The following is a 243,793-nucleotide window of genomic DNA, read 5'->3' as shown; positions in this document are numbered from 1 at the left end:
CTGTCACCGTGTTAGTCACATCGCACAAAAATGCCAGGTGTGCAAGGCAATACGGAACAGCAGGACAGAGCCGGCAGCCTCTAGGTCTCAGCCCGAATGCTGCTGTGTGGTGCCTAAGAGCTTTCTGATACCCTCAAAAGCCCCAAATAGGAATCCTGCAATTAGTGCATCTAACTCCTCCTTTACTGCAGTCTCCTCTCCTATTGGTAAAAGGTCTTCGCAGGCTCATGTGGGGATCCCACCCCTTTTGTGGGTTTTCATTCTGAAGCTATCCACAACTTTACACCTGAATGAATGCCAAGCCTCTGAATATATAAAGGAAACCTTCAAGAGCAATTTCAGAGTAACCCAGAAGCAGCAGAAGAAAAAAGATTTCATCCAGCTCTGTCAGACAGAGACTGAACCAACCATGCTTCTCCCTGCCATTCACTTCTATGGCTTTCTCCTAGCTTGCATCTTCACAAAAAGCTACTTGGCTTTCAAGAACGATGCCACAGAGATACTTTATTCGCACGTTGTTAAACCTGCTGCAGCGAGCCCAAGCAGCAATAGCACGTTGAATCAAGCCAGGAATGGAGGCAGGCACTACACCAGCACTGGATCCGACCGTAACAGTGAGTATCCTACCGGCGGCGCTTCCACCGCTCCCCTCTGTGCATGCCCCTCCAGCAACTCCGGCCCCGCAGCGGAGCGGAGCGCCCCGGCCGCAGCGGGCTTTGCCCCCCGAGCCCGGCGCTGGAGGGAACCCGCGCCCCGGGGAAGCCGGGGCAAGGGAAGATGCTTCTGGTTCCTGGCTGGGACCTGCATCGCCGGGCGGCCCCCGAGCAAAACTCCCTCCCTCCCCCGTGTGAGTCCTGCAGGACCGGCTCTCTCGGGCAGGTTTCTTCCTGAGGGAGGTTCATTCAGGACCGCCGGGGTTTATGGGTTATCCGGCAGGGAAGCGAGATAAAGGAAAAGGAGAGGCATTTCTAAAGCGCTCGCTTTCTTAATTCTCCCTCCCACTGCGGGCAGGAGAGATGTCTGGGCTACTTTTCAAATGCAATAAAAAACTCCGAATTTTGTTCCCGCTGTTTAGTTTTACTTCCTGCTGTAGCACTTACCTGCTTAACACCTCCAGCAAAAGTAAACAAATCAGCTCGTCATTTACCTACGATCTCTGCTCTGACTTGCCTTTTTATATCTAGTCTTTTCCTGCTGAGCTTTATGTATGGATGTCAGATACACGGCATCTCAAAACCTTCTGCTGACTTTATCTGTTCCCTCCCCTGTCCGCCTCCTGAAAATGAAAGAAATCCAAATAGAGAAACACACACCCCAAGCCACCCACAACAATTCGATAAAAATAGCGTCATCCCTGGAAAGTGAAGGCAAAAAGTGCCACAGATACCTTGCAGCTAAGCCAGGTGTGTCAGCTTCTGTGAGTGCTCAGGGTTTAAGTGCACAGGAAACGTCTCATCATCAGGAGATTACTGGAGCAGCCCAGTAGGTATTAATCGTCAATGAGCTGTCACTGGAGAAAAGCTGAGCCAGGAAAGGCATAAAAACAGTAGGAGAAACAAACTCAAATCTGCGACCAGCTGCTTCCAGGTACATTCCTGACTGCAGCTGCAGGAAGGCAAGATGGAATCTTTCCTGAAAGGCAGGCGGGACGACAGTCCTGCAAACAGCCCCTTGGAGCAGCCTGCAGATGTACAGTCCCCCAGACTGCCCATCCTGGGACGCAGGGGACAGGGTGAAGTAATCTTCACTCGGTGTCTCTGTTCAGAATTTGCTTCCAAAAATCCAAGTAGAAACAGAAGCAGCCTGTAGCTGTGATATGTAGATGTACCTTCAAAGCCTTCTATGATTCACTCTAAAATGTTTCTAGTAATTACTTCTATTTTAAAGGCGTTAGTTAATTGCATTGTGTGTAGAATCTGCGCCGTAATTGTCCTTCAGAAAGAGGGAGAGCACAGCCAGTAAAGATTGCTTATTAAAATTAAGCGTACTGTGGGCGTTTATTTCAAAGTGTAATTACTGAAATAAACAGTTGTGTTTATTGTAGGGTGCAGAGCTGCACATACAGACGGGTACAAACATGCCTGTATGAGAAGCTCTGCCTGTTCATTCTATGTCAGTTGCCTGAGAGAATCTGCAGGATCCTCTATGTTGCATACAACATAAAGACTGCTACAGATACAGAGATGGTGTTCCCCTGAGGACAAAACGACCACTCTGAAATCCTTACTGCTAATCATTCCAACTTCAGATGCAGAACGCCAGTCCCCGGTAACTTCAGCTGTTCTCACTTCTGCAAGTGTCTGTGTTCAGAGCAGCAGTGCTCGTGGGAAAGCAGCAGTCCACTGCTCAGTCCACTGTAACCATGGAATGAGATGAAACATACTATTTGAAATTCATTTAAAAGCATATAAACAGTTTCCAAAGCACTATTTCCCCTCTTGCTAATGATCGAACATAATTGTTGTAAACATCACAGAGCAGATTCCCTAGGCTGAGAACAAGCAGGAAACATTTCTTCCCTTGGGGCATTTTTTCTCTTCTAAAAGGTATGTCCCTGAGAAGGATAGGGAATAAACCTGCCTCTTTTACCACAACTGCTGAAGTGCATCTCATGATTTCTTTATGCTGGTAACACCCAGAGATACCATCAGCACTCTAGGCCCTTGTGTTAGGGGATACAACAGTAAAGAGATGTCCTGTAAAGATTACAGCCTACTATAACTTCTGCAAAACATAGTCTGTTATTGTGGAAATGACTGGTTGAGGAAATCCCTCCATTCTGAATCTCAGTGTTTATTGTGCTGTGCATTCTGCAGATCGTGTTCAAGTTGGCTGTCGGGAACTGAGATCCACCAAGTACATTTCCGATGGCCAGTGCACCAGCATCAACCCACTGAAGGAGCTGGTGTGTGCTGGTGAATGCCTCCCTTTGCCGCTGCTCCCCAACTGGATTGGAGGAGGTTATGGAACCAAGTACTGGAGCAGGCGGAGCTCACAAGAGTGGAGATGTGTCAATGACAAAACTCGCACCCAGAGGATCCAGCTTCAGTGCCAGGACGGAAGTATAAGAACCTACAAAATAACTGTGGTCACGGCCTGCAAGTGCAAGCGATACACCAGGCAGCACAACGAGTCCAGCCACAACTTTGAGGGAACCTCTCAAGCAAAACCTATCCAGCACCACAAAGACCGGAAAAGAGCCAGTAAATCCAGCAAACATAGTACAAGTTAGAAGTCAGACGTTCTCTCCTCGCTCATCTCCCTCTCCTCGTGCCAAAATTGAACTCACCTGTAACCATTTGCTTTATAGTTCTGACTGCTTAAAGACAAGTCTGCCATTGCTGTGTTCTCAGTTGACACTACATGCTTATTGCTTTGACCAAAATCAGAAGGGCATTCTCAGCATACGGACCTTTTGGGTGATTTTCCAAACACTCAAGATGGGGAACGACACAAGCCTTCCAAACCCACACAATGAACTTTTACGTTTTCTCCAGTCATGGAGACAAAGAAAATTTGCCATGAATATTCACTGAAGTCTATTTTGTAAAAAGATGCTTTGTTGTGTATTTTCATGAGAACAGTTATCATGTCTATTGCCTTCTCTATCATGTTTTATGAACTTCTGAAAAAAGCTTAAAAATACAACATCTAGTACCTGCTTTGAGATTCATTCTAAACAAAAACGCCTTGCATGTTGACCTTTCTCTTATCAGTACCTTTCTCTATCTCAGTATACCAAAAATTAAAATATGCATGGCAGCAATCAAAAAGTAAAGCTGAACAAACTATTTATTTGTTGTTGTAATTATTTAATGAGCTTTTATGTGTGTTATTTCCCTCCAGAATGTTCTTATGTTTATAGCTTTTCTCATGTATCAAAAGTATTTTTCTATGATTTGTGGCTGGATTAGAACATACATTTTGTAGATAATGTAAAATAGACATTTTAGCATTCTTGGTATATATATTTCCACTTTGAACATTCATAGACTTAGGTATTATTTTGAAGTAGCAACATAAAAATGGTTGGTTCGTTTTTTCTTTTTCGCTCTACACTCTGTATTATTTTTCTTTACAAGTGTGCAATCAAAAGACAGATCTGGTGACTTCCTGTCAAATTCATTGTTTGTTTGTTTGTTTTTTTTACAAAAATAAACACTACTAAAACCTGCATTGCCTGGCTCTATATATGAAAGTGCACACATAATCACTCACAACATTCGATCTTAAAACATAGGAGAAAATTATTTGGTTAAGAAAATCTATCCATGATATTTAAGATTAAAACAATCTTTCTGTGGGGTCTTTTTGGATGTACAGATGTAATATGGCCTTTTAACAGATGGTGCTTATTAAGGATCTGGGACAGGTTTGTACTTAACAATTCTCAAGTTGCCCATGGCAGAGGTGTGTATTTGGGAAGTTTTACAAGGTAGTAAGACACCACCATTCTCTTTTTCATTAGTGATGATCAAGTACAAAGAGTAATGGTAAAAATAACAAGCAGTTTCATCTTTCCCACAGAGCCAATTGAGTCCTGCACATTATCCACAAATTCCTATAGAATGTATCAGGAAATATACAGACGGCAGTCTACCTTCCAACACATAGTCTATGAATCACCTGTCCTTAATCTTTCAAACTATAGTGAAATACTCTGGGCAAGATTTCATCATGGGATTCTGTTGTTCTTAAATCATTAACTTTTACAACCCATTTGCACCCAAAGAAAAGATTACACAAGAAGAAAGTAATGAAAAGTCTTGCCTGATAAGGTCTCAGGTAAGCTGTCTTTGACATTCTCTTTATCTCATTCCATTTTGCATTTTAATTCCAAAGATTAATCGTGAAGCTCTTGGCAGAGATCTTCCTTGGTCATTAACATAGAACTGTTTGAAAATCACTGCTACTGCCTGGCTTATTGAATCCTAAATTTTATTGACAAAATTTAATGATTTTTCCTCAAAGCTGCTTTCAAGAATTCTTTTTAAAATCTGCTATATGTAAGAAATATATATAACTTTTTAGTTTTGGGGGGTTTTTTTGATCTCCATGGTGGTACAGTTAAAAACCATTGCATTGATGACCTAGTTGTTTCAAGTTTAATTCTATGATCATGAAAATATCAGAATGATGAGATCAGAGACCATTTAAACTTAAATTCTATGATCTTAAATGTGCTTCTTTTAAGCCTAAGAGGATAGATGGTGAATAAAAGAGTGAGCAGAGAGAGGTGACATGACGTTGCTCCTAGGCATATCAGTCCATGGACCTACAGATATCCTGGGTTTTTATTTTAAACAGACATTACAGTCTCATTCAATCCATTTTGTAAGGGAAAGATTATCCCCAAATGCCAAATACCTATCCATTTTTAAATTGTTCTTCAACTTCTTCAAGATGATAAAGCACAAAAGATTGAGGTAATGGACCAAAATCTAACCAAAATTATTTTCAAAGGCAATAGCCACTATGCATCAGTAAAGTTGCCCTGCCTGTTCTGTGTTCGACTCTCAGAAATAAGAATTGAAAAAACCCCACACATCTTGCCCATGACTCTTCTACAGTCAGCGAAGTTTGACTGTAGGAAAAACATGCACATTTAATAAGAGTTTGCATTTAGCAATGGAGATGGTAACTTTTAGTTCATCTTTTCACACAGAACTGCCTGAAGGGGAATAGTCTGACACACTTCCATTAAGACGACTTCATCAAACTTTGCTGGACACGCTACTGAAAGACCAGAGGCCCATCTCTAAGCCTGGCATATTTGAGGGAACATGAGGGAAGCCAGCAGGAGCTTTGTCCATCAGCAGCAACTCAACTTTGAAATGCCACCTGATTTAGCTATGGTCTCTTCTTTGGCCAAGACTTTGGCCTTTTGTGGGCGAGATCTGCAGGAAAGCAGGGTTAGAAATATGTGAATCTTGAATTTTCATCAGGAATAATGTTACTCTTTGTGACTCATCTCCTAGCTCTGAATGCTTCAATCTGGCCTATACAATCTGCCTTCTGTTTCATCCTGTTACATGTGAACTCACAGGGGTCTATCCAAGGATCCAGCAAAAGGCATTTATATAAGTACATCCAACTAGTTTTTTCTATATGGAGAATCTTCAGCATGTAAAGTTGCAGTGGGTAGGATATGGGTCATTGCTCTTGTATCTACAGTGGAGAATCTTGCCAAAGTTTCTCAAAGATTCAATTAAAAAATAGTACTGCTTAAACTAAAATAGTTTTAAATATGATACATCTTCTTATGTTTGTTTCATAACAAGTTAAAACGAGTTAAAAGGGAAAGACAACATGCTAGAATTTTCTTAGTTTTCACCTGAAATATTATGCCAAAGAGATACAAGAAGCATGTAAATGTTTTAAAAAAGCATAATGTAGAGTCAGATCAGGTAAGATTTTACACAGATTAGTCTGCTAAATAGTCTAGATTTATTACACTGAATATACAGAAGTTGACTTTGTATATGAGCAGATCATATCATCTGAGCAGATCATCTGAGCAGATCACTAAGCCCTAGTGCTTCTTAAAAAGCATTTCAAACATCTTAGAAAGAACCTAACAATTTTTTAAGTTCTCATACTTGCTTCTTTAGAAAACTAAAAGTGAAGAAATTAGAAATAATCTGTTAATCTGCCATTAGTATGTCATTGCTTTTGAGCTGATGAGAACTGCCCCCAGCTAAAGGGTAAATTGTTTTATAATGAATGGAAATCCATTTTCCTTAGACATCACTAGGAATAAACTTAGAGATGCTGATTGTTTTGATAACATGGTAGCAGACAGCGGCACACTTTGTAGAGGCAGTGGTAGATAGTATGTGTCACTAAGACAGTGTCAACTCTGGAAGTCAGAAGGGCCTGACACTTGCAGCCTAGACCAGAAATGCCCTTGAGAAGTTTATTTATTCATTCAGTTTTTTAGTAACAACTCTGTTGCTCTCTCCTTTCCAGCAGCCTTGGAATCAAACCACGCAGTCCAAGTTCAAGCATTTGTTTGGAAATACAGCAGACATTCGAATAACACCCTTCAAAATACCTAACAGATTTCTGCCAGTAAATCACTGTAGTCCTCCTCACCTTGACCTTTATATCCTTCCTGAAGAAGTACAACATTAATCAAGAAAGGATTGTTCAATACATTCCACTGTAAGAGTCTTGTTGCTACAGTATTAACCTGGAGGTGTTCAGTGGAAAATTATAAGGAATCCTTAGTGTTGGAAGGTGTCCTATTCTCATGATGCATTTCCCTTCCCATAGGCCAAGGCAAGGGGCTTTGATTTTAAGTTCATTGACATACACATAAACATCACCCCAGGCCAAAACTGAAAATTCTCTAGAGATTTATGAGTTAAGCAGACATTCTGTCACTGGGTTTGTTAATTTTCCCTGAACATCGCCCCACAACAGAAAGCCTGCCCGTGCATCTTTCTGAAACACATCCAGCCCTTCAGCTCACTCATAGTATGAGTTATGTGGACTGACACACTGAAAAAGTGTGATTTACAAGTGATACTCACTACCACTGAGTTAATATCAAACATCTACCTTCCCCAGTACTTCCATGACAAAAAAATACTCTTCATTCTTAATTAATGCTCATCAAACTACATGCCATGAAAATAGTCTCTACTAATTGCTAAGAAGAATCTCTACAAAACTGGACTGTAACTCTGTGTTGGGAGTTTGTTTTCTCTTAACTCACTTTGATTTGACAACATATTATAGTGAATGAGGTAGTTTTACAGTACCTCACTGGAGTTCAGGCCTGAATGCCTCTATACAACCACAAAAAATAGAGAGGATGTCCTAATATAAATGAAAATTGGGATCACTGACTGCAATAAGGCTGTTTGTGGAATATGGTACTTCATGAATGTAAAGGAAAATAAAGAAAAGAAAAAAATCAGCTCCCTGGAAAAGAGGACTAAATCAGAACACATTGCAACAATAATATAGTCCTGTTTGCTAAACCCCAAAGACAACTGCTATCAAAAAGTGACCTTTGTTACCATGTACTTATGCAAAAAGTATTAAATCACCAAAGAACACTTTCTTGAATGCTTTGCCTATTTCTTGTCCCCTGCCCTATTTTCGTAGTTATACAATAGTGTATTATTGACTCATTGTTTAAACCCTTAGCTGTTCTGAACTATGCTTACCACAGCACACTTGCTTTTTGGCAGAAATACTGTAAATCTCTTTTTAAAATGACTGGATGTATCGGGTTTGTATTTTGACGACCAAGAGGAAAAGTCAAGCTCTGACTTGACCTAGGAGTTACACATTTAATTTGTTTTGTTAACCCCAGTGAGAAGTGACTTGGTGCAGAAATTGCAAAGAAACTTAGAAAAAGCATAAACCAGTCTGTGAAGTCCGATGCTTTGGTGGGCTAAAGAAGAGCTAACTAAGGGCATTCATTAAAGGTCTTTTATATGAAACAGTGCAGAGTTGATGGAGAGAGCCTAAGGAGAAAAGTACTTTCTAGCCCTACCACAAGAACAGCCACTGAGAAATGGAGGGACTATGCAGAGCTTTAAAACAGACTCTGTAGCACAAAGACTTTGCTTTAATTGCAGCTGAAGCAAGTTTAAACATCTGTTGCTTGTTAGATTATTATTTTATTTATTTACTTATTTATTTATTCATTTATTTTGGGATAGGTTGAAGAAAGCTCTTTTAGATTCCCTATGGCCATTAAGCTGGGATGGAGAACAGAGGTCTGAGTGTTTCTACAATGTAAAGCTGCAAAAATTATGGTTTTAGCAAGGATCTCTTGCCTTTCTCCTCCCCCTCCCCCCGAAAAAAACCTGCTGAAACTTTTGCTTTTGTACATATTTATTGCAATTTTTAGGAAGGTAGCCAGAACAGCTTATAGCAGTGGGGAACAGGTTGTATCACTGCACTGCATCTTTTGTGTGCAGATACTGAAATGTCTGAATCTGGGTGTGTCTGGAAGAGGAGAAAGAAGAGAAAATTAATTAAAAAAAAAAAAAGGGAACAAAATGACATGTGGAAGACAGCGTGTGTTGCATGTCCTTCATTTTCTTCTGATCATCACAACTTTTCATGCGACTTCAAAAGACTTGTTCTGTCTGCAGATGCCAAGCCAAACATTAGCCAACGCACATGCTACCCTTAAGATTTAATAGACCGCCAAGTTGAAATTCACATGGTAGATAACCATTTCTGACTGTCTTCTCTTGCCATGCAAGGAAGGAGAAGAATGCATAGCACAGTGTGTCTGTAAAATCCACACATTCCATACTGAACCAGAGCAAGTCAGGGAGACTTTAGAATCTGACATCCACAGACACTCATGTTTCGCTGCACTGGTCGTGTCTTCTGGTGGCTGACCACAGCCTCCTCCTTCTGAGGAGAAATAATACTGCCTAAACTGAAAAGGTTCACATACGGGTTTCTTAGAATACTATCAGTCTACCACACATCTGAACTTCCTTGTTGAAGAATTTGGCTCAAAATCCTGCTTACAAACTACATAAAATCTGTAAGTACATTCCCTCTCAGTGCTACCTTTAGGAAATTACAGTAACCTGATTTCATGAACAAGACCATTACGAATACAGGTAGTGAGCTATCCATAAAAACTCTTTTAGGTGCTTTACAATTATTTTCCCTGTATTTTCATTTGAACTCTCTGTAATCAGTTATGAATCTTGACATTTCGGCCAGAAGAAAATGTTTTCAACATCCGTTGCGAAGAATAAAGAAAACACTAAGATGGATTTCCATTTTTATTTGCTTAATTAAATACTTTTTTGCATACTTTTTCCATAAAAGCCCTCATGAGACAGACCATTCAAGCCGCTGTCTGAATCTGAACTTCAAAATGCAGTACTTTGTGGTACTCATTATCTACTCAAATACTGCAGCTCCTTGCAAATCTGCCTGCTTCTGCTCTCCACTTTGAAACTTCTAGCTCTGGAAAAATCTAAATCCTCTTTCCCATAGGATTTCAATGCCCAAACTCTTTTCTTTCCAGTAGTTAGGTTATTTGTCCCAAAATTCTGTTCCAACACACACACACAAATGCATTACTTAATCTATTTTCTGAAATGTTCAGTACTGAAAAGAATGTATGTAGAAGCCCAAAAGAGTCCTGGCACAGGTAAGTGTCAGGAAGAATTTTGAAAGTAAGATGAGTTGGACTGCATTACTCAGAAAAACAGTAACAGGATACAGAGCAGTTTTCATTAAGTAGTTGGTTTGGATTAGTATGTTGGAAAACGGTTAACATTTGATGGTTGCTCAGTGGTATATATTAAACAGGTTGAGTCTCTGTATAATTCCTGGATGACAGGTAGCCATATTGCTGCAGTGAGGAAAAAATCTGTGACCTCGATCTTTCTAAAAACTGAACAGGATGAAAGGACCGACCCCTTCCAATCTGACATTTTCATGCTAAAACTGGACAAGCCAGCAAAGTATGAGAAAAAAGGATTAGGGTTGGACTACTGTTTTAGGGACTACCATCCTGCAGGTTTTGCTTACTAAAAAGCAACCGTTTAGAAAACAAAAAAAGATTCACAAACCTTTCCATAAGGCAGGCTGCATTTTAAGGCACTTGCCTTACAAACTACTAAAAACACTAAAAATTCAAAAGAAGAGTGGAAAAATGACCTAGCTCCACATAATTGTTTTGTCTAATGTGTACCATACAATTCCACAATGAAGGCAAAGCCCAATTTTTGTGTTGGATAGTATCTTGTTTTACCCGCGGCATTTTCAGTCCCTGATGGTATAGCTATAGTCTTCATTTGTTGAGTAAAAACTTCCATGGATGGAATCCCTCCTACATGAACTCTGGCAAACTGAGTTCATCTGTGTTCTTCAGACATGGGACTAATGAATAACATTCCTGGTATTCAGAGTAAGGAACATTAGTAACATGACAAGAGGCGCAGAAGCAATACTTCCAGTGTAGCAATACATAGTAAAGCTTGTACCAAATCTGCACATTTTCATTGGTGTTTTTGGATTCTCTCCATCCCTTTTAAGTTTGGTGAATTGTTTCATATTGCTTCACAAACATCCCATGGAGATAACACAGAACATGGTAAAGCAATAAAATACAGTATAATGATATACACACACCAAAATAAAAACAAATTAAGACTTAAGAGCATTGAAAATCTCAACTATATTCCAAACCTAACTTCAGCTCTTTGGTATTTTCTAATGTTTCACTACATCATTCTGTACCACTGCCATCTGTGGCTCAATACCACATATTTAACCAGTTCATAGACTACCTCTGCTTTGAATTGCATTGGGAAAAGGAAACTACCCTTAGTCTTTCCTCAGAAATAACTGTTTCTCTAGTCACAACTGGATGCCTACCAAAAAAGAATAAATTAAACATTGCTTGGGTTTTTGTTTGGTTTTGGTTTTTGGTTTTTGGTTTTTTGGTTTTTACTGGGATGATAGGGCACTATCCTAACGGCCGCTACCTGCTGTCACAGTGACAGTGGAAAACAGCTTCTGCGATTTCTGTCCCTCAACTTACATGTCTTAATCTTTGTTAGGGTCACCATACAATGCACTCTGACAGCTGAACACCCTAAACCACAATTCCTATACATCAGCACAACAAATAGTGATGTTAAAACTGTGCTGCTAGGCCTACCTGACCTTGGCATTACTTAACATCTGACCAACATACCTAGAACCTACAAAGAACCTCCCAAGTGTTTAAGGCTAGTCAACCATTTCTAACAAAAAATTACATGCCGCCTCCACCTCATCACATAGTTGTTAAAGCACTCCCCAAAGCATTAGAAGAATTTCTTAAAAAGTCTTTAACCTTTCTGAATTCCACTAGTCAGGAATGGACTAGTCAGGGGCACTCATGAATTGTTGGATTAGAGTCTATGGGGTAATTCTCTTATCTTTAAATTCTTTGTGTACACAAAATACTCATTAGCTCTTGAACTAACCTTCCTTACCCCAGAGAAATAGCCTAAAGGATTATCAAGTAGAGAACAGAGAACCACTCCAGGGTGAATATAACATTTTAGAGTGAAGCTTCAAAATATGTGTCAAACATCAGATGAAATCTGTTGATTTTTTCTCCAGCACTTGCACAGAACATAAGCAAGATGCTACCTCTGAGTATCAAGTATTCATAGATTGTAGAAGAAATTTATCTACCAGAATCATGTAAAACAATGCCAAAGATGTGACATAAAACACACAATACAACAGGTGAAACATCAACATATGTTTCCCAACACCTACCTACAATGACGTGCAAGTATGAAAGCACTCCATTGTGTTCAGACACCACATTTCCTTTACATTTGTAGCATATATATTCTCTATTTATGCTTCAACTATTAACAAACTAAAAATCATGGAATACTTCTACTTCATTAAGTTCATTAAAATTTACAGCTCATTACAGTGTTTTGTTAAAAACCAAAACCATACATCAGAAATATTTTGCAGAACTGCATATGAAGGCAGTAGCACTTACAATTCCCCTAATCTATAGGTGATTCTATGCACACTATGTATTAAGCATCTAAGCACTCTTTATATTTGATAGACAACTATTTACATGATTTAAGTTATGCATGTGATAACTCTCTTACTGAATACATGTTGGTTTGATCTCAGTTCCACATGGCAATAGGAGGAAATCAATACCATAACACTTTATGTTGTGCTTTTTTTAATGTTGTTTAAATAGCACAACACTATATTCCACACACCTATAGCATCTTTCATCAAAGACTCTCAGAGCAATAAATAGCCCATTGCAATCACATTTTAAAAATACAAACATCAAAATACGCTAATACAAGATTTTCCTGCAGGTGTTAGTTCTGATGTGGAGGGAAAAAGAGTTCTGCCTTTTAAACATTCCACTATTTATTATACTGCCCCAACCTATAGGTTCTCTGTGACATGATACTGACTTGGGAACCACTGTCACCACGGAGCAGATACTCTGAGGCAGCTGCTGTGCAACAAAGACTGAAACAACGAAGAAGTAAGGCAGTCCCAAAGGACTATGTGGAGGGTCAATTAGGTCTCAGCCGCAGACAACAAGCAGAAGATCGTGAAAAGCACAAAATAAAACTCTCACACAATCGTTTGGTGGTCAGTCACAACTGAAATAAAATATCTGGGAACAAAATGCCTACCCAGACTATGCTTTTTTTTTTTTTTTTTTTGGCATATATTATGAAATTATGATGAAGCCGAAGACTTTAAGATCTCACATTAACTGCTACAAATAGCAACAGACATGCAAGATAAAACCTAAAATACAGTCTTTTGGGGGACTTTCTGATCTCTTCAGATATGCAAAGAACCTGTGTCTGTCTGTAAACAATGACTTCAACAATTAGATATAGTTACTAGTGAATTAAAGGAAGACAAGAATGCTATCCTACTTGAACAGAAAAACGTAAAAGAACTGACATTCCACTTGCTTACTTACAGCTCGGGATGTTAATTTCATGGCTTGCCACCACTGAAGTAATAGCTTCTATATCTGGATTAAATTAGTGAAATACAATCCTGCAAACCAAGGTTCTGGCTAAGAGCCCGCATCACTCAGAATGCTGCAGGTACCATGTTACCTGCAAGAATGGCTCTCAGATTTTAAGTATTTTTAGCTGCATGTTGTCTTTTACAGATCTTGCACTTCCATTGTAGGAAGTATTGGGGTTTTTGGGGGGTTGGGGTTTTTTTGGTTTTGGTTTGGGTTTTTTTGTAAGTTTGCTTTTGCAATTCACTTTAATTTTCAAAATGTTACTTGATTGCATGCATTTCCCTTTAAAATATACAATAGTGAACCTTGCTGCTGGTCAAGAAAAAGTAAATTTATCTTATTTTGCCTACATTAAAAGCAAAATTATTTCAGAGCTTAGAAATGACTTTGAAAAAGGGACAGATAATTCTGCAATTAATTTATACCACATCTACAGAAGACTCAGTTGCAATTTTAAATTAAGAAATTTTATTCTTTTACTCATTTTTCACAAAAACCTTTCTGTATGACTTCTATCACTTCAATAACTTAATGTTCTCTGGAAACACTATTATGAGTTTCAGTCATAGAAACAGATGATTTCCCTCCCCCCCCCCCCAGCAGTTAAATTTTCAGGTGAATTTCACTTCTGTAATTTGATTCCAATTTGTACGTATCTTCTTTCTTCAATAAAAAAGAAAAAAAAGGCACTTTTCTTGTCAAACATATCATTGGCATATTTACTGCATAATTGCAGACTACTACTGTGGTTTCAGCTGTTATACCCCTGCACAGAAATGATGGATTAACCTGCTCTTTATTTGCTTTGAGGCAAAAATGCTGCCTCTGTCCCTCTTTACCCAATTAAAAATTGTGCAAAATTATTCTCCTAATATGTGTGAATTTACTTGTTACTCCACTTCAAATGTTTATATATGAACACGCATATATATGGACAATAACCAAATTATTAGATTGATTCAATAAAAAATGCAAAATGGAATGAAACTGAAGCAAATAATGTATTCACAAAATGCCACTGTGTTTCACTGCATGTTACTATCAAATATTAAGAAAAGATGTAAAACTGAAAATCCTAATTTTCTTAACTCATGCTAAGATACAGAATAAATTGATACTGATGTTAAATACACTCTTCCATGTCACTAATAAAACAGTAAAAGGAGAAATAGCAGTTAACAAGATCAGTGATCAGTCTAACCAAGACTCCACGAATCTAAACTGAAGGGCTCACTGAAGAACTAACAAGTGCTATCAATGTAAGACAAGAACTTTTTACTCCATAGGGACCACGGAAAGCATGAAAACTTCTGAAGTATCTGATGTTCAAGCACAGCCAAAAGCAGTTTCAAAGTGCTGCTTCGCTGGATCATCAAATCTTGCCATAAATTTACAATATACATGATACTGACATCAGCATCCATCAAAGTTATTATCAAATATAATTTCTTCTGGACAGATCAAGCCTCGTCCACCAAACATAGTAAGGTAAACAGGCTTCAGAACAAGAATGGAACCCATTTTGGCATATGATCCTCTTTCCTCAAGCTCTCTTGCCTTTTTATCCTTCACATGAGAAATTAATATCCATGAAAGAAATTAAGTGGGGAAACACTGGCTGGGCAAGACAGAAGGTCCTAGGCACAAGTCTGCTGGAGTAGGGGAAGATGTGCAAAATCATAATGTGAAGAAGGAAGGGGAAAATAGTTCTATGTTTGTGTTTAGGAATGTCCTACTTACCTACCCCTCTGAACCAATGTACAGTGGGAGGAGCCACAGGAACTAAAAAGATCTTACTGTGCTCCTTATAATAATGCAAACAAGAAAAATGTCTGGAAAATCAGCTACAGTTGACTAGATTAATGTCTGTGCTCTTTATCAATGGAAACATGAAGACCAGAGTCAGGAATTCAGAATGTCTGTTACACTGAAAAAAAAGGAAGAAGTCGGAACACTGCAGAACCACCTGCTGTGAATATGTTTGTATGGAAATGCTGCAAGAAAAACTCAGAATAATGTAACCTATGTGATCCAGTAAGACTGCAGATCCTGGAGGTACCTACCTTAAGAAGAAAAAAATCATTTTGGGCATCTGATAACAAAGAAGTGATGCTGAATGGGCGGCAATCTGTAACACACAGGAAAAGTCGGAGCAAACCTGGAAGTCCTGAAAAGAGACAATAGACAAATGTGTGTCATTTGTAAGAAATCTCGTGTAGGCAAACACTTTCCAAGAAAAGAAAATACAAGACCCACTGAAAAGAAAGAGAAACAGGTAAACACAGTTTCCAAGCCAATGGATTTTCTTACACAAACAAACAAACAAAAATCCCACACAATAAACAGTCTGGAAGACAACTTGAGCAACACTTGTTCAGCTTCTAGCTAATGGTGAAAAGGGTCTCAATTCCACAAGTTTTTCAGCAATTTGTATAACTCATCCTTTCCTCCTTTTCACATGCCCCTTTTCTTCACTGTCCATGGTAATACATGTATTCCTTACAGAAGCTTTTGAAGACATCATTATCTAGAAGGCACATCTGTATGTTTTCATTTAAAATATCTTCCTTTGTTTGCCATCAGTCCCTCTCATGTTTCACTGCATGGTATGAGCTGATGTGATTTCTGTCCATTGTTATAACTGCCAAGATACCTCTACATGTAAAGCGCCTACGTTCTCCACTGTACTGGCCCATTTTCAAGACTTTCCTGCTATTGCAGGCATCAAGGATATCTGTGAACTCTGCCTTTGCTAGCAAGGATCACTTCTATTGTGTGGCTCTTACTTATGATGCCTCTGTGATCCCGAATGATCATTCTAGCCCAGCTGGGACATAACAAACTTCTTTCCACGCTGCTTTTTCAATCAGACCTACTCTTCAGAAAAGTCTCCATATGTGTCCTACTTAGGTTCCTTTTAACTAAGAAAAACCTGAAAAGCTGTAAATAAGTTAGCTTCTCATAGATAGAGTCCTGCAGACGCTAAAACCTCTGGTCATTTTAGGACAGCCTGCATATAAAGACACTGATCTTCCCTCAAAATAATGTCAAAGAGGACAATGTTAGGGCCCTGAGTGCAGCCACCTTCAAGTTTAGTTGGCTGAGTTAAGGAGTTCAGCTCGCCAAGCCCAACATCAGCTCTTCCACTAATAAAAGCTGTTATGAAAAAGGTTAGAAGCAGGGGTCTGACCCTCCCTTCCTCCTTTTCCCTTAGGAGCTACTTTTAAGCAGAGTCTCTATTGTTGGCCCCCTAGATCTGTACCTGGTCTGGTGCCTCCTTGACCCAGACCTGCATCTACTGGCTCAGCTTCCTGGCTTGCCCTGAGATCTGCTGCCTCACCAAGACCTTGTGGGTGATCACTGGACTATGCCTGACCCCAGGGGCCTGATCCTGACCCTGACTCATGCTTGGCATCTTGCTCCTTGTTGGTGAAGCTACTGTTCTCATTTGCTTTGCTACCATGCTCCGTTTCAGGCTCCCCTTCCCTTTTGGAGTGGCTGGCCCTCTCCGCTCCCTAAAGCTTGTTGCTCACAACATTCTTGCAGATTTGCAAGGCTATCTTTACAGCAAGATGTCCAAAATTTTCAGATGAGGGCAGAGCTTAGCAGTAGTATTTAAATACACTCAAGTTATAGTGTAAGATGTACAGTCAAGTCAGACATATCAACTTGAGACCTGTTTTGCTTATTACAAGTGCACCTCTCCTATGAAGGCAGACTGAGAGAGCTGGAGTTCAGCCTGGAGAAGAGAAAGCTCTGGGATGACCTTACAGCAGCCTTACAGTGCCTAAAGTGGACCTACAAAAAAGCTGGAGGGACTTTTTATAAGAGCAAGTAGTGACAGGACAGGACTATAGGCTTTAAGCTGAATAAGGGTAGGTTTACATTAGAGATAAGGAACTCTTCACTATGATGGTGGTGAAGCACTGGTACAGGTTGCCCAGAGAAGCTGTGGCTGCCCCATCCCTGGCAGTGTTCAAGGCCAGGTTGGACAGGGCTTTGAGCAACCTGGTCTACTGGTAGGTGCCCCTGCTTATGGCAGGGGGTTAGAACTAGATGAGCGTTAATCTTCCTTCCAACCGAAACCATTCAATATCACCTTTAGCAAGCCCCCTCCTTACTGGGCTGCATCTCCTCTCCCACCTAATGGGTATCGGCCCTGGCAGTTTTCCAATCACCTCACTACTGCCTACAGTAACACCATGAGATGAACGGGAACATCCCATCTCCCTAGTGAATTGTCTGCTGCTTTTTCAACCTCTCCCTCCTAAGATTAAGGGCAACATATACCAGACTTGGGCAAGCGTCCTCAACCGCCTTGTAGAGACGCAGCTGCCTCACGGCCGGGGCTCGCATACAGACGCAGGGCCGGATCCAGCCCAGCTTCCCCTCAGCTCCAGCCACGCTGCACTTATCTCCTCACCGGGCCGAGCCACGCGGGGCGGGGCGGGGCGGGGCGGAGCGGGACGGGCCGCGCGGAGACACCGGCCCCCGCCCCTCCCGCCGCTCCGCGCGGGCGCAGCGCCCAGCGGCCCCAGCCGCGCATGCGCTGCGGGGAGTGACCCGCGCGCCGGGCGCTTAAAGGGACAATGGCGGCGGCGCCGCCTGTGTGCTGCCGCGTGCCCGTTGCTGGGGGGCCCTGGGCGGGTGGGCGCCGGCTCCGGGCCCCGGGCGTGCGCCGTGAGGCCGCCTGGGCTCGCACGCCTCTGCGGGGCCTCGCGTAGCGCGGGGTGGGCGAGGACTAGGGCCCGGTCCCCAGTGGGGTCAGGCGAGCGAGCAGGCGCCGCGTTCTTGGGATTGCGGACGTTCCGCGCAAATAAAGCACGCGGGTGGGCGGTTCCCGCTGCTGCGGGGCCAGGAGCGGAGCAGCCGCGGCGCCCTGTACAGATGGAACCCAGCAGCGGGAGCCGCGGCGCCTGGCCCGCCGCTGCGGCGGTGGCGGCCGTGCTGCCGGCAGGCGGGAGCGGGGAGCGCCTGGGTGGCGCCACCCCCAAGCAGTTCTGCGCCGTGCAAGGGAGGCCGCTCGTCAGCTACACGGTGCGGGCGATGGAGAGGTAACGAGGCAGGCGCCGCTCGTCTCCCCGCCCGCGCCCTGCGGGCCTTCCCCTCAGCCCCCGGCCCCGCCGCCTCAGGTCCGGCCGCCGGCCCTCGCCGTGCGCCCACTTCGCAGAAAGCCGCTGGCCGCGCCATCGCCTGAGGCCCCCGGCGCCGGCGCTCGGAGGGCTTGGCGTGGCGTTGCGTTTCGGTGGGATCTCCTGCCCTCCCCGGCCAGTCGGAATGTGTAAAGGTGACAGGGTGGCTGGAAGTTGGTGTGCTCTGAGCGCTGACTAGGGCGGGCTCCCCTGCCCCAGCTCTCCTCACACCACTATCCCGGGTGGCCCTGTTCTCTCATCAGCGCTGCTGGTGCCTGGTAGTTGTGTCACTTTGCTGCTGGAGGTCAGTTGTAGGTACTCAGCCTCGAAGTTTAAGGGATTCTGTAGTTGCAGTGGCTGGTTTGGTGAGCTTCAAGCTACCACAGCCACTGAAGACAGTCATAATATTATTCAGGGGCCTTAAGAAAAGGTGATCTGCCACAGGTGTTGGAGATGCTCTTAGTAGTGTCCAGAGGCCTCGGAAAAAAGATCCACTCTTCACAGTGAGGTGAACGCAGTTGCCTACAGAGGTGCATTATGCTTGAACACTGTGCGCCATAGCACAACTCCCTGCCTCAGCTGAAAGCTTAAATGCCCCCTGAGCTTGAAGTTATAGTTTCTGGGCTAGAAGTGGATAGCTCATGTAGCATGAGGCTGTGTGCATGAATTTTCTTTGTGTATATTGGAGCAGAGAATTAAAGTCACAGTCATTAATGGCATATCTTAGCAGTCAGGTTTTTCCTTGTCATAAGACTGAGTTCTAGGCATGTGACTGACAGCTAATATATTATTGTTAAATGTTAACATAATGTAAGTCTTGTATCTAGTGTCACTTGAAACACTACAGGTAGGAGTGGAGTGTCAGATGCGTTCTTGATGTTCTGCAGTAACTTGTAGAAAAACAAACCTTTAGATTTCAGAGAGAATAAATGGGGAGGAGTGGAGGGTGGTGAAAAGAAATGGAATTGCCAACATGTCCTAAAGTTCTTAATTCATGGAAACTTGTACAACATCAAAATTGGGACTCTTTTTCCATTCCCACCCAGAGAGGCTTCCCTCAGGTCACTTGTTACTTCATGAAAGAAATATTGCTTGTTTTTATTTAATTTTCAACAGCAGCCAGTCACAATGCTAAACACATCAGTAAGCAAAACCTCCATTCCAAAGCCTGTCACAGCTGTAATTTTCTGCCAAAATGTCATGGGAATCTACAGAGAAGAATAATATCCTCACTTTGTGTATTGGAGACCTAGAAAAGAGAACACAGTGAGGTTTGGAAAGGAAATGATATTCATTGGAAAATAAAGCATTCATTAAAAAAAAAAAAAAACCCTTCATTTTTCGCTGCCAGTGAGCTCTGAGAAAATAACAGTTCTTTGAGTGATAGTTATGTTTATATCCTAAAGATGTAAAAAATGAGAAGGTTGAATCTCATTGTACAGTGCAGCCAGGCATGTGATCTCAAGATGATTGTGACAGTAACAACCCAGGGCTTTCAGTTAACTTTGGGAGTGAACTAGCTGGTGCCAGTGCTATCAGAGGCAGAGCTTTCTGCCATCTCCGTGCTGAACTGGAGTGTTGGCTGGCATGCATGTGTATGGAGATTTGGGAACAGATGTACTCTAAAGCTGTGAATGGCTTTCATTTTCATCTTAACACTTTTATTTCAGCCTCAAACTGCAGAGGAGGTACCTTGTTCATACTTTGTGCGAACGTAAGTGCAAAAATGTAACATTGAGGAACTGCAGTTTGTCACATCATCTATCACCCCAAAGTGGCAGATTTCTGTGTTTAGTTTGATACTGTCTTCTGATGTCTGTTTACCTGCTGTAATTGAATGAATCTTTGACTCATTAGCCTGTAATAACCAGTTCAAGAGAAGTTATCTCAGCTACTGCAGCTATTTTTGAACATATTTTAATCTGGGAGAAATGTGGCAACATACAGACAAATACATGAGCAGATCAAGAATTTTCATCTGCTTTGCATGTGCTTTTAAAAAATCAGGAGAAAAAGATTTTTACACACTTCAGCTGAAAGTGGTGAGAATCTTAAATACTGATGTGGAAAATCTGGCAGACAAGACAAGAGCAGACATGAATGAATAAGCAGTGCATCCTGTTGCATAGGATAACAGCATGTAGAAGGTTGACCTGCCAGTAATAATCAAAGATGATGCCCTTTGGAGGAGGAGGTGACAAAAAACAGGGTGAGGAGAAATTATTGGGTTTTGTTGCCAGTACAATGGTGCTGATAGGAAGGTCGGGTCCTACCTTGGGGGTAAAATTAAAATGTGTTGGAGAACTTAAATGTCTGTTTTTCCCATTGAATTTGTTGTAGTATGCAAGGCATACATTCATTTTGCATCAAATTCAACAGAATGAGAATGGCGTTCCTCCTTTCTGCTTCTGTGCAAACTAGTAGGGTGTGTATGTGTATGTTTAGAATAGAATAGAACCTCTCCAATTCCTTTTCTGGGATGGAGGAATCTCAGCTCCATGTGCATGTGCACACATTTTACTAAAGCAATAGAGAGGAAAACAGACAAAGGTAAAGGCTGGTTTTTAAAGTCATTGTGGGACAAATAAGCTGCTGCTGTTCCCGCTGTGCGCAAGTTTCAGCAGTTGTTGAAAGTACATGGAGAAGTTGTGAAAGAGGAAAGCAGAGTTAGTGTGTTTACTGACAGAGTAAAGATTTTCGGTAAAGGTTTCAGACAGCTTTGTTTACTTTGCTTACTGTCATCTCTTAAAACAGATGGCCTTGTATTAAAAAAAAAAAAAAGGCACCATTACCTGGGGGAAGCATCTAAGGAATCACTGCTTCGGAAGTGTCGTGTCATTTATTTGCCAAGTATTTTTCGCCATTGGCCGATGCATGTTCACTGGCTCTACAGGTTAGAGTAGACAATTACAGTTTTGCTAAATGTGTCTATTGTGTTAGTTTTCTTTGTCCGGTTGTCATTAGCGTATTCTTGAAATTGCTTATGAGCTAAAAACAGTCATAGCAAACAGTCCAATTGTTTTAACTTCATGAAGGTATCTTTGTTATTGTGTATGACTAATAAGGAATACTTTCTTTCAGGAAAGAATGAATGGCTTCAGTACATGAGGTGCTCAAAACTTCCTTAATGTGAAACTTTTTTAGACTTAAAAGCTCCCTGCTTCCATTTATTTCTATCATATAGCAATAAAGTCATAATAAAGCTGTTACGGAGCAAAAGCATGTTATGCTTGTGTTCTGCAAATGCATGTTGTTCTTGACAGTTCCTTTTCTCATTTGGTGCTTGAATAATAAGATCAGCAAAAATAATACAGTGATTTATCTTGTACCTCCGAAGAGTTCCTGTGGCAGTGAAAGAGCATATCTTACACTGCTAAAGCCATCTCAGCAGTGACTGCCTGGTTCTGGCCTTGTTTTGCTGATAAAACTGCCGATTTCAGTAGGTTGTATGTTAAATAGATTGCTACTATTAGATTGTTACTGGTCTGAGTAAGAGTTGCAAGAAACTGAGTGTATTTAAGCCTCATGTCAGATTTCAGGCTCAGCACTGGTTTGTCTGTGGGTGAACTGATAAAGAGGGTTAAACTTCAGTCACACGTGTACCTCGGCATGCCGTTGAGGCAATACAGTCTCAGAGCATAACTCATTGGTTATTTAAGTTCCTCTACAGTCTGTGTTGTGAAGTCATGTAGTAGCTTAATCTGTTGCTGAATTAATGGGCTCCTTTAATTTGAGTTCTAGCTCAGCTAATATAAATGTATATACTTTCGTTTGAAATCTAAGTAAACAGTACTATTCTAGGCAGCTGGTCTGTAGGTGATGACAAGAAGGAAACAAACATATAGTCCTTTTCTGCCTCATTGTTTTCCTTCTACTAATATTGAGGTCCTCCCAAGGCAGTTGTAAAGTGATTATAACTGGAGTTCTTTTGTTCCATTTGATCAGACCTGATTTTTTCACTTTAGAGCTACAGCTTATGTTGTATGAAAGGACTAAAGTTCTGTGTTTAGTGCTTGTTAAAGCACATTGGGGTACAGTATTCTGATCTTTTTCATGCCTTGTGCCGATTCTTTCTGAAGCTTCCATTATCTCGGTCTAATATTAAAGTTATAAAATGGAAAGGCGGTTTCCTATTTTTAAACTGTTTTTGAGCAAGTCCTGAGCTTCTTCAGAAAGATTTAATACTAAAATAGTAAGAAAAGGGTGTGACAAATTGAGGGAGAAAAAGATCCATTTACTGCCAGATTGAGTGATTACTGATATTTTCCCACTTCATTAAAACACTTTGGAACGTTTTCATAAGCAGGTCTTTAAAAGAGTAAGCACCTGTGTGGTGCTCCGTTCTCATTCATGAGAGTTTGTAGCATGCTTCACCGAATTAGTGCTTTTCATGAGTTTTGGTGGGACACGTTAGGCTTCAAAGCCTAAGCTGTTCTTGTACCTAATCAATCTAGAGGATACCTTTATGCTCTTACATGAACGGGTTGCATCTCTAAATCCCAGCTTTGATTATAGAACATTAGTCCAGATTGAGTTTGAGGACATACTCAAGTTCATAAATGTGTTTATCCAGACACAGGGTGGAGCTGTGACCGCATCCTGTCACTTTTCGGTGTATTGTACCAGTGGAGGCCTTAAGCCATTCCACTCCCCCTGTGCAGAGATTTATCATAGGCTGGCCAGTATGTCTGTTCTCTTCCCTTCTTCTCAGAAGATGCAGTGTACTACCCAGTTGCCTCATAAACTTCTTTATTTGACTCCAGAATGGGAAATGTCAGTGCTGCTCTTACATAGTCACTAGTGAATGTGCAGACTGGTCACTGTTTCTGGGAACTGTGTAAGACTATACTCTTTCTGCAAATAGAAGAGCAGAGCTCTTATTCTCATTTAGTGTGAAATAGCTGCTCTTGAATTTTGCTGTATTTAAATGACTCTCAGTATTCAAAAGAAAAACTGAGATGGATCCAATTAGTTTGCCCTAGTTCTAAGTTGAAGTCATGCAGAGGTGCTAAGTTTTGTGGCTAAATGTAAGACTATGCCAGGACTCATTTGAGAGGTTTGAAAACCTTTTAATGAACCTGTGGTGAGTGACAAGTTGAAACTCGAAACCATATGACTTCAGATTTTACATTTGAACAGCATCAATACTTAAAACATGCTGAGAATAAGTTGGTTTGGCTGTACTTTCTTCATTTGTTAATAAAATGAACATAAGGACAAATAGTTTTATTTAGAAAAATGCTAATAGCACTTCCATTTATTTTATTTTTAATAGTTATTTTAAAATACGTTGGAATAAATGTCATGGAGTTCCATTAATTAAAAACCCTGAAACATACAGAAGGCAGAAGATGCTCTAATGTTTCACATAGTTGTAGGGGAGTGATTTGTATCACAGATGACTTCGCTCTTGGAGTAAGAGTAGTTCCTAGGCAATGCTTTCACATGTGTTAATGCAGAAATCAATACCTTGAGCCTGTGTATTTCTGAACTGTAAATTTCTTTATTTTTTTTTTTCTTCTAACTGGAAGTATTTAGTACCTTAGTCCGTGTTGTTTGCAAAATTAGTTTCAATAGCTTTACTAGTTTTAGTTGAGAGAATATACCATACTTGTCTTTCTTCCTAGTTGGCTGCACAGGATACACATGAGTAATTTCACAATAGTAAATAATGAATTGTATTTGTCAGCGTTGCTTATCTGATGAGTTTGGTGTCTGTTATGCAAAAAACCCCCCTGTCATCTGTGGAGACACAGAAAGGAAATAAAACAATTTAAAATCCTTTTTATGCTCTCTACGTAGCATTTGGGAAATAAGATACTCAAATAGTGGGATTTGAATTATGGTATTTCTGTTAGTTTGAAGTACAGTATGCCACATGAGACGAGAATTTGTGTTCCTAGGTCCTTTGACACAAGCATGACTTCACTTATGACTGGGTGTAGTCTTGTGGGTCGTAGGTCATTTTCCTTGCGTACCACCACTCAATTGTAGAGCTGGGCTGACACTAACAGTAAAAGCTTGAAGTTATCTAAAAATATGCTTTTCATATTCTGGTAATTTTACCTAGCTACCTACGTTTTTACATTTTGCTAGCTTCCTAGAGCAGAAACCTTTGTGTATGTGTGTGTGTATATATATATTTTTTTTTTTTTTACAAACTACCAGTATAATGATTCCTGTCAATGTTCAGGTGTCATAGTTTTGATTCATTAGCAATCTGTCAATTGCTGCTCATGCCTGTCTTGATAATGAGCTTTGTTTCAGAGTTTTTCTTGATCCTCTTATTCACTTGTACACAGTGTACTGCACAGTAGAACATGCAGTATTCCAGGTCCCAGGATTTACCACTTTATTGGAGACTGAATTTAGAGAAAGCTGAAATAACAGACTGTAGCTGATTGATTTAGAACTTATGTTTGAAGCTAGGAATGAGGCTGGAGTAAGAAATGTTTCAAAGATATTTCAAAGGGTTATTAAAAGGTGCCTTTTTTACTGGTTGTTGGGAGCAAGTCCCTTCCCAGAATTCCAGTTTGGTTGACATCTGTGTATTGGTAGAGATCCTCTAATGTAGCTCTTCCTTTAAAGGTGGAGTGCTAATGCACAGATGAAAAGATGGAGTCGAGTGTACTGAGAGATGCTTTATTTACCCATCTTGAATTTCTTTTGATATAAATTTGTTTTATGGAGATATCTGTACTTCTTAGTCATTCATGTCTACTTTTTACTGTTTCTTCTAGGATAAGTTGGATATCTGACATTATTGTGGTCGTCTCTCCTGAAAATATTGAAACAATGAAGTCTATCATTGAAAAATATGGACATAAAAGAGTTACAATAGTAAAAGGTGGAATAACTCGTCACCGGTCAATTTTCAATGGACTGAAAGTGTTCACAGAGAATGAATTTTCCAGTCATCTGCTCCAGAAACCAGAAGTAGTGATTATCCATGATGCTGTGAGGCCATTTGTTGAAGAAGATATTCTTTCAAAAGTGGTCATGGCGGCTAAAGAACATGGGGTATGTACTATACAGCAATGCAACTCTGCAGTGTTCTTTATACTGTACAGTGAAAAATCATGATTGATAAATAAGGATTTTTGTAGCAATTTTATTAATGTATTATGTTGATTTCTAAGTAGAACAGATTCAGAATCTGTATTATGCAGAGAGGTCAGATGGGGGAGGAAGACCTTTTTAAATGCTGCAGGTGTTACTTGCTATGGGGAATAATTATTGCCATAGAGACTATCAGTAAGAGATTGAATTAGTCAGCAATTTGCTAGCTGAAAAGTAGATTACATAAGAATAGTTTGTATTTTTTCCAGGCGGATTTGTCACCTAGTGGTAGAGTAGTTCAGTTAGTGATTACTGATAATAAAGAGAGTACTGTATTGGTTGACTCACAAGCTTTGTATGTTTTCAACTTTATATATGAATCCTAAGTAAGTGGCAAGAAAGCTATCTCTGTCTTAATGCTAAATTTTTCTAGAATCTGTAAGTGTTGCAAACTGCTGAGAAAAAGGGAAAGTGGGAAGCCTCCAACTGTATGTTGGAGATCCTCCTGACGGAGATCACTGTATCTGAGGACTGGGAATATTTACAGGAAGATTTCTGAGAAAGTAAGTGATATGCAAAGGGGAAGAGTTTGGTAGAAGTTGTGTTATGCAAGTAGAAAGGTGGAGTTATGAAAGGCATGCACTAGCTACAAGAGGAACTGGTGTATAACCTGGCTGATTAAGGCACAGACATTGGAAATCATGACTTAGCCACAGGCTTGTTTGTACATTTTGATATCTTTACCTTGTACTTCAGTTCTTCATTAATAAGACACTAGAATGCTTCCCTACTTCAAGGAGATGATTTGAGGTAGAAGTCATTAGTGACAGCAGATTGTTTGGGTGTTAGCAAGCTAGGAAAATCTACCACCGCTTGACTCTTTTTCTCAGGAAATGAGGTAAAAGATAAGCTAATTGACAGATGATTTGCAACCCTGATAGTGGAATAAAGAGTCCAAAGAATGAGTTGTGGTATTTCCTTAGCACTCCTCCACTTTTTTTTTTTGAAAGCTCACAGTATAGGAGGGGAATGGATGACTTGTTAAAATATTTATTATGAAAATTATGTGAGGTCCCTCAGAACACTATGTTAGAAGTCTAGATATATTGAACTTCTTACTAGTAGGCCCATACTTTTGTAGATTGGCTTAATATAAAATGGCTATGAAATAGAAACTTTGCTCTGTAGTTTTCAGTGGTACAGAACATAAGTTTCCAGTGATTAGAACTTAAATTCCATTAGAATTTTAACAAGGTTTTTGACCTTTCTCAAATAGCACAAAATAGCATCCCAGAACTGATTCTCTGCCAAAGTCTTTTAAAACAGGTCCCCTTTGTAAATCTGTTCTAAATGTGATTCTCTGAGACCAGTAGAAGAATGGGGTTAATTGTACTGATGTTGAGTTGAAATGAGAAAAACACAAACACATTCAGAAAAGAGTTAAGGCGTCTTTGCATGTTATGGTATATCATATCACATTTGTCTTTGTGTTCAAGTTTTTTGTTCACTTTTCTTGAAACTTGTGTGATTTTAATGTAATGTTTTCTTCCTGGTTTTCTTTTTAATGGTGTGTAAGACATTTTCAGTAAAATAGTAGGGAACGAAGGCAGTCTGCATTGACCTTCTCAAGGCAGTGTACGCTAGTTCTAGAAGTTCTGAACTCCTGACTGGTAAATATTTCTGTACCTAGATCACTGAAGTATCTCATTTGATCTCAAAAAGGTGATCTTACACATTTGGCATAGTCTTTTCCATTTATAGTGTCTGTCTGAAATGTGCATGGTATTTATTGGCTCTGCAATGACTTCCCGTGTTGGCTTAGGTCCATGGAATTCAACGAGGCTAGGCTGTCGAGAGAACTGGACTCCAAGAGCTGTTAGCTATTGATGTTACCTGACAAAGTAGTTGAATAAAGGAACATGAGAAGAACTTAATTTTATGTAACAAATTGGAGAAGCTTCCTGCCAGAGAGAGGTAGCTGTCTTCACTTGACAACTACAGAATTCTGAAGAACTAAATGACTGGAAAGCTAAGGCTTTCTCAAAAGTGACATGCATGGTTTTGAAAAAAATTGATCAAGAGAAGCTATCATCTTTAGTTCTTGCTATAGTCAAATTCTTTGCATATCTAAGGGGGAGTCAGTTCTTCAATCTTTCAGTACTGAAAGTAATTACTTCCTTTTGCATTATGTAGAAAGGTACAAAACCTGGCAGAAACATCATATTAAATCACTAGTGTAATAGGGGTGATGCTGTATTGTTGTTCATCTGCATACCATATAGATAGCATAATTATGAAAAACTTTAATGTTCTTTAAAATGGCAATTGATCAAGTAAGTTATTGCACTTCTAGCTGCCAATTGTCAGACAAATAAACTGCTTTATTACACTTACTAATCAGTTTGTTATTTGCCTGTGGGAATTAAAATGTGTACCTTATCCAGAACTAATAAATTATGCCTTAAATCCCCCAAACAATCCCTTGATTATGTGAAAATATTACTTTGTAACCAATTAAATTCCATTTATGTTTTTTGGGTAATTTTGTAATTAAAATTACATGTTTCTAGAAACAAATTCTTTATTGCTAGTAAAAGTTAGGAAAAGTGGAAGCTTCATAAGGCATCAGTCCAAAGCCTCTAGCAATATCTCTTTGCCAACATTGCATTTTAAACAACATAACTAAAAAGGAAAAAGCATGCAAGAAAAAACTGGGAGGTTAAGGGGGGAAACTTGTCATTTCTCCTATTGAGAGTTTAAAAAAGGCATATGCAGTCAAAGACTTTCTCTAGTTAACATAAACTGGATTTGAAGGTATAGTTTATTTCTTTGAAAGGACTGAATCAAAACAGCATTCTTCATTCTTAAAAGCTGGTTTCTGGAAGCTGTCTAACATTATTACTTTATTCTCAGCTTTAGCAAGAATCTGAACAAAGCATACATCCCAGTACAGATGTACAGTACTACTCGGTTGTGTGGACTCTTATGCACATGCACAATCAGTCAAAATCGTACCCCCAAGACAGAAAGCATGAATTGTGGGGGTGTTACATAGCAAATGTAGAGGAAAATATTTGAAGAGCTACATGCTCTTAGTTGTGATAAGGCACATGGAGGACAGAGAGATAATTCAGGGTAGCCAGTGTTATGAAATGGCTTCACCAAGGGCAAGTCCTGCCTGAGCAACCTGGTGGCATTCTCTGATGGACTGTTTTGATAGATGGGAAGAGCTACAGGTGTTGTCTGTCTGGACTTCTATAACGCCTTTGACACAGTCCTGCACAACATCCTATTCTCTCTAAATTGACAAGATATGGTTAAAACTGCTCAATGTCCAGATGGAGATCAGTGACAAGTGATGTCCCCCAGGGGTCTGTACTGGGACCAGTACTGTTTAATATCTTCATCAACGACATAGTGGGATCAAGTGTACCCTCAGCAAGTTTGCAGATGATGTCAAGCTGAGTGGTGTGGCTGACACACCTGAGGGATGGTATGTCATCTAGAAGGACCTGGACAAGCAGGATCCTGCACCTGGGCTGGAGCAACCCCTGGTGTCAGTACAGGCTGGGGATGAAGGGATTGAGAGCAGCCTCATGGAGAGAGGCTTGGGGGTACTGATGGATGAAAAGCTGTGAATCTGTGCTTGCAGCCCAAAAAGCCAGTCACCTTGGGCTGCTTCCAAAGTAGCGTGGCCAGCAGGTCAGGGGAGGTGATTCTGCCCCTCTACTCTCTGTGCTGGTGGGACCCCATCTGGAGTACGGTGTCCAGCTCTGGAGTCCTCAGTACAGAAAAGATATGGACCTGTTGGTGTGGGTCTGGTGGAGGGACACAAAAATGGTCAGAGGGCTGGGACACTGCCTCTGTGATGACAGGCTGAAAGAGTCAGGTTTGTTCAGCCTGGAGAAGAGAAGGCTCCAGGGAGACCTTACTGCAGCCTTTCAATATATCAGGGTGTCTTGTAAAAGGGATGTGGACAGACTTTTAAGCATGGCCTGTTGTGATAGGAGAAGAGGTAATGGTTTTAATCTAAAAGAGTGCAAATTTACACTAGATTTAAGCAAGTTTTTTTTTGTTTTGTTTTGTTTTTTTTTTAAATTACGATGGGGGTGGTGAAACACTGGGACAGGTTGCCCAGAGAGGTGGTAGATGCCCGGTCCCTGGAAGCATTCAAGGTTGGATAGGGCTCTGAGCAAGCTGATGTAATTGATGATGTCCCTGCTCCTTTCAGGGGTGTTGGATTAGGTGGCTTTTAAAGGTCCCTTCCAACCCAAACTATCCTAAGATTTTACATTACTGTGAAAATCAGAATCGCTTTAGTAGCCATGAAACTTTTTTGCATGTGTGAAGAAACCAAGTGTGGTTTTGCTGCTGTACAGAAAAGAGTTACACAATGCATTACTCCTTTTTCAACTCTGCAGTAGTGGATAACTGTAAGAAACATACTGATGTTTCCGTAGCTTATGGCATTATTCTTCCCATGGAAAATTATAATCTTCTTAACCAAGCTGTTATTTTCTGTGTTGAACAGAGGACTGATGTATTGTTAGCAAATACTTGCAGTCTTTGTCCTAACAGCATGTAGTGTTTGGTGGTGGGAAAGCGTTGGTAAAGAGAGAAATAGCTCTGTCATTTCCCAGTCCCCATTTAAGTGATTTAGATGATTCACTGCATTCATTCAGGAGGATGCAACTTCAAGGACTGAAATACATACATCATAGACAGAAATTTAAATTATAATCTCCCTTTCTTCTTTGCACCATTTCCGTGTTGTACTAACAGAGCCAGCTGGGCCTAATACAACTAGTATTTAATCCTTTTTAAAAAGGTGACTTAATCCCACATTTTTTAGCTTCTGGAAGTCTACACATACAATATTTTTAACCTTTTTTTAGGTAGGATTAGGTTATCCTGGAAATAAATTTTCAGCATAGCTTCCTGTACTTAAGTGGTCGCTGAGGTCATTTGTATGTAATGTCTGTAAAATGTACCTCCTTTAAATTTAGAGAAATGGCATGTATCACATTGCTGTTGATTTGAGGCTAATTAAAACTTGGACGCTTCATCTGACAAAACAATATGGCTTTGGAAATGAAGCAGCCTTTAGCTGTGTCTATTTAGTCACTCAGATTTCTTCTTCCTGCAGCAGATCAAAGCAGTAAAGAATAGTTCCTTAAAATAAGGGGTATATCAGCTTGTCCAGCATGTATGACGAGCTGAATAAAGGCCCTGGATCATTATAGCCACTTCTACGTGGCAGGATCTGGAAGAGATTGTTAGCCGTATCTCTCTGGCTAAGGATTAGGCATACATACCTCCTTGAGTTTTCCCCTTTTTTGCCCAGTGTTGCACTGAAAAGAAAGCTGGGTTTTCATCCAGAAATGCCCCCAGCTGCATTTTGGCTGAGTTTGTGATCTGGGTGGTTGTGGCAAGGACACCACCAACCCTGCAGGTTGGGTGAAGCTTCTGAAAGCCAACTTGGCCTGTTTCATACGCTGTAATAGTTTGCTGGACTGGTTCTGTGCTTATCCTTCTGTTTCCAAGAAGTTAAGTGGGTTGTGGCCCACTTAGAACAAAAACTGCCTTGAGGAGCATTGGAGCATGTAGGAGAGAATTCATGAGGTATTAAATTCATACGTATGTGTAATAGAGTCATTGAGCCAAACTTGCATGGTAAAGTATAATGATCCATTTTACAAGGTCCTTGATAACAGAGGTGGTCTTAGATGAAGGTTGTAGAATGAAGTGGCTTGAAATTTTGAATGTAAATGGCTGAAAGAGAAAGAAGCTCAGGTGCAAGGACAGGGCACAAGCAGTTCTGGGAGAAGCGGCTGAGCAAATTCAGAAGGCAAAGACATTGGATAAGCAGCTGCAGAGTTGCTTAGGGAGCTGCATGACCACGAACTATAGTGCCTGTGGTTTTGGTTGCTCAGGGCTGTGTGTGTGTGAAAGAGTTATTAATTAAACACTGCAGTTTTGCATTTGGTTGATTAACTTGTGCAAGAGCCCTCCTGCAACACCTCAAGATTTTTGTTTTCTTTATAATATGCTAATATTGCTAAATAGATATCATATTGCTAATTACATATTATATTGCTAATATATTAAATTTCAGGTTAAAGCAATATGCAGTGGATCAGTAGCCTTCACATCATGATATTGTTGATTTAATAATGTAGACTTTCTGGAGGTCAAATACAATTTCTTAACTGTAATTGTAACTCCTGTGGCAGTAGCTTCAAGGTTTTTAATCCACTGAATACAGATGTTAACTCCTTTTTATACTGATTTACTCTAATATGAGAATCCTTTGTGGCACAGTGCACTTTCACTGATAGCTTTTTGCAATGTAAATCAGTAATTAGGTTATCAAGGATGGCTTGCTGACTGTAAGATGTATTCTGTTACTAGATAATACAAGATAATACTATACAGTCAAAGTAAAATGAATAGTCTTGTTAATTTTAGAAGCAAAATGATTGGTTTTGTGATCCATTAAGTTTTACAGCAAATATTCTGTTTAATTTTTGTCACCTAGATTTGCAGTATAGCACTGGTTAGAACAAGAAAGTGCTGGTAGCTCCTTTTATTGTCATCTTAGATTGAGCGAATGCTGAAATTGAAAGCTGTAAGTATACTTTAAAATATTTCTAAAAGTATTGAAAGCAAATAGTACCATACTGGTCACAGGATTGGCTTTGGAATATTTAAATTGCTTAGACTGAATTTTACATATCACAATTGTGTATAATATACAGCTATTGCTGGCAGCTGAAAAGATTAAATATGTCATAAGAAAGTCTTGAAGCACTATACCAGCATGTGCTGCCCTTTAGGCAGAGGATGCTACATGTGGTCTGGATCATACACTTAGTATGGATCTTTGGTAGCATTATACAGATTTTAAACAAACTTTGAAGTACTTTTGAAAAAATCTGCCAAGAAAACAAAACCTTCATGAATGAGAACATGTTGTTAAACATTACCAGTTATTGCACTGTGACAAAAATTAGCTGAAGATGTTGACAAAGGTAGTAAGACCTTATTTGTCTAATAACATGATAAAATGTATCTTACTGAATAAACAGTACTGTTGTGTTTATTAAAAACACAGACTTTCTTGACCATTCTTGAATTTCTCACAAGGAACGCACAGATAAAGAATGCACTAGAAAAAATGCTGTATAATTTGTATAACACCATTAAATTGTATATATTGGTTTAATCCTGATAGCTTTTGTAATTCTATTCTTTATTCTACTAAAAATTGTTCATCTGATTTATGGCAGTAATTCATGATACAAGAGCAACATAAATGACACATTCTTATGCCTTTCAATCTGCTTTTTTAAAAAATACCAATTTTAATATGAAATCAAATGTTTGCATAAGTAAGTTGTATCATTTCTGCAGTACCACTCTGTTTTTTCTTGGTGCATATACATGTTCTTGGTTTTGCTGCTTTTCCACTTTCAGTATGTTCTTGAGCTTGTTATCAGTGCTGCATGTTGAAAAATTGCAGCCTGTAACAGGCCTAGTTATGCTCTCTTCCTCTACCTCAGATTATATGTATCTTCAGTTGCATATTCCTCTCGTCCTGTCTTTTCTTTATTTTCTTTGAGAAATCTTACTTTTTCCACAGAATAGCATTTAGAATTTGGCATTTTGTCATTCAGATCAAAATGATATTTACTGATGCTTAAAGGTAAATGCTTTAAATATAAAAGAACAGAGATTATGTAAAGTGGAAAAGAACATACGCAGTCTTAATTTTTGAGCAACAGTTTCTGTTATCGGTAATCTTTAGTTTGCTGTAGCTAATTGGGGCTCTGACATGTCTTGATGTACATGTAATACTCCTATTTACTTAGATAGTATGTTCTGATAAAGGTGACCTCATTAGAAGAAATGGTTTTTTTTCTTAAACAGTGTCATAAATATACATTACATTTGTTTAAGGCATCTTGTGTCTTTGAAGTCAGTTCAATGTACAACATAGTGTCAGCTCATTAACGTTGGATCAAAGTGTATATTAAATTTCTGATTAAACATCCCCTCTTTTTGCAGCTAGGAATAAACACAATTACAACTTCTTCCTTCCTGGTGTTGGTTTAAGAATAACATGTGCCCAATTTTAGTGAGTTCAACTGTTGCTCCTAACCAGCTGGGTAAACAGACTTCAAGGAAATTAGGTAAAGTTTAGCATACAAGCCTTTTTTCATGGTGTTCATAACTCCTTACATCTGTTCTAATTAACCTTCTTTTTGTTTGGCTGATGATTAGGTTTAATATCTGTGTTAGACCAGGTTTGTTTAACATTTCAACCAGTGCTGTCCTTGGGCAAGTAAAAGCTGCCAGTACAAATATGTCAACATATCTGGAATTGGACTGGTTGGTGATACTGCCTACATAAGAAATTTTAGTGGGTATCTCACTATCGAGAATCAAAGATGGTATGCCCATAATGACTATGAATTTTGCTTTATTTTTTTCCCCCAACAAAATTCAAAATAAGGTAATTTAAGAATTATCCTTTTTGTTTAAAAAAAAAAAGATACCTGGCAGAAAAAAGATAACCTTTTTTTCTTCAGCCTTAATATCTAATGGATACACAGCCCAGGTTGGGGATTGTTCTTGTATGTCAGCAGGAGAAATAGGTAGAAGGAATCCTGTCCCCACCACAGCACTGCCACACAAGTTATGTCTATGCTGCGTGATAGAGTCTGGGTGTGAGCGTGGGTGAAATTACTATATGCCCTGGACTCAAATTTGTGTTTCTACATGATGAGAGTGCCTCTCTCTTTCTTGTGGTCTGTTATTCTTTACTAAGTCACCCCAGTTGTTCTGTAGTCCTGACTGCATGCCTTATCTGGTCCTTCAAGAGAAGCTTGCAGCTGAGGTCCTGGTTTGGAGGGGGTCTTTTGGACGTGACATTAGTGGAAGGAGTTGTGAGGGCACGTGTTATGAGGACAGATTCGAGTTGAACCCATGCAGCCAGACTGCTGCCTTGCCTTGTTGTACAGCAGGTAGGTGGGTTCTGGATGCAGAATGGAGTTATGAACTCTGTGGACTGTGTGCAGTCTTGAATTAGTTCAGTTTGGAAATTTGGGTAGTTAAGGCTTTAACATATGTTCACACCAAAGTTTAGAAAACTTTGCACATATAGCCAAATAGTAGCCATCAACTTTACTTCTGTATAGGAGTGGTAGCTTATCGTTTGTATCGTTACTTTGTCTATGCTTTTCCATCCAAACAGGATTGTTTTGCCAGGACTTCTGTTAGTTGGAGGAGGAAATACTCTAAGTCTTCTATCTCTGCAGTGGAATTGTGAAACTTCTCATAGTTTACAACTTCTGGTTATAGAAAAGATAAAATGTAGCCCTAGATAGCAGCTGGATACAAAATGCAGAAAAGGAAAAGAAAAAAAAGAAAAGTAAGGAAAAAAGATGTGGTACTTCAGTATGATACCTTGAATGTGCATTGGAAGAAATTATCTAATTGCTTTATTTTAAAAAGATAGTTATATCACTTTGTTTTATTAGATACTGTCCCCTTCAGATTTACAATATGAAAGATTTGAAAAGAACATCTTCTTAAATATGTGAAATATTTTAATCTTATAATTGATATTTTGAATTTTGCTTTGAAGAATCTGTTTGATAAATTTGCAATAAGAAGTCTTTCAGTAGAGACATTTCTTCTAACTTACGTGGTAATTACTGAGCATGGCTGGAGCATGTTGATTACTATAGATACAACTAGTTGGAGTGCAGATGTCTGAATAGAAATGCATGTTTCTACCTGTTTCATGCATCAGAGATATTGTGTTTGTTTCTGTATTTTTTCATACTGTAGATGGCTATGAATGCCCTTCATGGCAAGTAGTTTGATCTGTGTAAAAGAATACTTTCCCTGTAGTAACATGTGGAAACAGTTTGATGGAATAAAATGAGAAGAAATTAATCATAGTTATTCTGAGCTTCTTTCGCTGGGTCATAGCCAGACCTAATTTAGACTGAAATCCTTAGGAAATGGTAGTGTTTGGTAACATATAAATAATCTTTCACCTAATAAAAGGCATTCCAGCACATATTGGTAAGCTGTTAGACATCTAGCTTGTCTAAATTAACATCTATTGTTATTGTTATGCAGTTTAACAGTGTCCTAATGCAATCCTTGTCTTCATGGAAAAGCAAAATAAAATTGTTTGTATATTTACCAAATTCACCTCTACAAAGTTGACTTTAGTGGAGTTCCAAGATGGATGTATTTGTCCTACTAAGTATGACTAGCCCCACAATCTCCAGCATACAGTTTCAAAAAAGTCACCTGCTTTGAAGTGATGAAAATATATTTCTAATATATTTCCAGTGTATATATAGAAGACAAGTTTGCTTTTTCTAAGGCAGGGTGGCTAAATTATTTGGGAGTCTTTGTTAATACTGTTTTGCTTCTCAGAGTTGAAAACAACTCTGATTAAAGAGTTACAATTAAATATTAATATTGAGAAAACATGTAAAAACATGAGAATAGAGACATTCTTTTAAAGATAGCACTCATAAGCTATGCTTGTATGTGTTTGGTATCAGGCCTATTCATATGTAATTTCAAAACATTGAATCTAATGCAGTGGGGTGATTGAAATAGAAATGTACATTTACTTAATGCTGCTGGACAGCTGAGAAGATAGAAAGTGTAGGGAAAATGAAGTTCAGGGGAGACAGAAGCTATGAATGGAGAAGAAAAGTATTGTTGGTATAATTAACAAGTAGAAGGGAGTCATGCTAGAGCTATGGGAAATGCTCATTTAGGACTGGACTTCCCAAGTTTCAGACTGTGATTCCCACTCACTCAAAGTTCAGGGCTGCAAATTGGCCGTGTAAGTGAACTTTGTGGGTCTGCATTAGTACTTGGGGCCTACTGGGGACAAGGGTGTGCCAAAGACATAGCATGTTTTCTTTTTTTTTCTCTTAGTGTGCAAGCCTGCAGGATCTGTGGTTGTCTGAGCTTGTTACCACACTGCTGTAAAACAAAAGGAATTGTAATTGTATTTTTTTGTAAGGAGTTTGTGCCACTGCAATTTTTGTCTCTTCCTAGTCCATATAATTCAACTTTTTGTGCTTTGCAGCTAGTTAGCATTGTTCTGTTTCAACTCTGGCTACCAAAAATGACTGGATCAGAGATGTGGGGGTGTTGGTTTTCATGCTCTTTTGGAGCCTCTGGCTATTTGATAACTTGTTCTTGGTAGGTTGTGTTACAGATGTGGAGCGTTGGTCTCGCCTGAATAACTATGTGTTGGAGGTATTTGTAACTTGGGTAACAAGGTTTCTTGCTTGTGATATAAGCTCTATCTCTCCCACAATCCTTTGGAAATTTTAATGGGTCCTGGTTTTTTGTTGTGGATGGGGGTTTTTTTTGCCCCCCCCTTTTTTTTTTTTTTTTAAATGAGGATTGTCAGTTTTAATGAATATTCAGTAAAAATAAGCTATCCTGCATTGTGTTAGCCAGGTTTCTATGTTGTGTGTAGGCTTCTGTGGTCTAAACATTCGTACTTAATTTTGTAATAAAAGGTGTCATCAATACAGCTTGTGTTTTACTCACGTGAACTGACTGTGTTGTCTGATCTTAAAACACACCTCAGTTGCGTATTCATGGTATACATGTATCTAAACAATTTCTTGTCAGAATAGAAGTATGATAAAGTGAGAACTTTCTAGTGGAAAAATGAGTACTGTTTAGTGGAAAGGTGAATTAGTATGCCTTGATTCTACTGAAATAGTAGAAATTCTACTGAAAATACTTACGATACCCTATTATACTGACCTGCATGATGCACTTCATTCTCTACCTTTTTTTCAGTCACCGCTGAATCTTTAAATCTTCAATGTATGCTATGCTCTAGCCAGTTGTGCGAAAAGCTTAATACAAAATTTAGAACCTGTTTATAAATGTTTTTTATTGGTGCTGTTTAAAATGGATTATAAAAGAAACCTATTGTTTCTAAAAGCATCTAGAGGTTGGTTCAGTTTCCAGCAGATAGATGGATGAACGTGCTTCTGAGAGATACCAGTCTGTCATTTCCAATCCACTGAAGCTGATGGAATTCTGCATTCTCGGGACATTTTAGGGTTGTTTTAAGGAAATGATAAACTAAAAGGATGGGGTTTATTCCAATATTTTGTCTGCAAAAGGATAACTAGTTAGCAATATTTGTTCCAGTGTCTGTTATGCTATGAAAGAAGATTTTAAGAGCTTGCCCGCAGATATTTTGATACTTTATTTAACAAAATATGCAAAAACGAGGTGAAAAAAGTGTATGCATTTTCTGGACATGCCAGGTTCACCAAAACTCTGCTGGCTGACTGTCTTTGAAGTGGAGTGGCTTGAAGGCTGTGAAGTGGACATTGAAAGAAATTCAGTTTAACTATCCATTAACTATCTACTTCACATTCAGAAAGGGTGTATAATGCATTTTGTGTATGATTTTGAAAGCAGGTCTACTTGAGATCTGGGCCAGATATTGGAAGATGAGTGCTCTGGGCAGGGAAATGTTAGTGTAAGTTCATGTCTGAACTTCTTACCTGAGACCTGGGCCAAATACCTGTACATTCCTGACATAAATAGGAAGTCAAAGCTTCTCAAATTAGAACAAATAAAATTCATATACTTGATATTCGGTATATACTCTCTTTACTCATATGGAAATAGGTATTTGTTACTGATTTATAACCAGAAAAACAACACAGAAGTTCCTTGCAAAGAATAAAATATTTGATCTTGTAACTGATTAGAGGTAGACTGGCTGGATGATTGTGTTCTTCACTTACACCCCACAGTCATCAGGGGCAAAAGCCCCTTTAGATACAGTAGTACCTTACTGTATTATTTGCCCTATGTTATCCTAAAAATGTAGCCTGTAGCCCTGTCTTAAGTACCTAAGTTCCCTGTTCAGTTCATTGCAAGACTGCTAGGAATGGGATTCAGAAAAGGCTTTGTGCTGCGTAGGGAGGATGCTTGTGTTAACCAGAAGGGAATACCACAGCACGAGCCATACATTTTAAACTGTTCCTCTTTGGCCTGTATATGAGAACAAAATTCACAGCTCAATTCTTCTGTCTTTACATGCCAAATATTATGTTTACACCATGAATGAAGGTGCCCGTGAGCCAAGTTTGGAAGCAGAAGCACGTGTGGTGAGGTCTGTGTAAGCCAGCTTGGGTTTGGCACCTGTGTCAGCATATGCCAGCTACAAAAAGTTGGCAGAAGTACTGCAGACTGCAAGGTTTCCTGTGTTAGGGACTCGGCTCTCTTGTCCCGTATGAAAACAATGCAAGGCATACACAGGCCAAGATTCTCCTTTGCTTGATTCCAGTTTCACCCAGTCTGAAAGTCACCTTAGGTGGTAAACTCAGCCCTGTGTTGGGTCACATGATCTGGTTGAGGGAGCCCATTGTGTGTGCTGAGGCAGAGAAAGGTCCTGCAGAAAGGTGAGCCAATACTGAGCAAAACAACCAACCAGTTTCTGTATCTTGTCACAGGATTTTAAGATTTCAACTCAGTGCTGCACCTTAGCAAGTATGCTCTAGTTCAGGGATTCACAGCTTTTGGACCCCAGCTGCTCATCATACAAAGGTTTTCTGTGCAGTAGAAACTTCCTGGCTGCAGTAGGGACTAGAGCTCTGCATTCTGCTTTTATTGCACAGAGTAGTCAGGGACTGAGTTGTCCTTTTTTGGAATAAAAGCTGATATTTTTTTTCAATCAAATGACTGCTAGTTACCCTGTTACTGCATACATAGTTAGAATTTCTCTCTCCCTTGCATCATCAGAAGTCAACCTTAAATCTTATTCTTTGTGTTAAACTTCATGTTTTCAGTCAGTGTCAGGTACAGTTTGAGTGGGTGTGCTGCAGAAGACATCTTCTTCTACCCAACTTGTGATTTCTCATTAAAATGGAGGAAAGACAGGTGAAAAACTCTCAGCCTGCCATGCTGAACTTGGTTCTGGGGTAGTGTAGAGCAAAACTGTAATTGTTTGAAAATGCCATTTGTTAAATTTTAGGTGCCACAAAGCTTTCATTTACTTGGAAAGTTCATTGGGTGTTTTAAAAAATGGATGTGTTTGGATTTATTAGAAATTGGATCTTTCTGAATCTTCTGGAGGAGCTAGGCCTCAGCAGAGCAGGAGATGTGGTTCAGTATTGTCACATTCTGATACAGACATTCATGAATTTTTGTTGTGCAATAAACCAGATGTCAAGAAAACAATGTGTTTCAGAGCTCTTTTAAGAACATAATTTTGAGTACTTCAATTTTATTTAGAATTGCAGTTTGGTTTTTTGTTCCTCAGAGTGCGTGTTTCACTTGTGAGATTTGGTTACGCAAGTCACATTGTATTCTCTTGGCCTGTTTTATGCTTAAAATGTAACATGATATGATTGTTAAAAACTGTAATAAAATACTGGATCAGCCTAAGAAATCCTCTTTCACTAGCTGGTTTTCTGGAATGGTAAGTGCTTCAGAAAAAAAAAAATCAAATGGATTTAACTAATTACAGAAAAGCTGTGGCTAGCTCGCTGCTCTCTCTCTTTTCCCATGACCTTCTAATTTTGTAACTTTTTTTTCTCTGCGTGACCAATTAATATATGACGGCAGAGCAAAATAATGTAGTCCAAATGCCCGTCAGCTGGAATATAGAGGTAATAATCCATGTCCTGGAATCATAGGAAATAGAGGATAAGTTGCAGATAATTTAATCTCTCTACTTCTACTTGTGCATTGCTTTTCCTCAAAGTACATCTGTTAAATTTACTCCTCATTTAATACATGGACGTATTGCTAACATTATAGTGGTGTTTAGTTTTGTCAGTTTGTCTTTTCTATTAGAGAAGTAAAATTAATCCTGCCTAGGACAGAAGGATGGACTGGATGACTTCTCAAGATCCTTTACAGACAGTTCTGTGATTTCATAGCTCTTGCTGATCTTTCTGTACCATGTTGTGCCTTTGGGTGATAGTGTTTTGCTTTATGTAGTATTTTGTATAGATAGCTCTTCCTATGTATTAGAAAGAAAAAGTGCTATTCAGATTTTGAGAAAGTGGTTCAGATATTTGTCATCATATGAATCTTTTGAATCTTTTTTCTCCCTTCTCCCTGCCTCAGTAGTTCATGCATATCAGAACTCTTTGGGCATGAGATATTGGTTCACATCTCTGTCCTCATTCTGCAAAAGAATTAATTAAGAAGCTGTAATTTAGAGCTCATAAAGTGCTCAACACGCTGACTGCATTCCTCTTTGTTTTATTGTTCAGTAGTGTGAGGGGGAGAAGGGAAGACAACTAGTTTTTTTCCTCTCAGAGGAGAAGGGACTTTGGGCTCACTTTTGGTGTCTCATTCTGCCACTGTATGCTTATCCGAGGTAAGAAATCTTGTGAGAATGGACAGGACTCATACATATGAGGGCAGTGCTCTTCCTCTTATGTGATGAGACCTATTTTTTTACTGTGTCAAAGCTCACTAGATATCAGATGATCTTCTGTGGTTGCAGTGAAAAGTCTCAGAATTCACCACTGAGAGTGGTTTTCTAGGTGTACTGGTTTAAAATGTTGGATAATTCCAAATATTTTGGAATTAGCACCAATTATTCTTTTTTATTATCATTAAAAATTGCTAATAAGCTGTATAGTGTAAGGATGCCATTCTCAGTGGTTAGCATTGTTATGGAGCATGCTTTTTGCCCTGTGACTTGATAAGCAATATTCTGCCATTTTATCCTTTTCTTCGTAGTTGTATTGACAACTCTTCTCCCAATTGCTTTTAGCTTCATGTAAGTTCATGTGAACATTTGATAATTGACTGATGAAGTCTGGGTAATTTTCTGTTATCAAAATGACTAAAACCAGCTAGGAGAGTTCTGTTCCAGAGATGCCATAGATCTTTAATACTGTATATTGATGAGAAGGTGAAAGATATGTTTAATTGGTTTAAAACCTAAGCAAACCTAAAACTGAAATACAAGCATATAAATATCTGTTCTGGGGCACAGTGCTGCTGCATATTGAATGCTTTCTAATGTATATACTGTGTTCCCAGTATACACTGGTAAGTGTGGTTACTCAGTATTTTACAGGGTGAATTCTGCATGGAGGAACAAGCTCAATTTTCTGATACTTTTCTCGTTGCTGATTTCTGAGCTGTTTAGCCGGATTGAAATCTGTGAAAGGTATAGGCATTGTGGATTGTCAAGACCTCTCAGGTGTGTCTCCTGCTGTTTCGTATCTGAATAGGCCTAAAACTGTCCTCACATAAACCACCTAATATGCATGTAGAAGAAAGTCTGAAAATTGAACTCAGATCTGTACATATATTTGCAGTAGATGTTTATGAAGGAGTTAAGATTTATTTTTTTTTTTAGTTGTTCTTCACTTTGTACTTACTTACAGTCTTCCATTGCTTTATTTATGTTAAAAGTCTCATACAGACTTTAGTATGACTTATGCATTATGAGATATATAAAAGATAAGTAGAAAATATATTTTGAAGCTTCTTTACCTTTTTTGACTGCAGCACTCTGATAGACTTTAATATTAGTAACATTTAGGCCTCTCTCTGTGTTTTGTTCCACAGGCAGCAGGAGCAATTCGTCCTCTAGTTTCTACTGTTATTGCCTCTGCTGCAGATGGCTGCCTAGATCACGCATTGGAACGTGCCAGGTACAGAGCGAGTGAAATGCCTCAGGCCTTCGTGTTTGATATAATCTATAAAGCTTACCAACAGGTAAGACTTTGAGCCTTTCTAAGACTTTTTTCCATTCAGTTTAGTTAAAAAAAAAAAAAGGCAACTATTTCTTTTTTCAAAAATCCAGATTGAGCATCTACTTCAGATCACAACTGTGTGCATGTTACTTCTCTGTAGTCTTTTGATGAAAATGTTTCCTATTTCTAATGTCTTCAAGTTTTTTGATTATCAGACTGCCAAATGCAAGAGGAGATGAGTGGTCTAAACTATTAGAAAGACAGATTTGCTTTAATTTTTATTGTTCATTAAATATATTACTTAAGTGAGTGGGTTAATGTGTTTAAAGTTAGGTATGTATTAAGTATGTATTGTTGACTGAGTATCAAGAGTTTTGGATGCACAGTTTAATAATGACATAATATGATGAGATACAGTCTGGTCTAAAATGTCGGGATAACATGGATACATCTAGGTAAGTAGATGTTTAATTTGTTTTGTGTTGCATGTGTATTGTACATACTTCAATTAGTGGCTGAAAATAATATTTACTGAAGTATCTGTTGTAATTCTCATTTTTGTCCTAATATATTGCTTTAACATCTTTATTTAAGAAAATAAAAATTGCTGGTAGTATATTAAACCCTGACTCTTTTGCCTTTATCCCTCTTGAAGACTGCTTTTATTTGCCCCACCCTGCATTCACAGTTTACTGGAAGCACTCCAGGCTTTCGTCTCAGCATTCTACTTCCTTTTCATTCATCACCTTGTGGAAATTGCCTATACTCCAGGTATCTTCCAGCCTGACTGGAAGCAGAGTATTTCTTCATTTTTCACTTGGAAGAATTATTGTTCACTCCAGTACTGATGACAGTCATGCTTCCCATAGGTCTTTCATTTCTAGAGTAAACAAGCCCAAATTACTGATACCCACCTTCAGAGAGTACATAGCTTAGAAGTCACCAAAGCAGAACAAATGGTGTGGACAAGCAATGAAGAAAAAACAGTTGCTTAATGTTCAGTAATTGTTTTACTTAGAAATGTTGGCATGAATTCCATGTCATACCCTTTATGCTTGATACTTGAAGCTGTCCTTAGGTGCTGAAGATGAAGTGCTGTCCAAGATGAAGAGCTACTCAAGTGTCTGGACTAGCTCCAACCTTTTTACTTCTGATGGGAAGCAGGGGGGATGTTTTTAGTGTATACAATAACACACAGCTGACACAGTCACTTAGAAAGTGAGACTTTAACTTGAATGTAGCGGGCATAATCATGATAGAGGCAGCATATATGTGCATAGAACACATCTCGAGAGACAACAGCTACTATTGGTTATACAACTGTTCCTTTCTTGTTGAGGTGTATCTCTTTTGCAAATTGCATGTTTGTGTTATTTCTCAAAAAAACCCCACAAACCCCCACAATAAAATACAAATCCCCAAACAAACCCTTATTTTTCCCTGCTGTGTTTGCTCCTAGTTTGCAGATACAGTAGAGCTGGCAAATACATGAAAAGCTTTTGCCCTAAATGCCTTGATCAAAAGGCAACTATATTTTCAGTCCCTATGCTCCTCTGAATAGTGTTCTCTTCTCACATATGCATTCCATCAGTTGTCTTTTTTGTATCCCTGCTCTTTCAAGAGCAAGCCACCAAAGCTGTTAGCAAGCAACCAAGGCTATGGTTCGTTGTCCCCAGTTCCCTTTGCATTGGTCATGTAAATGTTCTGTGCCTTGGAGCTCTGGGAAGGATAACACTTCACTAAACCTCTCAACTCATTATTGTTTGTTAATTATTTATGTTTCAATGGTGTCTAGCTCTCCAAGTCAAGGATTAAGACCCTATTGTTCTGGGAACAGTACAAACAAAAAAAAAAAAGGATAGATAATTGTTATCCTGAAAAACTTAGTCAAGCTACTGTAGGACAGATTTTTGTGGGAATGGATGTATGATGCTTCCTAAATATGAACATACCCAAAGTTAGTTTCCACGACAACCTAGTGAAGTAGGTAAGTATCATTATGCAGATGAACAAAAAAAGATAAAATAATTTTGTTACTCAATTTGCAAGTCATTCACAAAGCTTGGAATGGAATTAATTTTAGCTGACTTGGCATGGGGTCATCATCCTGCTCCTGTGTATTTTTCACAGTTGTGACCTTTATGCAACAACAGTGTGGGGAAAAAACAACAGTCAAACATCATTCCTTAAAAAAAAAAGCTCTCTATTTGAATTCTCTTCAAGTAACATATGCTTTTCAGTTACATTGTGGGTAATGTGGAATACTGCTTTTAAACTCTGTCTCTATTTAATGCATCAGATGCATCATCTGATACGAGTAGTTAGATTTAGAAAGTTTACTTCCAGATATGTTATTTTGCATGAATGTGAGATCTCTGAGTATCTTGGCCACTAAGTTGCAGCATTCAATTCAAGGTCAGTTTTCTGAGCCTTACAGGTTTGCCATCTATAGTCTTTTTTGCTCTTGTCTGGTACCAATCTGGGCAGAGCAGACTAGTGCTGCTTCTCCATTTATTGCTGTTTTGAATGTATATAGAACTAGAAAGTATTAAGCTATTAACACCACTAAAGTATCTAAAAATGGTTGTTTGTACAGTCTTTATCAAATTAAAAGTAATTTCCTTAGAAAACTTATTTTGTTTCTTGCTTGATTAAAAAATGGTAGTAATGATTTTTACACACCAATCCAAAAAATGTTGGTGAGGTACTGGATACTGCTAGGTCTTCTGATGGTTAATTTTGAATAATGTTTCTTAACCACACTGATGCTATACTATAGATTTATAAAAATATTTCTTCAAAAATAATCTCAGACTTTTTCAGTAAGCATCAATTTTAACATCAATTAGTGGTGGAAGCGACTTTTTTTGATATGTCGGTGTATGTACTTGAGAGGAAAAAAACAAAAAAACCCCAGTCCTGTATTTTTACTTTTTTATTGGGGGAATGCAAGCAGCTTGAGAACCATTGTTGTTTCCCGGAGAAAGCAGAATTGGGAGTACTTTGTGTCTGCCGTCTTGTGATGCAGCAGGTAAGTGGAGGTGCAGCAGGGAAGGGAAAGCTTTTCAGTATTCTACCTCAAATGATAATTGCTCCAGTGTAGCAGGGTCAGAAGAACACTGTTCAGGACATAGCTACTCTTCCACTCCAGAATAGTGGTACTGATTTTAACATTTTTATAAAGTTTCTGTAACATTGTTTTACATTTTACTTTTAGCTCAGGATATCTCTTGGCCCCTGTATTGGACATCATGTAAGCTAGACTTGAAAATATTTAAAGTCAATACTGAAATTAAGCAACTGTTCAGAGCCCCCAACAGCCAGTGGAGCAGAAGTGGTGTCTTGATCTTAAAAGGCCTCACTACTCTGATTTATGTGTCATTAGATAGAGCACTTAGCTATAACAAATGCATAGGCGTTATGGAATTTTGGCAGATACAGGCTCCTATCCTTGTGTGTAACACTGCTTAAGGTTTTCTGTTGCAAGCTTCTGTGTTCAGATGGTTCTATGAAGCATGGGAAAACAGCTTTCTTATTCTGTTTCAGTGAAATATTCTGATGCCTTCACTTTGTAGCAGGACTTTGGAATTTAGAATCATAGAATGGATTGGGTTGGAAAGGACCTTAAGATCATCTAGTTCCAGCCCCCCTGCCATGGGCAGGGACGCTTCACACTAAACCATGTCACCCAAGGCTCTGTCCAACCTGACCTTGAGCACTGCCAGGTATGGAGCATTTACCACTTCTTTGGGTAACCTGTTCCAGTGTCTCACCACCGTCACAGTAAAGAACTTCTTCCGTATATCTGACCTGAACTTCCCCTGTTTAAATTTAAACCCATTGCCTCTTGTGCTGTCGCTACAGTCCATGTCGCAGACAAAGATGTTGAACAGGATTGGTCCCAGCACCGACCCCTGAGGGACACCACATGTTACCAGTCTCCAGTTGGACACTGAGCCGTTGGATGCAACTCTGCGTGCAGCCATCCAGCCAATTCTTTATTCACCAGGTGGTCCATCCGTCAAATTGATATGTCTCCACTTCAGAGACAAGGATGTTGTGCAAGACAGTGTCAAATGCTTTGCGCAAGTCCAGGTAGATGACGTCAACTGCTCTGCCTCTGTCTATCAGTTCTGTAGCCCCATCATAGAAGGCCACCAATTTGGTCATACAGGATTTCCTCTTAGTGAAGCCATGTTGGCTGTCACCAACCACCTCGTCGTTTTTCGTGTCCCTTAGTGTGCTTTCCAGGAGAATCTGCTTCAAGATTTTGCCAGGCACAGAGGTGAGGCTGACTGGTCTGTAGTTCCCCGAGTCTTCTCTTTTCCCCTTCTTGAAAATAGGGGTTATATTTCCCTTTTTCCCGTCATTGGGAACTTCATTTGTATTGGGATGGTCCTGAGGTGAGTAAAGGATGAATTATACAGGCCTCTTTACATATGCCTGTGAGTGTTACTGTGTCACTTATCATATATATGCCTCCTCACCCCATATTCTTATGAAGTACAGCACTGATTTCGTGCCCTTCAATTCGTTAAATTTAGAAAATTTAGAAAAGTTCTAGCTTTTACTTGTATGATGCATGCTTGACACAAAGTGGACAAGTAACAGATGCAAACAATTGCAAGGGGAGAAAGAACTGTACTTGTAACGTGCGTGGAATCTTGCAGACAGTAGGCTTTACCTTATCAGGGGTTTTCCTTGGAATGTTGGGTAAAAGGACATATAAATGTGTTAAGGGGGTAAACGTAATATTTCATCAGTGCTTTTAGTTCTGGTATGTCCTAATTTGTGAGCTCTTGTTTCCTGTACTATGTAGCGAACCATACCAGTAACCTTCAGTAAATATTAGTAGCGAACAAGTTAAACTTTTTAAAATGAAAAATGGAAGTCTCTAACTAGTAAATCCAGTGGAAAAGTTGCAAAATTGCAGAACCCATGATTTACTTCAATTCTGCCTATCTGGGACAAAACCAGCTAGGTTTTTTTTTTTTTTTTGGTTTTTTGTGGGTTTTTTTTAAGTTAATAAGAATTAAAATCTTGATCTTAGGAAACACATGTTCGTCTTCTATACATACCAGCCCTAAGGGAAATCAGAAAAGTTTAAGTGCTAATTGCAAATCCACTCTATCCAAAGATAGCAAATAAAGGATAAATTCTTTAGACCTGACTTGTTTGGTTTTGCTTAAGGTAGTTTCATGTTTCTGTACAGCTTTTTAATTTAAATAGGAGCAAATGCAAAGTATGATCCTGTAAGCCTGGGAAGAAGAGGGTGGGGGGAAGACTTCACTTACTAGCAGTCGAGTGTTCCCCTGGAGCAGTATCTTTTAAGGAATTAGAGCATCAGGAAGTCAGGTAGACTACCTTTTTCCTTTAATCAGAGTAGGCTGAAACTGATTTCTGTAATGCCTGTTTCTGTGAAATGCAGAGATCTTGGAGATCTTTTGTCTTTAGCGCAAAGCATCTTGTGTCATGTCACATTAGTGTACAAAGTAACACAGCCACAATATACAAAGGCTGAAATACCCAAACTTAACAAAGCATTATGTATTTGAAATGTATCTGCCAAAGTAAGGAAGGTAGCAGAAACAATTAAAGAGCTTTGCCTTTCCTGATCTGGCAAAGAAACAACTGAAAATGGAAGCAGTAGAGGAGTAGTATGTAGAAGGTCTTGGCTAGCTTCTGTGTCAGAGATGTAAACAAAAAGCCTAGGGGAGATGATATGATGGTTAGAGAGTTGTAAGCATGAATGCTGGGAATACAGTAGAATTGCTCACCAGTGTGATCAGTCTGCGGAAGCTGAGAACCGTGTAAGAGGAAAGAACTACACACAGCTGAAGCTGGGACATGTTATAAGGCTGTTCTGCAGGAATCCTTCGTGTGTGGATGGCTTGGCAAAGTCTGATCACTATTTAGAGTGATAGGTTAATAACAATCTTAAAAAAATAAATAAATAAAAGATACACAGGTTTTTCCTGGTAATCTTTTATAAGTTGTTTTACCCTTAGCATCAAGATCTGGGACAGGCCAGTTTGCCACAAAAGCTACACCATTTCGGGGGGTGTTTGTATTGCATGTGTAGTTAGGTTAATCATCTGCTGATAGTAGACCTTTTGTAAATTTTTGAAGTTTATATTAAGCTATTCAGAACAACGAAGTTGAAATAAAAAAAAAAAGAATCCAGAAGTAGGAATATTCATTGAAGGAGGATGAGCTTCAGTATGTTTAGAGATGTTTCTCTAATTCATGTCTATAATCTCCTTACAGATAGCCACATGGACAGACTGACATTAGGGATTCTATGTAATCTGTGTAGAAACTATGTAGAGATAAGTAGTTTTGGGGGCTACGCTGAATTAGTACATCTGTTCATAGCCAACATTACCCACTTCTTGGATAATGAGCAGTCACATTTACTTGTGGGATGTTAAAGCGTCTGCCTGTATAGGAGAGAGCTGCTATATATAAGCATAGTAATGACAAGATACAAAATAATAGTGTGTCAGGGAAAATCATGCAAATACTTTGATGCTAAATGCTGGGAGGCAGATGTTCTTCCAGCTCCCCCAAAAAATCATTACAAGATGTCTGCAGATGGGGTTGAGATGGGGAGAAGAGATATTCTACAAACTGTCCAACCTGGTCCTCAGTAGGAGAAAAGGAAATCCCAAAATTTTTCATGTCTAATAAACCCCTGAGAATGTTCAGGGAAGATTTTGCCAGAGTAAGAAAGGAAGTTGGCTGTCGTTAGGCCCATTGTAGAAGTATTTGCTCAAAGTATTGTCTTCTCTGTATGTAAATAATAGGGAGTGTATTCCATGTGGATTTTGTAAACTTCTAAAGTGCTTTTTGAAAGGGCACGACATTACTGGGATTCTTCTTCAAACATGTGTGAAGCATTTTAGTATCCTCTGTAGCAGGGAAGTGGAGTCAGCTGTAGCAGTTTAGCAGTATTTTGGCATAGGTCAGGCAAGTCCTTCGAGGCAAAATGTCTAGACTGATTTGGGGATTTTCCTGTGGGTTCATTCTTTGTTAAAGAAATCAATGTCTGTCAAATTAATATTGCCAGGAGCAACAAGCGATTAAATGAACACTAGTGGACAAATTGTTGACTAAAACCTTGGCAACTTTGGAAGCAAGGGTCAGATTCAGAAAGAGAACTGAAAGATCAAAATGTAAGTGAGGCAGAATTTGGGCATTTGAGCCTAATGCTGGTATCCTGAAAAAAAACTCCACTGCTTGCCTCCCTCCTAGCACTAAAGACATCTGAATCTTCAAGGCACCTCAACTCTTTTTAACATTCACCGAATATGAAGTTTTCTGTATGTCAAGGCGTCTAAGTTGAGGCAAGGCTGATCAGCTTAATATTTACCTCCTGTAAACAATCACTTGAAGAAAAGTCTTTTTGCCTGACGCTGTTCAGTCGTGAATTGATGGCACGGGTTAGAGCTGTTTGTTTCTGTAGTGTAAAAATGCTGAAAGAGAGCACTGTTGTATTTAACATATGACAAAAAATCGGATAAGAGACATAGATTTATCGAAAATTTTAATAGGTTGTTTCTTGGCCTTCATTTTTGTAAAAAAGCATCAGACATTTTTTATGAAGTGTATTATGTTGTGAGGATGGTCAGTTTACCTCATTCTTCTTCAAATGAATTTTGTGGGTTTTATACGCTCTCGGTGTGTGTATATGGAGATCCACTTCCTTTTCCACAATCCCCAGCTTTGGTCACCCACTTTGCTTTAGTATTTTGTAGTTATACGTTCAGGTCTCCTAAATATATGCCATATAAGATCATTGTTGTGTTTTTCCTAATTCTGCATTCCAGTTTGTGTTTTTTCCTCTCTCATCAGCTATATTCTGAAATACTGAATCAAGAAGTCATTCACGCATTAGGCAAGAGCTAGCTAAAATAATTGTAGTCTACTACTTCTATGATTTGTAGAAGGCAGTATTACAAGCCAATGCCCTTCTTTATATGGAGTCCTGAAGGCAGCATACTTCCATCTGCCTATGAAATATAATAGGTAATTACAGTTTTAGTGTAACTGCCTACTTGGTTGGTCCAAGTCAACCTACTTGGCTGAATAGTAAAGTAACATGGATTGCTTCAGCTTGCTGAAATTCCTAATCCAGACTCTTTGACGGTATAATAATACAGATTTTAACTAGCTGTATACTAGTGTCATGATGAGGAATATCTATGAGTTTTTCAATGTGCAACCTAAGCATGTGAAATAGCCTAACAAAAGAAGTCTTTCTGCTGATTTGTCCATGGGTCATTAGGATAATAGGTCTGACTGTTTGACAAGGAAATCTGTATAGCTCCTAAATTTTTAAAGAAAACCCAGTATCTCGTTTCTCCTTGCACAAAAAGCTTTTACTTTGTTAACAGCACCCTTTTGTCATTGTGGTCCATTTCAACTTGGATTTACCTCTGGTTTTAGCCCCATTTAAAAGATGATTTCTTTGGAACTGCAGTAGAACCCGAGTTCTGTTCCATTTCATTCCTGCTAAAAATTGGTAATTTTTTTGTTTTGATATAAAATTGCAATGGAGCTAATTCTTAATAATTCTTAATTCTGCTGTTTTTGCAGTTGATTTGGCTTTGCCTTTCTCCATTCATCTTCAGGCAGATGCACACAGGCTGTTGCTTAAATATGGGGTTGTCAGAGTCACCTAAATGAATATCCTAATTTATACAGTCTTCAAGTTGTGGTTCTGAGACTTTTTCTGGGAAGATTTTGCAGTTACTTCACCTGGCATCTTTTTATCCTAGCAGGTTTGTCCTGACATTAAGAGGAATAAGTATTTTTTTCCCCTTTTCCTATCCTTAAAGCCTACCTTATGCTTAAAACCTTCCCTTTCCCTTTCCCTATCCTTAAAACCTAAATTCCACAGAATTCTTTTCAGGGTAAATGTACTAAATGAATTTTGTCAGTAATGCTTTCATTTAATCAAAAGCTGAAACTAGATTGGTGGTCTATTGAGAAAACTATGCTAGTTTAGATAGCTCTGTACTTGATTAGTTCTCTGGCGCAATGGTAGAGCCAGGATATTGTATGAATCCCCACCTTGCCCTAATTAATTTCTGCCACAAGAATGTTTGGAGAAATTCTAATGGCTTGCATAAGCAAAAAATAAAAATTTTTTTTGCTAATGGAATAATTACTTCCATTTTATGGCACTCCTCATCCTGTAGGATCTCAAAGCACTTTGTGAATTTATATATTAGCTCTTGGAATTGTTTGGTGCAGTGGTGCAAAGCTGCCACACCCTGGGTGAAATCTGGCATCTCTGTAGCAGTGAAAAGGCATTTTGTCTTCAGATATAATTTGGAGGGTGGATGTTAGGGAGACATACTGCCATTAGTCAAGTTGGAAGTTAGACCAGATTATGAGAGTATTGTTACTGGATTTACACTGATAAGTTTACTCTATCCACATGAATCTCTCGTTTGGCACAGGCTCAAAAATGCTGAATACTGAACAAGAATCACTGTATCCAGCATTAAGTGAGACCACCCATCTAAATTGTCATCTGCTGCTTGTTTTGAGAGAGCAAAGAAAACAAGGTGGTGATGCTAGAGCTTTTACTCTCCCAGCTGCTGATGGTTTAATGTATCAAAAGGCAAGAAAAAGGACCATTTATGAGCTTGCATAATTTCAAGAGGTGATTCTCTTAAGTAAATTGTACCAAGAGTGAATAATCTTATTTGTAAAAAAAAGCCCCCCCCCCCCCAAAAAAAAACCCCATGTATTTATTTTATTTAAAAATAAAACATGAATTTGGCTCACCTCTGCTTCCAAATCTGACTAAATTCTCTGTTGGTTGCTTAATTTAAAACTCAATATATGAAATCTCTTTACTGGGAGAATGTGAACACTTCTTTACATTTCCCTAGAATAACCTAAATAATCTGTAGTTTTCTGCATTGGACAAGATTGTTTTGTCTTTGTCTTGTCCATATAACTCTTTTCCAAGTATTTTTGCAATTTACAAGATCATTTTTTAAAGTGTAATGAGTGAGTCCTAACAGTATTTTGACTACTACTGTTGTCGCATAGAGTATTAACATTTTCTTATTTCTTCTTGACGTTATAGCTAAAATATGGTTTTCTAAAAAGGTGAAGTTGTATACGGGGTCTGAAATTCTATGCTTAGCTGCGTGGTCAGAATGACTTCTGTGTCCTTTTCTGATGTGAGAAAAATTAAGACTGTCTCATGATTACTCAGGACCTGGTTTATGAAGTCAATCTGATTAATAATTAGCTCTAGTTGCATGAGGTATTTCATGTTCATACCAGTACCATTGTTGATTCTCACCTGGTTTGTGTTCGTATTTTCGTTTTGCTAGTTTGTGTGGACTTTGTTGGAGTAACATTAGGAATGTATCTACTGGTGTGGCACAAAGGGAAGAAAACCAAGGGGAAGACTGAGGTTTGAGTTTTGGTTTGATTGTTTCAGTATTGTATGTGTAAACTGGGACTTCACCAGCAGCAATACTCATCCCAGTTGCCAGTCATGTGGACACAATGCATGCTGAGTCCTGGCTGCTGGGGCGCTTTATGTCCACACTGCAAATGATGAGCTTTAGCAGGTGCCCTTGCATATGACTTTCACCTTGATTCCACCGGAAGGGAAAAGACTTTGAGCTCTCCAGCAGCACAGTCAAGTGCATTTTGTATGATTCTAAGTAGAGATGCAGGAAAGACCAAAAAATTGGTAATGTAGACACAACCTATGACATTTCTTCTTTGTGCCTACTGGTACCCTTCTTTTCTCAGTAAAGTACCTCCAGTTAATCTTAATTAATGGAATTGCTAAGGTTGGGAAAGACCTTTAAGATCATTGAGTCCAACCATTTACCCAGCACTGCAAAGTCCACCAGTAGACCATGTCCTTGAATGTGGCATCTACACGTCTTTCAAATACCTCCAGGGATGGTGACTCAGCCCCTTCCTTGGGCAATCTGTTCCAATACTTAACAAACCCTTTCAGAGAAGAGATTTTTCCTCGTATCTGATATAAACCTCCCCTGGCACAACCTGAGGCAGTGATACAAATGCTACCATAATAGTCTTGTAGACTATCTGCAAGTATCTTAAGGCATGGATTTAAAAACAAAAAAGTTAGCTCTTAAGCTATCTCAAGAGAATTTTAAAACTTGATCTTCCTGTTTCTTGTATCTAGAGTCACCCTTAAAGATGCTGGGTCTAAAACCTAGTCTTATGATTGTACTCCAGCTTCTGTTCATTTTGAGGTCAGAGCTAGAAAATGACAGTCAATAAAGTAGCTACCTTTTCTAACTGTCTAGTTAGCTTATTTCTGTGTTTTTGTTGTATTGATTCCTTAATGAATCTAAATCAAAGTGAATGACAGTTTTTCTTAGTGGTTTTGATAGAATGGAATACTGAAAACAATGGCTTTTTAATCTAGTTCATTAGTCTAGGTCCTGACTTCTGGTCACAGAATCATGCGTGGTTTGTTCCTTAGAAGAAAGTTGAAGTAACCTGTCAAAAATGGACAGAAATATCTATGTTAAAAATTTGTTGCTAGATCTTACACAATGATTTTGTTTAACTTACACTCAGAAGTGGAAACTTTGATATAAATATTTGTTCTCTGTGTCCATATGCATTTCTGAATCCTACTGAGTTTCAGCTTTTGCATTTTGTGACATTAATCTTTTCAAGCAAATTTATATTTTAAAGAAAAAAGAAAAAAAAAAGAAAGAAAAAGGCAGAGTTATCCCCAACCTTGGCTAGTAGCTAAAACTTGAAATAGTGATAGGAAAAGCAAGTTTCATGTTGCCCACACAGTGTGTTTGTGCTCTACATTCTTGCCTATGGGACTCTTACTGCCTAGCAGCAGGTTGTGCACAGTGAACAGTAGTTGTCAGCCTCAACATAAAGAGAGTTTATAAACTGCTTTCAAAGAAGACTAATACAAAGAAAATGCATAGCTGACTTGACCTGGGAGCTTATATGCCTGCAGAGATGTATAGAACGTGTTCTATACAGAGATGTATAGAACCTGCAACCAGAGATGTGGTTGCAGGTGATGGCAGTGTGTAGTGCTTAATTCCGTTACAGAGTAAATTGCTGTGTCTTCATTCTCTTCACTGTGGAGCACTACAGCATTTGGATGTATGTCACAGCAGTTGTAATAATTAACTACGGTAGAAATTATGTTAGAGATGAGCTTATCTGAACTCACATTAATCTCACTGTTTCCTTGTTCACGTTTCCTCCTGTTTTTTGCTTCTGTTATTTCTCATTTAGCTGTGGTGTATTGCTGTAGGCTGAGTGCTTGCTGCATATCCACTGTTGGATTTAGCGTTTTTTAGTTTCCATGGTAATGAACATGGCAAAAAGATTTAAATCTTTTTAAAATACGATAAAAATAGGCCAGTTGAGGTTCAGCAAGAGCTCGTGGCTGCTGCTTTTTTAACTTAGCGAAATGTTACTGATGATGAGTGTTCATGATGTACCCTGGCAGTTCAGCAGTGGAAACTTGATTTGCAAGGATCTGGAAAAGTCATAAAGCTCTGCTATTGTTAATTAGTTATGCATTTTAATTGCAAGTGTTCTGATATTGTTACAGAACGGATTAACATGAGAGAGTAAAATGGAGACACTGCTGACACTGGAAAAAGCACCAAAGATGACATAGTCAATGGTTACAGAAGTGTGAAAGACTGACTTTACACAAGCTTTAAGGGTACCTGTGTAAAGGAACAGATCTGAAGATTTTCTTTCGGTTAATACATAAAGAATATTGATTTTTGTTTCCTTATTATAAAACTAAGGAATGATGAAAAAGTAAGAAAACATCAGTGTTGTAATGAAAATTTTTCTTGCTTCTTTCTTTGTTCTACTGTATGGTTACTGGTTCCCATATATACATTCAAAATCTTTTATCAGTATAAAGATACAGTAAAATGATGCATGTTAACAGTGAAAGCAATTATTAATGTTAAATATTGCTTCTTTATAATTTTACTTGTCCAAAGTATTGTAATGGAAACAAGTTAGCTTATAGACTATTAGTAAGTACCAGGGAGATAGAGGCTGCGTAGCTGCTCTTTTCTGTAAACCCATGTTCCATGCTTGTGGCTAAGTAACAACAGTATAGTTTGCATTTTAGGAACTAATATTATTTATCAAAATATTTTCAAACTGACCTAGGGGGCAGGGGGAGAAGAATTGGTGTAATGCTAAAATCTGGATCTTGCTCCACCCACAGTACTTTCAAACATCCGCTTTTGGAAAACAAAAATCACCCACAAAAAAGTCAGTCCCCAAAACTACCTAGTAGAACTCCTTTGAATATTCAACAGTTCAAAAGCATTTTTAAATAACATATTTCTTTGTCATTTAAAAAGCTAAACTAATCTGCTTGCTTTCTTTTGTGGATATGTTTTGTGCCAATATTTCCAGCTGTTTCTACCATTTCGAATCTGTGGTCTGAAACTTAAACTGTGTCTATTGTTTCACAAAGCTATGTGTGCATGTCAAGTTCAGTTAACTGTACTCTGTGAAACTTTGTTAAAAAGCCTTTCAGTTAAAAAGAGACTTTAGAAAAAGAGTTTTAATCAGATTGTTGTAGTGTAAATTGGCTGTAGATGTACAATGAAATACATACAGAAGGCTTAAGATGAGAACGCTTGCATGTTTGGGTCACTAAGAGTTTTCCTCATAGATATTCCACAACTTTTCATTATAGGCACTCCCTGATAATGCTTAATTTGTTAACTGAATTTCTTAGCGCAATACAGAAGCTTTCAAATTCTGTACCTTAAATATGGATTTAAAATTTCACTTCTGGAGCTGTTTAGTGTATGAATAATACATAAACTAAGCTAGTCTTGAGCTGATGCTTCCGTTTCATTGTTCTCCTCTGACATCACTGTATCAGACTTGCAGAAAGGTACACTGTGACAATGTGTTTAGGTTTAAACAATTACAGATAATTAGAGTGGTAAATGTCATGATGTACAAGTGTTGGTGAAATATGTTTTTAATTATTACTTTGCTTTGTGTCATATTTCATCCCTTGAAGCCAGCAATACCCTCAAGATGCTTTAGCCCATTTATGGAACTTCTCCACTCCCTACTAATTATCTGTAATTAATACCTTGCTAAAAAGTTGGAATTGCTTAGTCTTGCCCTAGTGTAATTCCTTACCCGTATATTTAAAAATGTAGCTTAATTTTAATTCAAAGTAAATTCTTTCACAGATAAATTTTACTGAAATTTTCTCTTCCATTCTGAGGCAAAATAAAAATACATGATTTTTTTTTAATCTCTATATTATTCACTTTAGTAGAAAATAGTTTGGGTTCTAGCAGAAAATCTTCCTTAAAACCAAAACAAAAAGGAAATATAATAAATATTTGTAATTGAAGGTTACTAGGCCATTTCTAATTTCATTGGTGATTTATCTCTGGACCTCTTTACTCAAGAGATCACTCCATTTTATATGTTTTGGAGCTAGAGTTCCCTATTCCTTTATATTTTCTATTGACCTTTTTGGTATCTTTATTATTTAAAGAAATATAAATGTTTTCTGCTCAACTTAAAAGTATTCCAAAGTGTCTTTTTGAACTCTCTGTTTTCTTTAGTATTCTGAAAGAAATCTTTCATGTTAGCATACCTTCTTGCATCTGTTTTGTTTTGTTACTCAAAGTGCTTAAAAACTTCTGAAGTATAACACTTAAATTACTTTTCTAAGTGGGCTGTATAAGCGAAGCAAAGCAAACAACACAAAGTAAAGCGCATGACCAGTTTTCATAGCAGTAAATCACAGTGGAGTTTTGTGAATATCTGTGCTGGGACCTGTGCACTTCATTTTGCTTATAGATAATTTGGAACAGGAAGTGGAGCTACCCATTTTTCCATTTTTTTTCTGGGTGGTAGAGATGAGGGCTAACTAAGGAGATTTGTAGAAGGATGTTATGATAAATCAATATGTAAGTGTAGATAAATGTAAAGGAGGGCAAAAGGGTTGATTGGAGTTTTCAAGTAGCTTCCACACATGAAATGACTGAATAGATGTTGATCTCTTTACCTGTGGAAGGATGTAAGAGATGTAGTGGAGCATGTTGAGGGGCTGAGAAGGTGCTAAAAAAATACCACTATTCAAAAAGTATTTGAGTGGATTCAGGATTCCTGTATTTCACTGAGGACTGTTAAGGCAGTTGCTTCTGGTTCAGTGCGTCCCTCAGGGACTTCTTAATTTAGGTATTTCCTAAGACAGAATAATAGCTTCATATGAAGCCAAGCAAGTATTCTGAGAATGTAAGAAGATATGTATGTCTTGTTCTTATTTACTTACTCTTGACTATTCACTCTTAGCTTCTATTAGAGACTGGATACTGGGCTAGTTAGCCTGTGGTTTTATCACATTAATGCAGTTTTATGAAAGACCTTATCTTAAGTTATCCTTCCTTTTTACGTGTTATTGATGTTTCTGGATAGACTGGTAATTTAGCAGTATGAAAAGAGACTAGAACTTTCTTACCTTAATTGAGCCAATTCATTTTGAGGTAATCCTGTCCAATAAGCTCCCAGTTCCTGCTTTTGTACCTACCTATGCTTTGGCTTGAGAGATTCTGTTCCCTACTCAGTTTTCCATTAATAGGATTCTTATAATCACTAACTATAGGAAGCCAAACTGCTTGGAAGGGCATGTTGAGAGAAGAATGGTTGTTGTTTAATCTGCAAGGCTCATGGAGCAGCATCAAACTTTGTTATTTTGTGTGCAGATAGCTGAAGAAAATTGTAGAGGGAAACATAGAAGAAATACAGAGGTTCTTATTTGCTACCATTCTTTTTAGATACTACAAACAAGCCAGCCAAGGCATTTGAAGTCATGCTTCTACAGTTTCTTAACTTGTTCCCGCACTCTAAAAGTTTGTCACTAGAAGGTTGGTGATTTCTTTTGCTGAGGCCTCAACTCCACCAAACTTTTTTTATACCTGTAACTTCTTATTGATTCAGTTAATAACACGGAGGTTTAGCAGGATACTTGCAGCACCTAATCGAATTCATTTGTGGTTATAAAGTGTTGATTTACTTCTGTAACACTTTGCTGGATAGGTAGAATTTGCCATAAACTTCTTGTAAGGTTTTTATTTCTGATCCATCCTGAACCTGCCTACCTAATACTGCATGTATTATTCTGGACAGGACTGTGGAGATGTAAGATTTAACTAATGAAAGAAAATCTGTGATTGCTGGAAAGTATGATTTCTTTAAGACTAATTAAGAATATTTGCTCTTTCCTAATGACTACAGTGTACAGACTATGACCTGGATTATGGAACTGAATGTTTGCATCTGGCTCTGAAATACTGTAAAACAAATGCCAAGCTTGTTGAAGGAACAGCCGACCTCTGGAAGGTAAAGGCAATAATAACCTCTGTGTTTTATATATCTTTTAAAGTTAATAAAACTTGTATGTTACCATAAAAATTTAGATGTGTTTTCAATTATAATAGGCTTTCTCTTCTAAATTGCAGAATTGTTTTTGGATTATCATGAGGTTTTTCTTAGAGCTCATTGTTGTAGACAGACTTGGGCGGATGTTACCTGAGATAATCAACGAGGACAGTATTTAGCTGGAAGTTGGGAAACCAACTAGGTAATTGTGAGTAACTTAAGAATCTGTAAAACTATAAATCCATAGTTTCTAAAATGAAGAACATTCTTTTATGGGATAAGCTTTCTCCTTTTTTTCTTTCTTCTCTGCAAAGGATATAGAAATACCGCATCTTTTGTCTATTTTCCTTCACTTTTGCTATTAGAACATCACTTTTTCTCTGATGCCAAATACCTGGCTAACAACAATTTGATGTTTAGAACAGTTCATTACTTTCAGTAACACTATAATGTTTAAGACCTCTTCAAACAATCTTTTAAAATGTTTTTAAGCATCATTCACCTTGTCTGATAATCTGTAGGTTCCTGTTGACTGACAAAGCAGGTGTGTATACAGGTGCTAAAGGATAGGTCGCTGCTGCTTCAAAGTATCCCATTTCATTGTTTGGAAGGTGGGACATTATTCTTTCTCATAGCTCATTACTCTTCCAGTAGCTTTCTCCCACTGTTGTGTCATGCAATTTTTAAGTGTTTACTTTTTTATAAAATATTATTCTTTTCCACATTGAAGGATCTGGAAGCAGCTCAAATTACTCCATCTGTCTTTGACAGTAAATTTCCTCCAATGGGACATGATTTCTAATAATATGACAGTAAATCTTACACAGAGCGTAATTTCCTGAATCTGCAGTGCAAATTTCCTGTGCAGTCTAACAGCAAAATTTACTTATGGGTTGGTTGCATACAGCAACTTCTTTCAATATCTTTCTGGGGACATAGTCTTTCTGAAACAGTATATTGTCTGTTTTCCTATTCAGTTTTCTAAGGACAGATTGTCATGCATATTTGCGTTGCATCACTTTTTGGATGGTTTCATTGTGCTCATTGTAAAGCATGCTACTTACATGAAGGGTAAAAAATGTACCCATAATGTTAGTTTAGTTCTTTATGTTGTTTATTTAGTTCTTTGCTATCTGTAGTATCTATTCTTAGATGAAATGTAATCTTTTGACCCAGAATGACAGACTAATTAAGACTGAAGGAAATGATGTCATCTAGTCCAACACCTTGCTGAAATTGGAGTCAGATTGGTTAGATAAGGTTTCTGTCAGCCCCTTTCTCCAGCTTTTCAGAGTACCTCTAAATGAGTGTTGGATCCTTGAGCATATAGAAAACTTCCCCGTTTGTTGTACTCTACTAGTTTGCTGAGGTTATTTCCCCTTTCCCAGGTTATTAATAAAGATATTGGACAGTATTATCCCTACTATCAGCCCTTGAGGAACAGCATTAGTAACCAGTTCCCAGTTATGCTTCAGACTTGAGCTCGTGCACATCTCTAAAAGAGAATTGTTGAAGTGTTAGAGCCACTCTGATGCTGGTGAAATGAAATCCTAATGCTGTTAGTAGCAACAGCACCTATTTTGGTGCAGAAACTGCGCTGCAGACAGTGCAGAGCAGTGAATATACTATTTATAGTATACACAAAGATGCTGGTGCCATGTCTTTAAATTACCTATACCTTCTCACATCCTATTCCTTGTCTTATTTTATAGCTAAAAGTCATTGGTGTCTTCTACGGCTTGTGAAAAGAGTCAAAGACATAAAAATGATAAGGTCTGTAAAATATTAAATTGTTTCTGCAGCAAATACTCATATCAGAGGCTACAGAGCAAGATAGCTCCTTCCTTCTTGAATAGCGCCCTGATATTGGTCACTCCCTACCGGTGTGTTTGGCAGGTGACTTGGAGCAGTACCATTAAAGAAGGCAACACTCGTGCTCAGTCTTCAGTTTGATGAAATGCAGAAGGCTGCCGGTTTTCTCAAGTGATGCTTGCCTACCAAATGGTTAGGAGCTATTGTTCTTTGTTCCGAATGACCTTTCAGAAGCAGAATTGTCTTTCCTTAGCTTTCAGAATAAAGTAATTTGTATTATGTTGTTGGTTTTTTTTCTTTTTTCTGTGAGGCTTTTCAATGCTGGGACAAGTTATATTTCATATGCCAAGAACTGATGTGCTCCCAATGGCCCCAGTCTTACTTTTTCAACACAAGGGAAAAAGATATTCTATCCAGATAAATGAGAACTTAAATAGATAATCATTGCTCACTTGAGAACTGTGGAGAACAGTTTCTGAAGTGCAAGTATTACAAACCAGTTTCATTCTATGTGGACCTCAACAGATCTGGTATTTGTAAGAATTCAGTTTTCTAGGTGCACAACCTATATATAAGATTAAATGGCTGTGGAAAAAAGTTACTTTTGTGTCCATACATGCTGTTTGCTTGAATTAACTAATTATTGTATCTAAGCTTTCTCTACTTACAGTGCATGAAAAAAAGTAACATTTCAAAGTCATTTATGGTTAGTGCTATAGCAAGAGATAGTTTGTTTACTTTCTGGAAGCAAATGACAAAACTGAAATCATTCTTTGTAGTGACAACAAGCAGGCAGGAACACTGAAATTACCTCAGTGTTATAAATATTTATAAGTTCTGTTATAAATGTAGTTATTATATAATTACTTACAGTTAGGATCAGGATGGCAAAAAAAGGAAACAGAATGACACTATCAACACCACATTTTCAGTTTCACTGCGCTTGACACCTTTGAAACAGGATGACCTTAAAAGTCCTGGGCAATATCCTCTTAAATAAAATATAAAGACATGTAACACAATGTAATTGGAGTCTAATATATATGCGTGTGTATAATGCAGATGAAAACTGCATTGTAAAAACATTTTTAAAGGTCTGAGATGCATTTAAAATTTAATGCTGATAGTGCAAAAAATCCTCACCATTTCTAAAACCAACAGGTCATCTTCTAATCCTACGAAAATACCCCATACGAAGGAGACCTGTATGATACCTTAATATAACAGAGGGAAATACTTCATTAAAGTGCAGTTCATTTTGTGTATGTGTGATCATAACTTTATTGTATTTGTTTGGTAAAGAGTTATGTTTTGCACTTAATGTACAGTTTTGTAAACCTGAGATGTTTATCAAGCTACATCAGTTTGAAAAGACTTTTAAATATTAAATGCAAATAACCTTGGGGAACTTTCTAGGTAGTTCTGACAATTGACAAAGGAGGGCACACAGGAAAATAAACAAACCAGCCCTGGTCTGATGGTTTTGAGGCTTTGCTAAATAGACAAAGTAGATTGTTTGTTACACAGAAAAGTAGAGAAATGTTTATTAACTAAGACTATTCTGCCTTTGCCAAATAAGCAGATGATAGTTTCATATTCTTTGATAGTAAGCTATTTGTATTGAGTTTCAGTATTTGGCCTATTGATATTCTGGATTGCAGCAATAACGTTCAGAAAATCTTGGAGCACTAGATGCTCAAGAAGACAAAATGAAATTAATGTTTTTACATGAAGAGAGAGAATCTGAATAATTAAAAGCCTGTGAGTGTGATATTGATCAGCAAAGGAAAAGGGTGCACTACTACAGGCATAAGTTGATTAATAAAGCGTTAAGGGACTAAAGTAATGAATGTCAACCATTTACTTATTTTGTGAAATTGCCTTCAAGCCTTTTTTACAAGGTTATGGTCTTGGCTGAAAGGGTGGTAGTACTGATACAATATATGGTTGGCAGAAGTTTTGACTTGTTACTACATAGCACCTTAATTAAAAGTAGGATGAATGTAATTGTACTAATCCTCATTAAATAGATTAAAAATTGGATAACTGATGTATTTGAAAATATAATTCTCACCACATACAGTTCTGCAGAAACTGTTATTCTCTCTATGCTATTTAACATTTGACTGATAAAGTTTGCAGACAACACAAAGGTTTAAGGATTTGTAAATAAAAATATAACTGATCAGAAATAACCTATTGATAAGGATTGCTTGGCAAACAGTTTAAACAAAAGGTATGCTTTTTATTGCAGCCAAAACCAAAAAAGTGTTTTTAGAAACAGAAGTGCAGGGCATATTTAGAGAATTGTTCCAGGAAGGCAATGATTTTGAAACTGATGTGGGCATCACAGTGCATAGTAGGTTTCCACTGTGGGCAAAATACGTGTCAGCCACAGATACAGAAACAAGAACATGAGTTAGAAAAGAGATGTTCTGGTATTACAAGTGCATCTAGAATATTATGGTCAAATCTGGGCTCATGCTCTGTGCAACTGTTGATAAATAGAGAAGGTTCAGAGAAGAGCATGAAAAAGATTAAATGGTAATTTGATAAGTCTGTAAAGATTTAGCTTAATAATGTGATATAAAAAAATCCCAAACAGAAATGGATGAGGTAGAACACCTCTCTTCTGCGAAGTGAGAGTGTATTCCTGTGTGTCATTTTTCGTGCTTATTCTTTTTCCACTGTGTTTTTTGCACCTCACAGGGCTGTGAGAGTGGAGAATGATGTCTCACTTTCTGGTATACAGTGGCAGCTAAAGTATTCTTCCTGGTTTACTGGGCGAGGTCTGAATTGCTTCTGGCTGGTGTGAGCCTAGAATTTAATCTGCTTTAATGAAACTAGAGGTAAAGCAGTATAGCTGCTCAGAACAATAAACTTGTGTTGACCAGTCTTGAAAGTTGTTTAAAAGAAATGCATGCTAAAACAATCAATGGTTAGAATGAGACCAAAGGGTGTCTCTGTCATGGTTCCTTGCCTTTTGAGTAAGTTTCATCTAAATTGCAAACACACCTTTTAATCAACACAAGAGAATCCAGTCACCTTATAAATATCCATACCTTAAGAGAAACTTTCATTGGATTTAGCATCTTACTAAAGACTGAAGGAGGTGTAGAGAATCCCTCACTTCCTGTGGTGATCACCTGTGGAGACTAGCAGGGTTTTTATGTCTGTCAACGTGGCTATTTTCGTAAAGCTTATAGGAGCTTGTATCTGAAATTAGCTTATAAGATTATGAAAGAAATATATATGGATAGTGTGATGTGGTCTCAGATGATTTATTTCTCTAGGAAACCACACTAGAAAGCATTTGTTGATGTCTGGCTCCGAATTTCAGAAGTGGTTTTAAAGGTTCATTCATAATTTTACATTATTCTGTGCTGTTTCCTTCAAGACTGGGCCTAGTTTATTAAGTAACTTCTTAAAATCAGACTATTTAAAAATAATTTTGCATCTGAAAGAGATTGTGAACCTTTGAGTACATGAGACCACTTTCCACAAAGTTTCGATAGTCTTGTTTCATAAAAGGTTTTCAGATGCTAATCTGTTACAGATTACTGAAAGTTCAATATAAAAGCCCTTTAGAAACAGGTAATTAGAAAGAAACCTTGCAACAAAATTGGTCACTTTATTATTATTTATCCTTAAATTTAAATTCAAGACATTGATTCTTCCCAACAGTATGCTCAGACACCAAAGATTCTCAGGCTAGAGTCATTCTCTGGCTGCTTCTCCTGCAGGACAAGCTGTAGGGAAGTAAGTTAATTTTTCATTTTAAAAAAGTATAATTCCTTAGAGAAATGATGAGTAATGAGAAAGGTAATCTTATTCTTCTGTTTCTGACTACAATACACAGCTTAATGTATGAGATGGAAAGGAAAACAGTTACAAGAATCCTTATGTTAAAATCAAACAAGCATTTACTTGGCAACTAAAGTGCTAATACCCACAATGGTATGTTTCTGCTGTAAGATTTACTTTACAGCACTAAAGCTTTTGGAATCCTATTCAGTCCATTTCAAAAAGAAAGAAGAAAGTTATTCAGACTCTAGAGAAACAAATGCAGAAAAGCCAGTGATGTTTTATTTAACATAAAAGGAAGTTACAGTAAAAACAAAGACAAATATTTAGGAGTTATTCCTATATCAGTTCATGTCACTGCATGTCGTTGCAAAGACATTGCTAGCAACGACTGTTGATGTCTTGGGTAGATGCTGACTTTAGTTTTCTCTCATTGTATTTTCAAAGCCTAGTACTGGGTTTGTTCCCCACCATGAGGGTACAAAGGCAGATAGGAAAGCTGTTTTTTCCAAGCACCAAGTTAATACTCAGCTTATTATTGTCCATCTAACTTGGTCTGATTAATGTCTTCACGAAGGTTTTGATGGGTTTTAATCCTCTGAAAGCTCATGCAAAGCCTACAATAGTCTCACTCACACTCACATTAATTGGACTCTCATTAACAGTAATAGTCTTGCACTACTGAAAAATTACTGAAATAATGAGACTTCTCCGTAGCTGTCATTTTTTATGATCACAACTCCTATAAAAAATGAATCTGTTTCACAGTAAAAATTACGGAATAGAATGGATGTGTTAAAATAGATGCAACAGCATGTTTATATGATTCTTCAAAGGGTTAAAAGTAGTTTTAGGTTTCAAATGAGATCTAAGCAGATCTAAGTATTTAGAGAAAGCTTTCTCCTGAGTCTCCGGTAATTTCTGCAACTTCTGTTCCCCTGACTCGCTAGTGATATTTTATCAGAATTAAGAAATTGACAATATCATTTGTTTATGGTATTTCAAATGTAAAGAATTGCCTTCAGGGCATTGTTTTATTGGTTTTACATTCCTTCCTGCTGTGTTAAATCTAATGAGGCTTGTCTGTCCTTTAGGTGACCTACAAGCGGGATCTGTATGCTGCTGAATCGATTATTAAGGGTATGTGTTCATCCTTGTGGCTGTCAGTTTGCATATTTCTAAGTCTAATTAAGAGTCTTGTGTGCTGTAGTTTTGAATGTCTTTCAGAAAAGTTTTATGACAAATAAAATGTGCTTAGGCAAGTTGTTTTAGCCTGATCACTGTAAGACTTATATTATGCATTATTTACCTTCATTTACTTCTTTTAGAATAGAGAACCTTATAAAAGGCTGTATATATATGAGTCAAACAGAGATTAATTTTGTATGGTTTTATAAGGAATAAACAAATTTTTTTCATTTGCAGTTCAATTCTGAATATGTTACATCTTTCTAATCTACAGTAGTAGCCTAGAAAATAAATATTAACTCTTTATGGCTCTTCTCTCTTTTACATACAGCAACTTGTTACCCAAATTGATATACCAATTATATGATATTGAGGTGCTCCATTAATTTATAAATACTTTGTTGAACTGGTTTTTCACCTTTTCCTGTAACGGTAACAGTGGTTTCATTGCAATTTAGCATAAAGCCTAGATTTAGTCACTATCAAACTAAACTCACTGTACTCAAACTAAAAACACTGTAGAAAGGAAGAACTCCTAAGTACTGTTTGAGCATACTCAAGGTTATTGTAGACTCATAGGCACTGATTCAGGGGAGTCTTGCTTGACTCTTGTTGAGAACGGAGGGATAAAAGCCCAGAAACTGATGAAGAGAAAAGGACATCCTTTGGTTTAAAATAATTTTTCTAGAGAAAAAGAATGTGATTCCTATTTAAAGTTAAAAAAAGAGCAAAACCCATGTTCTCTTAGGGTATGGTGAGTGACTGGCTAGTTGTTGACTTTGATGGCTCATGTGTTACAAGATCCAGTACTGGCTTAGCTTCTGGTTTGGATTATTCTGGTTTCAGCTGTGATACAGTTAATTTTTTCCTTTGTTTGTCTTGATTTCAGCAAGGCATTTGTCGCTATCTCCCATGACCTTCTTACTGACAAACTGATGAAGTACAGACTAGAAAAGTGGACAGTGAGGTGGGTTGAAAACTGGCTAAGCTGCCAGGCTCAAGCAGTAAAGTCCAGCTGGAGCCCAGTCACAAGTGGTCTTTCCTAGGGGTGAATGCTGGTTAAAATCTTCACTAATAATCTGAATTACAGGGCAGAGCATAGCCTCAACAAGTCTGTAGATGATGTAAAATTGGGAGGAGTAGTTGATAGACTAGGAGGTTGTGCTGCTATTTGGAAGGACCTTGATAGGCTGGACAAATGGATGAACAGAAATCTCGTGAAATTCAGCAAAGGGAAATGAAAACACTTGCCCTTGGGAAGCACCATTACAGCTGGGGGCTGATCAGCTGGAAGGCAGCTCTGCAGAAAAGGCCCTGAGGGGTCTTGGTGGACAACAAATAGAACAGGAGGTGGCAATGCGCCCTTATGGCAAAGAAGGCCACCAGCCCCTGGGCTTTGGTAGGCAGAGCATTGGCAGCAGGTTGAGGGAAGTGAGCCTTCCCCTCTACTCATGAGGAGGTCACATCGGGAGTGTTGAGTTCAGTTCTGGGCTCCCAAGTGCAAGAGAGACATCATCATACTGGGAGAGTTGAGCAAAGGGCTATGATAGTGATTAAGATAGTGGAGTGTCTATCAGATGAGATGTTGCAAGAGGTTGGACTGTTACACCTGGAGAAGAGAAGGCTCAGGGGGATCTTAGCAGTATGTATGAATACCAGATGGGATGGAGTTAAGAAGATGTAGCCAGACTTTTCCTCACTGGTATTCAGCAAAAGAGAACAGGGAATGGACACAAATGGAAATACAACAAAATTATTTATACATCTGGAAAGCCTGGAAATTTTTAGGATTGTTATTTTATGTTATTAGAAAGCTGGGAGGTTGGAAGGGAGACTCCCTGTCCTTGTCCTTGATTTCCTAGGAATCATTTGTTCAGCTGAAATTGCCAATAGGGGCATCTCTTGGCTTATAAATGCCATTTTTCGCCTGTTTTTATTGAGTTAGAATATTTCATCTCAGAAATTACTTAGGTTAATATTTTCAGAACAGCTTTTTTATGTATTTAAGCTTATGGGAAGCTTTGAAAATGGAAATGTGATCCAACTTAAACTGGAAAAACGTTTTCAAAATAATGCAGTTTCTGGATTTTGTCCACTTATTTTTTTTGTAGCTATCAGATATTTAAAAACTTAATGCAAACAGAATTCATTCTGCCATTAAATTAAGAGTTTTTTACAAATAAAATCTAGATAAGAAGTTCTTGAGTTGGCCGAGTGATTACTAAAACTTTTTAAAATTACTTTCTGAAATTTCTGTGCTCTTGGAAAAGTATTTAATAGTTTTCATTTAACTTTAAGTGATCTTTCCTTGGATAGAACAATTCAGTTTGAATATAAATTTTAAAAGCTCAAATATTGTTATTGTGGTTGTCGTTAAGCAAAATTACTCATAAGACAAATAGGTAATAGAATGAACCAAAGCAAAGAGGGATTTCATGGTACAGGATGATCTAAAATTAATCAATGATTTTATCCCTTTGATGAATAGGAATTGGAACTAATACTTTACCTTAAATGATAGATCAATGGAAAAAAGGGAAGTTTCTAATCTTTGAGAAGGGCAAAAGTAATTATATTTAAAAAGTAAATTTTTTCCTAGTCTAAATATAGATCTCATTACATCATTCTTGCTGAATTGCTAATTCTAGTAGAGTGTATGCATGCTTTTGCAGTACAGGCTTCTTTTAAGTATTATCTGTAACTTGAAGTATTACCTGTATAGGAGAGACTGTCAAAGAAGAATTCCTCTGACTGTAATGTTGATAAGGAAATGTAGAAAGCTGATTCAGCTGCTTGGATGTGTTTTGTTACAATATTTGTAGATATTTGCTGTAACAAGAACTGCTGTACTTCTGTCAGTAAAGCTTGCTGAAGCCAGTAATGCCAGCATAGAATGATGTGAATTCTATGAATCAGCTCAGTGAAGGTACAGTGTTGATCATATCTTGACAAACAGCTCAGTATTCAACTTGGAAAAAAATCTCAGCAAAGTCATAGTTCTCTGTTAACTTTGATCATATTTTCCTTTATCCCATATATTTTTCATATTTATTTACCATGTATGTTCTCAGTATTTGATGCTAATTTTTCAGTCATTACTGGATCAAGTAGATCCATTTTTATTTCCATTTTACTTGAGCTTAACTATAGACTACTTCCTTCACAATTCAAAGGCCAATTTATTGAACTGTATCATTCAATATTACTCAAATATTTAATTTAGTTCAGAGGACTGTCAGGATATGAGGGTACTGAGGGTATGTAAACTTTAAAGGAAAAGAAAAATCAAAACTAGTGCTCATATATTTTTTAAAAGTTCTTGTTCATCTTGTTCATTGCGGTTTATTAAATCCTTTACTAGATTTACTACATGGGCATGTAGTGAGAAGACAAAGTGTAATGGCTTTAAACTGAAAATAGGATAGATTTAGACTTTAGGAAGAAACACTTCACTGCAAGGGTGGTGAGACATTGGCACAAGTTGCCCAGAGAAGCTGTGACTGCCCCATCCCTGGCAGTGTTCAAGGCCAGGTTGGATGGGGCTTTGATCATCCTGGTCTAGTGGAAGGTGTCCCTGCCCATGGCAGGGGCTTGGAACTAGATGATCTTTAAGGTCCCTTCCAACCCAAACCATTCTGTGATACGTTCTTCTGTAGTGGACAGGAAGAAACTCAGATGGACACCTTATGTAAAATATGTGGCTTTATACAGCTAGAGAAGGAGATAGCGCCCAGCTCCCATCATTCAGCTGTCCAGTTTGCTGATGCTTCCTTCCCCACGTATCGCCATTATTGCAGAGCAGCTCTTGTGAAGGTGGGAGCTGAGTCATCGCTCTTCTTGTGGGGAAACTAGAAATGAATACAATGTGAAAAATTATTTCTGTGCTCTCCCTCTGCTGCCCTCTCAGCCTTAGAAAGGTGACTCCTTGTATTCTTTTAATCAGTTCTATGCTTTTTTATAGATTTAAAAGATAACCAAGTAGATTGGTAATATTTTGAAGTGTTTTGCTTAAAAAAATGTTTTAATAGTATTTTATGCTAATTTTATGTAACACACATGCACTGTAATTTCATAAAAAAGATAAACCTGAAACAATACTGCAGCCTTCATCCAAATGAATTTCCATGTTCCTGTGTATGTAAGGGCTTCAGTAATCTCCTAAGTTATTAAAGAAGATTAGTTATAATTTATTTTAAAAAGAAGGTCCATTCGAAGCAGATTTCTCTGTAACTGCTTGAATAGAAAATGAGGATGGAGGTTATTCAAATGAGAGGAACATTCACTAAGTTTAACTATTTCCATTTATAACTAGAGCAAAAAAGGCCATAAATGACCAGTCATTCTCTTCATAGATATGTATTTTACATGTGTATTTCATCATATTAACACATTTTTAGTTTTCACTAAAGCAAATACAATCTTCTGCAGCTGTTGGTTATGATTAAAAAGTTCATGTAGCTTAAAGTAAAAATGAAGACCTATACAGTGGTAAATCAGGCTGATCTCTTATTTGATCTTTACTTATCTAATGTTCTGTTACTGTGGCAGCATGCAATGTATCTGCTTCAGTAACCACAGTAGTCTTTATTATGCTTGGTCTGTATGAAAAACTCTAAGTTCATTGAAGTTTAGATTTGCTTTTTGCTGCATTGCTGGAGTTCAGGAAGGAGGAGCTGTACATGTTCTTTATTTAAGCAAGCAGTATAAGAGAGTCCTCTATAGCTAATTAGGACACCCTGTAAAAGATTTATCTTACATAACTAGTTATCTTTAATGGGGTTTTGAATAGATACTGCTAGCACTCCAAGTCTGCAGATTGAGAGCTGTGGCCTTCAAAAGGTTTCGAATACCAGATTTTCAGGTTGATGTAACATGGCTTATTTTCGTGGCGGACAGCTGAGCCATGTAAATTAATATTGGGCAAGCGTTTTATTCACAGTTCATGACACACTTAAAGGAAAGCATATTTAAGGGGATAATATATTTTTGTCCTATTGAGCATCATCCTGTTATACTCCCAGTTTGTATGATTCAGTCTTATACTTGTTAGTTTTACAAAAGAAACCTCAGTAGCTATGGTCAGCTGTGTTGTGCTGTGCTTATGGGAAACCTTCAAGGAAGGGTAGGTCACCTTCTAGAACGGCAACCATCCTACCAGCCAAGGCATGCTCAGTTAGGCCTTTCAGTTAGGCCTTAGCTGAATAATTCAATAATCTTGTGACTACAGTTCCAAATTTCATGTAATCTGCATTAATAGATGTGTTCTATTTATTAGCGATTGAAACTTGGTTTCCTTCAACTTCAGAGAATGACAGTTATCTTTTTGCATTGACCTGTTGGTTTTATTTAGAAAATTTAGAAAATCCATTTAAGCTGTATTAAAATATTTGTTTTGATGAGAATTATTCATCCAACTGTTTCCTTTCTGGTTTCAAGTAATTTTTTTTTTTGCTTTGAATTATGAACTTCAGCAGATCTTTAAATACTGAGATTTTTATGCGAAGATATTAAGGTTACACTTGGGCCTGTAGATAGACTTGCTAAGGAACAGGTTCCTTGTGGTTCATTTTGACATGTTATTTTGCTATCCTGTTTATTTTTGAGGTACTCTTGATTTCTGTCTGTCCATATATTAAGTTACAATTCTGTAATTAATAAAATTAAATACAAAAATTATATGTTTGGCAATTAAATGATGTATGAAAAAATACAGTTAATCATATGATTATAATTATGAGGCTGTTCCTGAGTCAGCTATATTGCAAATGCAATTCTACCTAAGTAACGAGTCCCAGATGTTTCATAGAAGCACATAGAAGCACTGCTGGCCTAATGAGACATAATAACTGACAAATTTCAGCTTGCTAAACTTGACTCAGGTGGAAGTAAGAAAAAACATACATACATACATGCATTTTCTTTTTTCTTACTGTAGATATTTATATGTATATATCATGCATATTCAAGGCAATACAAAGAAACCCTTCACTAATGTGAATAGACGAATGACTTATCTTTTGAGATTGTTTTCTTAAAACATCTTATTAACGTGCTTACTTCCTCAAGTCTCTTTTACAACTGCATTATGAAAGTCTGAGTCCTAACACCATTTGTTTAATAAACAGTAAATTTAATGCTTTTCTTTTAGTTAAGCAGATATGAACTTGTTGAGTGTGCAGACAAGGTGGCACACGCCCATTTTTAACTGTCTTGAAGTAAGAAAACATCATCTTACAATAAGGGTGACTCATCTAGAGATGTAGTTAAGATCAGGCTAATACAAAACATCCTAAAAAATTTCTATTAGGACTACTGCCCTCAGGGTAGGTAACTTCGAACTCTAGTTCCAGCATGTAAACTTTAAATGGTGCTGCTCAATAGAAGATTGTAACTTAGAGTCTTTCTTTCTTCCTTCTTTTTCTTTTCTTAAGGGCCCTTCCTCTGCAATGACGTTTTCACAAGAGCATGCACTTGCAGATTGGATACTTTGCCCTCACATTTGGCTAAATAAGTGTCTGCTAATGTAGATACAGTTATGTTTTGCAAGAAAAATATCATAATGTCTTCGAACTGTTCATGACTGTTGGGAGCTACGTACTGTGTTTTGTTTTCTATGAAGAACCCACATGGCTTTTTCTGGGGGAAAAAAAAAAAAAAACAACAAAACAACCCAAAAAAACCGCTGACATAAGCCTTGCTCATCAAGCGATGAGTATCTTACTGGAGGTATGCTGCATTTTCATGGGCACACATGTTAACCATTGTCTGTTCTCTGCTGTGAGGCAAAGAGACTGGCTGGTGGGGATGTGCTCCTCAGAATAGTTATTGTCAGGTGAAGACAACCCTCTGCCTTGTCTTCTATCACAAAATCTTCCTCTCCTTCTTGTATACTAATATTGGCAGGGGCAGTGTCAAGTTTGGCTTTTGGGTTTTGTGGTTACAGAGAAATGTGGAATGGTAAACAAAAAATTGTTAGATATTTTTGGTTACCTGCATTATTCGAATAACAATTTCAATTCATTCTGTTGAGCATAAATTAACTAAATGCTTGGCAGTAGTTATTTCATTTTTCTTGTGTTTACAGTGATAGAAACATCTCTGTTATGAAATACTAAAAATGCCAGGGAGAAGCATAGTGAATTTCTAGACCAGTCAAGCCATTGCTATGTAGAAAGTGAAAATGGAATTCTTATAAATTAGTTTACTATTTTGGATTCACTGCAGACTTCAAAAGTATTTTGATGAATAGGATGTGCTTCCAAAATAGTAGGAATCATATTGACAGACCAAGAATGGCATGGTATGAACATACGTTTACAAAAACAAGTGTATGTGTACACGTATATGTGCAATTAAGAGAAAAAATTCATGTCTGTAGGCTAAATACTGTTTTCCATTTAGATGCATTTTCTTTCATATGGTATTAATGCTCTACGATATATTTATGATCTTTATTCAAACAAAGTATTATTTTAATTGCTGCTATTTGTGGCCTGCTTTTCAGGGTAAACTTTTTAAGTTCTTCGTTAGATTACACTTAATATGTTATCTAACTAACATAGTTCCATGAATATGCACACATCTTAATATATAATTTGGGTGAGATCCTAGGATAAAGACTGTAACAGGTGTTACTGGATAATAACATGACGTAAAGCTTTCGGGATATCAAAGCAGGGCACAGAAAAATGGAAAAATAAAGTTTTCTGCTGGAGAGAGAAGGAGGTTTAATTGAATAAATTCTTAAATCCTGTGTCAGAATTATCTTTAATAAAGAAAATTTCCTGATAAAGAACTTAAATGTATAACCTAACAGAATCTGGCAGTGCAAAATTTTAACTGTTTTTAATTTGTGCAAAAAATATGCTCTGAGTGGATGTTAAATGTGAGGCAGTATGGGGAGGGTTACTTTGTAAACAGGTAAAGCTGGAATGAAGCTGAGAGTAAATGGGAGACATGTATTGGGAAGAGGAGGTTTCCAGAGAAATAAGAAGTTTAAACTAAGAAGAGGAAGAGGAAGGCAAAGTAAGATAGAGATTTTGGTAGGTAATGTAATAGTGAGAAAGGGGGGAAAAAGGGTTGGGCAGATGAAAAGGAAGGTATGGTGTTAAAGTGGGGAAAAAAAGTAGAACAGCGGTGCATGGCGGGAGACGAAGAGGTAATAGCCAAAAACTGAACTAAGGGGAGTTGCAACACAATAAAAGGAAAAACTTTCTCACTATGAGGACGGTCAAGCAATGAACAGGTTGCCTGGAGAGGCTGAATATACCTCCTTAAAGGTATTCAAGTGCTAGGGGCATAAGGGGCTGAGCAGCCAGGCCTGACCTCATGGGTGATCCTGCTTTGAGCAGGAGTTTGGACTAGAGACCTCCTGCGGTCCCTTCCAGCCTGAATTATCCAGCAGTCTGATGAAAAACAAAATTTTGTTAGTTGAGTATTAAAATTCTTTGTGACATGGCCATGACATGGCTGTCCAGAATGACTGTTTTGTTCACCCAGACAGACTTCTGAGGACCAGGAATGAAATGCTGCATGCAGTTAGCTTTACTGGCAGTCAGCAGAACTCGTGAACTCCATGGGGTTTGAGCCAGCACTCCAGCTGTGCTCACTGGGTTCAGTGTGATCACGCCGAGTGACAGAGAGCTCCATCAGCTTACTGGAGGTGGGACACAGGCAGTCCTGCGGAGGAAGGCTCTGCTCAGCCTTCCTTCCCACAATACAGCAAAGGTGCAGACTATCTAAATTAACACATACATCTTTTTGGCCACTTGATACAGTTAGGGTTTAAATGGAAATTAAGTTTTAAGCTTCAGCTAGAACAGAACTGTTGCTTTGCTATGATGGTTTTATAATAAACAATTTCTAGTCTTCCTTTATTAATTTTTCTTGATAATTTAAAAGCATGTAGCATCTTTTCAGTGTATTATCATTTTTTTCATACTTTATTAGTACACTTCCCCCTATAACATTACATTCCTCCTCCAGATTAAAAATACATTTCTTCACACTTCATTCAATTTTGCTTTCTTCTTTATTAAATTCAACCTGCAAATCTTAGTTGCTTTTTAAGTAGTCATCTCTCTCATTTACATTACAGGAAAGTAGAGGTTTAAGGGATCTAGGGGGAGCAGTGAGATGGGATTTTATATTTGCAGTCTTCGAGCAGCCTCTTATGAGGTTACTTTTGACACTTGCTATTGATAACTGACTTTTTAAAAAGAACTGTCTGAGTATAAGTTATGGTGTCTTTTTGGATTCCACAGGCTTCTTCCACATGTGGATTTTTGTAATAGCTCCAATCTGACCTTCTTCATTAAATTACTTAGTTCAATAGAATCTGAGTTCTTGAAATCTGATATGCCAGACTGGTTTATTATGTACATCTATCTTGTATCTGCAGTGTAGCTGCATTCCGTGTACAGTACTAAATTCAAGTGGCTCTTGCTCTGATTTCAATCTACCCACCAGTTTCTTTCTGCTGATAAGAAATTAATTCAATATGGTTTCCCAGTGACCCATTTTTTAGACTGTAAAGTTATTCTGTATTAAGTAGAAGCCAACTTTGATGCACGTTCAGTGTATTTTTTTGCCCAGTGAGTCTATGGGAAGATAATTTCTCTCACAGTTGTGGTATCCTGTGATTTCCAGTCCTGGCCATGCATTTTTTTAATTCTCGCTTTCATCTGGTTGTGCTGGTTTATATGCAGATGTTTATTGTTCTCTCTCTTTCTTCTCCCTCCCCATTCTTGCTAACTTAATACAAAGCCAGTTGCTACCATTATTTTCATTGTCACGTTATAAATATTAGACATAATAAATGCCCATGATTCATAAAATCATTGAAGTTGTCTTTTGGGATCCTCAGTGGTTAATTCACTTTCCCTGCTCACAAAAAGTGGTTTAAAAATTACAAAGCACTTTCCAATAATGTTAACTCTGCAGCAGCTTTAAAATTAATTTTCAGGTCTGTATGTCTTTTTTTGTAAAGAAGCCTTTACAAAATAGAAAGATATTTACTTAAGTAATGCATCTGATTGAACTTATTGTGTGGTATGCAATTATAAAACAAAACTTTCCACATGCAACAAATATGATTCTTTATATTCGGATTTGTTTGAAGAGCAGTTAGGCCATATTTTTATAATTTTTTTTATGTCTTTCACAACTAATTTATTTTGTGGTGGTGTTTGGTATATTTCTGTCTCCGAAGCTTCATTGAAGTCTGCTTTAAGCGTAATTAGGCTTCACATTTATGAAATTTCTAGCTGCTTATGGAACGGCTACCCAAAAGACATTGGAAATCTTATGTTTTGGTCTGCATATTAATTCAACATCTAAACGATAAAATCCTGAATTAGAAGTGAGAGTTCCAGACTTGAATTATTTTTACTTGTTTGCTTAAAGAAAGTGCTCACTGAATCTTGAAACCGTAGTCAATAAGATATTTATTTTCTGAAATATTTGCTTTATTTAGCAGATCAGGCAATAACTTGAAACTATTGTTCTTGTTATCAACAAAATACTGTATTTTTCCCCCCGCTACTAAAAGATCCGAGAAGTTGCCTGCCAAGATCTTTGTCATTGACTCTGCAGCTTCTTTGATATTGAGGTGAACAGTTGTATCTGCTGTCTCCCTGAACAGTATCTTCAATACTTTTTTTTTTCTTTTTTCTATTATGTAGTATATATTGCTGGGAAGAGGATTTATGCTCTCTCCTGGATTTTTTTTGCTTTTCTCAATATTCCTGACACTGCATTTAGTGATTTATCGAAGTGAGAAGTGGTATGAAGTTTCCAAAAAGTTTTCTTGGTTGTCATCTTGTGTCAGTAATGTGGACCTGAACAAACACCTTTTCACAGAAGTCCCTTGTTTAAATAGGCTTTAGTGACAGGCCTTATGTAATGTTTACACGTTGTACAAAATAATATAAAATATAATATGAATTTTACATTTGAGATGTATGTTACATAAATTATGTAGTTACGTTAACTGTGCCTTGAAATAAGTCGTCTTAAATTTACAGCTGTTGAAAAGATTCTGTCAAGAGACAGCAGTATACGCATTGAAGACCATGTTTAGCAGATTAATAATTTTGATTTATTTATCTTTGCATAAAATATTAAGGCTTTTTTCTTGATCACAGACAACCTATCACAAGAAGTCTGTGTTACTACTGATGTGAAGGAAGATGTGGCACAAGTAGGTTTTCTCCTTCATGAATCTCTGAAAAGCCAAATAAAAGTAAGTACAATTCTATGGTTCTAAACTGTATGATTACTTTAATGTTTCTCGTTGTCACAACTCATAAGAAATGGTCTAAATAATGTGAATACAGAAACTGAGACCTCCTGTGTCACCATAGTATTTATTACAAGGGATTAACACCAGGTGTGGAAGTTACCAGGAAAGAAGCATCTTCTGCCCAATTATGCTGTAGAAGGGGATCTTACAGATCCTCTTAAAATTTATATATTAGATTAGAGCAGAAATTGGATCCAGGCATCCGAGAGGCCATTTTCTTTAGATTTTATGAATTCAGTAAGCCCAAATTGTTACAAATATGTTACAGAGGAAATGCTTTTGGTACTTTGAAGTCTGAATTAAAGTCGGAACCAATTAAGGAGTAAGTTGTATTCTTGCAGAGCTGCAAATGCAAAGTCAAATTAATCAGCCTTTTTGCAAAAAGGTGGGGGTACATTTTACTCATAGTGAGCGCTCATTGAAGCCTTTGCTGTAGGATATTGATAGAATTTTCTACTGGCATTTAACTATCATCTTTTCCGTTTTCATTATTCCTACTAATAGAACTATCACATATTTTCATTTTCCCAAACATGATTAATATTTGGTAATTGCTTAAATCTTGACTGATCTTGGGGTGATTGTTAATTACATCTTATGTGGTGCTATCACATCTTTCTACTACCCAGAGGAATAGATGGGGAATAGCTGTTCAAAAATACAGGTTTCCTGATTTACATAATATCACTTCTGTAAATGGTTCTATTCATGCCTGTTGACACAAGCATTAGTGCTTACTTAATAGCAGGATGTTCTTCTGTAGCAAACTCTATTGCTATTTTATATCTAGAAATGTTATTTGACATTGACATGTGCTTACAGATTTTGTTTGGAAAGAATTGTATTTAGTATGAAAAATTATACTTTATATCTGTTAAATGTCTGCATTTAAAAGTGCAAAACAGTAGCAGAGTTGAGTAAGATCTTTTCTTGTCTGAATAGCTGTATAATGGAGCAGAAGTATGTTTCCATTTCACTAAAACCAAATCCATTGTTATTTTTCCTTTTTTCTCTCCATTTAAACTATTGTGCAATTACTAGACATCACTTACCTGTGTTAGGAAAAGAAAGTACTTATTTAAGTGTTGATTTACCTGCATCGATGTGTTAGGTTTGCATATAACCACTTTAATCATACCATGAGAAATGCTTCCAAGTCAGTAAGTAAAGTCTAAGAATGCCCTTTTCAGAGAGCGAATTGGAGTGTAATTGATCTAAGTAAGACTCTAATTGGGAATCATTCAATCAAGTACATATTATCTGAAATTTAAACTTACTACTGTCAATATTTTAATATTTTAGATAGTTTTACATAGGATACTAACACGCAAAATAGAGTAAGAATTAATGTGAGTTAATCAATGATGTATTGAAGCATCTGGTGAAGCAGTTGTGCTTACTTTACCAAAAGAGAAATCTGTTTTAATTTTTTCTAGATAATATGGCTGTAAAGCAAAGGCTCAGCATACTGCTTTATCATATTGTACAAGTTAAATTAAAACTTTGATAAACCTATTCAGTTTTTTTAAATGTTAAGGAATACTTAAGCATCATGTATTGTAATATCTCAAGAGAAAAAAACTTAGGCTTTCTCTCTTGAGTAATGTTCCATTTACCTTCTGAAAAGACTGGCATGAAGTATGCTCCTGATCATTTGAGTATGTGCAACGTTGTAAAGGTACTGGGGATTTCTGATTTTACTTCTGCAGAAGTTCAAACCAGGAGCGCCTTTGAGTATTGCATTTTTTAAGTAATATAATTAATTCTTGCCTTCTGTGATTTTTTTCTTTTTCTTTTTTTTTTTTTTTTAATCTCTTTAAGATGTTAAATGTCAGCTATTCGGGGCTATGTTATCCAATTTTCAGCCCAAAATCTTTCTAAAGTCTTTAGTGCATAAATATCAACCTTTGGGTTTCAAACCACATTCCTTTGCAAACAAGTTAGCTCCCCAAGTATTACAAATATAAACAAATACAGCATTAGATAACAGTGCAAAGCCTTTTTAAATGTTGTATTTGGTACTTCTGTTGGATTGTGGGTTAAATGACTTTATGAGAGAACACAAGTGTAGTGCTTCTGTTGTTTGCTGCTATATATAATGTCTTCTGAGCAGAAATAAAGCTCATTTGAGCAGTGGAACAGTGAGGTTTGCTGGTTTAATAGAAGCAACATGAAGATTTTTTTTTTGCTTTATTTTCAAGTTTTTTCTTACAGGCTTCAAAGTGTTATCTTCTCTTAGGGAACAATTTCTAATTCTGCTACCTGGTTTGCTGTTTTACGTCCAGCCATCCTGAAGCTGATAATGTGGCAGAACCTACTTTTTATTTTAATTAGGATAAAATAATTTCTTAGCTGGTGTTATAGTTACAGGTTGCAAAATAAGCATGTCTGTGGTTTAGGCAGTATTTTGAAGTATGCATTGAGGAAATAATTTTCAAGAGAAATTCTGAATGAGTCTTATCTTGTGCAGAATCCCAGAATAGGACCTTTCCAACCCTAACCATTCTATGATTCTATGATAATACTGGTTGTTCATACGTACTTATTAACCTTTTCTTTTTTTTCAGTTGTATGAAGAAAAAATATATATGTATTTGAATATTATAGAGATTTTCTTAGAACTAGAGGTCTAGAATCGTTTGATCATCTTGATCCTATGAGCAGTGTTTTCATCTCTGGGAGCAGTTGAACTTCCTAACCCAGGCAGCAGTGCTCGTGTCTGATATTTCCTGGGCTGTTACTGGAATGGCTCCATCAGCAGTATTCTTCAGTAAAAACTTGCAGAAAACTCTACAGGGTGTTGGACTCCATGCTTGGCTGTTGAGTCACCTAAAAATCTGAGCAATTTTAATTCTCATAGTGGAAATAATAATTGCCAGTTTTAAACCATTTGAATGAACAAACTCTGCCCTAATGGTGGGTGCTTTAACAGATATTTGAGGCTGAAGTGAAATTTGTGACATAGCAATTTTTATTTTTTTATTTTTTTTTCTAATTAGGTTGAAGCTCTATCAATGTCTCTAAGCAAAAATCATAGCCATCTACAAGACATCTTTTCAGGACAGTGCTACAATTTTGTTTGTATAAATGTAAGTATTAAGGATGCATGCTTTTGGTTTTGCACTTAAACTTACTAGTAAAAGTAAATAATAATTACTTATTTGAATAGTTGGTTGTTATTTCTGTCCTCTTGGTGTATCCATTCCAAGTATTCCAATACTCATGTGCACCAAATTAGACGTTTGAGAGAGACCCGTATCTTTGAGATACTGGCCCGTTCTTTCTCTCCTCGTTCTGCACTTTTGTCAGTATGTTGTTAAACCAGCCGTGAATTCTTGAACAAGAGGAATGCAACTGAAATGAAAGTTTAAAATTTGCTTTCATAGATATTGTATTGAAGTGAATGATATCAAGAAGAGGCATGTCATATGTGTAGTCATCCAACTGTTGTTTTTCACCATGGGCTAAATTAGTGTTTCCCATTTTGTACACATGCATGCCATACAAATCTGTGTTTGGGTCCATGTATAGGAACAGGAAGGTTTTAGGTGTACCATATCTGAGACTGGTCAGGACCTTTAAGTTTGTTACATATATATTTCTTAAGGGTGGTATTAGTAATCTCGATTTTTTTCTAACAGCTGTTACTTTACCAGATGAAAGTGTTACAAATACATTAAAATCAACCAAGCAAAAACCCCCAAACCAAAAAGTGATGTATCTATTTTTGGTTTGTAACAGATCTTTGAATCCAATTTTTATTAAATCGTCATTTGATGTTTCAGTAATTCTAAAGATTTATTTTCATTTAGGATAAAAAGTATGCCATTGAAGAAACCCAGCAACTAGTGGATACATTGGAAAAATCAAATATTCCTCTCTTATATCCAGTCGTCCTTATTTTGGTAGGTAACTCCTGTAAGTTACTGTAGAAAGCATCTAATGAAATATTTTTAAGTGTTAAACTAGGTTTAAACTGCTGCTAGCTCTGAATAAGATTGTAAATTTGAACTGTAACTTGGATTGTAAAGAGCCTCATTTGCACTTCAGCAGATGTGCTGCATGCTGTCAGGAAATAAACCAGCACTAGCAAATGGCAATTTATTAGTTAGGTATTTTTGTGAAAGACTCATTGTGGCTAGTCATATTGAACTGCTAACTCCTGCTTTGCTGTTGCTCCATCTCTGCTGGGGATGCTGCAAATGATGCAAAAAAAAGTTGAAACAGAATTAGGTGGCTTTATTTTTTTCTGTGCTGTGTGGTTTATTCAAAGTTTTAAAATTATTGTTGCTTTTATGCTCCAAGTATTAAAAAATAAACTTTGAAGTACTTTGCAGTATAACTTTAATACGTGCTTTACTCATTGAGATGATGTAAGACTGAAAAATCTGGTATGTGGCAAAAGTTTTAAATTGTATTTTTGGCTGAAAGTCTCATTATTTTAAGATTGCAGCCAGAATAATTTAACAGTTCATGGGGATGACAGCTGAAGGTGTACATTACTTTTATTTTACTCACACTGTTAAAAAGGAGAAAATATGAGTCAATTTGAAAGTCTTCAGGCCATGTAAGCAGATCCAGATAATTCTGTCATGTTTTCTGGCTTAATATGTAGGGATCAGAAGTATTGGGTGGAATGAGTGTCATTGTGCCGTATGCCACATGTCACAAGGAGTGTGCCTCTGGACTACATTTATTATACCCTCAGCAATAACACAAGATAATATGTTGTGATTTTAAAAATATACTTCCATATATGAAGCTATTGAAAAAGGATTAAATATTTATAATACATGGGGCTTGAATAGCTTCTGAAGTGCATGGTCTAGTGATCTGGAAGTAAAATTAAGCATTTACTTCTCAATTTTAGGCTTAATCTGAAATAAAGATGATGAAATTTCATTACTGAGCTAACAAAGGAGATATGAAGATCAATTACAAATGAAAAAAGTTCCATCCTTACCTGTTGTGTACTGTTGGAGTGAGCGATTGATTCTATGAACATCAGTATTTAGTACTTTATTTCTAGACCATCTTTTTTTCTTGACCCTATTTCTGAGGAAGTTCAGGGTAGAGCTTTAATTTTACTGAATTTTCAAATGTAAATTATTTCTCCCTTTGATAATCAGAATAATGACCCCCATCCAATTCTGTTGCCCATTTACAAGGTTACTGGATGTGCAGAATGCTCTTTTCTGGACTGAGAATGTTTTCATTAGTTCTTTATCAAGAATATAAAAAGACATTTCTGTGTTAAATTTTGGGGGTGTGCAGATAAAGTTGGAATTGTTAATCAACTAGGTAATGCTTATTTTGTGCCCGATTCATAGCTAATCTCTACTCTGGAGTTTAAGTGCTTTTTTGGTGTGACATATGGACACATTGTTTTAATAATTATAACTATAAATATTCTGGACTTAATATTTCCTGAGAAATAGGTATGAATTCAAGTAATGTTTACATAAACTCACCATAAAGCTCAGGTTTTGCCCGTAAGATACCAGATCTTGAAGTCATTGTAGGATCCAGCACCATTTTCAGTGAAAGTGAACTTGCTTGAACAGCCTGCAGCATGCACAAATTATTTAGGTGGACACCCTTTAAAAAATGGTCTCAGGATAAAATGAGAGTAAATGGTCTCATTTACTCCCTTTACTGTACTCCATATCCATCAGTTGTTCCTGACAACTGCTTGAAATTTCCCAAAACTAGACAGTGGGAGAAAATCTCATAACGAGGTCAAAGCGGTTGCTAATATTTAAAACACGATACAGATATATTTGTTAAAAGTATCTTCAAATAATGAAGCACCCTAACTATAAAAAGGCAATTTATACTATACTTTCCAATTTTATGGAGTTACCACACTATCTTTTTAGAAATACAGGAAGGAAAAAATAGGAGGACTGGAAAGTATGTTTTAAATGACTAAAGAACTAGCTAAACAAATCATTGTCTCATCTCATATTAATCACTGGGAACTATTTAAGTCCTTTAAACTTCTGATGCCTAAAACTCATTACAGATGGTATTGCTGGGGGATACAAACTTCCTTCTGCAGTCTTTAATTAAATTCAATGTTGGATGTCCTCGTCGCTAGGGCTTATGAGTGGGATTCTCCTCAGCTTTATTCTTTGCTATATACTTCATTTAATATAAAACCTGAATACATTGGTAATGAAAAGTCCTACAGGACACTTTCTTTTGATGTAAAAGGGCATATTAATATTTCTCAGGCAAATGCAACTCAGAATTTTAAGCAACATGATGATATTTAAATGCACAGGTTTTAGGTACTAGTTGTACAGGAAACATTATTCATTTTTACTCTTAGAAGTAAAAATGTTCCTGGTAGTAAAGAGCTTAGAGGATAAATGAGAAGAGCAGCTAACTGCTTCCATTCTGACCTTGTAATCTGGAACAGTCTAATGTAGACTTCTGTGTAATTGGAAAGTTCTTGTCTATTTTTTAATTTCAGGACATGTGTAACTTTTCAGTAGCAGTCTGATACTTAAGAGAATCAGTTTTATTTTTCCATCAGATATTCAGCTGCTTTAGTTGTAAAAATGACAGGTATTACTGTGTTTAACCAGCCTGGGGAGAATTGTCCCTGTAAAAGGATGGGCTTGCACTATACGTAATGACTTCTCACCATATTCCCACCTATAAATTGCCACAGATTTCAAAGTCTGTCCTTTTTCCGGGTGCCTGACTGAAATTTTTTGTGGCATCTGTATGCCGAAGCAGCAATTGGACTACTGTATCTGGATATAGCAGAAAAGGGAAGATTAATGTTACAAGAGAAATATGAAGCGCAGAGGTAAACCATGCAATTACTTGTCAGCATCAAACAAGTATCCTCTCCAACTCTGCTATAACAAGAAGAATCATATTCTTAAACTGACATGACTTTTCTTAGTAATATATGTTCACGTTTGTAGATTTTCTTTTGTTGTTGTTATTACTTAGGCTTAGAAAGAAAGGAATGCTAGTACTTCAGCTCTGTAGTTGCCATTATTTGCATTTCACTAGAAAATTGAGTAAAATCTCTTTCTAAAGATGAGGAACAGTTTAATGGCACATAGGTCTTAGGTCGTGTTCTCTCAGAATAATAGATGTTAAAATGCCTTTTAATTAGCTGTAAATGAGCTGTTACTTAGGCTTGATTTGGGTAAAAGAAAAAATAATGAGTATGTGAAATTAATCTCTGCCTGCGTAGTAGAACACAATAGCTTTGCTCCTGGTGAATGTGCACTTAGACAGTAAACATCTTTTTAAAAGTGTTGCCAGGGAAAATGAGTAAAAACCTATTATCTGTCAGGATAAATTGAATATAAGGTACAAAAAGAACTGGAAATACTTTTCCCAAGCACAGCTCTCTGGAGCTACCTCTATACTCCTACCTCTCCGTAGTACTTACAGATATCGATGGAATCATTCAGCCAGAAAAATACTTTCTCTTTCTTTTAAGAGGAAAGGTATTTCAGCTGTTAATAGATGCTGAAGCTTCATATGTCCAAATCATCTTCCATAATTTTGATTTCTACAGTTAATAGAAACTTCATCAATTAAACTGTTTAAACTGAGGAACACATAAGCCTTGGGAAAGGGTTGAGCTAGTTGATACCTCCCTGGGGATACCAGTTCAGATCCTGTAAGACCCACTGTGTTTGTGCAGCATCCCTGCTGGATACAAGACCTGCCTTCCCCTGCCCAAGAGCTTAGGAACCTCCAGTGCCAATACAGTCTTTGCAGCTTCTTAACTTAGTCAACAGGAAGGAAAACTTTCTTTTGAATAGTTTCTGCTTTTAAACTTGCAATGTTATCTTAAAATTAATCCAATTTAGGCAACTAATATACTATACTGAAAAGGTAGTAAATTCAAAATAAATCTTTAAAGAATGCAGTTCCATTTTGAAAACCTCGGAAGATGCTTAAGAAAAACACCTGTATTTTTCCAGTATCGTGATAGTAAAGAAAAATAAAGGGAGGAAGAAACCTTGAAAGTTAGATTAGAGCTTAAAAAATAATATTTGTGGTTTTATTTAATTAAATATTTTTAATATGCAATTAGAACATTCTGTTCTGATGTGTTCTGCATATTGGTTTCACTGTGCTTTGAAAAGAAATAATTTTCATGTCACTAAATATATAAGTAATGAAATTCAGTAGTAATAGAAGCTAACTAAGGGAAACCTTTGTTAGCCTGTATTTTTATGTGTGCTTAACACATAAAAATGAGATACTAAAAACTGGCAGTCTGAAATAGTGCACTATGGAAAAAGTGGTTTCCTTTTTTTTGGTTATTTTTTATATTCTTTATTTGTTCCTCTTCAGGTGCACTTGGATGTTTCAGAAGATACTTCTTGCAGTATTGGTATGGAAGAACTAACTAGCATCAAGAAATTTGCAAGGGAAATGAAAAAGAAAAATATTTTGGTTTATGGACTCCTTATTCAATATCAGGTATGTAATTCTTTTTCTACATGAAAATAGTCGTCTTTTGTGATTTATATGATTAATGATATGATTCATTTAAAACAAAATCAAAGGGAAATAAATAAGACATGAAAAAGATTTTTTTTTTAAGATTCTTGCCTGTTCTTGTTCAAAATTCAGAAAAGTCTATAGTTATAGGCAAAAATGTAAGCATTTTGATTAGAGAGGAATAAATGGTAAATATTTTTTTTTTGAAGCACACAAAAATGTTGTGGCCGTGTTTCTGTTTGCTTTTCTGCTTTGAAACTTGCTTTTTGCAGCACTGAAAAGTAAAAAAAAAAAAAAAAAAAAATACTAAAAGTACATTTGATCAGTGGTTCTGCAGAATTTTACATTCCTCATCAAAACAGTGTTCGGTATTCATGTGGCAGAAAGGGCATGACATATAGGTGTTGAAACAGCGTCCATCTCTGCAATAGCATCAAATTGCCTCAGCTGGAGGCAAAAAGGGTTAGCACTCCAGCATCCGTTGTACTGACACCTATTTGGTTAAACCATTTTGCCTGGGAACCATGCTCTGCCAAGCTGAAAAGTGGGCTGCCTTTCTCTCCAGTGCAGATACAGTCTTAGCAGCTTCTTAACTTAGTCAACAGGAAGGAAGAAGTTAGATATTCAGTGTAAATTTTCATAAAGAGGAATAAATGTAATCTGGACTGGTTTTGGTTTTTTTTTTATTTTTTTTTTTTTTTTTTTAGGTTAAGTGTTTGGGTTTATATATAAATGATTTAAAATGGCTATAGTTATACACCTTTTTCTGGCATACCAAAGACATGATTTTTCTCTCCAAATTCTGTGGCTTTATTAAGATCTATGACTGTCAATACCTATCAGTTTATGCTTTTTCAGACTTCTTATGCCAAGAGAATATGAATAATGCTATTGTATGACATTAGCTTCTTTTTTGTACAACATACAAGGGCATACAATTGTTTTCAATCTTCTTACTGATACTATCAAACTCCATTTTTTTCCAGAGTGAATTCTGGTTTCCTTAGTTAAAAATAATTTGCACTAGTATTGAAACATAGTTCTAAGAGGCACATTATCATGGTAACATTCCCAGGATTGCTTTACAACAGTTAGTAAAGCTGACTGGAAAATAAGGAAAAACTTTTATAATCTTCAGTGGATTTTTGTGACTATGGCAACCAAACATTTTATCAGTAACAGGCATGTATAACAACAGTATGAGATCTGAAGGAATTTCTTGATCCTTGGAGGCAAGAGAATTGTAGCAGAATTCTGCCTCCATTTTTTGAAAGTAAAAGGCTAGAATGATTATGTAACATCACTGCAGGCAGAGTTATCTTTTATTAGCATAGAAGAAGTATTATACAGAGTCAAACACTTCACAAAGTAAGTAAACTACTAGCTATCTTGTTTTAAAATGGCTTTAAAACATGTCTTGCTCACAAAGATGGGGATATAGTCCCGAGTTTCTGCTTATCAGTGTTCTGTAGGTGATTAACAGATAGGTTATACAGGTCGTGTATATATGTGATATATGTATCAAGTTTTCTTTTTGGCTGTAGATCTGCAAAGAACGTTAATTGTTTCTAGGTGAAGACCTATGGAAAGACTTGACTTATGAATCTAGAAATGATGAAACCCAAACTTCATTGCTTGTCTGGGGGAGAAGAAGGGGGGCCACTGTGAACAAAAGCAATTTATTAAGGAAAGACATCTTCAAAACTTTTATTTTTTTTTTGGGGGGGGTGTGTTTGATTGATTTGGGTTTTGTTGTTTGTTTGTTTCTTAAATTCCAAAGCGTTATTTCGGTCACCAAGGTATTTTTCTTTTAGGACAGCCTATTAGCTAATAGGTGAATCCATAGGTGATAGAAAGGTGAATACAGACATGACAGAGGGTCCAGAGGAAGTGGAAACACAGAAAGCACCTGCTGCTGTAATGCAGGATACTCAGCCCATTGTCGCAATAACTTCTGTCAGTATCCATTTTCCAGAAGTCCCTGAAAGCTATAGTTTATTTCTGGAAGATAGTGATGACAGATTACCTCACGGAGCTTCCCTCTAGCTGACAGGTTTATATCATCACTACCAGATATGCACAGTTGATATACACACATTTAGTAATTCAGAAATGGGGATAAAATGTAAGGAACGAGGAATTCATGGAGACAGCTGATCATGGTAATACTGAGCTGAAATTATTTTACATTTAGAAGGGTTATATGATGAAGTGAGTGTGATGATATGTTGACATAAAAGAATATGGAGGCACTCTTTTAAGATTCTGCATTAGAAAAGTGAATTTGTTGAAATAAATATTTTCAGATACATAATCGGGTTTTATGTTTTGGAAATGAAAGTGAAATATTTTTGGAACCTAGGAGTACATTTTTGACAGTATTGGAGGAGATGTGAAGCTGTAAGAAAAAGTATGTTTTCATTTTCATTTCTTAAATGCGGTGTTTATTTGGTAGTTAGAAAAAGATATGAAGTATTTCTATGAATATTTGATACTCCAAGAAGCTAATCAGGAAAATGAAAGGAAAAGGCTTTAATGTGCTTTACAAATGACCTGCTTTGTACCTTCCATTTGCTCAAAATGTGTGCATGTTCACAGCTTGTACACAAATAGTCATTTCTCTTATAAACATCATGCCTGGAATACAGATTACTGATATTGATAGAAAGATGGGATCCACTTCATAATAGCTCTCGTTTGCATCCTGAAAGTATTGTTGTTTTAAATATCACCTATGAAAATATTTTTAAAGACAGTTCTTTTTTAAAGCAGTTCCACAATGTTAGAAATGGTTTATGAGTTCAGAACACAGAGGAGAAAGAGTATTTGGTAAATTCCAGAGTCTGATCTTGTAGACTTAGCTTTTGAGGGGTATTCAGATGAGTTGAAGGACATAATTGATAAGCAAGGTGAATTAAAAATAGGGAGAAAAGAAGCAAAGTTATTCTTAAATAAAGTTTTACTTAAAAGGGGTGTTAAGAATTACTAAGAAACCCAAGGAATTCAAAAGGTAATGTCAGGACATTGCATCCATGCAGAGCTGGAAATATATTAATCTTAAAAGCACTGGTTTATGTAATTCAAACTACAAGATTTGGGAAGGAACCTCAGCTACATGTGGTAGTTATTGATCTGTGTTCTGAGCAATAGAATAATACTGAACATGGGCCTTGGCCTCACAAACACATGCATTACTGTCTTTAAACATATGCTAAGTAGTTTTATGCATTTGTACTTGAATAGGACATTAATGCTTTTTAAAAAATGCTCTTTTCTCTGTTTAACGCTATTCTTCCTTTTAAACTAATGTCTTATGACTGAATTACAAAAAATAGTCAATACACTTAGAAAGAAAATACAAGCAGCATTTCTGCAAATTCAGAAGCTTGTAAAGGTTGTAATAATAAAATCTTGGTCTAGCAATTTCAGTAATATGTTTGTTACATTTCACAGAGAATAAAAAGTTCTCTTCCAAAATAAAGCACGCATGGGTGGACATAGGAAGCCACAAAAGCTTTCAAATATTAAGTAATACTAATATATCTTGGTTATAGAACTATATTAATTTTAAATAATCCTACTTCAGAAAGGCACTGACAGAATGTTGGGTCAGAACAGCAAACATGTTCTAAAGCTTGCTCGGGGTAAGGTGGCCCCAAATACTTTTGCCTCTGAAACCGCTATGTGATTTAGGTAAAGGAACTATTCACTGACAGCTAGAAAAATCACAGTCCATACTCTAAAAAGAGACAAATGATGTGATAGAATAATTATGAAGCTGCTTGTAACTGGAGGAAACTAACTGTGGGTGATTTCTTACACAAACATACTGGACATTTATTGTAGTCTTTAAGACTTTATGAATACAGTAGGCCCATCTACAGTGTGCTTGATGGCTCAAGAAGCACTTAGACTGCTAAATGTATTTTCTGTCTGACTTGGTAAACCAAAAAAGTAAACGTTTACAGGTTTCTTTTACATCAAAGATCCCTTAAAAATAGTATTATGTGCAGACATTAAGGCAGCCGTTCTAAAAACAGGGATCACAGTCCTGAATGGGATCATCCAAGTGGCAAAGTAGAAAGTATTTTGGCAACCAGTAGTGAGATAAGGAACTTGAAGTGCAAATGAAGTAAAATCACAAACTAAAAGTTTGGTAACTTTTGAAAATAAATGAGTCATGCTCTCCGTGACCCCTCCATGCTTCTCAATTAATCTAATAATCAGCATAGAATTGGTCAAATGACTGCAATCTGATTAGAATGAGTGGGATGCTGCCTGGAAACCTCTCTCTCCTCAAGATGACGCTTTTGTAATTTCAGCTGCAATGACATAACAGACTGTAATGGATCTGGAAACCTACGTCTATTCATAGAAGTCGTTAATGCCAAGTAATTACTGTTTAGTATTTTCAAGAGCCAGAAACTGAACTTTTGAGTAGCATGATCCTGCAGACTGTTTACTCTTTCATCAAGGAAAATTGGGGAAATGAGTGATGAGCCAGAGTGATGTTGCTTGCACAGGGAGTTTGACAGAGAGGGAAGCCACATCCAGTTTGAAACTTTCTACATGAGTAACCTCAGAGAAATCAGTTTATTAACACAGAAGCCTACTGGTCATTCAGTAAAACCAGAGATTGATATTTATGGAGACTGGACACTGTTTAATCCTTGCTTATTACTACCGTCTGCAATCAGTCATGCATATTTTGCAATAGTTAGAACTGACATGATGAAAAAGGCTTACAGACACTGACTTCTAAAATAAAACTACAAATAACTCTTGATGCAATTTTCAATGAATAGAAGATATAGAACTGGGGGTTTTATTAACTTGATACTCAAGAATTCAAACATAAAACTATCCTTTTCCCTTGGGAATGGCTGACACAAATATAGCAAGATCTCTCATAAAGGACAATATTCTGAATGGGCCATATCGCCTTTTAATGCCCCCCAAAAGATGGCAGCAGAATTCATGGAATTAAAAGTTTGTAGGTGTTATTTTGCATATATCAATTTTTAGATCTTCAGTAATTTCAGCAATATTTATCTTCATATTTGAATTTTGCAGTTGGGTGAAGATTATTTGAAGCAGATTCATTTGCTTTGGTGAAAAAGATTGTACTTTCACAGAGAAGAATCAATATGTTCTGTCAGTATGGTATTTTCACACACGAACAATTGCAGATAATTTTGTGACCCTCCTTGATAGTTTTGTCTTTGTCTTTGTTTAGAAATGTCCAACAGCTCATCATTTATTCATACATTTTGCTGTGTGAATGTGTGGAAATTTTAACAGGCTTTATTCGAGAAGTGTATGATCACAAACGTTGGTCCATCTGGTTGATTTGATCATCAGAATTTTTTTGTCTGTCAGACTTGCTCACATGAAATCACATTTACAGGAACTTTTGAAAATAGCACAGTTTTTAAATACAGATTTAGTCATACTGTTGATAACAGCAGCCCGTTAGCACAACATATTTCTATAATTCTTACACATTAGTATCAAAATTGGTGGAGAGTTCTCTTAAGATTTCTGTCAATGAAATATTTATATTGCTTAACTACAGAAAATCAGTTCTAAATTTAACGTTTGAAAGACAGAAAGCTGAGTAGTTCCAAAGAAACACTTCTTTGTGTGATTTTTTTTTTTTTTTTTTTTTTTCTGCTATGTAATATATACCGAAATAATAAACTGGCTACGTGGCTTTTTATTTTGAACTGAAAACTGTTTGATCAAACCAGCCTTGTGCATCTATGTTGTACTATTCAAAACATGTCAAGAAGTTACAAAAGGTCACATCTCTGAAACATTAGTCAATTAAAAAAATACATTAATTCCAAGTTAACCAAAATGTTGGTTAAACTTTATGCTTTGAGTCAGGAAAGATCATAAATACGTGAGTGTTAAATTATTTAACACAAAACCTGGAAATCTCACTTTTGCTTGAAATGCTTTGGTGTGTACCGTTGCACAGCTGTATGCCTGTACTGCCTCTGATTTTCGTAGATATCCTGAAGCCTGATACGGGATCATATTGGTCAACAAACTGTGATTGTTCTTATTTTTTTCAGGGTTTTAGTGTGTCTACCTTGAATGCATACATATGTGCTCGTATGTTTGCTTGCTTATTTTCTCTCGCTTTCTCCCTGTGTTGTTTCTCCCTCCTCTCTCCCTTGCTTTACCTTGTTTCCCCTCAAGTCCTCTTCCTCTCCGAGCCAAAACAAGAAATAAATTAGTGGGTTTATTACAACTGTGCAGTTTTACTAAAGGCACTTAAATGAAGCAGTTCCGCAAACTAACTTTGCAATGCAGAACCAAATTCCCAGTCAGAGGAAGATGAGCTTTTTAGAAAAATAATTGGTAACCTTTGGGGTTTTCATTAAATAACTGTGAAGGTTTTTATCGGAGAAAGGTCAGAAAGTTGCTTAATTTGTCTCTGCTATTACAGCTTCTAGGAGTTTAACAAGCTGTGTGGCAAATGATGAGATTAATGTTTTATGCCTTTCACACATGACCTTTTTAGACTTATTTCAGCTATTGAACTTATAATTGGAGAAATCAGAGTTCTCCCACCACCTTGTCAGCCAAAATGATTAAGGCATGTAGACTTATCTTAAAAGTCATGTCTTCATAAAACGGTCTTTAAACGTCCTTGCTTTTATAGCCCAGTTCAGCCATTCTGGAGATGTTAGTCAGTGAAAGTTGCCAGTTGTTTCTTTTGTGGATATTTTAATTGTATAAAATATATTACTATAAAACAGCTTAATAGTGTGGGGTGGAATTTTGGGGAACAAGTAGATTAAAGGTGAAATGCCAAGCTCTAGAGGAAAGGAACATATGTAATATGCAATACAGCAAAAACAAAAGTTTGTGTGTATTAATTATGCTAGATACTTCAGTGTGACAGGAAACAAACATTGAATTGGAACCATTTGCAAAAACAAATACAATGAGCATCAAATCAGTTTCATCTTCAAATCTGTTAGTATCAGTTATTCTGACTTTTTTTTTTTTCCATCTTATGAAAGCTTTGATGTTGACCTCCTATCTCTTAGTCGAAACGTATAAACATTTAGGATGAAAGGATTTTGACACAAGATTTTGTTTGCAAACAAACTGCTTTTAACTTCTTTCTTTCCATTGCTAGCTTGCCTAACAGAAACCTGTGAAGTCCATTGTATCTGTTCATGGACAGTTGCACTTTAGAATTGTTAGTGCTGCAATTCTTGGCTTAAAGCAATGCTTGTACTCTTTTACTGTTTAAGCTGGGCATCAAAAATTAGTCTTCTCGCCTTGCTTACAAGCTGTCCCCCAGAAGCATCATTTAGCAGGTAATCAGAATACTCACATATAGTACAGAGTACGTTTGGGTTTTTTTTCCCAACTTCGCTGCTAAATACGTAAAACAACAATAAGCTACTAAAATTATGTGTGCTTAAGAGGCATTTTGAAAATGTTACCAGCTTGCTGTTGCTGTTGTGTTAGTTTCCTAATGATCTTTTTTATTTTGGATGCACTTTTTTAGTGAAAAAATACAACTAAGATCTTTCAGATAACTTTTTCCAGTTCCAGTGCAAAGTTTAGTTGCATAGCTGAAGTATTAAACAGCTCAGAAAACAGGAGTTTGTAGACTCGGTGCTGGTTTGGCTGGTAATACAGATGTCGATCAGTATTTTACTGTAGGGTAATTTTCTCTGAAAGATGTGTTCTATACTGTCATATAGGTTTTGTATTAATCATACAGCAAAGCTATCTAACAAACTGTTCAGGGTTTCTACTGGCAAAGATCAGTACTTTCTGCTCCATTAATTTACTTGTATCCAATGTTAAAGATATCAGTTGTGCAGTTTTAGCACATTTTCATCACTGTCTTTGACCAGGAATACCTGCAGAGTTCTTCAGCCAGTTAAACACAAGGAGATATCCCCGTTGTTAGTAACTGAAACCATTCTATGGCTTGTGCTGCAGTCCTCAAGGTATGGTAGCTCCTAAAATTTGTGCAGCAGAGGCAGTGGCCATCAAATCTATATTTGGAGTATTAATTTCCACTTTCACCCTCTCCTGCTGTTTACAAACAGGAATGAAGTAATCCAGCCCCAGGCTGACTTTGGGGGATTTCTTTACAAGGGTTGGAAGCAGTGCTTGAGGTTTCTGTGTGTGTGTTTGAGATCCTAAGCCCCAAATCTTATTTGTTGCTTATATCAGGTTGTTCATATGAAAGTCATCCATTATGCAACATACCCAGTGCTGGAGTATATAAAAATAATATGTGCTATTGCACTTCATGACAAAAGCCTTGTGATGTCAAGAATGAAAAATACCGTTTACTCCCCAGTCTGTGCGCAGCCATCAGGTCCCAGTGAATGTTTAAAAATTGTTTGGTAAGATCAAAATAAAGCATAACACACATTCTGGATTGAAAAGATCAGAAAATCAGTAGCTTTGTAGTTTATTAAAAATGTCTGTTTTCTCATGATAACCGATAGAAACACTGAGAAATTATAAACCTGCTTTTGCTACTCTAGATATTTCTCACTGTGTATTTTCCATTATGTTGTTCAAATGAGACTGCTTTTCCTTTTGATTCTGGGGTTTAAGAAATGTGAATTAATCCAGCCCCCATTTACTTTCTTCTGTTACACTAGACTGCAGCAAGATTTTTTATTGAATGAAAGATGATCCTAGGATGAGAGCTTTGCTATTCACACATTATTATTTCTGCAACTATTTAAGAATGCTTCTTTTAACACAACTAACAACACTCATATAACCTTTGTTACATTCAAAGCTGCAGTTAAAAATTGCTAAAGCTATAGCATTAACAAGGCAGAACTGGAAGAGAGTGTCTGACATTGACTTGAGTCCTCTGCTTCCTAGTATTGCATTTTGTTCATTAACCAGTTGAGTGCTCTTCCAAAATTAGTTAGGTTTTTCTGTGTCCCTCATCCTTACTAGAAGACTGGTTGTGTTTCATCTTTTTCTGCATTCACAGTACAGTCATATCCTTCTCAGAATTTTTTTTATAAAACAAAGAATTCAAGCTCTTCCATCCTCCCTTTGTATGATACCCTTTCAATCCTAGCAGCTCCTTTGTGCACTTGAACACTTTTGCAATTTATACAACTATATCACCTACCTGTCTTATCTGGAAGTATCTGCCTTGATAGATCCCAGGTTTGGGTTGCTTTTTTGGGGTGGGCTTTATTATGCTACCATGTATTACCATCAAAGATGGCTATAACCGATCAGATCAGAAGTTTTTCTAGGCCATTATCTTGTGTCCAAGAGTATCTGAAAGGAAATGCCTAGGAGAGGCTTAGATCACGGCAAGCATATATGACACTCCCATTCTCTCCCTATACTCAATTATTGTTAACCTGTTTCCTGAGTCGGAGCTGTTTGCTACGGAAGTATTAGCCCTCATAGATTTCTGTTCTGTGCTCTTGTCTAGACCTCTGAGGTCCATGTAAACTTCTAGCATCAACTGCATCCCCTAATGAAAAACTACATAGACTAGAAAACAGAAAGGGATGGTTCTTCAGAAAATAATGTCCTAATCACAAGGTCTTGCTTCTGAGCAGTAATGGTCTGCTGAGATCCCATCATTTAAAATGTGAAATACGCATGCATTATTTTACATTCATTTATATTAAATTTCATTTTCCATTTTATTGCCTAGTTACTCAGTTTATAATGGTCTTTTTGCATTTTATTCAGCCCTACGCTAATGAACTTCATAATGAACTTGAACTTTGCTCAAGTTCGTTATGAGCAAAGTCATCCTATTGCTTGCTCATTTTTCCAGTTTGTTTATGAATGTGTTGAACAACACAGATCCTACAGCAGATCCCACGTGAATGACGCAGGTCCTATTCTGAGAACTGACCGTTTACTTCTACCCTCTCCATTCTGTCTTTTGAGCAAGTATTTATCTATGACAGGACTTGTGTCTTATGTCATGGCACCTTAGTTTTCTTAAAAACCTTTAGCAAGGAATTTTGTTGAATTTAATGGGCTTTCCAAAACTTTCAATCAACTGTCGCCCATTCCTTCAAAGAAATCCAGTAAGATTGCAAGTAAAACTGAAAAAAAGAAATAGCCATCGACTCTACCATCATCTTTAAATTCCTGTCAGCTATTACTATCCACTATTTAATTTTTTGTTAAATTGCCTGGTACAGGCGTATGGCTTTTTCTTCTGTAGTCTCTGTATCTTTCCAGATTTTTCTTGTTTTAAATTGGCAATTACTGCTATCCAGTCATGCCTACTAAGGCAATTTTTAAACTAGATTTTATGCACCAACATTAGGAACTGAGCTTCAGAACTGTTGGGTGAATGCCATATACTATATATGAGGATTTGTTACATTCCTTACTCTAATTTCTTCCATACCTCTTCTATAGTAGCTGCAATTTTACAGGTTATTTGCCTGTTAACAAAGAGGGATCCACCATGTGAATTTCCCCACACCAATTCAAAGAATTAATTTAGTTTCCTTGTGTTCACTTTACACACTGATCATCCGTTGGCCCTAAAGACTCTCTGGCAGACTTTCTGCTTCTCATGTGTGTAAGGAACTACTTATTATTAGTTTTGAGTCTTTTTGCTAGTTATTCATCAAAATCTTTTTTACTTTTTGTTTACCTTACTGTGTTTTTATATTTCCTATGCCAAAATTTGTGATTCTTTCTATTTTTTCTTTCTGGGCCTGTCTCCATATTTTTGAAGGTTGCCTTCTTTTTCTTACGACCTCCCTTATCTGCTGTTTAACCATACTACCCTGTTTCTGCCCTTCCTTGAGCCTTCCCGCCAGGCAGCATCCATTGGCTTTGTGCTTTCAGTATGGTCATCCTTGGAAGCTTCCATATTTCCTGCGAGGATTTTATTCTTTTAACTGCTCATTTACCACCTTCTTAACGAGTTTGCTCAATTTTTCATTATGTAGTTTTCATTTCTGTCCCTTTGTCGTTTTATATTTAGTGTGCGTAACCCACGCTCTTCCTTAGCTTTGATCCATTCTGTATGCTAAATACAAAATATAATACAAAACATCGTTTCTTCATGTGTTAGTTCAATTTCCTTAGTCCCTCATCCCCACCCCCTCATCTGTGATCTGTTTTTTCTCTCAGTCTGCAATGATGCCCTCTTTTTTGGGTTTTGATCTTGGATCTTTCAGAAGCAGGATCTTGATTGTTCTTGTAGCTGCACTACTTGATTCTCATTGCAAGATTTTGTATATTTTGACCTGTCTCTTTCCTGTTTACTGGAACAGGAAACCAGTCCTTTGGTTCTGTTTCTCCGCTATTATCTTTCTCCTTTTTCTGCTTTGTCTTTATTGTCCTGTACTTCTGTGGATCTTCCTGCTCCTATTGTGGCCTGTCATCCTGGATTTGTTATTCAGCAGATGTTTGCAAATTTTGTCTTGTCTGGACAGGCCTTTTTCTTCTGTCTTCATGCACAACCTCATGGCATAGGTGAATCTTCCCTTCTGAGATTACTAGCACAACGTATTTTGTTGCATACTGACCATCTTTCAGCTTCACTATGTGTTTCTTTTTACTATGTGAGTATTGTTTTAATTTCCTGTATATCTCTGTCATTATAGAGAAACGATGAGGGAACATTCTTATGCAAACTCTCCTGATGTCTATGAAAAGCTCCTAGCATGCTCTCTTGCCTCTGTCAGCCATGGTTTCTCATCTAGCTGTCTGCCTCACATTACCTGTTCAATTACTGCATTCAAAGGTGCAAGTATGCTCTTGTTCTTCAGCATTGCTTACCCATATTCACACCAAGCAGTTCACAGACCTTGCTGCAAGGTCTTGAGCATCTAATCCAACCAAGCAAGAGACAAACAAATTTGCTTACAACCAATGAATGTGTTATCTTTACTAAGGGTAAGGCCAGAACAATCTCTTAAGTGCATTCTGCTGCTTGCTTCTGGTTGCTAAGAGCTATTTACTTTTTAACATTTAGAGATACGAGGAGCAAATCTTGTGGCAACTTTATCTTGCTAGTGTTAAGTCTCAAAATATTTCTGCTGGCTTTCATCTAAATATGTTTTGGAACATCTTGGTATGCAGATATGTTCATATTTTAATACTGTGAGATGTGTAGTGTTTGAAGTTGAATTTAACTCTGCTGTGAAAATTCTCTGAAGACATGGAAAAGCATGAATTTAGGATTAACAGAGGTAGAATGAGGTATTTTTATATTTTATAAAAAAATACTGTAATTCAGAGAAAGACACGTAGATCATAGGAAACTGCCACTGGGCAGTTACTTTCATCTGAATTTTGTTGTGAAGTGTCTTCTGAAAGTTGTTTTCCCATCGTATGCTTGGATTAAAATGGTGACAGGAAAATGTCACCGTTATAGAATTTCCAGCATTTGTAGTCTGAGCTAATTAAATTTGATTTTAAAACATTCTTTGAGCTGTTGTTTTCCTAAGCCAATTTTTATTCATCCTCCTAAGTAATATTGTAACTAAATTCCAAGCCTTACAGTGTCATTTCCCACAAGCTCAGAAAAGTCATACTTTCTATTGAGAGGCAGAGCGCATTACTTCACAGTGTGCTTAAATAAATCCGCTTGATTTATAACTGTTTTGATCTCTGAAATTTCCACCAAGCAGAATCTTTTTAAAAATGGGATTGTTTACATTTGAGTTTGAGTCAACCTGTGTGGTACTGGCAGCAACACAAATGCTCATTTTTGGCAGAGCCTCTGCCTTCAGCTTTTTCCCTGACTCAGTTTTTTCATTCTCATGTGCTCAGGTATCTCTCACTTGTGTATTTAATTCCAGTGTTCCGTGCTTAAATCTATCAGACCAGGTGTTGAATTTTGTAGGCAACGTTTTCAGCAAAACGTCTGAAAGACAGAGATAATGTATGATCCCTACTTAAATGACAGCAATAAAATGAAGTACACTTTGTAACAAAGACTACACACAAACTCACTCCCTGAGACCACTCACTCCCTGAGCTGTGCAATTTTAGAAACTGCTCCCTGTTTCGTGAGATCTTTCGTTATCCAAAATAAGGTAAAATGCTTTCAGAACTTTCCTTTGGCCAGATGAGATACCAGTTCCATAGTTCAGCTTTTGATTTGTGCCCTCAAAGTGTGCTCTGTGCTTGCAGTGTGCAAGGCACAAAGATTATTTTGTAGAATTATGGCAGTACTATCATTATGAGCTCATGGAGTTTGTGAACCAGTATTGTTGGTATTTTCAAAAGGGACAGCATGTGGCTTTTCCTCTGAAGCTGAAAGCAACCTTCCTTCCTCTTCTGATTCTGCTGGTGGAGGAAGAGAGGGTGTTAGTTCCTTCTGTAAAAGGTAAACTACTTCTTTCAAGGACCACCCTGTCTGGATCAGGGTGAAGATGCATTTCTTGTGGTTGCTCCTGGTCATGTGCACTTATTCCTCATTCTGTAGATAAGAAAGTTTATTTAGAACATTTTCCCTTCTCCTCTACTAGATGGATATGTTACACAGTGACATAACTTCTGGAGGTTTAAATCCTTGTTATGTAAAGTATGGAATAACTGAGCAAAACATGATGCAGTTACCTAGAGCAGAGATGAAACATCTGGAATTCTGTTTCTAAAAGTAGCGGCAGTAGCAAGTAGGAGTCTGCCCTTGGTACTTCGTGTTCGGGCAGAAGAAAATCTGAAGCAAAGATATCAATGTCTCAAAGTTTGCCATCTGTAAAACCATCCATAAAATGCTCCAGATGCTTGCATTAGACAGGAATGTAACTGTTATTTTGCTTCCTGACAAATAATTAACACACTGGAAAGATTACAGCCTAAAATAATTACATTCCTGCAAAGAGACTGAAATATTGAGGTTCAAATAAATGCATACTACTGCAAATAAACCTTGCTAATTTTGTTTTTGAGAATCTGTTCAACAGTGGTTGGTATGAAGGGTCTAGTTACCTGAAAATTTGAACAGAAACAGTTTCCAGTGGAAAGTTTGCATTCAGAGAATTTTAAAATGATGTCAGTGGAGCATACTATGTTTGCTATAGATAAAATGTTTTGTGCTGAAAATATTCTTTAGGCTTTATTATCTACATTCATAATATTATTAAAATCCCATTAGGGAATGGGGGTCTATAAGGAGAGATATTTTAGGATAGGAAACAATTTTCTGACATATCTTTTCAGACTGCTTGTTGATTTTGCGATGCTGAGCTGCATATACATCTCTAGGTGAAGCTTAGTGTACCAGCCAATACTTTATCACATGCACATTTTCAGGAACACACAGGTAGGTAAGGAAGATTCTTAATGCTATATGTATAATCTAGTATGTTTGTGTACATGTGTTTGGTCCCACAGGAGAGGGTGAAGTAAATGAAACTCTAAACAGAGCACGGTTTTAGGTCGGTCATCATGGGAGACCCGTGTAAGGCTGTGGTCACTTCTTGGATTCCACACTTCATCTCTGGCTGGGCAGGTTTGTCCTGATACAAACCATGCCATCTTCTGTGTGCACAGAGCGGGTGATCAGTTATAATTACTCTGATACTGTGATAGGCATGCAGTTTAGAAACTCTTTACTTTTGGTGAGCAAAGTTGAAGTTTCAGTGGGAGTAATTGCTTTTAAACTAATGGATATGCTCAGAGAGTTACAGTCTGTGATACCAGCTTAGTTTTGAACTGAGAATAAACTTTGAACAGCTTTAGAAAGGTTTTGTTGGTTTTTTTTTTAATTCAAGAACTTTCTTCGACAGGACTTAACTGCTAAATTGTAATTAAGAGTTTACTGCTGAAAACCTGCTTCTGAACAGCAATCTCTGCTTGGTCCTTCTTATGTGCCTGGTTTAAAGGAAAATTTTGTCAGTTCCTTATATATCTGACTCAGGTATTCTAAAAGTAGTTTGTCCTGATGTGTCTCATGATACAGTGGAACTCAAAAGTAAATTTTAAGCCCATTCTCATAAAGCCACACTAAATCCTTGTTTGAAAGTTATATTGAAAGTGGCAGTATTGCTTCTATGCCGTGTACACTCTTTCTGTGAGAATAATTTTAACTAAGATTTCTCTAAAAGAAATAGCATGGAGAGATATTTTTTTCATGGAATTATATTAAATGTCTTCTGCATTTCCTGTTTGTATGTCTAGTGGAAATGGAGGTATGACTTAATGTGCCAACAGCTCCTTCTAACTGTCTGTTAGAGCTTGAAATGGGTCTGTTTCTAAAAGAGATGGATTTGACTGTTCAGTGCTGAGCAAAATCAGTGGCTAATAATGTTTCTTCTGCTACATACATAGAAAGTTAGAAAACAGAGACAGAAAAAAGTATCATACAGCCACTTCCACTCTACATGCAAGATTACTCCTTTAAGAGATGTTACTGTCTATTCCTTCCATCTCTGCTGGTTTTAGTACCTCTATTCATCTTGCATAGGTGACTTGATGTAGCTCATCTGAAACGTGTATTTGTTTTGTATACCCTTCTATTTCAGCTTTTCACTGCTTGGCAAAAAAAATGTTATGTAATTAGCTCTGGATATTTTTTCCTCTTCTAATTCTTTCTGGTATGAATTAGGCCATTTTCTGCTTCTATTCAGCGAGGACGTATTTTGTACTAATTAATATTACAGCATTATGAAAAACTGCTTGGAGGCTTACTGGCTCAGTGCCTAATTACCACCTACATATTCTTGGTTAAGTGGGATATGAGCAGTATCTTTTCAAAACACACACACAGAAATGTTCAGGGTTATTATTGAAAAGCGACCATTTTTCGCCTCCAGTTTTCTGCCTAAATCACACTAATGTTCAGTTACATCTTATTTCATAAGTCAAGTTCTTTCTTCATGTTGCTTTTTGAAAATGATGTTCACTCTTGCCTCAGATCAAAGGCCATCACAGACTAAATTGCTGTAACAGGGCAGACCTAAGACAGTTTTTTCTTCACAAAAATAATGGAACAGGAAATTTATTTTTCAGTAAGTTTTTTCTAAAAAAGTAACAGCACTGGTGAAAACATCAAAGTGTTGGGTTTTTTTCAGAGATTCTCTACCAATATCCCATATTTGATGTAGATACTGGAAAATGTGCAAGAAATTATACAGAATGCTTGTATAAGTGTTTCTCAAACAGGGGGTGGGGGTGGTTATCCACATGCTGTAAATATGCAGGAGCTGCAAGTAAGAGGTGTTTTCTAGAAGCAGTTTAGCTGAACTTAAGATACTACTTGAGAGGTTAATTAGGGATGTAAAAGATCAGATTCACTCAGGACAGGAGCATGGGGCAGAATAGCTCAGAGGTAAGTACGAGATGAATGTAAAACTGGCCCAAACCTTTCTCACTTAAACATAGGATGCTTTTGTTGAGTAAGATTGGGAAAACTGTCTTGGCTATGCATAATGATGGTTCTCCAATTAAGAAAGGAATGTTGTTATTTGTATAGTTCTCTTAGCAGATGAAAGCAGATTTACTGTATGCAGTGTGGTTTGCACTGTGTGGTTTGTTTCACTTACTTAGCAAATGCTTGTAGCCTGTGTCCTAACATTTTGTTTTGTGAAAAGTGAGGAAAACCCTGTTTTTATGTTCATTAGGCATACTTTCTTATCTGTGAGATTATCACCACCTTCTTTGCAGCCACTATGAAGTGTCCTAGCTTCTGTCCCCTTATAGGGATCTTTGAAAGAGTGTGTGCTGATGGAGACTCCCTCTAGTCTGATCCATGTGCTAAGTTGGGATTGGAAGGTACAGTAAACGAATTCAATTTTATTTTAAATTCTTCTTTTCCAGTTTTCTTTTATGAGGAAGATAAGCTGAATCCTGGTAGGGAGGGTCAGTATAATGTCAGGAATATCTTTTTCTCTTTTTCTGTAAGCAGTAATCCAGATTTAGCCAAGTGATGGAGCTATATAAACATCCTCTCATACATACACTGTTGATGCTAGTGAAAGCAATAGCCCTGAAATTTGCAGACATTTCTCTGTACTCTTCATGGTTTATTGTTCCTGGGTTCCAGCTTTTGCTATGGCTGTCACTTCCACAAAACCTTTGAATAGACCCCACACAGGCTTTGTTTGAGTTTTTCTTCCTTTTTTCTTTTTACCCTGGGGAACTTGTTGCAGGTCATTGCACCCATTTGGTGCCATTGTACAATGTGTAATAGTTAAGATGGGGTAGAATGATTTTTGTGTGCTCATGATTCCCCTCAGCTTGGGCACCTGGTGTATCTCCAAGAGAGGATAAGGGGTAACCAGACATTTTCATTGGAGAGGGAGAAAGAAGGCAAGACAGGAGTGAACAGTGCAAGAGATAGAAAAAGGCTGGGAGCAGGGCTTCAGCAAGGAACTTAACTTTTCATGGCACAGTTGATCACCAATCCACAATCATTTTACCAGTCCTAGTAGTCTGCAGCACTTGTCAGTGCTATTCCCAATGGGTCTTGTGGGCTGAAAAAGTGAATAATCATATGGTATTAAAATGCTCTATGCAGAGATATCCTGAAATAGGCAGCACAGAGAAACCTTAATTATTTGAGTTCTGACATTTGAGCGGATCCTTGTATTTTAAAATAGAAAATGGACATAGTTGACAGTATATTTCCTTTCTTATTTTTCAAAAAGTGATCTCATGTAAAATTAATTATGAATTGGCTCAATTGAATGTAGACCACTGCCCGCAACTCTTCCACTGAGAAAAGGGAAGGCACTGCAAAATCCACATAATCTCTCAATGAGAGAAGGCTCTTCTGCCCCTACTGACAGAATTTGGAAACTCTATCAATAAGTACTTCATAAATATAGATGAAAATACTAGTCACGTTTTTAATCTTTCTGGAAGATCTAAAGCATTTAAATTTATATTTGCAGTTTAGATGATGTATCCCCACTTGGCAACTGTAAAATAGGCCTTCTTTTTAACATTCACTCCAGGGATATAGCGAGCAAAATAAGATTAAAGATATGATTTCAAAATAAGATAGGAGGTTTCTGAGGCTTGTGCTTTGTAGACATGTTTGGAAATATTTGCTCTAATCTACTGAGACAATGTTTTACTACATATGAAAGATACCTTAAAGATGTGATTTAGGACAAGGAACGTGCATTTTATATAAACACATTTTATCCAGTAAAGACCAAGTATTATCTTGAATTCATGAATTTATTAGCATAACAATAACGTAAATCATAGGAAAGAGAGAACACAGGAGGAGAAAGCCAGGAGGATTATTCACTACAATCCAGAGGTGAATTATTTTATATAGCAGTGCAGGTTTATCATGCAGTCTGGATTTTTTTTAAGTGCCTGAGTATAAAAAAAAGTGTTGATTTGCAATCCCTGCAGCATAAATAGTACATTTATTCATCAGTCAGCAATACTTTTATTACTGTAATTATACTTGGAGGCAATAGGATTTTAGGCATCTGATTTTATCCAGATGATAATTATATATTTATTACCCAAGTTTCTAATGTTTATTTTGAAACAAGACATTCCTACGCATGCTCATGCGTGCAGGAACACTCAAGCCCTACCAAGAGTTACAAGTGCACACTATATGGAAGAAACATGATGTGTTCATATCATTTTTCATATGGATTGAATGTCTCACTTTCTAAACTATAGTTATTTCCTAAATGGATAAAATATTATTGTTAACAGTATCTGTTCATCGTGGCATAATGAAGGGGAAAGGGGAGCAACCCAGGACACTGCAAAACTGGTTGGGTCTTTTTTTTTTTTCTGAAACTGTTACATACAAATAAAAGTACCAGCAATACAGATTATCTTCTAGTTATTCCATCTTTCCCACTTACTACAGATTATCAGCATCTTGCAGCAGAGAAGAAACAAGGATTAAATGTTTTTAGTGTAACCAAAAAGGAAGAAAGAGCTCTAGTAAAAATGCAAGTAGCAGAAAGGAGTTTTAAGACTCAGAAAGAAAATAGCGTCCTCTTCAAAATTCTTGTGAAACTGGCCTACCATGAACCTTAATTTCTGGGCTTTTCTCCACCCTGGAATCAGCATCAGTGTCAAGTTAGCAAATACTTAGTGGCTTCAGCTGAAGCATTTTAGTTTCTTTGACTGCCCTCATTGAAAACACGATGCAATGATGAATAGCAGTTTTTGAAAACCAAGTGAAGTTAATTTGTAAATCTCTACACAGACACCCTCTTTCAGAAAAATAGTAGCCCAGGGCGATTATCCGCGGAGGAGTGGAATGCATATGGATTCACAGCTTTAGTTCACAAGATCCTAGTGTGATTCCGTATTTTTCTCCAACAGCATTTTATAGCTTTTAAGTTTATTGTGCCTCTCAGTTTTTGAACTGTTCATGCTATTAGTTTTCCCTTTCCATACCCTGGGATAGGTAAATAGCCTTCTGCATAGCTCTTTATATATACTATTGGAATTATTAATGCTTTTTTTGTAAGTGAACACTGAGAGATACTTGCAAAGTGATTTATGTCTTTTCAAGTATCAACAAGCTATCAGGCTTAGAAATAAGTATATTTATATTCCTTTCTCTGCATCTGCGATTGATGACAGGACCGCTGATGCTGTGCTATGTGTGGGGGAACACATTCTAGGGAATGCTGTGTCTGGCCAGATCTGGAGATACAGATCTTAATCTATCTCTCATCTTTTGTAAGAAGATCTGGGAGGAGTGAACACACAGATCAGATTTGAAAGAAAGAAAAAGTGGTGAGGAATTCTTCATCTTAAGCTTGGAATAGGTGAAAGGTTCTACCTCATGTTGAGCTTTTAGGCTGAATGGTGGCAGTTTTGGTGTTTTGTTGGTTTTGGGGGGGTTTTTTAGTTTGTTTTTTTTATTTTGTTGTTTTGATTGGGAGCGGGTTTGGTTTGGTTGGTTTGTTGGTTTTTTTTACCTTGAATAATTTTTCTTTGGGACCTTATTCTACCTATCTATGTGTATATAAACAATGTGGGTTTGGGTCAATTATATTCAAGAAAGCTGAAATTAAAGTAGGCTGGGTAGAAGCCTGAGTCCTTCTAGGAGAATGGAGGGTTTGTCTGCATGTCTGGTTGTGAGAAGCAGGGTTTAGTTAGTGTTTTTAGTTAGCATTCCTATGTTGCCATAGGAATGATACAATTTTTCAGCAATCTTGTTTGTAGATAGCTCAGGGGCAAGTGTCTGAACTACAGGACTGGGGAGATTTCCTCTAGTTTTATGCTTCTATTTAAGAAAATGGAATTTGTAACAACTACTCAATTATGAAAATGATTGTGCCAGACTACTCATCGTATTTCACTGCATATGCATGTTAAAAATCTTTCTCAATGACTGATGAAGATGTTCAGTGGAGACCCAGTTACTATCTGAGATGCTGAGGGAAAAATAATTAGTGTCGAAAGCCTCCCAAACATTGTCAATTAACTGAGTTTTGCAATGATGCTTATCCTATTGAATGGTATATCCTATTGAACAGAAAAAACTTGCTGTTCTTGCAGACTCATTAATAATACTGTAAAAATTGAGATTAGCAAAGTAAAATTCTTAATTTGGAAGACAATGGAGAGTTCATTATTAATGATAATGATTTAATGCAAGATTATAAAGGTGAAATAAGGCAATGGCAGGGATATTTATTCCTTTAAAATTGGAAAGTAAAATTTGAAACCCAGGTCCATTAAAATAAATATACAGGTTTACTAAAACTTGCAAGAATAAGAAGCTTCTCTCTTAAGAATCATGGAGAATATTTCCTGGACATTTTTACTGCAAAATTCTAGTTTAACATTGTGGTATATCAGAACAGGGTTTGGAGAAGGTTTTTAATTATTCATTGCTGCTTTATGCTGGCAAAATATAAACATTTTCAGGCCACTTGAGTAGAATAGAGGGTGGAGCCCCAGATGGGTCTTCTCAAAATAATATTCTGGTATTTTCATTGCAGTACATTAGCATAGTTGACAGATGCTAAGTGTGTTAACAGTATTTCGCCTCTTTTTTGCTTCTGTTAAGTTCTAACATTAGTATAACAAAGGGAGCCTCTGTAGAATCATAATATATTGTATTGCTGCATATGGAAGATAGTGACAAAATGTTCTGCCCATATCATCACAGACAAATAAAACCTCATAGTCTTTGCCATTGACTTCAATGCCAGCGAACACTGTCCCTTGAGTACAAATTTCACTGGAGTTTTCATGAGTAGTGTGAATGTCTCTAGCTTCAAAACCTCATCATATTGCTTCATGTAAGAAAACGACATTCTCCATGTAGAGTTATGTATACAGTCTGCAATGAATATGGTTTGCGAAATGCCCCTGGCGATCTTAATTATGGCTTTGCCCACCTTGGACTAGCTCACTGTAACTGAACACAGTTATAGGCACCTGAAATCTATTTTGAGTATGGTGAAATCATGATGCCAGCTCATGGCAGAAGGCTTTGAATGTGTCTCTGCATCTAAAAGTTCTATGTGGGCTCTCTGTTTCATCTCATGTCCCTGGATGATGCAGTCCCATCCAGAGTTTCTGGCACCACTAGGTGGTATTGGGCTAGAGACTCCTAGAAGATGGTCCCTCCTCAGCCTCCATGAGGTCTGAAGTCAGTTCATCTAGGATATCCTCGTGCAGTAACTACCATGTGTGGAGGAGTAGGGCCACATTTCCTTCTGTAGTGGTCACTGGCAAAGTCATAGTACAAGGTAAGAATGCATAGGAAACTCCTGATGGCTTTATGATGGCACTTTTGTGTAAGGAAGGACAGCAAGACACGGAGCAGAAACAGTAAGACAAACAGAAATAAGGCTTGACTCCATATATGAGGCTTATAAGGGAGATGCATGTCACTGCCCCTGCCTCCTAGCATTACTACGTGTGATGAACGGATGATGAAGTGCTTCCTGGAGTATCCAGTTGATATATCTGCTCTTTGGAGACTAAAGATTTATGGGATAGCTTTCCTTTGAACTGCTGAAGTGGGAACACTTGATCTGGGGCTCAGAATGGAACTAGTCTGAAGTAAAATCCCCAAAATATGTATTGTGTAATTGCAAGGTCCTCAGCAGAAACTGCATGATTGTATTGATCTGCTCTTACTGTGCTGCCCTACTTGGTGAAGAAGTCTGAATTTAGGAAATCCCAGGAGCTATTCTTTTCCTGGGCTCCTTGGGTTAAAATATTAAGCCCACCCTTCCCATGGCTTCAGCTGTCTGTCCTTCCTGCACTAGAAAGCAGCAGGCAACTCTCTCCCCTCCCTACAGCAGCTGCCCACCCTTCTTTGCCAGGTAACCTTCCCCTCTCCTTTTGTCTTTTCAGTACATGTAATAGTCTTTTCCTTATTTGCACTTGCAGCAGTGTCCCTTTTGTAAGCAAATAGTCCCTTTCCCTTACTCTATTCAGCAATGGAATTACCTGTTATCTTTATTATTTACTCTAAATTATCTTCATTTCCCTTACCTTCTCAACCCTGCCTGGAAGTTTCCATTCAGCTGTTATGCCTCTGGCTACTGGTACGGAGCAGAGGCGGTCTGGAATGGGTGGTTTGGTCAAGTGAAACCTAAAAAGCCTGGATGCTACTAGTCTAGAGGCTGTTCTTGGGAGAGGATGTCTTCCAGCCCAGTGAGCCCCCCATCTGGCTGTGTTTTACCCTCCATGCCCCTTACAGAAGTAGCATGTCTCCCTCAACAACATCTGGAGCTTAAACAGTTGTTCTGTGGCTCTTCCAAGGGATCCTGTGCCAGACGGCAGAATCCGCAAAATGGATCCCTGTCACTCTCACTACTTGTTATTGGGCTTGAACGCAAATACAATCTAAATGAACGCAGCATTAAACACTTTGCATAGTGTACCTTTTAGCTAATCTATTCTTTTGCTAATTGGATGAACTCTCTGGATCAAGATTTTTATAATGTAAGTAATAACTGCCAACTCTTACTTTTATTGCTTCTTATTGCTTCAGGCGAATATATTATTTTGATATTTAAATAATTGGCAACAGAAAGTTGCCAGTTACTAGAAAAATTACAACAGTGAATCATCAAGTCGGACAATAATTTATTTGTAAAAAGGGGGTGGGGGCTGTAAAAGACCTCCAGATGTTATTTTGTTCATGTCACTTGTCAAAAGAGAGTATCCTGAGCAGGCTGGTCCAAACAGGTAGTATTGCTCAAATATTGATAATTAGAAATTCTTCCTGACATATCCCAAAATGCAGTAAGCACTCTCCACTGAGTACGTGTGGTGATTTGAGCCATTCTGCAGCAAACCCAAAAGCAGCATGATCCAAAGTGGAGCTGGTGGCTCTGTTTCAGCTCTGCACACATACTTTCACAGTGAGACAAGCAGCCTACGCAGACCCAAGTTGCCTAGCGGATGTCTGGCATTGTGCTTGGTGTAGTTACAAGGAGGGCAACACTGCAGGTGGTGAAGGTACTGTGTGCCTAAAACTGAGCGCAAACTGTGGTGGGAAATGCTTCACAAAGTTCAGTTCATCGTTAAAGAATTTGATGTAGATAAGGATCTTCTCTTGGTAGCAACAGACTTTGTCATCTTTTTTTTTTTTTAATAGCAATTTATTTTGATAGACTGAAGATTAAAAGAATGCGGAAACAATAAGCATTGTTATTGCAAAGTAGTATTTTGGTTGTTAAGTAGATAATGTTTTAAAATTGGAAGTGATGGGAACACACTTAGCAAAAAGTGTTTTATCACAGTATGCACGAAAGTTAAAGCCAGGGGGTATTAACATAGCAATTTTGTACAATTTTATAGTTTGTTTGTCGATTCTAATGCTCAGACTTCATAATGTGCTTTTTAAAGTTTAAATACCTATCTCACAAAGTAAACAAGGCAAATGATTGTTGACTTTCTGAACAATTATAAGCCTCGTGTGAATCGTGTTCTATCAGGCATTTGTTAAACAACATCTCCATAAATGCTTTTTAAACTTTGTTTCTGTCAATCATGTTGAAAATTTTGCTGAAACCTCGTGATGGAGGGAACTGCACTCCAAGGGTGAGGCTGTAACAGAAGTGTGTCAATATCTACATTAGCTTTACCATCAAAGTTGAACGCTACGTGTTCTGTTACTTTGAGAGCACTGCTCAGTGCAATTTTGATATTGTAGCACTAAACTTGAGGCTTTGGACTTGTTTCCATTATTGCAGCAGTATATGATCAGTTGAAAACTGTGTTACAGTGGTATAATACTGGTTTTAAATCTAGCCAGACCAAGTTTTACTTTTAGAATGTTGTTAGTGCTGCAATGTGCAGATACTTTACAAAATGTTACTGTGCTCAGGTTAAGCACAACTATACCCAACTATTTCAGGAAAGCTAAAACTTTAACATCTTTTGTGGTAATATAGGATGAAATTACTGAACACTGATCATTCAGCAACATACAGTATCTCCACCCATACTCTTATTTGCACTGCAAATACCACATTTTTGAAACACTCTCCATCTTAAGCAGGACTGTGTTTGATATGAAATGTCAGAGTTAACACCTGTATGCAAAATAGCATTCTAAAAATTAAGAGGGAGGTAGGTTATTGAAAGAAGAGAACAGTGAGAATATATGTGTGGTACTGAGATGTATTATACAGCTGAGAGGTGATGCTGCTTAGAAAGAATGATAATAAGGTACGTCATGCTTTTATACTGGCTTTTTGCCCCCGGTTCTGTTTCATATTCTGGTAGATGTTGACAGTTATACCCGCAAGTTGATGCCTGTTGCGGCACTGTAGGAATGATTCTCTTGTACTTCCAAGTCACAGAATTGCAGAATTGTTCAGGTTGGAAGGGATCTCTTGAGACATTTTGGTCTAACTGTCCTGCACATGTGGAGTCAGCTACAGTGGGCTTGTACAGGACCCTGTCCCATCAGATTTTGAGTATCTCCAAGGATGGAGACTTCACAGACTCCCTGGATAGGCTGTTGCAGTGTTTGACCACCTTCAGAGGAAAAAAACCCAAACATTTCTTGTGTTCAGATTGACTTTCCTGGTTTTTCTTAATTTTGTGCCCGTTGCCTCTTGTCCTTTCACTGGTTACTGCTGAGAAGAGTCTGACTGCTCCTTCATTCTCACCCATGTTATTCCTATGCTAAGGCCTCCTTAACTTTCTTTTTTTCAGCCTGAAGAATTGCAGCGCTCAGCCTCTCCTCATATGGAAGATGCTCTGTTTCCTTAATTGTCTTTGTATCCCTGTATACTCATTCAGTAAGCCCATATCTTTGTTGTACTAGGGAGCCCAGAACTGGACACAGCCCTCCAGATGTGGACTCACCAGTGCTAAGTAGCAGGGAAGGATCACCTCCCTTGAACATCCTTTGTTGTGAGGGCACAATGCTGACATTCAACTTCTTGTCCATAAGGACCCCAAAGTCCTTCTGTGCAAAGCTGCTTTCCAGCCAGTCTGTCCCCAGCCTGTACTGCTGCATGGGCTTCTTCCTCCCTGTGTGCAGGGCTTTGCATTTTCCCCTGCTGTGAACTTCGTAAGATTCCTCTTGGGTCACTTCTCCACCCTGTCCAGGTCCCTCTGAATGGCAGCACAACCAAGTCCCACTGTGTTCTAAATATATCATTGGAACAGAGTAGAAATTGGGATAGAGAGTTATTTTTTAAAAGTGCTTTTTAAATAAATTCCACAGTCAAAATTAGAGAGTGGAAACCAACAAGAAGCTCTTAGGTATGGTAAAAGAGAGATGTGTCTGTTCTCATCCCACCATCTGAACGTGTTAGAGCATGCAAGTTTACAATTTGAAACAGCATATGAATTCACAAAATAATCAATAGATGGGTTCTTTCCATAATTATTACCAAGAAAGAGATGGGAAAGCCTGTTCTCTGATGGATGATGGGCTTCCTCACATTGTTACTTGCACCTAAAAGTTTATTTGTTGCTATGGTAAATATACTCTTGTATTTGAATTGCTGAAAAGCAAAGAAGCTACAAAACAAAGAGGAGAATTCTATACAGATTTTAGTCTTACACTCAATAGGTGTTTCAGTGAAAGAGAAAAAGTTTATTAGTTCAAGGAATTTGCTTAAAGTATCCCTTTTATAAATATGTGTGCATTTACAAAACTATGATCAATATGTTTAATAAGATCATATGTGGTTTTAAATCCATGAAATCAAGAATTTGATATACATTGGACTCCACATTATAGTAAGTATACAGATGTATTTTGTCTTAAATATTTGTATATTTCATATGCGAGTATTGTTCATCAGTTTCAATACTCTCTGGGTGAGTGGAATCATAAGTATACATGTACACAACTTTAAGCAAGAAGGTATTTCTTCAGTAATGCTACACTGTAAGGAACAGTAGGCTTTGTAGCACTTGCCCACTTAAAAAAATTCTAGAACTTTTGGGAAAATACTTCTAGAGAAACAAACAAACCAACCAACCAGCAGCTGCCTGGTATGATTGATTGGTCAAAAAACCCCCACTTGTTAGAGCTAAGCAATTTAAGAGTGGAGTATAGGAAGGTGGTGGTGGTGGTGGTGGTACTCAAAAAATGTCACTGAGAATTGATTTTAACTTTGAAGTATGGGGAACCAAGGCATGGTCCAGGAAGAGTGGAGTTTCCTCTAGCATTTGTGCATGCAGTTTGAAAATTTAACTTCAGGCAGCTTGGAAGTGCTCTGTTGAATACAGATTTGTAGCAGGGCTTGAGTAGCTTGAACTAGAAAATAATTCTTCATTACCAATTGCATTTGCCTCAGTGACTGGATGTGATAGGTATGGCTTGGGAATAGACTCAATAAGCTCATGCAGTTAGAGATAATGCAGCTGACATTTTTAGAACTCTTTTGTTCATTTGTTAAAATGAACTTTGAAGGGAACTGGCAGTATCTGTGAACCACATATGGTGTGTGTCATTCATCTGTTGCTTCGCTGTATATCTTCCAGTGAATTAAGCAACAGTATCTGGCAGGCACGTTTCATTTTTCTGATATGCTCTGTCCTCCACTTATTAAATCTGGGCATTTAACAAATGCAAATGAGATTAATGTTACATTGGCTATTGCTAAAGTTTATGGAACTTCTCTTTTCACCTCAATTATGCTCAATTAGTTGTTAGGACTCTTAAATGTTCACATTTAATTGATTTACTTTATCTTGGGGGACTGAGGTAGTAAATACGGCAAATGGAGACTGCTGATGTACAGTGCCACCCCAGTTACTGACCATAAGGAATAGGGGAAAGGAAACTTTTTCCAATTTCAAGATTCTTAACTTGTTTTATCTCCATCTGGCGTATTTCAAATTCTGCTGAATTCTTACTAAATATAACTACTCAGTTCTGTGTTTTCAATGAAAAAGTTTTCTATATGTTGATAGTCTGTGGAGGTTGTAAAAATAATAGGATATAATTATAAAAATATAAAATTTCCTTTAAGAATTCTCATTTTATAACAATATAAACCACAGTATATTTGAATTTATCACTGTGTTGCAGAACTTTCTTTGCTACACTGAAGTATCTCTGGAATCGACTACCCTGACATTTGAATTTCCTTATGTTTGCACAGTATACAAAGCTTCTGAACAAGAAATAAATAAATTGAGGACAAATGATTCATCACAGGTCTTCACGAAAATGTATGTTCCTTAACCTGTAGCACTTTTACCCAGACACTAAGTAAATGGGAAATTGAAAACAAATCTGCAAGACAAAGGCAGGTTGAAAATACAAACTTACTTAAGTGAGGAGCTATTACAGTGGCTCAGAAATTTAATTTATAGCAATGTAAATCTATCAAGTTCTATTGTAATTTTCTGTGCGTGGGAGGCAACTCATGAAGGTGCAGAATTACATGTAGTTTTCTAACAGACCAACACTTTTTGCAATATATTGCTTTTATTTTCAGTGAGTATTCAAGTAATAATTTCATAAGTTATCTTGTATTACCACAGACAGATGAAGTGCAGGTTTTATGAAAAATCAGAATCTGTGGGACTTGGTTTAGTGTTTTGCTACTTGTATGTGTGTGTGTATATATAAATATCAGGTTATGTTTGCCTTTCAGATAGATTTTTTAAAATGCCTTTCTGTCACACAAGAAGTTTTCTCAGCTAAATGGCATTTTGTAACAAACGCAAAGTTCTATGTGGAATCTGAAAAGAAAAGAAATAAAAATCATTCCTTTCCATGTTACAATTGCTTGATGCTGGAGAGGGACTCTCCTTCAGGGACTGTAGTGATAGGACAAGGGGCAATGGGTTCAAACAGGGGAAATTAAGGTTGAATATAAGGAAGAAATTTTTTACTGGAGAGTGGTGAGGCACTGGAATAGGCTGCCCAAGTAAGTTTCGAATGCTGGCAGTGTTCGGGGCTGGGTTGGACAGAGCCTTGGGCAGCATGGTCTAGCGAGAGGTGTCCCTGCCCATGGCAAGGGGTTGGAACTAGATGATCTTAAGGTCCTTTCCAGACAAACCATTCTATGATTCTGTGATTAAAGACAACCAGCTGTGATATCTAAACAAGTTGCAGCCATTAGGCTACTGATCTGAGTCACTTTTAGGGAAGGAGAATGTTATTTGTACCTGTGAAGGGAGTCTAGACGAAACAGGCTTCCATATTTAGTTCTATATTTTTGCGGGTAATGTTGGAGTGGAGTAAGTCAGACACCTTAGAGAAAGTGTATAGAGATTTAGCAGATTCTAGGTTTGGTGATTCTGCGTTTTAGCAGTTTAGTTCTTCTAAACCAGAGTATCTCAGGAGTATAGCATCAAAACTGTGTGAACTACTTGACTTGCGGGTGTCCTTGGATTCTGAAAGTTATACTTCTGGACTTGAGCACCCTTTTCCTGTCCAAGATCCGCTGAAAGCCATAAGCCCTTCTGTGAATTTTTGTCTAAATCTGATATGGTTTTGGATACTGTCATCTGATGTAGGAGTGAATTTTAGTGACTGTGTTACAGTGCCTGGTTTTGTAATTCCGACTTTCTTGTGGATTGTCTCATTCTGGTGGTCTGATTTTAAATAAAGCTTTTGTAGCCACGTATCTCTTTCATCACAATAGACCCTGAGGGCTCCTTATGTTATACAGAAAGATATTTTAAAAAATCCTTTATTTTAAAGCAATTTTCCATATATGTCAGATCAAATTATTACATAGGCTTTGCTAGGGATTATCTATGAGGTTGTATCAACTCAGTATTAATCTTTTATCTGTAACTGTCCAGTTGTTAGTCTTCTCTCCTAAATACTACAGCAAAGAATTCTGATCTTGGAATAAAAATTAACAAAGGAATCCTTATGAAATAATGGCAGTCCTGTATTCAAAAGTTGACTTTATTCTTACTACACATTAATTCATCTATGAAGCTGTTTTATGTATAAGCACATACACACGATATATTATTCTTATCAGTAAATTCTGCTGTCATTCAATCACTGTTTGTACATGTACCCCAGGAGGCTGTAGCTGACTGTTACTTTCAACTCCTTTCACATTAAATGAAATATGAAAAAGTACCTGTGACTGGTATACAAGCCAGATTTCTCACTTTTTTATGTTGCCTTTGGAATCTGATTCTTACTTTTATGTAATTGGATTATACAGTTCACTCGTTCAAGCTGCACAGTAGTGTTCTACCCTCTGGTTTTCATTCTTTACTTCTCGTGCAATGTCTCAAGCCACAGTTGAAAAGCAGAATTTGCAAAAGAGAGTAGACAACTCTCTTGTTGTAGACAACTAGCAGAAGTGGTGAATAAAATGTACTTTGAGTGAACCAACATTATTCATCCTGATTTCCCTTTTGATGACTAGCATTTGAAGATGCAGTAGAAATCATTTATAGTAGAAGCAAAGGCAGGCATTTTACATGCTTTATCAAGACTAACTTCAAATATTTTTGAGATACAGATACTTATCAATAATGAATACTTAGTGTCTTAAAGCCAGCAAGAGATTTAGAATCCTAGCTTAAGTGTAGTATGGACATGTTTGTGACAAATGAGCAATTAATATCAGAAATATTTACACTTTTCGAAGAAAGGTGATGTTTATGGGATGCCGTCAGAGCCTTGCAGTGCACTTGCTGAAAGCCATCCTCAATTTCTGCATCTGAAGAACATGACTGCAACCTTTGTTATGTGTGACTTCAGAGAGTATATGTTTACCTACTGTAAAGTTGATTGAGTTTGTTATAAGCAACAGTCTTTCCTTGCACTTTGTTTCATCCAAAAATCTTGATATTTGTTGATGTTGAATCTTGGATGTGTCTCTACATAAGGTGGGACTGACAACTTGGGCAGTAACTAAAACCTCTATTTTGGTGACTTGTGATGCTTTTTCTGTTTTTACAGTTCTTGCAAGAGAAGAAACTGATTCTAAAATAAAATTTACATTTCACAAGTGACAAACCGTAACTGCAATTACAAATTATGTAGTGGTTTGAATTACCCTATTTAGATACCGGGATTCACAGACTGTATTTTTAATGAATGCATGTGAAAACACTTCTTGAATCTTGACCCTATTATCATGAATTAGCACTGTTCTGTAAATGTGAACTTATGAAAATATTATTTACAGATTGTAAGTTATCAAATCTGATCATATTAGTGCATGATCTATAAACAAAGGGTGGTGGCAGTATCTCAGTCATGAAGTATTTCTGCTTTGTAATGCTGTTTATGAGAAACTTTTCTAGTTCTTTTCATCTGAACTGCATTTTAATTTGTCGAACAGGTTAAGAAACTGAAAATGAACTGATAGCAATTGCCATTATAAATAGCTTCAGGGATCTTGATAAAATTAATGTTCTGGAGCTGGTGTGCAATGAGATCATTCACAAATCAGTATGTAGCCTGTTTTCCATATTTCAAAGTGTATTTTATATCAGTAATACAATCCAGGCATTTCAGTCCAAAACAGTACTTCTTGGGTGGTAAAACTCAATAGGTATTCAGTCGCATGCCTTATAAAGCTACTAGAGGCAAATTATAATTGTCTTGAAAAACAATGCCTGTCAGAACTTATTACAGTTTATGTATTATCTATTGTGTAAATACAATATTGGTTCCTTTAAACACATACTAAAGTCACAGCAGAAAGTAACCTCCCAGTGGCCAACTCTAGGACTTAGAAAATTGCAGGGTCTGCGGCAGCTTTCTCAGGACGTTATCAGTTGAGCACATTAAAGGATTGCTTCTACTGACTGGTTTGGCTTTAGAGCTCCTGGTGTTTACTCACCGCAGAATATGAATTTGGTTGCCACATAGATTTACTCAATATAATGATAGATGCAGAAACAAGGATTCCTGTACAAAGCTCTTTAAATTCATTACTGCCCTAAGTATATCCTAATGACACGGAGTGAATCTAGAAATGTTTGGGAAAGCTGATTTTGGCTTAATTACATTTTATTTTAGAAATAGGTGTGCTTTTTAAAATATGATCTCTCTGATATTTGGGTTGAACTTCAGAGAGAAAAAACTTCCCAATTAATAATTTCAAATATAATTGCAAAATTACTAATAATATCTTACACAACCACAGTTTTTTCTTTTGAGTTTATTTGAACAAATTAATTCTAGTGTATATTTATAAGGCTTTGAGATTGGTCATAAACAAATACACAGAAATTAAAATTGACACTTCAAATTTCCATTCTGCTAATAGAATTCTTTAAGTTGTATTGAAAATAAATGGAAAATTAAGTCAGATATTCTAATATCAGCCCGAATAATATTCTTGATATGTTGTATGTGCATTACCACTACAAAAGATTTCACTAGTAGATTTGGACCTAATGAGTCTCTATGTAAAAGCAAGGTCTGTGTCTTGAAAGTGTAGGTGTTAGATTGTTGGGAAAAAAACTGAACTAGTTGCTTATTTTGTCCAGGTAAAGAGAACAAAGATTTGAAAAGTACTTCAAAAATTTCAGGGCAGTGGAAGACAGGAATTCTTTTGCTAATACGTTTCTAATATGTTTCTATTACGCTATACAGTTTATGTAAAAATACGTGCTGCAACTTCAGTGTTATAAGAAGAGTAAAATAACTGAGGCATGAAGACAGGACGGTTTTTTCAGGTGAAGGTTAAGCTAAACAATTCAGGAAATCCTTTCTGCTGTTGTCAGATCTGGTTAAAGGAAAGGATACGCGGAAATCAGCAGGAAATAATCAGAAAGCAGTAAGTGAGTCAGGATTTTTAAGTTCCATCTTTGGGCTGAAGGAAGTCCAGACAGCCTCAACCACAAGATAGCCTGTGTTTTGTTAATGGACCTTGAAGGGGGCTTGTAGCTCTGTTTGTTAGTAGATCTGTTTGCCTGGGAGAATGGAAGCTCGCTTTGAGCATATAAAAAGGTATTCAGCAGCAAAAGTTAATGCAAAAACGTTCCTAACATAAACTTCAAGTAAGTAATAGAAAGCTAACCTCAGTACTTAATGTGAAAGAGACATTGTGGCTGAGGACAACTAGGAGTGTTAAGAGACAAGGCTGTGGCACATAAGTACTGCTGCAGACATAGTTCTGCTTGCTGAATAGACAGCAGATTTATGGAAGCAGAGCATGCAGTGTAAAAGCTGAGGCCAAGAGTAGGCACAAGGGAATACAGTTTGTTGAAGACAAATGAGATATTGAGTTAAGAGAGGAATGAGTGGAAACGGAGTTTGAGATTACTTCTTTTGTCCAGATAAAACTTTTCAAACTTGTCCATGAAAAGCCAAACTACACATTCATCTAATCAATACAGGCTGAGGAGATGAACAATGTGAAATCAGTGCCCATGTAAAAAGATATATGCAGTTCTAAATGCAGCTGTGAAATTGGAAGCAAATAATGAAGCTGAAAGGAAAGAAGAGTCAGAGAAAGAGTAAAAGTTGTGCTTTCTAGTTGAAGCACCAGGAGATATGTTCTTAACTAGCACCTAACTTATTTGAGCAGCTGAACTGGTTTTTAGTTGTAGATAAAGCTTAGGCAGAGCTACATTCCTCTTCTTTTTAACCAAACAAATCTATGACATAACAGCTCTGCAGGCTGGAATAGCTGGGCTCACACAGTGGGTGCTCTGGGTCATGTGTGTGCCATCCAGTGTTCTCACTTGAGTAACTGTACCATTTTGTGGGACTTATTTCCTCAACAGCTGTGGATATCATGACCAGCACCCAACAAGCTTAAGCTGCTGTGTATCCCTTAAACATGATGTGTTTACTACAATACAGTTTTTACAAAAGTGTAATTACTTTTTAAAATCAAGTTAAAATTCCTCTGTAGTCTTATGTCTAGGTTCTGTAATGATTAACTGTTGTCAAAATTACTATCAGATTGAAAACTATGTGGTATGCAGCTTGCTTTACTTTTTAGCAGTTACATTCAGAAAATTATCCAACAATTTTGTTAAGCCCTCTAAATTATTATTGAGTTTATTTTAAATATTATTACCAGTTGACATATTTTAAAATACTCCAGAGATCCTGCAAGTGAATTATGCGGGTATTTACTTAATAGCACTGGTCACTTATTGTCAGCCTATTGATTTCACTTAGCTTTGGATGACACAAATTCTAACGTGAGGAGTAAGTGATGTGGTAAACTGTTACACATCGTGTTTAGTCATGCCCTTGGAAGCTGTCATAAATAGTTTCTTAATCAAATGCCTATTTCAAGAAGATACTAGGGAGAACTGAACTTATCTTTGCAGACAGTCACAGACATATTTAAAGTTGCAAGTAGGCACAAGATGGTTTTAGGATGTTTTGAAAGGCAGCTTTGGTAACAATTTAATTGAAAGCGTTAAAGGCTGTAAGCCAGACTCTTCTATTATGCAACTCGATACAACATACCTGAAGAATAAGCTTAACATCGAATGCTAGTCACATAAAAAGTGATGTGTTCATAGCTAACAAAATATTTCATCTGTTTTAAGAAAGCATCTTAATTATGGAGTACAGTTAATCCACTTGCTAAAGTAAGACTCATTTCTTCGTTTCTTTATTTGTTTTATTCTTTCTGTGGCTTTTTAAAGTTTTAAAACAGCTATTTTTTTTTAAAGCATAAACCTAATTTGTTTTTTCTTTTATTCTACAAGAGCTTTATCACTTTGATATGTATTTCATTTTGAGTGCCTTTATTTGTATATAGCCAGGCTATTGTGTTACATGGTTTGGGCTGATATTAGCTGGTAGAAAGAGAGAAGCCTATTTTGGCAAACCCTGGGTTTTATGCAAGAGAACATCTCTGAACTCTGTGTGGTGTAGCTGGACTCTCATAGCCTAAAAGAAAACTAGACTCTAAAAGCAAGCACATCTGTCCCCTTACAATTGTAAGGATTATACATTTTGAGTTTAAGGATAAGGATTTACTGGTGATGCCTGAGGAATGGTACCTGGGTCGGGGCAATCCCAGGCACAGCTGCAGGTTGGGCGGGGAAGAGATTCAGAGCAGCCTGAGGAGAAGGACTTGGGGGTGTTGGTTGATGAGAAGCTTAACACGAGCCGGCAGTGTGCGCTTGCAGCCCTGAAAGCCAACCGTATCCTGGGCTGCATCAAAAGAAGCGTGACCAGCGGGTCAAAGGAGTTGATCCTGCCCCTCTGCTCTGCTCTTGTGAGACCTCACTTGGAGTACTGCGTACAGTTCTGGTGTCCTCAACATAAAAAGGACATGGAGTTATCGGAGCAAGTCCAGAGGAGGGCCACAAGGATGATAAGGGGGCTGGAGCACCTCCTGTATGAAGACAGGCTGAGAGAGTTGGGGCTGTTCAGCCTGGAGAAGAGAAGGCTGCGTGGAGACCTCATAGCAGCCTTCCAGTATCTGAAGGGGGCCTACAAGGATGCTGGGGAGGGACTCTTCATCAGGGACTGTAGTGGTAGGGCAAGGGGTAATGGCTTCAAACTTAAGCAGGGGAAGTTTAGATTAGATATAAGGAAGAAGTTCTTTACAGTGAGAGTGGTGAGGCACTGGAATGGGTTGCCCAAGGAAGTTGTGGTAAATGCTCCATCCCTGGCAGTTTTCAAGGCCAGGTTGGACAGAGCCTTGGGCCACATGGTTTAGTGCGAGGTGTCCCTGCCCACGGCAGGGGGGTTGGAACTAGATGATCTTAAGGTCCTTTCCAACCCTTACGATTCTATGTTTCTAACTGCTCTGTGTTTTAGCTACAAGGCAAGTTATGGGCCCTCTTTTGCCTTCCTGTCATCTGGCTTATACTTGAATGGTTTTTTTCTGAAACTGGCTATCTGACCTCCAGCTATGTGGTGGTTTAGTCAGTAGCAAGGGGCAGGAGAGATTCCTCCATGTGATTCTATGATTCGGCTACAGAGGGATGACTCAGAACAGCTATCACAGCATGAGCTACATAGAGGCTGCAAAAGCCAGCAAGTAAGCACACGTGTGAGTAGTCCATGTGTACTATTCCAGTCGTACTGCTAGCAAGGTATCTGGCTTGAGGGTATTTCAATTGTGTCTTTAAAAATTGCGCTATACCCCTCAGCCCTGTCCATCCGAGTAATCAAGTTTGGATCAACGTTTTTAGAAATACTATTTCCTTGTGCATACTGGACAGAGATTCATTCAGTTTGTGCCTCAGGGTGCTGCTCAGATAAACTGTCCAGTCTCAGTGTGTAGGTAAACATTGTGTAGGCAACATATGTGAAAGAAAAAGATAGAGGCAAAATCACATTCTTCATTCATGGCAGTTTTGAGTCTATTTGAGCGTACCCGCATTTAGAACTCCTTTGCTCGTAGAACTATTCATGCTTGCAAGAAATGCAAGTTCCTTTCCTGATTATTAGATTCACAGAATCACAGAATGGTTTGAGTTGGAAGGGACCTTAAAGCTCATGTAGTTCCAACACCCCTGCCACGGACAGGGACACCTTCCACTAGACCAGGTTGCTCAAAGCCCCGTCTAACCTGGCCTTGAACACTGCCAGGAATGGGGCAATTACTGCATGAAGACTGCTTTGGAGCAGGGAACAAGTCCATGTTCTGTGCAGAGGGATGTTGAGAACAATCAGAATTACTACAAAATTAATGTATTAAAACGTCATATTGGTGTGAGAGACAAAGGGAATGCATCTTTGTTAATAAGTTGTGTTGTAACTTGTTTTTCTCCTGCTGACTGTTCTTTTACTCTCCAAGGAGAGATGTCACCACATGTCTTTGTAACTTTTTCTCTCATTTTTGTATGCTTTTTCATTAGTCTAGTAATTTTATTTTTTGGAGGAAAGTATACTAGCTTGGCCTTACATAAAAGTCTTAGAATTCTAAGTTATTTGGATGGTTTGCCTTCCAGGAGGATGTAGACCCTCAGCTGTAGACAGGAAGTCAAAGATGGGACATAAATTTCACACAGATGTGGTCAAAGAAGTAGAATTTGAGTCATGAGATGAAAGTTGCAGGATGGACATTCAACTTTAAATGTTAAGGTGTGATGCAAGGATTCTTTCAAATTTCAGTGCATAACTTAAACATGTATTTTTTATGTTGTATTCTCCAATCAGTCCCTCCTCAACAGACTGACTGAGAGGTACTTGCAAGCAACTAGCTAGATTTAATTAAGAGTATCAATTAGGGAGATCTGTGATATCAAATGCTTACCAATGAGCTTGTGGACAGCCACTCACTGTGTCTCGCTGCCCAAAACACTGACGTTTGAGTTACTTTAAAGCTGCTTTTGAAATTTTGAGAGAGCAGTTGGAGAAGAGAAGGCTGCATGGAGACCTCATAGCAACCTTCCAGTATCTGAAGGGGGTCTACAAGGATGCTGGGGAGGGACTCTTCATCAGGGACTGTAGTGATAGGACAAGGGGTAATGGCTTCAAACTTAAAGAGAGGAAGTTTAGATTAGATATAAAGAAGAAGTTCTTTACTGTGAGGATGATGAGGCACTGGAATGGGTTGCCCAAGGGAAATTGTGGTAAATGCTCCATCCCTGGCAGTGTTCAAGGCCGGGTTGGACAGAGCCTTGGTTGACATGGTTTAGTGCGAGGTGTCCCTGCCCATGGCAGGGGGGTTGGAACTAGATGATCTAAAGGTCCTTTCCAACCCAAACCATTCTGTGATTCTTTGATTCTGTAAGAACAGGTACATATTAGGTTTTCTGTAGCAAAACAGAGTTTAATGTTGAATTCCAGTTCCTGCAACTGTAAAGTAACTGGGTTTGTAATAGTGTAGTTACTTTGGTTTATATTTCTGTAACCAAGATTGGAATGTGGCCTTTACCCCACTGAACTGACACTATCATCCTAAAAATTTGGAAGCCACAAGACTGGGATGTGAACAATAGCCCAGCACATGTGCACACATACTTTGCCCCTCAGAATCTCTTGTGTTTTGTTTATTTCTCTCCCCAAAGGAGAAGTTTTAATTTTGTTTTTTCGTAGGCTATACAATTTTTCCTCTGAACCATCTCAAATAAATTATCTGTAATAAAGAGGAATTTTTCCAACCAGTTAGTTACTGCAGCCGTGTGCTGGTATTTCAGATTATTCACAGTCCGTGGGAGTTGTATAATGAACATTTTAATGCCTGAACAGAATACGTACATTGAAATGGATGAAAGCGAGCCTCCTCTTATTTTGGAGAGCTGGATGTCTATTATGCATAATACTCCATATGATGTTAGTACCTATAGGAGGGGACAAAAAGTGTGTTTTAGACTGAAAGAATGGAAAAAATGCTCATGTTTCCTCTGCACGGTTTTTCAGCATTCCCCAAGAGATTCCAATGCATCACTTACTCTTTCCAAAGACCTTTCCATTTTGTTGCAGTTACTAATGAAAGGTAGCCCAGTCTTTCTGTACAACACTGATAATCACAAATGACATGAAGCTGCTCCTGCACATTTGTATGCAAAATTCTGTAACCTGTGATAGCTAAAGCGTTTCATGTCTTGTACTGCACATCAACAGCTTAGATGTTTGCAAACTGCTGTGTTCATTTTTTTCTTCAAAAGTGCCAACAACCAATCTATGTTGTCAATAGAATATGTGACAGAAAGGAAACACCTGTGTTATCAAAATATACTGTGTTAAATTTACTGTAAAATATGTACTTTTTTGCTCATGCTAGAAGTTTATATGAAGAAGTGCTGTATTTTTTAGTCTGTCCCCATTAGGACAGAGAAGAGGTTTTGTCAGATCCTGAGTAAGGATGGCACAGTGCACCAGAAGTTGAGAAGCATTCAAATATGTGATACCTACCTACTTAAAATTTTATGATTAAACTGATGACCCCAGATCTCACAGGGTAAAAATGTCCTGGTCTGTTGTTTGAAGGTTTTTATCTTTTTAACCTGCAGTATATGACACAGTTTGCCTATTGGATAGAGCCTCTGGCATTGATATCATCTCATCTGATCTTTAGCAATGGCATGTTTTTTGTATTTTGAGGATTAAGATAGTTGCGTACTTAATCTTTTACCTCTGTCATTTCTCCTTTTCCCCTTTCTCCTAGCTTGCTCCCCCCCCACGTCTCTCTGTCTTCCCCACATACACATTTTTGAGTTCCTCCTTACTGGTGACTAGGGCTAAAACTAGGTGACTACTTGTTGAGTGAAACTGAGCTTGAAAGTGCTGTATTTCTCAGCTTGTAATAGGAGAAAAACAGATAAACTGTGCTGAACTGCTTTTGTTCTGCTACTAGCTCCATGTGTAAAATGCATCCATACGTGATCAGTAACTGCTTCGTCTTCGCTTAGTGCCTGGTGCACTGCAACAGCCTGTAAATGATTTGCTCGATTGGGGTGTTATGTTTTGCAGGAGGCCAGCACTACTTAACCTGGGGTTTTTTTGTATCTACGTGTGTGTGTGGTGGGTCTGCTGTGTGTTCCTGGCTGCCTGCAAAACTTAACACTGCAGCCCATCAAGTTATTTATAGACTCACAGTGGAACAGACAGCAGAGGATCCACCACACATACATACCAAGGGGAATGCTATTATATGCTGCTGCGGCGTAGAAGGCTCAAATCCCACTCCCATGTGAATTTCTTATTGCTATCAGATTGATTCAAATCTTTCTGAATCCCGACGAAGGACTTGCCACAGCTTCACTCGACTATAGCCCAGTCTTAGCTTTTCAGCAGCTTGCAGTGCTGGTTGTCAGAGGAAAAGCCAAGTCTCTTGTACCTGAGGAGCATTTCAGTTTTCCTATATTGATAGTAAGATTTTTTCCTTCCTCCTAAAACCCCTTATGGTGTGTTTTACAAGGTTGCCAAAGTGATACCTCACAGGGCCTGTAGGTAGAGAACAGTAACATATATTAACATGAATAGATTTCGTATTATAGACTTATTTGGTAACATACTGTATTAGGAGACCACCTCTAAGAAACCTCAAACACATCATATACTTGTGCAGACAACCACATCTGTTAAATGGCTTACTTCTGCTAGTGTTTTTATACCAGTCCCATACAGGTGGCAGAACTGGCTGCTAGCTCAAGCAGTAGGTAGCTTTTTGAACAATTTAGAGATAAAGATGGTTGACAGATGGTTGTGCTATCGCTGCTGGCATACTTTTGCCAAGAGCTTCGATCAGATAGTGGTAAGTGCTGAATGAAGACTCTTGCTTAAGCTGCAGTGATTGAATGTGCTGAAAATGCTCTTTATAACAAACTCTTCAGAGAATTTTTTGGCCCAGGAATTTTTATTGATTGTTCAGTATGATCATGCTAATAACTTTTCTTATGGGGGAAAAAAAAAAAGACTTGGAGAGGACAAGAACAAGGAAATATAAAGCCTAGGCCTGCAAATGACAGAGGCATTGGCACTGAGCTCATGTCTGTCCAAACACCGTTTGAGTATTTCACATCAAATGAACAAATTTTTGGAGCCAAAGTTAGAACAGAGCTTTCACGTGCTTCCCAGGCGTCTGGACTAGTGTCTAGACTGGAGTCTTGTTATCTGTGTTGTGATACAGTGACTCTACACAGAATGGGTATTCCTTCACAGGAATTTTAACCCCAATCCAAAAAAAGTGTGAGCTGGGCGTGGTTTAACCACCTCACACAAAGAAGGGAACTGAACCATGGTCACCTACATGCTGCAGAACACATAGATAATGGAGCTGATCTGCAGCTGTTGATCGAGGGGAATTCTGTCAATTCTGTTCATAGAAAGAGGAATTAATCCTATTATTTGAGTTATTGTTTGCTTGTGGTGTTTTGTTGGGGTGTTTTCTAACAAAAGAGTGATGTTTACCTTCAGTTTTAAATCTGTGAATCTGAGGTGAAAAGATACACGCAGTAGCATTAGGGACATAATCCTTACAGACTCCAGAAGATTTAAAATACTTGTCTGTCCTCAGTGTCTCCACACCATCACTTTAAACGTTGATGGCTCTCCATTTTCTTATGATGAGCTATAGGAGGCATGGTTGATCAGTGATACGGGACAGAGATACAGTACAGTATCACGTATTTATGTACAATTTACCCAGGTTTGCGTTGCACATAGCATGGATGTGCAGCTGTTTAACTACAGGGAATTAATTAACTCAGATCTGTCAGAGTTCATTAACTAATGGAACTGCTAGGTTCCATTAGCACAGTGACACTTTGGTTCTTCCAATGTCACTCATCAATCCTCACTGCATCCTGAGTATCTAGATTTCTAAATTACTTCTATTTTGAGGAGTATCCACTAATGAAGAGTTGATTGCATTTTCTTAGCTCAGAAAGGAAGCAGGGCTGTGTATACAGAGGTTCAATTATGAACCTGCTGGAGCAATTTTGAACCCAGCTACCTATCTCAACTCAAATGCTACCTTAATTATTTATGTATTACTTGAAAGGAAACCTAAAAATATTCAGAGAAATAGTTCTCTTATCTTTTAGAATGATCTGCATAGCTATCTTCTTATTAAGGTGAATTGCTGCATTGATATTATGTATGAGATGTCACTTATCAATAGATCCTTTGGCACATGGATTCAAAAATGTGATGTGGAAGCATTTTAAGAAGAAAGGAGACTTCAGATTAATTTGTACCTTTACAGAAATGGAGGTTGCTTTAATATGTAGATGCATGCCACTACTTATCTTGAGTAGGAAAAAATGCCTCTTCATGAATCTAGCAGAGAATTCCTCATGGCAAGACTGAAAACCAAACCATGTTATACGATTGATTCTGGTAGTGGAAGAACCTCAGCCCCTCTTCATATCATCTGTATAAATGAAAAGTATTAATTGAAGAAGAAAATGTCAAGTATTGAGGGTTTTGAGGCTGGATTTTATTGTTGTTTGGATTTTATTGTTTTTTGAGGCAGGATTCTTTTGAGGCTGAGAGAGTTGGGCTTGTTCAGCCTGGAGGAGAGGAGGCTCTGGGGAGACTTCACAACAGCCCTCCAGTGCCTTAAGGGAGCCTATAAGAAAGCTGGAGAGGGACTTTTTACAAGGGCATGTAGTGATAGGACAAAAGAATGGCTATAAGCTGGAAGAGGGTAGATTTAGATTAGACATTAGGAAGAAATTCTTTATAATAAAGGTGGTAAGACACTGGTACAGGCTGCCCAGAGAAGCTGTGGCTGCCCCATCCCTGACAGTGTTCAAGGCCAGGTTGGACGGGGCTTTGAGCAACCTGTTCTAGTGGAAGGTGTCCCTGCCTGTGGCAGGGGGTTGGAACTGGATGAGCTTTAAGGTCCCTTCCAACCCAAACCATTCAGTGATTCTATGATGCTGTGATTCTCTGTTTGGCTTCTTCGAGTGCAAATAAAACACTGTCAGTACGTGACATCAGGCAAGTTTTGGAGGCACCTGGTACAGCCTTAGCATAAATTGCAGCATCCTGTGGAGTTTTAAATTAACACCAGCTCGTCTTGTACTGCCAACATACTCTTTTGCAGGATGCTTGCCAGAATGCAGACTGTTTCAGCCCTTTTCCAGTCATGCCTTGCGGTGTACCTGGTGTGCACCCAGGCCCACGCTGCGAAAGGGAGCAGTGGGCATGCAGTCCTTCTGCTGGATCTGGCTGTTTTCCAAAAGGTGTCAGGAGTGTGCAGTGCAGCCCAAGTGCTGTCTTGCAGTGTGGTTCATTCCTCTCTTGTTCTATGTTCAGGTGGGAAAGGTGACCATGGAGCAGTTAATCTTTTTAATGTGTTTTATATGGTAGCTACATGGGATTTGTGCCTTATTCCGGGGACGATTATCTGATGGTCGTTCTATGCATTCCTTATGCATTTGAGTAGGGCACAACTGTCATTTCCCAGTGATACTTCGGCTACATCTATACTGGTAAGTAAAACGGGACAGGGATGGTTCTCCTGTCCTCGGGCTAAAAGTCACAGCATGCCTCATGTCCATATGGCTGAGTTCTTGTTTCCCAAAAGAGGGTGGCTTCATTCAGCCTGTCCTGTGGGAGCAGTCCCTGGCCTGTGCTCTCCCATGAACCATGCCCAGCCATTGTCTGGGAACATGTTAGCTGGCAGGAGCCAAAACTATGTCGGGGAGCAGGCTTACAATAGAACAGCAAGGGCAGGGGCATGCCAGCACATGCCCTGCCCCTCCTTCCATTCCTGATACAAATGTAACTGTATCAATACTGATGTTCCCTGAGTTTAGCAGCATCTTTAAATCACGTTTCCCATCATATAATCAGGGCTAACGTTACGGTTCTGTTAATTTTTTAAAACTGTATTAAATGGAAAGTCAAATAATATTACAGCAAAACAGAGTGCAAATAATGGAACACAGCTGGTTTGTTCTTTTGTGGGAATGCAGTATAAAGCAGAGGTAATACCTGCAGAGACTTTATTTTGTTAGCTAAAAAGGGTAGTGTGTGTTTTTCAAGCTATGCTTAAACCAGACTAGTACATATGTAAATTGAAATGCATGTATGTGAAGTTCCAGCTGGGGGGGGAAATCCTGAACAGATTGAGGCAAGGAAATGAATCGTTAGGGGAACATCAGTAAATATTCAGATATCCTCATAGTTCCTTAAATAAATGCACATTTGTAAAATATCAGATTGCATATTCCAAACACAACTTTAACTCTGTCCCTGTACCCATTCCCAGTCTTATTCTGCAAACCAGAAAACCCCTACAGTCAGTAACTCTACATCAAATAAATTCTGAGTATGAGTTACAACCATCACACAATATGGTTATGTTGGAATATTTTTACTATTTAATAACAGACAAAGTGGATATTTTATTTTGGAATCAAAGTGCTGTTATGTGGATTTATGGTTTATAAGGTTGGCAGTGTTTCTGAGTACTTTCTTTTCCAAAGTACATAAATATAAAGTGGTAAAAGTTTTGTTTTTAGCTTATAAATGTAGTTAATCATCTGCTCAAACAATAAAAAATTCTATTTATTAATGGCCAAGAAATGTTAGGGGGTTTTGGTTTTTCTTTTTACAAGAGATTCATTTAAGACAACTGGATGAAATGAATAGGCAGTGAATATCACAATGGTTTAGGGGGGATCATGGCACACCACTTGATCGTGTGGAACTTCAGGCATTAATCCACTGGAGTCATTACTGCCTCTGTGTCTTATTTAAAGGTCACGGTCTTTTTAAAGGTCTTGGTTGGTGAGGAGAGGAACTCTTGGTGTTTGATGCCTCACGGGCGTGCATGGGTGTGTGCTCTGTGCCTGCCGTGTTCAAGTATGTTCCCCACTTGGAATCTGCAGCACTGAGCAGTGGGTGGGCAGTAACGTGCAAGAGCTCTTGGGGGCTACACGAGGATTTGTATTGATCGTTCTTTTCTTACATCCTGTTTTTTATCGTGGTTACAGTATATGCAAACACGTCAGGCAATTAGGCATGTGAAGACCTGGCTCTGCTTGATTATTTGACTTCCTGCAACTAATAATGAGATTTTTGAAAGATTTAGTGCTATGCCATTGAATATAAAAGAGGATTGGAGGCCTGTATGTGCAGTGGGGTTAGGTGTGGTAGATGAAATTTGTCCTGGCATCCTTATTGAAGCCTTCCTGTAGGCACTATCAGCTGCAATCAGCACTGTTGCCAGAAATAACATTGCAGTGTTAGAAACATGGGTGTTTTAAGGGTATAGCCGGGGGACTTGAAATGTTCACTTATTTGTTTAAATTAATAAAGACCCACAAGATTCTTTTTCTTTCCCGGATTGTTGTCATTTTAATTCTTTTTAATATCCTTCATAAATACTGCTGGCATCCAAATTACATATAACTACTTAGGAAAAAGCTCAAGTGTCATTGTGGCACATTGAAAATATCCCCTCACATGCACAGTAACAGCCTAAAATGAAATAAATTCCCAGCAGGATTGAGAGGAGATGAAAGGATCCTTAAGATACAACTTAACCATCATGTCAGTCAACGTTATGCCCACACTTTGAACAGTGTATTCTCTTTCAGTTGCTAGAATTTCTGTTCTCTTTTTTGTGATAATAAGGACTAGAAATGATCAACGAAAGTTCTGAATTATGCGCAGGCTATTCCCATTGGATACTGCAATAATGATTCCTAGCATAAGAGTGAGTTTTGATTCTCAGAAAGTTATACAGTGATTCTGAAATTCCTGGAAGAGTCCCGTTCTTCACGTTATTTACTACCTCTTTCCAGTAAGACTGTGGCTGTGAGAATAAAACCAGTTAAAATCAGGACACACTCGACCTCTGTGGCACTGCCTTTTCTTGCACTCAGAGGCTGGCTCATAGGCCCAGGCGCTGGACACTGTTCAGTGAACAGGTGACCCTGAGATCAGACTGAGGCAGCGCTACCGGGAAGGAGCAACAGCATAAATTAGAAACTAGTAACCCCAATGATAAATACTTCAAAGGATTGCCCTGTTGAAAGCTTCAGTACGTGCTGCATGATGCCATTTAGCCATCAACTGTAACTGTATAGAATTAAGACTATCTTTTCTATTACATTTGTTGTTTTAAATCAGATAATGCATATTCACTTAAAGATACACTTTGGTTATTTCCAAAAAACAGACTCACAGGGGCTAATCCTGACAGTTCATTGTTCCTGCCATTGTACTGATTGAGTCTCCAAAAGACAGGAACCGGTAGGTTTCCCAGATAGTTATAATAATAGTATTAATAATCAGACTAGTAGAAATGAAGTAATTGTAACACTTGCAAATGCATTTTAATTTGTGCAGGTTAGTTTTTGTGTTTCTCTTTTCGAACAAACTCCAATTCACCACTCAATGTCAGTGTGCTTTATAGACCACTTCTGTGTGCAGGTTTCTGCACACATTGCCTGTGTTACAAATAGTACTCATAATTTTTTACATGTCTTTCCTTCAGAACATGGAAATTACCACAACAGCCTTAGGTTTAGCTTTAGAAAAAGCTTTTTTCAGTGTAAAGGAATCTTATGGTGTCACTTTCAATCTCTCTCCTGTGAAAGTTAAATTTCTTTCTCTTGCTTCATTTTATGTTCAAAAACTTAAATAATTTATTGGTGCAAAGGAATGTGCACTGAATCCAGTAACCAAAAGAGGATGTGGAAAGATTTATTGAGAGAAACATTAAGAGCATTCCTGGCCAGGTGTATTTTATTTCTTTTTCTGTGCAATGGGGGGAAAAATATATACACCTCTAGCCAACTTCATATATGGCTGGAAGCCCATTTAGAAAGCAGTGTCTGTAACTGGGAAGTGCTTCCTGAGAGAAACTGAACCAAAAGCGATGAGGGCACAAAGAGATTGGCATTGCTGAACAGCAAATGTGTGCTAGAGCTTGAAAGCGACTGCAGCGTTTGCCGCCAGAGTGGGTGTTTGCACATGACTTCCACTCTCCTTGTACATTACACAGCAGCGTATACCCATGGAGTATTCCCACTGGAGTAGTGGATTCTTGAGTTCCTCTTTGTGTCCTCAGTCCGTGACAAAAGGTTCTGGGGGAGCAGGACCTGAGTACATACACTTGTGCACTCCTTGCTTAGCAAATTGGAAGTGCCACTCAGTGAGCAGCAAGACACAGCTGTGGTGAACGTCTTTAGGACAATTTTTTCAAACACTGATAAATATTTTTATTGCATATTAGAATATATTACATGAATTTGTGAAAAGTGTAATCTTGTGGGGTGTTACAAACAGTAACAGCTTACTTATTTGATGATTTTTAGGACAAAATTCTAGTGAAATACAAATATAATTTATCCAGGACTTATAAAGGAATGCGGTATAAACTAATTTCTCATTCTGTCCACTTACCTCTCTGGCATGTTTCCTGTAATTTACATACAACACAAGGTTAATAAGAGCATTATAGAATCACAGAACAGTTTGGGTTGGAAGGGACCTTTAAAGGTCCTGTAGTCCAACCCCCTGCAACGAGCAGGGACATCTTCAACTAGATCAGGTTGCTCAGAGCCACGTCAACCTGACCACCATCACCCCTCGTGCTGTCACAACAGGCCTTGCTAAGAAGTCTCCTGCCATCTTTCTTATAGACCCACTTTAAGCATTGAAGGGCTGCAGTAAGGTCTCCCCAGAGTCGAGTCTTCTCCAGGCTGAACAACCCCAACTCTCTCAGCCTTTCCTCATGGGAGAGGTGCTCCAGCCCTCTGATCATTTTCTCTGTCCATGCTTCAACACTGAGAGTGTTCCAGGGACATTTTTCCCCTTTCAGTTTTTCCTTCAACCCCAACTTCTTTGTCTCCACCTCCCCTCTATGGTAGCTGAATAGGCAGGCCCCCTCATGAGTAGCCTTACTCCTTGAAAAGCAGTTTTTAAAGTTATGTTTTTGTGTAAGTTGTTGAAACCATTTCCTCTTTCTCCATTAATCCAAGTTTCTTAAACATCCTCTACAAATTCTTCCTTAATGCAGCATCTTAGAAAAATAGTGGTGATAGATACAGAATCCTCCTGCCCCAGGCAGGAAGCTGTACCTGCACCCCATTTTACATGTATATAGGTCGCGTGTTACAGGACCCTAATGATGAGTTTCCTTCATCTGCCCAATAATCTGTTCCATTGTATACCAGTTCCTATTGTTAAAACAACTCTCTTGACTTTTTATGTCCCGGTTTAAGTTCCCTTAAGTCTACTGCTTCCAGTTTTATTCATCATGGAGAACAGCTCTTGCTTTCTGTTTTTACCTGCCCTTCTGTATTTGAAACTCTTCTAGATTCTCTCCAGAATTCCGTAGACCTTTCTTTTCCCCTGTTGCTTCACAGAAATTGTTCTCTCTATTTCCCTCTCCGGGGATGTGTCTGTGCCTGGCTACACCTATTACTGTTTTCCCAGTGTGCAAATGAAAACATTACTGGTCGCAAGAGGCCCATCTTTTCTAGTCGGTACAATTAGGAAAACTTGGCGATTAGACAAAGGGCTCTTTCAAATGTGAGCTGGAATGCTCATTTAGCAGCACAGAATCAAAGTCTCATTTTATTACTTCTTCCTGTGTTGGTCTCTATACTTGCCTATCAAAACCAGACTACTTTTTGAAGTTATTTGATACAAAGATCAGCCTACACTACTGAAGTCCCAGCGCTTAAATGCCTGTGCGAGTTTAAGTAGTTTGTAGACTTCAGATAGGATTCAGTAGGTGCTTGAAGTTACAGGTCTTTAGCTATGCTACCCAATTAAATCCGTTTTGTTCCAATGTTTTCAAACCCAAAATTTATTTACTACCTTTTAGATCTTAAAAATCAGTTAGGAAGGGAGGGACAGAATCAAGCTTCCATTTGGAGGTCTCTGGATAGATGGCATTAGTTCTTGCAGTTAAAATATATTCCTCTTTAAAGCATAATTTTGCTTGTTAAATCATCATGGAGATTGGAAAATGGATATTACTATGAAACTGTGTTTCCTTAAAATATAAGTTTTAGAAGGTCTTCTAATAAGTACAAATAAATGTTTGGGGGTTTGGTTTTTCTTTTTTCTTTAAACAATCGCACGGTAATTTTGCATACTTGAAAACTAATTTTGAATATTTACCTTTTCCACTTTTGTAATCATATTGTTTTCCCCGCTCCCTTTTTTCTCTCCCTAGGACTGTTTGCTGCTTCAGGAGACAGTAAATTCTGCTGCTGCTCTTATCCTGGCATTAATAAAGGACAGAAACCCAGAGCTGATTGGCCAGCTGTTGGTAGCATAAGACCATAAATCTTCTGTAGCTTTTGGAAATGTTTCTTTTTCCTCATCCATTCACCAAAGGTCTTGAATCATTCTACCCTTTGATGAAAGCTCTGGATTTATGACATTTACTATTAAGATCATTTTACAATGTATTTTTGATACTTAAAATGCAAGTCTGATGTTATGTATAAAGTGTAAAATGATGTACAAATAATTCTGAGATAGACTGGGTACATACTGTGAGGAATGGTACCGGAATGTTTTTGTGAGGTAAATGCTCCATCCCTGGCAGTGTTAAAGGCCATGCTGGATGGAGTCTTGGGCGACATGATCTAGTGTGAGGTATCCCTGCCCGTGGCAGGGGGGTTGGAACTAGATGATCTTAAGGTCCTTTCCAACCGAAACCATTCTGTGATTCTATATGGTTGTTTAAAAAGGTGCACAGAGGACACCAAAGCATTCATGCGGAATTGTCTTTAACTCACGTATGTGTGTTGTACTCTAGGACTGCATGAATTAAATTTGATTTAAGATAAAATAATCCCAAAGCACAGCTCATCTTCTTTATGTTAAACTGTTTTAAATTTGCTGCTATACCTATTAGTGACTGTGGAATTCATTATGTAGTGTAGCCTTCCTGACATCCACAGAAACGATAGTGCAAGAAGTATTTGAAGGGTCACGTCCCTGTCCTCCATGGAATGAAGGTAACCTCAGAACAAAGAAAAGATATGCATGAGAACAGCAAGGTGCTAAGCCCCATTTTTCCAGACGCAGTATGCTCTGGCCGTAGCACTCCTGACTGCTACACTTCTTCCAGTAGCCCTGTGCCATCATTCAGAACTAGCTCCAGTAGCTCCAGTGAGTACTGTATTACGCATACTGTTTGTGTTTGCACGTGTATGTATGTGTATGCATGTACGTGTGTATGCATGCTTAAAGGAAAAGGGTTAAGACTGAAAAAAATGTTTCAGAACCCTATCTGTAGGTAATGGAGAAATAGGAAGGTTCTGTTAGCTTATCTACAAGAATATAATTTTCTTCTCTCGCTGGTTAGCATGTGTGTGTATGAAGTACTGGTGAAGAGAACTAAGTGTGATGAGTTCAGATATATGCTACATTGACATACAAGTGTGGAAAGTTGGGACAGGAAGGTGAAATGGTGAATGGTTATTCCATGGAGTATCTCCAGGTATCACAACCACTAATAGCAATACAAGAAGAGGACAGTCCCTGAAAACACCTGTCCCTCCTTACTCATCAGACTCAGGGATTCCAGCTCTCCCCCAACTTGTGAAGAGGCTAGGTTAATGTCTTATACCTGCCATGACTGGAATAAGGCCTTAGAGAGTATCTCCACCAGAAGCATCCAGTGAGTTCCCCCATTCAGGCTGTCCTGAGCGAGAGCAGTCACTTCAGCAAGTTTCCTTCTGAAACCAGCATTCCTCCCCTTACACCCACTATCTTCCACTCCCTCTGGTGCTCAGACAAAACTTAGGATAGCATGATCCGTGTTTGGTCCCCTTCCCCTTCACCTGACTATCTACATCTCGGTTTTAAATCCCCTTTAGAAGCTGATGTTGATCCCAAACTTCCTTCCCTGCACAATAAAAAGTTGTTAGCTGACTGTTCTGTATCCAAAGCCCGCATTTTCTTCCACACGCAGCTCATCCTAAGACAACAAACGAAGTTCTCGTGCATCATCTGCTTTATTCTTTGCTTCTCTTTTATTTCTACTTTGATTAATAATCTGTCCTTTTCTGACATTGTACAACGTAAGCATTCGTATTAGTTCAGTGTATACAATAGGCATATTTTATTCATATATATATTCATACATGCAGAGTATGCAAATAAATGAAAAACTAAAGAATTTATTATTGGTATTCATAATTTAGCAGGACAGCTTTCACAAATAATTTCCTTAATTTGCTTTTACATTAATAAATTTGATGAAGGAATTTGTCTCACAGGCTTTTAAAAGACACGATGAGAGATATCTCTTTGTCTACATTTTGTGATTCCTCGTCACTTGAAGACTAGAATACATACAACCTGTGATATGTTTTCCCCAAATAATAAGCAACTCAATTTAGAAAATTCTTAATGTTTTCCACTCTAATTTATACATTGTGATACTTCCTTAGCGTTGGTTTGCGTATAAGTTGTCATTTGCTTAAACAGAACCTTTTACTTTGTAGGGTTGTTTTACTTACCTCATTCTCTTAAAAGGATTTCAATCCAATTTGAAAAGTTACTGCAATGAACTGCTGTAATGAAAAATTTGTATTATGGTTGTTTATGGACTTATTTTAAGAAGAGAACAGATAATGCACAACAGAAAGTAAGTTTCAGGTCATCAAACATACTTAGTGATAATCTTAAATGAAAGATAATGAGCTTTATTAATGTGGTGTTAATCCTTGCGTTACTTTTTTTTAATCTTTAACAGTCTTTTTAAATAATGTACAAACACTGAAAAAGCCATTTTGCTGGAAGCAAATCCACCAACAGAGCTACTAAACCAGATCACAAAATACTAGAACTGTGGTAGGAAAAAAAAGAAACTGGACTATGATTAATGCTATTGTGTATCCAAACCAAATTTAAATGGTCTTTGGGATGATTGTTAATACTTACAATGGGAATAAAGATATAAAATGAAATTAAGAAACTGGTTGATTGCTTTTTGTCTGTGCATAGCTTCTCACAAATAGCAATATACATGAGAAACTTGGCAGCCTTTCGTACACACATGCTGTTTTGAATTTAACTAGTGAATCAGTCACCACCCATATTGCTTTGAACATTTGGACAGAGATAACACAGAGTAAATAAAAGCTCAGACTCTGCCACCCTTGCTTACCTTACTCCTCAAGCACTCTAATTAGTATTCCTTGGGTAGTGTTCATCAGAAAAGAGAATACAGAATATGGCCCTAGAAGTCCTTTTCATAACTGCGAAGTTGAGAGAATAAGATTTGTATATTGAAACTAACCCACTTCATGCAAAATCTGAAAACTAACGTACTTCATTTGTCTTAGATCAGTTGACAGAAGAACTTCTAGTTACAATCTTTTTTTCCTTCAGCTTTCCAGGCTACCTAGCTTAAACAAGATGGCATGATGGCCCTCTAAAAAGGCTGAATGAAAAGGATAGAAGATGGTGGAATTAAAAACAAAACAGACCCACCCCAAAACCAAACGAAAGAGCAAAGAGAAACAAACTGAGATGTTATACTATTGTAATCAGTGCTGTAACTCTAGTTGACTTTAAAATATCACAATGAAGCTTTTAGCTCATCTTGATAACTAATGTAGGCTGCAAAACAGAAAGTGCTTCTGGCTGCCTCAAAGCTTTTGGTGCATTCAAATACGTATTTCTAGGTCATGCTAGAGCTTCATCAGCCCCACAGTGTTCCTCTAGGTGCCATCCAAACAGAAGCTTCCAAAGACTCGTAAGATTCCCAATTACTGCTTAGCACTTTCTGAGCTACTTTTCCTGTCTTGTAGGTCTCTTCACTAGAGAAGGGTCATAGTTCGTTTGCTCTGTGCTCCCTGTCTTGGACACTTACTACTGGTCACTGCTTTTTGTTTAGGATTTACTTCTGCAGAAAAGCACATTTACTTCTGGATATGCAAAAGCCTTTTTACCTCATATCTCCTTCATCCACAATTTTAATCTGAAAAATGCTGGTTCATCTTATCAAGCATCCACCAACATGTGCAGGCAATGCCTGCTTTCCTTTGTTCCTGCTAAGGTGTTCCTGTAGGAGCCAGAATTCTGGGCAAGAGCTACCCCGTGTGACTGTCCTGATGCTCGGGACATAAAAATGGCTGGTAGTTGTAAAAACTGTGTTATGGGATGAATTGAGCCCTTCAGAGCATTAGTAGTGCCTCAACCTTACATTTTTTAAGACTTCTGATTATTCTCTCTGATCCGTATGACAGATGCATTAGTCTTATTCCTGTTTGACTGGGGAAAAAAAAGAAGTATTTAGTTATTAGATTGATTAATGCAGATGCACAGATTACTAGATGGTTGATTTTTCTCTTTGTGTAGATAGTGAAAGAATGGTATTCAGAGGAATTTCCTCTTGTTTGTTTCAAAGATCACTTATTAAAACCACAGCTAATTCTGACTGAAACAGGGAGAGCTGCTGCGACTTGTAAAAAGAATAATATCTTTAAGGGTTCCCATTGGTAAAGTCTGTTATGAAATATTAAGCTATAAATATATATCTTTATCTTACAGAAATATATATTTGTGATATGGAAAGAAGTTTAACTATAACTACATTATTTAAAGCCAATCTTGATGAGCTGCATTCTGAGAAACTAAGAAACTGTTTTCATTATCCCTGCCTAACTCAATCCAATCTTTTGCACCTGGTTTTGGGTAAGTTGTAATGGCCCCAGTTCGAGGACAGATGCCCCACTCTGGGTGCCTATTGTAAGATACCAAGGCAAAGTATCAAAATGGGTTCAAATCTTTATGCCTGCACTTTCAACTTCAGACTAGTAAGTCTTTACAATGTCTGTCTCCCTCGGCCCGTTCCTCAGCCCAGTTGTCCACCACAATTCAGTTTGTCTTGTGCTTCTGGCAAGCACCAAGGGAAAGAAGCAGTCACTGACAATGCATTTTTCCCAGTGTAAGTTGGTTTTGATTGACAGGGCTATAAAGCACTTGTGGAATATACATTTTCCTTGGTTATTTCTTCCAGGAATACTCAATTAGTTTTCAGATCTGAAAAACACAATTTCAGCACTTGTGCCGAGGAAACAGTCCCAACTGTGAAAACGTGTTTATGATAGAAAACACGCGGCTTGTATACACCAACTTGGGGAGCAAAGTGGCATTTCTTAATATATTTATTCCCAGGTTAATTTAAGTATGCTTTTCAATCTTTAGATTGAAAAAGATCTTGACCTTCATCCTGCACATAGTCTCCTCTCTCCTCTCAGAAACTGAAATGATAACTCAGTTAAAATGACACAACACTGAATTATAACACAGTTACAAAGATAAATGAGAGAGTAGAAGACTTGGACAAGGAAAAAGTGAGATGAATTTAAATAAGACGGAGAAGCAAGGAGGCAAGAGAGAATATACCAGAGCTCCTCCAGATGGCAAAATCTGCAGGGGAGACTCCTTGGATGGCATGGCATGCTATGGGCTGCCGGCAGGAAAGCCTCCCAGGCACAGTAGCACCTGAGATGGCAACTCAATGAGGCTTTTCTCTATTCAGCAGCCATTTTAGATAATCGCCTCCCTTGGATAGTTATTTGTTTCTGCATTATTTGTACTTCTGCATCTCTTTCATTATTCTGCCTCCTTCCTTTTGTTTCCTTGCCTCAGGCTGGCCCTGTCACTTCAAATTTCACGTTTCCTTTCCATTTTAGCCATTCCTGTCTTCTCCTGCACTCTTCTCCCATCCTTTCCCCTACTTCTGTTACTTGTTCTTTCTCTCCCTATTTGTCACTCTCTTTCCATTCCTCCCAGCCCACCATCGTTGAAGGAGACGATCCCCCCCTCCCTTCCCCTGCAAGTCAGGCCGTGGTCTGGCATCAGAAACCCTTCCTCGCTCCTGGATTGAGAACTGAGGCATTTGGGCTTTGGCACCTCTGTGCTGCTCACAGCTGGGACTGAGAACAGATGTCACTTCCGCTGCCAGCTGCAGGCAGATGAGCAGCAGCTGCCCGGAGGGACAGACCTCCTGCATGGCAGCTGCTGGGCTGACACTCAATGCCGCTTATTAGCTGGAGTCAAGCTGCAAGCAGAGCTGTCCCGCTGGAGGGGGAATAATCCACTCCAAGGTCAGGCCCTCCCCTCCCCTGCTTCAGTAGCCGGACGCAGGTTTGTGAAGTCCGCACCTAGTAAAGGAGCCAGATCTGCAAATCCATCAGAATGGCAGCAACAACCAAAAGGAAAACAAGCCAAGTTCAGGTACAGCTTGCAGCCCTGGCAACTGGAAAAAGCGTGTTTTCACTTACCAACCAGTGGCTTTGCTAGGAGTTGCTCAGAGGCAAAAACCGAGGAACCCCACGATGCTGTGTTAAGCAGTTCCTTTCCACAGCAGAGGCACAGCCTGATTGAAGCCCCATTGAAGTCAATGGGACTGAAAGTTTCTTGCAGTGCACTCAAGAATGCGTGGCATCTCCTCCCTCCAGCCATCTTCAGCTAACTCACACGTAACTGTGCTGGTTATGCTGGGGTATTATTATTACTATTATTATTATTATTTTGCTGCAGTTTTAAGTGTGTATTTATACTGTGCTGAACTCCCTTGCCATTTGGTGGGGGAAACATTATGGTCTTGATTGATGTCAACTACATTCTGGAGTTTAGTTGTGACTCCAGCTTAAGCACCCACAGGGGCACTTCTATCCAAAGTGCAGTTCAGAGTTTAAAGTCTCTGAAGACTCACTCTGAACTCAGTGACAGCGCACTATGCCTAAAAGGATGGCTTTGTGCATGGTTTAAGCTAGTCTGAAGGACTAGAGAAACTCTTGTCCTCTTCTGGACACTCTTTTGTCCCTCTCTCCTGCTAGCATTGAGAGTTGTGCTGTTGCGTAGCAAGTCAGTTGAGGAAGCTGAAAAACCTTATCTCACTGGAAAGTAGCCCTTCAAGGAGTGATTAGCTTTCACCAGTCACCAGACTGGACGGCTTTGAGGGATGAGGTATGTCAGAATTCCTGTTGCAAAAGGATGTGCTAGGGACATAGAGGTCTGCAGCCATACAAGCATGGATCAGCCTAAACTGCCTCTCAGCTGCGCTGTGGGGCACTAGATTTGTAGCTTTGCAGTCTTGGATGCTGCCTATATTGAGGGTGAGATGAATATTTGTTATTCTAACAATATGTTAGAATATTGTGTTATGCCCTTGTATATACTGTTATGCCCCTTCTGCAGACAAGGGCGTATATGTAGGTGAAGCACGGGAGGGTCAGTGCAGTATGTGGCCCCTCTGTTGGGCTGTCATGTGCAAGCTTTGTAAGCAGTGAAGTAAGCCCCGGCTGTGTGTTGTGACATGCAAACCTCTCTGAAAATGATACATCTGAAAATGCTCAGAGGTGAACTGCATTCCAGACTGGTAGGTCAGGATAAGAAAAGGAAGGAAGGAAACGAGGTGTCTCTCACCCCTATGGGAGTGGCTGCTTGCAGCAGATCAAAGTATTCCTGTGATGGATCTTTCAAGAAAAGCTGCAAAATGCCTTGAGTGCTCAGCACAAAAGGCATATTACTTCATGGATTTTGGGTTTTTTTCTTCTTCTTCTTCTTATTTAAATCAACTGGCTTCACTGACTTTGTATTTATTTAATCCTGCTTTCCATTGTGCACCTTTGTGTAGGCAGCTTTACAGAAGTGGAATGTGCAGGATTTGTCCAAAGCCTCGCTACACCACATCATGGCTACTTATGGTTAGTTGCAGTGTGAGAACGGGCATTACCGTGGCAGCAATGCACCCTCTGGTGGCGTCCATCAATATTTTATCAAAAATCTTCCCCAAGTTAACTAAAGACAAGCAGAAGAAGAACCAGTATTGTGCTCTCCATCTTCGCTGGTGCCCAGCAGTGATAACCTGAGGCATTGAGATGGGCTGAAAAAACACCGAGTGTGGTATTGGACCCGCATCAGCCCTAATGACTGCAGAGTGAATAACAAAGATGTGACTTAAAGAGGCAGCTGGAAAACATGCTTAGCATGTGGGTGAATGGAAAAATTGGGATTCATGGTAATCAGGCTGTGTGGGTGGAGGATGGCAAAGCGGTTTGTTACTGTCTGGGGCTGCTCCTGCCAACACCTCCCTGCCCCGGGCTGGATTCTTGGTAGCGGTTTTTGCAGACCTATTTCATTTCTCTGAAAACACACCCCGAGTGAGATTTGCTTCAGATTTCTGGAAAACCCTAAAATACAGCCCAAATGGGCAAGTTCTGGACAATTCTGTGCTCAAATTAGGAACCTTCAACTGCTGTTATAAATGATAATTTATACTATAGTGAAAAATCTCAACTCTTTTTAATTTTGATTTTTTTTTTTTTAATCTGAAATCCAATTTGATGAAAGCCTTATAAGCATCAGAAATGTTTTAGAAAATAGCTGCACTGCACTATGATGGATGTGGTGACTAGTGAGCATTAATGAATGGCTGGGGGCTTTCAAAGTGGCATTAAACAGGTAAATGTCAGCTCATCCTACATTATCAGTCTTCCATGCACATTAAAAACCCCATGATTTTTGAGTGTGAAGTAAACTGGGAAATAAAATCTCGGTAAGAATTTACATCCATTAGAGTCAGTGACAATAACAAAATGATTTCTAGTCCATGATTATTGTAAGAAATATCCTCTAGAATGAATCTGGAAATGTACGTTCTTCAGGTTTGTATTTTTCCCCAAGAAAGCAATCTGATGGATCCCTCAGAGGATCTTTCAGGACTAAAATGAGATAATGTAAATGCTCAGTGTGGAAGAAATCAAACCTGTAGAATATTATCTTGCAAGTAATGCCCTGTAAGTAAAACGCTGTGCTATTCAGTAGCTCTTTCATGCCCTCTGCAGTTAAAATGCTGTTTTGTGTCTGTGCAGTCAAATTGGGATTTTCCTGGTTATAGAATGTTGCACTTAGGGTTGATGAAGAACTGTAGAGCAGTAAATATTGTTGGGAATTTTGGGGGGTTGCCTGTAGGCTCACTCATATCTAGCAAGCATTACGGTAAAGCAGGTGATCCTGTGCTTTCACAGCATTACTGCTTATAGCAAGAGCTGAGAGCACGGAAGTAAGCAGAGGTGCACCCCTGAATGAGATCTTTGCTGGGGCATAGTAGGTTTCACTACATGCATGCAGCCTTCTCCATGCAGGTTTGGATTTTCATGCATATTTGCTGTCAGGTAGAAGTCGTGTGACCATATGAACTACTTTGAAACAATAGCAAGTCTCATAATTGCATGTAACTTTATTTTCCATCACTTTCGGAAAGTGCTTATCACATTTATGCATAGAAACATGTGAAGCCATTCATCCTACTTAAAACACTTATACAAACAGGTGAGGAAAAGTGTCTTGTTTCAATTGATTGTGCCTTGATTACATTCAGCTGATTTCAAATAGATTTCTAACTTCCAGACATGTGAAATTGTATGTAGTGAATCATACCTCTTCTGTTTACATTTGAAGACAAAAGTGCAAGAGTACATTCAAAATTTCATTAGGTGAAAGAAGAAATGGTTACTCAGATGCAAATAAGGATGGTAAATACCTTTCCTGTAGGTCCTACTCTTGGTAAAAAAGCACACTATTCATTATCCATGGAGATGCCTCATGTGCATGAAAATAAAAGTTTTCTCAGAAGGTAGTCTGAGGAATATGTTCCTTCCTTATTTCTAGAGTGCCAAAGAAGGTGAGTCCCAAAGTACTGAAGGAAAAGATCAGTCCTGAAAAACCAAAGAAAAGGACTCTTGGGGAGGAAAGAACAAGTATGATCTAATTAAGTGAAAGAATTAGTAACAACAACAGCAGCAGCAACAACAACAACAATAATAATAGTAATAATTACAGGAAGCACAAAAGTCAGCAGTACTGAGAGGATGATCTGCTGTTTAAAACATCAAAGATGTAATTTTTCCTATCAATGACATTTCTGAAGAGTGACTGCTGGTTACAGATTCTGGCCTGGACTCCCAGCATGGACTAGAAGAGGTAATTTCTTGCCTGAGCCCTCAGGTCCTCTGCATATACATGTGTAATTGAAACAATAACACCTACTGTAAGCTCTCTGGGCTATGGCTGTCACTGTCATGATGTTCATTGGTAGGTACAACACTTGGACTCAGGTGCTGGTCTAAATGAAAGTATTTCTCAAGAAACTAATGTATCACTATAAAGTGAATGCATTACTTTGGGTTTCTGATCTTGACTGAGACATTAACATGCCAGCCACTTTTGAAACAGTGCCTCTTCTCCAAGGAACTTCATAGCCTAAATAAACACCACAAGGAATGAGGCTAGAATGAGGCTGGACACAGGTGGTGGAAAGAGACTGGAGAAGGTCAAGAACACACTGACTGCTTGAGGAAAGACAAGGTCACAGGACAGTGAGGCCAGTGCTAGGTCACAGATACCCCTCAAGTCCCTACTGTATCTTGCTGCTCTGTTTTCTCCCCATAAAACAGCAAAGTACATATGGTGCACATTATCCCAGGTTTAAAGAACAGACCAGAGAGTCAGGAGAGCTGGGCAATAGTCCCGCTCAGGGAAAGATGAGCACTGGCAGGTTAGTAAACATCACTATGTTTTAGTGTCTCTGTGCAATATGAATAATGGCTACTTCACAGCAGTATTTGTTACAGTGATTGTATTCATATTTATGAAGTCCTTTGTAAATTGAAAACCGTAAAACCTTAAAAGTGCTGTCTTGTAAAATTTATTACTGCTGAGATGATACTTGAGTGCTGAAAACAACCCTGTGTATCAGGGAACCCTTGATTAACCAGCTGAACCATGGAAATCTCTCTTTTCCTGCATTCATTTTTCAGTGGCTCTAGAGATAATAGGTGGTATTACTCATATACCTGAAATACTGGCAAAGACCCTGGACTGCAGAATTTATCAGTGTATTAAAATTATCCAGGCATGTTCCTCATTTGACTCATTTGATTTTGTGCAATAGAATTAAGAATGCTCATCCCTGTTTATGTTCCACATCAGCTCAGTGAATTGAGCTGAAATCCCTCTTGGACAGACCTGGGGGTTGTCACTCATACTGATGGCTGCACTGTTAAGAACTGTAGTTTTTTGAAGGCATTTAATAGAGGAAACTGAACCTCCGACTGGTGTGTTCAGCGCTAAGAGAGTGAGGCCGCTCAGGGTGTGCCTAACCCTGCCAGGCCTCTGCTGTGCCCCACAAAGTGGCGGCTTGGGCCTGCTGGAGGCCAGCTCGCTCCCTGGCTGAGGGAGGGCTGGGGGGCGGGCGCCCCCTGCTCTCTGCCTGGCAGCTACATCTAGGCTGAACCCCCTTCATGATTCCCACACGGGCTACACCGCAAGTGCATTAAATCCCCAGCCCGATCCTGACCCCGGCGCCCAGCTCTGCCCATCTCCGCGGAGGTGCCGCAGCCCAGCCCAGCAGCACGCTGGCTGGGACAGCGGCTGAGCTCAGGACGTGCTGCCCTGAGGGACCCTCGGCGGGCAACAGGCTCTACATCCCGCTTCACCGCTGCCTGCTCTCTGCCTGCGGGCGAGGCTGATGTTTGGTAAGACACAGAGGAGAAAACCCTTCGGAATCTTCCACCTGAATGAATTTTGGGGAAAAAACACGGTGTCTACAAAGTTGAGATGATCCGTGGAACCAAACTGGAATATTTTGATGTTTTTAGCTGACTTAAATCTCATGGGCTTCAACCAATTCAACAAAGCCACTGCTCTGCATTTCCTTATGGCTACACTGGCTCCAGAGAGGAGTGGCTCAGGCTCCCCACCCCGTTACGGCACCCATCCTCTAGCCAGGTGCCTGAAGGATGCCATCTCCCACAACACAGTGCAGACTTCCCTCCAAGCAAGCTGCGAGGGAAGGGTGGAAGTCAGACGCCTCTGGAGCCTGTATGGAAGATGTTTGGCCAGGAAGACTACTCCAAAGGCAAGATGTGGCATCAAACAGCCAAATAGTCCTCCCATAAGGCAAAACACTGTTACAGAGAAATGCAGTTTAATAAGGGTTTAAGACAAAGCATTTGAAACCAGCCGCGTTTAGATGCTGAACTATGTTTTACTTTGAAAATATTTGAACAGATGTTTCAAAATTTCCTTTTTCTGTCACTATTCATACCAAGGGAAAACGAAAATGCCACTTTTTGGCTTTGGTTTAGGTTGAAAATATTCAAATATCAAAATTCGTGGAGGAATAGAAGAAACACTCCATGTCCCTCAGCTCTTACCACAAGGCGGTAGTGAGGGCATGGTGAGGTGTGTACAGGAGCCGTAGTGCAGGAGCGGGAGGAGGGGGCTCCAACCCCAAGGCACACATTAAGGGAGGGAAGGTGAAAACAAGATCCCTGGAAGCACCTGAGAGCCATAAAGAAATGGGATGAAACTCTTCAAAGACTGAGCAAGAGGAGAGAAGGTAAGTGATGATGGGATTAAGGTTGCTCCTGTGATAAACGTACAGTGTGGCTCCTTAACAGCCTTCTCAGCGGGACACTGCTCTGATCAGCATGCTGGTGAATAGGGGGTGACTGCAGGGGACGGAAAGTGAACGTGCCCCGCAGAAGGCGAGGAGCAGAGAGGGGCGGAGGAGCCCGGGGTCGGCCGCGGCCGGGCCCGCCCGGCAGAGGGAGTATAACACCAGAAATGGCGGCGGGGAGCGGCGCGGGCGTGGCTGAGGGGCTGTGCCGGCACCCCGCAGCTGGTGAGCGGTACCTCCGCTTGTAGAGCGCACGGTTTCATCTATCGAACTGTTTAGCAGCTTAACCCTATCCCGTATGGTCTATCTGCTGTATATGATAAAGGTCAGTTAAAGGGTTAAGCCAATGTGAAGTAGTTTATGGTGGTGTGAAGTGAAAGGAACGGGCAGGGAGGGCCTCGCTCAGCCCCAGGCTCACAGGTAGCTGCGTGAGGCTTCGTGTGGCAAAATGAGTATCTGCTGTTCAGTCAGTCGCACACGGAACTTTGTTAAAATTACACAAATAATCTTAAAAATAACGTCATACAATCACATATTAATGGCTAGAGATAAAACCAGCAAGGGCTGTTAATACATACTTGTTCAGTACTGAAGTGCTTATTCTCTGCTTCTCATTCATCTTCTTTTAGGACGGTGTGTGCGGGAGGTGTGGGCTCTTCCCAAGTGGGTGCAGTGTAGTGTTGTGAATGGCAGCCTAGAGCCACGGGAGCCGCACCTGGTGCATAGTTTAGGGAAACAATTACCAGCTCCCCAACTGCTGCCAGGGCCAAGGAGAGACTGAGGGAGCTGCAATAGCTCCCTGTGATCTGTCTGGCAGACACTGGACGTGTGCGCACATGCACAAAGGCACGTTCAGCATTGCACCTGCACACATATTAATTTATAGGTCCTGTCTTTAAGCCAGGGCCAGCCGGTGTTATTCTCAGTTGTCACCAGCCTCTTCGCTTTCCCGTACCGTTTGTTGCATCTGCTTGTTTTAAGCAGTATTACTAGAGGTATGGACAACAAGTGCCTCATGCCAGTTCAGAGAAGATTCATAGCTATTATAAGTTGATTTGACTCCTTTGCTGAATGTTAAAGTTGTCTAGTGACCACTTACAAGTAATATGTTTGAATATCATATAGATACCAGATCATTTTAGGTAATTCATCCAGAGAAAGTGCTGACTGCTATCAGAGCAACACACAGAAAACATTCTGGCTGTATCAGCTTGCTGTATGCTCGATCTTTCATATTAGATTAAATCAAGTGCTGATAAATGAAAATGACTCCCTTTCTCCACCCATTTGTGAGAACACACCATACTCTTCACACAGGCTTTTCTCAAATTTCACACATTTTATCCAGTCAGCTCTTTCCAATTATTCTGACCTTTTGGAGACATAGAGATTGACGCTTTCCACTAGGTAGTGTTAGCATTGGCTTAAACAAGTACATAATAAAACATTTAATTACCAGTGGCTCATATGTAACACTTTGCATGGGAAGATCCCCAAGTACTTTATAAACAGTCATTAAAGGTGACAGCAAGCAATGTGTAATAGCTAGGGAGAGCTGTTCCCATTTCGCTGAGACATGCCATTTCTTGGTCTCCATTTACCCAGACCCTTGAGAGTGAGATAACACAATTACACCTCTCCTGCAGAACAGGAGCACACACTCAAGAATTGCTACTGCCCCTGCCCCTACTTTTCCTTACAATAATTTGCTCCTGTGACCCTCCCCCCCCCATAATAGCTCATTGGCTATTTTCTACAGTGGACCGACATTCCAGCTGTTCTGTAGGATTTGGGTAGGTGTTGCCTGAAAAAAAATACCAACAAAAGCATGACTGAGTTTCCAAATACTCCAACTAAAATCCAGTGTCCACATTAAAGATCAGAAGGTTACTCCAGATAGAACTGCCAAAGCAGCACATGGTATACATAGCTCTTTCTATATAGTATTCATAGCAAGAGAAAACAGCTGCTGAAGTTGTGACTTCTTCCAGTGCTTTCAGTCACTGAGAGCGCAGTGAAGCTCCCCTGAAGTGGACAGTTTTGACCACGTGCAGTCAAGTAAACAAACTGTTCATGGAGTGCCACCGGTCTCCACACTAACACAAGGACGTATTGAAAGCTACTGAGGAATCAAATCTCAGCTCTCTGGGTGGAGGGCTGAAAAGGGTATTGCTCAAAATAGTGGTTGCATATATAAGAGAAATAAATGGAAGCCAAAAGAAGACATGCCCAGATATCTCCCACAGTATCCCAGTGGTCCAGCCATACTGTACAAGGTGGTGTATTGTGGAGATTGTAAACAACACTCCCCAAACAAATCAGCTTCCTGCATGTTGTACTGGGCTTGCACTTATAAGCACTACCTTCTGCAAATCTTACAACCTCAAATGCGACACAGGTCTGACATCACTGTGTTAATTTGGTTCTCCTATTAGCCTGGCTTCTGTTACCTGTGATCCCAACATGTTCCTTTGCATGGTATGGAAGAAAAAGGAACAAGAAAAAGAAACCAACAAATAGCTGGTTGCACAACCCTGAAAAGCCTGGAGAGAGTCCTCATGGGAGGTAACTTAGAAAGACATTGATGTGGTGAATAACTGTGTTTTTTCTCCTCAGGAAAAGAGGGTCAATCCATTCCTTGTAAATGTACAAAATCGTTTGAGAGAAGTATTGGTTCCTGCACCAGTTTCTCCTCTTTGGATCGGTGCAACCCCCTTGAATTTTGGACAGTTTCCCAGGTCCAAAAGGATAACAAAGGATAACAAGAGCAGAAGTTTTGACAAATAGTCCAAGATACTTTATCAGATTTCTCCTGATCCTGAGGGATGGAGACAAAAAAACTGTATAGCTCAGTAGTGGCTAGTAAAAACATTGCACCTTGCCTTCTGAAGTGGAACAGGATTGAAGTCTCATGTACAAGCTACAGCAATCTGCAAGCAGGTTACCATAAGAACAGCAAAAGTCTTAAGATCAAGGCTTATAGGTTGTTTTGGTTGACTTACCACATGTAGAGATTTCCATACTTTAGAAATCTTCACATGGTTCAGGGGTAAAAACTAACAGTAACTTCAGGGATATGTATCAGAGAGGGGGAGAATGGGGACCCCACAGTCAGCACTTTCCAGTGCACACGCTTCTCAGAATGGTGAAAGCCCTCTGGTGACTCCTAGTCAGCTGCTCTTGTTTCCAGATTCTATCTCAGCCTCAGCTGCACGTCCTGCTAGCCAAATTCCCTTCTGCCACATCAGCTGCAAAATTCCTCTTCCCTTCACAGGCAGCTATTGTCAGCCTCAAATCCATCCTCTCCAGCCCCATGCTTTCATGAGCTTCAGGTGCGGTTTTCCTGTGCAAGGACTCTTCCCTACCCCTGATTACCTTTTTCTGATCTTGTTGAATTCAAAAATCTCATTGACCCCAATTCCCTTGGGAGACTAGAAATCTCTTCTGGAAACTCCCTCTTCTATTTCCTCTATTTCCAATATTGTCTGCACCCTTAACTTTCTTCCACCCTTGCTCTATAATATCAGAGACAAATCTTTTCTTTTCATTTTTATGTAGTCCTCTTCCACTTGGTACCGCTTACTTACCAACTGATATGGAAATTACACAGTGCCCTAGCTTCTGGGCTGCTTTACTGTCAACACAAGTCCATTCTGGTTGTTAAGTAAACTTACAGATACATCCCCAGGTGCTGTTATAATTGAAGAAATATTTGAATTCAGAGCCAAATCCTAGTAAAGAAATATACGCACAAAGATTGCATACATTATATATAGTATGCACTTATCTATCTATAAAATGTATGTTGTATGGATGCAAATATATGCATAGATATATATTTGTTTTCATTTTAGTATCTATATTATATGTGTAGGAGAAACACATGTAAACAATATGCAGTTTGAGGAATGAGGATAGAACCTATCAACATTTAAGATGTTAACGTTTAAAACCAGAGTGCAGGTGAGTAATAAAAGAGGCACCTTCATCAGACGTGTTCACAAATATCGTGATAACCTAAGTCTGATTAAGCCAGATGTCAAACATGAAAGAGCAGGCAGGAGGTTCAGGAGGCTGAGAACAAACATGAAGAGACCAGGATCTGAAAGGCCATGAACTATGTTGAAAATGAGATAGTTAAACCTGAGTTATGCTGAATAAGCTCCAGTTTCTTATTTGAATGCTTTGTGCGTGGACTAACACAAAATGTTTACTCTCTAGGCTTGGCAGGCTGTTATCTTTCACCTAACAACAATTTGCTGAGGCAATCACAAACTGAATTGACAACACTCAACAGACAAAGTCGGCAAACATTTTTTCCCCAGTAGTAGGGTTTTTTTTTCTCTCCCCAGTACATAATGCTGTCATAGCATTTGCGGAACGAGGAGGTGTGTGGTGTGGTACAGCACAGTACTGTGATACTGAGTCCTTAAGCTTTGTGAGATCTAGAAAGCCATACGCTAGGTTTGGTAGAAGATAGCTGCCATGGTTTGTTGCATGGCTCTGAAGAGCTCTCTGCCTTTGTACCACCATCCGTGCTAAAATAGCCTATTTATCAAGCAGGAATCTATGCTCTGCACTGTGTCTTCCTCTATATCCCTTTTCACTTCTTTATGTGACACTATATAGTGGCTAATATTTGAATTAGTATTAAATACATTATAGCAGAACTACAAGGTATAGAACTGTTTGATTTCAGGAAGCTTTATTTGCTTGGTTAGGGGCTTTCTACTGTACCTGTATGGGGGACCCAGATCGATTAACCTGAGCCATCAGGAAGACATTTCAGTTCTTCAAAGGGCAGCAGATCAGTTCCCAAGGTGGATGAGATGATTAGCCTCAAATTCAGTGGTTTTGTACAGGCAATCACTGGTTTTCAGGCCTCCTGTCCTACAATGAGGAAAAGTATTGTCACGTAGAACAAACTACCTTGCTTGGCTGATAAGGTAAGTTTTCTTTAAGAAGGAATCCTTTCTGTTCAAACCAACACCGCATTTCTCATGTACGCTTCCAAATGGTGCCTTGCCCTCATCCTACCCCAGAAGTCTGGTTTGCAGAAGGTACTGCAGACCCCTGCTACAACAGGCAGTGTGAGCAGATCTGCCCAGCATGGCTGCAGCAGAAGCCATGTCCCTGCCACAGGGTGCTGTGATCACTCACAAGGGAACCGCACTCCTGGGAGATCTGAGCTTGTGCAGAACAGAGGAGAAAGCTGAGCATCAGTGGAGACCCAGACAGGCAGGGAGAAAACCAGAAAATACTGAAAACCTCTAAATAAACTTAACCAAACTGTAAAATGGGTTCATTTCAAATGATGGGCCCTGTCATCTAGTTCATCAATTAAATGGCTTCACCTCATCATTAGTTATAACCCTGTCACTGTGATTTAGATAATGAATGAAAACTTTTTTGCAGCATTTGTGTTCATGCTCCTGTCCCATTTCAAGTAGCTATTTGCTAGATCATCTTTTTGTACACAATAATTGATCAAGATAGGATCTGCATTTGAAACAATGGGAGAACTTAAATAGTGTTGTTTTGCTAGTACGATTTCCTTAGATGCATCTTGCCTTATTCTGAACCTAATCTAAGGCCTGGCTGAAAACATTTTAACCCCACCTTCCCAGCCATCTCCAACTGCCAAACTGAAAAACCTTCACTTGGTTTTAAGGAGTTCAGCTTTTTTCATATCCCACTAATTACGCAGAGTGATTAGTTAATAAACAGTTCCATTGTTTTCTACCCTATGCTTATTCCAGTAGTTTCTATCAGAAATTATCTAATGGAATGGTCTACCAGAAACTGCTAATTGAAGAAAGCGGAGTCATTGACTCTAGAATGCTGGGCACCAAAAGCCTTGCATTTCTCAAACTCCAAGCAGCGGAGAGTCAAGGTGGAAGGCTGCTGGCTTCACGGGTCTGTGCGTCAGAGCTTGCTCCCAGCTGGTGGGAAGCCCTCCCAGTCCTGGCCATTAGCCCTGCTCTTTGCACCCAGCACCCCTGGAGCTGGTACTTGAAGCCTGGAAGTGCTGGGCTCAGACAAAGCCCTCCTTGGGGCTGGAAGCTGGTTGGTTCAGGAATTCCTGCCAGGTTGCAGCTTCGTGCAGGGAAGCCCAGAGAGTATCAGTTAAACAAGAGGCTTTCCCTGGAATACCTGGTCTGAGACCCAGTGAGCCAGCACAGCTGTTAGTAAAAGTGATGTTTTTCTCAGTTTCATAGTTGCTAAAATAACAGCATGAGCCAAAGGACTCATTTCTGTAAGATACACTCTGTGTCAAAAAATTGCAATTTTTTCCTAATACCTGAATCGAGAAATTTGAAAAATAATAATAAAATTAGTAATTCATTTGTATTCGAGCTGAATCCAGGTTCTTGAAAAGTCCTGCAAAGGCAGGATCCTGCTCTTTGGCCATTTCTTTGCTGGGTGGTAAGTAATAATCAAATTAATGATTTCAAATTAGTTAAAAATCATCTTGAACTGAATCCAGCACAATTATAAGCAGATGGATAAACAAGAACAATAGGAATTCACAACTGACAGCTAGCTATTTTAAAACACCTCTGGAAAAAGAAAACCAAACCAAAGCATTTTTAGGGTGGCTTCAGTGGGGCAGCGTGATTGCATTAGCTGGAGGCTGAGAGATCCATCCCATCAGTGTCACTACTGCAGGAGCTCAGTCCCTTAGTATCTTCCAGGGCAATTGCAAAACAAGACCCTGTCAAGTGGTAGCTACAGAGGGAAGCCCTGAAAATAACTCCAGAGTTTTATAATTTGGGCTTGTTTACAAAGAAAATGGTCTCCCCAGGCAGGGAAAAAACCCAACCCTCTGCCTCAAAGTAGACTCTGCCCCTGCTTAAAATAAAGCAGGGTGAGAGTTGTCCACTGCTATGGATGGGCGGCTGAGACATTCCCAGAGTGTTCCCAGGAACCAAGGCCAACAAGCACAGAGCAGCCAGCTCAGCTCTAGTAAACACTGTTAACCTTCAAAACTGGGTGGCTGCTTGCAAACTGCCATTGGGAATGGTCCTGGAAATCCCCTGCTTCTGATTTGTGCCTGAGAGTGGTTTGAACGGTAGCTGGCAGCAGCCCTGAGGGTGCTAGGGACTTGCCTCGCCATTTAACACCATAGATGATCATAATCCAGTGCCCAGGAATGTTCCCAGGCCCTGCTTAATTCACCAGAATAGATGTAGACTGAGAAGAAAACTGTCACGTTTCCTACTTTACACGACATCCGTTACAGAGATGGATTAAACCACTGTGATACTATGGTTGCACAACTAACTGCTAAACTCACAGAGGGATCCTTTTAGCAGCATGGATAGTACTTCAGAAAATCTACTTGTATTCAGGATAGATCCAGCACTGTGCAGTCACAATCTTAATTTTGCCAGCATCAGAAGAGAAACAAATTCATCCACAGCAGACTCTTTAATGTGACCTATGGACCATATGAGTTGGGTTTCATTGGTGATAATGGCCCAAACTGGGAAGTATCTGTTAATTTCTCCTCTTACTTTGTACATCTGTTACCAGTCCCTGGTGTGATTTGATTTTTGGAAGCTGGATTTCCTTGCACACATGCCATAAGACTCACGTGTACCTCCTTCATACAGTTTACTATAAAGCCCTTGATTAATGCGCTAAGGGCCAAATCTGAAGAGACAACTAGTCCAGGCTGCTGGTGGTTGACACCAACTGAAAACAAAGCTTTCAGGCTATACACAGAAAGGTGCAGCCTAAGACACCTACTTTAAAGATTAGCTGTCTGCTTCAGCAACAGAAATCACAATCATCTCCCCAACCCTCTCGTGTAATTTTGTCTGGGCGGGTGGAAGGGAATGAGAGTACAATTGTTTCACCTCTTCTCCTTCTTAATGATCCTGCCTCCCCCCAGCCGACCTACGCAGAGACATTTACAGCCATCAAACGCAGAGACTGCCAGACCTAGGTGTGCTGGATTGCGCCTCCAGGGAGCCTGACCAGATGGTATTTTAGGAGAGGACACAGTTCATTTCAGAGCAATCCGAATGAGCAGCTTTCTTTTCTTTATTACACCATTGCATTTGGCGGCAATCCACCAGAGGCAGATTCTCTGCTCTCTAAGGAATGATCTGCCCACTCTGTCCATTTAACAGGACGTTCAGCTCAGAAAATCCAGTTGCTGGTCACACATGTGGAGCAGATGTGCGAGCATGCGTAGCAAAATAAAAACTAAAAAATCCCAGCAGTGGACTGGGAGAAATGTAGCGTAACTACTGAAAAACAGTGACACAAAAGCTCTGATTCTGAAACAGTGGTTATTGTTGTTGTAAGGAGGACTTTTCTTATTACTCTTTCTTAGGGAGAAAAAAAAGCGCGTAATAAATCCTTTATTATTTTTCTCTTTGGAGGTCAGGGAGGATTATTCATGTTATACTAATGTGGCTTCTTTGTTCGTTTTCACAGACCTCTCCTTACAAAGATATGATTCTAACTATTTTGACCAGACTATCTTGGGGCCCTACCTCTCAGGAACTGAGTGCTGGAAAACTTCCACTGGAAAAAAAACACACAGCCTTTTAAAAGGGAGGATATCAGAAGTATACATCTTTTATCCATGCCCCACACACTTGCATGTAAAGGGAGAGCACCAGCTGTTTTTCTCATGGTGAATAAGGGTTACTTGGGGAAATCTGACTTCCTGTTTTTACATGGACAGCTACATTGTTGCATAGCCAGTTAATTTTGGTTAGGTCAATAGAGCAAGTTTAATTATTGGAACTTTCCTTATTCGCTCAAGCTTCATACTGTACAGAAGAAAGAGGGATTACTAGGAAGTCCAAACTGTGTACAGAAGCTGAAAAGCTCATCTTAATTGCATGGCCCCTGCTCAAACATACAAAACATTTTGGGGGGGATGTGATTTACTGAATAATGCAATTTGGACTGCAGACTAAATTAATTTCATAGTTAAGAATATATTGAATAAAAATCTTATAGAGATTTTTCTTTATATTTTTGCATATATGTATATACACCCCCAAATTACGTATTTGAGGCACTGGGAGCAACATAACTACTCCTACAGATGTGGTGGGAAAATAGTCCGTTTTTCCACGACAGCACAACTCAAACCAACAAAAGCCTGAGCAGTGTCAAATAGAGCAATCCTGCACAGTTACAGGCAGCACTGTGAAAAACACACCTCTCAAGTTGTGGCTCTCACAACTGGAACAACTGGTGACAGCGAAACAAAATAGCAAATAATCCCAGGTAAAATCCCCTAAGAAACCAGGAGCATTTCTTGCACTCATGTTCTTTTCTGATTTACTTTAACTGAACACTGAGATTTTATTTTGTTATTTAGCTCAGTGACTGGCTAAACCCCTTCCTCCATTTCATATGGTGTTACGAGTTATGGTGGATTTCTAAATCTTGGTCTTGGTTAATGCATCAAAGGACATATGGGCTGATTTCCTTCAGTTTCTCATAATATACATGTAGCCAGCTGTATGTTATTACATAACTTTAGACTTAAAGCAACCAGATCGTTCTAGATACCATGATCTATTTCTGTGTTTTTGATACAGTAATATTACAGTGGGAGAAACTCAACAGGGCTGTTTTAAGGAAAGTTTGGGGGTTTTTAATTCATATCCTTGTTCTTAATAAACATCCCCAAGAAAAATATTCAACAGCAGCAGGCAGTAATAAAGAGGCAGAAAATGGCAAAACCACAGCACTGAGGAAACCTATGTGAAAACACTGGTTGTGTCTTCCTGGTTACAGAAAACAAATAGAACTGTTCAAAGCGCTTGCCAATAAGGGCCTGCCAAATAAAATATTGTTTTATGAAGTCAGGAAAAAACTAATTTTAAAGGTTATTGTAGGTTATTTGCGGTCACGTCTTGTGTTCATAAAACATGATGTCATCTTGAACCCTTCACTATTTTTGTTTCAGCCCTATAGGTCTTTGTCTGAGACACTATCTATCTCAGCAGTTGTAGAAATTTAAAAGTTATTGGGAAATATTTGCAGGAGTCTGTTCTACAAATTGAATGGGAATAAAATAAATCAGATACAAGCCAGCAGAATGTAAGAAACCATCAAAGCAGGGAGTATTTTAGGGGAGTTTATTTACCTGGACCAGTAATTTGGAATGATGAGATCACACCAGCAGCATTAAATTTGAAATCAGAAGGTTGCAGAATTGTTCTCCCTACTTTTGTTTCAAATGATATTAAACCACAAACCTGCCTGTCATGGCATATGATTCTCTGCCCTGTCCCTGGAACACCGGGGCAGTTGGTATCATGGCCACTAAAGTAAACATTTTATCTGTTACCTTCTGCTTTTTTGGTGGAAAGAATTTATCCACCTCAGTGAGTGAGTCATCCCAGCAGCCGATCTAATGTATCTAGATGAGCTGCAACTAGTGGAGAAACAGATTTTAAGAAGAAGGTCATAAGGAGTTCAGACTTTTCCTGGCCACCATTAAAGCTTTTGCCTCAGATCTATCTCTCTCTGCTATCTACCGCTCACTAACCTGTTGTGCTCGTTTTGGCTGGGATAGTTGGTTTTCTTCGTAGTAGCTGGTACGGGGCTATGTTTTGGATTTGTGCTGAAAACAGTGTTGATAACACAGGGATGTTTTTGCTGTTGCTGAGCAGTGCTCGCAGAACCAAGGCCTTTTCTGCTCCTCACACATCCCCACCAGTGAGTAGGCTGGCGGTGCAGGAGAAGTTGGGACACAGCCAGGACAGCTGACCCCAACTAACCCAATGGATATCTCATACCATATGGCACCATGTTCAGCATATAAAGCTGGAGGAAGAAGGAAGTGGAGGAGGGGGGATGTTAGGAGTGATGGCGTTTGTTTTCCCAAGTCACCATTACACGTGACAGAGCCCTGCTTTCCTGGAGATGACTGCACACCTGCCTGACCATGGGAAGTGGTGAATGAATTCCTTGTTTTGCTTTGCTTGTACATGCAGCTTTTTTGCTTTACCTGTTAAACTGACTTTATCTCAACCCATGAGTTTTCTCACTTCTACTTTTCTGATTCTCTCCCCCATCCCTCTGGAGGGGAGTGAGTGAGTGCTTAGTTACCGGCTGGAGTTAAACCATGACACGTGTCATAATGCCGGATAGAGTACATGGGCTTTTTATTTTTAAGAATCAAGGCTTTCTATAAATGTTTTCTCCCATTTGAAGGTACATAATTACCAGCTGACTCAGGCCTGAACACTTCCTTGAATGCTGTGGCCACTTTGGGGATTTTTCCTTTTTAGCCACTGACTGCGTCTTCTCTGATGCATTCACTGCTAAACCAGTTCGTCAGGGCAGAGAAATGCTCATGACATCTTCCCATGTGTCCCTTCAGGCCTATGTGCCTACTAATTTTTTCATTAGAATAAGAATATCCCTGTATTTCTCCTTCTTCCTGTTCCATTTAGGCTTTGTTTATGGTCATGGGGAATGGCTTGACATGAACTAAGTTTTAAAATATGAGATTTTAAGGTAGTGGATAAATTGTTTCTTTTCTTTCTGTGGCCAATGCTTCTGAAGCCCATGAGGTTATGCTAGTCCAATGATGGCCAAAGTACCCTGCATGTGGAAGAAGCTGTGCGCTGGGGCCTGGCCCAACCGCAGCAGTTCCTTATGGCTTGGCTCCTTATGGAGATGCATGGTGGGCACTCTAACGTTCCTGTGGGATACCAAATGCATTTCTCCCAGTGCAAGTTCTAGCTTTATTTTCTCACTTCTTTTCTTAAAATCTTCCTGCCTTTAAATTTAAAGGCAACTTCATGTGGATCTCTGTGTCAGTGAGAAAAGATAAGAGATGACAACCTGGGTCACCTGCCAAAGGGCACAGGACTCTACCCCCAGAAGTAAAGGCAGTTTTAGCCCACTTCTGCCCCCTCTCTAGCCCAGGCCACTGCAAGCACTGAAGCAGTCTTCCGATTTTTGCAGAATTTACATAACCCAGAGGCCTTGTGTGCTCTGCTGGTGACAGTGTTGCTCAACAGCCCTGAAATGCATGCGGTTTGGCTCTGTGGGCCCCCCTTCAGTGGGGGCCTGTTTGGTGCCTGGAGTCACCGGTGACTTTTAGAGGGACAGCCAAAAGCTCTCCTCGCGGTTGCCAGAGGAATCTCCTTCAGTTGCATCTGGAGCTTTCACAGGCTCTTTTCACTACTCAGGCCTTTTCCTGCATAAAAGAGCTGCAGTCACAGGACAAATCTCACCTAATATATCTTACCTGTAAATGGCATTTTTTCTCCCAGATCAGTTTCTAATATGCTGCTGATGTTTGTTTTTTTGTTTTGCTGCCAGTTGGCATTGCTGATGCTATTTGCTTGCTGTACTATCATACTTGTGGAATGAATCTCAAGAGCACAGTTTCTATTAATGGCATATCGTTTGTATTTTCTGGGTAAACTTTTCACTCTAACTAGGGTTGAGTCAGACTTCTATTCCTGCTATCAATTTCACTCCACCCAGGTGTCTCCTACCACCCAGCTTGTAAATATTTTTCTTCATGGGAAATGCTGTGGAATTCATGCTTGGGAAACCAAGAAAAGCTTTCAGATAATTTGGGCTGGTACTCAAAGATTCTTCTGTTCCTGTGGTTAATCAATAATATTCAAGTGCAAAAGAGGGAAACAAACATAGGCAGTGAGTAACATTTATCGTGGAACAAACACTGTTTTCTGGTGGTAAAAATGCTTAATTTGCTAGTTTTCCTCAATAGCTAAATCCAAGATAGGGCAAAAATATGGCATGCTGAGCCACCATATTTATGTGTTTCTTGAAAGAAACTTGAAGGATCTCTAGTTACCACTTGGCTTCATGAGCTGAACTTTTTGATCTCTATCTAGTAACATTCGAGCCAGCTAGTCTATCATATTTAAACTACCATTCCCAAAGCACTGGACAACAACATAACTCAATTCCTGATTCAGCTAACTTCTGTCTTCATCCCCTACATTGTCAGAAGGGCACGTGTTGTGTTTTGTTTTGCTTTGTGGGGTTTTTTGTGCTTTCTTTTTTCCCCCTTTTTTTTTTCCCCCCCTGTCTGCTCATGAGCTAAAAGGGGTTATCTATCTGTTCTGTTTTTAAAATAGGGGGGAAAAGTGAGCAGTAGGAGGTCTCAGGGTTGGAGACAGTTATGCTGCACGAGTGAGGTAGGGGTAGGATGGGAAGGAAAATGGCCCAGCTGTCAAATCATTTCTCTGTAATGTGACTGGAAGCATATATTGTATAATACTAGAGCAAAAGGGGGCCACAGCCCTTGCATTTTAATATGCACTCATGCCATAGCTAATAAAAATAAATCATATGGTGTTTATAATAGGAAATTGCCAATCACTACCCTGGCATGCCTCAGGTCTGCTCTTGATGATGTATTCCTGCGACAGGTACAAGTGAGAAACTAACACTGCAAAGTTCAAACAAAAAGCCTGACGTTGATGAAAAAAACTAATTCAGCCACTCTGAAATGAATTATAAGAACTCATCGTCTGTATTTCCAACTCTTTACTTTTTCGGGGCAGTTCCCCACAGGGGCTCCTCAAGAGGTAGGAAGTGCCTAGCAGATATTAATTGACAGGAAAGCTAGCAGCACTTGCTGCCTTTCTTTAGAGAAAGTACACATTCCTTGGAAAAAGGTCCCAGTTTTATCCTGCCAGGAGCTGGCCTCCCTGACCCGAGCCCTTGGGACTTTTTCAGGATGAGTACTATTATCAAATCCACCTATGTTTAAGTCTACTGTATTGTATTGTCTCATTGTATGGGGTTTGCATGGTTAGGTTTGGGTAGTGGGGGTATGGGGGCTACAGGGGTGGCTTCTGTGAGAAGCTGCTAGAAGCTTCCCGTGTTCGACAGAGCCAAGGCAGCTGGGTCCAAGATGGATCTGCCACTGGCCAGGGCTGAGCCCATCAGTGATGGTGGTAGTGCCTCTGAGATAACGTGTTTAAGAAGAGGAAAAAACCTTGCACAACTTGAAGGGATCCACGCTGGAGCAGTTCATTAAGAGCTGCAGCTTGTGGGAAGGACTCACTTTGGAGAAGTTCATGGAGGACTGTCTCCTGTGGGGGGGACCCCACGCTGGAGCAGGGGAAGAGTGTGAGGAGGAAGGAGGGGCAGACAGTGTGATGAACTGACAGTAAACCCCCATTCCCTGACTCCCTGTGCCACTGGCAAGGAGGAGGTAGAGAAATCGGGAGTAAAGTTGAGCCCGGGAAGAAGGGTGGAGGAAAGGTGTTTCAAGATTTGGCTTTATTTCTCACTATCCTGCTGATTTTACAGGTAATAAATTAAACTAATTTCCCCAAGTAGAGTCTGTTTTGCCCATGACAGTAATTCATGAGTGATCTCTCCCTGCCTCTATCTCGACCCTTGAGCCTTTCATTACTTTTTCTCTCCCCTGTCCGGTTGAGGAGGAGAGTGATAGAGTGGCTTGGGTGGGCAGCTGGTGTCCAGCCAGGGTCAGCCTACTACACCCACAAACTATATAGTGGAATTCATTCCCCACCTCACAGTATTCTGTGGGGAAAACAAATATTCTCCTTTTCAGATGGGAATATGGAAGGGTAAGGAACAAAGGAACTTGCCCCAAAGCGCTGTTTTGGGAAACATAGCTCTCCCAGTCATGCTTTACTGTCCAGTGCAAGCACTCTCTCTTCCCCTTGTCATGTATTGTACAGACTAATGCTGACCATCTTGCAAGGCTGACCTTGGAGGTCAGCTGAGGATACAGGTTCCAACTGCTAAAGCTGAGATTCTATTGCAGAAGACACCTGCTCCATGGTTTAGCAAAGTTGTATGGAGTAACTGCTTTTGAACCTTGCAGGTGGGTGCTCAGAGGGTTGGGAAGGAGAATTCCCCCAAAACTCTCACATTTCAGGTCTATTCCTGTACCTGCCAGTCAAGGTTGACAGGAACTCAGACTGGAGAAACTATGCACTGTGAGCTTTTTCTTCCACAACTGCACAAACAACTGTGTGGTGGTCTCAGCCTTCCGAATAGTCATGGAGTAGTTTGAATCAAAACCAAACAGCTGTAATGCTGAAGGATATGACTGAATATTTTTTGAGAAAGCAGAATATTTCTGGAATAAAACTGTAGCAAGCGAAGCCCCCAAAGCACAGCACTCCATTCTGACGGGTAGCATTGAGGGAGAAGATGACAGCACAGCACTGACAGCAGCTTCCTCTGGCTGAGTTGAGCTAATTTTCCACAAACCCTGAAGGGCAGTCTTAAAAATATTCTTTCCCAGAAGAGCAGAAAACCCTGCAGGTTGGTGGCAGGAGGCTGGAGATGAAGACACAACAGAAAGCTCTCCTGCTAGCTCAAGTCAGTGGGACAGAGCCAGCGAGGGGCATAAAACAGGGACATCCTGACAAAATGCATGGAACTTGCTCTGCATCAGAGCCAAACAGGGTCTCTCATGAAAGACTGCCTTGCAGTTCGCAAACACACAGCCCCTCACAGGCCACAATCACAAAAATGGCTGTCATGCAGCATCCTCACTGGCATAGTATCCTGTGTGAAAAATGTGTAAGAAAAGTGTTCCTTGTACGCATTAGGAAAGGAGAAATAACACAGACTCAGAATCATGGAGAATCATGTTCCAGGGAACACAAGCTAGTGCTGGGAATTTGGACTTCTTAAACCCCCTTCTTTAAACCCCCTTCTGATTTCTGGTCTGGAATAGCTTGATGTATATGGACTAGCACACAGGACATTCTGGTGTCACCTTCACTTCACCACTGTATTTCTGAATGATTTGAAGGTCACTGTCTGTCTTGATCTTCAGTTCTCACCTTTAATATAAGGTTCACTTTTCCATATCTCACCAAAGTGTCAGGAAGATGAAACACCATATTTAACATAATAATACATTAGCAATAGATTATATTCATAAAGTGAGCACATCTGATGCCTTCTAGTAGAGGCATAATTTCATCAGAAAGGCCGAGGATACTTTAGCCACTCTGCATTCAGTATGTAAGAGTCTGAAGGACAGAAGCTCTGTAGCTGTGATGCTGTTGCCATCACAGGAGACAAAGGAAGAGGCACCTTTACATCATGGGACTAATCATGGTGGTAAGCAAGGACACACCTTCATCGTGTGAAGTGACTGTTTCTACACGGCGTCACAAACACATGCATCTCTGTCTTCAAGGAAGTTTTGTCCAAGTCTTCCATGAACAACCACTTCACAATGAGGTTGTGAGGTCTGATGTGTAGAGATTGCTCTGAAGACAGAAATCTTATTGAAAACTGCTGGTTTTTTTAAGAAGTAATAGCTTAAAAATTACACATTATTTATTATGAAATCCTTCTTAAGAATATTTCGTAAGTAATCAGAATGGGACAAAGACACCCAAATGTCTTTCAATTAATTTAGTTTCAGCAGCACAAAGAGGAATTTAACTCAAATAGTTTTGTGTGTGTGTGTGTATGTATATATATATGTCAGATCAAAGACAGCCTTAAAATATTCAGCAAAGAATGCTGTTGCTGTTATTTGATTAAATCACTGGTTTTTAGACAGATGTGCATATTACTGCATTTCTATGTGCTTATTGTATGTATGCACTTGTCATCCTTTACTGGGATTTGCATGCATAGCAATGAATAAGAATACTTGATGATTCAGGGATTGATAATGGGATATTCAACCGTTTCATCTCTTCGTCATCAGTTCTAATGAACATCTGCCAAAAGGCCTTATTTGCAAATACTATTCAGGGTATGTGTGATAGGATCAGCCTAGTTCCTAGTATTAATTTCAAATAGAGGTCACACAGTCATAGGGTCACAGAGATCATAAATGTGTGCATCATAAATGCAGTCATGCTATAGTCAGATTCATCAAAACATGCTACTCATTTTAGAGATATTTTTTCTTGGCATACGACTCTGAGAATTGTTCCACTACCCCAATGTCACAAACTCTTGGCACAATTTAAGGTTGTTGTAGGCTTTAGAATAGTCTCAGTAACATGTCTTAGGAAGCAAGTAGTCCATTCAATTTACTTTTCATTTATTGCATATTTGTAGCCCAAGACAGGCTGCTCAGTTTTAAGAGGATTTATTTGAAGGCATAGGTATGTATACCTGTATATATGTGTGTGTCTCTGTCACTACCACTATTGCTTTGAAAGTAAATGGTGTTAATCCCTAGCAAGTAACATCCTGTGCAAGTGGCTTTGTAGAATCTTTGCAGCTCCTTTGTTTCTCTTTGAGTTAACAGGGGAAGTTCAGGTTAGACATAAGGAAGAAGTTCTTTACTGTGAGGGTGATGAGGCACTGGAAGGGGTTGCCCAAGGAAGTTGTGAATGCTCTATCCCTGGCGGTGTTCAAGGCCAGGTTGGACAGAGCCTTGGGTGACATGGTCTAGTGTGAGGTGTCCCTGCCCATGGCAGGGGATTGGAACTAGATGATCTTAAGGTCCTTTCCAACCCTAACTATTCTATGATTCTATGATTCTATGACAGAGAATCATGACAGACAGTAGGCAAATGAGGGCTGCTGTATTTGTAATGCAAGAAGTACTTGGGATTTGTAAGATTTAAGAGAGTATCTACTGGTAAGAATTACATTTTTAAGTTGTCCAAAGTGTATCTATTTTGTTCCGTGTATTATATAGCTGAATACTTAGCCTGTGGACAGATGTTCAATTTGCAGACAGCTGTGTTAGTTTAAGATATTACTATCCCCAGCTGTTTGCTGCCAGTACGTTACTGAAGACCCTTGTCCATATAGCTCTGCAAGGCTTTACTTGGATTTCTGAGTTTAGCTAGGGCAAGGTCATCTGGGCTAGTTCAAACACCAGTGGCCACTGCCGCTATGATATGCTGGAAGACATGAAATGTTGCTCCTACAGTGTCTTCTGACTGGGGACAAGGAGTGGCAGCTTCACACTGGTGAGCCCCAAACCTTCTGGGAGCATCTTTGGTTGGTGGACCAAATCCCCTGCAGAAAAGCATCCATACACAGTCTTCTACACACTGTAATTACAAATAGATTGTGGATAATCATCTCTTTCATGGATCTTCAGCAGGGATGATATCTTGGGTATATAGGGAGCAATTCAGGCATCTAAACAAAGATATCTTAATGCCATTTCAGCTATGCAGTGTGGATGTTTTTGATATTTTAGGGTTAAGCTGGCAGCAGACACCTATTTTTAGTCATCAGACTTTTTCCCTCAGTGTCAAATAGCTCTCACTGACAGAAGGCAATTGTTTTGTTTTGTTTGGAGAGGTACTAGAAAGTTTTATACAGCACAGGCTGAACCCGGTGAGCTACAGATTCAAGGATTAATTTAATTATGTTTAAATAATTTGAAATCCTGAATTCTTTTTGAGGAAGATTCATAAGAGCATTATAAAAATAATGTCCCTATAGACATAATAAAATATTTCATTATTCAAACCTTTTCCTAGAGGAAGTAAAAACTTCCTCAGTCTTCCTTGGTTGGAGTCCTGGAGATGTGTTTCTCATAATGTGATATCTAGGAGCAGCTATGAAATGTCAGTATCAATGTTTGTATCTTTGTAATTTTATGGACCAAAAAAACCCCCAAGCCTAACAAAAACCCCAACCACAAAACCTGCACATTTTTCTCAGTGTCTCCTCCAAGACTGGGAAACAGAAGTGTAAGGTCACAACAGAATATTTCTGAGATTGTCATGTAAAAGCAAATGGCCCTTAAATTACCGGTTTACACTTCTTGCATGAGAAATAGGTGAGGTTTTTATGACAAAAGTCTTTGCATCTGGAGAGAGTGCTCGTTCCCTTTACTGTCTGGTTTGGATGTGTAATGGTGGAACCCTTTTGTTGCATTGGGGTGTGCATCTAACGGTGAGAGGTGTGGATTTTACACATTTATTGTCCATTGTTTTCTCTATACAAGTTTTTGCTATTTGAATATAATTCAGAGGGATAGTCCTTACCACTTCAAGCAAATGACTGAGTCTTAAGTAAGTGATTCCACATGCTATTTGAGAAAGAGACTTTATATTAGTCCTTCACTGTGCTAACCCTACAAATCATGCTTGTAGGACCTTGTCTTTCTGGTTTTGACCTATCGCTTTAAATTCAACATATCTATTTTAGCTGCAATTTAAAACAAATTGTCCCACAGTCTGATGAAGACTACTTACTTTCAGTGCCAGAAAAGGGCATATGTCACAAGAAACAGTCTGCACACGTACTTCACTGTTGCTTATTTGACAGATGACCTTGGTGTGAATCTCCACTGGGGGTTGAGGCTGCTCATGTCCATGTTTGGTTCAGGTTGTCTTGTTACTATTTTCTTCAACCAGGGCAAAGGTACAAAGTTCTCCTCATTTTTGTCTCAACGCTTCTTGGCAACATCCAAAAAGAACAATTTTGCTTTTCAAGGGAGGAAAATCTGAGGCCAGAACTCTCACTTACTGTACACTCATTTTCAATGTTTTACAAACACCCAACATCCAGATACCTCAGGCTGAACTAAAACAGAGTGAGACTCATGAGGCACAAAGAGACTGAGGACACTACTGTATATGCCAATATCTGTCTCTTTCTCTAAAATACCAGCAAAAAAAGTTGAATTAATATGCATCCAATCTTTGGGTCCCACATGTTTTCTCACTTCAAAGCATAGCCATGAAATAATATTCTAATAAATGATAGTTTTATAGGCCACTACAGAGAAGTGGGATGGGTCTTTAAGACACATGTTCCAGTGCCCTTTCTGCCTTAGGCACCACAGGACACTGAGGGATTGCATAATTAAGTTCAACAGAACCATGGAGGAGTAAGACTGTGCTATTACAGGGTCACAGATTATGGCTGTAGACCAAGAAGAATATAATTGAGTGTTCAATATAAAGCAACTGTGAATACTTCATACAAATAGTTCTGTGTATTCTCCTTCCTTCTTCATGTCCCTCTCTGCTCCCAGCCTACAGACCGTCAACACTTCAGGGTAAGTACAAAGTGATGTTTGAGTATTCATATGCAAATTGATAACTATATGACTTAAATTTAAAATGACTCACCCAATAACTACGATATTTTTATCTCGGGGGTTAAGTAATGCAAATAATAGAGAAATACAGCTCTTACTTCATTGTTTCATGTCACAAATCTTTTATCATTTGTATACCTATGGCTCCTATAAACTGAAGCATGAGGGCAACCGGATTAGCAATCATACTGATTTCAAGTCCTTTGGAGAAAACATATTCTTTTCAATATGCTAAGATGGTTTAAAAAAACATTTTCCAGTGCCTAAATGATCCAGAAGCTTGAGGTACATGATGTTTTTCTTAATTTTTAAGTAAATCCACATTCTCCGTAACCATTTAGTATGCTTTTGTATGATACTGTGTGTATGGTGTTTCGTACTGTGGTGACAACATTCAGTGGCTGCTTAAAACTTCACCCAGACAGCAGCTGAAAATGAAACGTTTCACACCGTTGTAACAGGAGGTAGAGAATCAGAGTGGGCTTTTTAGAGGACCACTGACCAGACTAAAATGCCTCTTTAAAAATGCCTTCAAAGCAAGAATCCGTGGCACTTTTTTTAAGGCTTTGTATGCTGTTGCTAAGTTTTTATTATAGAGGTGGAAATTCATGCAATTTTCCTTGTGTATTGGTGTTTACTCTGTTTCCATTTTGTTGCATACTTGTGTCATGATTCAACCCCTAGAAATAGCCATATTCTTCTGGGCTTTTAATCCTCTAACATCTTGGCTTTCGCAGCAAACAAACTTATTTAGCACCAAGTTGCCCTGTGTACAAAAACCATTTCTGAAGCTTTTGTGAGTTGGAGTTGCATTCATCTGAATGATAGACTTTCCTCAGCCTGTTTAGCATTATACCTCATTCAATAGACAGTTTAATGGATGATCCACAGCAGCACATTACATTTTTGAGCTCTGGGAATTACTCTGCACAGGCCAAGATTGGGGACTGGATTTGGTGGCTGAAATCCAAAAGCTTTTTCCTTTTTTTAAGTACCAAACATTGCCTCTTGCCAAGTGGGATCATTTTCCCATCTGTTGAAGGGTTTTCTGCCCTTGGTAACAATATTCAGTTTCTCTGGTTCCTTTAGGCTCACACTAGTATAAAATAGAGGTAACAGAAGTTAGCAGGAATGGCAGAAAGCAACTGAAGTCAGAGGCATCAGGGAATCAGACCTCTAGGTGTGAAGGACCAGGAGAAGGCCTGTCTGCATCTGGAGTGGATTAATATAGTCTCCATTGTCTCCCATCTCCTTTTAATAAGTGATGTCTCATTTAAAAATGATTGGGAGATCTTTTGCTCTGATGCTTTCTTGACTAACACACCAGCTGTCTGCAAAGTCAGGAGGGGACTACGCTACGATGGGAGCCTTTGACAGCAGCATTTATTTCATATCCCTGAGGACTTCTGAGTGTAAACCCCTTGTTTTCAGTGTGGAGTGTGCCAGGCACACAGCATGATATGTCCATTAATAGTGCCCAAAGGCACTGCTGCAGCTTGATAAGCCCTGACCTCCACAGAGTGACAATGTGAGCGAAGGGAGAACCGGCTGTAGACGGGACAGGCTGGTGACAGCTGAGCTGGGCCGGGCACAGCTGGCTGCTCCAGAGGTGGACCAGGTTGGGACACCAGGCACACCAAGCTGGCGTGCTGGGGTTTGTTGAGCTGCTGAACTGAGTACTGAACTTGCCACAGTCCTGAGAAGTCTATTTTGTCTTGAGTCCCTGGAATTTAAACCTCCACAGTGGTGGAATATGCACAGAAAAGGGCTAACGTGTATCAACATGGATATACTGAAATGTAATAGATGTATGTTAGTACATGAAATATGCAGGCTCCAAAGAAATTAGTAGTTATTCCCCAATAACTGGAAAATGTATTAAAAAAATCATTTTGTATGGTTACTTTTGTCACAACACATTTCAGAACAGCTGTCATAGCTCTGGGAATTTACTTCCAAAAATATATTAAAAAAAATCCCCTTCATCTGGCAGCAAATGACTTAAAAACACAGACTACAGTACACAGAGGCATATTCCAAAAACAGATGATATAAAAAACTTCTGGTTATTACTGGGTTAATCAGCACTGTTCTGGAAAGTACCAAAAATTGCGTGTAACTGTTTCAAAAATCATGGGGATATTTTGAACATTTCCACTGGGTCAAAGCAAAAATAACTATACATCCTTTTTAGGTGATTATATTCAGGAGACTGGGCTTGCTAGAGTGACTTAACACATCCATTATTGCAATTATAATTTAGTGATAATTACTCTGTAGAATTCCAGTGTTCTATTACCACAAGTGAGACCCATGGAGAAAGTCAGCATCCGGCATCTTTAGGGCCTTGGAACTAGTGCCTGTGATTTTATAATTTCCAGACTTGTTACATTTAGTTTGGGAGAGGGTATAGCTGCCTTGCGTAAGTTAAAGAGCCCTCTCTTTGCTGATTAAAATGAAGCACTGTCATTGACATATCAGATCCAATACATCTCATTAACATGGAAAATCTCTTCGACCTACACCGGTTAAGATAGATGACTTCCTTCACAAGTTACAAACACTTGTAGGCATCATGCCAAAACTTAAAAGCAATTTGTGTTTTATGGAAGTCTATTTAAGGTTCCCTTTCCAATTAAAAAAACCCCTCAAACATCAAACCCAGAAAACAAACAAATCCCTCACACAACGCACGTCTTTAGATTCAGTCTCAACCCTCTGTAATCAGTATGTGACCAAGTCCATTTTTGCCAGCAGCATTCCTTCATAAAGCACGATGACTGAACTGAGAGATAAGGCCTACATTTCTGTTTAGAAAATTGCACAACAGCCTACAAGGCAAATGCGATTTAATTTCCCAATACTGTATTTTCTGTTATCTAGCTCTCAAATGTTGCCCCATATAAGAAGAAGGAGGCAAATATTAGCCACCTAGAAAATGAAGGAAATAACTACTGATGTAGACAGGAAGTGGAGAAGAGCAGAGGCTCTCATGGGTCAATGTGAAGGCCAAAGCTGCTTGAGGTTAGTGGAAAACTCTCAGTAAAATTCAGAGGGCTGTCAAATCAAGAAAACTTTGTCTACATTGCTTCACAGTACTTTGTTTCAGCTAGCTTAGTGGGGGAAAAACATAAAATTATCAGCAGTCTGTATACAACCTAATCCCAGCCAAATGGTGGGCCAAGTCCTCAACATTGCTCTCTGGCTGGAACAGGGGATCTATAACATAGTTTACCAAATCTGGTGATGGTTTGAACAGCCAAGAGAAATCTCTGAATGACACCAGCGTTGGTACCAGCCCAGCTAAGTGATCCTTCCTCCCCCGCAGCACTCAGCTGCTGACACACTGCTTTGAGGCTGTAGCCATCAGTGCTGCAGAGACCATGACTAGTGCAGGAGTTCAGACGGACGTGTAGCCTGTGTAGCCTGTTTTAGGACTGAGAAGACACAAACATGAGGTAACAAAACCTTCCTTCTTTCCATGTTTTGGTCTCTGAATGTGATCAAGTCAGGAGAAGCCTTGCATTCATCCATTAAGAGGTCTCAAGACATGCAGACTGTAGGGATATGGTACTTCTTTAAGATACCTTTCTGGCTCTGACATTAACCAACTTTGAACCAAGGAAAGAGACAAAATCACATACATAATTGTAATTGCCTTCACAAGAAAAGAAATCAGCCAAGTACTTGATGTTTCACTTCTCTGTTTTTCCATGAGGAGCTAGGACCTAGCTGAATAGCTTCACTGTCCATCCAATGGCTCAAGGAAGGAGCTCTGGGAAAGGACAGGCTTGTCAGCCTATCACTCTTATCTGTGGCCTGGTTTTTCCCATACTTGAAATGACAAAGACTGGCTGTTGCAGCTAATTCCCGGCTCTCACATGCACAGCTGCTTGTTGTTACCAAGGTAAGGGTGGGATATGTGGACAGCAGGCTCTGTGGTACAAAGTATTTTAGCCAGGCTTGTCCTCTTAGACTGCCCTGATTATAGCCCCTGTCCCTTCCTTGAGACCAAGACGGAATGGACAACTGCAGGAGGAAGGACTCTTCCTATCATTGCTGGTGGAGGAGAGGAATACCATACCATAAATAAAGGAAGAGAGTTGAAAGAGAAAGAAAAGAGTTACTGCTTTTAGTGATAGTCACCCAAAATCTGACAGTCTTTTCATCATGCCCCCCTCATGGGAGGATCTGTTTTGCTATCTTTATAAACTTTGGCCACCCCAAGTGTGATATTGATGTTCTTATTGTGGCAAAAGTCAGCCTTGTCTGCACTGAGAGACCTAAGACAGCTCTGCAATAGAACTTCATTTCCAAAAAATATTGAGCTACAACACTTGGAAGGCCTTCAGGTTATCCAAAAATAACTAATCATTTTTTTTCTAATGCTGATGTGCCTTTGTTCTATGACAGATTTCTGGAGGCAAATGCTACAGAATAAAGTAATGAGCCATTTCTTGCAACACTTTCAGTTTGGGTTCAAACCGGAAAGCACAGATCCAAGTTCTACTGCCTTGGGGATTTTTTTCAACATGAGGTTTGGATCCAGCCCACTATAAAGAACCACTATACATGCAAAATGTTGAGATTGCTGTAGGTTTGGACTCTATCCACTGTCAAAGTTCAGAAGGTTTTGTCTGTGTGTTTTGACGTGGGCCTATCTCCATTTTAGTTTTGGAAACAAAAAACCCCAAATACCCGAACGAAAGAAAATCCCCTTGCAAATATGCAACTTACCTATCATGTGCAGAAACAATTTCAGGACTCTCAGCCCTCCAGGTAGTTACTCATGCACTGACACCCATTGTTTTCAGTGGGTTCCATGTGTGAATGATTATGCACCTGGGAACAGCCATTTGCAGGATCAGGCTGTGGCAAAATAACACTCTGCTGAAAACTTAAAAGGTAGCTGTAAGACTTGATTGGATTGGTGTAGACTGCTAGCAGAGAGGCTGTCCGGATGCAGGCTGCTGTCACTCTCATTTTAAGAAGCATTTTTTAAACAGTTACGTTTCTCTACCCTTGGTTTCCAGGGCATCTCCTGCACCCCCTTCTAGGAGGAGACAGCTTGCAAATGCATGTTAACAAATTCAAATGCTACAAATGAATTTTACAGTCCTCAGTGCTGGTTATTCTCACCTCATGAATCCAGAAGTGTCTATGAATTTGAAGGATTGTTTTGGGGGGATGATCTCATCTCCCAGCTTTACATATTCTCTAGTTTCGTTTTCCCCTGCAACTCATTCTGTGCACTCAGCTAGCAAGCCAGACTTTCCAGAAAAGTACAAACTACTATTGCTTTTCTTCCTCTTCTTTATGTTTCCTGCTTGTGTTCATCACCTTGCAGTGGGGCAATAGTTTTTGTCCAGGAATAGTAGTTATTTCTTATGTTTTTAATACTTTGTGTACCTTTTATGTTCTAAAAAGCAGAATTTTACTACTCCACAGATTAAATAAATCCCAGGCTTTCAAAAGTTTCAATGGAAGCTTCAGCTTCATGAGCACAGCTGCAAATGAGGCTTTAATTGCCAGCTTAGGAAAAGGGCTGAAAATGTCTAGCCAGTGCAAATGCAGTAAATTTGAGAGGTCAGAGCAATAGAGAGCAGACTGTCTTGCACAGGGTACAGCATAAAAGGCTAGGAAACATCCCATGAAGCATGTGGTGTGTGATGTGTGACCAAACATGTTTCCAGTTTTATTGTAGAGATAATGACAAGTAAAACAACACTTCTTGTTAATAAATCTTTTGCTTCTACGTGTTTGATCATCTTTAGACTCCTTATTTTGTATCATTTTTTGTGTTTTCCAGAGTGAAAGGAGAAATATATTTTAAATGATCTGTGTTCTTTCCAACATTTTTGGGTTTTGTCTCTGTGAAGCTCAAGGAAACTGCATGTGTCGGTGACTAGTTTTGGAAGTTCAGATCAGTGGATGGATCAATTCTAAAAGACCTTAATGACAGTTGCAAAAAAAAAAAAAAACCAGAAAACCTCCTCAAAACTTCCCTATAGCCCAAATTTCGTATTCCTATTTCAAAGCCTGAATGCCAGGGAGATTCTCAGCAAGAGTTCATTAGACCTTATTTCACAGGAACAAACCAACTTTTTTCCTCCCCAGAGCTTTTCTTGGAAAGAAACATAGTATTCTGTTAGTCTGAAAAAAACCCCTAAAAAATGGGTCATAGGAAAACAGAAAAAAAAATGGAAAATTACAGCCCCAAATGGTTAAAGATTTACAAGCTTATAAGCAGCTGGCAAGAGGGTCAGATGTTGGGGTATGTTATTGCAGTTTCAATAATAGGTGGTATTATTAGCTCAGCCTGGAACTGGTATTCTTATGGGATGTCAAATATGGGATGTTACGGAAATATTTCATTATATAATAAATGGGCTTCTCTGAACTCAATCTCTCAACCTTTTGCAGCTGACTCATCAGTTGTTTCTGAAACATTGTGTCTTTGACGTTGCTACAGAGACTGCCAAAAGCTGGATCAGCCGGTGCCAGCTGTGACGGTACTTGTGACACAAACGTATTCCCAGAGGGCATTTGCTTTATTTTAATGTTCACTATACCCCAGTTATGTGTTCATTCAGGTTGTCTGTTTTGTGTACTGAAGGGCAATGCAGTTCAGGAGGGTTTTGAGAAGAAGTGTCTCAAAAGTCAAGATAAAGAATTACATTACAAAAACATTAGCTGGAATTTTTGCTGTGGCTTCTTACCTACATTTAATAACAATCCAAAAAGCAAAGCGAAAAGCGAAAAAAACCAAACCCAACCAACCAACACCAACAAAACAACCCGCTGGTTTAGTTAAACACTGCAAAGATGGAAAAGCTATTTTAATGCTGATTTTACGAACAATAGAAATATGATAACATTCTGTGTTCTATTATGTTATGAAAAGCTTGTGTGTTAGTTTTCTCACTCACTTTAGAACTGTTTGGAAAGGGATAGAAGAAATAGAAGTCACAAAAGGCTGTAGGACTTCTGAGTGTCCTACTAAAAACTGTCAAGATGTAACTGGAACTATCTCAGAGGCCAACGAGCAGGCATGCAATTTTAATGACTGTCAGCCAAAGAAGGCAGAATAAATGACATAACATTCTGACTGTGTTGGATCAGTGAAGAAAGTAACACTTCATTTTACCATCAGTCTGTGGGATTCCTTGTAGTAGAATGACAAACCTACACAGGTTAAAAAAGAGAGTAGTCAATTTAGGGAAGAAGAGTCAGCAAAGGCTACGAAATGTGTAGGTAAAAACCTCTACCTCAAAAACTCCTTAAAGGCATCATGTAAGAAGAATGCTGTGTGAGAAATATCCCAACCAACATGCTTCTGCTGTTCTTACAAGGATCAGGAGAGGGGAGGGTGCTCTTCTTCCCAGCGCTACTGCTGTGAGTTGGTGTGTAACAGTTCCTAAGTGCTGAAGAAGCCCAACGGCACATGACTGTGTTAGAGCAAAGAGAAGAGAGGGGGAAATCACTGCATGTTGGCACTCTGACTGGAAGCTCAATAATAAGGTCCTTGATGTGTTTGCTGCTTTTTCTTTCGTCCCGTTTTCCTAGATAAGATATTCGTCCCGTTTTCCTAGATAAGATATACCCAATGTCTCAACCTTCTAGGAGTTATTCTTTCTGTGGCACCAGTCCAAACAGTCTAGTGATAGAAAAGATTTCATTTACCTCCTTTCAGTTTGTACCTGTACTGTCTTATTACAGCTCCTGGACCCACCTCTGTTGATATTTTATTGCTAGCTAGGCTTCTGCAGCAGGGGATATACACAGACCACATCAAAGAAGAACAGAATGTTACTTACAAGTGGGAACTACTACTCTAGCAGTAGTAACTACTTCTCTAACATCTGTTGTTCTTCAAAGCATGCTCTGCACTTTTTACACTACCTATCTATGACCAGAGGTTGATTTTCCCTGAAAATTCCAGCATCTCAGCAAAGCCAGCAAGGTGTAAGCTAAACTGTGCAAAAGGAAAATGAGAGGAGACTCATAGATGGGTCTGCATGGGCATCTTCCAGAGAATGAAATGTCCTATGCAGCTCATCACCAGGGCTCCTTGCTTCATTTCTCCCCATTCCTTCCTCACGGTGTTTGCCTGGTTCCCATGCCCACATGGGCCAAATGCACACAGATAAAAATCAAGGGCACAACACTGATGAACAACTGCTATTTTCCTGTCTGATCACAGTTCAGCCATTGCTGTATACTGGGTTTTGCCAGTCCTTAGCAAAGGGATCCGATCAGCAACATTCTTTCTGCATGCTGCCTAACTGGCCACCTCTTAGGTGAAAATAACTGATCCTGTATTTCTGAGACAAGTTATTTTCAGCACTAATTCTCCCATTTGTGTGGTAGCTGGGGAATGGGAAATGACATGATTTATTTCCCTGGAAACAAGTAATGGTTGATAAGCAAAGATTTGAGGATAATTAAAATTTCAAATCCTCTTTGGCCTCAGTCTTTCCCAAATTTTGCTGGCTATTACAACCTTGGTGTTTAAATGTGTTTTATATAGCCTTCTCCCACTCCCAAGAAGTTCTGTTGCATTTTTGTGAGTGACTCTTGCCATTTATTGCTTGAAGTAGGTAACAAGAATTGTGCATTCCTTCAAAAAGAACCATCTCCAAAGGCTTACTTGAAGTTCTGTTTTAAATTTAAAGCCAAAGTTTAAAATCTGATTATTGCATCTTCTTTTAAAACATGCTTTTAAGTTTGTTCGCATGTGGAAAATGTTTTCAGTTAGAAAAACAAAGATAACATATTTATTCCTACAAACTGAATATGTGACACGTGGTACAAGAGACCTTCATATGTATGAAAGTTAGCCATATGAATTTTATTTCTCCTACTGTTCCTTATGTGGGTCTGCTGCTGATGTGGCTAAATACAGTTTGGCTATTGCTTTGCAACAGACAAGGATACATGAGTGCCTGTCCCTTTCTATAGACTCCTAGAAGACCCTTTAACTACTGATGTTCACTTAAGGACCATGCTTTACTTGGTTTGGTTTGGTTTCGTTTTGGTTTGTTTGTTTTATTTTTTCTCCAGGTCCTCTTAATGTCAGTTTGTTAAAGAATGTTACTGTACACAGAATGAGCCAAATTCTTACCTCATTTTAGAAACTGTAAACTTCATTTAGTTCCTTGGAAGTATATGGGGCATCTTCCCATTTATGGCAGTAAAAGGAAGTTGAGAATTCTGCCTTCAGTGCTCATCTATTCTGCATAACCTCCCTTAACTTGCAGAAAAACGTCTTAAATGATCGTTCAGGTAACTGAATGCTATTGAACCTTGTCAAGAAAGATATTATTATTGTTGTTGTTGTTATTATCCCTTCTTATTATTTGAGTAAATAGAGTTAAGCTGAGGAGGTCATGGTCACATGCCCTTTTGGGCCACTGACTTCAGAAAACCTGGTAAGTGGATTAAGATAGAGTAAGCAAGGGGAGTGCTAAGGACAAGGGGAAGTCAAGGTCAGGTCTGTTTTGATGAGTTCAGCTTGGTTCCTTCAGTCCTCTTCACTGTGGGTGGTAACTGTGTGAGTTGCCAAAATGTTTACAGTTGAAGTCATCTTTAGACAGGTGGACTTATTTTGAGTCCTGCCAATTTCATATTTATTTTCCTTGAATTCCACCATAGTCCACATTTTCCTGTTGTTGCTTCATGTAGATAGATGCTTACCAGAAACCTCCCTTTCCAGTATCTCTCTTTTAGATTTCCTACATTTAAGAGGTGTTGCATATTGACTCATGGATGGTTTATTAAAAACAAACAAGCAAACAAACAAGCAAAACCAACAAACCACCAAAATCCCAAAGGTTTTGGGTTATGTGTATAGGGTAGTACTCATGTGGGGAATCAAATCTCTCAAAGAAGATGATCAGTTGCTATCTAGATGGTGATTGTAGTCTGCATTGCAAGGTGTTTGGATTAGGTGAGACTTCCCAAACTGTCAGGGATGTGTCCTACATGATCACTCCAGCATGCCCATGATCCATTGGTAATTATCTTAAACTGCTAGCAAAACATCTCCTAAATGCTTTAACTATGTACAAAAGACTGTCCTACATGACCATTTCTGCAGCTGCAGTTTCTGCTATTTATAAATATCTTGTCTATGTACAGCTTCGGTACTTCTACTGCAGGAATTGCCTCAGGAAGCCTCCTTAGCATCCAAGTTCTCCACCTAGGGGGTTAATGAACTATTAAAGCATACCAGTAGTGCCTATCTGTTGGTCTAGGGCAGTAGGAGATGCCTAAATGGGATCTCAGGACTCCCCAAAATTTGCTTTTGGAGTTCTCCAGGAAGTACTTTGCAGTGAAGGTGGCTAGGACCATCTCTCCAGCTGGCCCACGGTCTCCATTAGCCCATTCTTACCTCTGCTGGAGAGGCCCTGGGCCACCCAGGCAATTACAGACTAAGTGCACTGGGGAGTGCACAAGCACAGACTTCACACCCAGCTATACCACATCTGTAACTACAGGACAAATGTGAATTCAATCCTGTCACATTTGTAACTTAAATTTCAAAACCCTTGCCACATTAGAAATAAAGTGCTTATTACAGGATCACTGCTAGTTTCTTAGGGCTGCATTATGGCTTCTCTGAGAGGGTTTGTGTGGACAAAGGAAACGTTGAGCAGCTCTGCAAGGGGCTGTTTTGATACAGACTGGAATTTTAGCTGTCTTTGTATTAAAATTTGGAGATGGGTCCTACACATTCATCTCACTGCCAGAAGTTAGCCAAGGAAGAGAAAGGCAGTCAAGCTTTAGAGCAGAATAAAGACAATTAAAAAAAGGCAGAGGGTAGAAAAAACCAGAAACACCATTTGAGAGAAAATGAAAACAGTTGCTACATAACTTGAAGGCATTTCAGCTTCTCAACTGGTTGCACGTGTAGACAGCTTTGACACAAATATTTGCATGCTTAGATTTATAACAAAATGTTACCCACAAGGGTGACATGCATTATTGTAGACTCAGGCACTGAGGTAACCAAGCCAAAATAGCAGAAATACAAGGCATTCTGGGGGCACATAAGGAGCACATGTGCATAGCTCTGCTTACCCAGTTTCCCATACATACATGAACACACTCGCATGTAACTCAGGTCTGTGTGCCCTGGCATCTTTCCTAAGCTCCTCACACCTCACAATATGTATACACATATGAACATAAATATCTGTAGGTACTTGTGCATTGACTGTATATGTATATTTATATGTTCTATGGCTGGCACTGTTTTATTTCCCAAAACATATCCCTCTTGGACCTGTAACCTCTCTTACTGTGTGGCAGAGACAGCAGTGGCCACCAGTATACAGCCAAAGCTCCCTGCCTGTGGTATTCTCCTCTTTCACCAAACAGTACCCAAGGGAGAGCAATGCTGCTACATTTTTCTGCCTCTATATAGAGAGCCTACTTTGTGTTGGGCATGGGGTTAGCTGAGAGGCATTGGCTGGGAAATCTGGAATAGTGTGTATAACTTTTCACAGAATTTAAAATAATCAAACACGCAGGATGGAAAGTGAGTGTCTGTGTTGGATGTGTGTGTGATGTATGCCTTCCAACACAGTGTCTGCAGGATGAGGAGCACTTGGGAAAGCTGGCACTGGGTTGGAGGTGGGGCATGCACCCAGTGCCCCTGCCACGGCGTGGGGGAGTATTTGTGTCTGGGGCCCTGGCACAGCCCCATGGAGAGCGCTGAGCCAGGCACAAAGCACAGCTCCAGGCTCAGCTTCCCCAACTGATGAGCTGTCTAAAGCGGGAGTTTTGTTCGAGGGCCACCTCCTGCCATGAAGGGAATATTATCTGCTGCGGTTTATGCATGTATTGTATGACACACAAAAGGATTGGTAAATCTATAGATGGTTTCTCTTTTTATTCTAGTCTCTTGGCTTCTTCTCTTTTTTTTGTTTGTTTGTTTGTTTGTTTTGCTTGGGTTAGTTTGTTTGGTTGGTTGCTTGGTTTGTTTTTTGGTATGTCTGTCTGTCCCTTTTACTTCATGCTTTTTCATTTTCTCCTTTTTCTTTGCCTTGCTACTGTAAGGGTTGACATGAGTGAGACTCCTAATACCTAAACCCTAAATTTGAGGTCACTTAGTAAAATATTTACTGAGCCTGAGTCTGGTCTGTTTAAAAATTCCTCTATCATGACAAGATCTTAAAGCACAGATGTCACTATGCTGCTTATTAAAACTTTCTCTTACAAAATTTGAAATCACTATAAACACTAGTCATCTACAACCAAAGCTTGACCAGTAATTTATTCCATGAAAAGTTAACTTAAAAGAAAGTTGGGGTGGTTTCATCTCACCTAGCTTAAATCATCTACAGTGTAGATGTTAACCCCAAGCTTGCCACCGTAGCCTCCTTTTATGGTTAACAGAGTGAAATAGGCACATTCTTCCTGAGACTTATTTGGCTGATTTCAGACTAAGACAAATCACGCGTAGAAGATCCAGTCTATAGCACACTTGCTGTGAGATGACTCTTGCTCCTAATTATTACAGCTGCACAAAAGTAAAATTGAAGGTCATCAGCAGTTTGAAATCCAGTCCTTTAAAAAATGAATTGTAAACCAGAATGTAAAGAGCTGGTTTGATCTGATTGTCATCATGTAGTTTGATTGTTTAACACTTGCAGACAATTTTCTGCACTGTCCCTATGAGTTCCAACATCAGCTTCCAACTTATAAAGAACCAGTTTCCTCTCATCCAGATTCACTTCTTTAAAATTGTGGTTGCATGATTATTTACTGTGATTTTTCTGATATTTGTAGACATTCATCTGGGTAATTTTTAACACATCATAATAGAACAAGCTCCTGAAATCTCTCACTGAAACCAAGGAAGGTTACATAGAATCATAGAATAGTTACGGTTGGAAAGGACCTTGAGATCATCTAGTTCCAACCTCCCTGCCATGCGCAAGGGACACCTCACACTAAGCCATGTCACCCAAGGCTCTGTCCAACCTGGCCTTGAACACTGCCAGGGATGGAGCATTCACCTGTTGGGCGACCTGTTCCAGAGCCACTTGGTGTATTGATAAGGACTGGTGAGGAAATCCTGTATGCTCTCTATGTTTCCACAAAGTTCATGCAGAGGGAACCAAAACCCCTTTCTTTCACCTCTGGGATCACCACACTCAAATGACTGTACATGGTATAAAAGCCTTTATCGACACCGTCTGAACATACAGATTCCTTTACAGGGACGCCCCGCAGCGGTGCCCAGGGCGTGTCCGCCATGGGCACGGACAGCCCCCTGGGCCTCGTGGGCACAGGCACTGCCTCAGGGCCAGCACCCCAAAGGCCTTTCTCCAAGGCACGCTGGGCGAAGGGGCAGCAGCAGGGCTGCGCTGGGCAGGGCTGCGGGGGCCCCGTCACCCCCATGTCATAGTGCCACCACCCGCCAGCGCAGCATCACAGTGCCCTGGGGCAGTATAAAGCCCAGCGCCCTCCCGCAGTGCTTTGGAGCTCCAGTGCCAGGCACAGGAAGGGTTCTTGCTCCCAGGGTAGATCAGCCCAGCGGCATTTTGCTCTTGTTGGGAGCCCTGGAGATGGCTGCAGGTGGAGGCAGAAAAGGCAGTGCCGGTGTCCCCTTAGAGGCATAACCAGCCCGTGGACCAGGAGCAGGTCTTGCTCACGTGCTCAGGGAGTAGCCGATCGCCAGCGCTGGGGTCAGGAAGGAATTTTCCCCCGGGGCAGATTGGCCCTGGTCCCCGGGGGTTTTTTGCCTTCCTCTGAGCACTGAGCATGACCACTTGTCAGGGCTTCTCTGGTCCTGGTGCTCTGGGTGATCGCCTGGTGCTCATGCTCCACGAAGGTGGCCCCTCGTGTCCTGCAGCTGGGGGGGGAAGGCTTTTTTGCCCCCAGGGTGGACTGGCAAGTGTCCCCGGGGTTTTTTGCCTCCTCCACAGCTGAGCACAGCCCCTCCATGGGGCTCCTTTGGGCTATTGTGGCCCAAAGGCAGCTGCTCGTGCTCCACGCAGCTGGCCCTCGTGCCCCGCACGCGGGGGGAGGAAGCCGCCTGGACTCCCAGGGTGGCCCCAGCGTGGCCCCGGGACTTGCTGCTTCTCCTCTGCTGCATTGAGCACCCCCCCTTGTCAGGTCTTCCCTGGCCCATTCTGGCTGGGGTCTTGCACTGCTCTCGCACCACCACGGCACCGCTCCTGCCCCGGCTTTCCTTTGTCAGGCTGCAAGGGAGGTTTTTTGAAGCTAAACTGAAGGATGCGTCAGCCTGCTGCTGGCTACGTATGTGCATCGAGCTAATGCTTGTGAGCATCAGCTCTGCAAGATTTAGAGAAAGAAAATAGAATCTAAACTAGACTAGACTAAAATTAACTGAACTGAGCTAAGTGAAACAAAACTAAGATAAGATAAATAAAATAACTTTATAAATAAAATACTCTTTCCACCTGATTTGTGTCTGATTTGTGTCTCTGAAAGTGTCTTTGGTGCTGAAAACCCCTTGGCATTTCAGGTAAATAATGGTCTCATCAATTTTACAACTCATTGTGAGTGCAGGGAATAGAATGGAATGGAATGGAACAGAACAGAATGGAACAGAACAGAACACAGCATAACAGCTATGATATGTTATGCATATAGTTCTGCAAGACAAGCTGTGACCTAGGTCTGAGGAGCCATCTACAGTGTAGGTCCGAAGGGAGGCCGATCCCAGGCGTTGAAGCCTATGAACACCCTCTGGACCCTGACAGAAGCAGACCTGCACTCCTCATACACTCTCCTTTAGACATGTATGGGGTGCCACTGGAGGGAGTGGAGTGGGCCACATGGACTCCTGATGGAGTGGTGTTGTTCTCAGGCTCTTGTGTTTGGTTCTGTTTCTCCAAAAGCAACAACTCAGGCATTTTTAGAAACTAGTATTTGGGGGAGGGGTGGGGTTGGGAGTCAGGGGAAATGCCAAGGAAATGAGCAGGTATTGCCCACATACAAAAGATTTGCAATCACTGTGTTCAGGAGCACATCGTGCTTCAGGCTGAGGGCTCGATCTTTGAGCCTCCCTGATGTCAGAGATGTGGTCTTTTGCTACCCTGTGAAACCCAAATAAACTGGATGAACACAGGTTCCTGAATTAACACGCTCCTCCTTTCCTCTATGCACTATGATTGACGCTTGTGGCCCCTGCACAGTTCGGGCCCGGAGCAGTCCAGCTCCCTCTCAGCTTCCCTGACATCTTTCAGCTACTGACAGTGTACCGCAGCGCAGCCCCTGGTGCAAGAGGACGTCCACCAGGGCGCACCGAGCGCAGCTCTGCCCATTGTGCACCCTCGCCTCTAGAGACCAGCGGAGGCACTTTGTGCACCCCGAGCTCTGCGCCGCAGCCTCCCCTCCCCTCGGCTCTGTCTGATGCCGCCGCTGCCACCGCCGGGGCAGCCGGAGCAGAGCTCCCGCAGCGGGCCCTGCCCTGAGCCGAGCGCTCGCTCTCCGGGCCGTGTTTTCCCCGCTCCGGGCGCTGCCTCCCTCCCGGCACCGCCCCTGTGAGTCCCTGCGCGCGTCGGCGGAGCTGCGGCTCCTGAGCGAGGCCTGTCGAGGGCTCGAGGCTCCCAGGGTGGCTCTCGCCGCTCAGAGCTGAGGCTCCTGGGCGCGGGGTTACCCCTCACTCCGCTGCTGAAGGCCCCTCTGTGGAGCTGCTCACCTCGGCAAGTGAGCGCTAGTGGCCGACGATGACCGGTTTAAATTCGCCGCCGTCCCTCCTGGCGCCGCCCCCTGTGAGTCAGCTCACATAAAGCAGTGTAATTATCAACATAAGTTTCTAACCGGTGGTTTCAATGACATCAGTCAGGAACCATTAATCTTTTGTGTTTCGTTGGACAATTCGTGTTGCTCTTTTCCTGATTCTTTTCTAGAATGGAATCTGCATATAAATAAAATCTGTATCTTTTTGTCAAGTTTATGAATCCACCCCCTAGAGAAGACATGGAAATAATCCAAATAACTTACCAAAATAAAAAAGAGAATTAAACTCAAATGCTCCAACATACATACGCACATGAGAAAAACCCTGATCATGGCTGGAGCTGAGAATGGTTCCTTGTGGTTCCTGTGATTGTTTAAAATGGTTAAACTTTCTTCCAGACTTCAAAAATTACTGGCTTTTCCCAAGCCTGTGGCAAGTGCTCTTTGCTATGGCCCCTCTGTTTGGCCACAAAAAAATTCCTGGTGCCTGCCATTAGATCGTTTGGGTCACGCTGTAACAATGGAGTGAAAACATGCTGTTGTAGGGTGACAGTCATTGGAGAACCACCAGTTTGCTGTCGCAGACTTTCAGGTGAAGACCATAGCTGCAGCACAGGACTCAGGCAAGGAGAACATTTGGCTCGTGCTCTCTCAGATGAAAATTTAATGTCCTTCAACTCCACCTCTGTGTGAGATGTTGAAGATGCCCTGATTGTTAGAGCTGGTTCAAAATTTTCCAGTGGAACACTTCTCTGTTGGAAAATGCTGATTTTACAGAATTGAAACATTTCACAGGAACATGTTGATTCCATCGAAAGTTTCAATGGAAAGCAGGCTGTCCAGGAAGCCTGTGCTCCTGGTCCCGTGCCAGCCTGTGCTCCCCTGGCTCCCTGCTCCCCAGGCAGCTGCTCAGCCAGCTTCCTGACACCCTGACCAGGCCTCTGCCTCAGGAGTAGGGTGGCTGGGGGAAGAAAACATGAAATGGGGGGCACCCGCCCTCAGGTAGGCTCTCTTGCGGTAGCATTTCTTTAGACTTTTTTACGTTACAGAAATACAAATTCTTCAGGAAAAATTACAATCGCTTCTTTCCACAGGGGAGAAATTCTATTCTCTAGGCTGATCTACCAGCGAGGTGATACTGCCAGACTTTGTGTTCTCTTTGCTTGTGCATCCTATATTTACAAATGTGATCTTAGGTAGAAAGTATTCAGTGTCTTCACAATGAAGTAGTGACACAGCTGTCAGTGCCTGAGTTTGTTCTCTCTGATAGGCACAGAAATGTACATATTCACTGTGCAGACTGTCATCCCAATGACATGAATTCACAGTTTAATCTCCGGGTGAACTGAGTTGTCCCAGCAGAAAATTACCAAAAGACATATCTATCAAAATATGTACATATATATATAAATATTTTATTATTTTATTTCTCTTTTCCCCAAAATTGTTCAGGTGAGGGTAACTAATATTATAACACACACCATAAGAATTTCTAAGCCTTGCTGAAAGAACTATTTATACATTTTGGTTAATATGTCTGTTGGCTTAATGTTTGTTGTTACGGTCATAACTTGAGCTTAGAATTCTGTTTCGAGGTGTGTATGACAGGCACCTGTAGAAATCAATTTTCTCACCATTGGTTATATGCACCTTAGACTGTGTCTTCATATTGATGCTGTTGGCATGTGCAAGCTAATTGTCTCATTAACTTTATACGGCCAGTAAAACTACTAACATGTAACTAATTGTGAAGTATTTTGGGTGATTTGGATATCAAAAACTTTAAAAAAATGAAGTCATACAAACCCAATGTTTGTTCCGTGTTCTACCACCTGCAGAGAAATGCACAAGCTACGAGTGTTTATGTGCACATGCTTACAAGTTTTGACTTGCACTGAGGTGTCACACTGCTGATCATTTGGTAGGTGGCATACTTACAGTGCATCCAATCAGGGAATCAATAAATAATGAAGCCTGCATATTAAGAGAAGTTTAACAAATAAGTGCTCATAATGAAAGTCACTGTTGTGGGGTTTTTTTCAAGGTTATGCTGGCAGTCTTGCTTTTGATCTGGGAGCTGTTAGGAGCCGTTGCACCACAGATGAAAGGAGTTAGAAAATTCCATATCATAATGCAGTTAGATCAGTAATTCATGGAGCAGGTAATTCACAATGACTTGCCAGTCCTTTGATTGCATGCGGTTTATGACTATTAGCAGTTTCCCCTTTCAAATTTGTATGCTTCCATACTTCCTTTCTGACCTCTTTTTCATCATTTATAGTCCAATTTGGTAGTGAAAAAACATAACTGGTGCTCAAGTGCGTGGCTGTCATTCAAACCCCAATGCGTTACTGAGCAGTTTGACATTTGTGACTATGAAAAAAAAAACCATTAAGCAGGTGTACAGAACACTAACCAGGTCCCTGGAACAATGCTTTATGGGATTCACAACTTGCCTCTAGGCTATAAACCTGATTCAGCCTGAGTTTTCAAGGTAGATTTAATCTTGATATTTACACTCCCAAATGTATCTTTCATTGGAACATAATTGCAATATGAATGACACAAACACATTTCAGATGGAAGGTCATGGGAAGAGAAATTTTACTGTAAGAGCTTTGCAGTGACATGTGTTCTTTGAGGTTTAACAATTATCTGTCCTCAGTTTGTAAAATCAGGGGCCGCATCCTCAGCTTCAGTAAATTGGTTTGCTCAGAGGGGTCCTGGCTCTAACAGTTTCCTAGTAGAAGTATAAGGGAATAAGGTTCAAATTAAACCGAAAGAAACGCTGTTTAATCACTTTTAACGTAGTCATCTGCTATACAGGTGTGCACATATCACATTTTATTTCAGTTATACTTACCAGGTTTCTGGGAACTGATGTTGCAGCTTTACAAAGGTAGAGAGATTTCTACAAGTTGGATGAATAACATCAGGTAAATCTGTTAAAAGAAGTTACTGCTTTGTCTCTAAAGGGCTAATATAATGTTCAAGTTGGTGAAAAAGGGCCCCTAAAAAGAGCATTGCAAACATTTAAGTGGCCAAGTAGGAATAAGAACTGTGAATCTGAGAACTAAACAGTTCTCTAAGGCGTGCAATTAAAATAATCTTTTTTTATATATGAATGTGAAAACTATGCACAAAGTCCTTCCATGGTATCCCTCCCAGTTCCAGTAGTCAGTGGGTTAGGGACTTCCTTCACCAGAGGTGCATCCGGATCACCGTGCTTAATAGCCACTGATAGACATATCCTTCATGAATTAGTCTAATCTCCTTTTGAACCCTGTTATACTTTTGGCTTCTGCAGCATCCTGTGGCAATGAGTTCCATGATTTAATCGTGCATTGTAATGAAAAGTGCTTCCGTTTGTTTGTTTCAAGCAGCAGATTGCTGCTTGAAGACGTTAGTGAGGACACTTGCCTACTGACGTGCTCACTTTTGTTTAGTAGAGAGAGCTGGTTAGTCTGTTCATAGTCTTAACTGGGTTTTTGTTTCTTATGATGGCAAGATCCATAGCAAATAAGAGGTAGAGAAGGACAGTTTAAGATTGCTTCAGTACTGATGTATTTCATGTATGAATAGCGGAATATACAGGTACTTCAATTGGGAGTGCTTTATTTTGACATTATGCTTGGGGTTGGTATGGCACTTGTGAATAAGAAAGCACTAGTACCATAAGAAGACTCTGATAAATGTTTTCAACATGTGCACATGCACTGAAGTACAGGTATTATCAGACTGTTTCTAAAGTGATGTGTGCTCATGCCTTTTGTGTAGCTCATTTTGTAGAGACGTAGAGAGAAGATTTTGGGGGCAAAATATGGCAAGTGCATGGAAAGTGTGGAAAAGACCACACAAAAGAACTGTTTAGAAAGTGAGCACTGGGAGCAGCTTATGAGCAAAAACAGAGAAGAAAGTGGAAATTTGCCTCCTTCTCACCTTCTCTTCAGCTTTGGACAGGAGTGGGTGGCGTCTGTGCCCTTCATGAAATGGCTGACACAGGCAAGGTCCTACATCAGCAACAGAAAATGTGAGATAACTTAAACATTTCACTGCTTGTGTGATCACATGAATCTATCTTTGTTTTTTTGGTTTCTTGGCAAGGATGAAAAAGGTTTTGCTCAATTTATGGGGAAAAAAGTACGTTGTTTTAGGATTACAGGATATTTTTTAGTTCTAGATGAACGCTTCCCTGGGTTTGCCATTTTCTTCCTCTACTAATATAAAAACAAAGAAGGAAGAAGAATTATGCCACCAAAAATTTAAAATTCAAAGAAATTGTATTAGTAGATTTTTTTATATTTTTCCAGAATCTCTTTAAAACGAAGCACGAGGCCTTACTGAAACATGGCATTTTGATAATTTTTTGATAAATTACACAGAGAACATTTTTTTTTCCTAATATGTATTTTTCCAAGCATAAATTGTTTAATAATTCTTAGTAAAGAATTTTTTCCTTCTCCATCCATCTGGTTTTCCCTCGCTGTGTTGTTATACTCCCTGCTGTATTTTGTTCTTTATTTTTTACCTAAGTATCACTTCGTTTCGCTCAGAGGCCTGCCAAAAATTCAACCTTGGCTTTTGGTCTGCCCATGTCAAATTCTTGTTGAACAAACTGGACGGAGCTCACTAGGTACAGATCAAAACAACCCCCAATTCGTTCCTAACTTGAGAAGAAAGTAAGCCTCGCAATTGTTTCATTCTTCTTACCTGATTTCCCATTTTGGACGGCATTAGCTCACTGACTGTTGTTAAAAGACCTTAAATTTATCTGCTCTTCAAAGCAATTAATATTTGCTTTCCTAATGTTTGTACGCCTACCAGCATAGCAAGGCCCTAGTCCTTACTAATGTTCGAGGCAATTCTGCAGAAGAGTGAGAGGAAGGATAATTTTAGGGGGAACTTGGTGCTTTAGACCTGACTTTATTTCACTCAGTTTTTGGGGGGGCTGAGGGTGGTGGGTCGGAACTGGAACAGCTAAGTAAGGAGCTGTGGAGAGAGCTCATTACCCCTCTACCCTGGGCTCCTTTTCTGTCCAAATGAACTCTTTTAAGCAGTGAAATGTCTGATAAATCCCAACTGCCCAAAGGACATCAGGTTACTGACACAGCACAGTTAGATTTGGTTCTGGATAAGAAAGAGATCATCTTCAGGACATAAATTAGTGACATTCTATTAAATCTACTTACTCTTTATATTATTTTAGTGGATATTTTCTGGATTGTCTTCTAACAGAGAGTTGAGTTTTTTAATGAATTATACTAAATTAAAATAAATTATAGCCTCACTGACTGAAAAACCCCTCAAAACAACAAAAGGAGAGCTTCTGTAATATTCTCCTTTTTCCCTTCTAGCTGATTTTTCAACTTTGAATGGTCTTGCAGATTTGATGATGAACTTATTGATGAATGCCTCTGAATCTGAATCTACAGTTTAAACCTGAGATAGGGCAGACTCTTTTCAAAATTAAACAAAACTGGAGACCTGATGCTATTAGGAGGAATTCAACTTGAAAAGCTGGTCTTGTTAAGACTTCAACTTAAACCAACGTCAGTGTTTCACCAAAATAGCTGATTTGAGGTTTTAGTATGAAGACTAGCAAGACTGTTTTAAAATGAGAATTGAAACAAAAGGTTAGGAGTGCCTTTTTTCCTAGGTACAGGGAACTTTTACTTGGTTTAACAGAGCAACTGCAGGAGAAAAAAAGCCTTTGTTCATGCCCTGTAGCTTAGCAAGCTTAAAGAAAAACACTTCCTAAGCCTAAAATTTAAGTTGGTTTTTTTTTTTCAAGGTAAAAGACCCCAGAAAGACTGGTCTTCTGTTTAGAGTATTTGGCTGCTCCTTGCAGGTGTTTGGGTTTTAAAATGTTTGGGCAGAACACCAATAATTTGGTTTACAGATCACAGTGTTGTCCAGTTTCCTGCACGTTATTGCCATGTGGAACAATGACATTACAATAACCCACGTCTGCTATGAACTTTTTTTCTCCCTCGTCTTTTTAGACTGTGTGTCTCTTCACAAAACATTGAGCTGTGCCTTGGCCAGTTACCTCAGCTGTTTACCTAAGTAGCTACAGGACATCTGTTTCAAGATAGGTTACAGGCACATCACATTTCACCTGAAGGGAAAGAGGACAGGAAACTTAATTTTGAAGTTCAGCATTGCCAAATCTTTCTGATTTCCATGAAGATGCCAGACAGTGACATCATATCTACCGTGTGTCCCTTTGCTTTATGGCTGGAACTTCATTGCATGGTGGAAATGTTGCAGGAGAACAATTGATCTGGACTTTAACCAGCGCTGCAGTAAGCGAAAGTAACAAATGGTGTCATTGCTGAAGTCTGTGAGAAAATATTTGTAGTCATGGTTGTAGCTGGAGCCAAAGTGAGAAGCACTGAACCAGAACCTACATAGAACCCAAACTTTTCCAAGGCCACATGTTATTTTATTTATTTGTTTTAACTTGACTAAGTAGGGTTTTGATCATTTAACCATGGTCCCTGTTCGTAACGGTCCTGTGGGTTTGAGAGAAAACAACTCCTTGGTGTTTTTAAACACAATTTCAATTGAATATAATTTTCAGAACAAACATTTTCACCTTTCACATCATATAACTGCAATCTGTGCTTCTACTTTCAAGTCTGTTATAGTGAACACAGGTTACATGACCACATAAAATAATTAACAGTGGCCTTGTGTAAAAACAAACACATTTAGAAATGAGACTGAAAAACCCTAATCGCCAGTGTACTTAACCAAAACAGCATTCTGCTGGCCAAATCCTAAAATACTGGCTCTTAGGCCGTGACTGTGGTAAGCTTCCCTAGAATTGAATGCGGGCCATTTGCTGCAGGGTGCTCAACTGAATGGTGATTATCAGTGATTTTAATTATATCATGGCAAGTACTGTTGCAACTAGATACATTTTTTTGTTTTATTTTTCTTCTCAGTTCCACTTCTCAGCCACTCAGTCCGTGTAAAGGTATGGCTGTGTTCTGCTCAACACCTGACACGTGCTTCTCAGAAATGGCTCCATTTCAAATGTAAGCGAAGGATCCCTGCACAGAAGGCCCAATTTACAAAATTACTGGTGTAAAATTCCATTTGTGACAGAAGTCAAGGATAGCTGCTGCTTAAAAACCCTTTCTGGACATTTCTATCTTGTAGTGGTGATTCTCTGGGTAGAAAAGGACTCCATGGCACATATATGCTATCACGTTTTTATTCTTTATGCTGAATCACAGTGAAACTCCTAATGAAAATAAGAACAAGGAATAGTGCAACTTGTAAAATAAAGCTTTCGCTAAGCACTATAAGTCTTCCTGTCTTTACAAGAAAAGCTGCCATGAGCCATCTTTTTAATAACTTTAGGAAATATTATGTTACTAATGTTACAAACATATATAAAAGCACACTAAATGTTATGTCAAAGTTAAGGGTCTGACTTTTTTAACCTCGAAACTAAAGACAGTTTAACCAACCCGCATTCATGAAAGAAATATTGATAGACCCTTAACTCTTGTGAAGCTGGTGATTACTGGCAGAAAGAAAAGAAATAACACATCCTGAAATATGTTACAATAGAGCTACATACCATGTAGTTTACAAATTTATAAGTTTTAAATTAAACCAGGATCTTTTTCTATGTTTATCAACAGCATTAAAAAAAAAACCCCAAACAAAAAAACCCAACAAAAAACAACCAGTAAGCGAACCTGGAATACCACAAACCAATCAATAAAGTTTAAAAGCTCCAGTGAATCTAACCTATAACAGGTCCTTGTTTGGAGAACATGCTCAAGAAACACATGTGCCTTTAAGAGGTCTTGAAAGAATTTACACCCATGGACCATTACCATTTCCAAACACCCTGCAGCTTTACCAGCCCAACATGTGCTGACTGTATATCACCATGACCCTTTCACTAAAGCTCTTTTGACTGGAGTGCTTTTAATACCCACTTTCTCAGCTGAGCTCAGGAGTGATTTGTTTTACATGCCACATTAATCCTTTCCACATTTTCTGGATGAGGCAACCACAGTTCCACTTGTGAGGTGTTTCTAAAACATAGTTATAGGAATAAAGCAGCAGGGTCCCAGACTTGACAACTTCCCTTCAGGCGGCTGACAAAGTGGGCTATCGTGGCTGGTGTTGGAGCTAGCAGTTGTGCCCGGCAGCCAGGGTGGGCTGCTCTCCGTGGTTAGTCGGAGGCCCAATTATTGTTGGCAATTCAGCTACAATTAAAACCCTGTAGGGATCTTCGTAGATTTAATGTCCAATGAACACTGATGCAGATTAATAAAATCCAGCTCGTCTTTTATAAGCTTAAGATGAAATGCAACAGAGAGAACAGAACTGAAAGTATAAATCGCAGCTCTGTAAAACCCAAGAAGTTTATGTCTCACACCTACATGATTGGAGGAAAAGAGCTTTTTATAAATGGGCAATTAGTGTTCAGTGTACTGGCTTTTATTATGTGGTAATTTTACAGTTTTCACTTTAAAGACACCCAAAAAAAAAATCAAAGGCCAAATGAATTTCTGTTGTATGCATTTATGAGCTTTCTGCATTTATAATGTTAGCTCAATGTTACTAATGTAGGGGTTTGAAAATTTAGTGTTGTCAACAAGGCTAACAGAGTGGACCAACCAATTATAAAACTGTTTTTACATGTCAGCGCTGTGCACATTTTATTAACAAGTTAGTATTATACTCCATTTTTTATGTGTTAAATCGAACTGTACAAGTAACTGGAGGACAAAAATTATGTTTCTACGCAATTTAATTTATTGCTCTTCCCCCATAAATTTTACTTGCAAGTTCAATGGTCTGAGCTGAACTATAAATTAGAGTGAGGTGAGTCTTATATATAACTTGATTTACTCTGGTAATTTCTGGACAAAGTATCTGAATCTGCATGCCTGTCCACAATTGTCTTTACAGCAGGCTATAGGCAATGGAATGGAAAAAAAGCAGTGGCTAATTAAGTGTGTTCTGTTAGAGGCTTTTACAGTCATACACCAGCTATTCAACAAAACTTCAAACAGCGCAAGTAGCTTCATGAGTACTAATGTGCAGCCATTCATACCATGTGGCAGGTGTCACCAGGTGGTGCCATTTCAATCTTCCAGACTCTTTTTATTCTTTTTTATGTTATTTAAGCATGCAAGTAAGTAAGATTATACTCATTGTTTTAATTAGCGCTATATACAGTTGTGTGTGAAGGGAGCTGTGTTATTGGAAGACCAGCTTGCTATTTGCCTTGATCTCATATTAAAATCTGTTCTTCAGGTGGAATTGCTGCTTATAATCCCAATTTTAGTGATGAGCTGAGATTCCTGAACAAGGGAATTGCTTGCAGGCTGTTTGATTATCTCTGTTCCAGGACTTACTTATATATGTAAGGAAAACAAGTTATACTTGGAATGTAACCACAGGCCACATATCTGATTTCCCTGATCTGCCAAGACATCTGAAACTGCTCTGCAGGGAGACAACAGTGATGTCTACAGCAAGTTCTTTCTGTAATTTGCAATGAGATATGTACTGATCTGACTTCTCAGATATGCTAATTACGTGCAGCTGGGAGCTGGGGCACCCAGAATTTTTACAGGTCTCAGATTTGTGGCCTGACTGCTCTCCTGGGCATCAAGTAGGACTTCTCTGCCAGCTTCACCAGCTGTACATTAAGACCTTGTTGACTGTACTTTTTAGGTGGGTTTTTTCTTCTCTGTCTGTATGCTGGTGGAAAGCTCAGTAGCACAGAAACTTCAGCATGTCTTCCCCACATTTTCTTGAGATAGAGGACTCTAGTTCTGCTAAAGAAGAGGAAAAGTGTTTGAGAGAAATGTCAGAAGTCCTTCCTTTCACATTAAATCTAGATTCACTTCTACAGGTACAGAAGCTCTGTCCCTGAACTCGCTCTCTCCACTTTGTCTGACTGTCTATTTCAAATACTTCTTGAAGCACATGGGTGCAGAGCGGTACGGCTAAGCCACTGTTTGTTGCCAGTAGGGTAATAGAGGGCAGTGTGAAGTATCCAAGAAATAGTTTTTGCTGTCATTGAGGAGATATTGCATCTAGTGAAGAAAAGAGAGAATACATGATTTACGATACTTCCCACCACCATTCCCCCAGCACATGGACCACATTCCAGTACCAAATGTTACCTGAGCGTGGACATTCACTCCATAAGGGCAAAGCTGACATGTACCAAAAGCCCAGGAGCAATCTAAGTCATTCTAGCTGAGCTTAGGTAGTGTCTGAAGTTCCTCCTAATGCTCTGCATTTGAGGAAGACTGCATTGTGTAGCAGCAGTCTGCACCCCAGAAGGAAAAGGACCCCCTTTTACGGAATAACCAGCCAGCTAGATATTGCCAGCCATTTAACAGCTACATTTCCTGAAGGGTACCCTTTATGGTACCCTCTAAAGACTTGATTCTTCTCACATAGAAAACCAGAGAAGTTCTGGCAGTGATTCCTGTGGGAACAGGATAGGCTGCATGGCCCTTGGACCACCATGCGCCTTACGGCGGTACACGTGTTGCACTGGCTTCCTCAGGCAGGCTCCAGGGACGGTGACATAACTCTGCAGGACAGCAGAACTGTGTGAAGATACTTATGCCAAGCCAGCAGAGCTTTGACCATACAGCATCATGTCCACACTACTCAGCCTTGTTCACTTACTCAACTTACATAGTTGAGTAAGGAGCTGGCTGGTTCAACATGAACTCCTGCGTTTGGAGTACACGCACTTTCTTCAGCTCTGTAGGTTGGTGTGCACTGATTTAACCGCTATACCTGTGCCCACGTCTATACCTTTGGCTCTCGAGGAATAAAACAATTCCCAGAATTAATTAAAGAGTCTCCCTGCACAAAAAGGAAGGAGATTTCATACACATAGAGGGGACGTGCCCCTGGTAAATCCAACCTGTTATAATTATTTGTAGCTTATAATGCGACCTACATTATGGTGGCGTCACTCATATGTCACAGAAAATAAGTCACAGAAACCGCTGGGCTGTAAGTACTATTCAGACAAATAGCTTTTCAAGATGATGGTCCAGATTGTATGATACAAATGAAAACTGTGAATCCTTTAGCAAGGCAACTTCCTGAAGCTTTCAGTGTGTGTGTTGGGTTTAAAAAAAACCCAACTACCCAAAATGGGAACGTTCTAGTAAACAACTTGTTTTGTAGAGCAACCAGAAACATACTTTCCTCTGTTCTTCTTTGGGAATTATTACTTATGGGTTTGGGTTGCTTTTATTTTTATTGTTTTCAGTAGCCATTTAATAGGAGCTTTCTAATTGTTTGTACCTCAGGATACAGATTTTGCTTGTAAAGAAGACAACAGGAAAAAACCAACCCTAGAGCTTTTTAAAAACCTCAGGTAGCTTTTGATCATTTTTAAGATCCCGTATTTGCAAAATTCTTTTATATGCCAGGGCAAAAATCAACTCAGCTGTATTTTGTGTTGGTATATAGTCTGAGCCACAAAAATTGCCTACTTCTTTTTTGCCTTTGGGCAATTTTTCAATCTTAACTAAACCAAGTCCATAATGTACGCCTGCTGGCCAACATTCCAGGTAAATGAATAGCTCTTAAGGAAAAATGATGCTGTTTTTCAAAAGCTTGACATTTTTAAAATACAAGTCCAGAATTGAAACCTTCAATAATTTTTCCATGCCTATATGTTGCAAGCAGAAAAATGCTACACAAATGAATACATCTGGGATTATTTTCAAGCTGTTATTTCCCACTAGGGAAAATATTTAGAAATAAGGCTCAATTTTTTTTGTGTGTGTGCTGAAACTACAAAGAGGCCAGCCATCTTGATGCTTTTCCAGATTTTTTTAATGGTTTTCCTGATTATTGTATAGTGACTTTACTGCCCTGTTTTGTATGCCCTTATATTCACCAATAGTAAGCATTTATGTTGGGCTTATTCCAGTTTTGAAATCTGTTTTGTGGCATTTATGGCCTAAAGCTAATAAGGACATTCAGTATTTTCTTGTAAAATATTGAAAATACCTTTTACCATGAAAATAAAGGGGAAATGTTTTTAAAATTAAAAATAAAAAAATAGTGGCCTAACCAAAGGGAGGAACCGCCCCTATTTTAAACTCAGGCAGGCTTTGCCATAGCGGTGAAGTGCAGTTTCCTAGGCATCAGGGAGCTGGCAGAAATGCATCAAGCCCCAAAAGAGCCTCTTAGCTGCGCTCAGCTCACTGGGAATCAGAGTAGAGCCCAGCAGAGGTTTGGCAGTGCCCAGGTACAAAGTACTACTGGACCAGGCTAGGTGGAAAACATTTAATGAAATGGATCTTTATAAAAATGCCAGTTGGTTGAAAATGAAACTTCCCCACAGAAGAGGGTTTGATGCATTTTTTGATGTGAAAAATCTGGAAGAATTTTTCGTTGATCAAAACCTTCCATTTTTATTCTCTTTAATAAATAGCATCCTGCTTCTCTGGCTTGAAGTTACTTTGCATTTTGCAAAACGAACCAACCAAAGCATAAAAAATGTAAATAATCTCTCACATGAAATCTTTTAGGATGAGATAAGTGTGATGCTGCTTAGGTGAAGACGTTTCAGTAAAGTATCTCAGGTTTAAAAAATGTATTTGTTTTGTTTTGTGGTTTTTTTTCATGTGGTCTTTTTTTCCTCAGAAATATAGGTATTGTCTTGGAGCAGAAATCCGTTTCCTGCCCAGTGTGTGTCCAGTGCTTTACTATCAGGCCTGAACCAATCCACTTAAGTGAATATAAATCCTTCTCTTGGCTTCAATGGGAATCTAGCCTTTTCTGGGGCTTGTGTAAGGGCATGATCATTATACCCATTTTGTAGACTGGAAGTTGAGGTGTAGAGCTGCCTTGCTAACAAGGTCAGTGGCAGAATTATTGTCCTTGAGCCCATCTTTAAATGCAAATATTTGCCAGTGCTGGCCACGCGATGTGCAGGACCTGTCCTGCTCCCTGCTCCATACAGGCATTGCAATCTGGTAGTCAAGTGGCAATGCTTCGTCTCAGCTTTTCTCTGTATAATAGAGAGTTAATTTGAATAAATGCCTTATTTACATTCGCAACTGTAAAAAATTGCCTACCAAGACCCTAGGTGCCCCAGCGTGCCGCTCGGTGAAATCACGGTAACATTGAAATCATTATTCTGACAGGAACCCAGCCAGCCAGACGCCTACAGAAGCGCTTTTCCTCTCCTTCGCTCTGGGAAGCACGGCCCGCAGCCCTCTCCAGAAAGCTCTCCAGCTCCATTCATTTATTTATTTGCTGCATCGCCAGGTCACTAAATTCTGGTTTCTGTGGGCCAGGGCGGGGGGAGCGAGCTGCCGGGGTGGCGCAGCGGCGGGAAGGCCCTGCCAGCTGCCCCCTCCTGCCGAGCCAGCAGCAGGGGGAGGCAGCTGCAGCTGGAGCTGAGCCCTCTCCCCGGGGAAGGGGGGCCATCGCCACACATCCGACACCACCAGGGCTTCCTGGCCAGCCACCTCATCCCAGTGTTTACAGGGAATTGCATGTATTTTAAAGGAAAATGGGACAGCGGTGGCCTGGCTCTGCACGAGTCTGTGCTTCATGCGGGATGGGTAGGATTTGGGCTTTTTTCGATTTTGAATTGAAAGTGTCACTGCCTTGCAAAATAGGAAAAGCAAGAAGAAAAATACATCTACATGAACATCACTCTGAGAGTCCCGTAATCTACAAGGCATTGCTAGCCAGTAGCTAACTATTACCCAGCTGTCCTCCCACCCCTGCTTATTAGGAAAGTTTAGATATTAGTTCCCATTTGCTGTTCAGAATAGCACACATGGAAGGAAATGAATATGCCATTTGCTTTTTGTGACCTCGAGGGAGTGGAGCAAAAAATGGATTGAAAACATTGCCAGAACCCTGAAAGTTATATTCTCTCATTCATTAGTTTTCCTGCTTCTCTATTCCATATGCCCTCCTTTCCTTCAGCTCCATGGAAAAGTATTGAGGAGCCAAAACCAAGTAATACAATTAAAGCTTATGTATGACCTGAATGGTGTATGTGGCTTGACTGGCCTGTTAGCCAGGGTGGCTGCCATGCTTCCAGAACCGCTGAGAGTAGCAGACTATGGCCATGAACATCCACAACTCTCTTACTCTCCAGAACGTCTCTTGACATATTATTTGTGGATTAATGCATGTGAATGGTTCAATATAGCAAGAAGTCACAATGAATAAACAGAAAGGACCAGATTCTTCATAAGGATGTACACATGGTTCTCATTTTAAGGCCTGAACCAATCCACTTAAGTTAATGTAAATCCTTCTCTTGACTTCAATGGGAATCTAGCCTTTCTGGCTAGCTCTAGTAAAGGACTTAGGCACCTAAAGCAGGATGTAGGTGGAACAGTATCCAAAAGTTCTCTCCAGAAACCCATGCTTGGCTGCTGCCTAATCCTGGAGGCGCCTAGTCTCACAAGGCACCTCCCTTTTTGATTTTAAAGTTCTATAGGTGACAGTAGTTGACCAGATCATGTCCAGATCAGCCTGGTCTGAGCAGCTCATCAGCCAGTTCTTTCCTCAGACTGGTCTAAGCCAGGAACTAAGCAGAAGATGCCTAAGGCTTTTGAAGGCCACATGTGGTAGGCATTTTCAGTGCATCCCAGCACACTCTGGTGGATCAAATACTCTTCATATCACTCTTTATTTCTTCCAAATCAAATCTGAGAATAACAGAAGAAAGGCTATGGTTTTTTTTGGTTTTTTTGCTTGTTTGTTTGTTTTTTCTTTTTTTTTTGTGAAGGTAAAAAGAGTAATTTGAGGTAGATTGGAAATATGTTTCATTATTTTTTTATTGATATCTTCACATCCTTTTATATCTATTGATATCTCCACATCCACTCTCGTATGCATTTAAAGGGAATTTTTAACTCAACTTCGACTGGGTGAAAAACAGTCACCTCATCCCTAAATGGTTTCATGCCTAGGAATGTCCGTGTTCCCTAAATCAAGTTGAATGGAATCTAGGTCAAATGATTAAATATGGACCTTTTTTTCCGCTCACATCTAAGTTTGGAAAGAAAACCTTCAGTCTGTAGTAAGATTGCAGCTGATTAGCAAAAAGGAGCACTATTTGCAGAAGTAGGCTGCTTTTTGCACAGGTAAAGCATGGTGCTCTTGAGGCACAGAGGAATGCTGTGTGTTATATGAACACTGCAAGGTGGAAGTGTTAACTCTGTGTCAGACATTTGGCAGAATAGAAATATAGCAACAGAAATAGAACATTTTCAACACATCCTGCTTTGAAAATAAAATAACTTGGCTTCTTAGTGGCATTTTTTTTATTAAAATAGGGGCTGTGCTGCAGCATTTATATGTCAGGAGGAGCCCATTAGTCTGTGATGATATTCTTTTTCCATTGACATTATCTTTTAATTATATCATTCTGAGCCACATTGCTAGTGGAGGATAGATTTTTACAGCCCAGTTTACATATCGCTTCAGCATCTAATTCTGAGGAGGTGTTACACACTTTGAGGTTTCTGCTTCCCTTTTTTAAAATAATTTGGAACTCATGACTGCTTAAAAAGGCATCAACAAAGGTGCCTGTCTTTCCTTTGAAGTCATATTTTGCGGAAATCACAGTCGCTGACCAAAAGGTTTCAAAAGATTAAATTGTGCTTATTTTACGACATTTTAAAACAGCAGGGTTAAATGCTGGGCCAGCTGCCAGGCAGTCAGCAGCACCCATACTTTCATGTTCAGCAGCCAGACACATCTACAGCAGTTATTTCTGAGTAGTTATTCCTGAAATATGTCACTCAGAACAGCAGAGCGGTGTGAAGGTTTGCGTGCTTTGATGATGGGCTAATGAAAATGTATTTTTTATATATATGCCATGAGTGTAATGAATTTCAGAGTTAAAAAAAGAAAAAAAGAATGTAGTGGGCAAATTAGATATTTGTAATTCTCTTTGTCAACACTGGCTGCTCCCTATGGTTGTAATCAACTTGGAGAGCCATGAAATCACAGATATCAGACACTCGTGTCCCACAGTGCATTATCACATGTGGCAAAACACTTCTCTTTGCTGCTTGCTCCTTTATACAGGGGCTGTAATGGACTGAGGCCCAGTTTGAACTCCCAGAACTGCTCCAAAAGGGAGGCATAAGTCTTGACGTCATCTTTGATGAGGAACAGGAGGAGATGGAGGACACTCACACACTGTCTGTCCTGGGCAGCAGCACTGTGGGCTTACTGGATCTTTTTTGAAGTTCAGCTCTGTTGCAGTCAGGAAGTGATTTGCTCCATTTTATAAATTTTCATTCTGGTCTTTTCTTGCTAATCCTCCTGTGCTGCCTGGTTTCCCTTGCCTTGGCGTGGTTTTTTTTCATCTGTCTTTTTCCATTTTGAGGACTCATGGGCCAGACTCTCTGTGCTGGTTTCCGTCACTTTGTATTGTGCAGGTGTTGCAGAGCGCTGGCTTAACTGGCCCCTGGGGAATGTTCCCTGTGTAGGCAGCCATGCAGCCAGTGCAAGGCGGTATAAATGGCTCTCGTGCCAATTCCTCTCCTTGGCAAAAGGGAATGACTGAGAGACCCAGAACAGAGTGCTCTCGATTCTCAATGGGTACATCTCAGGGACTGAAATGAGCTGGGATTAGTTAGGGTAGATTTGAACTACATAAGCTTATCTAAGTTCTGCTGCAGCTCAAGCTCAGCAGCCGCTGAATCGTGTGACCATAGCCGGCTCCCCATCTCCTGTTCTGAGTGGGTCTTGGCACAAGGCAGAATACGGGCCTTTTATTCTTGTCCTGCTGGCTGGATGAAGCCCCACTGTCTACAGATCAAAGGGGTTTGATGGACTGCCAAAAATAGTAACCTATACGTAAAACATGTGCTTCATTTATAGCAATCATTTGGAAAGTTTCCTGCTACTGCAGAAATGCAGATTACATTGATTTACTGTCCAGTACTGCAAAATACTGTGAGGCTTTTCAATGACTTCTATTGTATGCATTTGCAGAAAGGCTGGGGAGATTTCTTCCTCCTTCCTTCTTTTCCCCTTTGGTATATAATGCATAATAATGTGAAGTACATCTTTCTGAGTTTTTGCATCGCTTTAGTGAAGTGGGTTAATATCCTCTACACACTTTGAAAGACGTTGTCACCTGTGCTGATGTCTTAGCCTTTGAAAAATGAAGTGCTGCTTCTTTTGATGTAAAGAATATCTTTCCAGTCTTTATGGAATCATTTTATTTTACCTCTTGGTCTATAGGCTTTTTGTTAGCTACAGAATATGCATGTTGTCCTGAATGTTGTTTTCAGGCACTTTGATGTTTTTTGTGGGAACAGACCAGTGCTTAACATAGCAGTTAAACGGGAAGGTAGACATGAGCACAGCCACCCTGTGTTTTTAGCACAGGTCTGAATCTGTGCTTGAGCCTATCTGTGCTGCAACCCACACACCTTTCCCAAGCTCATCGATGTTCTGTTGGACAAAACCAGCTGCTCTGAGTCCTTCCCAGAAGGGCTGTAATAACACTGAAGAGGCACAGAAGTGCTGTGTTTATAGACAGCCTGAGCTCAGGTTGTTGTTACAACAAGGAAGACGTTCTACATTGAGCAGCATGAACTGATGTGGACACTTAGAAGTAAATCAGGGAGTGTACTACTGCTATGTCTTCTGCCTGGTCAACCCACACAGACCTAGTCTGTTACCCAAACAGGATTTGAGATCTAGTTTACAAACAGAGCTGGAAAGAAAGAAGAGTGTCTGCAGCTCTTATGACTATTAAGAACTCTTGTTATTCCATGTACTCATACTGGTATTGTAAAAAGAGTACATTTAATGAAAAGTTCACTAATGTAAGAAGAGAATAAAATCTCAAGGAATGAGCAGTGACAGTAACCAGTGGCCTACAACCTTTCCACCTGTTTGCAAATAGTTATCCCCTTTGGTGGGTGATAAAGAAGACGAACTTGGCCTTCACTTCAGGACTCATATTAAGGCAGGATGTCATAATCTTCTCTCCAATAACTTATATACCTAAAAATATTCAGAAATGCCTCTTTTGCCTTCCTGGTTTTATTTTTCTAAACCATTTTCCTTCAGACCCTAGCTGCTAATAGGCACCATAAGAGTTAATTATTCTATCTCTGGATACTATTAAATTCACCCCAATTCACTCCTCTGCTTCCCGTCTGTTAACGTCCTAAGGATCAAAGCTCAATATAACTATTTTAGGCCAAGAGTTCAAAATGCTACCATTCATATTATAACTTAACAGGAAAGCATGAGTTACTTTTCCTCCTAATAAATCATATCTTCTTGAGTTATGCTTCTTTTTCACTGAGGAATTAATTCAGTTTTTCCTATTTTATAGCCTCAGGGTCCTAATCTCAAAGCTTACATCAATCTGTTTTCATGCATCCGTTACGTGTCAATTATTTGGATCAATAAAAAATGATAAAACTAATTTAAAAATACTGAATGAGAAAAGAATAAAGACTTTTCAGAAAGAAATATGGACTTAGAATGGCAGAGGGGAAAAAAAAAGCGCCTTTCCTGAGCCATTTAATTTTTACTTGTGAATTACAATTTTCTGTTAGCTTTCTGCTTAATTCCAACAAGTCTTCCTCACAGCCACTCCCTTTGCAACCTGGAGATTTTGCACGGAAGGGGTTATTTTAATAAGCATTTAAATGCGATATCCTCAGCAATGGCTTGCACAAGTTTGTGCGTTCTCCCCCAAAAAATGCCGGCGGAGTGCTGGATTTTACTCTGAAACCATTTCGGTTTAAATGGCAGCCAATCTGCCCTCCACACTGAGGTTTGATAACGCTTTCCACACGGCGCTTACAGCGGGACCGTCCTTACAAGGAGACACCCCGCGCCCCGCAGACCCCTCACAGCCCCGGCCCTGCCCGCCCCTCACGTCAACGGCGGGAAGCAGGGCTCCCCCTAGCGGCCGCTCTGCGCTCCGGCAGCTGCGGTACCGGGCCGCGGGGCTGCGCGGTGGCCGGTGCTGCGGGTGAGCGCGGCAGGGAGCGCGGCGAGGGCCCTGCACGGCGTGAGGGGGAAAGACCTTGAAGGTTTCCTTCAAGGGGCAGCCCCAAAGTGCTGATTTCAGTCTTTTCATTCTACAAAAGCACATTAAAAGCCTGGGCTCTGTGGCTGCATGTCTGTCATACTCCAGCCGTTGTGTCAGGGTTGTGAACACTGCCTCAGAAATAGGGCATTAGAGATTGCAGCTTGCTAATTAATGATTCCGTGCTGCTCACAAAGTATTTATCCGTGCCAAATACCTGAGTTGTGTTGTTTAGAAGAAGACTTCCAACAACTTTCACCTCAGCTCATACAAAATGCCCTCGGGTGGAAGTCAAACACTGCAGAAATCAGGTGGCACTTTTGGGATAGCACTGTGCAAACTGTGCAGTGCGGCTAGCATTGGCTCCAGCTCAATGACGGACACATCCCCACCACAGCCATCATCCCTCCCCTCCCAGGACCACCTGCAGCACCAGCCCTTTCCTTTACACCTTCTAAGTTGATGCCCAGGACGTTTTATTAGACCTGCTCAGCTGTACAGCACAAAGAATGCATATTTCTCCTTCTGCGTAGTGTTGTCTTTACCAGTAAAATTTAGCTGGGGCTTGATGTTCAGAGGGGTGAAGAGATGGTGGGAGAGAGGAATAACCCAGGCCAGCTGTGTGTATTCTGACTGCTCATTTAAGCAAAGGCAAGGAAAGCAGTCTGGCTGCAAAAGGTAAAATATTACAGGCTATATCATAAGGTTTGGATGTGAACATACGTACACAATGCTTCTTTCACAGGATTCCTGCCGTAAACTTTGTCCTTTACTGGGTGATTCAATCCTCTGTAATGAAAAAGCTGCCCCCACTCTGAACTTTACTGATATTTTTTTTTTTTCTTTCCAGAGAATACTAATAACAGAGACTAAAACAAAAGACAGAAGAAAATATACTCCAGCATGTGTTAAAAGAATCTTTCTTGGAAAATGAAAAGCCATGGTACCACTGGGATCAGCCATTCAAAGGCTCTGAAACTTTGCCACAGCCTCCACAGCTGCTACAGAAGTTCATTTGATACAGCGCTGCGTTCCGTGTATGGTTAATTCGCACTTCTCTGGTAGGTGACCTATCCAGCTTGTGGACAGATAGGGCAGTGAGTATGAAGACACCTGAGTCCAGAAGCAGTACAGCTATATTTGTGTCATCCATATTCCCTAGTTCAGAGAGGTGCCATATTAAAGCATCAGCTTTTTTTTTCCCTCTCTGTCTGATCTGATTTTGTGGGTTGCTGTAAAGTAACTGTTTCACTGTCTGTGTTTTTGGCTGGCCAGGGTAGCCCACTCATGGGTTAGATATCCCAGAACCTAACTATACCACACATGCTGCTTTTTTCTAGACCCTTGTTTGCAAAGGTACGGGTGTATGAATGTGTGTGTGCATACAAATTGCTCCCTAAATTCTTAACTGGCTTAGGACACTTTATATTCTGATGGAATCCTGACTACGTCAGATATAGACACACAAACTCCTAGAAACATGCTGGTCTATCTTTTAATGTTGAATATCATCATGCAGCATGACCAGCACCTACTTGCTGAATAAAATCATTCTATCTTATATACATAGATTCAGGAGACTATAGCAAGTCACTGTTTTGTTAGTGATATAACCCCAGGAACACTACCTGAAACCTAAAGAATTGGAAAGTATTCAATCAACATATCAGTTTATTGCTAAAGCAAGATCATATTCCAACTGAGAGAATATGAAAATCAATATACCAATAGACCACAGTATTTTATTAGCTACTGAGTGTTTTAAAACACAACAATGTGCAAAGTCTTTGTGCAAATTGGGTGCTATGTTTCACTTTTGGAAATTGAATGTTATTAGTGTGTGATGGCTATTAAAAGATTCAGTCCAGTAAATACAAAACTGACAGATGTGCACCAATAAAGCAAATTCTAAATATGCAGGTGATGCACAAAGAGCCCAGAATATTTATTTCTCAAGTATATTGTGTTTGTTATGTTATATGATAGCTGTTAGGTATGCTTAAAGAATTACTTTGTAATTGCATTCTCACAGGATGTCCTTTTGTTTTTCCAAGGAATATTCCCCAGTGTTTCTCTTTTCCATCAGATGCCTCCAGCACGACCACAGGAAGACATTATTTCCCCCTTACTATACAGGAATATGTATCAGCACAGGACCCATGCCACACTGTTAAACTAACAATTGTTCAGTATTTTTTTTTCTCTCGTTTCCCTCTTTCTAGTGGAAATACCTGATCCAAACCTGACCAAACTGACTGCAGACATTTTTGTTGACTTTATAGGCTTTTGTTCAAACTCTGTCTGTGATACAAGAGAATGAGCCATACAGGACAGGGGTGTAATTCCATCAAGGACTTCTGGTGACCTCATAAACCATGAGAGCTGGCATTGCCTTTAATGGGCACCACGTGGTTAAATTCCCATGCATCATTTTGGAAATATAGGGCTTCATTTGATATCACAGAAGGATACCAGACCTACCATGTCAAATTGTTTCTCTTTCTTCTAAAGGAGCCACTAGCTTTATGTTACAGTCACTCCTCTTTGGTAGCAAATGAAATATGCCATTCTGGAAAATGAGTATTTTCTCTGGCAAAATGAACTTGAAAAGTATGTTTCATAGAAAAGCACATATTTGGGTTATATTCTTTTAAATAAACTTTCTGAAAAGATGGCAATAAATTCAAGGAAAGGTGTGGTTTGTTCAGCATTGGCTTTTCTTGCAAGTTTCTAAGTATGACACATTTAAAAAAAAATTAATTTGTACATCAGTTAGAAAATATAGGAATGGAATTGCTTTGGATCAGTTGAAGAACTAGACCATGTTAAACCTGGTTTAAGTTAAGCTAAGCAAGTTACCTCAAATTGCTAATGCCGAATGACCTCAGTTAACTAACTTTAACTAAAGCAGTTCAACTGCATTCAGTGCACCAGTTTTAGGACTTTGTTGGTAGGAATTTCCAGGGGTTCAGTAAGGTTGACTGGAAGTTTTAATTTGTGAAATTTGTTCTATCACCTTTGTAAGGCACTTGCAGATTTTCCCTTGCCTTGTCTCTACCTATATTTCACTGTGGAAACCAGTGTACAGCCATTGTGCATATCTGTAAAATGTTGCGAGTTATCAATCTAAGATCTGGCACTGTGTCTATGATTCATGTAAATGTGCTAATAGAGACATAACCTAAGTTTGTCAGCTTAGCTTTTTATCAATCATATATGACATCAGTATATAGCAAGGAGATGCTCTAAAAATTGCTCCTTGTGATGAGTCCGTACCAGGAAAGGATCTGTCCTTCTTGATTCTCAGAGTACAGATCAGTGAACTGCTTAATCTCTGTTTTGCTCTGAACATTGTAAATAGCTAGCTTGGTCCATAAATAATAAAATCTGTGTGGCACAGCTACATAATGTTCCTCCATTAGATACATACTAGGATATGGTATTTTTTTTTATTCAGCTTCAGGTAACAAATCACCTTGAGATAGAAGGGAGAAAGAGGATACCTTCTAGACAGATTCTTCAGGAACTGCTTACTGTGGCCTTTCTGCTGCCTTAATATGCAGTCCCTGGTATGTGTCATTCTCTGGGATAACTTTTGAACTACATAATCACTGCTCTCTATGCCATATTGCACTGAAAAGGACTTGTTTTTCACCATGTGCATGGCTCAGCCACAGGGTAGAGCATATACGCTGTTTCCCAGGTGGAATAATTGCATATCTTAAGTTTAGTTTAAAAGACTTAAAAGAATTGCAAATGTGAGCAAGGAGAAGGTTGTTTCTCCAATGTTAGTGTCATAATTATAACATTGTCATAATACAATGTTAGTGTCAAAATACAGATTTTATACAACAAGCTCCTTCTTAACAGCACTCAGAATTATTCCAGTTGTAATCTCGTAGCTGAGATAGATAGTTAATAAATTACAGGCATATGGAAGGCTGTAATAGCCTTGGGATGCAAGTTGTATTGTAGTAGGTTAGACAGTTTGTACAGCAGGAGGATCCCTAAGGCTTGTTGAATAAATAGATGGATCTTCTCTGTGCTCCATGGAAAATGATGTGTTTTTGGTTTGTTTGTACTACTTTCTCCACATGAAACGTGTGTTTGGTCCAACAATTCTGTGGTTTCCTCACTTTGTGATAATAATTAACACCCTGACTGAAGTCTAAGCAGTGATGACATTTGTTTAGGGGCCTGATTCTGATTTTTGTTGCTCTTTTGCCTTATGTTACTTTCAATGTACATTTGAAACCTTTTCTGAAATTTTAAAGGTTCAGAGATTGTTGGGTTTTTGTTCTTATTGACCTTTTAGAAACTATTTCATGTAACCTATCTTTCAGTCTTTGAGGATGCACAGCCTCTCCAGTCCTGTGGGTCCAGGTTGGCAGTAGCAAGCTGAAACTAATGCCACCTATGCAGGACTCTAAATGCAGTAGGCTGGGAAATATTTCCTGGTTTTCTGAAGAAACAGAAAAATTGATATAATTAATGGAAAAGTTAATCAGTGTTAAGGTAATTATTTCTTAAGAGAATATGTTAGGAGAGAAAAAAGAAAGAATATCTTAAACCTTGCTTTAAAGATTCCTGAAGCTTTGAGGAAAATCTATTTTAAGAAAGATGACAATGGTTCTCTACTCCCCTCAATAATCTTGTAAAAAAGATTAATAGCTTTGGAGTAGATGGACATATTTTAGACTTCCTTTCTGGACAGAGCACAAAGAAAACCTGGCTTGTTTGTGGTTGTAGAAGAATCATAGGTGGCTTTGCATAAGAAAGGCAGGTAGCTGCCAGGGACATAGAAGCCTCCTTCCCTTTCCCTGTTCTTTTTTTCTGTAATGACTTTTTTCAAGATGTTATCATTTTTTCCCCCATTTTTCCTAAATAAAGTGAAATGTCAAATCAGCAGAGAATTAAAATGTATTTATAAAAAAACAACCAAAAGGGCATCTGATGTTTTACAGACATTCCAACACCTTCAGGAAATTTGAACTCACACCAAAGGGTCTGATATTCATTTGAATCTCCATCTGTGCTGAAGCACATGTGTGCGCACAACACACATTGAACCGCTACAGTGGAAAAAAAATCCCTGCTCTTAAATTATAGCAGCTCTCTACAATTCTTCTGTAACCACAAAGGCTTTGGTAGTTTTGAGACATTGCAGTGGCTTCGGGTGATCTGATCACAGAGCTTAGTTTTGTTAAAGAAATCCCTTTGCTGAAAGGTATGGAAAGGCTGTAGGAGAAACACGGGGAGCTACAAGCTCACAGCGTGAGGGTAGTTTGGAGCAAAGGGGAAGGGTTCAAGAAGCTGATGTGACAGCAAACACCCTACAGCCAGAGTTAACGCTAGAAACATTGCAGTGTTAGTTCCCTCACCAGAAATCCCCATGCTTGCAGGAACGGATATAGTCATTAGTCCTCAATGGGAATATGACCTTTCCCTTTAAGTATCTGTGTGATGCTTTTGATCCTTTTGACTCTCTCTAAGGGATAGATTAAATATGTGGCACAATGTCTCCTCCTGAGTGAGGATTAAGCCTGGCTTTTGGAAGCAGAACTATATTGCCTAACCCATCATCATTTATCATGTTCTCCGGGGACCTGTTCTGCCATTTTTCTTCCCCTCCCCCCATACTTTTAGAAAATCCCCTTCTCTGGGGTTTAATATTGATCTCAGCTGCATTGGCCTTGTTTTCACTGTAGTTACTTCTGATTTTACACTTAAACAGGTCTTATGTCTCAGATATCTTGTTAAACAAAGTGCTATTCTGAGGCTCAGCTCTCATGCAACCTACACTCCTCTTAGCACATTTTTGTGGATGCATTTTAATAATAAATACCTTAAAATGATTTATAGGTTTGTTTCACCCTGTATTTCAATGGAATTCCCTGAGGATAAACTTTGCCATATAATACTTGTATTTTGATTTAATGAAGCAGTGAAGCATGTGATTACCTTCAGGACCTGTGTAAATCCCATTAACTTCAATGAAGCCCAAGACCATGCTTTAGTGCTTCACTAAATAGGGATGCTTAAGGCTAACATGCACATAAATGTTTTTGATGAATAAAGTCTTAGCATTTTATCCATTTTTGTTCCTGTTTCTCTTCTACGCTGTCTGATGATGTAATAATTTTGGTCTTGTAGTATCTTTGCATGCTGCTTCCAAGTTAGAAGCTGTGGTGGGACTGAAGATCTCATTCAGGGGAGGATAAAAATTAATCCGTTCTGCAGCTGTGACGGAGAGAAGTCCCAGCAAGCTTCCCAGTAAAATGAAAAAGTGATGGTATGCCACGCTGGCTCATAAAAGTGTAATTTAAGCACTGCCCTCTCAATAAACATATCACATTTAGGACACAGTAATCCCCTTCTGTACCTTATCTTACTTTTCAACAGCTCTTTGGACTCTTACAATTGATGCACTTTGAATTTCCTGTTGGTCAGGTAGCATGACTTTCTGTACCTCCCTCCCACAACCACAGCTTTGCGCTTCATTCTAAGCAGGCAGTACCCGGACAAAGCCAGAAAACTGAATCCATGGTCTAAAATTCAGTAAATTGAGGAGCTTTTAGGTACTTATTTGGCAGATGTCAGAACTACTAGCGCTCAGAGCTGTGGCCTTTGCACATATTGCACCAAAATGAAGGAAACTTAAAAAAATGCTTTTCAATTGTTTTCTCAAGACTCCTGCCAGAATCTTTGCCTTCTTTTCATATTTTTTCCCTTTTAATGAGCTCCTGATTTATGACAAGAAATCACCAGCACCTAGGTTCTCTGGACTTATTAAAATAGACAAATTCTTTGGTGTTAGAAAATCATCGTAAGAACATATATTTTTTCCATACTAGATGGAATCATTGTAGGCAAGTGCCCTGGTCCTCCTCCCAGCTACAGTCTGGAGGTTGTATTTCAGCACAAGTCAAAAATAACCCTTTCCAGTTCCTGGCTCAATAAAGTCAATGTTTCCACCAAGGTCAAAAGGATGATTCCTTTCTTGTCCTCGCAGTATTCTGCATTTTATCTATATCAAAAGATTTGTTTTCTCTGCCTTAGCATGTACAGGGTAGTTAATCTTCCAAAAAGGAGACATCTTCCTAGCTTCCATGTCTGAATTGCACTGGTGATTTATATGCTCACAGTCTGTTTTCACAATGTCTTTCCTGGCTGTCTTGTATCTCTCCCCTGTGGAGCACTGGGCCTTAAAATCACTGCAGTAAGGACAGGCAATCAGTCTTTAGATACCTATTGGATTTTACTGGTGCCTGAGCTTATGGAACGTGCCAATGTCTTTTGTGGTTCTGGCAGGCAAACCTCAGGGAAGTGTGGAGTTTTGGTTTGGATAACAGAGGAGCTGGTTGAGACTTTTTAAGCAAAGTGTTCTTTTTTATTATTCTTTTCATCAGATAATGCTGGGAATATATGAACAAGGAGTTTTGGAACTGCAGGGTGGTCTTTCTCCTCAAAATCACAGAGCCATATGTTAACTTTGGATTCTCTCTACTTTTCTTGTTGCAAAGTGCAGCTCTGCTTCGTTCAGGTAAGGGACTTAAAAATATAAGAATGGCCACATCAAACAGGCCAAAGACCTCTCCAGCCCAGCAGCCTGTCTGACAGTAGTCAGTAGTACATGCTTAAGGAATGTGCCTGCTTAAGGCCGAACATATACTGAAAGGTTCTGACTCAATGCAAACTGGAGTCAGTCATGTGCCATTTAACTGTGTAATTAATAATAATAATAAATAATTTTTCCATTAATATTTCTAATCACTTTTCACACTATAAAATTGTGGCACCTGCCAACACCCTGTAAAAAGTATTCACAGAGTTTGCACGTACCTTGCATGAAGTGTCTTACATGAAGAATCTCTACTTTGGGCTTGCCAACCACTACTTTTATTTGATATCTCTAGTTCTTGTACAGGAAGAATGCATGAACTGTTATTTCTATCCACCTCCTTCTTGCCATTCAATGTTTTTTTAGACCTTTATTACAGCTTCTGTCATCTGTTCTCTGAGCAGAACAGTCCTGATCTGCCCAGTCTTCCTCATACAACCTTCCTCATACAGAAACTATACCACATTTTCCCCTTCACTGAAATTTATCTGAAACAATTCCAGCACGATCTCTTGTCTGTATCATATCAAATGTGCATGGTCAAACAAACAGTAGGGGTTTTTTTGGTGAATAAAGGCTTAAATATGAAATGAAGCAAGGTTTGCCCTCTTGTTTCAGAAAAGTTGAATGCTTCAGTCACAGAAGGCGTGGGTAACCTCTTCCTCCCAGTGTTTCAATGGATATTACTTAAAACAAAGAAGACCATTTAATACCCAAAGAGAAAGATGGAAGCGTCTGAGATCACCTCTGTAGCAAAAAACGCTTGGCTTGGAAGTAGAAATCTTAGGACTGTCAGGTCTGCCTGAATTGCCAGGTTATTTCTTGCTGTCTGGAATGAGTGATGAGACCTCCCTTTGCTTTTCTCTTTGAAAGGCCCTTATTTCATTCCACCATAGCATGAGGAGTGAGGAAGATAAGAAGAGAAATATGACGTGGGACTGCAAAACATTCAGCTCTAGCTTCTACAGTGGCAAGTGGGACGAGACTTACACAAATTTTATGTTTGGTATGAACATCCAGCATTCATTTCACTTGCCTACACATAAATGGTGCCATTTCAGACACAATAAAGTACCTGGGATACCTGTAAGGGGCTGGAGGATAAGGAAAACTTGTGTCTTTCTGGAGTGATAGCTAGTGAGCTGACTAGGTATCTTCAGAGTTTTCAAATTCCACAAAATACATGTGTTTGGCAATTGCGTTGCACATGCCATTTCTTTCATTCTGGTTTTCATTGTCTGTGCCCTGCAGATTTGTTTCAATTTACAGAAGTGTAGTACAGATTGGTTAAAACACCCATTTTGGTACAATTCTTCTGATTTGTAAAGGATGTGCACAAAATCTTGTTTCCTAAGAAAACAGTAGAAACAACCAAGAATATTTTTAGCTTACTTGCAGTATCCAAGTTGCTTTCGGCACTCAGATCAATGTTCTGCATTTCTTGTCAAATCTACAGTCTTGTAACTGTTTCCTCTAAAGACTTCTGGTTTCTTATTTGTTTTGATACCTTATGGCAGTCGTTCAACCCTCCACTAGATTCAAGGAATCTCTAGGTCCATTTGACTTTGCCTAGGGTTAGACCTTCTTGTGTCCTTGAGTATTGTTTTCTGCTGTTTCCAGGAATCTCCCCACATGAATGTATCCTTCACTCAACTTGCTGCATTCAGAGACTATATAGATCAGTGATAGGTTATTGGTGACAAGCCTGAAAGCTTTGTAAGATTTATCCAAAAATTCAGAGTTTACTAAAATAGAGATTATAGGGGAGTCAAATGACTGCAACTGAACGGAGGCAAAATAGTATCAAATCAAGTCAGTAAGATATACAGACATCTTTAATACATGTTAGTTACCAATGAAATATGAATCAATTTCAAGATTTACTTTTATTTTGTGAGTTAATTGGAGCAGATTTAAATTCTCACACCAACTCTTCCTTTTCTGCTCACAGACTCCATGTAAGTAGCCATAAAGTTCTGTGGGCTGGAAGGAGCCTCTGGAGATTGTGTATTATAGAATCACCTAGGTTGGAAAAAACCTTTAAGATCATGAAGTCCAACCTTTACCCCAGTACTGCCAAGTCCACCACTAAACCATGTCACTAAGGGCCTCATCTACCATTTTTTGAACACTTTCCTGGGCAACCTCTTCCGATACTTGATCACCCTCTCTGTGAAGAAGTTTTTCCTAATATCCAACCTAAACCTCCCCTGGCACAGCTTGAGGCCATTACCTCTTGTTGCCTGGGACAAGAGACCAACCCCACCTCACTAGTGTAGTCTAACCTCCTCCTCAGAGTAGGTCCAGATAGATAGAGCAGGCTGCTCAGGGCGGGGCCCAGTCAGGGACCAGACCAGGAATGGAAACTTCACAGACTCTCTGAGCAACTACTCTAATGTTTTTGGGGGTTTTTTGCCTATATCTAGTAAAAATTTCCAGTGTTCCACCTTGCACCTATTGCTTCTTGCCCTCACACTCTGCACCTTCAAGTCGCAGTGCACTGTAAAAGACAAAACAGGTTCCAGTCAGGACACCTGTGAGTTTTACAGGGGGATTGTTTTTACTACAGCCTTGAATTCAGATACAATGTTTGAATGATCTCTTGTTGTGTAATTACAATTCCAACATCAACTTCTAGCATTATCCTTTGAAATAAAGCTCTTGAGAGAGAATCACATCTTACCTGATGGCTTGACTTTAAGGGATATGGATTGTTTAGAATATTAATGAAGTCTGGTTCCTTGGATTTGCATTCTATGTTCACTTACTTCCTTGAAAGTAGAACTGACAGGCAGGTTGAACAGAAAAATGGATAGGCAAACAGCGCTATTACAGGTGGTTTAGTTTTTGAAAATTTAACCAGAAATACTGATTTTCCATTCAAAAATATATGTATTTAAGCCCATCCCATAATAAAATAAACTAATTTAGATTTAAAAAAAAGAAATTTCCTCTTTTTAAGTGTAAAATCAGTGTTAGATTTAGCAGTTTCTAAGGTCCTGTCTGTACTAGAAAATTATCCAGTTCTAGGGAATGAGTGCCTGAATGTCTCTACTACTAAACTGTTGGAATAGTCTCCTGCAAGTTTTTATCCTGAGACAATTACTGATCTCCTAGAGAGCAACTTGGCATGATTTGGAAGCTAACAGAGACCATGGTTCATGCTCAATCGGCAGTTTTGGAAAGTAAAGAAGGTTTGAATGTATATACATTGTCCATTCCATATTATTTGCCTTATTAGGAAAGAATGTTCATTTGCCTGTTAAATTCTGCTTTTACAGACTGTGACATTTTTTACCAGATGGAGCTAAACCAACTCAATTTATACAATTTATTATGTATAATATAATATTATATAATTTCTTTCTGGTGGATCTATTTTCAAGAGTCTCACAATTCCCAATACAGAAGGAATGACTGAGTTTCTGATCTCGACACTACTCTTAGTTTATCTTTATTCCTTGTTAACCGCAGGTTATTACTTGATGGTGGTGTTCAATTTACTTTTTTCACTTTGCCATAATTAAAAGTAGAATTTGCTTCTCAGAGGTCTTAAATCCATCTTCTCTGCAGCTAATAGTTACTAATTCATCATCTTTGCTAGAATGGGAATGAGAGAGATATAGAATTACACCCGTGGAGGGTGCTGAACAATTGCGAATCCAACACCAGGAGCTAGCTTCCTAACTCTTACTCATTTGGCACCACAATGAGCTCTGCAGTCATTCTTGCGTTGAGCCAATGTGTTGAGCATGTTAATGTCTAGCCCTTGGATATTTAAGGACCTGGGATTCATACTATCAATCAGTAGTATTTAGGGACATCACTCTTCTTTTTGGATCTATATTCCAGAAATTCCAATAGGTTAAAATTATAATTACTTTTAAGTATTTTTCTTCTGCTCCGTATGAGACAATCTAGTCCCCTAAGTTAGGTATCTAGATTCCCAGAACATAGGTGCTACAAGCCAGGTTCTAGAATAGTTAAGTAGCTGACCGAGGAAGCACCTGAAGTCAAAAGGAAAACAGTGAACTGCCCAGAGCAGGTGAATAGGTAGTACCCATTTCCTGAAGGTCAAAAGGATGCCTCTAAACTATTTTCGATGATATGAGCAGAGCATACTTGAGTGTTTCGAACTACTCTGGAGTAAAAATAGAAGATAGCAATTTCTGCTTTTTAAATACACCTAGAACTGTAGCAATATGCAGCAAATTATGGCAGATCCTAGGGAAAAGAATTACTTCTCTAGTGTTTCTGTTGGCATTGTTGAAGACAGCATCTGTTACTATATTTTTAGAGACAGGTGTTGCTGGTCTTGTGCTAAGACAACCAGCTGGGTTATGTCCCTCAGGATATTCAGGCATACCTGTGTGACACAGGTGTGTGACAGAGTGCAGCTAACAGAGGCAACCAGGAGCTGCACCAGTCTGTGGCAATTTGTGCAGAAGGGTGCACAGAAGAAGGGCAGAAACTCTGTTTTGGATGGCGTACACATGCTCAGCAGCGGTGGTGACCTGTCATGGGGCAGCAATGAAAGCAACTTGCTCTGGCACCGACTCAGCCTGCGGAAAGGTGCAGCACTGCAGGTCTGTGAGTGGAGGGATGCCTCACTGGGGTGTCCTGGTTTTACCTGGGATAGAGTTAGCTTTCTTCCTAGTAGCTGGTACAGGGCTGTTTTGGCTTTAGGATGAGAGTGATATTGACAACACGCTGATGTTTTAGTTGTTGCTAAAGCAGTGTTTGCACTAAGGGAAGGACTTTTCAGCTTCTCACACCACCCCACCAGTGTTTAGGCTGGGGGGCACAACAAGTTGGGAGGAGACAGGACAGCTGACCCAAACTGGCCAAAGGAATATTCCATACCATATGATGTCATGTTCAGCATATAAACTAGGAGGAAAGCTGGCCAGGGGCTACTGTTCAGGAACTGGCTGGAAATTGGTCGGTGGGTGGTGAGCAATTGCATTGTGCATCACTTGTTTTGTATGTTCTAATTCTTCTGTAATTTTGGTTGTTGTTGTTATTATTTATTATTATTACAAACTGCTGCTACTACTACTAATTCCTGCCTCTCCCCAACTCTCCTCCCTCTCTCTCCACCTTATGTCCTATTAAACTCATGCCACAAATTTTACTTTTTTTCCCGATTGTCTTCCTCCATCCCACTAAAGAACATGTGAGTGAGCAGCTATTTGGTGTTTAGCTGCCTGCCAGGTAAACTGTGACATGAGGCTAGGGCTGGGGGAGGATGGTGTCCTGGGCTGCAAAAGCTGTATACTGATACAGGGTCTGTGTCACCAAGTAAAAGAGCTGCAGGAGGAGGTCTACAGGCTACATAGCATCACAGACAAGAAAAGGAGTTTGATGAGATGTTCTCCAAGACCTTGTAGCTGCAAGAGCCTGAATTCCAACTGGACAAAGTGAGGGGCAGGCAGAACCACTGATGTCAGAGACCTCCATGATGGTGAAGGCTGCAAGCTTCTGACTTCTGGCATCAGGCAAATGACTCCTGCTCTGCTTGCAGACCTGCAGCTGCAGAAAAGGCTCAGTGTTCTGGTTGCAGACAAGTGGCTGGGAGCTGTGCCTAAAGCAGTACCTTGAGCTTGCTGAGCCTGAGTCCCAGCAGAACAAGGGGCAATCAATATACTGAAACAAGAAATTCCATCTAAACATAAGCAAAACCACTTTCACTGTGGTCATGGTAGTCAAGCACTAGAACAGGATGCCCTGTTTGTGGAGTATCTATACCTGAAGATATTTCAAAATGCAGCTGAACATAATCCTGAGCAACCTGCTCTAGCTGGCCTTGATTTGAGCAGGGGTTCATAGCAGATGATCTTCAGAGGCCACTTCCAACCTCAGCAATTCTGTTTGACATAGTGAATGGAAGGTCGTGAAGACATATCATAACAGCATAAACTAGTCAGTGGGGAGTGATAATTTATGAGCTTCTGGTACCCCGACTAGTTCGTTAAGAGCTAGTTGAGGTACATATGACCTGTGTATTGCTGTGCGGGCATATTCATGTGCAGAAACATCTAGTTTCCGGGTCCAGATGGGGCTTAAGGAAAGTCCAGCCAGGCCAGTTCTGCCATGAACAGATGTGTAATTCAAGAAACACATTTGAATATTGAAAAAGAAAGCACTTAGGGCATTTAGGCACCACCTGATTTAGGTGTAAATCAGGCCTTTTTGTACGATTTTTTTTTTACCTGGGTTTCTGAATTTTCTGTGAACCTGTACTTTAAGTGCCTAGGTCGGTCGTCATTTTCCATCTTCAGGCCTAGTCATGCGTAACCAAGAGAGGAATGAAAAAGTTGACATCTATCTATCTCCAAAGAGAAAATGAAAAGAGATTTCTGACTGTCTTTCTGTACATTCCTACCTTTGAGGCCATATCATTGCTGTTGCTCTGTGCCAGGAGCCCTGCATTCTTAATTTGAATGTGTATGTAAAATGGATGACCCTCACCTTCCCACAGCTGTGCAACTATTATAACCTTATAACTTCAAATAATGTTTTACAGCTGGGGCACAGGGCTGAAATAATACATGTGGTTACTTACTTTTTTATATATGGTATCCTTCAGTTCCAGTATGTGTCTGCTGTTCCTCAGTAGGGCAAATATTGACATACAGTATTTTGCTCCCCTTTAGCTCTTACACTTCCCTTTTATCCAGATGTAACAAACTCTTTCCTAACCTATTCTATCTCCACTGCTATGTATGTTGACACCAGTGGACTTGTGAGTGAGTAGGCCTGTCAGCAGTGGATATTTTTCTCCTCCATTGTCACTGGAATAATGACATCTCTTGCTTTATATGGCTTTGTGTCCTACAACTCAATAATCCAGTGCAGACCTCAGTGTCTGCTGCAAGACACCAGTCTGTAATATGCCTAATAAGCCTAAACAAAGGAAATCCCTTGACTTTAAGACAAGAATGTGTCCTGTGATTTCAGTATTCTGCAGACTAGAGAGAAAAATTGCTATCCTCCTCCATTTCTCTGTAAAGTCAGTCATTCCCTGTACCTGCACGACCAGATTCCTTTAAACCACAGCAAACAACATTATACATAATTATTTTACAACAGTAAAAATTTATTTGCTATTTTACATGTTTTCCTTGTTTTTTGTTTTAAAGGAAGAATATAAACCTTCTAGAACAAAATGTGCTGAGGATGGCTTTCAGCTGCCACGTTCTTAGCTAAAGCCAAGTGCCTTGGAAGTGCAGGTATGTTTACATCTGTGTTTTATTTCTGGCCCACCTTTAATAAAGATGCAACAGCGATAAAGCAAAACACAACACAACATGATAATATATGGCACATAATAAAGAACTGCCGTAAGTACACAGGGGGCTCAATTTTGCTTTCACTCTATCTCTGTGAAACTCCATTGTTCAATACTAAACCTTTACAATTGTCAGAGTTCCTTGTGGTTCAAAAAGAGACATTTTCCAGAATAATGAGGTCACTGGTTCCCGTTTGCCATTCCACAATATTCTGTTTATTCCTAGAATCCCTGTTCTTTCAGCAATAGCTGATGCTCTCTATAGCTGTTGCTCCTGGGGGAATTGAGACTTTAAACATTCATTAAAAAGTGAATTGCTATTGTTGACAAAATACAGATGGCCACGCATGAACTACTGACACCTAGGAGTACACTTCAGTGCAGTGCATGGCGATGTGGCCATGTGAATGCTCTGGGTGCTTTTACCAAACCGGCATGTCCTTTGTTACCAGATTGGCCCTGCTGTATGCTCGTATTCCTTTGACTAAATATGGCACAAGCTGTTAAAGTAATTTCTTTAAAAAATGAACTGAACTTATTTCTGCTTTTGAGAGTGAGAAAAGATACGCTCTTTCACAGCAAAACTATTAGCGGACAATATTCGTACAAGGCTCAGCTCACAAAATAATTACCTGGAGTCAAAGCTCTGCTTCAGGCTGCTGCAAGCATAACACTGGATGACTCCCAGAGGCTCTGTCGGAACAGTGGGGTGTGTGCCATAGCCGTGTCCCCGATCATCCAGGGGGGACCTGGCTGGGCCGGAAACCGGAGTGTGGGGGTGGAGGGTGGAAGGGAGTTAGCATGGAGCCAGGGTGCAGCTGGGGCGCGCGCGCACACACACACACACACGGCTGTAGGAGCTGGGAAGCACGCCTGGATTCCACAGGTTAGACATAGCCATAGCTTTAAATCAGCCATGTATTTGAAGAGTTCATTAAGCTGCAGCCGACAGACTTAGTCTCTGTAGAGTACAGTTAGATGCTACACCAGGGTGTAGCGTGTAGCATGCAGCATTACACTTGCATGATGATATGTAGTGCACTCCAGGTTAACATGTTGTGGAAGAAGTCAAGGGAAGGCTGCAATATTTGTCATTTATAACTTTGGGATCACTTTGTGATAAACTAAGGCTGAAACAGTAAGATGAAACTGGTTGGGGTGTTTTGCATCTTTTTTAACACTTCTGGAGGTAGATATTGGGCAGATAGGTAGAAAGTGCAGTAGCTACACTGAGCTTTGGCTTATTTGGGGCTTAAGGTTTTTTCTGGTTTTATATTTTCTGTTCATCTCCAACATCTCTTAGATTTTTTTCTTATCCTTATATATGTAAGTAAGATTTTTTCCACCATTCTTCTAATGGTATATTTAAACTCTTCCGTTTTTCCTTTTATTTTCTTTACTTACAGTTTTATGGTCCTCTTTTTTCCCTCACACTCTTTTTTTGGGTCACCCTTTGATTCATTCCCTTCTTTTCTAAGTGTGGAAAATTGCAATTTGTCATTTTTCTCTCCAAATGGTTGTGGTATTTCCCATGCTATTGTGCGTGCATGCACGTGTGTGTTTGTGTGTGTAAAAGACAGAGAAGAGGAGATACCGTGAGGCTGCCAGCAAAAATCAAAATTGGAGGAGACAGGAGAGCAGAGGGAGTAAGAGACTGTCTTATTGAACTTGGAGAGGAATGAGGCCCACCTGGGGCTAAACCAACCATTGGGAAGATTAAGGAAATAAAATAATTATGGAAAGTTAGTGCTGGAATTGTGAATGGGCCTGAGAGACCTGGCTGAGGCTCAGGAACTGGGAGTGGCTGCCTGAGCTGAATCAAATACTCGGTCACTCAAAAAGTCGAACAAATAAGGATAAAGCAGACATACTGAGAAATTGTACTTCTGTATTTTGAGTTGACTGTTTTAGCCTTATGAACTGAAAGACGACGACTTTTCGTTTGCTAAAGAATGGAATTAGAAAAATTTAAACACAGGTCTATTTGGTGAACATTTAAAAAGTACTATGATCAAATAGCCAGAAAAGGGAGCACAGTCCATAAGGAATAGCTTCTGAAATCTCTGACCTTTCAAATCAGAGCAAGGCTCTCAGCATCAGCCATGAAACACAAATAGGGTCAGCACAGTTAAAACAGACATAGCTGGGAGCTTAAGGTTCCTACTTCTCCCTAGTTTTTCATAAAGAAGACTTTAGGTAATCTCTTTCTAACTGAGTGTGTATTGTCTGCTCCTGAAATGCATAATCCCGAAGCTGATGTTAAAATGTAAAGAACAGGACAGAAGTTTGAGAATTCATTTTTCACATAATCATCCAAATAACTCTGGTGTACACTGCAATGAGATGTTAATGCTCTATCATTTACTCTGTGGGTTTTGTGTTGCTATTTCTTTGAACTCTAAAAAGTTCATTGAAAAAATGTTTTTCTTGCTTTCTTTTTCAATAAATAAAAGTATCTTCCAGCATGCATCTTTCCCTAAAAACACCCACCCAAACACTTCAGAAATTATCAAATTTAGTTTCCTAATACACTTTTCATAATATCAAATAGATTTATTTGGCAGGATTTGCATTTTTAAATCTTAAATGAGATGTAGCTAGAAGTTTAGAACTAGATCCTCAGCAAGCATAAATTGTCACAGTTATCAACTTACCTCAAGTTTTAGCTATGTGAGTCATAGAAATAGTCCAGCTTGAAAGGAGCAAAACCTGATTGACAAGATGAAAATGAGATGATCAGTGCATCCTTCATTATTATCTGTGAGCATTGTGATATCAATTTGAATATAAACATGCTACATATGCCTCGGTTTTTCATATTTCTTCATAGATATCCCTTATTAGCTACTATTAACAGAATGGATGGACTTATGGTCTGATGCTCTATAAGCAGCTCTTTTATGGCATATAAAAAGTTTGTAAATGCAGGGTTATTTTAAGTCTGGTGTCATATAATAAATAGTATGATAAATAGGTAGAATTAAACTTTCTTATGAAAGGGAAGCAAGTTTAATGCAGTGATAAGCAGAATGGAAAATCCCATTCTTGTATTCTGAATCTCGATGAATATGGTCAACACTTTATGATGAAGGGATTTGAGGAAGGATAAGGAGGAATAGGAAAACAGGGATCTGAGTAAGATTATTTTCTTTTTCTTTTGCAAAGAAAGAGGAAAAAGGCATAAAAAGATAAAAAAACCCACCTATTTTAATCACTGTACTAACTTTTCTAATCACAACTTGCATCACTGATAGAGTAAACGAAACTGACATTAGAACACATTCGTATGAGATGGCACAACTCATGCTACCAATTTTTGTAGCTTATGCAGTCCTTATGAGACCACTGCAGAAAGCATACTATTTTGAAACGCTTGGAGGGGCCCACCAGATATTAACTTAAGAATTATTGGTTGTGGGTAGAAAAAGGATGAAGGCATTTCCTGCTGTGAACAACACTTGGAAGTTCTCCTTCTGCAGTACTGTAAAAAACAACAGCAGAATTTGTGCAGCATTCATAGACAGCGGATTTCCCCAAATGCTTCAGAAATGCTGTCAAATTAAAGCTGCTCTTCAGTAGGGCTTCGTATTTTGTTTTTATTGGCTGCGTAACAATAGTTCAAGTGTGAATGTAGAATGAATCTTATTTACTTGCTGGTGGCAAAGAGGATATTGTGGCATATTGGAGTGATTTTTTTTATATTCACTTTCTGTTTTGGTGGAGATGATATAGACTCTCTAAATGATAGCTGCTGGAAAGAAAATCAGGAACTATGGATATTACCTACCTTGTGATCTCAAGCAAGACTTCATGTCTCTCTGACCTGACTCATGACCATATGCTATTAAAGCTATATGTTCTCTTTCTCTGAAGTATTCAGTTTTATAAATCTTGTCAAACACTTTTATACCCAGGCAGTGCAAGATGAAAATCCCGGTTATGTATCTGGGAAGCACTTTCTCTCTAGCCCTGTATGTTTGCTGAGGATTCCATACCACTTATTGTGAGTCTAGATTGTGCTTTTACTTACTGTGGTACCTTCAATGTATTTTGGCCCATAGCTTCTGAAGGGAGTTTGATGCTGTGCTATCTTAACAGCCTTTACACTGGGATAGACCCAGAGATAGAAAAATACTGAGGCTTTCGCTGTCTCTGTGCAAGCCAGGCAACAGGAGGTGAGTATGACCTGGATGCCTACTTTTCTTTGTTCTCTGTCAGCAGAGGCAGGAGTTGGCTTACAGCAATGGGAGGTGAGCAAAGGTTTCATTGTACAGCCATAGCGACCAGCTGCTACGAGTGAGCTAGCATGAAGATTAGTGTGCTGACTGCTCAAAGGGGAGCAGATTAATTGCTCATGGAAGGACTTAAGACATTTTGAATCCTGCTCCCTTTTCTCGGTTGCCCAAGGGAAAAGGCTGCTACGATGTGCCTCTCACATAGGGCCATACTAGTGGGACAGGCTTAGCCCTCTGAGTTATTATCCACATTTTCCTTTCAAAGCAGACTGAAAATTGTGCTCCATTCTTGTGAAAGGGTGCTGAAAAGTGCATATATATGTTTTAATTACACTATCCCTGAATTAAAATAAGTAGTAGAGACTTCTAAGTGATTTTTCATTATCATCGTAAGACAGGGAATTGACTAGGCTCATGAACAAATGGGTACTGTATGTCTGTCTGTCTGCAGCAAAAGGGACTGGAAAAGATCTTAAAGATTGATATAATGATGTAGCAATTGCTTGAAGAACCAACAATAAGTCAGTCCTCAATCTCTTTTGCCTTTTATTTGAAGACTGAGGAAAGAAGGGATTGTTATCCTTCTGTATGTCCAAACATATTCATTTGCATGAGACAAGAAATTTGGCCTCATAACTTTTATTTAATTCTAGCTAACAGTGAAACTTCACCTGGCTTATGTTAGTGAGAGTTGTGTACTAGGTTTGGCAGAATCCCCATCTCTCCCCATTTAGAGTACAAAGCTCCACTAAAGACAGACTCACTTTTTCACAAAGCCTAAGAAATATATGAATACTTTATTAATCTTAAAATATTCTGTGTATACAAGGAATAAGATACTTAGCACATAATTCAAGTTGGGTATATTACCGACTTTTGGTGTACCATCTAATTCATTTGCACAGGGAAATCAAACCTGCTCTCATTGCTCTGTATCAATTTGCATCATGCTAAGCAGAGGAAGAAAGTAATTGGTAACATTAGTATTACTTCTAAGGAGTTGTTAGAATTTACTTGACTTTAGGGATTAGCATGGATTTAGATTTGGTTGCTCCTAAAGCTGGAAATAAAAGAACCTTTCTTTTTCAAAGTACAGGGAGAAAAAAATACTTCCTAAGCTCTATCATAACACTGGAGAAAAATTATTGGTGATTAAGAAACACAAATCAACACCTTGTGTAGAAGCTGTATTGATTTCAGCCAAATGGGGAAAAACTTCTTTTATTGGACAGGTAAAAATGGAGTGTTATATTTGCAGGAGAGAGGGGGAAGAGGGGATGATTGACTGACAATAGGCAAATTTAACTTCTGTCTCTGGTTGTAAGTAGGACGTAATAAGTCTTTTAAGTTATGGAGCAGCTGGAGAATATTTCACTGGAATCTATTCTAACCAGTGGCTAGAATAGGCTGCATGGGGCCCTTATCTGTCCCAAATCTCAAGATGTGATCAAGCCCACTCAATAAAATGTTCGCAAGTATTGGAGTTTGCTTAAGTACAAACCCCACTAGGAAAACAAAAGATTTCCACAGTTTTGGGGAGCCTTTGTATCAGGACCTTACAAAGTCTCAAGTAGGACCTACTGTATTATTTGAAAATGTAGCAGGGAATGAAGTCTGATGTGCTGGGTATTTTTTTTAAGAGCTAATGAACTGACATATGTTTATACTTACTACTGATAATCTTTCTTTGGAAAACCCATCTAACTTCTGAACTGTATAAAATTGGCAACCTATATGACCTAAATTGGATTTGAAAATGGCATTTGGATAAAAATCAAAAAAATTCATCCTACTGGTTATATGTGATTGCTTTATTATGTTTGATAAGAAGGAAAAGCTGAAGGATTTGACAGTCCCCGACCCTGGCATGTAAAATGAAATTCCTGAATGTAAATTAAACAGATTAAACTATCCTTTAAAAGACCCTCGATGGAGAAAAGGATATATTTAAAATCCAATAAACTTCAGACCTCCTTCAAATGGCTTAAAATGAGGTCCAGAATGCTTGCTAAGTAAGAAATCTACTGGTTTTGATTTAACAAATATAGTACAGTCTAATTTGAAAAAATCCTGTCACTGTATTCACCTTGCAGAAATAAATATGAAACCATATGGAGAAGCATATTTCCACAAATGTATTCTAATTCAAGATGAATTATCTGTATGTTCTATTTAGTAATCACACAACAGCAAATTTCTCGAATTTCTCTACAATTATTAAAGAAAATTATTTCAATTTCTGTCTTATTTTTCCCAAGGAATGCACAGAAAATAATGTGCTTTTGATAGACATTCTAAATGGATGTCTTAATAATTTTTTATAAGGTAGAGGTGTCATAAGTAGGGATGAGGTATTTTTATCTTACTAAGTTGCATGTATGATTGGCTATGCTGGTAAAAACGCACAAAAGAGCCTTTGTTATACTCTCAGTAGAGCTATTTATACATTGTGACTTACTGTGTCCAAGGACTGCTTCCTGCTTCCGTTAAGAAGTAGACCCTCCAAATAAAATAAAAGCCATAAACCCTGACATTACTCAAGCCCTGTCTATTGAAACAACAAAAAAATCACACGTGATTTTGTATTGCCTATATAGAATATGCTCTCTTGAGTTTACTTAAATACAGTTCCAGATGAAGCATACTGTGGAAGTGATGCCTTCCATACTGAAAGAAGCAGAAAGGCATTTTACTTGCTTTAAAAATAATGATGGTCCAAGCAATCAGGTGCATCAGCAGAATACAGCTGAAGCTGGGGGGGACTGCAGCAATTCTGGCCACTGTATAGACAGTAAGCTCTCTAGGCAGCAGTGACTCTTTTGCTTCGGGGGAGACCTACTGTATGCTTGTCTTTGTAAAGTACTAATGCAATAATACAATATTAACAATATCTTTCTTTGCACATTTCCTGTCCTTGTTCCCCATGCCCATGGTCAACCACAGCTGCTTAGATAGGTGATGCAAATTAAAGCAGTCCTTGGCTCCTCTAAAATTGTGCAATCACTATTAGCAGCCTAATGCTTGTTCTGTCAGAGCAGTAGGGTCAGACCACTTGTATTTTCCCCTCGGTCTCTTCAATACCTTTTTGTCTCTGGCATGTGGCAGTTTTTCAATGTGTCCAGCAAAGTACCTGGCAAAAATGGTCTTGTGTCAGTGAAAGGGGGAAACTGTGTCCCATATGTGAGTGGATTTAGCTTAGCTGAGGCTTAGTTGAAGCTAGGGATCGTCTTTTACTGAGCTTGGTACACAGCAGGAGAAGGCATTGCCTCTTTTTCTGTGCAATCTGTAATGCTGTGCCCTTGCCAGGTGGACATGTAGAACCATGGAGGAAGAAGCTGTGAAATGTGTCCTTACTTGCAGGAACACGCAAGGGAAGAGCCAGTGCTAGGAAAAAAAACCAAACCAAACCAAACCAACTCCCAACAAACCAAAACCCGAAAAACCCCCGCAACAAGAAGAAATAATAAAATTAGTTTTTCTTTCTTCTGATTTTGGGAACACACATAACTTTTTGTAGCCTTATAGTGTTGGGCAATAACCTTACTCTAGAAAGATATGAGAAAAATCTCATCCCTTCATGCAGACTAGAGCTCACAATAAGCACAAATAAAAATTCCTAAAAAGATGAATTTTAGAAAACTTCTCAGATGAATTTTCAATATAGTATAAAAATCGTTAATAAGACCCCAACTGACTTTTAATGTAGCTTTTTTATTAGAGGGAAAGAATTTCTACTGTCCTATAGTTCATATAATCAATCATAGAATACCACATTGGGAGGTATCTCAAAGATCATCTGGTCCAACTTTTCTAGGCAAAGCATGACCGAGACTAGATGTCCTAGCGCCCTGTCCAGCCGAATTTTAAAAGTGTCCATTGTTTGGGAGTCCACCACTTCCCTGAGGAGATTATTCCAATGGCTGATTGTTGTCATTGTGAAAAATTTTCCTCTTGTGTCCAATTGGAATCTCTCCAGGAGTAACTTGTACCCATTATCACTCGTCTTTTGCATGTGACTCCTTGTACATCTTTGTAGACACCCTTAAAATACTAGAACTCCTACAGTTACCAATCCTCTCCCCTATTGGGAAGTTTTAACTTCAGTGTAGCTAATGTATATTTCTCTACATCACAAAATAAAAAATTTGCTACCTCAGCTATCTTTCTGACTGGAGACATTCAAGGCCAGGCTGGATGCGGTTCTGGGCAACCTGATTTAGTTGAAGATGTCCCTGCTTATTGCAGGAGGGTTGGACTAGCTGACCTTTGAAGGTCCCTTCCAACCCAAACTGTTCTGTGATTCTATAATATGGCCTTGATTTTTCTGTCTATGATCATTCTATAGTGTGCCAGAGGAACTGAATCACTGTTTCCTTGTCAGGAATAACCTTAGCAGGCAACAAGTGTTGGTGTGAATGAGATGGAGTGAAAATTGGAACTATTTAACTGCATCTAAACCAACCCTAGTGCACATACAAAGACATCTCTCTGTCCTCAGGGCACCCTCAAATCTCTCATTTTAACTATGTTGGTAGCATTTCTGAACTAATTTTGGTTTAATTAGTTCTATTTTGTTTTAAAACTAAAACAAATCAGCATTTAGCACAGTTTCTGAAGAGCCTTGATTTCTTTATATACATTTCTACACCAAGGAAATCAGACTTCCTATAGCCTAAACTTTCTGCCATTTACATTGAAATGCCCCACTGATATTTAATGAAGAAAAGGGAAAAATACTGTTGCTTATATTTAAATTATGTGGGTTTTAATGTCAGCTTCTAATACTGTTCCCATGCTTAAATGGCAAAGCATACTTAAACTTTAATTTTCGTTACAATATTTTATTCACAGATATTTTCAGGAACACCGTAAGATAAACAGAGACTTATTTCAAGTGAGCAGCAGGGTTTTCACTGGTTCTGGCGAGTCTTAACCAATTGAACTAGATAAACTCTGTGTAACATTTCTGAGCAGGCTGTTAGGAATAATTCAAGGAGTGCTCTGGAGTTCTCTGTATATGTTATAGATTATTTTTACACTCAGACTTTGTAATTAATATGTAGCAAGTTAATTTTTTTAATTTTACAGAATAGTTTTTATTCGTGGTTTTATGCATAAATCCTGAAGCTCTTGGTTATTTTTTCCTTGTGTCAGGGTGAGCTCCCAATAAAGTGAATGGAAGTTCAACTTCAGTAACGATAGAGTAATAAAAACTGGATCCGGATCTCAGGATTTGGCACATGGACACTAGATCTATTAAGTCATCTTGTCCATACTCTTGCCAATGCAGAATTGTTCCCTTCAGCATAATCTCCAGTGCCTTATTCAGTCCAATTTTAAATGACTTGGGTGAAGTGGTTTCCATTACTTCACTTGGTTGAAGTATTACTTATTCCACAGACTAATATAATGCTTTTCAAACTGCTTCATTCTCATGGATCACTTCCCAATCCCAACATTTTCCCCAGACAAACGAGTATGAGTAAGGGCAAGGAAAATGTGTGTAGAGTATAAAGGCCAAAAGGAAAAAGTGGCACGAAGTCCTTCCTCTCACTCCATTTTTTTTATGTCTTTCTCCTGCTTCATATTTCTGAAGTCTCCCTCTTCACTCTTGCCAGTGAGACTTGGACCAAACTCCCTGAGAAACAGATCCACTGTGAATTTTTCCCTGTTTTCTGCATGTGAATCATTCCAAAACAGTCTGTGAGGTTGCACCCCCCTCTCTGTTATATCCTATTATTTTTACTTTCCTCTGTATTTTATTTATTTTCAGTAAGGCACTTATTTTACCACTAATTGCTGACTCTTCATTATTCCTTATGTGTCACTTAACTTTTAAGGTATTACCCTGATTAGAAGGAATTTTTCATAGAGGATCCATGGAATACATTTTTTGCAGGTGAATATGGGCGTATATAATAAAAACGACATTTTGCAAATGATCAGGAATGCTAAACCCAATTGTAATAGTAGACAAGATTGATGAAAAAATCATTGAGAAAGTGAATAAAGGTTTGTGGGCCCTGTTTTGTAGTATATCACATGTATACAGATAGCCAAGGCTTTAAATCATTGTGCATGCAAAATGAGGTTGAAATATTTGGTGTTGTAACTGAAATTCCGTGCTAAGATCTTTGTTTCAGTTTGCAGCTATATGCACAATAGATGTTGCAAGAACAAAGACTGAATTTGGCACTTTATTGAGATGTAGAAATTCAACAGCAGGAAATAATCTTCCTTGAAAGAAACCCCTATTTCCGTCCTCTTTTTTTTATATATCCTTTAGTAGCTGATCACTTAAAACAGGTGCTGTAATTCATGATTGGACATTAAACATTTACGATGGATGGTGTATGTGTTTAGAGACAACTTTATGTACCAGTGCTTGTAAGGCACTTCCTCTCAGGAATCAAGTGGAAATAAGATCATATAACACTCTGGCAGATTATAGATTCAAATATTACAGCTGCTTGAATTATTCATTGGAATTCAATTACTCAGTTCATTTTTATATATGCAATTATTCAGAAATGAAACTTGATTCCTACAAATATGTTCTTTATATAGAAGTATTCAAGAAAAGCAATAAAAAAAGGATGCCACATGGGTACAAATATGCCTGAATCTCATGCGCTACCAGTGCTGTCCAACTTTCTGGGCTGTGAGAGTTGCAGTGGAAACATCTGGAAAAATTTGCCAGTTGTTCAAAAGGGAGAGCATGCCATGGCAAAGTCTGGCCATGCTGGGAAGATAGTCAAGGCAGGGCCCCGAGGCAGTGGTAAGAAGTGGTGCCTGAGGGCCAAAATCCCTTACTGCAGCTTCATTTGACTAATTCAGGTTATCAAACAGAAATGAAATGCTAACAACTCCCACTCACGTGACTCTGCTCCATGCAGAATGGTTACTGTCGCAGGTTTATATTCACCTTTACTGCTTTTATATGTCAGTCTCTTTACTGACATGTCTATATTTGCCTCCAAACCAATTAGCGTCTGTGATTTCAGCTGTGTAGAGACGAGGATCCCCATTCAGTCAAGACCACATTGTTCCAAGTACAATTGGACAGAAACTGAATGACATGGGTAGAGAAGTTTCAAAAGAGATCCATCCATAAACAGTCTGGATGGCGTGCATAACTGTACCATGATGTGGTTGCATCTGTGTGGCTGTGCGGCTTTCCTCTTTGCTCAGATAAAGGCTGTGTCTGCTCCAATACTTGCACATAGGAAAAGGTTACCTGTTTTGAGGAGCTTGTAATGAAGAGAAAAAACAAGCTCTTTTTCAAGGGAAAGATACGTATGAACTTTGAAAGGCATCCTTGCTGCATGCAGATTTTCTTCCATTGCCCGTGAAGTGTCTGTCTACCTGGAATGTACCCTGCAGAGACAGAACTGCAGAGAGATGCTTTGATAGCTAGACACAGTTTGGCTGCTCAGCACAACCTGCTCTTTGTCATGCCACTCTTAGTAGCTAGCTCCTTTAACTTCTTCTTTCTGGTAGTGATTGTTCAGCAGCTACAATGGAACTGCAGCACCTCCTCTGGGTACAGCAGAGGTAGCTTCAGCCTGCAGGAGTTGGGCATATTTGACTTTCCCCCTCCAGAATATGTAAGTGAGCACTCTCTCGCCTGTCTTTACTCTGAGTAGATATAGCCTATATGAATATTAAAATACCTAGAGGAGAACCAAGAAAAACCTTGATAAAAATGCCCTGTCGGGGATATAAATGTATATTCATGCTGAACCATAAGGAGGGCTAGATATACTGAGCCAGACAAAGCCTAGTGCCATACATCTAAGGTTTCTTTAATAGATTTTTTTCGCTTGAGTTGGATATTTTAGAGAGTCCTTTACGTTTTAGTCCAAGTTCTGTCAGATTGGTAAATTCATTCATGTGCTACTTAGCACAGGAGGCAGACAGAACATTCATAACACCAACATTTTTCCAACACATAATATAAATGATCTGCTATTCTAAGGACAAAAAGCAATGAAACAAAAATGGGATATCACCCAAGAGAAGAGTTGAGAGGCAAATAGAACCTGGAAAAGAGAGAACACAGGAAAACAAGAAACAATACATAAGGTTTGTCATATAGGAAACATTACATCCTCCTTCTGAAGACAGATATCGTCAAACCTGTTATTATCAAAACAAAAGCTTCTTTGACCATAATTGGTCATAAAGACATTGGGTCCTTTCCAGGCTAGCCCTGTGTTAAGCTGACATCTGGATTACTCTTAGTTTTTCATCAAAACTAAGTGAGTAAGTCTTGTGAGTGGTAAGTTTGCTCAGAAACTTTTGTATACTGCCATTGCCTCCAAGCTGCTATTGACCAGGAATATATGCATGGGAGGAAGGGTGGGGGACGGGGCAGCAGGCAGATCTGTCCCCATACAGGTGTACTGTTACCAGAACATGCATTGATTAAGCATGTTCTCAGAGCAAAACTCATATCGAAGTCTTTTATAAAGTCCCAGGTCATTTAATCGCGCAGAAGATGAGCCCTGGGAGCAGGCTGTAAAGCACATTCTTATTCACTACCAAATTACCCAGGGTATTGCCATGACCTAAGCTCATTCCAGACGTTAGTTTCACACTTACATGCTCCAGAACAAGAGTCAATCAAGCCACGGTTTCAGGCATTATAACCTACGTTGTAGTTAAATGCTATTATCCTCAGCTGAAGGAACACAATATGTAGGGCCTTACCTTCTCACGACCTAGCTTGTTAATGGCTGTTCACTGACAACCTATAGCACAAGCAGAGACACTGGCAGGTTTTCTGGGATAGCTAAAAAAAAAAATGCAATATTTTTTTTCATCTAATTAGGCATATAGTGGTTAATGCTTTATTTTGCTAGGTTTTAGTGCTTTTTTCTATATGTTTTCTGAGTACAGAAAACATAAGCCAGACCCTCTTTCAGGAATATACTTTAAAAGCCTTTAAGAAAAAAAAAAAGAACAAAACAAAACCAAAAATACTAACAACAACCCCCGAATGTTTTCATACCAGGATCTGGAGTGCTGTAAGATCACTACGCAGAGCTCTGGCTTTAAGCCCACTACTGAGCCATATACTGCAATGGAGCTGAAGAATATCTTTGCTTTGTAGGTGGTAGAGTGCCTTCACAAAATCCAGGAGTGCTTTGCAGCATGATGCACAAACTCAAGATCCAGAGTATAGAAAACACAGCAGAAAGTGATAGCAGAAAAAAAAACCCCAGACATTTTCAAACTCTGTACAAGTCTCTTGAAGCTGAAGAGCCTTAGAGTTACACCTTTTTGGATCAAAAATACTAGTCATCTTCACCTTAATGTGTTCTTCAGAAGCTGCAGATGTGGACTTTGAGAAGGCTTTTTAAACAAGCTACTCGAGATGATAGAGAATTTGACTGATTACTATAAAGTTGCGTAGGTGATATAATGCATTTATTTTACTTGCCTGAAAGGAACAAGATAACTTTAGTGAAGGATTTGCTTTCACCAGAGCCCAGCTATGTTGCTGATGGCCCTGTGCTTTTGCCTTGCAATGGAGGATGTGGTGCTATGGGTAGGAGGTTTAGAGAGCAAACAGGAACCTTTGTTTCCTTTTATTTAGGGAAAAGAAAACAAGGCAGAAGGAGGAATGCTGAGCAGCTGCCTGAAAGCTGCCTGCTTTGTTTCAGCTTCATTATGACATGATCCTTGAGCTGGTTTTTGATGAAGTATTTAATATATTGGAAGAAATCACAGAGCTATAACTGTAGTAAGCAATTTTATATAGAATTTACACTGTCTGATGACTAGAGTAGAGAAAATGGTGTAAATTCTAATAAGCAGATGCTGTGCTCTTTGAAACAAGGCACTGAAATCTGATATAGTACCAAATAGCAGAATTAACAGTGAATATGATGAGGCAAATGCATGGTTGTCAAACTCCACTTACCACCTATTTCATCATATGGAGAGCAGAGAAATCATGACAGTACAACATACTGTCAGCATGAGAATCTGTCTCATTTAACATCATGCTATGGTAGTCAGTTAGGAGAACAGTTACTCAGTTTGGTGCTCTCCACTGAATATCCAGGATCATTTGAAGTTGGTGGAAATGTGAGTGCTTTGTAGTGTCTGCTTTTTACATTGTAGTGTTCTGCAACCTTAAAAACAGATGTCTGAAATACTTTATTGTGCTTTTCCTCAAATATTATACAGCACTGGTATGTGCAGAGCACAAAGGATTATCTCAACAGCATTGTGTAGGTCTTTGTCTTTAGTTTATGGTCTCTGTGAGCTATTGTATGTAAACCTTTTTATGGGACTGGGAAGGGATGGTAGCCTAAGTAAAATTAAACACTGTATGCAAAATTTTTAGGGCTCTCCTGTTCTGTAAATGACCACACTGAGGACAAGATTCTCAAAGACACAAAAGAGCATATCTGAAAATCCCAGTAAAGGAGCCACACAGGGTTATTCAAAAGGCATTGGAGAGCAGAAGTCAGTGGACTCATTTCCTTGGTTTGCTCTTTCCCAGGAGTTTATCTTTATTGGTAGCTGGGGAGTAATGCAGCTGTTTGGTCATCTTCTGTCATCTGATGAACCTCATGTTGATACATCTTTAAATGAAGAGACAAGAATGTGCAGAATTTTCATAGCTTGTCACTTTGCTAAAAGATGGAATACATAAATTCAAGCTTTTACAGATTGGGAAAGGCTTTCCCTCAGTCATCCTGTACTTTGGGGGTGATGTGAACTATATATAAAATATAACATTTCCTCTCACAATAAGGATTTTCAAGATGGCTGCCTTGGCTCTGTGTCTTATGAGGAGTTCAGCCTTGTGCCAGGTTATGTGTTTCAGAAAGCAATGCTGAGTTGAAGTGTCTTACTGAGGTGCAGGTACAAACAGATCCTGCATGGCTCAGCCATGTTAAAATGGTGGCATTTTGGGAAAGGCACAGCTTACACTTCAGGAGTGTAAGCAATTTCCGTGTTGAAGTTGTTGGTACTTTAACTTTTCTTAAATCCTGCACAATATATCATAGGCTACATTCATCAAAAGATTAGGGAATTTCTTGCATGGAACTGAGCCACGTGAAATCTGGAGATTGTAGCTTCCTTAGTGCCATCTAACTCATAATGGCTTAAATTCAAGTGATCTCTCACTGTAGACTTTAATTTTTTCATTAGAATTTTGGTTGTCTGTATTGCTAAACCTGCCTAACTCTGGGCAAGTGGGCACTGATCTTCCTCCAAAGCTTCATCGAAGTATGAAACGACAGACTCCTCTCTCATCTCTTCTGAAAGGCTCAGCATGGCAGGCCTGCATATAGAAACCTATAGTTTAGAGCGATGTCTCATGGGGAAGCACCCACATCCTATACTCACCTCACCTGAAGGGATTTACTGCTGCCCAGCACATTGTGGAGTCATCTGGGTGGGAATACTTGGCCTTGTCTTGTCTTTGTTGCTTTCTACTAAGTGCAGTAAAAGAAGTTGTCAGCAATGTTGTAAGCCTCGCTAGCATAAGGCTGCCATTTGTCACAATTCCCCTTGCTATATCTTCTTTTTCTACCTGAAGACTTTTTATGGAGTAATCCAGGAATCCCAGACATGCATTTCGCTTGTGCGTATCAAATCTACCCCACATGCACAAGTCAGCTGTCCAGGGCAAATACAAGTTCAAAGCTTCTTGGAGGCATCTGGCCTACTGTGCATGTGGCGTACACATTTCTTGCATAGAAAATGCAAGGCAGCAGTCTCATGTACATGCAATAAATGTGCGAGCATATGCAAATACTTTTGTGTAGGTTAAGCTACTTTATGTTCCAGGCTCATAATCCCACATGCTCGAAGCTGCGACTGCCACCAAAGCTCCTGAGAGAGTGAAAGGGCTCCTGTCAGGGTGTTGCTTCTTGGCTGATATTGGGTGAGCTTCACAGACAGGGCCTTTCCTGTCCCCTTCTGAAGAGCCCAGCACCTACAGTGAATCTAGCCCTAGGTGGCCACCTGCACATTCAGGTACCTTTTGCATAAATACCTCTGAAAAGCTTTGCAAGCTCTGATGCAATCCCACACTATGTAAAGACCTAAGATAAAGTAGTTTGACTTGCCATTCTACCAATAATGAGACCTGCAGTCCATTGCACAGAGTATCTAGAAGGTCACGCCAGCATTGTTTAGCATTATTTAGGTGCTTTAATAGGGAAGTAGGTTTCAAATTGTGAACATTAGGAGTTTAATGTTGTGGTCACTGTTTGTGTGCATATTGCAGAACTTGTGGGTAAAACATTGAATAGAAACACTTTTTTATCCCATAGTTGTCTCAGAAATCATGTTTCATTAGAGCAGTGCAAAATGTTCACAATGAAACACCAGACCACACAAAAGTCACCTGGTGTGGAGTTTTGTTACAAACTAGTAATGCAAACCATATTTATCAAAAGATTTGCTTAGCGTTGTGGAACTCCTGAATGACCTGAACTCAATTTTAAGCATATATGGTGTGTGGCTTTGGATCAGAATCATGCAAAACTCATAGCTTTGCATGGTTTTGATGTGAGGTGTGAATAAACACCAGGTGAAGCACAGCAATTTCAATTGAGTTTCAATTTGATCAGGATCTGATCCTCACCCGGTGTTAATCGGTGTAGTTCCATTGAAGTCAATGTTTTGCTCGGTGGTGGAGCTACACCCATTTACTCTAGCTAAGGAGCTGATTGAAAATTTCAGTTTGCTCAAACCTGAAAGTCAAAATCTAACTCAGTGGGTGTGAAGCTATTTGGATCAAAATGAAAGAAAATGTTTGGATAAATGCTTGTGAAGTAAAAGCAGTTCTATATTTTGCAGCTGTAAGGTCGCAGGCCTGAAATATATATTCCTAATGATATAACCATAAGTTAAAATCCATCATTACTTTTTTTTGCTAACCGGTACAATGACTTTTGCTAAATCTACCAAGTGATATAAGCTTAAAAGGAAAACAGGTATTTCTACTCAAGTCCTATAATAATCCTAAATCAAACAAGTTTTGGAAATAGCTAAGAAAAATCATGACTTTGAGTGCAAAGGCATGCCTAGGAAACCTGTATTTTGTTTTTGTAGCTATACATTTAATATATAACTGTAAAGGCAGCAAAGGCATGGCAGTGCTACATAGGACTACAAAGATAATGCTAAAAATAGCCTTTTCCAGGGCAGCCCTGGAGAAAACTGAAAAGTGACATCATTAACTTGCATTTCAATTCTGCTTCCTTTGTTTATTATTTCCTTTCCAGTGATTCCATCAATTCAGACAACAACTTTCCATTGACTTGCCCTTTTCCCTGAATATGCTAAATAAAGAGAAAATAGCTAGTAATGCAGCAGGTTGTCTCTCTGAAATGTTGCTGCTGGTTTCCACAGGAACAGAAGTGTGACATTGCACATCTGTTATAAATGATCAGTGTGGCTTCACTGGCTCCACCCATACTCATAAGTCCAGGCAATGTTCCTGGGTGCTGGGATTTGATCAACTGTACTGTTCAATTGCTATAGCTGCCTCAGCATGGTTTTAGCTCTGGGTCACTTTCAGGGCACAGTGCAGGAGCTGGCACATACCTGCCCCATGCTTGCAGGGTGAGAGAATTTAACAATAGGGTCATGGTCCAGGACATGCCAGTTGTTTACAGCAGTCAGGATCATTCTGGCATGCTTAAATTACTAGTGTAGATACAGCCATTGTGTCTCATTCTTGGCCTGCCAGCCATCTTATGCATTTCATTTTTTGTTGTTCTTTCAGATTCTTATGTTTGTTTTAGGCTTCTGGTCACCACATGGCATAAGCAGCGTCAGTTCAGCTGTGTTGTCATGTGTGTTTGTTGCACTTGTGAGTAAGACAATCTTAGGATGTCCTTATATTTTTTGGAATCTGCAAAAAAAAAAAAAAAAAAAAGCATGCAAACCCTTGTCAAGAGAGTAGCATTTCTTGCCTTTCAGACAGACCAATTCAGGGTACTAAATATAGGTGGTTTCACAGTACGCTATAAAAGAAAAATGAAGGTGGATTTCTAGTATGAAAAGAATCCTCCTGGCAAATGTGCTAGAACTAAGAAAGGATGATGAGGAAACCTATTTTTCTCAGTGGAACAAGTGAAAACTCTGTTAGGATTGACACTAGTAAAACAAGCTATAGCTGCTTTCTCACTTTATCAGTGTTTACATTTCATTTCCCTTTCTTTGGGCATAAAAGTGTTTAAGGTCTTATGTGCTGAATCTTTAACAATGTCTTATGTCATTGCTTTTGCTTGTTAATAAAAAATAAGAGGAAGAACATATACAAGTATCAAAGCTTTTATGGGAAGTGTGGAAATAAATACCCAAAACTTCCCACAAATTTTGAAATCCAAACTGTGTCTTGGCTTTACAAATGACTTGTGGAGAACTATTTTTTATTCTAAATATAAACAACTGACAGCATTTACCAAAATTGTACTGGTTTATGGCAAATGAAAGGAGAGGGGGGAGCGGAAAGGGGGAGGCATTTCACTAGAACGGCTTTCCATGAGCATATTCCATTTGGTCACTTTTCATTGGAAAAATAATGGTAACTCTTTCCAGAGAATTCTTCCATTACAAAATTGAGAAGATCCTGTCACAGACACAGCCTGTGCAGTGAGAAATATTCTTGAAACTGAGTGCAGAGTTCAACTGGGAGAGTGACTTGGTGTGGGATCATTTCCAGGTGTAGAACTGCTTCTATTTTGCCCCTATCTGAGAACACATTAGGAAAAAGTAACAAGCTCCCTTTCCTCCCTATTTACTAATCCTGTTCATCTCTGACAACACTTATGCTGTATGTCATGATTGTTAAGCTGCAGTAGGTTAGATAAATAGGTCTGAATGTTGTAAGTTTGAGAAAGAAATCTGCTGTAAGGCTGGTAAGTCTCAAACTCATCCCCAGAGTGGGTGGAGGAGGAAGAGCTGGATCTTGTAGAGAGGAGCGGAAGTAAAGAGTGATCTTGAAAGAGTAAGAAGAGTGTCAAGAGGAATCCCCCAAGATACCCCATTAGAACAGAAACCACTGGAGGGGAGGGATGATCCAGTGGTTGACGAAAGGTCCAGGTTGAGAGCTGGGAGATCTACAGCAGCCTGAGGTAGTTCTTGAAAGGTTGGCTGCTTGCCTGTCTGCCTGTTTGGGGTGAGGTTTAAGCCCCAGACCTGTTGAATTCAGCACGCAGCTCTGTGCTGTTTTGTGAGTTGGGACTTGGGGTTCTGACTCAATGCCAAGGGCTTGTATGCTCTGCACCTACTGAAATATTGGGGTATTGTCAGGCACTGTAAACTTGTTCTTGGGGTGTGTTCATACAGAGCTATTCTTGCTAGTATTCCGTACAAAAATATCAGTTTAAGAGGTGTTTTGAAAAAGATCACTGGCTGAAAAGTTAATTTCCTGACCAAATGGATGACGCCTGCAAGGTGAAATAAATATATTTAAAGAAATCAGCTATCTAAATCAGCCTTTTTCAAAAAGAGTTTACTTTTGTCAATAAGGCAGAATCTTGTGAATCTACACACTTCATAATTTGCACATAAGGTTGGCAGTTTTTCGTCACTTTTTGGCAATGATTTAATAGCAGAGAGCTGTAACAAGGGCTCAGATTACTAGGATTATATTGTATTACACAATATACTGCAGCATATTTACAGAAGAACCTTATTAATTTGCATTAAAATGAACCCACCCACTATAAATTGCTGCAACTTTTTTCCTCCTTTTTTTTAATGCCACAGCAAGGACCACATTTCAACCCAGCATCCTGGACAAAGTAGTGAAGTGGTATACTGGTGGAAGTGGGGGAGGGGCCAGATGTGAGAAATCTTCCTTTTAGATCCAGATGAGGACAACATTTTTCCTCGTGCTCTTGAATTAGTAGTCAGGAGACCCATGTTCTGCTTCTGAGTCAGGAACTGATTTGCTGTGTGACTAAGTAACACTTAATCTTTCTTATTCACTTCTGCAACAGTCTGTGAAATGCCGATAAGACTTTGATGCTTTTGATATGCTTTTCTTTAAGGTCTTGTGTACACTTTGTATGAGGTAGCATTATTTGCTTTTAAAATGCATCCAGTGATTGCTCACAAAGCAGTTTGGTTGGAATCACTGAAAACTGGAGTGGTTTAAAATACCTTTGTATAAGGTGTGAAAGGAATGAGAGTTCAGCTCTTGTATCTGCAAGATTGTCTACATGGAAGTTGGGACCAAATCCAAGTTAAGTTGTATAGAATGTAGTTGTCTTTAGTTAAAACAAAGTGGTTCTCAAATCCAGAGTCAGTTGGGAAACATTTTTGTTCATCTGGACAATGATTAAGAACAGAAAAGAACATAACCTGGCCATGTATTATACTCCCTAATTTTAATGAGGAGATGATATTTATTCCATCTAAAAAGGTGTTTCTGGCTAATTACATGATTAAAGATTTGGCTTGGCATTATCTGAGCTTGTACAGCAAACCTGACCTTGTGTTTTATAGGATTTTAAACAGGATTACTATGAAGTAGAGAGCAACTAATTAAAAGATGGCGGGTTTCCAGTTTCCAGTTGATGACCTGCTGCTGCTGTTGCTGCTGCTGCTGCTTGTTGCTGTCCCCAGAGTGAGCAGAGCAATACGATCCTCCACTCTGGGATGTACAGAATGTTCTGTGGTGTTCGAGTCAGGCGCTCTATGGAAACTTAGCAGGATCTTGCATCCTCAGTGCTTTTCATGTGCTCTAGCTGGGGAAAACTGCCAGAAAGCCAAACCAAACATTTTTATGGGTTTCCTCAGGCCCTACCTCCACATCTTGTTGAAAAATTAAAGCACACAATCAAGGGCGGGTCTGTTGAAGCAAGCAGGCACTATTATTCCAGGTTTTCAAGGTTGTTTTTCAGTCTATGGATCCAGTCAATTAAGGAAGAGCACGTATAAACTATTCTCTGAAATTTCTCATGAAAAACCCCAGTCCAGGGACACTTTCCAAATATCGCTCTTCCAAATACAGCAACTGCAACAAGAAATCAAAGAAGGTAGAGATTTTGCTAGAAGCATGATTATCATGGAAAATTAGCAGTATAGTTTTATCAATGAAATGGAGTTTCAGATTAAAAGGTCCAGTGACATCCCCATTCCTCATTTTACTCCCACTGTTTGAATTCATAATATACTTAGAACAAAGTCTTGACAGATTTTTTTTAATCATTATGGCTAGATAGGGATTTAAAACCTGTAACTAAGGTGTCAGCTATGGCAGCTTGAGGTTGACTGCAGGTTAGCCTCCTAAATATTTGCCCAAATTTTCAGATTAAGTTTTCAGTCTGCACTTTGCTCTGCTAAGGCTACATCTTTATCATCAGTTGACTAGCTAGTTGCAGTATGTGCACGCATCCTCAAACAAGCTTTAAATCATACTTCTTGACTGCCATGTAGACATGTCTTTAACCCCTGCCTAGCAATGCCAGACAGTAAGCTTCTTGTCTGATGCAATTTTATTGCATTCTTTCTGAATCCTCATCTTTGATCTAGAAAGATCATCCTGGCTGGATAGGAAGTTAGTTCAGGCTGTATATATAGTTCATGTTACAAAAATTAGTCTTAAACTTTTTGAGACATGCATACCTAAGAGTAATTAAAGGGATTTTTTTCCATGCCCTTTTTAAAGATTAGATAGTAGATGCCAATTGTGCCAAAATGTTTTTCTAGTACAAATTCTGAAGGAGCCAAAAAATACAAGACATCTTCAGCCAGAGGCATTGCCAAGTGGAAGCATTCAAAATAAAGCTGTAGTGTGATTGGGTTGCATGGCACCATTTAATCTGAGGACAAATTTGCAGAATTTCCTGGCTAAAAGCCCTGAGCTACATAGTTCTGCATGACACGAGTCTCTGAAATTGCTCCATGCTGGGATTGGAAACCCTATTATTTTGGGGGATGAATGAAGAGGAGGGGTGGCTTCTGTTCCTTTTGTATCTAAATGCCTTTTGTACCTAAATATTGCAGATCTCTGCAATGTTTATGATGAAACTTACTTTGTACTCTTATGTCTTATCCCGTGTTTTCCAAATGCTTCTTTTTTGACTTATCAGTCATGAACATCCCTAAATGATATGAATCTCACAACTGCAATTCACTTACATATATTACTTCAAGAAGGGTCTCATAAATCTTAAAATATGTACAGGAGACAGAGAGAGAGGGGAAAAAAGTGATTTGTTTTTATTTCTGCATTGGTAGGAGGGAAGATGATCCAGTCTTGCTTGAAAAGTCAGTCTCCCTAAAATATGCTCTATACTATGGTCTAAGCTCTGTAGAGTCCTCAGTTCGCAACTACCTAGAGGCTCCTGGAACTGTTAAAGTCTCATTTTGTTCCTTCAAAGTGGAAAAAGGAGCCTGGCCCAAATTAAGCTAGGAGTGCTGTTCCTAAGGCATACCAAGCTTTATGGGACTTCAAGCACAGTATTTCAAACTCTTAATTCAGAAGTATAGGGGAAAGCAATCACCACCATATTATGCCCCTTTTTCTAAACAACCCAGTATGTTTTCTTTTTGTGTAAATGTGATGCAGCTGGTTCTAGTACCATATTTACAGTAAATAACCTTTTTGGTAAACTAAGCACTTACTGAGGCAGTGCAGTAATAATGTGCCAAAGGATTTAATCCACTTTTTAAATAGTTACTAAGCATGCATTTTTTTGAATGAGTGAATGATCTGAGCATGTAGGACAAAATATTAGCAATGCAGAAGATCAGAAATAAGCCATTGTTTATATTTTTAATCCACTGCTTATGAAGGAATTGTGGGTTTTGAAGGAATCCTGATTTTGCTTGAATTTAGCAAAGTAAGATCTAAGGGCTCTTCTGTGATGAATTTCTTCAGGAGTTCAAATGAAAATATGGAAATTTCAGCCAGAACCTATTTCTTAAATTTAATGAATTAATTAGACACAGGAAAATGTTAAAATGTGTGGAATGAGAATGACTTTCTTCCCTTTAACAATGTTAAGAAAGTGGACTTGTGTTATGGTTTCTATCATTGATACAATGTGTTTTAAACATCATTTTATCCTAGTTGCTTTTTTCCTGCATCTTTTTGGATTAAACAATATTCTTCAGTAGAGATGATGGCTGTTACAGTCTGTTTTCTTCAAAGACATTTCCTGCATATATCCCACCATGCAGAATCAAGTACACTTGGATGAAAATACTTCTAGAGCACTTCTCTGTGATCCTGCTTAACTATAGCCATATTAATTTATACGACATTAAATTACCTGAGAAACCTGTTTGTCAGAGGAATTTAAGTGGAAAACTAATGTTAGCTTAGAAGGAGCCTTAGGAGACTTTTAAGGAGCCTAAAATTATATAAAACAAGAAGTTGAACCCTTAATTCAATACTTTTTCAGTTATACTAGTATGACTCTTTAATGTTGAGTTCACCTTCATTTCAGACCAGTCAAGCACTATTTTAGACAGCCTAAGGAGAGTTTTGTTCCTCAGATTTAAACACCTTACATGAGAATTCCTTTTGCAAGGTTAAAACTACTGACAGGTAATGGATTTTTAGCTGGGTCAGGTGGTAAAGTGGCATCCTTTGGTGTGCAAGGCTGCATACTTGCCCCATAGAAAACAGTCAGCCTATTTATTCTTTTGCTTCCACCTCTAATTTCCAGAACACTTCACTATCACAATGAAAAAGCTGGTTTCGTATTATAGCTTTTCTCCTCAGGAAGCTTAATGGGCCTCTAGAACCAAGAACTGTGTCCAGCTGGGCATTTATCCTTCCAGGTGAATTTATGAGACAGAAACATTGGAATGGAAGTCTTGAGTTATCTGTTCAAGTTCTTTAATATAGCTACCATGTATTTTCATAGTTTATTAAGTTTTTCTCTGAAGAACAGTTATGGTTTTTGCCTAAGTGCTCTGGAACAGATCTTCTGTTGGAAGGTTATTGCTGTAATGGCTAGACACCATCTTTCAATTTCCAGCCTCAAGTAATTTATGACAAGTGCTTGCTGACTTATTATCGTGCCAGCCCTGTCTGTTGGCTTGCATAGTTATGGCTTGCATAACTATTCTGCTTCCCTGATGTTCACTTGCCCACCCCAAATTAATTTTGTAAGGCTACACGAGCAGAACTTTCTTAGCTTCTTCTCACATGATAAATTAGTAATTCCTCTGGCTAGCCTAGTGCGCCATCTCTACACCTGTTCTAGTGATGAATTAATTTTCCTTGAACACAAGTTGTGTGCAGTATTGCAGATGAGGTCTCCCGAAGATTGCACAGTTGGACACTAAGAATTTGCTACTCTTCCTCTAGTGTTACCTTAGCAAAGCATGGCTTTTGTAGCCTCCTGCAGTCATCTGGTAGTTCCAGAGCAGACTCTACTGAGTCTTTTCCAAATGAGAGTTTTAGTTCTTAGCCTTCAATGCATGTTTTGTTACTTTCACTACTGAATGTCATCTCATTTCAGTTCACAAATATCCAGCTCTTTTGGCAGGTTTTCCTTGTCCTCTTGTACATTGATATATGGCTTTCTGTGTTGCCTGCAGACCCCATCTGCGGGGTGTCCCATGTTCTAGAGCCAGGACATCAATCAGAATAGTAAACAAAAACAATCCCTTGGGAAACTGTTCATAACCCCACTTTGAGCCTGACCCTTTATTTCAATTTTACACATTAATCTCTCCATTTTTATGCTCTCTCAGTTTTTATGTGTTGGGCTTCATGCTAACATATGCTCTACTTAGACATGACACTCTGTTACTGGGCCTAGGAACAGAATCCAGATTGGCATTTTTCTCTGTGGCAGATATCTTGCAAAAAATAGAAACATCCATTAGCAGACTTTTTGTCTTCTTAATTATGCCTAGCCTAAGTGGTGCATCAGTTTTCATGTTAGTTGTGGTAGCAGAGGTGAGGTCAACATTCATGCCGGGCTGGTTGTAGGTTTGGAATGTGGATTTTGTTGGCTTGCCCGTAAATAATTTGGGGTTTGTGTTTTTCAAATTGCTGGTTTATTTAGCACTTTGAGTGAGAAAACATTCAAAACACATCTTCTAATTAAAAATTATGCTGAGGCTCTCAACAGTATACAGATGTTCCACATTTTGGACATGTATGATCCCTGATTTTGATGGATAGCATAACACTCGGTTGAACTGCAAGGCTGAGACTATCTTGTCCTATACTTTCAGAGGAGCCAAGTCTAGGGTAAATTGTGTTTTCCTTACTCTGAATATAATTTTGTTGCTGTCATTCAGTTGTTAACAGTGCGAGTTCACAAGTTTCCATTTCTTTTAAGGCAGGAGTGTGTCAAGATCCTCACTGAATGACAGTTTAATAGAAAACCTCCAGAATTTGGGATATTGGCTCTGTCACATTCATAATGAGTCTGGTTTCTTTTGCAGTTGTGTGTGTCAGAGTATACAAACAGCTAGCTGGCTGCAACTGCAGGTCTCTTACCCAGAACCACACTGGGAAAAGCATCAAAATGAGGTCCAGCATCTGAAAACAAAGAATTCTTATTAGATCATTCTTCACCTCTGGAATCCAGCACAGTGCCTATTGCTCTCTTTATTAGTACCTAAGGCAGCTCAAACAATACAAACAGCATTCTTGTCTCATCTATTCTTGGCCTCATCTAAAACCAATCATAATATCAAGGAGAGTTTCACAGTGGAATCCTGTCTACGACCAAGATACACCTCATGTGGGCCAATGTTCTCAATCCTTCACTCACATAAAGTAGCCAGCAGCTCCTCTCACTGGCATAAATAATATTTCCCACCAGGGCAATGAGTCTTTCAGACTCAGAGTTTTTTTGCTCACAGTTCTGAGTGCACATTAGCATTTGGACTGAGGCAGCTAGATCTGAGCAGGCTCCAGGGCCCATTAAACTTCATCATCTTGAAGTTCACTGGCATCATTGTTATTAAAAAAAAGAAACAAACCACACTTAAAAAATGAAGCACACATTCCACATGTACTAAGTATGACTTTCATCACTACGAGTATTTCCATATTCAAAAAATGTGAATTTATATTTGATTTGTGCTTTATAAAAGAAACTATTATACAAAGTTTCCATTTTGGTTGAGTAAGTGCTGTTTAATTTGTAACTTCTCAGAGGATTAATTACTAAAAGAGAAACAATAATGACAAATGGAAAGATTTGTTTATCTAGATTGATTTAAAAATAAACAGAGCCATAGGGTTGGCCATTAGTCTGAACTGGTACTAGAGGACACAAAAACCTTTTTCTGGGTGGGTGGGTCTGGTTAAACTCAGTATGCCTGAGAAAACGTAGCTAAGATCAGTAGACAAAGTTGAAGAATTAAATAACTGATTCACTTTGCAGTATAACTGTGACTTGTACACACAGGATTTGGAACTCTTCAGAGATATTCTGCCCTTCGCACAACCACTTTGGTATTTGAAAACAAGATAAGCGCATGTTTCTATCTACAAAAGTTGTGGTTTTGAATAAAAATCAGATTTATGTTGGAAGTTATTGACTTAATCCTTACAGGAGATATTTTGTGTGTAATTTCCACAGATCTAGTTGCAAAACACTTAGGTATGATTTATTTGTATTGTTAGTAATAATTAAACACAATGATGTTTTTACTCACATCTTTACATTCTACCCCACCTGGCAAACTGGGTTCAGTTCTGGTCACCTTCCTGTTAACCTTTCCCCTTGAAAACTGCTTATTAATTCTGACTCTGTTTTTGGTTTCTTAGCCTGTTTCCAATTCATGGCAGTATTCTACCTCTCACCCCAATTTAATTGCCATAAGGTTTTTTATGCAACAAAGCAAATGCAACCTTGCAAAAAAAGGAATTGTGAAAGACTCTTAAAGGGACCTTATCAAGCACTTTAATCTTTTTTTTTTTTTTTTAAGCTTTTGAAGGAAAGGAACTAATATAAAAACATATTTACAGTATACATTTAGAAAATAATGAGATAATGAAAATATTAATATTACTCTGCTGTTTTGGAAACATAACTATAATAGCTCTGAAGTAGTACATGAAAGCCTGAAGGTGAACCAGAAAATGAGAGTCTGACTCTGGGAGCCCAGCCAGCCACTGATTGCAAGGAGTTTAGATCTAAGGGTGAGTTAGGTGAGGAGTGGACATACTAAACATAGTGATTAGAAAAGGAAAGAATTAATAAATACAGAACATTCATAAAATGAACCTTCAAGGTGGTGGATAGTGCAAAAAGGAAAGTTCTCGGGCCAGCAGAATTCCTAGTCATTTACACATTCCAATAAGGGAGAACATATCATATGTAAAAAGGCAATATAACTTCTAAAGCATCCTAGACATTTGCAATATTAGCAATATTCCTATTTATAAACAAGGAGGATGAAAGACACATATTAAATGTAGTTTGACATCTGACCAAAGATATGGCTCTTTTGCATGTCAACTGGTATTCTTGGATGCAAAAAAAGAAATATGAATTGTATTTCCTATGGCACAGGAACTTGGAACAATATGAAAGTCAAAGTTTTGGAACAGCAGTCAATCTAGAGGTAGAAAGTGACATCAGTCAACATGGAGTAGCATAAAGAAAGCAAAAGGAAAAGTAGGAAGGAGACATTTTGTGCTCATACTCCCAACAGGTACAGCTACATTGACAAGATGAAGGAGAATGAGACAAAACAGAGAGTAGCTGAAGTCAGCCCATGTATTGAAAGTGAGCCAAATCCTGAAGGTGACTCATTATGAAGACGTAAACAATCCCGGTCAGTGACTCAGTGGTGAGGAAGCTTGGCTAAGACATCTGTAGTCCATATAAAGAAAACAGGATGATGAGATTTCTCTGGGGTATGGTAAGATAAACTATGGGACAATAATATTGCACGTGCCTATGATAGCCTGTAGAAAGTTGGGGCATTCTTACCCTTTATAGCTCATGGAGGAATGTACATATCACCAACAAAGGAAGCTTTGATTGGCATTTGCCTAGGGAATCTGAGAGGAGTGCTGGAAATGGATGTAGTGTGAATCTTCTGAGAGTCTGTGGAGGAAGGAAGAGGGTGGGTGATGAATATCATCGCGTAGGGAGTGAATACTGCAACGCAGAGAATATTACACAGTTTGGTCAGTTAATTTGTTATGGCTTAGAAACCACTATCTGTGTAGAAGGTCCATCTCTTTTCTAATTTTAAAAACTGGCAATGTGTGC

General features: G+C 39.1%; 2 protein-coding genes across 3 annotated transcripts; both read left to right on the top strand.

The window, feature by feature from the left end:
• The first annotated feature begins 229 nt into the window (after positions 1–229).
• On the top strand, positions 230–4,174 carry SOSTDC1 (sclerostin domain containing 1). The gene is made up of 2 exons (XM_030511144.1): positions 230–614; positions 2,817–4,174. Exons 1-2 carry the CDS (start codon positions 410–412, stop codon positions 3,230–3,232), a joined length of 621 nt encoding a protein of 206 aa, XP_030367004.1. The 5' UTR covers positions 230–409; the 3' UTR covers positions 3,233–4,174.
• A 14,110-nt stretch (positions 4,175–18,284) lies between these two features.
• Positions 18,285–136,137, top strand: CRPPA (CDP-L-ribitol pyrophosphorylase A). Of its 2 annotated transcripts, none has more exons than XM_030504852.1 (10): positions 18,285–18,591; positions 25,410–25,689; positions 42,352–42,501; positions 58,782–58,886; positions 65,636–65,681; positions 76,874–76,971; positions 80,031–80,120; positions 80,844–80,936; positions 85,369–85,497; positions 133,386–136,137. In XM_030504852.1, exons 1-10 carry the CDS (start codon positions 18,425–18,427, stop codon positions 133,488–133,490), a joined length of 1,263 nt encoding a protein of 420 aa, XP_030360712.1. In that variant the 5' UTR covers positions 18,285–18,424; the 3' UTR covers positions 133,491–136,137. The 2 variants fall into 2 exon arrangements, with proteins under 2 accessions (XP_030360712.1, XP_030360719.1); XM_030504859.1 differs by lacking the exon at positions 133,386–136,137 and adding an exon at positions 87,091–87,162.
• The last annotated feature ends 107,656 nt before the right edge of the window (positions 136,138–243,793 follow it).

This window comes from Strigops habroptila, chromosome 1 (assembly GCF_004027225.2).
Source record: "Strigops habroptila isolate Jane chromosome 1, bStrHab1.2.pri, whole genome shotgun sequence".
Classification (NCBI taxonomy): domain Eukaryota; kingdom Metazoa; phylum Chordata; class Aves; order Psittaciformes; family Psittacidae; genus Strigops; species Strigops habroptila.
Note: the sequence above shows the minus strand (reverse complement) of the source record. Positions and strands in the feature narration are given on the sequence as shown.

Excerpts from the sequence above, each read along its gene's own strand:
- SOSTDC1 (XM_030511144.1), top strand. The coding sequence starts at position 410 with ATGCTTCTCCCTGCCATTCACTTCTATGGCTTTCTCCTAGCTTGCATC. Across the intron at positions 615-2,816 it reads CACTGGATCCGACCGTAACA|ATCGTGTTCAAGTTGGCTGT; the intron begins GTGAGTATCCTA and ends TGCATTCTGCAG.
- CRPPA (XM_030504852.1), top strand. The coding sequence starts at position 18,425 with ATGGAACCCAGCAGCGGGAGCCGCGGCGCCTGGCCCGCCGCTGCGGCG. Across the intron at positions 25,690-42,351 it reads TGGCGGCTAAAGAACATGGG|GCAGCAGGAGCAATTCGTCC; the intron begins GTATGTACTATA and ends TTTGTTCCACAG. Across the intron at positions 42,502-58,781 it reads TCTATAAAGCTTACCAACAG|TGTACAGACTATGACCTGGA; the intron begins GTAAGACTTTGA and ends TAATGACTACAG.